The sequence below is a fragment of the Manacus candei genome, unplaced genomic scaffold, assembly GCF_025592945.1.
Source record: "Manacus candei isolate 608988 ecotype Guabito, Panama unplaced genomic scaffold, ASM2559294v1 h1tg000027l, whole genome shotgun sequence".
Taxonomy (NCBI): Eukaryota; Metazoa; Chordata; class Aves; order Passeriformes; family Pipridae; genus Manacus; species Manacus candei.
The window spans coordinates 8,483,818-8,771,869 of NW_026138075.1; the positions used below are offsets into that span (position 1 = coordinate 8,483,818).

The following is a 288,052-nucleotide window of genomic DNA, read 5'->3' on the forward strand; positions in this document are numbered from 1 at the left end:
CTCAGCAGTAGCCAAAATACCGGTGTGTTATCAACACCATTCTAGCTACCAACGCAAAGCACAGCGCTGTGAGGGCTACTGTGGGGAAATGAACTCCAGCTCAGCCAGACCCAATACACCAGGGAACTATAAACCAGTCAGTCTCACCTTTATACCAGGCAGGATCGTAGAGTAGATTCTTCTGGAAACAATGCTAAATCATGGAAAACAAAGAGGTGATTGGTAACAGCCAACATGTCTTTACTAAGGGCAAATCACACATGACAATGTTGGTGACCTTCTATGATGGGACTACAGCATTGATGGGGACAACTATCATCATCTACCTGGACCTATGCAAAACATTTGACACTGTCTCCAAATTTGAGACACATGGATTAGATGGATGGACCACTTGGTGGATAAAAACTGGGTCTGGTTGCACACAAAGAGTTGTGGTCAATAGTTCATTGTCCACGTGGAGACTAGTGACAAGTGGTGTCCCTCAGGGGTTGGTACTGGGCCAGTAGTGTTCAACATCTTAGTCAGTAACATGGACAGTTGGATTGAGTGCATCTTCAGCAAATTCACTGAAGACAACAAGTTGTGTGGCACAATCAACATGCTGGAGGGAAGGGATGCCATTCAGAGGGACCTTGTCACTCTTGGGCTGATGCAAACCTCATGAACTACAACAAAGTGAAGTGCAAGGTCCTACATGTCCTAGTTTAACAATGGTATTGTTCCCACTGAAACACTCTAAACCATGTGCTGCTTGCTCACTCCCCCATCTTGGTTGCCGTCTCCACTACAGCAGGAGGGAGAGGAGAATTAGAGGCACAAAAATTAAACATCACAGGCTGAGATAAGAACAATTTACTGGAAGCAGCAAATGAAATAAGAAAATGAACAGTAACAGCAACAATATTAATAACAGAGTGTACAAGAGTGGTGACCAACTAACATCCAAATGCTCACAACATGAAACCTGGCACTACCCTGATCGCTCACTTCACCCTTGGCCTGACTGGAAGGGACCCAGTCATTCCCCACCACCTCCTGTGCATGATGTGAGGTAGTATAAAATAACCTCAGGGTCCTGGCCATGCCCCTCCTCTATACTCTTAAAAATTAACCCTGTCCTGGATGGAACCAGGACAATACACCTGTGTTGTGGCAATCCCAGGCACACCTAGAGGTTGGGTGGAGAAGTGATGGAGAGCAGCCGTGAGAAGAACTAAGGGCTGAGGCTTGATGAAAAACTCACTTTGAGTCAGCAGTGTATGTTCACAGGTTAAAATGCCAACCTGGTCTACATCAAAAGAAGCATGGCCAGAAGGTTGATATAGGTGATTCTCCCCCTCTACTCTGCTCTTGTGAGACTTCAGTGGGAATACTGTGTACAGCTTTGGTGCCCCAACCACAAGAAGAACATGGAACTGTTGGAGCAAGTCCAGAGGAGCGTCATAAAATTGATAAGAGGACTGGAGTACCTCTCCTGTGATGACAGATTGAGAGAGTCAGGGCTCTTGAGCCTGGAGAAGAAGTTGCATGGACACCTTACATCCACCTTCCAGTATGTGAAAGAAGGCCTAGAGAGAAGCTGGAGAGGAACTCTTCATTAGGAACTGTAGGGATAGCACAAGGAGTAATGGGTACAAAACAAAAGAGGTGAAATTTAGGCTAGATGTTTCTGAGAGACTGAAGTGTTAGTGGTTAATGACTCAAACTATTGCCTGATTACAAAATGGCAGGGTGCTTTGCTGAGGACAGGTTTACACCCCCCAAAAGAACGGGAGGACGAGATAGGTGTGTGAATTGCGAGGGGAGGGGAAGGGAGGAGAGGGGAAGGGAGGGGAGGAGAGGGGAGTCAGTATACAACAGTCCGTCATCTGTACACCATTGCACAGCTTCTGGGAGTTTTAGTAATGGTTATGTTTAGAGTCTGCAAGAAATCTGAATAAATCAGTACTCTGTCAAAATTGTACTTGGTCTGCACAGAAACATCATCGGGAAATCCAGCCGTATAACCTAAGAGAATCATCCTGAATTAAATTATCTTAATAAAAAGGAGGCATCATTGACACTAATTTGGTAGTGTACTATCCAGATCTTTCAACTTGTGTATTAATATACAATCTGTACCTTTTGCCAGATTTGGGCACCTCCCTTTCAAGCTATGACCTCACATACAAAGTCAAAACAAGCTATCTTCGAGTTTTCTGTGGTATATAGTCATGGTTTAAAGACCTCAGGTAATCCATCTAAATGAAAATATAAAGTTTAGAGCCCATATTCTTTCTCACAAAAGAAACAGGTACTTGTGGGGGGTAGAATTCAGTCTTGAAAGTATAATTTTGACCCTGTCTGACTCTTTGGCATTACAAAAGTAACAGCATGGGTTTATGTAATTTCAGTGTAACCAAGGGAGAGCTTAGAAAGGTAATTATTGGATTGTGTGAATCACTTCAGCGCAAATTACTTTATTTGCTACAGTAACAAATGAGAAAGTTAAAGGACTACCATTCTACACATATGTTTCATTTAATTGCAAACATTTCAGAATAAGTGGCCTCCTCTGAGTTAGTCGGCACTTGGAATGAGGGTGTCTTCCCAATCACAGTAATTTTAAAATCTATGGCCAGTATCAGTCTGACTTGACAGACAGTGCTTGGATGTGATGATGATTAAAGCTGGTAGATGAATAGGCAAAGAAGAGTATGAGGCCCAGCAGAAGACAAGATCTACAGAGCATGTTTGCATCTTTTTTCATAAAGGAGGGGGAAAAAAGACTTTGAGAAACCTCACCTAAATTAAGGTTTTTGGGAATTCACACCTTACAAGCCAAATCAACCCACCACAGGAAATAAGTTGGTAAGATGCAATCTACAGGTCTCAGAGAAGTGCTTGCAACTTTTCATTTGTTATGCAAAATTAACAGGAGACAGGGACATATGCTCCTCAAAGAGGAAAGAACCTTCGGGCTTAATAAAATTGTGTGCTCTATTATACAACAGGTGCCTTCAGAGGGGAGGAAAAAAGCAAAACACTACTTGAAAAAATTTTCTACTTTAACAGCTTTATACCAAATCATGCAGAATAATTTCTTTTAAGTGTTTAGCCCCTGAAAGTACATGCTGATAACAGATTCCTTAATTGAGGCATTATGAAATCAACTCTCTAGTATTACATATACACAATGTAATTATTGGAGCATTAACTTAGGTGCTTTATTCAAGGCTGTAGAACAGTTTCAATGGATCCGTGTTTCCTAAAATGGACTAAGAGCTGTGAAAAATCCACCATTTGGACAAAAATGTTTTGTGCTGAGTCACTTGGTGAAGACCATTATTGTTATTTTCTTAAGTTGAAGAAAAGTCCCATTTGTTGCACTTCGATACTATAGTGTTGAAAATTGCCCCAGGTATGAGAAGTACCACAAAAAGAAAGAATTTCTGAAATTCATAATATTAGGAGTATTAGATTACCCAATTTCATCAGCTTTTCATCATCTAAGAAGACTAAATGATATGAGCTGAATCATCACATAAACCCATATCTACTGCTCTTTCTTAGGCACTGTTCTTTATACCTGAGGTACATATGAATAAATGATTGATAGAAGTGCTTTTCTACTCCAGTTGTGTCTTATATAACAAAACTAAAAAATGAAAGTTGACACAAAATCGGAAAACCAAGTTGTTTCTAAATGCCTATGAGTCTTCCCTGAACAGATATGCTATGTAATCCAGAAATAAAATTATTGCTCTGGAATTCAAGAAAGTTGAGATAAAAGTTTTTCTCTGGCTCACAAGCCTCCTTGGGTGATCTTGCATGTGTCCCTTGGATAAGTATTTGTAAGTGCAAAAATACTCCTGGAAGAAAGGTACTTAATTCAAGCTTCTGGTTTAGATTTCTGGACTATAAGGCTTATTTTTTTACGTATTATCCCTCACCTAGTTTTTGGAAGTTTCTAAGTTTTTTGGCATCTGTACTACTCCATTCTCCTCTGTTCTGTTTTCTTAACTACTTCTTTTACATTTACCTCTCAAAAGAGAAGTCGGAGGATATTTCGATTAGTGGAAATATTGAGTTTAGTGGTTTTCATTAATGTCACAGTGTTAGATTACATAATCAGTTCTTACTTTCATTGGTTCTGACTTTAGCACAGCTTCCTTCTCCTCAGCAGTGCTCCCCAGAGAAGCATGCTAACAACCACACAGTGCCATGTTGCTGTAGTGGGAGCAGAATGTACCCCATGCTTAGAGGAACTGGGAATCTCACTGTGCATCACATGTGTTATAGAAGGTGAAAGGGTCATTATTGTATTGATTTTTAGAGCTTGAAATCCATGAATCAGGGTCCCTAGGATTATTTATTTGTACAAGTAAGAGCTATAATTTTAAAATTAATTTTGTTTGGAGACTTTTGCCTCAATCAGAAATTAAAGTTTTTAATAAGAAAGTCAGCAGCCTGGTCTGTGACAAGGAAGACCTCCATATGGTCTGTAACATGACTCTGGATCCTAAAATCAGTGTGGATTAGCATAGGTCTCCTTAATTAAAAAAGGGAGATTAATGGAATACCTTCTCTGGAGGTAGCAGATGTGAAGTGTAGCAAAGGTAGATACATCATAAGAGAGTCACATCATAAGGAAGGCAGGTTTTGGAGATTTTATTTACTAAACTCTGCCAAATATTTAGTTAGTCAGGTGATAACTTTGGTTTCTGAAAGATTCATAACTTCATCAACTAAGATGAATTTTTATGAAGATGGCAAAAGTTAACCCTTGGCAGTAAAAAGTTCATTTTTTAAAAAAAAAAAAAAAGAAACAGTTTGAAAACTCCACAAAATTCTGACTTTTCCAAACTCTGAGGTTTCTTTGTACATGAAAGAAGGAAAAGGTTGCCCTCTTTGTTAAATTTATTCTAGCACAACTGAAGAATACAAAAAAACCCCAAACATTTGTCTAATCAGAGACAAGATAATAAATTTGGGACCCTATTAATTGTTTTTGTCAGAAATATTTGTAAAATTATGAATAATTGAGGAAGGAACATATTACATAAAAAGGAACTTGCAAATAGGAATAATTAAGTAATAAACAGAAGTGCCTGGTACAGCCAGCTGCGGTTTTGTTGGTCTCAGGTGACATAAATTTCTGCACCACACTCAGGGCAAATTATACAGGGGAAAACATGTGTGTACCTATTTGGAATAAAGTTTTTTAAAGAAAAAGAGAGAAACATTTCCTTAAGACAAAATGATGTCAACATATGATTCCACAAACAACCAGAAAAGTCACTTCTTCACTGAATTAATTCCTTTTTTTAAATTATTATTCCTTTAGTGGATTATTGTCCTTTCTAGATCTCCCTGGTTTTCCCTTTTTAAAGAATTAACCAAAGAAATGAAAAGCAAAAAGGAGAAGGTAGAAGAAAAATGCAAAAGCAATGTTAGAAATGCTTGCTTTTCTCCCCAGCCTTCTCCCACAGAGAGGTGGCTCACCTCAAGAAATATCCCTATCTATGCTCAGGCCACCTCTCTCCAGAGCCAGCCCTGTCCCTGAAGATGGCTGTCCCTTTCAGCTTTACCATTTTTCCAGTGCCACTGTTTTTGCAATGCTAGTTGCTACCCAGAGAGGTTACCTGATCCATCTTGCTCTGCAGCATCAACATGACATGCCAGGGAGGGAAAGGGGCAGGATCAGTCTGTCTTATAAGCAATGTAGATTTTTTTTTTCATTAAAGTGCCTCTTTGCCCAGTATCAGTGCAAGCCAAAACTGGAAAAACAGTCCTTTAATGTTTTTCAGATACTTCCTAATTCACAGGATTATCATACTTTCAAGAGTTCTTCAGTCTGTCTCAGCTTTAGGAATGATGCTGTACTGTTTTTCACATGTGATCTAAATTAAACCAGTGTGCTACCATATAGCTTTAAAGGTGCACTTCACAATGAATAACAAGCTTTTAAACATTATTGAAGGTGTTTAACCATTTTTGGTGTTTGGTTTTTTTCACATAAGTTTTTCTTCTCATTGACATCCCATACTACAGCAAATATTCTTTACCTAAATCTGGGACCAAATATGGGCAATAATATAGCCTTTTTGAGAGAATAACGATAGTCTTTTCACCAAACAAATAGTCCCTAAAGACTGCAAAGACAAACACCAAGGCTTAAATCAATTCTGGTAACCTATGCCATCAAAGGCATCTTACTTTTTCAGAAAGCAAAGGACTGTATTTGTTTCTTGGCACCTATAGCTTTAACAACAAGACGAAAATCTTAAAGTTCTCATTTATATAGTATTTCAAGACATTTCACCATCTTTTTATATATAGATTAGCATATCAGAAACTATAAGGAGCTTTCTATGGTGATGTATTACTCTTCTGAAGTCTCATTTAAATAATCTGACCCATCTCTAATGTGTAATTGGCAACATCACTCTGCATAAGTTCATCTCTCTCTGTTTTTCCATAATGTCATAGAAACTAACTGCAAAAATATTTGGTATGATTTGGATCTTAGTCTAGACCTTACTTTCTCTTACTTCTTTGGTTAAACAGCTAAATTCTATAGAAGAAATCAGTTTAGATTCATTGTTTCCCAGTGATTTTCACCATCCCCCATTCCCCTAAAAAACTTTAAAAATCACTAAAAGGAAATAAAAAACTAATAAATTTTGAAATAAACTATTTTATTTCTAGTATATCAGAGAGAAATCAAGCTGGCATAGAATGGTGTTTTGGTAGTTATGCCAACCTAAGCATGAATCTTCATTTGCAGTTCCACCAAATTGCTTGTGTGTCAGCAAAACAAACTGGATCGGGAAGCCAATATGGCTGGAAAATAACCATTTAAATTATTACTCCAGATCATGCTGTTTTCGTGGTAACAGAGATGACTCAGAGTCTTCCAGCTTTCAGAAGGATGTTCAAACCTACAAGGCCATACCATCATGTTCATTTTCTCTGGTAGAAAAAAGCTGCATTTTTGCACCATAAAATTGATCTGGAACAACTAGGAGAGTTCAAAAATATTTGTGAGCACCCACTAGATGTTAAACCTGCATTGACCAAATTATCTAAGCCACCTGGAAAAGCAAGAGAGAGAGCAACTATAGGTGTGAAAATACTTGGAAAATAATATGAAATTTCATCTTATTCTTTCTCCATGTGTGCTTTTATATATACCCAACACAGGACATTTATTACAATGGATTAAGGCTCTGTGAAGTACAGTGGTCTGTGAATAAATAATGTTCGTAGTCTTTTACAACCTCCCCCTAAAAATAAGATAAATCTGTTTCTGTAACCTTGATGTAAGTGGGATAATGCTTTTGACCTTTTTTCCTTTGTAGTATAAGGATTCTTCTTACTTCCTTTTAATTTTCCAGTTTAATGAAGACATTCTTTTCTGAAAAAAAAAAAAATCACATAAATATGCCAAATGCTAATAGCCTGGGTGGTGTTTTACATAAACAACCTACCCCAAATAATTTTTCCCAGATCTTTTAATTCACACATTTGAGATGCTAAAAATATCCTGTGTCAGCCTTGAATGCAATGCTGTCAAGTGAGATATATAAGAACTGCCAATTAAAAAAATGCTCTCAGTTTCTTTGAAATGCAACATTGAGATCCATTGTCAGTCATTTTTGGCTATTTTTTTTTTAAGAACAAGATGTCAGGTGATAAAGGAACAAGACTTTATTTCAAATAAAAAGAAGTGAATGAACATGCATTACATACACTTTAAGTCACAAAAACTGTTGCGTTACACTCACAGTTTCATTTCACAGTTTCATTTCATTTCACAGTTTCATTTCAGGTCCACATGAACCTCAAGCCATTGGAATCACTTTAACTTTTAGTGTTTTTACAGAAAGCAATTTTTTTTTCCATAACAAGACCCATTTCTCATTTCTGTTTTGAGGGATTAACTCCTGTAAGGTGGGAAAGCATTTCTTTGGCAAGTACAAACAACGACGAAATGGAGCTGGGTGTATGGCTTGCAGCTTCTGGCTCCTAAGTCCCACTGCATTTTGGGGGACTTAGTGCAGAGAATTAATAGGCAGCCTCCCCTTGCAGCACAAGTCAGAAGGAATGTGGTGGAGTAACAGAACACGGGTTAGTAGAGATGGTTATTGTATAAAAAATGTCTCCCTTGAGACTGGCGACTGAAGAACAGACACTAGCTAACCATCTTTGCTCTAAAGCCACAGAATAGGTGGAATTAGAGATGAAAAGAAATTAACTATACCTCCCATACAAGGAAAAATGTGAACCAAACATTTAAGCCAAGATGCTTACAATTTAGCCATAATTGGTTGCTGTATTTTATTATATAAATTTAATATTATCAACTAGTTCTGTAAGCCAGCAAAATATTTTATTTCACCAAGTCAAAATTAAAGCTTTTATTTTTTTTTTTTTCTCTTTGAAGCACATCATATACCTTCCATTTTAAAACAGAAGTTGCATACAAAAAATACCTCTTATGGTTTTGGGAACCTTAATTTTTTCTTTAAAATGTTAGTTTGAAAAATATCTTTAGCATTGTACTGCTAAACTGAGGGAATGAAGATGATTTTCACTGAAGAGTATTTTCCACTGGGGACTCCACTGGCATTCAGTTGTCTCATTTAATTATCACTTTCCTGATTCAACCATTATTCATGAGCTTCCTTGTGTTCTTAAAAAGCTCTGAGCTGTGCTTGCCAATGTTATGGCACATTATGAAGCACAGTTATGCAGCAAGAGGGGGGGGGTGATAATGCATTGGTCTATACTACTGGCATATTTTCTGTTTGAGCTCCTTGGCTGCCAGTGGAATGCAGAGCTCTTTATTCAAAATCTGCTGCTGTTTCTTAAGCACTGTGCTGGCATTATGATGCTATGCATTGCTTCAGTAAAATACAGCAATACTGAAGCTGTATGAATCGCTTGCATGGAGTTTACACTAGCTTCATTTGACTGTATTTCTCTTTTGTAACAGTGGTGAAAGAAAAGCACAGAAAGAAAAGTTACTAACAGATGCAGGGAAAATACGCCTGGGTAGGTTTGAGATGAATTTTAATTGGCATCAGTTTTATTCATACATGAAGCCAGAGCATACTTCATTTCATTTCTTGGTGCCCTCTCTGCCTAATTTAAATGTTTAGACTTTTAGCTGAAATATATGCTGCCAATTTACTAGGTTTGGATTTTTACTAAAAATACATATGTCCAAGGTAGTCAGACTAAAGATAAGGACAGAAAGTCTAAATTAAAAACAGCTAAATGTGCCTCAAATCATGCCATAGCTAATTTAAAGGTACACAGAGCAACTGAAATTGTATAATTTCTGTTCTAAGCCACTGAATTTAGTCTATAATATCAATAACCCTGTGGAAAATAGTCATTAATGAAGTTAACATCCAGTTTGCTAGAGTGTTATCTACCCTTGGCTTCACCCTATCATATTAAGTCTAAATCCATAACTTTTCAATAAAGATTAATTTTTAATTTTTTTATTATTGCTTAAATATTGAATTGGCACTTTAAAAGCACATATATAAAATTCAGGATACAGTTAAGGTGGAATATTTATTTACTGAGAGTACAGAAACATTGCTATCACTTTTTATTTTCAGATATGGAAAGCAAAACCAGGAAAAAATCTCAGCATGTTTCTTAGCAGCCTTGCATCAAATATATACAAGAGTAAAATCTGATTCTCCCAAACTTATGCTAGGGTGAAAGGAAACACCTACTAACACTTTCTACGTGGCCTGGCTGAAACATTTATTATTCCAAATTCCTCTTTCAAGCATGCAGAGGTTTAAATGAAACTATGAAGCAGTTTGAAACAAGCTGGAATTCCAATAAATTCAGCAGAGGTACTTTCACTTCAGGGTCAAACAAGTTTGATTTTGCAAAAATTATACATTAAGTGAATATTTACAAAGTTCTGAAGTCTTTGCTTAGTCAAACCTTGCCTTAATTTCAGTAGGGACAGTAATATTACATGAGTGGGAGGTTGCTTGAATAAGCATTAACTTCATATCCAAAGTATGAGCTATGAATGAATAAAACAGGCCAGCGTCTATTCAGAATTACATCAGAGTAACTAAGAACAGAACTTGGCTCCACGTGCTTGGCCGGGGCTATATTTGCTAGTCTATGAACTGAAGGAGCTGCTGCAACTAGTATGTGCCAACTGAGCAAGTGCTGGAGCTGTTGCACTGCCTGTGCTCCACAGACTCGTGGACAAAGCTACTTGCACAAAACCTGTATCTCTCCAAGTGAGGACCATCAGGACTGACTTCCACGCTATAGGTCATTTTCAGGTCTATATCCTGTGGTGTAGAGCAAGATATTCAGCAAGTCACACTAAGAAAGCAAGACAGCAATGAAAGGGATAAGTTTTAAAGACAAAGCCACAGTAATCTCACACAATGTGAGTTTAGTTTGGAGACAGTTGCTTAGACTTCTAACATGATAAGTAAAAACTGTTGCTAGTGCTGCTTTACAAAAGGACACGGTAAATTACTCACTGCTGGCAAATTTCAAATTAGTCTTGCTTGCTTTGTCTAAAAATTATGCCTTAATTCAAACAAGTCCCTGTGGAAACTCTATGGATTTCATTGTAAGTGCTTTCTTTCTTTATACTGCATAAATATGTTTTCCAGTAGATTTTTTTCATTACATCTACTGAATGCCGCTTCCATTATTTTCTTCCCAGTTTTTGAAAAGAAAAATTTTGATTTCTTGCACTTTATTTTTGCTAACTGTCAAGTAGTCAAGTGTGGCTGACCCTGTAAATTTTTTTCCTTAGTGTTCGTGTTTTAAATAATAGCTTTTGTTAATGTTTAAAGCAATACCATGTGGCTTTAGGCTCTATATTATATTCAAAAGTTGATCTTTAGTATGTGATTTTATATTTTTATTTATTTTTTAATTTTATTTTTATTTTAACACTAAAAGTAGTGAATCCAAAATTACTCTGTATGATAAAACAGATTTTGTTTTCAATATTTTATTTTTTTTTTAATGTAGGGTACGCAGTTCAATATAACAAGTACATGACCTTGCTTAAATTCAGGTTTGACATGTAAAAGAAGCCTTACCAAGAACACCAACCCCTCACTTTTTCTGTTCTCTAATTTTCCTTACAAGCCAGTATAATAAATGAGTGGTGCAGAAGAATCATAGAAAAATTACATGAGTAAGAATTTCACAAGCTGCAAGTAGAAAGGTAAATAGAGGTCTTATTTCTAGATTTTACATAGTAATCTTTCTTCTAGGTGTTTTATTTTCTTTCACTTATTAGCTTAGTTACACCTTTTCTTCCTAAGCCACTAAATTTTAATTACTATTTCTCAGTTTCACTGATAAATATTTGTTTGCCTGGGACCTTAATTTAAAGTCCCCTCTGAAGGAAATCTGGGATGACAACTGCATAGACCCTCAAATCTCACTAGGGTAGTTTTCTCTCATAGTGGCAATTCACAGTTTTTTTCTGCCAAGTACCAATACAGGTTTACTATATATTTCACTTAACTGAATGTTTTGCTTTGGTAGTGCCTATATAGGTTGATAATATCACAGATAGTTTCCCTTTCATTCCATCTGATCAAGGAACCACTGCTATATGTAGATATTTCTCAGTGACATCAAGATCTGACTCCGCAAACAGAGTATACTAAACAAAAATTATATTTCTACAGCATGTACAAAGAAAACTGCTCTTCCTTAAATACAACATTTCATGGTACTTACTATGTATTTAGAAAAATGTGTTTTTCAGATCCTGTAGAATGAGGTATCTGGTGAAAATATGAGACCAAACCAAAACATTTTGACTGTACAGAACTGGGGGAGGGGAAGGAGGAGGAGAAGCACAGAAAATGTAAAATTCAGAAAGGGTAGTTTTCACTGGAAACAAATATTTTTATGTACTACAAGTACAAGACCAGACCATAAGAAGTCTTCATCTTCTGCATATTTACCCTTATCATAGGAAGTCCTACTGCGCAGAAGAACACATGCATCATTCTGCAGCTTTAAGCAGTCTTCCAGGTATCTGGGACCACCTAGAAATGTAAGACTTATGGAATTAGATTAAAAATTCCATAGCAAACCAGTGGAAGGTCTCTTACGCTTGGGGTAACTGTGCCACTGTGAAAATATCACAGCTGTCTGAGTTAGTTGGAGTTCCCTAATCAACAGCGGCTTCACTTTCATCTCTGTTTCAGGGCTGTAGTGCAATCACAGGAATTCATTCTTCTGGCAGAACTGGATGACGTTTCCTAGACATTAGTACATTATTGACTTTTTTTTTAACTGATACTTCCTGGTCTGAGTTTAGCATCAGCAAGCACCTAGGAGCAGCCATACACTGCACACATACCAAAGTATATTTTCAGAATGATGTGGCAGGACTGCCCATAAGTAATCATTTTCTTGCTATCTCCAGATAGGATTGAGCTTTGACTGGTTTTGGCCAGCCCATTTCTTCTTAACCATGCTGGAGGTTATAATGAGATGTAGCACAGATAGAGCTAAGCATCACATACTTGCCACCAGAACGAAGGTGCTCTTCTGGTGGTTTACATAAATTACGTAGGGAGCTGAAGGGAAACAAAATTGATCCTTGTGCAGGGTAAGTTTTTACATTAGGCATGAACTGACAGAGATAGAGTTTTGCAGGCAAGACAAAGGTATGATCTATAGCTGTAAAATGCTGCAGAAGGACCTAATAGAATGAGAAGAGATTTAGTAGAGCAAGAGTGTAATGTCCAAGGAAAAAACAAGGTTTATTAATGTTGACTTCACATCTTGCACTGAAACAAAATTGTTTAAGATTGAAACTGAAGCCTTGCCTTTGGCTTCTTTCTGCACAGGTATATTTGGGCATGAAAGGTTTGATTCAAATGTTTGATAGAAGCTATTCCACATGTAAAGTGGCTGGCCAGGGGGATGTGCACAAAGGAGTGGCTTGATTTGTTTGTTTGGTGTTTGATTCTCTATATTTGGAAAAACTAAAAGTGGTTGCTTCTTTAAAGAACGCCTGCTTCAATTGCATAGTTCATAAGACCACGGAAGCAACACACTTTTTTTTATTATTTGTTTGTTATTTTTTTTTGTTTAGTTTTTCGTGATGGTCATGGTGCTGCTGTTGTTGTTGTTGTTGAATGAAAAGAAAAAGGAAATTAAACCTCCTATGACTTCCAGAGCTCACAAGGAACAACTTGACACAATTGTCATTTGAATAATGTTTCCACAATTGTCATTGGAATAATGTTTTCTGTTGGAAGAGATGAAACAGAATGGCAGAGATATGAAGCATGGAGAAAGATCTATAACCCATAAATGGACACTTGCATACCGAACTGGACTCTTTTATACCGGATGTGACGCCCCATGGACTTGACAGTTTTGCCCCAGTTCTCCCCAGTTCATTACTATATTGCTGTATTGTTATGTATACTTCCAGTTGTTGTTTTTAAAATCACCCTCCATATTGTCTCCTTCTTCCCCTCACAGTTTTCCCGCCTTTTCCCTGTTTTCCCACTCCTCTGCCTGCCATTGGTCAGTGTTTGGTGCAGTGCAGAGGTAGCTGTCATTGGCCCATTCCCCTAGTCACGCCCAATCTCCTCCCCTCCTTACCCAACTGCCCAATCACCTTCATCCCTGAGTTGTCAGTCCTATGCTCCTCCCTAGCCCAAACTCCACCCTTAAGTTTACCCTATATAAGTTACTGTTTCCCCAGTAAAGTTTGGCATTGCTCTACGAGACCTGTACTGTGTCGAGACTCTGATTTGCAGTGCCCGATCCCTTTCCTTTCCCCGCGGGTCGTGGCAGTTTTCATCATCCTTTTGACTCCTTAGAATTATTTGTTTGGAGGTTTTTCCTGTAATTTTGAAGAGGTTTGACAGTGCTTGACATTATTTTCCTATATCTCTTGATAGTGGACTCTTTTAGTATCTTCCCAATCAAAAAGAAACACTGAGTATGGCAGTCTAAAAAATATCTGTAATATATAACTACCTAATCAATGTTGATATTATACTACCAAAGTTTTCTAACATAATACTTTTTCTCCTAAAGACAAAGCTTGTTTGACACATACAAAAGCATACAAGCATAATACTTACACATTCTAGCAAGCCTTTAGAAGTATAGAAATTATCATACTTTATCATAAATTATCCAGGACAATATTTATTCTCCAACAATGGTAAGCACTGTACTCTTTTATTTGCAAATAAAAAAAAAAACTCAACAGCTTATAGATTTCTTCAAGAGCTGAAAAAAGAAGTTTTAAAATCTTTTCCAAAACCTATAACTTATCAGCCTTCAAAAAATCCCTATTTCTGTGGATTCCAAGCATTTTCAGTCTGGTGAGACTACTGTTGCTGCACAGGGTAGAAGGAACTGTATAACTTTTGCAAATTCCTCTAAAACCCAAAAGGTCTACAAGAAGCATCATGTTGCCTCCCATCCCCTCAGTATTCCCTCTCTGGTCTCATCACAGTAATGTGTCCAGTGTGCTGGGCAGAGTTACAAAAAACATATTACACAAAACATGATGTAATACAGTAACAAGTAGGGCTCCAAGGTATTATATAGAGCTTGTAAAGATCTCTTGTAAATTTATTTGGTTTTATTTTGTGTTTCTGTGTCTATTAGTACTTATCTCCCTCATTATCTCTATTCTGTTGTTCTTTTAAATAAGTGATTTTAATACAAATCCTGAAATACCATGCATAATAGATTGGAATATGATTCTTTGTCCCATGTAAGGTAAATCTCTTATTTCATGTGACTAAAATGGCAGCATTTACAAATCAGCAAAGATTTTGAAAGATAATAGGATAATAAATATTACATTAATTTCAATTTGTTGTAGTTAACAAGACAGTTACTTTTGTACTTTTCTGTTTCCCTATGTAAAACTAATCTTGGGTTAAAATCCCTAATTTGTGAATATGGGGGTTTTACCCTTTCTTTTATTTCTTATTCTTACTCTTTTGAAAAATGTGTCCCTGCTGTTCTTTTTTGAATATTTTCCAAGTGTTTCAATATTTTATCTGTTAATTGAAATTACTGTTATGTTTTCATATTCCTTAATCATTGGGCCTAATACTTCTTTGTACAGTCGTCTCTTGCCCACCTGCCAAGGAAGTTAATGTGTTCTGACACATCAGCCTTCTCCCTGCAATGCAGTGGCAACCCACCATGGGCCTGGGGGACACACGATCTTGTCGTTGTGACTGGCATTAAAAGTAAAGAAGACACGATGGATTTTTACTCTGCCCTATTAGCAGCAGTAGTCTTGAAGCTGTTAATTTCACCTGAGTCTTGCAATAATTGTAGGTATTTGGAGATTTACCTTTCATTGGCAGACATGTCTCATTATAAATAGTGAGGTAGCCTTCCTTCAGAAATGCTTCATTTCTTTCATGTCATGTAAATGGTTTTTTTCTTGACAAAGAATCTCAAGATCAATCTCAAAGCATCTCAAGAATGGCCACATTTCATGCAGGAAAGTTCTGAGTAAGGGGAAATGATATAATGAATAGGTAAAAGTTGTTACAATAAACTAAGTAGTGTATATAATATAATATAATAAACTTTGTAGTGTATTGTATTATAGCATATAACATACATTATTACATTTTTGAAGTATATTTTATTACATTATATGGTGTAGTGCAGCTCTAGCCCAGTGAAGTGCTTTTTGCCATGTGCCTCTGCTTTGTTGGATACCTTCTGCACAAGAAGTATTACATAAAATATTGTGTAGCAGCTACTTCACAATAGCATGAAGTGCAGGACAGGCTGCTGAACTTGCCCACGTAGCAGAATAAAGTTCTTACAGAGTAAGCTCCGTGCTATCACAACTTGAGTGTTGCCAGTACCAAAAATACTTCATTTAAAGCTAACTCACTTCTTTACGCTACACAATGTCTTAGTGGGTTTTACATTTTCCTGTTCTTAGGATTAAGCTGAAGATACCAGTGGAGAACACTCACAGTTTGCCACGTGCAACTAGTCATCCTGGAGACCTGAGATTTAAAGAACATTAACTCCTTGATCTTGCTTATATGTGTTCAACTTGTGCATTTATCCACTCGTGAGCCAGATATGGCTGGAGGTACTTAAGTGTTGACCACCTTTATGTTGTAGTGACACACTACAATAGCATGGGCTGGCATATGTGCCAAGAACACGGTTTATACTAGCATTTATTAGTTTCAAATATATCTTATAAGAGCTTGTCCTTGCATATCTATTCACAAGTACGAGTAGTTCAGAGCTTTTGTATCTCTGTATCTAGAAGGTATCACCTGGTCTCAGTCACAGTCATATCTTATCACAGTAATTATAGCAAAAATAATCTTGAAAATAAAGCAGGTAATGTTTATGAGCTAGTTTATGTCTCTCATGCAAATATATACATATCCTATGTAGCTTACTCAAAATATATAAAACAAAAGGAACATTCAAAATAATGCTGCTATGTGTATTAGGTCAGCCAACATGGAAAGATTTTCTTAATATCAGAATTGTAGCTAAATAAACGTTCTGACACAGATTTTAATTCAGAAATGCACATAACCACACGTTTAATCTTAAGTATTTGCATTAGTACTTTCTCAGATCAAGACTTGCTAAATCTGCCTGCCTTGTATAAGGGGTACAGCTGAGGACATTTTTTCCCTCTTGGGATTGGCCTATGAACTGGAAGGAAAAATTAACTGCAAGAATTAAAGTGGTGCTAAAACCTTTATACAAGAAAGAGCTTTTTTTAAGGAAAGAGGAGCATGGATAGTCACTTCTGCATTCAGAGACTGTTTTTGTTATCTAGTGTAACCATCTTGTTTACTTTGCATTGGACTGTAAATGTACCATGACAAAAATAGGGGTAAGCAATCTGTAGGCTCTTTTATTCTCTTTAAAGATATGCTTTAACATCAAAAAAAATCTGCTTTTTAGGCTGTGTATTTTAAAAAGACTGATTCTATTTCCATCTCCTTCCAAAAACTAGGCCAACAATAGGCACTTTGAATATCCCTGGCCTTAGTGTTGGGACAGTGTTTAAGCATGGCTTTTCCAACTATCTGAAAATAAGTGTATTTTCGGATATCAATTTTAAAGGCAGCTGCGTTGAAAGTAATTTTATTTTTTCCCTGTAAAAGTAGGAGGTAACTGATGTATATCATTTTCAAACTGTTTGGAGTATATAAATTGCAAATAGGCAGGGGTTCTTTATGGATATCTTTTAATTATTCTTTACAAACATAGAGGGAAAAAAATAAGAAAAGCTTTGTATATATCTCAGGAGTATTGTCATGTAGTAGGTGGGTATTCCATGATGGAAAAGATTCTTTCTTTATGAGGTCATTCTATAAATACCTTCAGTCAGGAAAGAAAGAAAGAAAGAACGAAACAAAGAAACAAAGAACAAATGTAAAAAAAAGTTAGAAGAAACTAAAAAGTTGCTTTGGAATAGAAGCTCTTAAGCATCCTTAACTGTAACTGTTGCTACGAGCTACAGCTAAAGCTGCGGCATGCAGAGGTAGACTCGATGTGCAAGGGAGATTAGTCTAGAACAGAACACTAGATATGAATACCCCAAAAGCCACAAGAAGGGTAAAATATTGAAACCAGAACATTTCTCAGTTGAGTGAAAATTTGAAAGAAATATGTATTATTCAGTTCAAAACCACCGAATACAGTAATTTTAAAAATGCTTAGTCAAAATTAACTTTTAAAACCAGCCCATCCTTATTCTGCAGGTATACTAACTTATTGTAACATAATACATTACTGAATCATCAAGAGAAGGTTACAAATTACTCATTGTCAATATGTTTCATACTTCTTGCAAAGCCCAGAATGTTAGACCCTTTAAATTTTGCTGTTTCATATTCTTGTTATGCTTTATATCCAAGATTCCAGTTTCAGTCATAATGTATGTTGAAATGAATATACACCATTTTTTTTCTTAATTTTACCTTTTTCAGAAAAGAATTATAAGTAAGCATACGCTTATCATTTACATCCTTCTCATAGTGAAAGATTGATCTAAAAAAATCATGTAAACAGCTGTGATATACTAAAGAGTATGATTTTCTAAATAGATATTAGCACAGAAATAATAGTGATCTATTTTGCATACAATGAAAAAAATACAATTTTAGAAGAAAGGTTTGGGACTTCTTTGATCTTAAAATTTAAAACTCTAGTGCACAAATATGTATAGAAAAGCTGAGATTCCACATGAAAATTAATTAATTTCCTGATGAATAAAATAACTGTACTGTGAGTTGCATTTCTCCAGTGAAACAACACTAAAAATTTGAAAAATCAGACTGCTTCCATTAGGCAAAAAGAATGTTTAGCTGGGAGGTCACCATCCATTTAAACGGAAAAATCATTGGTTGTAATACATCCTCGCTTGTAAATTACTTCATGAGAGCAATACACATTCAAAGATACTCAGGTTCTTTTTCCCGAGCTTTAGCCTCTGGTGCCTCAGAGGCTGCTAGAAGGAGGATTTGAAGCACTGATCTGAAGGTAGGTCTTCTGTCTCTTGCTTCTTTTCCAAAGCATTTTATTTTGCCCACATATTCCTTCTCATTTTTCTGTCTCCTTCACTGAAGACCATTCTTGGTGTTGGGTTGCCTCAAAACAAGTTAGTACCTCTTGGACCTGCCAAGGGAAGAGAAGGTGGACACAAATCTCAGAAGGTCATTGCCTCTTGGAAGCTTTTTGCTGCAGGAAGACAGTCTTTCACTGCTGTCTCCTCCCTTCATCAATATTCAAATATGCTGCAGTTTCTCCAGAGCAAACTCCAGGTTATTTGGGCATAGGTACTACTGTCAAATTTAGTTCCTTCTCTGACTGAATTTTATAACCCAAACTATAATTTCAAGTTTGTGGTGTTCTAGGGTTAATCCAGCTCTGACCAGCAATTATATCCTTACAGATCGTTTTTCAGTTGCTGAACATTTTAGGTAAACATCGGGGGTGGGGAGGTGATGCTGTCTTAGCATCTCAGCTAGTATCCTTTTTTGTCCAAAGATATATTGAAGTGGGACATTCTATAAAACGATCCAGTCACTGATACTGTACATAAAGCAGGGGAAGTCACTATACAACTTCTGGCATTAGGGTAGGGGAGAACATACAGAATGAAAAACCAACACATTTGTAAGAATAAAATTTTTATATCAACTATGTAAATTTTATAATAAATTTCAAGTATTATAGAAAACATCAGTTTTTAAATGTCAAGAAGTATTTGCAGGAGTTGAAATTCCTTCTTTGTGGCTAGGGATTGCTTTTCATCTCAGAAGAGAGAGGAAATAGTCAAGTATGGCTTTTCGTTTTAACTTTTTCAAGTTTCTGGTTATCCTGTCATGCATAATGCATTACATGCTTAGCCTCTAAAACTAAATTGGCATAATTAAAGATTTTCAATTGCTAAATGTTGCTTCTGATTGTGTCAGGACTTTATAGGTCTGCTTTTAAAACTATTTTACTGGTTTGGAAGAAAATGCACAGTTCTTGAATTAAATAATATTCTGTGGAAACAGTTTAAAATTACCTGATGGTTAAAAGGCTTTATAGAAGATAAAGATAGTATAGTGTATATGCATATTTTTTGATTTCAAGCATAAAGAAATAGGAAAAAATTTAGAAAGTAAATCTGAAGTGAAGAATCTGTGAGAGAGCTCAGATTCCTCAGTCTGTCAATAACTCCATGCAGAAGTCATAAAATGAAAAATTAGAAAGTCTTCCTCATGGCTCAAATAAAGTTAGGAATGTCTGGCAATGAAGCTGTATTGGCTAGACACAGATCAGATGAAGCAAATTGTGACCAATTTTGTTCCTATTGAACCTAAGAAATAAATTTGGGCTATGGGATGCATCTGGCATCCTTTCATGTCAACACAAATTAGCCATTGATACCAGGGGAATGAAATGGGGCCTGCCTGACACGGTTTGTTTTGACCATTTTCTATTCAGTACTTTTTAATGAAGCAACTAAATTTAGGCATAACTTGCTGCAGCTCTAATGAACATATCGCAAATTATTAAAATGATAAAACTATGTGGCCTTAAATATTGTCTTAGAAGATTTGTCATCCAAAGAGCCTTGGAAAAGGAGCTAATGCAAGTGAATGTTGTGAAAGGCCATTTCTTATTGTTATTCTGCAGTGAGAATATATAATAGCAATAATATGGTTTTTTATCTATAAAATATTTATTTATATTTTAAAGTAAACCAAATTATTTTTAATATTTTAACTCATTTTCTGTGGTGTTTTCTAAACTTTTTCTCTGAAGCACTCATCTGAAATAAGAAAAACCTGAAAAGGTTCTCTTTGAAACCTAGGATAACTAACATCTTACAAGAATAGTGGGCTGAATTGTACTACTCAATTTATTTAGCTCCTGAAAATATGTGTTCGTTTTTTAGATATTCTATAAATTCCTGTATGACCCCAGATCATGTGGCTTTCTTGTGTGTTGTTAACCTGCTTCAGCATATAAAAGTTTAAAGCAGCCCTGTATTTTGAAATAAAGCATTTATAATTTGCCTGGTTCTCACTTAAGCTCACATATGTTTATTACATGTAGCATTTTACTGCCACCATTACTAGTGCTTAGCAGATAATATCCTAAATATTAGAATAAATTTCAAATTTAACAACTTGTTCCAGTTAATGAAGACGTTAGCTCAGACATCATTGTACATAAAATATATTAGAACAAGACAGACAAATTAACTAAAAATCTACCAGGACTTCTGAAAATAGCTAAATAAAAATTGCCAGTCTGTATGGTAGTGAGAAAAATAAATGAAATCCAGGGGGCAAAATATGTCAGTTTTGTAGACAGAAAAAAAAAAAAAAAAGAAAAAGGCTTTTAATCAAAATCAAATCAAGCTAAGAGAAAATAATGTCATTTTTCTCCTCCATTGTCAAAAGCAATATAAATTCCCAATAAAGATGCAGCAGTGCAAGAGAGTAAGGTATTCTGAATGAACTGTATAGCAAATAGACAGCTTGTTATTTACCAGTCAAAGTTTTGACTGATGTTAAGATGCAGCTTTAGAACAATTAAATCTAAAAATCATATTGGCATAAACAAGAACAACAAGACTCAGAATATGAAAAAAATAGCCATTGCCTCCTCTTGAAATTCATCTGCATTTTCTTCCTGCTGCTAGGAGAGTATCCAGTAGGGGGAAAAAAAAAGTGTCCTAGTTGCAATATAGCAAGTAGATGGAATCTCTGCTCTCTCTCTCAAGTTGCTTTTCTAAAGCCACAAGCACTAGTCAGGAGCTCATTAATCTTTCACTTAAATTCCATATTAGATATTAGGTAAATTATACCTATTATGAGAAAGATGAAGATCCCATACTTCCTAACTTGCTTTGCAAAGTGATGTGTGAAAGTTGTTTTATTGCAATTACCTCAGAAACTTTTGAACATGATGAATGGGTTGAAGAGATGGCTGGTGGGAAAATCCACAGAAGAGAGTCCCAGGGGCAAGCCTGACTGCTGCCAACCACATCTGCTAAAATCCCAATTAAAAAGAAAATATGCCACTGTAAATTCCTGGTCTTGTGAAGTGTGAAGATGGAGAACACGTAACTGATATTGGAAGATATGCTGATATAAGTACAGTAAAAACCAAATATTTGGTAAGAGTTTCTGGATGAAATCTTAAGAAAATGCCCTACATGAGTATTAACAACTTTGCATGCAGTACATAAAATGCATAAATGCAATTGTGAAGAATAAAAACCCCATGTAGTATCTTAGGAATTAGGGATGAATTTTTTTATTTTTAACTGACCGTCTTCACTACAGTGGATGCAGTTAAAATTCACCATGGTTCAGGTAAATCTAGACGTTTTCAATACTGGCAGAGCTGATTCTTCGTGTCTGTCAGTTTCAGTTCAAACAGGTGTTTTCAAAGAGGCTAACCACTAGAACTGCTTCCTCTAAACCTGTAACCTTGTTTCCCAGAAATAAAATGTTGCAAGTTTGCACCATGAGTGGACACTTCACTTTACCTCTTTCCTAAAATAAATCTTAACTTTTTCAGAACAAAAGAGATCTTACCTTTGATCTCTTGCATAACAGACCTAATAGAACTTAGTCTGATAATTCATGTAGGAAAGAACAAATCTATTTTGGCAGATCCATATTTAACCTGAGAGTATAAAAAATATAACCCATTTTATGAGGTCGATATTAATAATTTTGTATGGATATACTTCAGTTAAATCAGGGGGTTTCTTTTTCATTTTGGGCTTGGAGTTAGGAACTGTGAACCTTGGTACCAAGGACTTGTTTTTAAGATGATTCACTGAGATGTGCTGTGGTTGTGTTGCATGATTTACCACACAGCTGAAAAAAACTCAAAATCATAAAAACCAACAACACCCTCCGACCCCGACCCCCCCAAATTGAAAAGCTCCCGGAGTTTTGGAGGGGTTGTTTGGTTGGTTGGTTTGGCTTCTTGTTTTTTTGGTTTTTTTTTTGGTTTTTTTTTTTCCGTGGGGGAAAACATCAATTAATAAGAGAGGGAGTTTTAAGTCATGAAAAAGTCCTGCTGCCTGTGGAACAAACCCGTTTGTGCAGAACCTTTTGCTAGTCTTACACAGGGAAAACAAACTGCTTTCGACGTCCAGATTGGCTCTTTAATGAGAAAATGACTCACCACGAAACTTTCCCACTCTCGTCGCAAAATGCGGTTCCCCGATGATGGTCACGGCGGGGAGACCGAGCGCTTTCATCTTTCTCCCCGGAGACACTGCCTCCCCACTAACAACGGCACACGAAGTGATTGATTTTCTGCGCCAGTTACTTTTCTCCACGAACCCCAGATCTCCGCAGACCAGACTCATTTCTGATTACCACCACGCCCAGCTTCGGCTGCCGGACAAGACCCGCCAGCGGCCAAGAACTCCCAGGGGGAGCAAAAGTTTCCGCGAGCGGGCGGTGAGGGGCGGGCCAGCGCGGCGCGGAGTGCCCGGGGCCGCGCACACCCCGCGCGGCCGCGGCCGGGGCCGGGGCCGGGGCCGGGGCCGGGGCCGGGGCCGGGGCCGGGGCCGGGGCCGGGGCCGGGGCCGGGGCCGGGGCCGGAGGTGGCGGCACACGGGGCCCCCCGCGGCGGCGGTGCCGGGCGGGCCGCGGCGATTGGCGGCGGCGCTGACAGCGGGCGGGGCTGTGCCGGCGGCACCGCCCACCCCCCGCTATAAGCCGCTTTGCCGCTTTCTCACTGGGTCTCATTTTCTCTCCGCGCGTCCCTGTGGTTGCGCAGTGGAAATCCGCACCGGGGAGCTGCTGAGGGGCGCCGTTGTCATGTGAAAGCGCACATGCTCTGCCATCCACGCGCACCCCCCTCTCTTCTGCCTCCGCGTGTTTTTCCTGTTTTTTCCTAACGTAACTCCTTTCCTCCTCCTCCTCCCCTGCTCAGCCAGCCGCCGCCGCTCCGCCGCCCGGGCGACCCCCGCAGAGGCTCCGTGAGGGCAGTCGCGGGGCGGCCGCCCCGGAGGATTGCGCCCGGTGGCGGGCAGCCCGCGGAGCCGCGCCCCGCGGAGCCGCCCCGGAGGTATGGTTTTCCCGGCAGAGCAGAGCTGCGGCGGCTGCCGCCTTCGCGGGTGTTGAGACGGGATCTGTGCGGTGCGGCTCCCGGGCTCCCAGCTTCATGACTGCGCGGAGCGGGGAGCCAACACCATGCGAGGTAAGCGGGCCGGGGGGGGCTCTCTTTTGGGAGAGCTGCTGCGGAGGGGGCTGGAGAGAAGGTTTCGTGCTGGAGGAGACGGTCCGGGGGAGAAAGTTGATGGCTCGCACCCGCCTGCCGGCGTGGCTGCTGGCGACGTGATCCCCGCACCCGCGGGGGCCGCGACGCAGCCCAAGGTAGAGGGTGGGTGGACACCCCCTACGTACCTGTGCTAGGTAGCCCGGCGCAGCCCTGGCCCGTGGCGGGCAGGCAGGAGGGTGGTTGACAGTATCCGTGCCGTGAAGTCCCCATTTACAGCCGCCCACGGGGCGCGCTGGCCCTCGGCAGGTGTCCCGTACGGCAGAACTCTGCAGCCTGGTCGCGGGTCACTGTCATCACGGAGAGAGATTTTCCCTTCGCTCTACAAAAGTTTTTACTTGGACTTTTTCGCTGGCATAGCTTTTTTCCCCAGCCGGCATGCCGCCTGGGGATCCCCATTGCCCATGGCTTGCTAATTGGGCGGGAAGGGTTCCGCTGCCCGGGAACCCCCTTTCCGTGCCCTCAGGTCTCTTCGGCCCCCCACCCTGTGCCGCCTGCGCAGCCCTGTCGTGAAGGGCAGCCTTACCCGCTGTGGGTCCCGTAGGAGAACAAACTCACGGCATCCTCACAGACGGGACACCTTCAGGAATGGAGAGCTGCTGGGCTGCTTGTCCTCTGGGGCTGGAGGGGGAGCTGCATGCTGCTGCCGGGCGCCCAGGTGGGTGTGGAGGGTTGCGGAAGGCGTGGGAATGCGTTGTTTCCCTGTCTCCAGAGCCAGACTCTGCTGGGGCCCCATCTCCGGGTCAGGCGACCACCGGCACCGGGGCGAGAACAACCCCTGCCAGCCTCGGGCATCCGCGGGGGTTGCACAACTCCTCCACCCTCCATCTTCCACATTCCCTTTTATCGCCCAGTTCTTCAGGGCGGCTCCTTGCCTCACCCCTCGGCGTGGTATAGGGACAAAAAGTAGTCTCTATCGGGGTCTTGGAACGGAGGAGAAGGCCTTACGAGGAGAGGGACACGCTCCGGGTTGACAGCGACATCGCGTGCAGATTTCCTGGGTCTCCGATTTGCTTTAATGACTGGAGACGCGCTAGAAAGAACTTCTAGTTAAGATTTCAGCTACTGTGAGAGCGTGCGTTAACAGCTCTAACAAATCACGTGCGCCTGTAATTTGCTTTCAAGAAATTGTAACTGTGACATTTGTGCAGATCAACTTAAAAAGCCTTCTTTCCCCCAGCTTTCTTAGGGTGTTCGCTGTGGGCCATCTGGCAGGAATTTGTTTAACAGTGTTTTTCTTAGGAGCAACAGGAAATTGAGAGAAAACGCTCAATTCTGTAAAGCGGCCTCTATTGTAGCTTTGCTGCTTGGGCTGGTGTTTTTCTTCTTGTTTGAGGGGTTTGGTTTTTTTTTTTCTTGTGTTCTTTTTTTTGTGGTTTTGTTTGTTTGTTTGTTTGGGTTTTTTGTGTCTTTTTTTGTTTTGTTACTGTTGTTGTTGTTTGTGGGATTTTGGGTTTTTTTGTGGTTGGTTTGGTTTTTTCTCCTCCCCTCCCCACCGCTGGAGCTCCTCCAATGCAGGTCAGTGGGGGTTATTTTCGAAACGAGCCCACCCAGTGCCCCCTGAGCAGGAGTCATGTCTCCTGTTTTTGTGGGCAGTTTGTCCACCTGAGCCACGGCGCCCAAGCTTTTCCTCCCCCACCTCGGGTCAGCCTGTTCTGTGGAGTGCAGGATACCCTCTTGGCAAGGGTGAAGTGAAATGTCCTCCCTCTTCTCTGACCTTTTCCTTTTAAACAAGGCCTAGGATGGCCGAGCGGTGCTGGGCAGGGAGAGGGAGACAGATCTCATTGCACACCTGGCGGCATCGTCTGTGGGACGTGCCCCAGCACTGCCACCCCTTAACCTGTGCTATCGCCTAATGTTCGTGAAAAGTTGTAGCTCTGGCCCTAGAATGCAAATTTATATTTGCATTATATTTATGCTTGCTCAATAGGGAATTTACAGGTGGGGGAGAGGGGCTGGGGTAGAGGGAGGAGAAAACAACAAACATGCAACTTTCATCTTTGTTCAAAACTCATGTGCAAGAGGTTACTAAACTGATGCTTTGCATCATCTTTAAATTGACATGACAGCAGTGCTTGACCACCCTCTCAAATGAATAAGAACATTGTATGTTCATTGAGCATCTGTCCATTGCATTTGTGGCTTTCCAAATAAAGGAAATTAATGAGTATCACAGTTCACAGATTGTGAGCTTCTGTGATTTTGTGCTTTTAGAGAACTGTAAGCCTTCTTGCAAAGGTGTAGTTGTATTGTTGTTGGGTTTGAAGGAAGAAGCTCTCTGTCTTGTACATGTGAGCTCTTCCTCCAAACTTTCCCAGCTGAGCTGCGATCCTTCCAAGGTGCAGTTAGATGCAGTCAGTGCAACGTGCCTGGGGTGTACGGGCACTGCTGTGTTTCTTACCCACCCCACATTGAAATGGAGGCCAAAGAGCTTCTGAAAATACCCAACTTACTACCTGCTGCATCCCAAAGCACTGGACAGTCACAGGGGCTGTCAATCACCCCATCCCATGGAAGCACAACTAGCTTTGGGGTAACCTCAGCTATTGTGCCTGTACATTACAGTCATTGGTCATGTCCTATTGGTCATGTCCTATTGCAAATAATAATTTTCTGTACTTCAAATCTTGATTTAAATCCTCTCGAGCATTCATAGCCATGCTGCCTTACATCAGAACAATGTATAGGAGACTGAGCATTTGTTGCTCTGGAGCTCTCATTGGATATTTCCCTCTGAACTGGAAATGGGAGGTTTTGGAGTTGATAACTTTTTTACTTCTATTTTATAAAGGCAAACATAGGTATAAAAGAAACTTACAATGAGCATTTGTCACAGTCTTCCATCCATCTGCCCCACTTCTGAAAGCATCCTGTGAGAGAGTTAAGAGCATAGAAGGTGTACTTCACTATATTTTTTAGAAAAAGAGGACAGAAAATGCACTAAAATTATTGTGCTGTTTAACTAAAAAAAGAAATTTATTTTTTTCTTGCAATTTAATTTTTGTTAAACTGATTTGTAAAGTTTAAATCTATTACAAGTTAGTCAATTCTGCATATAATGCATCTGATATGCAAATACGGAAAAACCACTGTGGCAAAAAACCAATGTCATAACACCTACTTTTACTCTGGGAACATAGTACCTGTACATACACAAAAGCCAAGTTTGTGGTCTCAACAATTTGAATCTTGAAAGTGACATTAAACTGGTCATACCCAGGTACTCCATTATTGAAAAAGTAATATTTAAACTTGTAGTTGGAAATCATACTAAAAAGCTTTATATTTTATGTTTTCAAGAAAAGGCACTCCACAAAACCCTGAAGCCAAGGTATTTGAGCAAGTTTTTCTGTGTAGTTTTCTCTTGTTGGTGTCAGGAATGAGAAGCAATACGTTATATGATGTTACATAGTTACTCTATTTTTTAGCATCACTAAAATATTTGTAAGGAATTAGAAAAGTGTGATCAAACAAATCCTATCTGCAGTATTTCTGAGAGAACTTATTAAGTAACATATACAAATAGTCTGAATAACTAAGAGAGTTCTCCTTAATTGAATAAATGAGTACATGAAATCTTTATAAACTCATTAACTCAAAGGAAAATTATTTCACAAGTTATTCCAGGAAAAGTAAATGCAACTCTATTTGGAATATGTAACATTAACATCCTAAAATATGTCAATGAACAGGTGGACTATTTAAAGAAAATATGATAAGGGAGAACTACTGATTTTGACAGACTTAAGACCTTACCCCACCATAGCAAAACCTATTTGTCATCAAAGTGTAGTACATCCAGCTAATACTAAACTGAGTAATGTTATCTGACTTCATTGAGACTCCTTGATATGTGATAGAATGCAAGTTTCCGGTGTCAGGCTTTTGCAGGTAAAATTTTAATAAATATCAGTAAATGCTTAGAAAATCATGAGTCAGTAATAAACTGTTACTGCATCACATAATCAAAAATACAAACATGTACAGTCAATATACACCTCTCTAGAATGAACAAAAATTAAACCAGAAGCCTGAGAACTTATTTGTACCTCAGCAATGCTTTTACTTTACATTTCATCATACTTACATTCCAAATGATACCTTCCATTATCTTAACTGTTGTATTATGCTACAGTGTTGGGGGCAGGAGTGAAGTACATAATGAAATTTCATCAAAAGAAAGCTATCTGATTTAATATCATTAGAATTTTTATCATATAATTTTTTTTAATGACAAAATTGTTTTTCATAGAAAAAAATCTGGTGGCTGTTAACTTAACAACTGTGAAAATATCATGTTCATTGGCTGGAAACAATTTATCTTTTGTGATATGGAAAATGTCAGGCATCCACCACTGGTCCTTTACAAATATGGTGAGAAGCAGTAACTTGGTGTGATTGTCCAATTTAACAGTACAGTCATGATTTCAAGTAGAGGTCATTAAAATTGTGTTTTGTGGTTAAAAACTGTTAGCAGCATTTGGGGAGTAAATCTTTCAGACGAAAATAACCCATACGTTCTGAGTAAGCAAGAATTCTGGAAGTCATAATCTGTGTTAAAAGCATACTTGTGCTAATTCGTGGAAAGTCTTCAGCATGGTGTCAAAGGTATTGCTATATGTGATAGTGACATATGCCTATTCAGAAACATATGGATAAAGTGTACCTTCAGTGGTACTGAGTGTTATTAATCGGTTCAAGGAGCTAGGATTGCTGTAGTGCAGGCATTGGTTACCTGATAAAGGAAAACGAATCAAAGGAGTGAAATATTCCCAAGCAATACAAGAAATCCTTTTCCCATCTCTCAAGCAGTGCAGTGAATTCACAGAAATCAAGGTCTGTGCTATGAAATTGAAGAATGTATGCTTTGTAGCTGAAAATGCACAGAGGAGTAGATATTGATGGAACTAATCATCAGCTGAATAGAAATGAGTTTCATCAGTGCAATAGTATAATGGGTTATGTTAACCAGCCCTCTTGTCCATACGCTGCCCTTTCAACCCATGGCCCTGTCCATTTCGCTTTTAATGAGGGAAATCACAGGTGTTCTAACAGTATTTATGATAAATTGGACTAAATATAGTAGTTATATAAATAAACAGTTGTAGTTATATAGGACAAAATGGAAATTATTGGGGAAAAAAAAAAGAAGAAAGTTTGAGCATTGCTGCACAGTCAAGAGGTAATAGTAGTGTGTTAGTTTTACAGTTCTAAGATGCTGTCCTAGATCACTTGCTGTTGAGCTTAGTAATAAACCTTGTATATCAACTTAAACCAACATGTAAATTTTAAAAACCTGATACATTTGAATTTAAAATCAGTTTCTTTAAAGAGCATTTTTAACAGCTTGTACATTTAGCACAGTTGGGGCTTTTCATAATGACTTTCATAGACAAGCTATAGATGTCAAAATGTTGTTCTTTGTGCTTCGTGTTTGTGAAGTTCAATGTTGTTCCTTCCGATTCTGTATGCAGTCTGGGCAAAGTCTGCAGTGCAGCTTTGAGAGTAAGATATCACACAGTGTCACTGGGGGTGGCAGACAGAAGGTGCCTTTTGGATTGTGCCGTTTTCCTTTTTGTTTCTAATATTGCTTTCATGAGCGTATTGAAAACTCTAATTTATGCACAAGATTGAGAATACAGTACAGCTGTGATGTCCTTGTTTAACTGAACAATGCTTACTCACTTGAGTGGTCCTATTAGTAAGACATTTGGCCCTCTGCATTTTTGCAGTCTTAGAACTATTTTTTATAAATCAGAAATGTTCACACTTAACTTTGCCAGACACATTCTGCTGAAAATTTATGCAAACAGAATAACAGCTGTTTCTGCCTCTGCTACAAATATATACACTAATTTAGTTTGACATAAATGTTGTTATTTTGCTGCTAATTGTGAATTATTTTGATGAATTGCCAATTAAAATGCATCTACACCATTTTTGTGGAGGATCTACACTTTTATTGCTGCACAAAAATGCAATAGATTTTTTAAATCTTATGTTTATCTGGATCATGGCCATTTAAAACCACATACTCATTAAAGACTAAGCATCAAGTAATTATCCTTGTTTGACAGACAAACTCATTTAGGAAGAGTTATCATGGGCCTTCTTTATGTGAGTAGTTCAGTGAGATTTTGATGGAACTACTGTCATAAATAAGGCAAGCTGAATTTGAGGCTGTTCTGGGTCCCTTGGAAACTCAGTGACTTGAGATTGTAAGTAGCATGAATGATTATCAAGGCTTACAGGGAATCAACATCGTAAGAAGCATGCCATGTTAAAAAAAGTCTTCTTGCCCTGAAATTTCAATAACAATAAAATCACCTTCTGCTCCTAACTGCCTATTACGCCTAGGTACTTGAATACAGCTGTTGGCTATATAAATATTTGCTGGAAAGGGATGTTGGTAAACGTGCTGCATGTTTTCTCAGCTAATGCTGACATATAAAAAGTATTCCAAAACATTCTTCTGCTAATTATCAATAAACTATTTTGATTAATTATTATGCTTATGCTCATTGCTGCATTGTTGCTGGTAAATAATGGCCAAATCAATCTTGAAGTAAAGATTAAGAAAATACATATATTTGTAATATATTTAGGTATTAATATGCTACATAGGGTAATAAGCATTTGAGCATGGCTAAAAAAGTGGTATAATTTTAAGATTAATTTTGATGATTGTTATAAAGTCAGTCTTTAAAGCAGTTTATCTACTTACAGTTGTTCTTGAGGTGGTCTCACATTTAGTTGCTTCCTTTTAGTTATCCATGGTCACTGGGTCACTTATGTTCCCTGAACACAGCAAACACCTATCACAAGAAAGTTATTCTTTTTAAGAGTCATGTTTCTACTTCATTAATCCATGTTATTTATAACTGACTTTACCTTTCAAAGTAACATTTCTAAGCAACAGATGCATTCCCATTGCATTTAATTTTTTTCACTCTCTGAAGTAATCCTTTAGACTAAAAATGTCTTTACTCTTATAAGTAATGTATTTATTACAAGTTTCAGTTGTTGGGTTTTTCTTTTCTGAGTGAAGGTGTTCATGGGGGGGAAAGCTAGATCAAAAGAATACAAAGAAAAAGAAATTGTTAAATTGCAGTTCAGTCTACTGTCAAAATAATGAGCTGTCAAGAGGGTAGCATATTGTGTTTTGTTGGTCTCAGGTGAAATTATGGTTCTCATAAAAAAAAAACTTCAAATGTAAAAAGTTTGTTACAAAATGTAACAAGGCTACTTATAAATCAGCAACTCTTAAATTACTATTCCCACTATAACAGGAGGTAAATTGTGGTAGGCTTTATGCACTTTGATAGTTTGCAGAGGTTAGATTATTTAGTGTGCATTGCACATTATGTTAGATTATTTAACGTGCATTGCACGCTTATTTCAAAGATATTTGAAAGCTATAGACTCAGACTTGAAGTTGATGGTATGTATCTCTTTGTTAGCTAGCAGACTAAGAACTGTGGAGTAAATAATTTTCCAAAAGATTTATTGGAAATAAGAATCTTTTGGAGGACAGTTTAGTGAATTTACTATGTGTGAACTGTGTAAAACTGGATTTAACGAAATTAAGGACAATATTTGCATTAAAAGTGCTGTTTAGAGACATTCATACGTGGTGTCTTCTCTTTCGTTCTTGAAAAATTTGTCTGATTTTACTAGATGATGATAAACTGCTGCCAGTTAACTTTTTGATTTAAGAGCCTACCACAGAAATGCTTTTTGGAAATCCTGATGCTTTGCTGCTAGTACATTTTTCCTTGGTCGTTTGTGCATGTCAAAAGTGCAGCACTAGTTTTGTTTCTCTAAATAAGATGGAAAAATGAAAGTAAATGTTATATTTCAGGTCCTGACAAAGTAGTGAAACCAATGATCTGTTGTTTCCTTTTTATATTTGTCTGTCTAGAAGAAGAATGAAGTGGCAACTGGCTGTGAAAAGCATTGTTTACTTCAATGCACATTGTTTGGGGGATTTTGTGCAATATTTGTACAATGAATTTATTTATTATTTAATTGGAATGAACTGAGAGACCTTGTACAAGAACTGAGACCAGATATTCAAATGCAATGGCAGCATAAATATGAACAAATGCAGCACAGTCTAGTGGCACAGAGAAGTAATGGCATTAGAGAAGAATACATTAATAAGGCACAATGCCTTCATCTTTGTGGAGAAAAGAAACTTTTCTTTGGGAGAAAGTTCCACCGATGACCAAGCAGAGATTATTTTAGTTTGTTTAGGAATTTATATTAAACCCATCATTGTTTTCTTTCAGTGCATTATACAAGTGATCCAAGTACTGATCATTAGTAGTATCTGTTAGCAAGCCAGACTTCTTTTAAATGACACAAACCATTCTCTCTATAGAAATCTGTATGGAAATGGAAAGGTGATACAAGAAACACCAGCTTAACTGTTTTGTTTAATGTATGGAAACCTGTAATAAATATCATACTTTAGGTAGTATGTAAGCAGTACTGCACCAGTAATCTTTATTAGATATGCCAAATAGATTAGCACTTAAAAGTAATGTTGCATAATGTTGGAAAAAAAAAAAAAGTAAAAATTAGCATCGGTTTTACAAAATTTTATCATTTCAGAAATCTATACATTTTAATTAGAATACTATTGGCCATAGCCAATTTTGGAAAATTCATTTTATATTAATCTCTCACATGATTAATCAGAATAGTGAAGAAGAATAAAACAATGTCAGTGGAGGCAAAGTATGGTTGATTATTATCCATTGAGAATAATTTAAACTACAGATTGTTCCATGGCATAAAGTATGTCAACATCATGTTCCACTACAACTTGGAAAGCAATTCTATATGCTTATGAAAATAAATCTTTATTCAGAGCTGACAGAGAATAAAGGCATTACCAGTCTCGTGGCAGGCGTTACAATATTAAAGATGAAATCTCAAAAGTATCTAGTAACCTCCATAATTTAGGCATAATTTAATTCATAATTAATGTATTATTTAAAAAAAAGGAAACTAAAGTATTGAAGAAAACATTGCATACAATATCTGCACTGACATTCTGATCAGCAACAAATATCGCACAAAGATTTTTTTGAGAAACTTTTCATATGTGACAGTGTTTCAAGCAAATGTATATTATATCAACTGAGTGAAATCTTATCTGCAGATTTATGTATCTTTAATTTTGAAACAGAATTCTCTACAGACTTGTCCAGGCCATTTTACTGTAAAACTCATGGTACAATATGTCTCACTGGTTGTTTACAGCCCACTGATTTTCAGAAAATGGGAGAGCTAATCACTTTTGAGTTCAGTGGATAAGAAGGGAGAGAACTTGTGCTGTCTTAATTCAGGTGCCTATGCAGAAGTTGCTTTCTTTGTTTATCACTGATTTGAGTTTACCAAAATTCCATTATGTATTTTTGAAAACACCATGTACCAAGATGCATTCTAAATCAGCAATTCCTACAAACTCTAGTGGGAGTGCCACGAAAACAGAACATGAAATAAGACCTTTTGCAGCAAGTTATTTTCAGGCTTCAACAGAATTGAGAAGAAAAAGATTGTACCAGCTGTATCATAGAACTGAAGGAGAGAAATGTATGCTTTAACATTTAAGAGAAAATGAGGAGGAAAAAAGATGGTGAATTTGTATAAAAACCAAACTAAATAGAAAGGGTGCTGTTTTGAAGGAGAGAGAGTGATGTGCAAGAAGTGAGTGGAAATGTAAAGGAAAACAACAGGATATAAAACAGAAGACTAAAGAAATGGAAGGGGTTTTTTATGTGAACAGTCCTGTACTACAAAGTGCTGGACTTTTCAGTTTCCACTCATTGCAGGAGTTAACTACAGTGGGCATGCTGTTAAAAATGAGAGAGAAAAGTGTAAGTAATATAAACAAAGAAGAGAAATAAGGAAAAGTATGAATGTACAATATCAATGTATTCATTGTTCTACTTTCAATTACGTGGTGTTGCAAGTAGATTTGTTGTAATGGGTCTTCAAACTGTTTGGTATTCAGCTAAACACTAACATTAGACATCCTTTCCCATTCATTTCACTATGTATATCGAGAGCTACGCTACTCAGGAGTGCTGCGAGTTGGAACATCACATATACAGTTATGTAAGCTGTCTGTACAAGTTTGGCATTCACTGCACTTCAGCCAAGTTAGTATTTCAGGAAATTAAAATGTCATTTGCAAAATATGTCCAAACCTGATCTTTTCAAACTCTGTATCAAATCAAATTAGGGTGTTTCTTTTCTATTTTCCAATTATTTTCCTGTCCCTCTATCTTTCTCCGTATTTTTTTTCTGTCACTTTTGTTGAAAAGCAGTACACTCAGGAAAGCACTTGACACTGAACTTCATTCACTTGTCAGAAAATGTGTAATTGGTTCTGTAGACCATGCATCATACAGCTCTGTGTGTTACAGAAAGTTACTTTGTTCTTTTCAACCTTTTGTTTCTTTTAGTTTACCTTTGGGATATGCTGTAGAGAAGAAATAAACAGTTTTTTAAACCTTGGCCAGGCTACATTTCCGTCATGTACCTCTATTACATTTGTATGCCTGTAGCCTTGAAAATAGAAGAGGTCCTTGCAGCTGAATCTTGCTTGCCAGAACCTGCTTTTTATCTTGTCTGGTAAAAGAATATACTAGTATTTTTCAATTTTATTTTTTGTTTGTTTGTTTTGTCTTTTAACAATGATCTATTATGTAGATTTTAACTTCTGGAGATGGTGGAAATGTGTAGCAGTAAAGAGATAATGTTCAGTCTGATTACAGCATAACATTTTTTTGTAAGGCAGAAATAACATCTTTAAATCTGTTTTCCATGCTCAGAAGATAAATGGGGAATGCTCATGTGATGCTCTATGTTTCTACAAGAGTAGGGTGATTTTTAAGTATATAACCTTGACTAACTTTTCCTTCTGTAGCAGGCCCACAGAAGTTATTACAGAACCAAACAATTGCAGAACTCTCTATAAGAGAAAAGAAAAATATCTAAATTTTCAGAAAACTACATTGGTAGTGTAGGAGGTACATTTACATGAAATCCCTTGATTTCCCACATCCTTCCTGGAATTTTCTGTAAGTCCTAAGCATAAAACAGGCAGGGAGCCAAGCTGTCATCTGTTAACATCTATTTCATCCTTTCTTAGGATCAGTTGAGCTAGAGGAGGGTGAATGTCTCAGAGGAAAGTCTTTATGCTGTTACAGAAATGTTTAGAAATGTGTTAGATTTTGACCCACCGTTCACCTACGTTATCTTTTGGGCAGAAATGAGGAGCAGGATAAAATCATTTCAGGAAGACAAATGCTATTAAATGTATATTGTGATTTTTCATAGTCTCCAAAATAGCATTTTTGATACATGATTCACTGTGGAACAAGAAAAAGGATGAACTCTTAGTTTACTGTCAGGAATAATATAAAATGTTTAGGAGTTATATTTCATTTAAGGAATAAGGCTCTTTCTATGGAACTACTAATCATTGCCTAGCAGCTGACTGTTAAGGATATTTTAAGGAGCACTAAACAGTATCTTACTTACTGCTCAGAAAGGTAACTGAAATGGTTTTGGATTTTAGATGTATGTATAGAAATGTTTCATCTTTCTTGAGGGAATAGGTGATATTTTGATACAATTATGCATGAAATGGTTTAACAATCCCTTAAAAATTAAATAATGTTGTTTTCCCATTATATGAATTTAAAAAAAACCTTTCCATTTACAATAGGAGATATATGCACATCCATACATACAAACTTGCCTTAAATATCTATGTATTTTTGTAGTTTATAATGAAGATGGAAAAGAGGAAATAAAATGCCATGTTCCAATCCTATTTGTATATTAGATTTTTCTCTTAGACCAAAGCAGTTGTTCTGATGTATGTTTATTAGTTTTGTCTTTTATTGCAGTTCACCTTTTAAATTTTTTTGTGCTGTATTCATTTAAGTTCCCACCTCCACTGCTCTTTGATGACTTATTGCTTCTTGGCTTGCTCTCTAGTGCCTTCACAGATGGTGTATTCTTTACTAGACAAAGGTGCCAGATTGATGATGCTTCTGTACCCTGCAAAGGTTTAACACCTCTTCCTGAAGGAGTTTTTGGTATGCAAGTAGTTGAATTGGTGAGGTGACTGATTGGCAAAAGTCCTTGTAAGGCTGATCTTGTTTAGTGCAGACCTAATGGAGGTCTCAGGAGCTGAACTGCCCATGGCAGTGGAGCTCCCTCTCTCCCATGCATTTTCCCTATTGTGCCTCAACAGTGACCTTGAAAGACCCTTTTCCTGTGGCTGTTAGAACCTTGGCCTAGCCGGTGACAGCACCAACAGGGGTGCCAATTAGTGCTATGTGGTGGGTTTTGTTTTTCCTTTCTAATGAACAAAGTCCATTGAGGCCTGGATTGACACCACCAGCTTACTTCATGCAGGCCACCAAGTGCCATGGCATTTTTATTTTGCTCAGTCACTACTGACCTGGTGTTGAACCTTCGTCTGTAATCTGTATACAGTTTCTGCGTCTATCATTAATTTTAAATTGTTGCACGTGGTAGAAGACATTGGCCTCTGAAGCAAGATATGTGAATAAAGCATTGTAGTACGTAACAAATATGTAAAATATCTCGGGTTACTTCTTGTAGATAGATGCTGAATTTGTCTCTGCTGTTATAAAGTTCACAAGTTTTATGAAAATTCTGAAGACTCAACCAGGCATACACCAAGTTAACAGCAGGAATGACAGGAGCATTAGAATTTTATATAAAATAAAGAGGATCTTGTGTGTTATTACAATAAGCTTTGCAATCTAGTGTAGAAACATGAGAGTCCCTATTCTGTTACGTGCTTCTCATAAATGATCTTTGGACATTTCTCATTACCAGGGACCTTTCTGTCAAAAGTATTATATTCAGGCATATCACAACCTTCTAAGATTTCAGAGATAGAAAATTGAGTTGAAAAATGAAATTATTGTCATAATAGGGCTGCAGGTTGAACTGTGGATATATCCTCTTCAAATAGCTGTCTCAGTGCTGAAAAGAGTATGTATTAAAAAAGAGGAAGTGTTTTTAACATATATATGTAAACACACACACATATATATATCTGTATATATTTCCATGAAGAGATTGTAAAAGGAATCACGTAAATGGTGAAATAGCTTAGCAAGTTATGCCAAAAAGAGAAAAAAGTATTCCAGTTCAGTACATTCATCTGGCTGAATTTCTGAGAAAGAGAGAAGACTACAAGCAGGGGGGCAAGTGTATGAGTGAGTGTGAGTGATTTTGTATAGAATTCTGTGTTAAAGATGGGAGAACGGGGGGAGGGAGTTTAGCCTCTCCTTTCAGTACTCTCCCTCCTGAGTACATTTACTTCCATCACGATGGGCTAGAAGAGATCTTTGTTTAGTCGTGCAGTGCCCCTGAGACCTAATTTAGCTTTTATAGCAAATTCAAAAAGCGATAGAGGGAACAAGATAGAGCAGAACAAAGATGTGAGTTTGCACCACAGATATTGATAGTGTGAGTTGCTTCTGTAAATCCTTTAAAATTAATTCTCCTGACTTGGATTTTCTGCTAAAGGAAGGCAGAACTTTAGAGATGCACATTGTTTGATTATTCAGCTGTGATAATTAGGAGATGGTATTAATGTGTGTTGTAGGGCAGCAGTGGCTTTATCACTCTTAAATAACAAGTAGAAAGGCATTAAAGGCAAGAAGAAATACATCAAAAAATGTTTTTGCTTCTTAAAATACATTTATTAAATCATGGTATTAGAAGCGTATATTGAGTCTAGTTCTTTGAACATTACAAAAACATTCTCAGGAGTCTAAAAACTTATTGTACAACATTTCTTATTCCTTTACTAGAGTGCCTTCTCTGTATTTGAGAGTTCAGAATGGTTTTGCCTTCTTTTAGCATAAAATTTTGCAAAGGGCATCTTTGGCCCTTTGGATTTAGGGCCATCATGATGGTTTTGCATATTTTTTTCCTGTTGTTTACAAGTTGGTATTTTCATCATGAATAAAGTTGTATTGGGTACATGTACCCCAATGAATCTTACCCAGTAGGACCCTTTACAACAGAGCATTGACATCAACTCTCAACCACAATACAGATGTGCCTTGTTATTATTGCTGTTTTAAAAGTACAACATGAAAAATTCAGATACAGGGGAAATTTGCTTTGGAATAATGTACTATTCTGTTCTCAATGCACAAATAATGCTTAGACATCTAGAGTTATGGACAGCCAGGTAATATATTTTTGGTTAAAATGAGATGAGATTAGATGAATCACCCATTAGTTAATTTAGTTGAGGTTTTACTGGTACTTTTATGGCTGATCCAGTTGTCCTGCAGGTTCATATTTTACATTAACATTTCCTTCAAAGAATAGTTGATAAAACATAGGCTTGTCAACAACATATAGAAAGCTGGTTTGAGTCAACTCAAATGCATGCTTTTAAAAATGCATACTTTTAAGGAAGTCATATTTATACTTTATTTATCATCTAATTTCAGTTTGCTTCCTGTTCCTTCTCTAAAGAGCTCTCACTAGTAAATATCCTGCTTCCACAAACTTGTTCCCAGAAAGGCAATCAGTGGTTTGTGTGACTTCACCTTGCTGAAACTTGTTGCTGCAGTTGCTAGGCAGCCCCATTAGAACCAACAGAGAGCACAGAGCAATTCCCCTCAGCAGCAGATTTCAATTAAAGATCTAGATGTACAGCTGGTTTCTTTGACTGGTCAGCTCCAGTAGCCAAATGAAAGGCTTCAAGAGCTGTGCTGTGCAACAGCTTGATTCCTTAAGGTTTTCTGTAGTAAATTCAGGCTATCTTAGAAAAATATTTAAAGAGATAATTGAGCTGTTTGTGTTTTCTCTTGTATCAATTTGGAGAGGAAGCTACTGTTTGCACTGATAAGTTTTTTTTCCTTAATTTTCAAAGTGGATTTTTTCCCCTCTGTGGTGGGTTGAGGAGAAAACCAACTGAACACGAACAAACGGAAAATCCCCTTTTAATCTGTTGTGTGATTAGGAATCCATCAAAAAGATTCTGTGCAAATGTTCTTTTCTGCCAAAGAGGGAAGCATATGACACATTTTTAATAACATTTTGGGATCTTGTTGCCAGTGTTAAATCTTAAACATTATTAATCTTCTGAGATTAATCAAGAAGCTTTGAGATTAGCACATTACCTTGCCATTCTAAAATTAAAAAAAAAAATGGTCTGTTGAGGTGTTAATGCAGAACTCAAAATCTAGGTAAAGGAAATTATTTTAGAACAATGTCTTGGTGTGATGAGTCATGGCTGGAAAAACCTAAGTGACCAGAGCAGATTTTGGGATCATGTCATTTGTTAAAATCTAATTTAATTCTGATAATTTGACTTAAATTAGAGATTGAAGAAGCACTTTTGTAGACATGTGGCTGTCTTGTTTTACCAAAGTGTAAATACTTCACTTTTGCCAGTCGTGTTTGTTGGCAGGTAGGGCAGAATTTAGCCATTTACTTCATGTTGAGAAATATTTTGTATCCTCAATACTCTCTTAATATACATCTTTCTACCAAAGATAATGCAGAACTTCCTTCTCAGATTTGCACTGATCTCAGCTTTGCTGTTGCTGCACTAATGTTTTCATCCAAATTCTGATAATACGTAGAACTAATCTATTACTTAATCTTTATGTTGAGAAACATTACTGAAGAAAGAGAGTGAAATTTATTATTATTTGTATTCTGATCTGTTTACTGGCATGCAAATCTGTAATTTTCCTTAATTTGCCCAAGTGTTACTGTGGAGATTTTCTGCAAAGTATTTTGTTTCATTAGAGGAGTGTCCAAGGGCTTACTTTCTCACCAGTTTCTGCCCAAACACAAAGCATGTTCCTATGCTCTGCAAAGAAAGAGATGCCATTGGTTCTTGGGCCGTGTCTAGGTTGTTCAAGGCCTCCTAAAGATTTCCTGAAGTTTGTTCCTGTCTTCCACTATTTCTCATTGCCAGAAGTGGTCTCTAGGGCACCTTTGGGCTGGATACTTAATTCATGAGCTCTCTAAGCATCTGTATTGAGATCATCGTAACCCTTCATACCCTCCATACAAAACCCCATGATCTACTTCGTACTGTGTCTTTGCTGTCTCATCTAATGCCATTGTCCATCCATTACAAGGTTCCTCTGTCATCTTCTTTTCCACCCTCTGTGGACTTCATGGAGCCTGCTGGAGGTCAACATAGCTGAGTAGCACCAAAGGGGCTTGTCGTGGAGGGATATGGGGAATTAATCAAAAGAAATTAATCAGGACATTAAATCAAGAGAGAGGGATTCCAGGATAATATAATAACTTAATACTCAACAGGGGCAAACAAAGCTTATTATTGACAAGTGTCAAGTACTTTGCCTCTCCTTGTTCAGACTGTAGATAAAGAATGAGTACAACTCCTCCTCTAAAAAGAAAAAGCTAAACAAAAAACATGTCTCTGTTTTGTTTTTGTTGGTTTAGAGTTTTTTTCCCAAAACTGCTCAAAACATTGGATAAGGAGTATGTTCTTGGTACAATGTGTAATGCTGTGAAATTCAGCATTTGTTTGAGAAATGATGCTGAAGCCACAAAGGTGAAAAATGGACAGTAGCAAAATAAGTATCTTCCACTGTGGCTTTCTACAAGACTGCTAAATTAATTGTACCTCTGCCTCCCCAGCAAGTGGTATTAAAAAAAAAAAAACTTGTCACCAATGACAGGTGCATCTCAGTCCAGCTTAAAAGTAAGGATTTCCTTTCCAGACACTAAGCCTGGATGAAAAAAAAACCAAGACAATTCCCTGCCAAAAAAGTATACCATGCAAACTGTTCTAATGGCTTAAGGGTTATTGCAGTGTTTGCAGCTTTCATTTTTACTGTCTAGCCCATCACCAGACTAGTTATACTAGGGAAATATTTTTGAAGGTTATGTTGGGTTTATCTTAGCAAGATCCTTGTCTGGAATAAAACCATGTGAAATACTATGAAAATAAATCATCTTTCCTCTGTCTACAGACAGACAGGAGGAAAGGATAGGCATCTTTTCTAGGATGGTAGCCCAAATGATGATGAGCTTAACATGTGTAAGGGTAGGAGGGGCTGAGATAATGGTCAGTCTCATCAAGTCTTGTGCTTATTCAGAAAAGATGGAGGTAAAGAGGAGAGAGAGCAGGGTGGAGCAGAAGGTCAAGAGTGGGGTCAGATCAGGTGCTGTAGCTATGAATCACTCTTGGAATTTAACCCACTGTTTGTATTCCCTGATGTGCTACCTCTGAGAGAACCTGAGAGGGAACAAGGCTTCAGAATGCTATGTAATATCACTTTCTTTTCTTACCTTCTGAGTGAAGTATTCTGTATATCTCTATCCTGAAATAGTCAGTAACTTTTTTGAGGGTATTCAGCATCTTCCCATCTCATAAAATCTAGAGGCTACCCTAGAAAGTTGTAGCTGCTGTATGCCTTGTAGGAATGGTCTGATATCTTATGTGGCATGTTTCATAGTAATTGTGCTGTGAAGACCTCCAAATGGATACTGCTGACTTGATTTTTGGCCTGTGGTAATGATCTTGGAGGGAGGAAATCATGTGAAGTCAGTGTTGTGCTTGCCCTTACGCAGCTTTCAGCCTTCTCTTGGTGACACATTTCAGGCCATAGCTGAAGTCTATCTGAACGATCCTTCTTAGGAAGCAGTGTTTAATTTTGCAAGGAGTCAGCTATACATAGGCCAGGAAAAACTGACTGTGGTAGAGACACAGCTGTTTCTGGGCACCATTCTGGGATGTAATGATGGAGTTGCCATCAGTGGCCAGTATTTTGAAGACTACTCCTTCACAGGCTTAGGGATGCTGAGCAAATGATGGTTTCAGGCATGACCAAAGGAAGTTTAACAACTATGTTCTCACAGGACAGTGTAGATGCAGTTTAGAAATATTATTTGTTATTTGGGCTTTTCATGACACTGCTTAGATTCTCTAAGTTTGCAAACTGAATGGGACTTGGTAGGAGAGTCATGGGATGCTCGAAGACTATACTATGATTGACGGACATGTTCTGACTAACTAAAGCCAAATAGGGAATTGTGGAAGCACTGTATGTCAGAACCATACTAGCAGATGTAGATATTATTCTAATGCTGACCTCTATGTGGCTGCATGGCATACATTCTGCTCCTTTTTTCATGTAAGCAGATCAATCAAGCGTTTCTCAAGTAAAGTAGCAAAATTAGGGTTCATGCAGAAGGCAATTGCACTGACCAACATTATATTCACCTACTAACTAAACCACAAAGAACAAACAAAGAGATAGGTAATTCTATAAGTCTGCTATCTGTAAAAAATATTACCTGACTGTTTTTCAGAATTTCAAATTCAACACAGGGTCGCTCTGGTAACAATGAGTAACATCAGTAGCCTTATCGATGATGATTTTGTGGTACCACCTCTCACCAGAAACAGTTAAGAGGAACAGATATTTTAAAAGTTTCTGAAGTGCACATTTGGAAGGCATAGCCTGCAGTTGGGCAGGAGGTGCTTGTGCCCCGTTCACACTCTCTTTTAAGATTCTTCTGAGGATAATAGTGTTCCTCCTGAGGTTAAGGAGGTCATTACCTTGTATGCTGGAGGACTCCTTCCCAGCCCTAACTTTGTAGGAGAAAGATGAAAAGAATAAATGAGGGCCAAAATGTTTTCTTACCCACCTCTCATAAAGCATTCCAGCCACCTGTTCCAGTTTTCTTCTACTCTTGCCTGTAATTCTCTTTTACTAATCTCTTTCTTTCATCTGAGTTTCCTGTGTTCTTCTCTGTTTTCAGTTATTTTTTTACTCTTCAATCTCCAGCTTTTGTCCCTCAGCATGGATTATTCCTCCTCTGTAGTTCTAGCCCTTAAAAGTCATGACTTTTTGCTAGTCATAGCTTTTAATGGTCAAGTTGTATTCCTTAACCCTCTGAATCTCCAAAGGTAATGCAGGATTTCTAATAAGATTAAGTTAGTTTCTTAATGTTTTCATCGAGGGTGTGTCTGCAAAATTACTCAGTGTTTTATGCTGGACATACGTAGCTCTTTGGTTGGTTTACACAGCTTGTATTCAAACCTGTGACCCTGGCATTATTAGCACCGTTCTCTAACTAACTGAGCTAATTCTTAGTGTCTGTACTCCATGAATGTTAAATATTTTAAAAGAAATTGCTGATTTCACTGTAATGTCTTACTGATTTTAAAGATAAGTTTACTCTGGCAAAGATACACCAATATTTTTCTGGTGCCATAAAAACTTAGATTATTATCCACCAACTCATTATAAACTCAATTTGGCCCTATGAAAGGGGTCAGCTACAGAACTGTGACCCTAAAAGCCTTTTCTTGCTGCAGAATCCTTAAACTCTATGAGCCCATTTGCTTTTGACATTTACATTCTTCAGAAATTCAAAGTTTCTGTTTTCTCCTGCATTTGTTTACATCTCCCAGTGTTTAAACACTCTTTACAGTGTGGAGAGTGTTCCTCCATCTGTGTTCTTTTGAGGATCAAATCCATGAATACACAAGGATATGCCTAACAGAGCAGGCTGTATACTGACCACAAATGGAGATAGAAGTGATTGAGGATTTTTATATGTTAGGGCAGAGTTAAGAATAATTCCTCAGGACCCTAGTAACTGTGATCATGTTCCCCCTCAGAAGAGTACTGTAATGAGATTGCTGTGGGCAATTTATAGCAAGAAGGGAGTGGAAATGTTAGGTTGTCATCTTACTTGTTGATGCTTCTCATAATACTTCTAAATATTCATTGGGTCAGAAATAGGGCAAGCATGACCCTTTAGCCCCATAAAGTATGACTGAACATCCAAATTTCATACTCAAACCTTGGTTCTCTTTTCCACATTTGAAACTAACTGCATAAAATATGTAATGAGTCTGGAACTGAAGCAAGATCTTCCTCCCCAAGAGACTTGGTGACAGTGCTAAAGAACCATGCTTGCTCTCATTCTCTTTTGATCTTCATCTTACTTCCCCCTTTTACTAAGGAATGGATAGTACAAAATTGAACAATGACATGGGTAAAAACTAAGAATATTAATCACCCCTCATAATGTTTCTGAAACCTCACTGAGTTCGTAAAGGTGAGTGTTATGGCCTTAGTTGCCATACCACAGCAGTAAAAACAACTGTCTGGATTTTCAACTTGTATTAATCATCACTATTCTGCTGTAAATGTTGAAGTTGTGATAATTTATCCAGCTAATAATTTGCATGAATGGGTGAGTTGTGTTAATGTTTTCAAAGATTATAATTAGAAATACATAAAGAGATCTCTGTCAAAATAAAAAGTCATCATTCACTTTTAATGGAATGATGATGGTGTCTTCTAAATTTACAACTCCAAATGCCAAAGAGTACACAAAGATGTTGAAGGATAATCAAAGTCCTAAGAAATAAAACTAGATAAGGATGACTTATTTTGTTTGACGTGTATTGTTGCCATAATTTTTTTTCCATGTTCCATAACAAGACAAAGTGTCTTAGTTCCCAGTTATGTAGTGTATGTATCCACACTGAACACAAGTTCACAAAGTCATGCTTGGTACAAGTGTTATGATAAGTGGCATGGATTAGCAATAGCTTCTGCAGCATGGAACAATGCTGTCCTCGAGGGTAGTTCTGCCACCAGCAGCAGTCCGACTGTGGACGGTGGTTCAACAGAAGAGCAGCAGGATTGGGATTTCAATCACTTCTTGTCCTACCACATCATCAAGGTACTGTTGAACATAATTGCCCAATCAAGTTAATGCACCTTAATTTATGGACAACCCTGTGTAGCAGATTGTCCTTCAAATGGTCCCCTTTGATTTCACTGGAGGCAGTAGAGTAAGAATGTAATCCTTACTGAATGTAAGGATTATTTTCATTTCGGAATATATTGTGTTTCTATCCCTCAACTCATCCCTTGTACACAATAAAGATATTTCACAGAAATTCAAGGGGGGTTATTGTGATTTCTCCTAAACTATTTGATAGCCAATTGAATAATTTATTCTTTTATGTAAGCTAAACTTGATCCTCCTGCCTGGCTTCTGAGTAAAATCACTCAATCTTTTTCCATTTGCTATTTGTAAGACAAAGGCAGAGGGTATCCAAAGATACACTGATCATGTGAGCTCTGTATCTGACTTCAACACAGACAATGCAAGGGGTTTTTTTTTTATGTTAAAAAGCTGTTTCTATAAGAAATAAGGCCTTGCTCCTAGCAATTAATTTTTTTTCTCTCCACCCCCCCCATTTCTTTTAGTACTAAGGACAATGTCTCCATACAGGAGAGAGAGACACAGTATAGAATTACTGCTTGCATATTCCTTACATTTTCTCCTACTTAGCTCTGAATAACTCTTCAAAAACTTTTCCTTGTGCCTCATTACGAAGTTGTCTCATTGCATCTCAATATTTCAGGTCCTTTCCTTTCAGCAATTTTCTTGTCTTTTCTGCTGTTACTTGGGTGTTTCCAGGTGTTTCTGCTGTGGTACTTCCTTGAGGTTTGAAGCAAACTTGAACCAAAGAAGTTTTCCTCTGCCAGTGAAACCTCCTTCGTATTAAGCATTTACAGCCTGTGCAGCACAGCTTGTGTTTAGAAATCTGTTATTAATAATAGATAGTAGTTAATTATAATTAATTAATATCAGGTCATTAATAGGTAATTAATAATTATAATATTAATTATATTATATGTTACTTGATTATATTACATATTATATTATAATTTAATCTTAATAATAACAAATAATGGGTAATTAATAATAGGTAATAGTTGAAGAAAATACTGCTTTCCATTGCTTAAAGACTGTTGTTCAGATTATGCTTAGCTATCTGAGGTAATATATGCAAACCTGGCCCTGTATTTTGTGTTGCCCTATCCCTTCAGTGTGGCATCCTTCTTCCCGTGCCAAGCTTTCTTCAGCAATGCAAGCCTACAACTCTATTCTCTAACTTCTCTTTCCTCAACACACTTCACTTACTGCTTCAGACAACGTGTCTGTTATTAACCACATAGTAAGTACCTTGCTTTGTGTAAACCTTTTAATGACACCTATCTTGCTAGCCTGCACTCTATTTCTTTTGATCTTTTCCCTAGGTTAGCATCTCTGTTTTGTATTCCCTTATCCCAAAGGTGCTTTTGTGATGGACCTGTTGGAAAACTGTATTCTAATTGTCTCTCTCCAGCTATGGTGATATACTATCTAACAGACTATTTCTTTCTGTATGTTAGCAACATTTACTAAGGGAATCACAAGAAATTTCATTAACTGCATGCCTACCTAGCTATACTCTTTGTTACTTTTCAAAAGATACTCTGTAATGTTGGTTTCCTCTTGGGGAAATCTGGCTGAACAATCAAAACACAGTCAAACATAAAAAGGTAAAACCACAGACTTTCTGACCGAATCACAGATGTGTTAAATGTCCGAAATTCTGTTATTACTATGAAATCATGATGTCTCTAGTAATCTGAAGTATTTGGATAATGATAAGGTTCTGTTCAGTTGCCTTTGTAAGAACCTCCAGTCTGGAAAATATAAATTTTCTATATGATTTTGATGCTTTATTAATCGTTCTACTAACTCTTTATCCCTGCTTTTATTTCTAAACTTTTTGTTGCTGTTTCCTTTCAATGAATACTTTTTCACTAGTAAAACTTCCAGTATTAACTTGTATGCCTAAACTGCACTTTGGTAAGCTATCACAAGGTTATCTTTTCTGATAATTCTCCAAGAAAACAATTTTCTAATACCTTTTAATGTACATCAGGCTCTGTGATATTTTTTGTAATGTGTTATTTAAGATTGCTGGATCATATGATCACTTTGCCAGTCAATTCCTGTCACATGTCAGTGAGTGACTAATAACCCTGAGTCGTTGGTAAATGGGTTAGAGCAATAAGATGGGAGCCTTTTCCTGTATTTTGACTCACATGTGTATTTGAATTACCATCTCTTCTCCAAAATTTTCTTATGAAGTTGGAGGTGATGGGCAAAATGTTCAAAAGATGCACTGGAGTCAAATTTCTAATGCTCTTTTCCTTTCTACTTTTCAGCTTTATTCCTTTGTAAGGCAGGGGCAACAATTGCTATACTCCTGGGACATTTGGATGTTAACTTGCTAAGATCTGCATATACCAGGGTATTTTTAAAGTTTCTTTTACTAGATAGGAGATTTTCCCATGGGGCATTCAAACATCAGTGGCTGAAATTGGAAGCCACCACTTTAGCCCCACACATATTACACACTGATGAAAACAAAGAGTGATTACAAACAGAAGAGGGAAAATTGCGGGAAGGAGAAGAAGGAGAAAAAGCTCCTGCTGAAGTAGTCAGGGTGGCATTAACTTGCCAAATTAAAAAGTTATTGTCATAGTTCTGAAACAAACCACACGGTGAAGTTATCTGGTATCTGATTGCCTTTTCTTGATGTTAGTGTATTGGCCTAAATAAACTTGATGTTAGTGTATTGGCCTAAATAAACTATCAGGACTTTTCCTAGAACCATTGTCTAAAACATTCGGCTCATTAGGCAAAGAAAGGCTTTGTATTGGAGTCTTCCCCTGTATTTTTGGCACATTTACTCTTTTTGCCTTCAGTACAGCACAGAGTAAGACCTTTTTGTAGGCCATTAGTATTTTGGAAACATGTGGAGAAGGTATCAAAATGTTTGCACATCAGAGTACATTGGGGCTTTTTAAAAATTCGTTGTTTTTATTTTAATCAAAATTGTGTATAACTGTAATTATTAGAATTTTTTTACTAAAATCTTAAGTATTTAATTGCACAGATGTTCAGTCTCCCTTAGCTTTCCTTACTTCCCCACAATGTCTTGGAGGAATTCTCAAAAATTCCATTGAAATCTGTGTCTTTTTTGTTGATTTTAGTAGCTTTAGATTATTTACTCTGGCACAGAAAACTCTGCATTGTGATAAGTGTTAGTGTCATCAAGAGAGCTAAGCAGCTACCTGTTATGTTTCTTACTATAATGCATAGTATTTGACATAAGAAACTGTTTTATGGAGGAATAAGTTCAGGCTGGTAATTCATATATGCATTTTCCCCCACTATATTCTCTGCCTGTATATAAGGGTTTGCAGTGATTTTGTTGTGCCACAATAAAGCTTTAGACTTACACTGTGGAGTAAAGAGATCACCAGGAAGCTGGACCCTTTTCTATTGCAGCTGCAAGACTAGAGATAACTTATAAACTTACTTGTTTCAAGTTAGAAAGTTGATTAGAAAGTTGAAAACACAAGTTTCAAAGTTTCATGAATGCACTTAGTATGTAGAATACATAATACAGTTGTGACATTAGAGTTTGTCAAGATGGAAGTTTAGAATCTGTCAAGGCTCACTTATGTTGTCTCTAAATAGCTGCAGCTGGTAATGCTATTTTAAATACCTAATAACTAGGTATTATTAAACAAGCAATGGATTTTTTTGCTTAATTTGTTAATTTTTATTTTAAATTTTGTGTCTAACTTAAATGAGAATAATCAGTTCAATATATCATAATTACAGAAACACTATCGCATAGTTGGAAAAATTACTGAAGAAAAAAACAAAATAAATTTCTGCATTACTGTGTATTGTTAAAAACTTAGTGAAATGGAAGACAGACATTATAAAAATTGAATGGCATATTGATTTTTCATTATTGCATAAAGGTTTGCTTACAGCTGAAAAATTGTGGCAGCAAGTAGGGGCTTTGAAGTCCTTTTGTGAAAAACAACAGAAGCAGGAACACCCATCTGCCTTAGTTCTCCAATTTGTCTGGTGTGTACAGATAGTGATGCAAAAATTTTCGTTTCTGATGTTAAGGACATGGGTGGGAAATGTTTGGTTATTTTGGCTTGTTTGGTGTATGTGTGTAACTAAATCTACAAAATGAAGGCAAATTATCCTTTTCTAAGCAATTTCTTCTGTATTCTTGAGTATGCAAAATGGAACTGCAGTTCCCTTCAGCTATTCACATTTAGTTGTTGAATTTCCTCCATAAATAATCTAAAGTCTATAAATTGCCCCTTTTTTTAATATTTGATATTTAAAATTCTAGGTGGGCTCTTACTGACTTATTGTCTTCAAAAATCTGACATATGGTACAGTTTCTATTTTTTAAGTAATGAAGGGTATTTTAACAAGTGACTCTCTAGTCTAAATATTCCCAAAATCAGAATTCCTTAATGTTCTTTTATATTTATTTAAAATCAGGTTTTTTATGGAAGTTAGTAAATTTTTTTTTGCTAAAATATTTGTGGAAATTGAGTTTGAAAAGTGCACAAAAAACCTGACATTAAATACAACTTTTTTCTCAGAAATATTTTCTGAAGATATTTTTAGATATTTATCCATACTGCATCTATATAAAATTCTCTCACAGAGGTGCACACAGACAAATAATACATGAAAGAAAGAAGAAAAAAAAAGGAATTGCAATTAATAACCACAGTAAATATCCTGATCTTGTACCATTGTGATATATAGTGCCATTGTGATACTCCTCACCATGGCTAGTGGAGAGTTGTTTCTATGACCTGGTACTGTGGTACATGAGCTTGCTCAGTGCCTCTAAGGGAGTTTGTGAGCACCTTTTAATATCAGACCATATAAATTTGATTTTGGAGTAATAACATTTTGTTTAATTGAACAGTCATTTACTTAATTTTTTAGTTATGATTGAAGGGACAGTATCACACTACTTCTGGCACCAGTAATGGTTACTGAGTTGCTGGTTTTATAACAAATAAATAAAAAATAAACCGTTCTTTTCTGATCTTGATGCACAGACTTTGTGCTGTTCTCATTGTAAGCACATTTGAAATAGCTGTTCTGGGGAACTTGGAGGAAGTACTAGAAAAGTAAGCTGGTTTAAATCTTGTTTGTTTCCCTGATAGAGATTACTTAGTGCACAAATACCTGTTCCAATCATTTACAGTTTAGTGTGAATTTTGCAGAACCATCTAGATTGTTTTATAGTCTTTCTCTAAGTGATTGGGAGGATAGGCTCCTAATTTCCATAGAGGTTTAGCCACAGAATTCTCAAACGACTTAAGCACCCACTCTGCTCCTTTATGCATTCTTGTACTTATAAAATTTCCTGGTCCATATAGATGCCTAATTTTTCAGAAAAAAAATGACAGTTGCCAATTTTCCATGAGAATTTTTGTGAATTTGACTATGCCACTTTCAGCCTCGCGGGTTACATAGCCACTAGCGAGGACAGTAATCAAGCTGTCAAACCTTTTAAAACATTATGAAATACATCATGAACTTCTCAGAATTCTTACTGCCAATGTTCTGTTTTCAGAACGTTATGGCTATGTGTTGTTTTTGCCAGTTTGTAACTCATTTCTGACAGTTTGCATATTCCCAACAGCATTTTTATGGTAGCTTTATTATCTAAATAAGATTGTCATTAAAAATTGAACAAGCATTGTTTGACTTCTCTTTGGAAGAAGAGCTCTTTTGAGACGTTTATTAAACTTTACTCCATTACGACCCTTGTAATTCATATAACAGGAGATCTGGCAATTATGGGAAACAAACAAGCAAAAAACCAAACAAAAGCCCACAAATACTTTTGATTGATTTAGAGGGTGCAGGGGCAAATGAAGAAGCAAGAGGGCCTTCTGCCAGTAGGTTAGATGCAGACTAAACATGGCATTTAGACCTCCCACCTAGAACAAGGCTGTTCAGTTCCATTCCTAAACTTATTGTCCCAGCATGAATGAGAGGCAGGCATTAAACTTTGTGCAGAAAGGTTTCCCTTGGGTAGCTTATTTATATACAGAAGACCTTTTTAACCTATATGGCACCCAGCTGTGTCAGCTGGGTGCCTGAAACTGTATGGGGTGTGGTGCGTCATTTAGCACCTCTGGCTACTGGTCCTCTTGGGGGGAATACAGGGCCTGACTTGCTCCTTTTGGGGTTCAAGCCCATAGCATGACAATCTTATGGATCCCGAGAAATATGGTAGAAGAGGAATGAGAGCACAACAAGCATATTTTGTGACTGAAATTGCAGTAAAAATGTGGCTCTTGGCGCTTAATTCAATAGTCAAAATTTACATAGTTTGGTGTTCTCATACAAGTAGACCTTGAGTGCAAAGGACCCAGGATAGTACTGCAGGAGGAAGAGGGGAAGTCTGAAAGATGTATTTTGACAACTTGTCAGTATTTTGACAGCAAGACCTTCCAGGAAGAGTAAAACTCAAAATAGCAAAAGAATTAATAGGAAACTGTATATGTTAAAAATAGTTCAAAAGATGGAAGTTGCTGAAAGAAGGAGAAAAGAAAACAACAACAACAAAGTAAATGCTAGAGCGAGAGAAGAAAGATTAAGAAATCTGAAAACCTGCTCTCAAAATTATTCATTATAGTAAGGCTATATGAGAGGCTTAAATGGCTGATAGCATTTCATTGATATAAGAAAATGGTTTTGTAGAAAATGAATATTTATTAATGCCATACTAATTCATGTAACTAAGGAAAACTGGGGAGATCCAGGAAAAGTCTATTTTGACATGGTAACCTAGGAGTTGTCTAGGAGGTCTGTGTTTGCATTTACAGACAAAGTTCCTGCAACTTTTCAGGCTGCATTTCAAGTGAATTCTTTGCAAAAATGTCTACCCAGTGCTTTTGTATCAGGATAGTGCTCCTAGTACTAACTAAGAGCCTAGCTGCAGATGATCACTGAATAACTTGGTGAAAAAGCAAGATGGCTGATTAACACCAATAATCATCAATAGCACCTAGATTAGCTGGCACTGAGAAGCAAGAAAAGGAGGGAAATGGATTTGCCTAATATTCAAAGCTGGGAGAAGTTTTTCAAAAGGAAAATCATAAACCTCCCTACTGATTGTGTTGAAGGTAAACCAAACATAGACCATTTCTCAGATTGTGTGAACACTCCTTCCTAAATATGAATATCTTCTTATTTCTAGACTGCTAATACCAAGATATTTCCAAGCAGTTCAGTGGACTCTAGGTTTCAAATGCATAGCCGACAGAATAAGGCGTATGTAGTTATATAGATCTGTCACTTTTACATAGATGAGGATGAGCCATTGAACTTCAGTGTCTGGGTGTATAAATCCAGATCCTAGCCCTCTCTTCAGTCTTGCTCATGCACAGAGATGCATGTATGTATCCTGCAGGTGAAAGTACAATGTTTGCTTCTAAATCAGACTTCCACATGGTAGAGTAATGAAGTGCATCACAGAAGCTTATAGTAGTCATGATTCTTAACTCGAGTTTTAACACAAATGTTTCGCTGTTGCATTGTTTTTCTTCTGCTGGGATGGAGGCTGTCCATCAGCCAGAGACTGAGACACTCCTTGGGAAAAGTCTAAGGGAAAGGTGTTAGGCATATTCCTTCTCCACAACTCTTACAATATTATACAAAGTAAGGGAATTTCCCAGTTCCTAATTGGTAGAGGAGTGTATCAGAAAAGAAGTTTTAGGTGAGACATGACTCACATAATTGGATTGTCTCAACTAGTACATCAGCTATTGTGAATGTGGTACGGCTGTTACTAGCTAACACTAAAATATGTGTTATTTTGGGGGCTTTGTTTGCTTGCTTTTTTTTTATTATAGCCAGTGGGGATAGCGTGGAATAACTAAAAAGGGAAAATTTTTCCAATTGGGTCCTTTGTTTCAGCGGCATCATTATTTCCTTTTTCCGCATTGTTGTTTCTTATAGAATTTTTAATCTTTCTTTTCAGAAAATAAGATGGGAGAGATTGCAGGAATATACTGTGACTCCTGTTTTATAGGAAGCTTGGTTGTAAACAAGACTATTAGATATCAAGTAATACACATTTTTTAAAAAAATATACAAAATTAAGTTTATCGTTAATAAATAAATCTATATTAAAAGGACAGTGTTGCAGCAAATTGTTTCTTTTCTGTGGCGTAAAGAACTTTGTGGTGGTGAAGTCAGTAAATCTCAAGCCCTTCATAATAGTCCATGAAGCCTCTAAGATCCTATCTTTTAAAGAGCCAAACCTTAACATGAATTAGATTGGATATGATGCTGAACTCTCTGCAGGGTGCTGTTACACACAGTGGCTATATTGTGAGAAGTCTGACTGGTAAAGATTGTCTTACATAAAGCATATTATATAAAGTAGCTCTTCACCTGCTGGCATACATTCAGGACTCCAAAAAGTTCTGCCGATCGTCCAAAGTTTGGATGTGTCACCATGTTTAAGTCTGTCTGTGCATGTAGCATGTGAGATCTTATAAGCACATATGCACTGATCAAACCTCCTAGTGCATCTGAAAAAGCAATCTGTGAGGAAAGAGGAGCCTGACTGTTGAAAAATTTGGCAAATACTGGCTTTGGCCAAAAATACTAGTGCAGTTTTAGTATCTGCACAGAACAAATAAGAATTTAACATGTGCATGAATGATTTTGGGTAGTCAACTGTCTGAAATGGAACAGGAGTCTTCCTCCATATGCTGGTATAAAAGAATTCATCATTCTGTATATGATGATTAATAGTTATTATTTTTTTATTTTACTTTTTTTTAATTGCCAGTATGCTGAAATGTGCAAGAGGAATTATATCTTAGCCTACAAGCACATCTCGTTCAGCTCAGCTTAGCTTTACAGCTCACAGGCTCTCAGCCCATTAATCAGGAGATGGCACTCCTAAGTGGTAAACCTGATGATACATATTAATATTTATGGTTTTGCTATACTGTACTCTTGCTTTTGCTATACTGGGAAAGAGCAGTGCTGTCAGTATGAGCTAACACCTCTTTAAAGCTGTAAACTGACAAGCAGCCCACTGGCATTTTTACTAATTATTTTACCAAGCTGATGACAACTAATCAAACTGAGCTGCCAGGCGGCCTGCCTATGCAGTGGTGGCACTAGTTGCTTTCAGTACCTGCTTTGTGGTTTTAGGAATTTTTTTTCTCACTAGTATCTGCTGAATATAGCATACTTCTTGAATGCAGATTGATTTACTAATCTTAAAGGAAAAACAAACTGTAAGATCAGCCCAAAATCTTCCAGCCTTCAGATATTCTTTTATTTAATGCAGAGAAAACATTTTCAGTGGAAGATACCGGGGCATTTGGAAATCAGGCCAAGTGCCCAGGTATATGAGTATATATATGTGTGTGTGTATATATGTAATGCTTTCAATGAAATAGTACTTTTCTATACAATATTTCAGTGTAGTAGTACTTTGCCTATAGTTGAGTACTAATCCAGCTGGTATTTTTAAAATAAATCTCAAGTGTGCATGACATGAATTTTTTTTAAAATATAGGAGTTTTCTTCTGTATGTGGTTTTGGGAATTTTTTAAACAAAGTTTACATTTTAGGAAATGGTGTGGTTATCTGTGGCTACTGGAAAAAGGAACTGTTAGAAATTACAGACTTTTCACATCAAAAGTTAGGACACCATTTGACTTTGAAAAGCAGAAACATTTTTTCAGTAGTCTGAGGATCTCCCACTGCCCTCATACACGCAGTCCTTGAGATTCAGTCTGTGAGTCACAAACATGGATAGAGCCAGTTGTGTGAAATTTCGTTTGAAATATTCTACCTTGAAAATATTGGCTCAGCTGGTGTTTGGGTCCATGAGTGCAGAGATTTTTGGTAGCTCTTAAACTTCTGTAAAGCTAGCACTGCATGATGAAATCCTTGTGATCTTTTTTAGCCAAGCTGACAGGATGTCTCTCTAGCTGAAAATAAACTGATCCAGTGTGCTGAAACCAGATTCCAGGCTGTGCATTCTCTTAAGACTATTATTCCTTAAGCAACTCTCCCAGTCCTTACTAAAGTCTTTAAAAAATATATGTAGTGCAGTAGATAATAATGCATCTAGTGATGTTAATTTATGGAAATGATAAATAGCGGATTGGGAATATTCTCAATTGCCAACATCTGATCACTGGTACATGATAGGTTCTGAGAAAATCTGCCACTAGATACTATAAAGACATACTTGAACACATCTGCAGCTTATTTGTGTGTATGTGTATCTATAAATACATATACAGTTATATGCATTATTATATATAATATAGATAATTTATCTATGTATACACACAGACAGAGGCACACCTGTTTATAGAGCCACATCTTTTCTGGTCATGTTTTGGCCATCTTCCCTCACCTTTCTCTCTGTTTCAACCATTAATTATCGATTCATTCTATAATATCAAAACCAAAATAATAAAAGGTTTTTATTAATCAAAAATACTATAGATTTGATATACTAAATATTCTTTCTTAAGTTGTGTAATCATACATGTACATTGTGGAAAACTCCATCATGTTCCCTTAGGGTGCATGTATATAGTTACACACAACTCCTTTTGCTAAACCGATTATTGTACATTGACTCAACAAGCTCTGATTAAATGTGAGACTGCATTTCAGTTGAAAAATTCAGGAAAAATAGATTTCCATGACAGCTGTTTTACATGTCAAGTACAGTGTTTAGTTCTATGTGAAAGAAAGTATGAAAAGTACTGCAACAGCACCAACAGGGTACCATAGTCTCCTTGATGTACTCATTTCCTGCCACCTTGGTTCCTCATCATACTGCAGTACACAGAAAGATTATGCCTGTACTGTGTATGGGGTTTGCCCTTGATGAATCCAATCATTTCAGCTTTCACAAAGAGCAAGACTCTCTAAAACCACAGTGACTTTGTAAGGTGTTTACTAAGCTTTAAAACCCAGCATAACGGGCATGATTAAATATACACCTATGACAAACAAATAGTTCTGTAAGGAACAGCACAGCATATAACCGTTCCACAAGTTTATTGCTGCTTACTGCTGCTTTCAGGGAAACTCAAAATGTGCAAAATTTTTTCTTTCAGAATTTCTTAGAGTACCAGAAGAGCTCCATTTAATATTTATTTGGAATTTTTTGCCAATTTATTGTAAGATAGTGTTCTTCCAGTGGAACCTCAAATAAAAAGACTCGCGAACAATAACACTATTGTGCTTCAGGTGTGAAGGCACTGCTGAACAAGCAGCTGGTTATTTCACTCTGTGGCAGCAGACAGTTGTTTTGCTTTTTGGATATACCAAAATGACGAGTGACTGGTCCATTTTATGGTCTCCCATTTAAGGGACAAACCACTGATGACCAACTTTGTGTGCTATGATTGCAGCAGGGTCTCTCTTCTGAGGACTAGCAGAGACATTCGGCCAAGTGAAAGAATCCCAGCTGCGCTGAGAGAGCACCTGCAGTCCTAACACAGTTCTCCGTGTGAATGATGTGATAAATGCCTTGCCCAAGATCATGCTGCAAGTCAGAGTCAAGACTAGAAATATCACTGAGGAACACTGATTCTTTATCTGGTCATTACAAACTGCTGCATACCAGCAGTTACCTTACTCTATACAAATGAAAACTAATACAGCTACTATTACACAGTGGGGAAAAAAGGTAAAATACATTCTACTGCTATACCTTTGATAAGTGGTAAGGAACGCAATATTCTGAATGGAACCTTCTGTCCATCAGCAATAAAGCTGCCTTTAAGCAGTATAATTAAATGCACTTGATACAGCTGATACTATCTTCCTAAAGACTCCTTTAGCTTAAAAAATAATAACTGGGAATAAAAAGCACCACCACGAATGGGAGACCAGCAGCCACATTGCACAGGAAGGCCTAGACAACATTGTCTAAAAGCCCTGAAGAAGGTCAGACATTGACCTACATTTAGGCCAGCACTCTCAGTTGTGTCTTGTAGAAAAGCAAAGAGAAGGACTGGGAAAGGCTTTTGTAAATCCCATGTGCCTGACACCTCACTTTGTCAGTTTTATGCCACTACAGCTCTTCTCAAATCTCTCTGGCCGTAAGATAATTGTGATTTTGATGTGCTTTTTTTGTTAAAGTATTTAAGTTTACTTCTCAACTTTTTACATCTAATCTGCCTATGGTCAAGACTTCTGACAAAACACATATCGGAGAGATTGAAATGGAGAAAGTTACAGGATCAACTGCAAAAAAGAGAACAGACAGAATAAAGAGGCAGGAATAGAGCATTAAATCTGTAGGCAACCAGCACATCCCTCTTCATACTGTTCATCCCTTCTTCCACTCCTATGTATTTTTATTTTTTACTTGGAGTGGATGCCCCATGTGGCTTTCTGTCAGCTGTCACCCATGTCTCTAGTAGAGAGATCACAGCATCTCCTCAGAGGAGGAGAGATTTGCAGACACAAGAAGGGCTCTTCTTCTTGCAGGTCACATGAGGTCTGCTTGAGGAGCCAGATATTTGAGCAGAGACTGTGATTTTCTTGCATTCCCACCTCTACCTGAACTCTCTACTGGGATAAGCATAAACCATCTCAGTCCACTGAGGTATATTGGTACATGGCAATGCTTGCACTTAAAATGTCAGCGTCATCCAAAAATGTTATTGCTGGTTGAACACCACACTAACAGGTCTTCTAGACAGGCTCGGTTTTGTCTGAGAATTGGCCTGCTCAGGGCCTACCTGATTGTAGCAATAGCTTTGCAATTTTAAAGCAAGCCTTAAAAAAACAAGTAGACCATTGTTCACTACTTCGGCAGCAGTTACGAGTATTTGAGGCCATGTTGCTGAGAACACAGCTGTGCTGGGCAGGACACATCTCCAGGATGAAGGACCACCACCTCCCTAAGATCTTGCTTTATGGCGAACTTGCCACCAGCTGCCGCAAGAGAGGAGCCCCGAAGAGGAGATACAAGGACTCCCTGAAACAACATCTCAGCCTTGGCCATATTGATCAACATAACTGGTCTACTCTGGCCTCCAATCAGGAGGTCTGGAGACGCACCATCTATAACGCTGCTGCTTCCTTTGAGAACGCACGCAGGATCACCATTGAGGAGAAAAGACAACGCAGAAAGAATCGTGTCCTGCCGATACCACCTAAGGAGTCTTTCTGCTGTGCCTTTTGCAACTGATCTTGTCTATCTTGTATTGGCCTCTTTAGCCATGAGCGCGCTTGTAGCAAATGTGGTTAGAGCCCTTCCCAAATCTTCATTTGCAAAGTCTAGCCATGATGTTTTGTGGGTTTTGGAAGTGACACATTTAGCTGTACAAAATATCTTCATTACTGACAAAGCCACAGGAGAGGTAGGCGCCTGCTACCGCACTGTGCTGTGCTGGACTGTGTTGTGAGTGCACTGCAGGGACAGGAGGAGATTATGAAATAACTCCAGGACCACTGTGGCTGCCCTGGAAGACAGAACACAGCACCACAGAGGTTCTAAGGGTGTTTTTTTCTCCAAAAATGGCTATGTTAGGACATACCTACATGTTTTTCCTGGGTTTTTAACCACAAAACTAGGCTCAGAATTTGATTTGGCAGCCACCCTAACATAGCACTATATGAGCCTAGGCAAAGAACAGATCTATCACTATATCTGACTGATCTCTCTGCTTATGCACACTGACAAATTCTCACCTCTCCACATTGATTAGCAGGCTCTGTACCCAGTCAGTCATGCATAAGTTGTGACAGCACATCACAAGCTTGGCATTTTGAAACTCCAGAGTACAACGTAAAACACGCTGGTTTTTTACCTGAAAACAACAACCTTTTCCATTCCCATACTTTTTACCACACTGACCCCTGCAAACATCCTTTCACCAGAATATCTCTCTATCTTCCAAGATATAGGAAAAGATGCAAAGCAATAAAGTAATGGAAACAAACCTTTGAATTTTCTGCAGTGTTTATTTCTTTTTCTTTCACATATTTTTGTTCTGTCACTTCAGGACTGATTGAGAAAGAAATTCCTCTTTGCTATATTAAAATGTGACGTTGAAAACCTCAGTGTTGAGATAAAAAATCAGGTATGTGAATTTATAGAGAAAGAGAGATGAGAAGAATAGTATATATATGATAAATACCAGTAGTTGTCTTTGGCTTCAGTGAAAATTGGAAATACATGGCTTGGTTTTACAAACTAGTGATATGGATAAGAGATATTTTTAAAGTAGCTTTATATGTTACATTACTTTTCTGTAGACTTTGAATTACTAAAATGCTTGGACATATCAGAAAACCCATCCCAGTTAAAGGCACTAGCTCTCATTTAGAGACACTTGGCCAGACATTCTAGAAACAAGGTATTTCAAGGAGCTGCTGAAGAGCGTGTGAATTTTGTGTTGTTTTCATGTTGAATTAAGCCATTAGTAACCACAGAAATAAGAATATGAAGTTGAAATATATAGAACTTCAGTTAAAATAACAAAATAAATAAGTAAAATAATTAAGTGGACTTTCAAGCTTTTTTATTCTTAACAAAAGCTATGAGGCACAAAGTGTACTTATTCTCCCTAACATAAGAATATTGAAAACGCTTAAAAATAGTTGTGTTAGTTTTCTTATCTCCTCTGAAAGTGTTAGTTAAAATAAATAAGTTTCCAAGTCAGAAAGCTGAAAGGAGATTTATAGAAAGACAAATTAATAAGTAAGCTTATAAAACTTATAAGTTTAACTTTTGGGTTAAACTTGTTCTATTTTCTGTTGCATTATATGAATCTAATGGAGATCTGCCCATGACATTGCAGCATTGGATTATGAAGTAAAGGCTATTAATGACATTGCATTCAATATGATGGTTGTCAGACTTTTTCTGATCACTGTACCTAATATGTTTTCAAATTTTTTTATGAATCACTGTTCAGCCCTAGCCATAAACTTTTAATTTAAAACTTTCTTTAATATCATGTGAATGAAAATAAAGTGCTAGCTTCCTTGGAGCAGCTGCAGGCTGCTGAGAATGAACTCACAGACCACTCAGTAATCTGTAGACCATAGTCTGGAAACTACTCTTTAATGGACTTATCTGATTTATTTTTTTAATACAGTTTGCATGTAATTAGCGAGGCTCAGCTGGTTTCCTAGACTGTCATCCACTATCTGAAAACCCTGTTTCATTGTTGGTAGAGATCACAAACTCCAAGTTGGACATGAAACAACTCTATATCTGCTTAAGAGAGAGTCACTGCTTTCTGAAGCGCCAGCATGAAGGATTTCAGAAAATACTGCTCTACTGTAGCACTCTATGCAGTGAGAGTGACTAATTAAAAAAAACATGTCACAAAGTATGGTCTTGGTCACTGAGACTGGCATGGAAGCTAGGCAGTCCTTTGATATTAGAAAATTTGTGTGTCAGTATAATAGAAGCTTTGAAACCATCCAGTATATTTATTATGCAGGGTGTATTGTTCTGGATCCCTGGTTTGCTAGGCCTGAAATAGCGTTGCTTGTACTGATGATCTGGGCTACCCATGTAGCAAGGAGAACATATGCTTGCAATGACTTACTTTCTTCATGAGAGGTGAAGCCTCAAAGCTTTTCATTTTTGTAATGAACATAACAGATAGAAATTCCTAGTTCATCAGTATACTTTGGTGTATACCTAATTCTGGAGCCTTGGTAGAAATAACATTTTTAATTGATATGAAATAAGACATCAGCTCTGAAATTATTATTGCTGATTTTTCTATTGTAAGAAATAGTGTGCTTTTGCAATGTTGTAAATTCTGAAATTATATGGCCATGTTCAAGATGTCCACATGCCAGTGGTTCTAAGAGGCTATTTATTAAATGAGGCAGCTCATAATGGGTAACTCTGAAGGCAGTTAAAGCTGTTTGGGATTTGTCTTCCCTCTGTAAGTTTTAATACATAACTTTGAAAATTATTTTTTTTACTTTATTTGGCAAGATGTTGGAATTATTTTGTACAGGACTTGGAGAACCTCAGGGAAATGCTGTTCAGTCAATGGTGGAATTAGCAGTTAAAAGTAAATAAACAAATTCCACCCTCCAGAGGTGTTACCTGGTATGTTAATATTTATAGAATGATCCATCTTATTCTCCTCAATTCATGAGGATGACCTGCTTTGAGTAGGTGGAGGAAAAAAATTGAGTTCCAGGTGAAGAAAAAAGTGTGAGACTCTAAATGCTTCTACATAAGGCAGAGAAACCATCTTTTAAGGAGAGACCTAGGAAAGGATCTTGCATGCCAGTGCTTTCAGAAAACATGAGGCAGCATGTGAAAGAATGGAGGGACTTTAATGAGCACATACCTTCTTCCTATCAAAGGTGCTGTGATATCTCTTGTGTAATTCACAAGCATCATTTCTTGAGAACTCACCATAGTAAAACCTAAACTAACAAAAAAAAAATCAAAACAAGATATTACTTCTAGCACCACAATGCTAATGATATTTACTATGGAATACTGAAATATCAGTCTGATTCAAGTTCTCAACCTGATTTCAGTTCTCCAAAGAATTATAGAGGAGGAGTAACCTAATGCTTCTGAGGCTCTCTTTCCCAGTGGTAGGACAAGTCCCTTTGGCAAACACTTCTCATTCTTTTTGACCAGAAGTATGAAATGCCTTTGGGTGTTCCTTAAACAAGCTGGCAAAGTACTCTCCAGCTGATACTTAAAAGTAGGTGAATTTCTTTTTTTGTTTTGTTGAAAGGGGAAGAATAATTATCTGCCTAACAGAACAGTGTACTAAATTTTCAAGAAAACCGGAAAAATAACGTTAAGTAAATTCTGCATTTACTGCCAACTCATGGTGTAATCTGAAGAAGTCTAGAACTGGTACTTTTAAGACAAAGTAACATCACATAACCTTTAAATTACAGAAGGGAGAAGGACCTTCATTTTAATCTTCACTACCCGTTACTCAGCAAACTTCCCTGTCCAAGATCAGTTTCACTTGCCCTTCCTACAAGCAAGCTGCAATGCAAGACTTGGAAAAGCTGTTGTGGATTAATATTGTGTAGCTTAGTATGGAAAATACCCACATGCCCTGCTCTTTTCACATTTTCTAGGGCAAAATAGTCACAATGCAACAAAACCAACATTAAAAATCTGAAATCTGAGTCGAAAGTACATCCTGTTCTTTTATATCACAGTAGTATGGGCAACACATTATACTTTCTTAGTCCCCAGATGTTTCCTTCCAAAAGATGGAGGTAATCAATGAGATAATTTTTCCTCAAATTACTTTCCATTTTTCAAAGGCAAATATGTATTCAAAGTGTTCTTATTTTTAGGTGTTCAGGTGGGTGAAACACCTTTCTTTGTTTAGCTGCTTCACCTTTAATTGCTGAAGGATGTTCTAAGGTATTTTAACTTCCTACATTTCACGCCATGTGCTTTTTGATTCACTGGGAGGTTTGCTGCATCTTGTGATTACATTCGCAACTTCCGCATTTATTCTTTCCTTTAGGAAGGAGGAAAATACTATCACAGTGCTCTCAGTTGCACTGAAGGCAGTACAGAGGCTGAGAAACAGAGAGTTGCTCCAGCACTTCTGAGATCTCTGTGACGGATGGATTATTTAGCCTGTGCTGTGCTTGTGACTCATGGACACCCAACCACTGTGCAAGGAAGAGCACTGGTTCTGCCTAGCATCCGAGGTCAGCTGTGCCAAAGAAAGAGTCCTCAGTAGGGTTCTGGTCAGGATATAAAACTGGAATTAGTCCTCCAGAATTATCGCAGGGAGGTGCCTGGACAAGATCTGAGTCTCAAAGAGTGTGAAGTTTGGGGGAAAGAGGCAGTGTTCCTGTTGCCTGTGATCTTTAAGTCATTGTGCAAATCTGTGAGAACATTCTACAAAGAAGATAATCACTACCCTCAATAATTGTAGATACACAATCAAACAGTCATTGGATATGTGCTAGGCAGAACGTAAACTGTTTGTTTATAAAAGATTTCTTTTTCCATGCAATGTGAAACACCTGTTGTCCTTGCTCCCTTGATAAAGTATCTATTTCTTGGTAAGCTTTTTCAGGGAACAGAAAACTTCACTTAGGAGAATAGCTTTAATTCTCTTTCATTTGACTAAGTCAATGAATAGTTGGTAATATAAATCCCTAAGTAAAAAAAAAAGAAATCAAGTCACAATCAAGTGTGCTTAGAAATGGCTTATGGTTTGTATTAGAAGAGGGGGGCTGAAATCAAGAGGCTACATTTTACTTTTAGTTTCATACTAATTCCACTGAAACCAGAGATGGAACTGGTTTTGGAAATGGATGCAACTGAAAGTCTGATTTATATACGTGCTCCTAAAAACATAAAATAGAAAATTATCCTAAATATCTTTTCCTATATTAACGAAATGAATTTATACTGGCATAAGCTAAGAGGGAATTAGGTCTCCTGTCTTTAATCTCCTGCAATCATACGCTTGCTAAATTAAATTTTGATAACCTTTACTGAGATAAGACCTCTGTTTAACTCCTTTCTGTTTTGCACATAAGTAACTATAATTTGGGGAAAAAGTAGGAGGACCAAAACTTTTGGGAATCATGTAGAGCTGAAATGCTTTCCAAGATTAAATAATAAAATTCTCATAGTCATACCCAACCAATGAACTGATTTATAGAAACCTTAAAGTACATTATGTAGTGCCAGGAGCTGAGTTATGCTGATAAACTGTTCAGCATTCATAGATTAAAAACCTGTATTAAGATAGTACTACCTGATAGTGGACCATTTTGTGTCCAGAAATATTAATAGCTTGTATATGTGAATTACAAAAGGTCATAAGAAAAGTTCTGTGTTCTGATATCAGCTAGATGATGCTGGGAGTAAGGAAGTCATTGTTCAGTTCTCTGTTCAAGCAGAAGGTTGGACAAGATGACTCCAGAGCTCCCTTTTGACATGAATGATTCTATCATTCTTCCAGCTCTGAAACTAAGCCTGGGCAGAGTCTTGTGAAATTCTAGGTGCTGTACATCGGTCTAAAGAATTAGGACTGTCCTATATGGAAGGAGGATATATAGCTTGTTGGACTCTCCTCTCTGGTCCTTTGTGACAGATCCTACTTTTCTAAGTGTAATGCAGTTTAATTGGTGCCTGCATAACTTCGTTTTTTTAAATGTAATTCAACCGATGAAATGTGACTTCAAAAGATGAAGCCCTTTTTTGTCATCGACCATAATGTAGGCATAGGGAAGGAGACTTGGATGGAATCAGAGGAAATGGTGTATATGAAAAGATGTGGGTACTTTGTCATTTGCAGGTGAATGGCTATCTCTTTAAAGATTTTCCCTCTGCACCAGTAAATATACCTGTAATGAGGACAGTCCATGCTATAGCATCCAGATGTACATCAAGAGGTTATGTATTGTTCTAGCCAGATGAGGAAGAGAATAAAGGTTTTGCATAATCTCTCAGTCAAAGTCTGTGTTTAGCTTCCCAACTTGCCAAAATTTAGGGCATTTTGAAACTTTAATATAAATACTTTTAAACAAATATTATCATTTTGGTTTTGGTGATTTTATTTTCCTAAACAATCTAGCTAAATTTTGTGCTAGATTATGTAAAATGTGATCATGCATGGATGAAGCATGAACAGAAACTCAAACTACTAAAAAGTTGCCATTAACTTCTTAAATGTCTCCATCTCAGGTAAATTAAGTCCTCCAAGTGCCATTTTTACCATGGTACTTTGACTATGGTACTTTGGCAGTAGAGTACTATATCAGCTTCACTCTAGAAGTCATTCATAGGGGCTAGATTCATGCAAAACATGTAAAACTTTTGAAAATTGTGTGTATTCTTAAGAATAATCTATAAATTCTCTCCATCACCCTCACTGATTATGCCATAAGAAAGATTATATGGGTCAGATGATAATCTATATGCTTTTTTTGTTCTGTCTTGTCCGATATGCATATATATATACCTTAATTTTTCTTCTGCTGTTAGTCTTCTTTTTTGTGAATGTTCAGGGTTCTCCTAGGTAGCTGTACACAGCTGTACACAGCTTCTCCTAGGTGGTATAATTTTGAATCCTTTCTTCTCTGCACTCCGTAGTAAATGTGAGGACAAAACACACGGCTACTGAGATTTAATTTCTTTGAAAATAGTGTTTAAATATCTTTAAGAAATAAATGGAGGGCCATTATTCCTTTCACAGAATCCTTATCTGATTGAAACTTGTAGATAAGTTCCTTTTTTGTCAAAGAATGGATTAATGCAGATAGTTCAGAAGAAACAGAAAGTATTTGAAAAACTAACCTGGCTGTTATGATGATCCAAAAGTACTTAGGCAAGAGAGATTGGGTGACATTTTCTTCCTTCTTCCCCAGAGAGTTTGGGTTAAATGGTGTTACACAAAATCTTGCTTTTAGTTTCTCATTACTGCTCAGGTTTTAAGTGAAAAAGCGTCATATAATTGTTCTGAGGAACATATAAATGGGAAAAAGCTGAAGCTTAGAATACTTTGTAGGACAACAACAAAACCAGATTGAACCTTGCTTTCTTTCCCAGTTCCCCTTTTCCCTATTCCTTTGACTGCTTGATTTTGTGATGTGCTGAAGATAGAACATAGTCTGCCTCTTAGGCAAGTCTGAAATCAGAGCTGGCATGTGGTTTCTTTCAGCCTGTCAGAGATGCAGTATTCTGTATTCTATTCAACAATGCTGCTCAATACAGCATATGACTGTAAATCTTTTTACATACACTGCAGTAGAGACCCTTGTCCCTTATGATTTACCAGGTTTTATTCAGCTGTAAAAGAACTCGTGTTCAAGAACTATTTTGGGAGGAACTTAACTAGTTGTGAGAGGGAGCATAAAGAAGGTAAAACTCTATTATTAAACAAAAAAAACAAAGAACAGCAATGACAAAAATCCAAACCAAAAAAAAAAAAAAAACAAAACAAAACAAAACAAAACAAAACAAAAACCACAAAGAAATAGGAACAGATCAAAATTTTAATTTTATGATTACTGCAAAAATTCTGCACACATGTTACTTACAAAATTATAGGTCCAGAGCTAATAACTGGAACATAACTCTGAAAGCATTTATGGTCAGGAAGGCAGTATTTTGTTTAGTAACTATGCTTTTTAATTGCTGAAAGTTTTTACTGTCTATACTAACACATAATCAAGCTAGGGCTTGGACTCATTTTTTTTTAAAGTAACTGCCAACAAGAGCTAATAATGCTGTGTTTAGCTGCTTCTGAATGTAGATATGACAGGGCATCTTGTGTATGTCAGAAAGAAAGAAGGAATTAGTATCTGTAAGCTTACCAGAAGTTTCCATAGAAGACGTACATCAGGCTAACACTGCTGAATACACAGTTTAAGCATTAAAAAAATATATATTTAAGTCTGAAAGTCCGGTTATTGTCTTTTTATTGCCAAGGTTTAACTAGACTCCACTAAAATCATGTATTGTATTGCTACTAAGTGTCATCTTTCTTCTGGTTATATGTCATTTCAACCTAGATTTCTGAATAAAGCATTTTGGAAGAATTAAACCATGGAATTAACCAACGCTACACTGAATTTCTGAGCCATTAAGAAGATTCTTATAGATTAGTTTGAAAAGATTGTGCCAAGGTCTTTATCATTCTTAATGCCAACATCTCCCTGGAAGCACAGGGCAGATTTCCTGATCTCTGCAGAGTGATAAGGCTTAGCTGGCCAATGGAACGTTTGTACCTCCTTATAATAGGTAAGTTGAAAATATAAATGTTTAAGAAACTGCTGATATTGCTATTGACCAATAACATCCAACATGCACAGGTCAATCTACTGTTTTACAGACAGCTAGGATAAACATGAAGTCCAGAAAAGCTCACATCTAAACTCAGATGATCCGAACGTGGATTTAAAGAGGAATATTAATTTTAAAAAAAATGGTTTCTTCATTTGCACAGTTTAAAAAAAAATAGAAAGCCTTGGGATGATTCAAAAGCGTGTAGTATCAAAGGAGACATAGGGACTAAGACAAACTCATTAATACTCTAAACATGATGCTCCAGTAAGCAGCAAATGCAAATGAATGTGATGAAGTAATAGTGAATGAAGAGTTTTCTCTTGGTTGTTTATTAATTGTTCTATTAAGATGTGAAAATGCAGGGGAGTGTATTTTGATTATGCTTAAATGTTTATGTGCAAGGCAAAGGTTTGGAGGTTTTTTGTATCGCAAATAAATATAAGGGAAAAATGGTAGGAAAACTGTAGTTAGTGGGTGAAAAATTGCAGGAATATTGAAATCAATGTTGTTTGATCAATAGTTAAGTTGAAATATGAGCTGTTTTGTAAGTCGATGAATAACATTTGCACAGGCATAAAAGAAGTTATACACTAGAATGCAGCATTTGGGAAATGTTCAAATTCCTACTACATTTTAGGGATCATTTCTTTATATAATCATCTGAAACAGAGTTAATTTTAGGTAATCCCTCTACAGTGCTTGAATTTGTAAAAACATTTGGCTCTCCCCTGCCTACTCATCTTGTTATTTATGTGGGCTTCATGCAAAGATAGGAATTACACTCATACTGGGATGATTGTATAAATTTTTCACAGGAAAAATTTATTACAATGCATACTGTGTTGTGTGCTGGATATTCTTGTTACTAATGTTAACTCATGTTGACACTAAAAGTTTGGGGGTTTTTTAAGTGTAACATTAAAAGTGCATCTCCAAGTAAGAGTTTAAGTGTTTAATTATAATTTACAAGCTTTAGGGTGAGTTGTTTTCACTCAGGGAACGTAATTTTCTCATTTTCCCAGCCAGACAATGTCTCCATAAAACAGTAGAAATGATTCAGCTGACAGAACATACCATGAAGGTGTGAGAAATTTTAGTTTCTGTAGGAAAAGCTGAAACATGGAAGTTTTTTAAACTGAAATGCTTCTTTTTTTCTCTTGCCTTTTTTATTTTTTTCAAAGTGGGACTTGGCCTTGAGTTTACCTTAAGCCCATCTTGCTTCTAATCCTGTAAAATCTTTGATGGAATATGTGATAATTTTAAATTATTAAATGTTCCTGTAAGTTTATAATTTCAGCTACTTTTGTGGTAACTATATAGTCAAATAGCTGTCATATAATTAGGGTGAAAATGCATAATCCTAGAAATGTTTAGAGCCATGTAAAATTTACTGAATTTAATTGAAATGGTTAGAAGGTTAGGAATGATATTTTAAAGGAAAGTTGTGATAGAGAATTGGAGCTACACTTGTACGTTTTTATAATTAGCTAAACTGTTAAGCAATTTCAGATTTTTTGATCATCAAGGAAAATAAAACTGTGGCAACACGAAAAAGAAGGGCAGGTAAAAATACAATATCATTTCAAAACTGCATCTTGAATCTTCTGTGGATTTTCTAGGAGTACAAAGTGCAAAACTATTTTTTTTTTCTAGAATTGTGTCTGGAAGCAAGCCGTAGCTAATACCTGGTATTTAGAGTCACTAGTTTTAACTAAATCAAGCTATTTGAATACCTTAAACTTGAAAGTTACTGCTAAAATCATGCACAGTGGAACATAATGCCCAGATTACTTACAGGAATGCAGAAATTGATATTACTTCCAGGTGAGAATAAATGGTGTTCAGAGGAAATTTTTCATTTGGTAACTAGCTCTGAATTCTTAGCAGATCCATCCACAAGTTATTTTATTTTACGATTCAGAAACGATTTTTGTAATTTATAGAATGCAACAACCCTCAAAACTCTAGTGGTATGCTTTTTGCTTTCATAAATGTCTGTTATCATAGTTAAGGTTGCCAGATTATAATCAGCTAACAGTTCTCCCTCCCACTTCAATCTGATATGTTCAATTAGCTGGATTTCTGTTCATTTGGAATTTTTTTTTCACTCCTCCATTTAGACCAGGTCATCTAACATTTTGACTAACTCTTAAAATACCCCGAAGGCTGGCACCTGCAGGTTGTTGGTATTTCTTGCAGAAATCTTCTGTGTCTTGCACACGTCTTTTGTGTGCAAGGACTGAAAGTGCCAGAAAGCAGGGGGTTTTTTGGCTGATCTGTTTTAGGTGTCTGATAATAAAACACTTTTGCAAGATTTTAACTAATGATTTTTATTTTGGTTGATTAAAATTTCCATATGTGGTAAATTGGAAAAGAATTTACAGAGTTTCAGTAGCAAAACCTGCTAATCCTTTTTCATGTATATCACTAGGCTCCTTTGTCCTCCTGTCTCTACACCTAGAAACACATATCAAAATTCAGCCTGCAGTTATGATGTTGAATATGGTAGAATGCAAAATTAAATATAATTCAGCATAGACAGCATTTTTTGGAAAATAAGTGAGTCAGATAAAAACTGCTTCATTTCTGTGTTTGGCTGCAACATTTATTTACATTAATTTTCTAGAAATTAAAGTCAACGTGATGGTGATGACGATATTTCTTATTTTATTCAGTGATACAGGAAAGTGACACAGTGAATGTGGCTATAAACAGAACTATCACTTTTTCTCCCCAGAAGATCCAATTAGAATGTAACAGATTTCTTTTCATAATAAGTAACCTATAGCTTTCAATCTTCTGTTCATAATTTAAAACAAAACATTAAAAAAAAGGCAAATTAGAAGTGTTCCGCTGTTTAACATTCTGGGACTTCTCAAATACAAAATACTACTCTGACCCATCAAGAAAAATAAATATATTGTAACCATTTCTAAACTTCTGACGTTCTGGAATTCATGCTGTGAATCCAAACAATGAAATTCATTAGTCTCAACACTGTATATTCATAAATGAAAAATTCAGAAAAAAACCCAAGTGCTACATTATTATGTCCTGTCTATACATGCAAGCTGTCACCATCATATACTGATCTTCAGATGCTTTACAGTGAATGTTTGAAGGGGAGACTAGGTGGTCATCAGAGACATTTAGAAAAATTGTCCTTGTACTGCTGGTTTGCTGTGAAAGGGGTACTGTATTCATAAATAATCTAGCCTGTGAATATTATGATAATAAATGTACCGGATGATTATGTATTTGGATACATGTGCTGGTTGAATGGCTTAACTATACAGTTATAAACTCACTACTCATATCTTGGAAAAACAAAGGCTTTGTGTTTGTTTGGTTTTGTTTGCTTGTTTTGGTGTTTTGTGGTTTTGTTTTTTTGGGGTTTTTTTCGGGGGGGGGAGTTGAAGATGGAGGTTATTTGGGTTTTTTTTTTTACCTGAATATATAGTGCAACTCACAAGTAACTAGTTTAACAAATTATGCAACATTTTGGTAATGTTAAAAGTAGTTAAAAAAAAAGTTTATAAATTACATTTTAAATCTTGTCATTCTCAAATGTGAAATCATAAAAGTAAACTTGGCCAGGGCCTCAGCTGAGGCAAGTTAGTATCTCCATTAAAGTCAGTGTAATATTAGTGTACTGCAGCTATGAATTTGAAGTTGAGTTTTACTTTACATTGCAGTTCAGGTGTCTGTGGTCAGATACACACATTTGGGTGGTGACAGGCCTCACTGTCACAGGCAAGAATTGGAAGGTACTCTAGATGTAGGGAATGTTTACAACAGGTACAGTGTACACTTCAGAGGGCCAAGACCACCATCTTACTCCTCTCACCCACTGCAGTGATTCATGTCTCTTACAATTATAGAGAGAGGAATGCACATATAAGAGTATATACAGATGCATTCAAATAGATTTGCATTATCTAATTAATATAATAAGTCTTCTTAAATTACTATAGTCTTTTATACTAAAAATGCAAGCATAACAAGTATTAATCAAAAGACCTTTAGGAAAAATGTTCCTGTTGTTTCCAGCCAATGGTATACGTGTCATTTGAAAAGTATTACTTAGTCTCAAAAAATTGTCACTGGGGTGGGGTAAGGTAGGGAACCCAATTCTGCAAAAACTGATTTTTGTGGAACTACAGAGTTGATCTACAGAGATCCTACGTAATTTTTTGCTTCCTCATACACTGTCATGGATTTGGCCAATATTCAAATACATAGCCAGTTCTTAATGATCTACTCAGTTATGGTCAGATATGTAAATTAGCATAAAGATTGTTTATGTTTTCTATGCACTTAAATTACAAGCAGATCCAAGTGACTTCCACTAGATGGAACCAGATTGGCTCCTGCGTGCTTCTTTATCAATATAAAGTATTTAAGCTACTGCAGGAAACCATGTCAAATGAACCCCACTGGACATTTATTCGCTCACCTCATCATGGCCAGGCTTCGCAAACAAAGATTTAGGAAGGCTCTAACCAAGCACGCTGGTGGCTAATGAGGCCAATACGAGATAGACATATCCAATCGCAAAAGGCACAGCAGAAGGACTCCTTAGGTGGTATATTCTGCAAGACACGATTCTTTCTGCATTGTCTTTTCTCCTCAAGAGTGATCCTGCGTGCGTTCTCAAAGGAAACAGCAGCGTTATAGATGGTGTGTCTCCAGACCTCCCAATTGGAGGCCAGACTAGACAAGTTATGTTGATCAGTATGGCCAAGGCTGAGATGTCGTTTCAGGGAGTCCTTGTATCTTTTCTTCGGGGCTCCTCTCTTGCAGCAGCCGGTGGCAAGTTCACCATAAAGCAAGATCTTAGGGAGGCGGTGGTCCTTCATCCTGGAGACGTGTCCTGCCCAATACAGCTGTGTTCTCAGCAACATGGCCTCAATACTTGTGACTGCTGCTTGTTCTAGAACAGATGTATTGGTCACATAATCTGACCAGTGGATGTTTAGGATTGTACAGAGGCAGCATTGATGGAAAGATGCAGGTGGTGGCAGTAGATGACCCATGATTCAGAACCATATAAGAGATCAGACAGCACTATGGCTTTGTAAACACTGATCTCGGTACTTTTCTTCAAGTGTTTATTACGCCATACTCTTTTATGAAGCTTTCTAAAGGCACTATATGCCTTTGCTAACCTGTTGTCTATCTGTCCATCAATCTTACCGTCCAAGGAGATGAGGCTACCTAGGTAATTAAACTGCTGGACTGATTTGAGCTCTGATTGACCAGTGGTGATACGGGGATGATGGAAGACTTCCTGAGGTGCCGGTTGATAGAGAACCTCTGTCTTCTTTAAGCTGACTTTCAGCCCAAAGAGCTCAGCAGCATCTGCAAAGCAGGATGTTAAACACTGCAGAGCTGTTTCTGTGTGGGCAACAAGGGCGGCGTCATCAGCATAAAGCAGCTCCCGGACAAGATGGTTTAAGGTCTTGGTGTGGGCCTTCAGTCACCTTAGGTTGAAAAGGCTTCCATCGGTACGGTATCAAATGTAGATACTGTCCTGATCATCGAGGTCTGCCACGGCCCTTTGGAGCATCATGCTGAAAAAGACTGTGAATAGGGTAGGAGCGAGAACGCAGCCTTGTTTCATGCTGTTAGTTATTAGAAAGGGCTCAGAAAGTGCATTGCCATATCTGACTTGGCCGTGCTGATCCTCATGGAGTGAGATGATCATTTCAAGGAACTTGGGGGGACATCCTAAATGTTCCAAAATCTGCCATAGACCTTTTCTGCTCACAGTATCGAAAGCCTTGATGAGGTCAACAAATGTTACATAAAGACCTTTGTTCTGTTCCCTACACTTCTCTTGCAGTTTTCTGAGAACAAACACCATGTCTGTGGTACTCCTGTTGGCTCTGAAACTGCACTGACTTTCAGGTAGAATTCCTTCTGCTATAGTGGGTATTAGTCTGTTCAAGAGTATTCTTGCCAGGATTTTGCCAGCAATGGAGAGGAGAGTAATACCATGGTAATTTGAGCAATCTGATTTATCTCCTTTCTTCTTATACAAGGTGATGATGACTGCATCACGAAGGTCTGATGGTAGTTTGCCTAGTTCCCAACAGCGTACCACAAACTTGTGAAATTTAGCATGGAGTGCTTGGCCCCCATGTTTCCAGACTTCGGGTAGAATTCCATCAACCCCAGCTGCCTTGCCAGTTTTCACCTGCTGTATGGCCTTGAGGGTTTCTCCCAAAGTGGGGGCAGTATCCAATTTGTATTTCACCAATTGTTGTGTGATGGACTGAATTGCTGAATCTTGGACTACACGGTTGGTACTGAAAAGAGTCTGAAAGTGTTCAGACCATCAATTCAGAATGGAGGTTTTATCTGTCAGAAGCGTTTGACCATCTGCACTGAGTAGAGGGCTTTGGACCTGGTATGGAGGCCCGTGTGCTGTTTTCAGGGCCTCATAGAATCCTCTGTGATCACCCGTATCTGCGCATAATTGAGTTTTTTCAGCTAGATTGATCCACCACTTGTTCTGGATGTCCCAGAGTTTCTGTTGGAGCTTGCTGCAGGCACGACAAAAGGCTGTTTTTCTTGTGTGACAGGATGGCAGTGCAAGGTGTGCTTGGTGAGCAGTTCTCTTCTTCCTCAACAAGTCCTGGATCTCTTGATTGTTTTCGTCAAACCAGTCCTTGTTCTTCTTGAAGGAGAACTCTAAGGATTCTTCAGAGGATTGCAGAATGCTGTTTTTAATATGGTGCCAAATTTTTTCAGGAGAGGAATCTTAGAATCTATGGAATGGTTTTTGAGCCTAGTTTGAAGGTTTGCCTGGAATTTGTCTCTCACTGCCCCCCATCCGGTGTGGCAGGCGTGGGCCGGGGGCCTGCCCCCGGACATTTATTAAGCTACTCATTAGTAATAGATGGCCTTTCCTTCCATGATTTTAGCCTTCTGCAAGAGTAATTAAGGAAAATAACTTTTTATTATAGTTAGTTTTAAGTTGGAACTGGACACAATAAATGGAATATAAAATATGGTAGAATCAGAAAATCAATTGTCACATTGAACTGTAGTCATATAGCAAATAAGGTTTTGTTTTGTCACAGCTGCTAGTGTCAGTATTATGATGGAAACAAACTGTCTCCCCATTCTACAGATCCAATGCTAGTATATGCTTCGTATGACAACTGCTGCCAGCATCTTAATGCTTTTTAGGTGCAAAAGTCTAAAGAGAAAAAGAATCCCACAACTTCATATCAGAAATACTCCAAACAAATAAACAAACAAAAAGCTGTTTTCTATCATGAAAAGTCAAAAAGGATCAACAAATACAATTCATTTGTATGTGGAAAGACAGAAACTTTAGACCAAGCTCAGCCTTGTTATAAGTGACCTGTTTCCAATGAATAAAGTAATTATATCCAGGTTAGTTTTTTACATACTATTTCTTAAAACTTCACATTTAGGATTTTGTAAATACCCATGATATCATACAACTGATAGCAATTGGTACAACCTCATCCAGCTGATGTAATAAATCAATCAGTACCATAAAATGGGCACCTTCTATTCTATTTGATACCCAATCTGTGAAAAAAATAATTCTGACTGAGCATTGCCATTGTAAATTTCTAATCAGAATCTGAATTCTCTCTCTTTTAAATAAAATTAAATTTTAAAAAATTTAAAAAAAAAAAGTTTGTCCCACCATTTTGCTTGCTCGTGAGGTCAGTAGAGAGAAATGGAGTGACTTGTTTTGTCATTATATTAAAATAAAAGAGGTTTTCCAGAACGTGTGAATGACCCACACTTTTCTTAAGGCTCATAATGCATATTAGTTTATTAGACAATTAACAGAAATGCTATGGTCTGAAGAATTCAAAGGCATTTTCTGAAATAACTGTGATGCGTATTAAGTAACAGGATTTGCCTGGGCTTGACTCTAAACGCTGAGAGTGCCCAACAAAAGAGGGAGTTGTCAGTGTTAGAATTAAGTTGGGACCCACCACAACAAAGATCTGGTCACTCGGAGAGCTTCATACTTTTAAAGCAGAAAGTTAGAGCAAATGGAAAACTGAAAACTGTGTTTTCTATAGTATAATCATCTAGTAACTTGTGGGGCTCAGACAGAACCACCAGACAGTGATTAGAAATTGTATTGATAAATGCTGAATTGAGAACCAAAACTGTTTGTCTCAGTGGACAGATTTAGTTGTAGCTCTATTAAGTGTCGTTATTATTGAAGTGCTATTAAACACAAGTAAAAAAAACCTTTAAAGTCTGAGGGGATAAAAGAACGATTGCCTTCTGTTCCTCTAAGTCAATGTAATGCATCTGTAGGTCCTCAATTTTGTCATATTGTAGAATCAAATCTGTGGCATTACTCCATGAAATAAGGTAGCATTTCAAGGAGATAGAATGTACTGAAATTACTTTCCCTGCACTAATGATGATATTGATGAAATAAGTTTGACAACTCTAACATTTTGGAAAGCAATTGATTCTGGTTTGATTGAGATTTCTAAATTGAGCTGATGAAACATGTCCAGTGATTTTTTTTTTTTTAATCTGAAAATGTTTAATATTCAGAATCAAAATTGCCTCTGGGAACAGATATTCCGCATGTACAAGGATAGAGTATTTCGACCAGAACCAAAAGCCCTGATGAGGAAAAGTGAGAACTAGGAAAACCTTCTCCTGTGGCAAACTCAGTCTTTGCTGCAGGCTAAACTAGCCAGATGGACTTTGGTGTAATGTAGTTCAAGTCTCTACTGCAAGAAGTATTGCAGTATTAGGTTGAGGTAGCACAAGCCTAAGTGGGACAGAATAGCCAACGGATGAGTAATGAGAAGATCATCTTCATTATGAGACAGCACAGATTTTATCTTCAATTAGAAGAAGCAGGACAGAGAATTAAATTTTGCTGCATTCATATAAATTATTTACCCAAGTCCTGCGCTGTTCTAAAGCTGATAGATATCTCTGGCATATTTTTCACAGAATACTTCTAAAGAGTGCTTGAATTTGCTATTACAGAATGAGAAAACCTGTGAAATACCCAAAATATTCACAGGGCAGCAAAATACCTTCCACTGTATCCAAAACAACTTCAGCAGTCCTTCACAATCGGTGGGTTGCAGTAGATGAAGTCAGGTACCTGGCCAGGAATGATTCAGATCAGATTCTTCAGTGACTTGAATTGTCAGTTCAGTTGATGGGTTTGAGATTTTGTACATGGGTTTGGGTTTCTGTTCCCCTATTTAGAACAAGTACATTTATATGATGCTTTACCAGATCTTAAGAGATATGAAACCATATGTTTTTATTTACGTTTTTGAGACTTTTTCAATCTAAGCAGGTATTCTGTAAATCAATCTGTCATTCTAGGCTCCTATCTTCAAACATCACAAACTGTAAACCACAGCTTTCAGCTGTGTGAAGAGTTTGTCATACTGAACCTAAGTGGTAGCTGCATATGAACCATGCTGTGAACAGTTCACAATATAAACAGTTTCAGGAATATTTTCAGTTTGAAGTTCCAGGAATATTTTTAATATAAATATCCCTATGCCAATGCCAAATATGTTGACTTTCAAAGTTTGAAGAAAGACCACATCACTTAAAAATATGTAACTTGAGATGCAACCATGCAAAACTTCATATTGCAGTTCTCTTGAAATTTCTGCACTGTCAGGTCAGTAACTCTAGGCATAAGTGCTATCCAAATCCTCAGATTTGGATGCGAAAATACGTCTTCAGTGTTTTGTATGATATATTGACTGTACAGTACGGTTCATTAACACTTTCTTGAACATTAATACCATGACCACAAGATCACAGGTCTGAAATTATTTACTCTTTGTTAAGAATTGCTGTTTTATTTACTGAAATGGCATATGGCTTTATAGCAATTATCTTAGAAATATCCCTTGCAGTGTTAAGAGGCATGATCTCCTTGTGACTTTGCACTTGTGAATTTGTCAAACATTAAAGTACCAAGGTTTTATTGAGATAATAATTAAAATGCCTGTGTAAACACCTGATCTTCTTTACTTATGAATAAAGTTTTGGTGCAGTCAACATGTAATGCAAAATATTTTCAGACCAGGAGAGGTATATTAAATAGTTCCATTGTGATCTTTTCATCATCTTCATTCTTTTGAAAATAGGGAAAACTTAGTCTGCTATTTATCTCCTTTCTGGTCTTTTAGAGAATATCAAAGGTGGATGGTTAGAAGGAACAGATGAAAAGGAAGATTATTTATATCCATTTCTAATGAAAAAATCCAGGTTGTGTACAATTTTCATCTGTAAATGTAATAGAAAGTACTTTCTACTTATAAACTATAGTGCAATACAAACAACTGTAATCCTCCAGTGTAAAAATCTTGGAAACATGAGAAAACATCAAACTAAATTAAGGATAAACAGCAGCCTTATTTCTTCATATTACTTTGTCTGCCTTAATTTTCTGTATCACTGCATTGCCAGTCAGGCAATTGGCAATTAGGTCCTCTGACCAGATAATTGGGGGACTGACACAGAACTTAAAACAGCAAAACTGTACTGGGGAAGTTTGGTTTCCTCTTGGTAATTAGTCATGTCTTATGTAAGCGGTTGGATTTCAGCAGCTTAAAAATGGACATCTTTTTATACTTCATTTGGTTGTTGCTAACTGGAATGACACAAAGTTGCAGAGTTTAAAAATACATACTAGACAACTGAGATGTCTGGTCTGTTTCTTTTACATAAGGACTAGATTTTTTCACGGAATAGTCTAGACGGTGGCAGAATGAAGTGAGGCAGCAGCCCACACACAGTTTGGGGAGCAAATGCTTAAACAGGTTTCTGAGTTCTTCTCCCACCCAGAGATTTTGATATGGAAAAGACTAAAAAATTCTGAAGCATCTCGAGTCCCTCTAAGCACAAGGTAGGATAGGGACAAAAGATAGCAAGTGATTAATCCCATTATTTTGACCTTTGATAGTAAGGGCACACTTTTGTGACCCAAGGTGGATTATGGGAAAAAAGGAACAAGGAGAGCGCTGGTTGTTATTTTCTACAAGCCAGTTCTGGAAAAGTGGCAGCAATTTGTCATGAAAATCCTGATAGGGAAGGATATTCTTATAGACACAGAGTAAGGACCCATAGCCTTCATGAAATGAGGAAGTAAATGGCCAGCCTGGGTGAAAACAATCTGTAAGCAGCATAGTATTGTCTCTTATCAAAGCTAAATAATTTCCAGCCCAGAAGGGAAAAAGGAAATTCAGAATCTGATGGACCAGACAATGAAGTGTCCAACAGACAAGTCATAGTACTCATTGTTCAACTCAAAGCCTGTCTGGAAAAGACAGACCTCAAGATTATCAAAGCATGTGTCTTAGGCCGAAGAAGACCAGCGAGTTCCTAGGATGTAGGGTTTTTTCTGCATTAAATAATACCCATGGTAGCGTTTTAGCATAAACAAATTAAAAAAGAAATGAGATTACCCCAACGATTCTGAGTTGCAAGACAGAGGAGCGTGTGGATCTCTCAGGTGTTGTTTTGCTTTATTTTTATGCAAGATGGAGTATGTATATATTCTGTGTTGGGCCAGCAGTAAGTATATTTAGACACACTTATGCAATGCACCTTTTAAATAGACTGCCCTCTGAATATCAATATATTCCTCAATAGTTTACAGCCCTGTTCTTATGACCAAAGCTTTTGAAAGAGTGAGGCTGTAACTTGCCAGAGGAAATTATACATTATTGAAAATTATTCAGCGTGTGACACCAATGAACAGTGGTTTCAGAAGGGAAACTTCCAAAAATTTTGTGCCTGCAGCGTACATGATCAGTCAGATGCCCTTTCTTAGTGTCAAGACACTTAGGTATGTCCATGCTGCACAGAACAGTGCTGCTTTAGAGCTTGACAAAAGCTCAGGTTAAGGCCAAGGTACTCATACATGCATGGCAAAGTATAATTGTCCTGCCTGATTTGTCTCCACATCTTCATGGAAAGCTGTCTATAACCCCTGAAAGTTTACTCTTGTGATACAAACATTTCCCTGAAATCATTTGGGAATTGTTGACTTAAAGTGTTTGATAAGTATCATTCAAAACACAAAAAGAGAATAAACAGGCAGTTATGAGTGGAAAAGCTGGATTAATATGGAATATGAAGTTTTGGTTATTTCATCTCAGGGTTTTAGAGGAAGAGAAAGTAAATGATATGTTGCTGGCAGGGATATACAGTAATGGACTGAATAGAATAATTTTTCTAGGGAAGCCCCTCAGGCATCAATTTCTGTGCTGACCTTATTTAATATTACCATTAATGACTGTGACAGTCATACATAGGGATGTACTGACATCACAAAATTGGGAGGCTTTATTAATCTGGAGAATGTTTGGGATCAACTATAAGGAAAAACTATACACATGCTCATAATAGGAGTAGAAAGGGGGTGAAATTATGTAATACAAATGTCATAGTCTATACTTGAGGATATAATGACTGAAGTCCTGTAATGTGGGAACTTAGCTGTGGAAAATAACAAGGAGAGGGATCAACATAAAATGGTCGATCATCAGATCTCAGTATTTTCACTGTGGGTTTTGATTTGGTTTGGTTTAGTTTGAGTGGTTGTTTATTTTGTTCATTTGGAGGTTGTTTTTAGTTTTCAGGTGAGATTCCAGAGAAGATTTAAAATATATATGCAGTATTGACTGATGTCAATAAGGCTCCCCCCACTACAGAGCTTCTCAGTTTTCCAGTATTGCAGTATTTATGTCAGTTTCCTGCATCTTTGAGATCAAGATGCAAAGACACTGCTGTGGAGGTAGAGTAACCCCCCCACTTTGGTTTGTTCCTGTGTGTAAAACACTAAAATAAAAAGATGTGATGGAGCATCATGAACACCAGAGCTTCATGAACTTCTTCCTCAGGAGAGAGAAGAAACTCTACCTTATGTGATTAAATACTCACTAGTCTTAAAAAAGACAATGTGACTGCTTAGGTAGATGATGGGAAATCAGCTTGGACAATCAGTCCTATCAATGATTCTTTACAAGTCTGAATAAAACCTTCAGAATTTGAGTATTTTCCTTCTGCTTTCATTAATGCTCAAAATCTGAACAATATTTTTTCTTAGGGTTTTGTTTTCTTTTGTTTCATTTTATTACTAGTAGTGGTATTATTATTTCCCAAAAGCCCACAGATAGACTATTAGAAACAATTTTTTACTGCTTATTTTCTATTTGATTTGGTCAAAAAGCCAAAAAAATCTAGCCTAACTACTAGCAAACTCAGTATATAAAAATCCACAATTATCAATTACATACTTTGAATACATCTTTTCCTTCCATATTTTTAATCTGTTTATTCAAAAGGAGATTTATATGGGAAAAAAAAAATCTAGTCATTTTCCTAACACACTCCTTCTTTCAAACCTCTATTGCTATGGGGTTTTGTGTTTTGAAGAGGGTAGATGAGACCAGAAACCAAAAAAAACAGCCAACAGCAGCATTTGTGCATGTCATTTTAACTAACGAATTTCTCTATTAATCTTATATTTTAGATGGCAGCTTTCACACTTTTATTTATTTCATATAGCAGCTGAAATGCAGAGCCCCTGCAAGTCTGATCTGACAACCTTCACCACAAAGGCAGAGCTCTATTGTTAGACAACTGGACTTAATGATCACAGCAAGCAGGATTGAAATTTTATTGGTGTGCTTCTATGTGATTGTGACAGTGTTGACACTAAATCAAATTCAATTAGCAAGGGCTTGCTAATGAGTTATAATGCTTTGCAAAGTAGAAAGGACAAAGCATTTTGCAATCTCCAGCCTGCAGACTAGTTACTCCCAGTGTTAACGGAGCAATAGCTTAAGGAACTGCTACAGGATTTTCTCCCTAGATTAATGTTTAAGAGTGCTTTGCTAATGAATCCCTGAACAAATGTGTTGTGTGTTACTGGAGAGGGGGGTGGCAGGAGAGAAAATACGAGCAGCTTTTTTGTCCTCAAGTGCTCTCGAAGTGATTTATAAAACCACCGTGCAGCACAGCAAGCAGTGGAAACCACATCAGCCAATGACAACGTGGCTGAACACAGTATCACATAAGGAAATGTGCCCTGTGAGCCACCAGGCCTAATGCCACTGCCCCTCGCACTGTGCTAGTGGGTGTTGCACATCCCAGGAGTCTGCAGTTGGCAGCATCCTGCATCACTGGCCACACCAGCAGAGCTCTTGGGTAAGCCTAAAGGCTGAGGCCATGGGCCTTGAAGCCTTGGAGCCTAGGAGCCTTGGCCAAGGCTGCAGCTCTCAGCATCCACTGAGGCTGGGCTCTGTCAAGTGAACAGTAGACAAACACAGCAGCTTTGCTTATGTAGCACCCACCAGGGTGGAAGGTGTGTGCTGTTTGCCTCAGGGGCTGTTGGACCCCTAGCTGCCTTCATTTGTGTTCCGTTTATTGCTCACTTTGTAAACCTGTCTGTGTAAATGAGGTCTTTTGGAGAAAGAACATATAACAATCTATTTCATAATGCAAGAATGAGATGGTCCCCATTTAAATTACAGAAGAGCAATAACAGTAATAATTTCCCCTTTAAGGTCTGCTGACAAGTCCAACATTTAATTCTTAAGCAAATTATGTATTTGTCATTCAAACTGAATTATCTCTTTTGTAGTCCTCTATCAATATATCAGTATTAACTTACAGTGATATTTTAATTTAATATTTTGAAATATTTGTATTCCCAGTAGATGTGACATCCCTCTTTGGTTTGCACACACACTTTAAATTGATGAGTGTGAATAATATCTGTGTTATATCCTGATATCATATGACTCCAATTTCAACGGATTATACCTTTGTAAAATTTCAATTATTTGGACTGATGTTCCTTATAAATAAATGTTCCTGGAAAATTTTACTGAAGTATTTCATTTACTCCCAGAATGAAGTTGTGAGGACAGTACTTCATGTGGTCCAACCTGAAGCCAAGACCAAAACTAAACTGTGTGTCACTGTGTAATCAAGCTCTTCAAATTGGCTCTGTTTTGCCTCTGAGCATACATATGTCTGTTGTGTTAGCAAGCATATATAACACATTATTTATGGCAGCTAATAAGGGATTCCAAAGTAAATCTGAACCAAATCCAGTAATTTACTATTTCAGTCCTCTCCACTGACATTTTCTTCTAAGTCAGAGCTGGTCAAGGCACTCATGCACCCATGCTACAATTCACCATGTCCTGACTGTCCTTTGTGAAAACTGTGCTGTACACGAAGTCATCGCAATCATCAGAGATATTAACATAATAATAGAGGCAAGGGTGGGGAAATGCCCTTTAACCCTTAGCATCATCCTTTGGTGCAAACTACACTGCACTGGTGCAGCCCTATTTTAAGTCCTGTGTGCAGTTTTGGTTGTCTCATTATAAGAAGGACATCAAATTCCTAAAGCTTGTCCAGAGGAGAGTGACTAAGACAATGAAACGCCTCAAAGGCTAGATTTAGGAGGAGTGGTTGAGGTCACTTGGTTTGTTCAGCTTGGAGAGGAGAAGGCTGAGGGGTTACCCCATCGCAGTCTTTATCTTCCTTGGGGGGCAGGGAACAGGCAAGCACTGCTCTCCTCTCTCTGGGGACCAGCAACAGGACACAAGGAAAAGGAATGAAGCTGTGTCAGGGAAAGTTCAGATTGGACATTATAAAAAGGTTCTTCACTGAGAGCATGGTCAGGAGCAGGGAAGTGGTCAGGTCACCAAACCTGCCAGAGTTCATGGAGCCTCTCTTAGCTGTGTGGTTTAGTTTTAAGTAGTCCTGCCAAAAGCAGAGAGTTGGACTCAATGATCCTTATAGGTCCCTTCCATCTTGAGATATTCTGTAAAACACTGATGGTTTGATAAGAGTTGCCTGATTCTCAGACATGCATATCCTTTCATTATCTTGGAGATGCACCTCCAGGGAAATACATTTTGCAGTTGTGCTGTACAGGCACTACATTGCTTTTGTGGTACATTCTTTGTAACTTCTCTTGATTCTGGACCTACGGCAGGCTTGGAGTAAGCAGAATTTTCTCCTGGAGCTTATCTGGGAGTCATAATGCTTGATGGCTAATTGCCTGGAATTTTTGATCCCCAGTTGGTGTTGCTGTCCTGCCTACCTGAGATCTGTGAGAGGCTTGAAACATTGACTCCTTTTGTGTAGCTGAATGTCATTCTTATTGACAGATAGTTTTTCTATAGCTTTTGGTAGTTAGGAAACAGCAAACATCTTAAAATTAGAAGTCCTTCCTTTCAGTTTCCTCAAAACTGTTTTCATAAACAGCTGACAAATCAGCATCTTAGAAGATAAACCATCTAATTAAGGAAACTTCTGAACAAGTTTATTTTTTTTATTTTGATATATTTTAATATATTTTCTTATATTTGCTCCCTATTCCTCAGCTACTGCTTTTGAAATTTGGCATATGCCTATCTGGTTAATATACTGTAGAAATAAGTATGTTTATAATTTTAAATATTTGAATGCCAATGAATATTTAAAAAATAGAAGGCTAATGAGAAAATTAAGCATTCTCTTTTTAGATCAATATTGTGTCATGTGTACAGTAAATAAGACCTCAGGCCAAACATTGAACAACTAGCAGAAAACAACCTATTGACTCATTGCTTTTCAATGAACACCATCCACCCTATGTATAATGTGAGGTGGAGTTCTGTGGAGAACATGTAATTCAATGTTGTAGTTCACAGCTGTATCATAATGCATGCACACCAGAGACAGTAAATTTCTGGTATTTACTGTCTTCAGAGAGTTTGAACTGTCTTCTTGTGTGTGTGTTATGCACATTTTGTAGTGTGAATGATAACACTATAAGACCAGGAGATGGTTTGATGTGGTTGAAGTATTCAATCAGGAAGACTTGAAAAATACAGTATTTTGCTTAAACAGTGAATCAGATGATATTCTGCATTTTCCACTGATGAAGAATAATGCAAGAGGAGACTAGAGCTGCAAAGCTTTTAATTTCTACTCTAGTGTTTTAAATTCATGATTGCCTTGGGGCAAATCACTTTATCAGCCTCTGATCCTGGTTATGCTGGTGAGCCTGAAGTAATTCAATCCAAAACAGAGGAATTGAACTCAATTTATATGACCCAAACAGATGAAAATCTATCTCTAAAAGTGCAATGTAACAGCTAAAGGGGGTATAATTATTATTTGCTTTATTTAAGCCATCAAATTTTTACTGTCCTCACATAGAATTTCTGTAATTATTATTAAGTTTTAACCTTTGCTTGTTCAGAATGTTTCCTATCCCCTCTACAAGATGGCAAAACAAATAGTTTTGGAGGAGAAGAGAGTACTTTCTTTCCTGTTCCAACAGTATTTCAAAGATAAGATGCTGTTTGAAATATCTTCCATAGAGAGAATTGTTTGGGGTAAGCATGTGGAATTGTTGTATTGAAAACAATTAAATCATAGCATCCTGCCATCCTTGAGTATATTGCATTGGAACCTAAGTGCTTCATTTTGTTTTCACATAGTAATTACTTTAGGTTTTTCCTTTTGACTTTGTGGAAAGTTTCATTGTAGCCTAGGAGTTATGTTTTGCATACAGTAAAGCCTTCCATCTATGCCTGCAAACAAGTAAAGCCTCACAAGCAAAGCCTGTCCTGAAGGAAGAAAAAATATCTGTGATAATTAACTCTTAAAATGACATAACCATTCAAGTGGCAGAGCTCCATGTTTTGGCTCTCACTTTCCAGATCTAGCTATATCACTGCCTCGATGGAGATAAAAGGTCCAGAAAATAGCTTTAATTAAATTATGAATTATGAGTCTGTTTTAGCCCTCTGCTTAGAACAGCGACAGGTATGTACAATGTAGATAGTCCTGCAGAAAGTTTTAATTGCAGTAAACAGACTTTGATTGGGTCTAAAGCTGTAACAATGTGAGAGAAGGCAAAAAAAAGGTGGAACCTTTAATGTGGTTGCAAGCATAGCGATGGTTAGGAGGTGGAAACGCCTTTATGGGTAAACACATTGGAGACATTTATAGAGGTAAGAGAATTACGAAGGATTTTTCTCAGGGTTAAATCCTCTTGTATTGAAGGATTAAGTTGCTGTAGTTAACCTGATCATAGGTAGGCAGCAGTGTGAGTAGCAATAATAAAGTAATTTTTCTTTTCTTATCCAGAACCAAAGAGGAACTGGGCTATATTTGGATGACTACATATAAACCATATAGTCCTTCTTCCTTCTCTGCTTTGCTTCTCTCTACCTAAAATGTTAGTAACAAGTAGATAGCTATTATAAAACAGGTAAAGTAACAGGTTTGTTCAGAATGTGGTAAATTTGATAAACTATCTGAAAGAGTGTGATTTCTTGTTTAACTGAAAATTACTTTTGAAATGTTTCTTTATTATGATCAGTCCATGAGAAAAATCACTCATTCAGACTTGGTCCATATTCCAAAATGGAATTTTAAATTGTTGACTTCACTGTTAAATATTTTAGGATCTTAGTCTGTTGCTGTTAGCTAACTGATCTATTCTTCTATGGAAGAAAGGCTGCATCTCCCTATAAACTAAGTGAGCATTGTGAATGAGGAGCTCTGGCAGCATTTTAAATGTATTGGTCAATAGATTTATTTTATTAGTACTGCTGATAAGAGAGGCTTGAATTTTGCTTTTTCATGATTGCATCCACGCAAGACTGCAAATAAGGAAAGAGATGCTTCCCATTCCCACTGAGACTGCAAGCCTCAATACCAGTATAACATGGGGTCTGGAGGGAAGCTAGGGCAGGAGACTCTCTCCAGGCAGTTAAAGCTGAAGCTGAGACATAGTAAAAACAGGTAGGCAAATTAGGATTTGAATGTTGTTAGAGGGAATGTTCAACAGCAGATCTCTTGGGCTCCGTATTGCATGCTGATTGTACCATGCCTTTGGGGTGGTCCAGATTAGGCCTTGTATAAGGCCCCAGACTCTCCTCACAAGCTCATAGAAGGGATTTTACATCAAAAAGATATAAGCCCCCAAAACCTACCTGACAGATTTATTTAAGCGGCCCTCAATTGTTTTATACTTTGAGGCCACACGTGGGAAAAATGCTACAACTTTTTCCAGGTCAAAATAATGCACTTTTATTGGCAAACTTCAGAAAATAAGGGAACTTGGCAAAGGTTTAAAGCAAACATTCAAATCAACATAAAGCATTTCACAAAGCAGTGACTTAGCAAATTGCATGCCATACAGTTGTAAGTTACCCAAATATCAAGGAAAGGGATTTAGGAGAAGAAAGAGAGACAGACAGACAGACAGAAAAAATTATAGTTACCCCTTAGTTCGCACATAGAACCATCTAAGCCCAATCCAAGAAAGACAGGACCACAACCACGTAGAGGTTTTGTGCCATGATTTTTACCTGCTCTGGCCTCCTGTGGCCACCCCTCTCCCCCCCCATGTGGGGCTTCCAGTCTGCCAGCCTTTCTGGGGCTGAGTTCCAGGGGCTCCAGGTGGTGTGGTGTGGGATTTCAGGTCTGCCAATGGCTAATAGCCTTTCTGGGGCTGGGCTGCGGGCTCAGGGGAGGGTGTGGTGCAGTGTGGTGTGGGGCAGTGCTTCTGGTGTGCCAGTGACTGACAGCTGCACTAGAGGCTGTCAAGGAGGCGCGGTATGGGCAACATTCCATCTTGGCAGAACCTGACCTGGCCCTTCCCACACACACCGAACTTGTTTTGAGCCAGTAGTTTTTTTGATTCTCTCACATCTCGCTTCTCAGTTATTAAGCTCTGCCATGTGCTTTAGAAACTGCAAGTATTATTCAATACTGGTGCTGCCTGTGCTACAACTTTGTATATCCACTTGTTTAGTTGACATAAAAGGCTGCAGTGACTCCTCTGGATCTTTACAACATGATCCACCAGATTCCTTGACACTTAGCAAAAAAATTGCTGAAAGAGTTTGCCAGTGCTCCTAGAGCTAGGGATAAAACCAGTCTCATGTCCTTCCTGTACATCTCCCTGTTTGGAAAGAGATGTTTAGGCAAACATACCTCTCTAATTCAGATTTACTAGCCCTTTCAAATTCAGACGGTTCTTCCTCAGATAGAAAAAAAGCAAGTTAAACAGCATCTTGAGGTGCATTAAAATTGAATCTAGGAGTTGAGGAAGTCAGATGTGATTAAATGTGGAATGGCAGTTTGACCCCATTTGCCTACTACTGTAGTTATGACTGAGCCCACCCTTTGGTAAGTGTTCAGTGCCGTCATTTCACTGGGAGTTATTAAAATTCATCACCTATGAAATATTAAGTGTGCAAATACTATGAACCCTCAAAGTCCACTCTGTCTTAGACAGTGGGTCTGGGTGTACTTTTTTCTCCAGAATGGCAGGAAACCTTGGGTATTTTGAACTGTTCTTAAAATTATCTGTGTTGGTCACTGAGTTGTTCTTAAATCTTTTTCTTGAGATACTGAAAATGTGGTAAGAGCTGTTCAAAAGTGAGTTGTTGGGACCTCTGTTCTTTCTGAAATGCAGGGGTTTAATGTTTTTACTATATGATATGATTGAGAAGTACTAATAAGCAATATTGGATGGATTCTGTTGCAGATTTTTTTCGTTTCTCGACTTTTCCCCATATTGTAATATACTAAATCATTATCATCTCTTTCTCATACTTCATAAATATTTTTCTTGTTTGGATGACTTTTGTTTTTGTATCTATTTCTATGTAGATCAGCTCTCAAAGCAATTAATTTATTAAACTGTTAACTTGAGTTCGGTTACCATGTCAGTTCAAAATAAAGGAGGTTTGTTTTTTGGATATATAGCAACTTAGAGAATTTCTGAAATAAACAGGTGATGATCTGTTTTGTATGTGAAACTGTTCAGAATGAACGTGTACCTAAGGGACTGAGGGTCAGGATATTGTTAGGCAGATGAAGATCCTTTTACATCCCACTACCCTTTCATTTGATCTCATAGAAACAAGCATCCTTTTCATGAGATTTGAATGAGAACTCAGAACTTGGCCAATATACATATAATTAATCTGTAGGACTCTCCCTAATATGTAGGCAAGAATCAAAACTCCCACCTAATTTCATTATACAGACTCGGTGTACATGCATGGTAGCATAAATAACAACTGTGCTAAGAAATAATCATTGGATGGTTAGTAGAATTGACTTTGTGGTTGCAGTGAAATACACACCAATCACTGTGTATTTACACTTTCATATGTACAGATACACTCTTTGTAAGGGAGGGAGCATGGATACAAGTGGAAATAAAACACACTTGCTGACTTTTGCGTCACTGGAGTTGATACTCTATGAAAATACAAGTGCTGACGTGTATGACAGCTACTCATACACCCCAATAAGTGTACAATTAGTTGTCATGGCTTGTAGCTTTTGTAATATATGTCAGTCTTTACAGTTTTACAATACATCTGTCTGGTTACAGGCAATAAAAATGCATGTGCCTTTGTACAGCTGGCACACTACTATTCAGTTGAATGACTTCTGCCTTTAACATTTAATTAGCTGTTTTTCTGTGGTAGGCATAAGATAATTTTTTTTCTTAGATTTGTGATTTGGCCTAGTTTCAGAAGCAAGTAAATAAAAAATGGGCTACCTTTAAAATGTTGAGTCCATGAACATCTTGTGTTTTTTAAATTCTCCATAGGATATAACAGCGGATGAAAAAGAAATTATCTCTTAGTGTTTTCAGTACTCATTGTGATGTATTTTTTACAAAACAAGATCATGTCTACCAAACTGGAGTGTTGTACTATGCACTGTAAGCTTTAATGAGGTCTATTCTCATTGTAGACCTAGATGCAAACTGGAAAAAAGCAACCATCTAGTGAGGGCTGAGGACATGTAGAAGAGACTATTCTAGTTGTCACTGCTGTTGCTGAATTTCAGAACTCGACAGTTTATTTTTGTCACCGCTCAAATGCAAGGCATTTTGTTAACATTCTGTGCTGTTATGGCTATGATTTTTAACTAAAGAAAAAAAATTCGTATAGCTTCCCAGACTTGAGCAGAATTGCTTACATAGTTCTAGCCACATTTCACCTGCCTGAGCAAAAAGTGTGTCATGTAGTGCGACTGATACGAGTAATTTTTATGTTAAAAACTTCACTGCAGGTCAAGTCTGTGGTTGCTCTCAAGAAAACTGAGACTTAGATATTATGTGGCTGATTCCAGTAAGTGAAGGACAGTTATTTGATCTCTGTATGTCAACTACATAATTACTGAGAATTTCATGCCAAGGAAGGGAATGGGACACATGACAGAGGAATGTAACAGAGTGTGTGTATCCTCTGTGAACCTACAGAGGATGTCCTGGGGGCTTTAAAACTCCTATTTTAAAGGCACTATCCAGGTATTAGTATATAACACTAATAATATAAAAAAGGACCCACTGGGACTCCCATGAGTATTTGTGTGTACAAAGCTACTGGTGACAAATGAACTCTCTTTTAAAGTGAGTGCATTTAGAATGGTAGTTATTGAGAGAAAAAAATGCATGTGTAGCTTTACAATGCTATTTTTTGTGAGTTTTTTTTTAGTAGCCAATGCTACTAAGGTTTGTTGTGTACAGAAGATTAAGGATGGCAGGAGCTACCCAGTAGCAAGGGAAAACATACTAAATAGAGTATCTATAGATTGGTTTTTATTATTGCACAGATTTATGGATGGGAGGGAGGATAAGGCAACCCACCATTAACCTTTTGCAGAACAACAAATTCACCACATTCTAATGTGTCTGTCTCAAAATTGCTAGACCAGAGACAATAAATATTGTTGCATTTTGCTTTCCAAGTGATTCATGTATCCACTGTTGTGCAATCTAAGCCAATCAGTTGAATTTCTTTAATCTATTTTAATTATTCCAGGAAAATTCAGATCTCTTAGTTAGGCCCCACTTAAAAACAGTAACTTACAATATGAGTGACTTCTTAGAAATTTCATAGAATATTCTGAGTTGGAAGGGTCCCACAAGGATTATTGAGTCTGACTCTTAAGTGAATGGCCCATAAAGGGATCAAAACCACAACCTTGAGGTTAGTAGCACTGTGCTTTAATCAACTGAGCTAATTTCAGGACTTGTAGACATTTATGTTGAAACCAATGCTCCTTTCCTACCCAGCCTAAAGGCAATAATCAGTTATTGCACTGGGGAAACAAGATCTGTGTGGTTGCTTAGCAGAATTTCACTGACACAAGGATTGAAACAAGCTTCAGATTCACTCTATAGTTATAAAGAAAATATTTACATCCTGTGAAGAAGCAGTGATTATTTTCACTGGAAGAAAATATAAAGGAGAGAATGTTACTTAAAATATATGGGAATGACATTTATCTGTGAATGAATATCATAGCTGAGAACCAACTTCATAACAGAGAAACACTGTAGGAAGATATGCCATGCAGAGCAGAGAAAAAAGTTACTTGTCAGGAGAAAAAATAAAATAAAAAAATAATTCATATTGACAAATGTAAAAAAGGAAAGCACATTTTTTACATGAAAAAATTACCTTTCAAGCAAAAAAGTACCTTTTCAAGCAAAGGAAGCATTTCAGTCCACATCTGGAAAAAATATTTTTCTTTTGGAATTTCCTAAGTAATTCCAAAAGTACATAAGCTGAAACAATGTGTTTTGATATTTAAAAAACTCTTTGTGCTTTTAAAGAGAGAAAAAAAAAAAAAGAAAAAATATGACTTAGGTTGAAACTGGGTTTGGTAATTCTCTTGTTCAGCTGTCAAGCCAAAAATCAAGTCTTTTATTCTTTTCTGCAAAAAGAGAGACTAGAGAAGTGTCTTGCTCCCTACCGCCAGGAACATGAGCAGCAGAGAATTATTTTGGTTTATCAAACCTGATTTCCTTTTAGGTCAAGGCAACTTACCTAGTTGACCAAGGGGAGCCAGTTGGTGTAATCTTTTTGGATTTCGGTAGAGCTTTTATACCATCTCTCACAGGATCCTTCTGGACAAACTGTCCAGCACACAGCTGGATAAACACATCATGTGGTGGGTGAGCAATTGGCTCACAGGTCAAGCACAGAGGGTAACAGTGACTGGGGTAACATCAGACTGGTGACTTGTCATTAGTGGGGTTCTACAGGGCTCCATCCTTGGCCCAGTGCTCTTCAACATCTTCATAAATGACTTGGATGCAGGACTGAAAGGGATACTAAGCAAGATTGCAGATGACACAAAACTGCAGGAGCTGTTCACTCCCTCAAAGGCAGGGAGGCCCTGCAGAGAGACCTCGACAAATTAGAGGACTGGACAATCACCAACCATAGGAAGTTCAACAAGCGTACTTTGGTGTGGAAGGGACATTAAAGATTATCTAGTTCCAAGACCCCCCACTGTGGACAGGGTTACCTTCCTCTAGACCAGGTGTCTCAAAGCCCCATCCAGCCTGGCCTTGAACACTTTCAGGGATGAGCCACCCACAACTTCCCTGGGAGTTTTTTATCAGGCATGGGTAATACATAATTCTCATATAATACATACTTATTCTAATATAATGTTTCAGTATCTATGTTGAAATACATACTTTTGTCTGCTTAGTACTGAAACATATCTGCTTTATCTCTTGAAAAAGTAGTTTTGAGCAGAATTTTATTGTTCATACAGAACTTAATGTAAGTAGCTGTGTTTGTTCCTAAATAGCATTTTAATAGTAATTTTTGTAAAGGTTCCATTTTTATAAGAACTCCTTTGGAATAAACAGTATAAATATATTTGTAGATTATATCAAACTAAATTAAATTGTTTACTAAATTGTTGGAGCCTTTTCTCAAATCTTTTCTTTCCTTGTTTCACTTGAAGAAAATCTCTAGTAGTTATAACTTGTTTCGTTAGGACTGAAATCCACAGACCACAGGTATTTTATTTTTTTTTAATGATTTGGTATTTTTAAGTTATTTTTGTGCAAATTGCAGGTCGTTTTTTCTTTTAAGATTGTTCTTTATCCTATTCATCCCCTAATGTGGATTTTGTAGCATTTCTCCCTCATCTACTGGATTTTTCTTCAAAGCCTGCATAACGCTTAAGCTTCTTTTCACAGTAATATTTCTGTATGGAATATCTGTTTTACTCAAGATTTGATACAAAAATCACACAAAACTAAATTATTATTTGATTATTTAGATAACATTTCAAGCAATTTACAATAGACTGCTTATGCTGGGAGAAGCATCCACTGTAAAAGAACCATTTTAAGACGTTCTTTGAAAAATAGTACAAAAAGAGAAAGCATTTGACATATTTCTTCCAGTGTTCAGAACTTCCTGATTCTTTCAAAGTTTCCAAATAGAGTGTCCAAATACCACCAGGGATGCTTTTCTTGCCATTCTTCTAGGGTAAATGAAAATTTAATATATTTCACTTGGGCCTTTTTCTAACACCATATCAATAAACTGTGGCCCATGTTCAGGTCATGATTAGCATGAACTTGTCAGTCTGTCTCTGACAATTAAGCTGATTTTATGCAGTGATGATTTAAATTACCATTTTTCCCTTTTACTCTTTCAGATCATTCTGCTTCCCTTTGGACCAGGTTCTGCTTATGAATATTTTGAAATCTGTGCTGTCACTATTAGTACTCTGTATAAATATACTCTCGGATTTTTTGTTTGGTTTTGTTTGGTTTTTATCATGAAAAATACAATTTTTGAAACAAAAAAAGTGAAGCAAAATAAAGAAGGTTATTTCTGAATACTGGAGGGGGAAAGACAAAGTGATTGTACCCACTCTACTGGTCAGGTGCTGTTGTGGTATCTTATTCAAGTTGAATGACCTATTACTTTGTATATATTTCCTGCAAATCAAGTTTTGGCACTAGTCACTAGTTCTTTGAGAAAATAATTTATTTTCGAAGTCTGTCTTTAAGAGTGGAGATTGAAATAAGCCATGCAGGACCAGTTAAGTAGCTGACACTACAGAAGGCATTCATGCTAGCTATATTTTATTGTAGCTATACAGGCATATTCCTAAAACCTTCTCTTCCCAGCTTAACTTTCCATGTTGGTCCAATGCCATATAACTCATTGTAAACATTAAGCACATGCTCCTTGTGAAAATGCCATTCATTTCAGTTCATCCAAGCATCCTGGTGTTCAGCAGACCACTCCAGCATGGTTTTGTTTTTGCAATTGCCATTAGTATTTCCTTTTGCTCTGTTTTTCTATCTAAGAACAACTCAAATGGCTGAAACATTTACATAGTTCTCTTCCTCCTATTTTTGTCTTGCTCACTGCTTCCCAACAAACTTAATCACAATATTTGCTTAAAGAAAAAAGTGAGACATAGTTATTTCTTTTCATGGGATGCCTATGTTTATCATGCAGTACCATGTTGTGAGATAAATTTGTCTCATCTCCTAACAATATTGATGTCAAGTTGTTCTGGCTCTAGCCAGGACAAGGTAATTTTTGCTGTCCCCAGGAGGGGGCATGGCTAGGACCTAGAGGTTATTCATGTCACCTCATGTCATTACCAGGGACTGGGGAAAGGAAATCTCTTCTGAGGAGAAGGGTCTCCTAGTTGAGACAGTATGGCAGGGGGAGCTGTCGGGTATTGTCTATTGTTGGGGTGGGGCAAGTGTGGGGCAGATGGTTCTTGTGAATCACTTCTGTTCTTGTACCCTCTGTTGTTAGTATGGTTGGTGTTACTGTTCATTTTCTTATCTCATTGCTGTTTCCAGTAAATTGTTCTTATCTCAACCTATTTATCTTTGGCTTTTGTGCCTCCAATTCCCCTCTCCAGTGCACTGCAGGAGAGAGGAGAGGGGGAGTGGCATGTGATTTTAACAAGAGTACTAAATTGGAGAATACCACTACTAAACCATGACACAAGTGGTTGTCCAAATGCACTAAATGTTTATTTTAAAATACTTGGGAAAAAGCCAATAACTTTGTTCTGGTACATATAGATATAAGATTATGACTATGAACATAATTGTCCTTTGTCTATTCTCAGACAATAGAAATAGAATATTTTAGTGTGACACTACAAGCTTCAAACTACATGATATGTGCTTCACGTCCATTGTGTGCATCCCTTTCATGAGTTCCGTGCTCAGAAATTACAGTGCGTTAAGCTTGATGTTTATCTCATTGAGAATTTTACACTTAGGATGTCCAGAGAGACATAAGGTGTACCTGTCAATGCACAGTAAAGATACCTCAGAAGCTGAAATTTCCTGTGTGCCAAGCTAACAATGCATAATGTGTCTAATTTACATAAGTTACCTACATTGCACACTAGTTGTGCGCATTACATCTTTAAAGTTACCCATACTATATCTGCCAGGGATTATAAACTGCTTACAGATGTGACTATATGGCATTTGTTCACTTATGGGTTCCAAAGTACTCTAGGCACTCACAAACCAGCATTGTATCTTGGAGCTGTGAATTTTGTATTTTGTATTTGGATCTCCACAATGGGTGAAAAATTCATACAATCTGATGATACAAAACTGGACTGATACACCTGAAGACAGTGCTGCCATTCAGTAGGTCCTTGATAGGCTGGAAAATTGGCTGGGGAGAAACCTAATGAGGTTCAACAAAGGCAAGTGTAGAGTCCTGTACCTGGGGTGGAATAACCCCAAGTACCAGTACTGGCTGGGGGCTGACCTATTAGAGAGTAGCTCTTCAGAGAAGGACCCGGAAGTTTTGGTGAATTACAAGTTTACCATGAGCTGGCAGTATGGCCTTGGGGCCAGGAGGGCCAATGGTATCCTGGGGTACACTGGGAAGAGTGCGGCCAGCGGATGATCGTCCCCCTCTACTCAGCCTTAATGAGGCCACATCTGGAGTACTATGTCCAGTTCTGAGCTGCTCAGTAGCTTATGAGACAAGGAGACAAGACAAAGAGCTATTGGAGAGGGTCCAGAAGAGAGCCATGAAGATAATTAGGGATCTGGAGTATGTGTCTTATGAGGAGAGACTGGGAACTGGGCCTGTTTTGCCTAGAGACTCATAGAATCATGTTAAGAACGTTACAGTGTTAGAATGGACCTTAAAGTTCCAACCCCCCCTGCCATGGACAGGGACATTTCCCACTAAACCAGTTTACTCAAGGCCTTATCCAACCTGGCCTTGAAAACTGCCTGCATTGGGGCATCCACAGCCTCCTTGGGCAACCTCTTCTAGTGTCTCACCACTCTCACAGTAAAGAATTTCCTCCTAATATCTAGCTTAAATTTCCCCTCTTTCAATCAGTACCCATTACTTCTTGTCCTATCACTACAGTTTCTGATGAAGAGTCCCTCTTCAACTTCTTTGAAGGCCCCCTTCAGATATGGGAAGGTTGCTGGTCTCCATGCAGCTTTTTCTTCTCCAGGCTGAATAGCCCCAACTCTCTCAGCCTCCATAGGGGAGGTGCTCCAGTTCTCTTATCAACTTTGTGGCCATTCTCAGGACTTGCTCCAACAGTTCCCTGTTCTTCCTGTGGTCAAGGCATCAGAACTGTATGCAGTTCTCCAGGTGGGATTTTATGAGAGCAGAGTTGAGGGGGAGAATCACCTTCTTCAACCTTTTGGCCCCACTCCGTTTGATGCAGCCCAGGAGTGCACACTGCTGGCTCATGTTGAGTTTTTCATCAACCATCAGAAGAAAGGACTGAGAGGGGACCTCATTAATGCATATAAATACTTCAAAAGCAGGTGTCCAGAGGATGGTACCAGATTCTTTTCAGTGGTGCCCAGAGACAGGAGGAGCAATGGCCACAATCTAAAACACAGAAAGTTCCATCTCAGCATTAGGAAGAACTTCTTTTGCATTGAGGGTGGCAGAGCACTGGAACAGACTTCTCAGGGAGGTCGTGGAATGTCCCTCTCTGGAAACATTCAAAACCCACCTAGATGCATTGTGTAGACTTCACTAGGTGACCCTGCCTTGGCAGGGAGGTTGGATTAGATGATCTCCAGAGATCCCTTCCAACCCCAACGATTCTGTGATTCTTTAATTTTATTAACTGCATCTATGCCGACACCTTCTTATTATCAGTTCATTTAAAGAAATGGCTACTTCAGATATATATGATATATAATATATGCACACAAGCATAGAAATATGGTTTTGAGACATTTTTAGGCAAAAAGAAGAGGTATTGTTAACAATTTGAATTTACAAACATGCTGACACCTTACTTGTGTGCCAATATTATCATAAGCTTAAGGCAGACCCACTGGTATGTCCTCATATATAATAGCATTCTAAAATAGCTTTTAGTCTGAAACTCTAGAAACAGAGGAGGAAACAGTCTTGAAAACCTTACCTGTCACAACAACTGCCCTGTTATTGCTCAATGAACCTTGGGCTTGATATGTGATTCAGGAACTTAAATAGATCTTGAATCCTCCTCAAGGGAAAGGGACAACACAATTATACTGAAGAAAAACCCAGTAGTGGAATCAGCCACTTGTGATCAAAATAACCATCAATGCTTTTCAGCACTCTCAATCAGTACTAAAGGCATATTATTTTAGGAAAACAAAGAATTAACCTGCAATTTGCAACTTCAAAACTGTACATTTTAGAAAGATCAGATCAGCTGGCTCCTGAAACAGAAAAGACACCTTTAAAATTGTGGTTAAATAAATTATTTCTTAGCTGTGTCAAGATTAACACAGAGGATTGATTTACTCAGCAGGCTAATTCTGGAGAAAATTTTCCTTTGGTTCATTGTAGATAAAGAGGGAATAGCACAGTTTCAAGTTAATCTAGATAATTAGAAGCTACAAAAACTTTTTACAGTCTTATACACTTTTTTGTATTCTGAATTTTCATTTCTCTTTTTTTAAAAAAATCCTTCATTCTTAGTTTTTTGTTTGTTTATAATAGTATTACATTGGAACCTCTGTAATGAAAACTTCTGACTGAAATTCATGTATTCAAATTTTATAGTACCTTTAGTCCAAAAGAAAGATTTAGTTTTATTTTTTTAATCCTTTATACTTTTGCTGGACTTTTAAGTTTCAAAGCAATTGAGAGTGTGTTAACTGTGTTCTGTTTGGTTTTATGCTTCAGCAAGTTGATCGTTAAATTTCAAATAGCTATGACCACTCAGGTAAGGCATTCGCACATTCAACTTCTACTGGAGAGAAAGCAGGGGAGCTATGTTTTTATATGTGGCTGTATAAAATTCATGAGAACTGTCAGGAAAGAAGGTAGCAAGAAGGAATTGAGCATAAGACGGGTAGTTGGGAAGCTAGCAGGGAGACATCATGTGCCAGCTTTTGCAAAAAGAGACTGAGCAAGATAGTGCATAGTGCTGATTTCATTTGTTCTGAAATCAGTAAGAAAGAGGAAAAAGAAAAGACAAAAGAAACCCTAGTTACTGTTTTCTAGATGCCTGTAGACATCCTGACAGAACAAAAGATTCAAATTCATCATGGACCTAAATTGGAGAAATGCGCGATCCATCCCATCTTTTGCGCTACCCGGTACTACACTGTAATTTAATTGCAAGCACCCTGCTAGGAGTAAGAGTGGAGGCCTATAGTAAAAGGTAATCTCAATTGTAACAGCTGTTCTCAGTACATTTTTTATCATTTCAGTGTCTGTGATCCTGTTGAGAATGTATTTAGGTGCATTACTTACGTAAAGGATTCTGATGTCATGTCTGCCACATAATCAAAATTTGCTGAAGTGAATGTATCATTGTGGACCAGTATTATCTGTCTTTCATACATAGAATGGAGATGAGTGTTTGCTGTTGGATAATTCTTGTACATGGGATGATCTAAGGTAAATGTTTGCAAATGCAAATTACTCAAAGTTAAATGAATAGGTAATATTTCCTAGAAACCTTACGGTACCACATGACCATCTTGCTTAGAAAAATTAGCTGTCATCTGGAATTGAGATATAGAATCACAGAATCACAGAATCATTTAGATTGTAAAAGACTTCTGAGATTATCGAGTCCAACATCTGACTGATCACTACCTTGTCAACTAGACCGTGGTACTAAGTACCACATTCAGTCATTTTCCTAAACACCTCCAGGAATGGTGACTCTGCCACCTCCCTGGGCAGTCTGTTCCAAGGTTTAAAAACCCTTTCCATGAAGAAATTCCTCCTGATATCCAACATGAATCTCCCATAATGCAGCTTGAGGCTATGTTCTCTCATCTAGTCACTGCTTGCCTGGGAGAAGAGGCTGACTCCCACCTGACTACAACCTCATCTCAGGTAGTTCTAGAGAGCAAAGTTAAGGCTTTCTGTCTTGCTCCGTTTCATAGAGGCCTCCGCTGATGTTGAGTCTGTTAGATAAAATACTACTGAAGCAGTGTACGTGGCATAAGGACAAGTGAGGATACAAAACCATCAGATATGGGAAATTCAGAAATGCAGTATCAGTGAAGAACTGTGACACGAGTCATCTAAAATTCCCTTTTTGCTTGTTTGTTTTCAGTGATTTAGCTGCATTTTCAGCAAATTATTAAATGTATCAATAAAAATAGGAGGTTGCATAGTATTAATTCTTGAGGTTGCAATCAGTCTTTCAGCTTTATGTCTCCTTCTGGGGAGGATTTTCTTGGAGATAAGAGAAATTCTTTCTGCAGAAAATAATTTTGGAAGTTGCCCAGTGAAGATTTGTTCTCTCATACCTAGTGACTGACATTTGGATTTGACAAGAAGGAAAGGAGATTTTACATTGCCGCAAACTAACTGTTAGTAGCATCCACGTTTGAGAAATCCTTAAGCAAACAGCCTGCTGTTACATGTAAAAGATTTAACTACATTCTGGGAAAAGAGCACAAGTCACTTGAAGAAAGAAGATTCATATTTTCTCCCAGACATGTTGTTTCTTTGCATGCTCTTTAAAGACTGAACTGTATAAAATAGGATTGACATTATGTAATTATTTGCCTCTTAGACTGTGCTAACTTAATTTGCTTTTCATTCCCAGGTATTTAAAAGACCATTATTTTCCCATCAGATTTTACTGTCTGCCAATTAAGGCTTTAGATCTATGATGTGGAGAGAGAAATTTGTTACAAAATATTTCAGGTAGACATATTGAAAACATCTGTTTGAATTGCATTTCTTTCCTTTTTTGAATGTTTATGATTTTTACCAGATAAAAAAAAATTTTTGTGACATTTTTAATAATGGTTTTCAGCTTTTTTCTGCAAAGCAAAACATTTATGTCTGAATTCCAGATTTGTTTAGTAATATTTGCTAAGAAAGTAGGAGGAAAACCTCCAAATAATGCAGAATTTTATGTTTCTTTTGCCTTCTTGGCTTTAACAACTAAAGCTACAATGAATAAGAGGACATCAGCATCAACCACCCGAATTGAAAGTACTAATGCTATTCACAGTTATTCAGTGTCATCTTAAGTAATAAGAGCTATATTAGTAAGGTCTGTCTCTTGTACAGTAATTTGAATTCAGCTCATTTTCTTTCTGTGTAGTTTTGGGAAATGGTTGCACTTTTGAGGTGCAGAAAATCATAGTAATTGCATTATGCATGAGACCTGTGCAAAGGGGCAGATGATACACACTTTTCCTTCCCCAGAAATAGCATTTGCAGAGAAAAGAAAAATGGGTAAAAGGTCTTTATAAGCAGACATGAGTATACTGTACCATTAAAACATTTTTAATAGCAATTCCCTTTTTGGCAGCTGTAATATGACTGTACTTCCATGTTTAAGAATGCAACATGCAGTATTTTAGTACCTAACCTTGATAAATACACTTGTTCTCCTGTATGCTTCATTTAACTTTTTAAAACAAATTAAGTTCTCAGTCTCAGCACTTACAGTGGGAAACCTTTCATGTAGACATGTCTTGTCTAGATAAGTATGAGAATTAAAAATTCTAATAAAAGTATTTTTATTGTACCTTTTTTTACTGGATTCTTAGATTTCATCTGCTATTCTGCCTCATTAGGAAGTACCAAATTTGCATCTAATCATTTCAGTGTCTTCATCTTATATTTTTTTCAAGAACAATCAATATATACTAGTAAAGAAGGGTTATATTTCACAGCCTAGGAAATCAGAATCCTTTTGCCATATATTCCTGTGTTTTATGAAGATGACTAACAATGCTAGTGAGTTATTTTTTGTCCCTAGCTTTGTTTATTGGCTGCTCTCAGAAGAGGAAGCCAGAAAAGTACACTCAACATAATGACAGCAATGCACCAGTGATAAAAATTTACAGTAACACCACTGTTCTACTGGTGGCCTCTTCTCTTTTTACAGCTTGTTCTCATTTCTTTTAAAATGATGTATGAAAGGCTTCTGACAAGGATGTATTATTTCACTAGCATGGCAGGAAACTGTACTTGTGATTCACTTGATATTGCTCTTTACTTTTGTTCCATAGCTGGTGATAGGCTTTATCAGGGATGAAAAGGGTGAGTGGCTCTTGTTGAGGGCTCTCACCATGTCTTATGAACGTGTTCTGATACATTGTTCCTAGTACACCAGTACACAGTACACTAATTACTTAAATGTCCCTGAAGTTCTGTGTGGCTTAAACATTTCACATTTCTTGGTCTGCACAGCTGTTTGAGGTTTACAAGCCATTGTGCTTTGTCTCAGATGTGACCACATCCCAGACACTGTCAGGCATAGGCTTACAAACCGTCTCTACTTTACCTTGTAGCTTTAACAAAACAAATAAACAAACAACAATAAAACCCCGCCAACCAGTATGTTATATAGAGCTAGAATGGCAAAGCTGCATTCCCTTTAGCCTTAATGAAGTTACAGCTGTGTTCATGAAAATTTTGTCACAAAAAATGTCAGGTACTTTGGACAAAGAGGCAAAAACACCTCTGTAAGCAGACGCTTGCGTTTGGTGTATCTAATAAGAACATAATATATGTATAAGAATAGCTCATTCACTACTTCTTCTATATTTTGATATCACTAGTACAATTTTATTGATTAGTTGCTGTTGAGAAGGAACTTAGGTAAGTTTTCAGAATGAAAACATTCCTAGATATGTTGCCCAAGCACCTAAGATACTTGCTTTTCTTCTCCAGCTTTTGTGTGTTACCAGTTCAAAACCAGACAGACCCAGTGGCAAATCACTGGACTGCCTGTACCTTGTAGAAACATTTAATCACTTTATACAGCTTTACTAATCCCATTTTGAGTGAAACTGCTCTCAAGTGACAGTCTAAGACCAAAGTCTTAGGAATCTGAGTTCTTTGGTGTGTTTTTGTTTCTGGCCCTAATGTATCTCAGTGTGGATGAATATCTCTTTCATGTCACCAGTCTGAATAAAACTGTTACACTGACTGGAGTTTCTCTCCATTTCATGCCTTCCTGGAGGACTTTCAAGGACAGTGCCACAAGCCGTGTCATATATTTGAACATCCTGTTGAACACAATAACTAAAATAGCAGCACACTACATTGAGTGGCTCACGCTCACCTGGTTACCTGTCTTCTGCCTGCAAACAGACATGATCTTTGATTAATAATTAATTTTTTTCACTATTTTTAATTTTGTTGGAATCTGCATCTATCACATACTGTGCTTGGAAACAGAGGCCTGTGGTAATATTTAGAAAAGTTATTTGAAAGCACTCACTTTTTCTGTCAAAAGTACAATATGTGTCCTCAGGAGGGCAAAGGAGAAGTGCTGGAAGAGACATTAAAGCAAAGTTCTGGGCTTCTTGTTTTAGACAGGTTTGACATTCTATTGTGTATTATTAATGAGCATGAGATTCATGATTGGAAACCCAGCAATGATGCTTTCTTTGTGACTGACGTTATAATGTGGCAGGAAGTGTTCTTGTTTGTGAAAATTATTTGAGTTTAATGTAAGAGACAAGATCCCCAGTCTCCCCTAAGCTATATGGAGCATTAATTCAGATGCCTACTGAAATATTTCTGCTGTGTTTGTCGTTGCACATCTCTATTTGAAATATTTGAGCTTGACAGACTGAAGGGACATCATACAAGCTTATCATACAGTTCAGAGGCAGCATTGTTGTCAATCAAATACTATTTGCTAATACATGTAGTGAAGAGGTCCTGAAGAGAATTTATTGTTTCCTTACAGTAAAGTGGAATACAGAGATATCAGACTGTATTGAGAATAGCAACTGTGGCCATTGAGACATAAATTGTCCCACTTTAATAAGTTTACAACTAGACATTATGGTTATAGAGCATATAGAGTTTGAATTGGAATACATTATAGAAAACAGAGCGTGATCACAGCAGCTTATGAGAATAAAACCAAGAGGTTTTGTTTCATACTTTGCTTTATTGAAGTATTTCATACTCTTCTTTATTGAAGAGTGTCATGGTTTGAGAACCCCAAAATCCAATTCCCTAGTCCAAGCCCCCTCCCACATCTCAACCCAATGTGAGATGGGTTTTCCAGACACCACACGAAACTCAAAATGGGGGAAAGGGAATATATTACAATGACTGTACAAATAAATACTACAATACATTATATAGAATCTCACCTATCTCTACCATGACAGAATAGTATTTACAATGGAACAAATCTCTTCTCCCCTCCAAATAAAAGTCCAGGAGGGAAGAAGGAAAAGACCCTTTCCGCTCTCAAAGCAGCAGTGTCTCTAAGGCAGCAGGCATCTCTGTCTCTCTCTTCCATGCAGCAGCTGTATCTGGATCTCTGCCAGTATAAATGAGGGGGTATCCAAGCCCCTCAGCCTGTCATCTTCAAGCGAGGGTCTTCTCTTCCGTGGGCTGTGTTCACCCAGACAACGGTCGTTTCACCACGGTCATACCACAAAGCTCAGGGGTCTTCGTGACGGTCCCTATCTTCAGGGGATTCAAGCCCCCCTCTGTGCTCTGTCTAAGGCAGCGGGGGGGGGGGGGGGGCCAAGGTCACCCCCTCCGCATTCCTTCTGAGCTTTACAGCTCCTTTCTGCAGTGCTGTAGCACTCCACGACTCTTTCAAGCAAGAGTCCATCATCCTCCTCTCTCTCGGAGGTCTCAGAGGGGTGTGGGGTTTTATTTCAGCTCTTACCCCAACTTCCTCTCTCTCTCTGTAGAGCCTAATTCTCTCTCTGCTGCTGGCTCTCTCTCGGCTCTCCTTCCAGGAGTTCTCTCTGTGTTGCTGCATGCCTGTCACTGTTGCTTGGTCTTATCCCTTCTGGCTCTCTGCCACCGTTCCTTCGGTCAGTGCAGTTCTGCCACTGCTGCCGCTGCTGCTGACGGTGGAGAAACATCCCCCAGTTTTCTAACTACAGGTGCTCAGCCCAGTCTTACACTGTTCCAAGTCCCTGTAGCCCCCAGCCAGGGGCTGGGGGAGGCCCAGCCCCCAGTGGGGCTGCTACTGCTTCTCCTCGTGGTTTCACAACATGGCTACTTCTACAACAGCTACAACTACCTTCTCTTCTGTTCTGCTCGTGATATGTTTATATTTTGCAGAAACGATCATTGAGTAAAAACCTCAAGGGTCACCACCCCCTGGGGTTTTACCATTTTATAACTTCAGGGGGAAAACTGTAAAGCTTACATTTAGATACTAGAAGACTCTTGAAAAGGTTTCCTTTTAATATGATTTATTTAATTACTAAACTTGCGTAAATCCTTCTGTCTTGTTTTGTAATTTCAATGTGGAATCACTACTCTTAGCAGATCACTTCAGTAATTACAGAAAAATATTTGGGTTGCTGGTATTCTTTCTTTATAAAGAACCATAGAGAGCATTTTACTCTTCCTTAAAGAAAAAAAGAAAAACTCACTTAAATTTATCTCTGCATTTCTTATGAGACATGAGTCTGTAAAGCACAGCTTTCCTTAACAGATCAGACCAAGTTCTCAGGAGATAATGGTTGTGTTGCTGCAGAAAGCTCAAATTTATTGTGGACACACAAAGAAAAGAGAAGAGCACTATCAAAATAATTTCTCTAAAGGGTCAAAATTTGGGATATTTATCCTATGCAGGCAAATAAATCTACTTTTAAATATCCAAACTGTGTAGTTCATATTCAGACTATTAAACAAAATGCAAATAATACAGATCCATGCTTTCAATTTGAAAGCAGTCATCAAAGTATTCCTGCTTCTCAGAAGGTGACTTGCAATTAAGAGATTTGCTGACTATTTAAATCACAGTAAAAATATCAGTTGGGCAACCAATGAAGATTGGAGCAAAGTGTGTTGGCTGAGACTGTCCATTGCCTTGTAAATGTGTGTGAATGTGGAGTGAGTCTGCTCCTTGTACAGAAGTGCTGCAATTTCTTATATATTGGATGTGGGGTGGGAGTGCTCCATTTATCTCTAACCTAATATGAATATTGATGGTAGTTTTGATGATCTCCAGGCACAAAAAAATACGCCTAATATGTCTACCATTAGAGGTGTCCAGACTGCTTCCAAAAGAGACTTGTTTAGTACACCTTACTGATGGTACTGATAGTTGCAGTCACACTAGAAGAACTAAATTGACCTATGGAAATAATCAATAGTTCCACAGGCAATAGCCAATTACTAAAAATTTGTTCCAATGCTGAAATCCAATAGCAAGAGATTGACACGTGAGACATGGGGCACACAAGGTTAAAAATAATGAAAACAGTGACAATTTTTCTGGAAAATCAGTAGTTTCCTAAACCAAAAGCTTGGTAGTCTGATTAAGTGACGTGTGAACATCTGTACTGTAAGAGTATAAAATACCTGACTCACTCCTGAATGTATTTACCTGTGAATTTCTCTTTACATGTGTCTGGGACACGCATCATCCATTTTAGGGAAGACATTTTTATCAAGACATTTTTATCAAGAATGGGTCTGTCACTCCTTGGAGTATAAAACAAATAAGTGGTGAGACAAAAAAGTCACTCAAAACAAATCAAACAGTTCTTGCAAGTTTCCATGGGGAAGTGTTATCAAAGACCAGCTGAAAATCTGAGGCCAGCACTTCCAGTTTGGTTCAAAGGTATTATTTCTTACATATCTGTGATTTGGTTTTTTTTCAGTTTCTCTATAGGTAACACTCTGGTCCTTAGTTCTTAACACTCATTCAATGTTTGTCAAAGACCTAAAGAGGTCATATCAACAGAGGAAGTCTGTCACCTTTACGTTATAAGGTTGTCTAAAGATCCTTCTTTTCTGTGCGTAAGGGTATAGCCTCTCTTATCATTTCTGAACTCTTTGAACTTAAGATTCACTGCATGGTGGACTAATAGACTTTTAGAGCATGCTCTATCTCATTCATGGCTCTCCTTTACACAGTCTGCTGTGATCACTTTTCACCAGAAAAATAAAGTAAAAAAACTGACAGAAAACCCTGCTACCAATTTTTTGTGCTAATCCTTCTACTATGACTGGGGGAATCATATATGTATGATACCATCTATATGCTATAATATAGAGCAGGTCTTATTAAAGCATCAGGATTCTTGGTACATTTCTATTGATTTTTCTTTAAACCAGAAGGTAGCATCACCATTTTTGTATCTTTAGCTTGCAAGTGGAATAGAACTTGATTCACCTTGCTGAAATGTCCTTAGGGCTGCAGAGACTTAGATTTACAGATCACAAGATTTCAGGATACATTAAGACTTTTCTTTCTGTTATGTACCCACAGAGAAGGAAGGCCAACGTCCGAAAGGGCATTTGCAAAGTAGATCAGAGCTGGTATGGCTGAAGAATATAAAAAGCAAAAGAGAGAGCAAGGTTCATCTCATAGCATTCCCCAAGGACAGTACCTACTTCCTAAAATGAATGAACAAAAGTATCTTCTTTGAAATTGTGCAGGGCCACACTTAGACGCTGCTGCTCAATTTTTTACAATTACGGCAGTTAAGACCAGGGGGATGTAACATATGCAGCCTTCAGGAGGAGAACGATCCAGTGACTTACAGCCTCTGTAATAGCACTCTTTATTTTTCAACTGTTGTGTTACATAGGAATAAATGAGAAGAGAACTTGACCCACGTGAATACAATTTAGCACACCTTCACTAACTTCAGCAACCCTGCACCGGTTCATACCAAATGAGGTTCTGAGCCAGTACAATCTTACCTGTGCCCAGACACACACACATTTTTTTTAATTTTGCTTACTCCACAGACAGCTGGATATGTTCTGATAAAATTATCAAGAATAGCAAGAGCAATAAAATTTTATCTGCAGGTTTGTTTTGGTATAGGAATGGTACTCTCAAATAGGTGCTCCCACTGAAACTCTCCATTTGCCGCTCGCTCACTCCCTCCTACGCCTTCTGTGCCCCCTCCCCTGATTGCAGGTTGGAGAGGGGAATTGGAGGCATAAAAGGTGAAAATCACGTGTTGAGATAAGAATGGTTTACTGAAAACAGCAATAAAATGAGAAAACAAACAGTAACAGCTACCATACTAATGACAGAGGGTACAAGGTAGGTAAACGATTCATGCAATTACTTGAAACTGACCACTGTTACCTGACAACTCCCTCCAGCTTGGAACTGGCATTACCCAACTGTTCCCTCTGCCATGCTTACTTGACCATAAGGAAGCCTTTCTCCTCCCTTGCCCCCCTCCTCCAACCACGAGGTGGTATAAAATGACATGAGGTGGTATAAAATAACCTCCAGATCCTAGCCATGCCTCCTCCTGGCTGCTGCAAAAATTAACCCTGTCCTGGCTGGAAACAAGATGTTATCCACCCTATATTCTATACCATCTACATCATTCCTAGATCCTATACCTTCCAACTATATACATTTATATACATATGTACACAAGCACAGTTATCATTTCCATGATCAATTGCTGTCCCTCCAAGATGTTTGTTGAGTTCATTTAGACCATGACTGTGGGTTCTAACCATCCTAGATGTCTTCCAGAACTTCCAGGAGGGCTGGTGTGCTGCCAGCTGGTTGCAAGCTGCATCAGAAGTTCATGACTGGTTATCTGGAGCAGTCCATACACACAGTAGTTATGGCATCCAGTGGCAGCGTCATTCAGCAACCAGTATTATTAAATTCAACATTACAGACTGTTGTCACCCATAAATCAAATCGCCTTGAGATACGCATCATATTTCCCCATCCCTCTGCATTACCCACCAAGTGCACTCAGGTCCTTGGGCAAAAATAATGCCATGGATGGACTTGCCTTTGCTTGAGGTAGGACTGATCCAGGTATCTTCCCTGACACCTTCCTCATATGCACCACAGGAACTTTATCCCCTTTTATGGTACATGCGTATTTTGAATTGGCAGGGCCAGCTTGATTTTTGGGAGCCTCTAATATTAACTAACTAGGTGGCCTTTGCTAAATGTAGATCTCAATGTTTGAAGGTCTCACCACCCATTGCTTTCACTGTAGCAGTCCATTGTACCATTCAATTTTCCCAGAGGCTGGGGCATGATAGGGAATATGGTATACCCACTCAACACCATGCTGTCTGGTCCAGATGTCTATGAGGCTGTTGTTGTCCAACTCAGTTCTTTCTGAGGTGCCATGCCACCACAGGACTTGCTTTGCAAGGCCCAGGATGGTGTTTCAGACATGGTGTGTGGTACTTTTGCAGCCATGGTGTGAGGCATGTGGTACTTTTGCAGCCATCCAGTGGATGCTTCCAACATTGTAAGCATGTAGGCTTGCCTTGGCAGGTTTGCAGAAGTGTGATGTAATCAATGTGCCAGGTCTCCCCATATTTATATTTCAACCATTGGCCACCATACCACAGAGGCTTAACCTGCTTGGCCTGCTTGAGTGCAACAAGTGTTTCAGAGTTATGGATAACCTAGGAAATAGTGTCCACGGTTAAGTCCACCTCTCAGTCATGAGCCCACCTATATGTTACATCTCTTCCCTGATGACCTGAGGTGTCCTGGGCCCACTGAGCCAGAAATAATTCACCCTTATGTTGCCAGTCCAGATCTCCTGAGACACTTTAATCTTTGCAGCCCGATCCACCTGTCTATTGTTGCAATGTTCTTCAGTAGCCCAACTCTTGGGTACGTGTGCATCTACACAACTTCTCTACCCTGGCAGTGATGTCTTGCCACAATTCAGCATCCCAGATGAATTTTCCTCTGTGCTGCCAGTTGGCCTTTTTTCATCAGTCTAGCCAACCTCACAGAGCATTTGCTACCATCCACAAGTCAGTCCAGAGGTACTTCGCTGACCATTTCCCTCATTCAGTGATATCTAAAGTTAGCTGGGTGGCTTTCAGCTCTGCAACCTGACTTGATTCATCTTGTCCCTCAATAGCTTCTGTGACTCACTATGTAGAACACCATACAGCAGTTTTGCATTTTTGATGTATCTCTACAATATGCAGGAATCATCAGTAAAGAGAGCATATTGCTTTTCATTTTCTGGTAGCTGATTATATGGTGGGGGCCCCTCAGCACATCTCACCTTTTTTTCCTCCTCTTCTGATGACAATCCAAAATTTTCACCTTTGGGCCAGTTCGTGAAGACTTCCAAGAGCCCTGGTCAATTAGCATTTCCTGTTCGAGCTCACTGCGTAATCAGAGAGATCCACTTACTCCACATAGCATCAGTGGCATGATGTGTGGAGGAGACTTTCCCTTTGAACATCCAGCCCAGCACTGGCAGCTGGGGTGTGAGGAGGAGCTGTGCTTTGTGCCAATCACTTCTGAAGCAGCTCAAACCCCACCTAACCTGCCAATGTCTCTTTTTCAATTAGGATGTAACAGCCCTCAGATCCTTTTTATTCCCAATTCCATAACCCCTGGTATCACCCTTGAGTCTCCCCAAGTACTTTTTCGCCAGAGACTCCAGGAAGGATAGTTCTTCCCAGCTGCAGTGTACAGCACATTTTTCACATCTTCTTGTGTCCTGACTGGCCAAAGTTTTACTGCTTGAACAATCTCCTGTTTAATTTGTTCGAAAGCTTGTTGTTATTAGGACCTTACTTAAAATTGTTCTTCTTTTCAGGTTACTTGATAGAGAGGGCTTACAGTCTGACTCTAATCTGGAATATGCATGCTCCAAAAGCCCACAGCACCTAGGAAAGCCTGTGCTTCCTTCTTGCTTGTTGGTGGGGACATAGATGCAGGTTTGTTGACCACATCCATTGGAATCTGATGATGTTCATCTTGCCACTTTACTCCTAAAAACTGAATTTCCTAGGCAGGTCCCTTGACTTCACTTTGCTGTACAGTAAAACTGGTCTTCGGTGGGATTTGGATTATCTTTGCTCTTTCTCAAAAACTTTCTCTGCTGTGTTGCCCCCCACAATGATGTCATCAATGTATTGCAAGTGTTCTGCCCTTTTCCGGTGCAGTCTGGATCAGTCAATAGCAGATGATGGAGCTATGTTTCCATCCCTGGGGCAGTCAGTTCCAGGTGTACTGGACACCCCTGGAGGTGAAGGTAAACTGTGGCCTGCACTCTGCTGCTAAAGGAATGGAGAAAAACTCATTAGCAATGTTGATGGTGGCACCACTTTGCTGCCTTGGACTCCAGTTCCTGCTGAAGTTCCAGGCTGTCCTGTACAGCAGCACTGAGTGGTGGTGTGACTTCATTCAGCCACGATAGTCTACTGTCAGTCTCCACTCTCCATTGCATTTACGCTCTGGCCATATGGGACTATTAAAGAGTGAGTGAGTCTTGCTGACCATTCCCTGGCTCTCCAGTTCACAAATCATCTCATGGATGGAGGTCACAGAGTCCTGGTTGATGCGGTATTGTTGATGGTGTGCTGTTGTGGTAGCGATCAATACCCATTTTTCTTCAATCCTCAGCAATGCCACAGCAGAAGGATCCTCTGAGGGACTAGGCAAGGTATTCAGTTGTCTAATTTCCTCTGTCTCCACAGCAGCTATCCCAGAAGAGCAACCACGCCCTTTTGGGTCCTTGAAATACCATCTCCTGAGATAATCTATGCCAAGACTGCATGGGGCCTCTGGGCCAGTCATAATGGGGAGTTATTGCAGTTCATTCTCAGTCAGGCTCACCTCAGATTCCAGTACAGTCAGCTGTTGGGATCCCCCTGTCACCCCAGAAATCGAAATGAATTCTGCCCTTACATATCTTCATGGCATCAAGATACATTGCACACCAGTGTCAACTAAAACCTTATATTCTTGTGGGTGTGATGTGCCAGGCCATTGGATCTACACAGGCAAATAGATCCAATTGTCCCTTTCCCCCACCTGACTGGAGGAAGGGCCCTTCTAGTTCTGATCATAGTACTTGTTGCTTACCCCTTGTAAATATGAAATGGAGGTCCCTTCAAAAGGATTGGAAGTAACATCAGCCCTTCTATTCTGTGTGAGGACTTGCCCACTGGAAACTACAGTTACATTTATCCTTGAAGAATTTCCTTTCAACTCACGTACCCATGCTGCTAGGGCAAAGGTGGATTTTCCATCCCATTTAATAGAATCATAGAAGGATAGAATATGCTGAGTTGGTTCCTGACCCATCAGGAACATCGAGTCCAGCTCCTGGCCCTGCACAGGACATGCCAAGAATCACACCATATGCCTGAGAGCCTTGTCCAAACACTTCTGGAACACAGACAGTTTTGTTGCTGAGACCACTTCCCTGGGGAGCCTGTTCCAGTGCCCAAACAACCTCTGGGTAGACAAGCTCTTTCTAATTTCTAGCCTAAACCTCCCCTGACACAACTTCAGGCCATTTCCTTGAGTCCCATCACTGGTCACAAGATGAAGATGTCTGTACCTGCCCCTCCACTTCCCTACAATGTGTGAGGATATTTTAGACTGCAGTGAGGTCTTCCCTTAGTCTCCTGCAGGCTGAACACGCCAAGTGACCTCAGCTGCTCCTTATACAGCCTTCTGACCCTTCCCCATCCTCGTTCCTCTCCTTTGGACACTATCTAATAGCTTGATATCTTTCTTATATTGTGGTGCCCAAAACTGCAAACTAATTCAAGGTGAGGCCGCCCCAGTGCAGAGCAGAGCAGGACAATCCCCTCCCTCGCCTGGCTGGCAATGCTTTGCCTGATGCCCCCCAGGACATGGTTGGCCCTCCTGGCTGCCAGGGCACTGCTGACTCGTATTCAACTGACCATCAACCAGAACTCCCAGGTTCCTTCCCACAGTTCTGATCTTCAGCTTCTCGTTCCCTAATCTATCCAAACAACCAGGATTGCCCTGTCCCAGGTGCAGAATCTGGCACTTCTCCTTGTTAAACTTCATACAGTTAGTGATTGCCCATCTCTCTAATTTGCCAAGGTCTCTCTGTAGAACTACTCTGGCAGTCCACAGTTCCTCCCAGTTTAGAGTCATTGGCAAACTTACTTAGTATTCCTTCAAGTCCTTACATCCAGGTTGTTAATGAAGATGTTGAAGAGAACTGGGATGAGAATGGAACCCTGGGGAACCCCACTAGTGCCCAGTCACCACCTTGATGTCACCCCATTCACTACAACTGTTTGTGCCCAACCTGCAAGCCAGCTGCTCACCCATCACATAACACGGTTATCCAGCTGTGTGCTGAACATTTTGTCAAGAAGGATCCTGTGAGAGGCAGTATCAAAAGCTTTGATGAACTCCAAAAAGATTACATCTACTGGCTTCCCTTGATCAGCTAGGTGGGTTACCCTGTCATAGAAGGAAATCAGGTTGGGGAAGCAGGACTTCCCCCTCATGAAGCCATTCTGTCTGTGATGGATGACTGCATTGTCCTTCAGGTGTTTTTTAATACTTCCCAGAATAACCTTTTCCATGATTTTACCAGGCACTGAAGCGAGACTGACAGGCCTGTGGTTCCATGCTCCTCCTCCTAGCAAATTCTGACGATGTTCGCCCACTTCCAGTCAACGGGGACCTCTCCACATTCCCATGACTGCCCAAAAATCATCAAGAGAGGTTTTATGATGACATCAACCAGCTCTTTGAGGATTCTGGGATGAATCCCATAACGCCCCATAGATTTGTAGGGATCCAGCTGGACCATCAGATCTCACACAAGTTCTGGATCAACTTGAAATTGATCAATCTCACAGTCACGGTCCTCCAGCTCAGGGCTCTGAGACTACCTTGTTCTGTCATCTCTGTTGAAGACAGAGGCAAAGAAAGCGTCAAATACCTCTGCCTTGTCTCTGTCCCTGGTTGGAAGGTGACCATCCTCATCCTGTAACGGGCCAGTGTTATTTCTACACTGCTTTTTGCCACTAACATATTTGAAAAACCCTTTTCTTATTGTCCTCCACATTTCTGCCCACCTTCAACTCTAATTTAGCTTTAGTCACAGGAATTTTCTCCCTGCAGTGGCAAGTAGCATCTCTGAATTGTTCCCATGTCACTTGACCTTTCTTCCACTGGACATACACCCCCCTTTTTTGCCTTATTTCCAAGAGAAGATCCCTGCTTAGCCATGCCGGCCTTCTGCCTTGCATGCTTGACTTCTGACATTTGGGAATTGCTTGCTCCTGTGCCCGTAGGAGGTGATGTTTAAAAAGTGACCAGCACTGAGGGACCCCAACACCTGTAAAAACATCTTCCCGTGGTACTTTACTTACTAGTTCCCAGAGCAGCCTAAAGTCTGCTCTCTTCTTGTCCAGACTTGAGATTTTGCTGGTACTTTTCCTCCTGTCAACTGAGATTTTAAACTCAATTGCTTTGTAGTCACTGTGGCCAAGACAGCCACCAGTCTCCGCTTCTCTCACAAGATCTGCTCAATTGACAATCAGCAGATCAAGGAAGGCATCTTTGAGTGGGCTCCTTTAGGACCTCTTCCATAACGTCATCTACGTTTTTTAAGAATCTTTCCTCATGTCCTCCCTGTGCTCACACAGAAAAAACCACACGGTGTGTACCCTCTCTCAAGCAGGAGGGTTCTTGCTCCCAGTAGCAGACACTGTAGTCTGTACTGGTGGTGCATGGGATATTTTTCTAACTTGATCAAGTCTTTCGAATCTGTCCACAATCTTGGACAGTCTTTCTACAGCCAAGGCACAGGTCGGTAGAGTGGAAAAAAGATATTCTTCAGAGTACCAGAGTCAGCACTGTTTGTTCTCTTTCTTCCATTGACATCAATGCCAATGAGTTGGCATATGATTATGGCACACTTCATACAAACTTCCACCACGTGGATTGTGTACACTGGACCTCCTCTGGATCTTTAGGAGACTGATCATTATTTGAATCCCTACTGATTACCTCCAGCACAGCTAATTCTCTCAGATACAGATAAATTTCTCCAAGGCATCCTACCTGGCTAGGCACACTACTAGATTATCCTTTTCCTCAACACTTGGCAGGAGTTGCCTTCAAAGGCAGAGACTTTCTGTCCTATTCCCAATCCCCTTGTCAATATCCACATCCTGGGAGAGGGATCCCAGTTTCTTGACTTCACTACCATCTAGTTCCATATCACAGGCTATGGTATCCCATCATCGGAGCAGCCAGGTCACCAAGGACTCACCCAACCTGTAGCTGAAATCTTCTTGCTTATCTTCCGGTTCACCCAGGGATAGGGATCTCTGGCCTTACTTCTTCCTCCTGTTATGAGGGCCCTACTTCCTCTTCATCCTTCGCTAAGTGAACTGATTTGGTCTTGGATTTCTTCTGCTTTTTGACGTGAGAAGTTGTTTCTCTAGTTCAGCTGCAGTTTGAGAGGCCGTGGTGCCTGTTGGTCTGCTTTCCTCCTCCTCCCCCTGAGGGTGCCATGCAGTGACGAGCAGTGTCTGATAAATAGTAGCCAGGGCCCAGCACATCAGTGTGCCTCTGTGTAACTGCCGCAGCGTTTTTCTTTCAAATGTTCTGCCACTTTATTAGGGTCCTGTCGTTGTTCAAGGATGAGCTTCCAAACCATTGGAGCAGAATAATCCTTCAAAACCTGGCCCGTTTTCTCCCACATTACATGCCACTCATGACTATCCACCCTTGGGGCAGATCTCTCAATAACCGTCCTTGACTCTAAGTGTGGTGTGACTGCACTGAGGAAATCTGGCTGATTTAGCAACAAGAGCATTCTTTCCTTAACTATGCTCAGATCTGTTGTTATCTGAACTGTTGGAGCCCCATATTGGGTTACAAATTAGGCTGTAATGGGAACGGTACTCCCCAGTTTAGTGCTCCCACTGAGGTTCTCTAAACCACCTGGTGCTCGCTCTCTCACCTGCCCCACTCCTTCTCACAATCCCCCCATCGCAGGCTGGGAAGTAGACTTGGAGGCACAAAAGGCAAAGACTGTGAGTTGAGATAAAAACAATTTACTGGAAACAGCAGTGAGATAAGACAACAGTGACAGCAACAATACTAATAACATACTGCACAAGATTCATATGTGATTGCTCAGAACCGGCGTTACCCAACCTCACCCTCCGGCTCAGAACTGCCACTACCTGGCTGCTCCCTCCACCAGGTTTACTTGACAGAAAGGAAGCCCTTCTCCCTGGAAGAGACTCTGTTCCCTCCTCCTTCAGCAATGACATGAGGTGGTATAGAATAACCTCTGGGTCCTGGCGATGCCCCCTTCTAGCTACCGCAAAAATTCGCTCAGTCCTGGCTGGAACCAGGACAGGGTGCATCTTGTGTCTGCTCTTAACAAGAGTAAGGCAGGTAGACGGAAGTGAATCCCACTGTGCCTCCCTCATAATCTCTACATTTGTTATCTCTAAAGTGTTGGCCAAGTTGTCTTTGGTTTAGCCATATAATTTTTACCAGGCCTATGACCCAAAAAAAATTTTATCTGCAACAAGCTGAAGGACTCGCTGAACTATCGAAGTGCACAGGGTGGCTTCAGCAGACCATTTTCTCGAGTATTTGTAGTTTCTCCAAAAAGAAGTAATGGCTTTGACTACCTTTGTCTTTCAGGAGGATGTTCTTAATTTTGTGGGGTTTTTTAAAATCAGTTTGTGTACAACAACTTTTATAGCTTATTTTCTTTCTAAATTACTGAGATAAATGTTTACATTCCTCATTTCCATAGTTAATCCTGTGATTGCTTGTGTTATAAGATGCTATTAACTGCTGAGCAAATTAGAATGATGAGAGAATTAACTCATTTAGGTTTCCATAGTGCTCATTGGTGTCAAGCTCCTGCCTTTATTATCTCAAAAAATTATATCATATTACAAAAATCTATTTTCTGTTGAACATCATCAGGCAGAAGTGAACACAGGCAACAGTTAAAAAGAAAGCAAAGCATGATGATCCCTTTTATTCATACTGCCTGTTGGTTCAGGCTATTAAGCCAGCTCATAAGAAAGCTTCCTGGTCAAAAGGTAGCTAGCAATGCAGGGATGTTAGAGCTTGCTTTAATCTGTGCTGCAGATGAGTGTAGTTTTCATTTTATATTTGTTCAGCTCCTCTAATTATTCTTCAATGTAGGGTTTTTTCAGCTGAGAGTCAGTGGGGCACATTTCCAGAAATACAAACTTACAGCTGAAAACTGTGTTGTATCATTATATTTCTGTAAGAGTTAAAATAATGCCATTTTCTTCTGAAACTCAGGTCTCACTACAAAATATGAACATTGCCTAAGACTTCTGCATCCAAGTTCTGCCTGCCCTGATGCCTGTAGAGGCACAGCACACCCAACAGGACGTTTCTTATTAGGCTGCTAGTCAAATGATAGTTCTTGACTTGAAGGTCAGTGTGTCTGGAATCATTGCTCAGTACCAGTTATATATATAGTACCAGTATATATCCTGCATAAGAAGGGTCTGTAATATTTGGCAACAATCTATTGATTTCTTTCTGACTCATGCAGAAATAATTTTCATTTACACAAATTAGAGAGGCAGAAGAGGGAAAAAAACCTCTTAAATGTTGTTAATTTCTTTTGGCCATTTCTTCAATCCATGATTTTTATCTGAGAGGAAAGTAGTGTGTCTAATGGAGAACTGTAATATTTTATGGAACAGTGAGACTTAAAGACCTTGTGAAGCAATCAGTACTTCAGCAGAGTGAAATGCTGTTGCAACAGAAGGAAAATTATATACCAGTTATTTACCCAGTTAAGAAAAATTATGCCCCTAAACATCAAAGGCTTCCATTAATGAAATAATAGAGAGAGGCAATTCTTATTTTTTTACCAAGCCAGGGAATTCATCAAAATGCAGTAGGTCAAGAATTTGGGACTTTAGGATTATAATCCCACAACAACATGTGTAGCCTATGTGACTGGTTTAGGAACAGACATTTAAAAGTAGCTGTGTAATGTTTATGCAGATTTAAGTGAGTTATCATAAGTAATTAACTCATCCTGTTTCTTATTATCCTTCAAATAATGTTTTCCTAATTATTGGAAAAATATTTTTTCAGCCTGACTATTCCCATGTATTTGTTTGTTTTCTGTACTTTTCCTAATCTTCAATAATTCTGCTTATCTTCCTAAACTTCAGAACTCTCCCCTAGTATTTCCTCTTGCATTGCTTTCTTTTGTTTGAAAATTCCTCAACTGTTCTATCTAACTAGAGCAAGCATTCAAAGCAAAGTGGCTGAGATGGCAATTTTGAACTTTTTTTTTAAATAGTGTGCAGGATTAACAGTCTTCTGTATGTAACAGGCTTATTGAATCTTGAAAGTTAAGTCCTCTGTGTTTTATCTTTGGTGTGAATTCCAAGGGAATGAATATGCATATAGCAGGACAGAACTGTTACAATCTGAATCCCTTATTCCAACAAGTCGTTTATGCAAAGGTTATGACACAAGAAAATGGATTAGTGAGGAAAGGTTACCTGAAAATGAAGTAACTTCACAGAGCTCTTCCAGCAAAAGAACCTGGGAATGTGTAATGGGGAGGTGAGGGGAATTCTGTCAAAACACAGAAAATCCACAAAGACTCAAAAGGGAAAAGTGAATTAGTGAGAGGCAATGCATTTAATGTATTAGCTGTCTTGTAGAAATGCTCTCTGCCTATGCCCTGTTTTATTTTGTTTTGTTTTTTGTCAGAAAGCTTTTGTAAATCCTGCAGTGCTTTGTGTTCAGCTGTGCTGCATTTGGTGCATAACAGCCACTACGTACCTTTGCAGGTGTAACCTATGAATCAGGATGCAATTCTAGCCATTCTAGCAGCCTATGGGGGAAAAAAATTAGTAGTTACAGGCTCTGAGCAGCTCTGTTAGAGATTGATACTAATAGCTTACCCCTAAGTTCCCCCTTACTGCACAAACTTAGGGCAACTGGGAATCAATTGATACTCCTTTAATGTAATGGATGTTCAGTGGGGGCAATTCAGACAGGTCTGTCACATGACATCTAAAAACACTGGAACAAAATTTACTTTTTAGCTCTAGCTGCAGGTAGGGGTGTCATTTTGCAAGATGGGTGGATGGATGGTTTATCTCTAGTAATTTGACATCTTATGTCTACTATTCTAATATTCCATACCTTATATTATGTCTGCAATGAAAACCGATGGCAAAGAAAAGCTGAGATTTATTTTCAGAATTTACAGAAAAATACTATTTTTTAAACTATTGTACTGGAATAAGAAATCCATTCCACATTAGCAGAGTATCAAAAGAAAATATTGTTTCATTACTTGGTTCCTCCAGCACTCTTCTTCCCTTCCTTAATGAAATGGAACAGTCTGTGCCTTTATTACTTCTTCCGTTTAATCTTGTTAATGCAGTCTGTTAAGACTCCACTTTTGCAACAGCACAGGTGTAACTATGAATAAGTAGGCTAGTAGGAAGACTACTCTTCTGCTCCTGGAAGTCTTATTTATTTACAACAAAATGTGTGACATTCAACCTAAAATAAAACCTGATGCAACTGGTGAGTTGAAACATTTTTATTCTTCACTTCATTGGCAATATGGGGCATTACAGTGAAAAATAAAAAGGGAAATATTAAATCTGCCATACCAGGTGTACCTTTGAGACAAGTGCACTTGAAGTTTTACTAAGATCAGTTCTTCCTACTGTGTTTAAAAAGATGGCAGATTAAATTGGTAAGTAGACAGTTGGTAAGTATGACATTTTTTTCAGACGGCAGCAGATGCAAATCCAAGAATATCTCCAGCTGATTTAAATGCTTTTCAAAAGATGGGGCAAAGATTTTAAATAGGAATGTGCAAAAGTAAAAATCCACAGTAATGATCAGAAATATGAAGAAATTCAAAAAGCTGTAAGAAGGCAACATCAGGAAGATTTCAGAGTCATTTCAGGCTGAAATCACTATTATTGTTTGATTGTTGTTGCCCATATCTCCTATAGTTTTGCATTTTAGAAGTTATATTGTGTCTAATGTGTGGGGGAAGGTATTGCAAGGAAAGTGATCCAGGGAAATGTATTGAAAATGGGTTTTTTTAACTGTGATGGCAGTCACACAAAGTCCCAGACAATGCAAGTTAGATCCTCATTTTGCAGCATTGCTATAATCCTACCTGAGTATGTTGAATTACTCATCATTTGCCTACTGCAAATCAGAACCAAAATCTGTACCAGCAGAAATACAGTTCCCTATCCCTTCTTTTTCTTTGGCAGCCAGCTTGATGATTTTGTGTCTTAAAATTTAAAAAAAAAAATTAAAAACAACTCCCATTTTTAAGAAAACCTTTGCTACTGAATCATGTTCATTCACAAAAATAAATATATAAACTATGCTTATGTATTCTTCCCTCTCAACTTTTCCTTGAGCATTGCAATTAGCTATCTTGGCAAGAAGCTTTAAGCTGTAAAACATTTAACATTAAAAGCTGCATTAATTAGTGGTTTATCAGTACTGCAAATATACAATGTATATTTATATATTTTACATATTCATATATAAAATGCTTTGTGTTTTTAAGTTGCATCATACCCTGTGGTTCACCCAAGTATTGTTAATCAAAGTATATGACTGCAATAGTCAAACCACCTAAAATTTTTCTGAAGATATCTTGCATAAGGTAGTCAGAAAACAATATAATGAAGCATTTTTAATTGTAATGGAGAAATAAATTTGTATAGAAATTCCAGAAATTAGAATCATTCCACAAAAAAGGAGTGTTGAGGGTCAGGATGAGAAAAAAGCAGGAATTGACAAGAATTTTCCTTCTCGATGTGCAAAATAACCCTTTGTACTCCCCTGTTATGCCATTTCCACATCTTTTTCATAGTCCACATTCTGTGGTGCTTGATATTCCATGTGTAGGTCTTCCTGAAAGTCCTTTATCTTTTCTGTAATTAAATGTACATGTTCAGGTGACTCGGTGTATACACTTCCTCACTGGTTGGTGCTAGGCTACCTTTTGTGATTAATTTTCAGTATTGGAGCAATGAAATCTCCCAAGACTGGATTTCCTGAAATGTAATAATTGTGATATTTACTTGCTACAGTAAGTGATGAAAAGTCATGCTGTGGATGTAATATTTGGGAAAAGCTGAGGATATATTAACACCCATCCCACATGATGCTGCTGTTTCTTAGCTCTCCATCTCAGGTGTTGGTGCAGCCTTTATCATCCCTTTGTAGCAAGTGCTTGAGAAGCTGCTTGGAAAATAAACATTTGTAGAAGAGGAATTAAAGAGGATTATACTTCAAGCCTCTGGTTCCAGAGGCTGGCTTCAGGCTCAGTTCAGTGACAATTGTGTCATGAATATTCAAATTCATCCATGTCAGTTGTCTCTGTGCGGAGTCCTGAACAGTGCAACAGTCCTCATTCCCCTTGAAAATTTTGCATGGCGTAGAATTCTGAGTTGGAGTGTTACTGGGAGTACAGGAAACTGTGGACATTCAAACAAAACCGTGCAGGTAGGGTGGAAGGAAAACACTGAAAGATTGTCAGTGTGCTGCAGCTCCGATTCCATAGCAAAGAGTTGGAGAAGAGGATGCTGCCACAGATGGAGCTAAGAATAACCACTACATCGTCCTTCCACTGCAAGATGAAGTAAGTTTTAAGTTCATTTCCATCCCACTCCAGCAAGCAGTAACTCTTGGCTGGGTGAGGGGAAAGATAAGGTCATATTGATCCCACAGCCTTGAAAACAGGAGGTATTCACAGCACGTTCCTGCCACACCTTTCTCTGTGCTGCTTGGCTTTGTAACTGTACAGCAGAAACCTGTGCATATCTAATGTAAAGAGTTACCACTAAGTGTACTGTAAGAGTATCACTAAGAGTACTCTATAACCATTTCAGCCAGCTTCAACAGGCAAAATGGACTGGAAATATTTATCATGATATCCAAGCTTTTCCTTTGCCAAGTTCATTAGTTCATTTATCCATTAGGGAAAAAAAATTAGCTCTCTGAGTAAGTACAATTTGTCCTGCTAAATGCCTGATATATAGTAAAACATTTGAAATGAAACATCCACAAATTATGACAAACGCTTTGGCAGGGTAAATACTAAGTATAATTTTCATAGGAAAGACCTTTGCATATGCCAGAAAACATGGTCATCAGTACTCAGCCATCCTGACCAGCTTACGTAAACACTAGCTAAAGCTGCTGGAGATTATTTGCAGAACATTGGATCTGATGAGCTCAAATATAAGATAACTTCAGTAGTATATTTGGGATTACCATAATAATCTCTTTAGGGAAAGTGTGTAGTATCAGCAGCTTGAGTCTTTGAGGGAAGTAGGAACTGTACAGCATTTATTATATACTTTCCCTGTATATTCCCTTTTTATTATAATTTTTATTATAATCTTTCCCTGTGAATAAGGCAAGTTTCCGAGCATTTTGTGGGGCCCAAGACAAGGCCTTGATACTTTTATTAGATAACTCTAATTTAACTTATCTATTCAGCCCAAATCATCAGACTAACATGGTTTTGATGTGTCATAACTTGTTTTACTATAGCACCATCCTTTGCGGTTACACACATAACTTCCATTAATTTGAATTACTAGGGAAAAGTATTCATAGATTAATATAGAGAATTCCATTACGAGAGACAATGAAAATAATTCTGTACAGATTTACGTAGTGCTAGGTGAGCTGTCAAAGTTTACTGATCCTTTGACACTTCCTGACCTCTTTGAGCACAGCCTGTCAGGCTCAAGATTTGAGCCATAGCTTCTGACAAGGGAACCTGAGTTCTGTCTTTTTGGGTCTGGGCAGTGGGCTGTACTTTGTGTTAGTCATCACTGCCCAGCAGAGGATACAGGCAGTTCTGTTTCACTTCTGCTGTCTTCCTTGCCTGTGAACCATCCTGAAAAAGTCCAGGACAGCCTTAAACACTTGTGCTTCTTATGCACTTCAGCCACTCTGCCTTATCCAAATTAAAGAAACAAACAAGCTGTTAGGTAGCAATTTCTGCACCTTTGGCAGGTTCCTAACCTTTCAGTGTTTCGTTTAGTGCTGCACTGACATTCTTGGCAAAAAAGCTGCACAGTATTTACCTGGAGTCCAGGAAACTGCAAAACCACCACTGTCTTGTAATAATCCCATGAAAATCCAGATTTTCTGTTAATTCACAAGTGGTTTTAATAAATTGAAATTATCAGTTCCACAGGAAATAAAAAAATACTTGTGATCCAAAATATATCCTTATCTCACTGCTTTTCAGACTCTTGTGGTTCTTTTGCTTACGGCTACCTTTTCTTCATGGAGAATCATCCAGCCTTGCAAATCATGCAGCTTTTCTAGTTGATTAGCATAGTGAAATTCACCTTGGAGCAATTATCTTTAACTTGTTTTAAGCTTGAAGTCCTTTGCTCCTATCTAAGGTGTGATAGAAAAGCTAGGGGTCCAAAAGCATTTCTTTTAAAACTAACATATCCCTTGGTCTATTAAAAGATATTACATCTATCTGAAAATGTCATCTATATTCTTGGACCATCACAAGCATAACAACTTTTTACTTTTCATAAATTGTTAAATAGCACTAGTCCATTAATTCATTGTAGTTACACTTTGGAAAGGAAAGAAACAGTATTTGAACAAAACATTTTTTCTTATTTTGGTTCGTATCATGATGGGAAAAGGTTGTTATACTGTGCTCATTTTTTTCTTTATGATTTCACCTTCTCTGTAAGGGGAGGTAACTATGCATACCATTCTTTCCAGACTTGTTCCGAAACTACTGTGTAACAATAAGATACAAAAAGGTCAGATAATATGAGCGATTTGGAGATTACCTTTGGCTCATGCAAGATATCTTCAAAGTATGTATCTACAGTGCAGACATAAGCATATTTCTTGATATGCAAAAAGGCTAATATATAGCATGTAATTTTAAAACTTCTGGTCAGTCTACAGACATTATCATGCATATTTCTAAGTTTTTATCTTTCAGTAAATTTTAAATGCACACAATAAGGATGCACAGAGTAACTACATAAAGTCTTTTCATGAAAAAAACTTCAGGTTTTAAAATATTTTTTTCCAATAGTCTTTAGAATAGCTGTGCAATAAAAGGCAGAGTTGATCTGTAAGAAGAGTAAATATACAATTCAGGTTTTTGGCGGTTTTGTGGTCTGGGGTTTATTTTGTTTTGTGGGGTGAGTGTTTGGTTTGGTTTTGGTTTTGGTTTGGTTTGTTTATTTTTCCCCTCACTGGAAAGTCATAAAAGAGGAAAGAGAAAAGAAAACATATCACCAGATAACCTTCCAAGTGACACTGATTGTAAACTAAAAAAACTTCCACTAAGATTGTCAGACCATGAAAGAAATCACACATGACAATTGCATGTATTTATGCAAGAAACATTCTTTTTTAGCAGTAATCTGTCCCACTTCTGTTTTGAGCCATGGTCTGTCAGATTTCTCAATATCAAACTTCACTTACCTTGAAATTTATGACAAGTTTTTACATATCACATACAGATCACATCTAATATGCTTGACCCATGAGACATAAAGATATACAAGAACTTCTCCTTGGAAATTTGTACATCTTTACTAATGAGGTGTAGGACTGGCATATTTGGGAATCATCAACTTTGCTGTACATGCAGAGAGTCTTTGTTGCTCTAACGAAGTTTAGGTCCAGACTCACTGTCAGAGTTTAATGTATCACTGTCCAAAAGTGCTAAGATTTTATGAAAACATTACTTTCCTGGGCAAATTGCACCATATTTGCTTACTCTAATGGCTCATTTGGGGTATGTAGACAGCAAATGTGTCTACAGACACACTAATTAATTATGTGGTATTAATTAACTTGCCGAGCTATTACTAACAGTATAGGTCTCACTGCATGACATTTGACAGAGTCTGTAAACATAACTAGTATCCTCAGCTGTATATTTTCAGGTTACTAAATACAAAGCACCTGAAGTCTTGCTGCGAAACCACAGAACATCTAATCCAGCAGCAAAGGGGATGGCAAGATCTAGCTGGCAGTCTAACTCAAAGTGGAAACTTCTATTGACAGTAATGTGCGAGGAAAAAAGCATGTCTTACCAAGGTCAGGATAAAAAAGGTAGAGTTGGCAAGTAAATAAAAATGCCGAATATACTTACTTTGAAATCACTAAGGTGTAGAAACCTGAAAGTGAACTGGGCCAATCTAGCATTTTTTGGAGAACTCCAACTTAATGATGATAGGAGGGAAGCAAATGTCTTTTTTCTCTGTCAGTTCTCTGATTAGCCTCAGTTTCCAAGTGCAATCTCCCCTGGATCAACAAATTATACAGAGGACTTCCTCTTCAAAGTTCACGTCCATCATGCTTTAGTATCCTCTTTTGATCAAGAACTAAATATTGAAGGCTCAAGTCTTTTTTCCCCCTTAAACAAAAGCTACAGGTCTGGGAGATTATAATCATATCTCTCCCAACTGAAGTTCCTCAGCTATAAAACAGAAATTATATAAAATTTGAGGTTTGTTTTTTCCTGTTAGACAATATATACATGTGAGTGACAATCTCCACAAATACACATCAGACACATTAGCTGCCTTGTTGACTCTTACCTTTCTTTCAAGAGGAATTCAGAAAATTAACAGTGACAGTATCAGTTACAGATTCATTCCTAATTTCACCAATATAACAACTTTTGTAACCTGATTATTTTCCTCCTTTTAGGATAATAAATTTTTTAACCATGAGTAAGCTTTTTGCTGGTTAAAAAAAAAAAAAAAAAAAAAAAAAGAGAGAAAAAGCATCTCAGTGTACTTGGTTTGAAGATGTTATTAATTACATATTTGTTCTTATCCGAGTGTTCATTTCAAATGTGTGAGAAGACCTTGTGTTTGCTTCCTTGATAGAATTCCACCCTACTTCTTGTTATCCTGAGAGAATGAATTAGGTTCCAGGTGGTACTCCTGTCATTTGTGGATTATTATTACTGGTCATATAGAATTAATCAATCTCCATTGTGGCATTATAATTTGTATAGTGTCATGTAAAACTGGAGGTAGTTCACAGCCTTAAAGAACTTTCAACTTAAGCGTAAAATAAGAGATGAATACTGTAGGGAGATGACCCTGTGCTGCTGAGAAAAGAAGCTACAACTGGTGATGGGGAGCAATCACAATGCAGCATGTATCCAAACATAAATGTTTTGTTAGACATCAGGGCAATGGTGGTTTTGCAGGTTCTTATCTGACATCTTAATGTGCTTGTTGAAAGATTGAACTAATAGACTCAAGTGGAGTTTGACTTGAAAAGAGGCAGGAGCCATTATTACTCATTTTATTAGAGTTGATAGGGAAGAAGGCAAGTGGAAAGACCTTCGAAGTGGAGCTAAGTAGTTTTGCACTTATTCCTTCCTCGTGTTTAATACATTCAGAGAAAATAAGTTCTATTCCTGTGCTGCTGAAAGTTATCATTGTGGCGACTCCACTATTGTTCGTTCATTCCTATTTTGCCTTAATATTCAGAAGTGGTACTTAGTCAATGCATTTTATATATGTAAGAAATTCAGAAGAAAGCTGCTTACTTTATAATAGCTATAAAGAGAGTTGGAAATATTGGTCGCTAAACTGTTTGTTGGTGTAATACATGAAAGAAAGAAGAAAAAGAACATAAAATTGCATAAACAAAGATGGAATGTTCAAAAGGTGTAGTAGCCTCTGACAATTATTAAATCTGCAAAAGAAATGGTACACTCAGTGTTAATTACAGTATCTCAAGAGGCTTCTGAGAATACAACTGCTTCATTTTTTATCTGGCCTTTAAAATCAATGACTCAACATTCTGAGATTGTTCTGCTGCTTTGTGAACAAAAAGAAATGGTTACAAGACAGTAGCAAAGTATACTTTTCCAAACTTACTCAAGTGCTTTCTGTGTTCTAAAGATGCTGTCTTTGCTGTAAGCAATAGTAGCAATTTCCCAGATATCCTTTAGTTACTAATTTATAGAATGGTTATTTATGAATAAGTGTTTGAATCAACTGATGACTTACATCAGACTAAAGCATTTTTTACATATTATTTGAAAGCCAGAGCCTTAGTATTTTGAGACATGGTCCACAAATACTTACCATGAAGGTAGAGATTATAATTGCAAGTCATGTATGAAATTATTGATTGCTTACAGAGCTAAATGCAAGAGTGTCACAGGATTGATTCTTCTCTCTCTGTTCCCATCAGAGTTACAAGTGGTATATGCAAGTCACATTAAAAGTACCTTCATTTTTTTGTTGTGTTTTGTCTTGTCTTGTCTTTTCCTCAAGATCTCCTCACATTCTCACTGCAGTTCTGCCTCTGATATTGACATGTCTTTTAAACTTGTCAACATAAAGCAGCGCGTGGTCCCAGAGCTAAGCCTTTCTCCCTCCCCGTGACTCTCAAGCAGAGATCTGAGAGCAGTTACCCAACTAGCCTTTCAAAACATCAGTGCCTGGAGGCACATGTTTAAATATTTTTATTATCTCAGTGGGGATAAGGCATAGGAATTTTTGAGCAGAATCAACCTGGCAACATTTCCAAAGAACTACAGATGCTTCACTGTAAGGAGTTCCCTCTATATGGGATTAGAAACAGTTTGAAAAGTGGTTTGCTTGCCTAAGCTTTGCCTTGTACTTGATAAGAAACAGCATCTCAGGAAACTGAGCTCATGGTGGTGAACTAAAGTCTCTTTAGCCATCCATGAAAGTCTTTCTCCCTGGGTTCTTTTGGGATATGCTGTTCCAAGGGAACAGTTGCTTGACTTTCCAAAATAGAGGGCCTGCTAGCATTCACCTTGTGCAGTTTACCTTTCTACCATCTCTGACAGTGGTATTAGTATCTTTATGTCTTGAAGCCATAATCTGAAGGATGTGAAAATTTCATTACCTCTTACTTTTTTGAAAAATGCATCAAAATATACCATGTAATTCTACCTGATCAAAATGGAAATGTGTAAGAAAAGACAATCTAGATTATTATTCAGGATGTCTAATGACTGTCATTAGCAAAAATTATTATGAAATTAACTAGTAAAAGAATTTTTTTAAAAAAGCGAAAATGAGGAAAAACTTACTAATTGTGAGACATCTTAAACTTTTGAAGTTTTGTGGGATATGGCAGAAACTACGTAACATGAAGCATTTAAAATTTGCCACACCAAAACATTCAGAAATACACATAAAATACAAAGCAGTTTTATATTGTTAGGGGTTGACCTAGTAATCTGCTCTCTAGCTCTAATTTTCAAGATTTTCATTTGAGAGAAAAAGAAATGGAGTTATGTACTCAAAATATTTGTCTTGTTTTCTTTTTCAGCACAAATTGAAGTGATACCATGCAAAATCTGTGGTGATAAATCCTCTGGAATACACTATGGAGTCATCACATGTGAAGGCTGCAAGGTATGAGATTTTAAAACAGCATACTCATCAGCATCTGCATTAGCCTCAGGCGTCTCTGTACAGTAATACACTCTTACATGCTTTCAAGCAAGTGGTGCCAAAGACTGTAAAGCCTACTGCTGATAGAGATGCATTTCATGCCTAGTTTCGTTAGATGCTTTCTTTTTTGTCAGATAGACTTAAGAGCTGCCTCCTTGTTTGAAACTTGAATTAACTGCATCTGATGCGGTGTAAGTGCTGATACCAAGGCTGGCAACTGCAAGTCACACCTGTTCTAACTGAAATCAGCTTGAGAGATGGATGTCTTATCTTGTTTCCTATACAACCTATGTAGCATTAAAGTTGGCACATTATTTCCCGTCAACATCTTAAGAGCTTACAGGTGTTTATTTGGTCCTGGTTTATCCCCTTTGCATTCTTTACAGACCAAATTGCAATCCCCAAAGGTTAAAATGCCTTACAGTATGAGCAGGATCCTTTGTCTTCTCCTGCATAGGCTTCAGTGCAGGGCAATTGCTGGGAGTTGGAGATTTAGAAAAAAAAGGGTGGGGATGCATAAAACTGTTCCATGCTGCTTAGTCATATTAACATATTATCTCAGGCACTAGATCAAACACCACAAATCAGACCACAAGCCAAGAGAAAAAAGGCTTCAATTTTTGACTTTAAAAATACTCTGTGATTTTGTTATCTGAGGGATTAAATTATTATTCATGGAAAACCAGAATTCCATACTACATGTTAGTATTTCAGTTTTGATTGTAAATATGAAATTGCAAAGATAGAGAGGCAGCATCTCTGATTGCTTCTATCTGGAAGCACACAAACTGGGCCACTTGAAAATGAGAACCTACTTGTAGAGTGAAATCTCAAGTCTGTACTTACTTAATGCTTAACAAAATTTTAGAACATCTGAAAAATCTGAAAATTTGGGTGCACCCATTTGCAAAAGACATATTTTAATGCCAACACATTGAGAAGCAATAAACTAGTAAAGTTCAGATTTCTTTCAGGAACATTAACACTTGTAAGGAGAACAATTTGCAGTGTGTCACTGTCTTATTGTGACACTAGACTAGAAATAAGCATCTTCTTATTATGATAACATGAAACAGGATTAAACTAATTGATCTGATACTACAAAGCTGGCACAAAAGCTACAGAAGAAAATTGTTTCAAGCAGAAAAGGAATATCTCTCAGCACTCAGTGCCCACAGAACAGTTAGGGGTATAGTCTTCTGTAGAAGTAATTAGGGTTAATGTTGGCCCTTGTGTGTGCCTCAAGAGGAGATGATACAAGTCAGCTCTGTGAGTAGAATGCTTACTGAGATAAAGAGCTTCTCTTCCACTTATGACAGTTTTAACCCTATTGGTTTTGTGCCAGTTTTGCAGTATCAGATCAATTAGTCTAATCTTGTTTTGTGAGCCTGTGTGAAAAAAAGATGTCAGTTTTCAGATTGGTTCCACTGGGAGCCATCTCAGACTGTCAGAACTCCCTGTTAAGGTAAGCACTGTTTCAGGAAGTGCAGCTCTGCTCTTCATTTAAATGCTCAGCATTTAAAAAACCATTCAGCCCACGTACTAGTAACTGGTCATTTCTGGCTCCTTTTGTCTGAACATGTTAGAAATCTGAAATAATTAAGAATGGAGGTCTTATGTGGAAGAAATAGGCTAGAATCACTCCAGAAGCATGCACACACATTGAGCCAGGCACCCCGTAGATGCAGCATTTCAGGACACGGCATCCAAGAACTACACTGCCAGTGGCGGTGCTACAAATTTCAAGGAACAGGAAATCCTTAAACTCCGTGTCCCTACATTAGCTATGGTGCTGCAGATCCATATTATAAGTGCTTAAGGATCATCGTAAATATTACTGTTGTTCTGTGTACATGCCTGCATATGCTGAATAACCTGCTGGACCCGGTGAGGAAAATTGCATCTGTGCCAATATCCTACTGAAATGGTAAAACCTGAAGATAAGTTTCCGTCCCATCTGTTTCTGTGGCTTCTTCTTTGCTGAGAAGCCTTTTACCCTCTCTTCTGCCTATCCCCCAGAGCAAAGTACTTGCTACCCTTCTTTTGTCATGATTTAGAAAGCAGTTCACATGGCCATTTCCTTTCTCAGACTGACTGTGGGTGGTGGATGAAGTGATTTGTTCACGATGCAGAAAGACTTGTTGTCAGTGTTGGGAACATTGGGAAATCTGTCTTTAACTCTTTAGCTCCTCAGTAATGAGCTGCCTCTTTTTTCATGCAAAATGAAATTATTGTAAGTAAATATAGCCAATGCTATATAAAGATTCCATGAAAATGAAATGAAAGGATTATCTCTACTTTATAAGAGAACATTTAGATCTTATACTGGAGAAAAAGAGCACAAAATTCTCCTCAGAAAAATGAATTATCTGCTGTAAATTAGTTTTATTATGTAACCCTTGATACATAATGTGGTCCTTTTTTCCTGAGAGGGGCAAAGAAGAAACAAACAGATTCTTCTGAGATGAGATCAACATAAATGGGAACAAAAAGCACTGCAGAATAAGGCACAGTCAATGCTAAATTGTTGTGAGGGGTTTTATAACATCATTTATTTAATTTGTTCTCTCAAATCCATATTGACATAGATGCTGCTAAAGTCTAAATGGTTGAAGCAGAATACCCTTCCCAAGTCAAAACCAAAATTGTCTGTAAAGTTCAACAAAGAGAGTAAAAATATCTGCTATTAGCATCCATTTAGCCTTAAATTAAATGCACCTCCACAATTTCAGGAAAGTTTTGGTCAGCCAAGACCAGAGAAGTTGCCACCAGAATTTTTCTGAGTTCCTCTAGAGGACATCCATGTTCTCAAAAGTGCAAATAATAAAATTTAATTACATTTTACATGTACTATAATCACTGATAAAACAAGCTCGGGCCAGTTCAAGTGAACCTCCGTATGCTTGACTTCAAGAACTAGTGCTGCCAGTGTCCTTGGTGGAACACAATTGTTGTTGTTGTTACTGACACCCTACAACACACTCATTTGGTTCGCCAGGACTTGAATGAGAATTCTGATATAACCGTTAGCAAGTGAATTAAGCCCTGACCTCTCTGCTCTCAGTCCATTGCTCGGTATTACCATCCATCAGTCTGTACAGAGATACAGAGTCTGTTTTTTTCTGGTAAACGAAGTCAGCAGTTGCTTTCTGGCTCCATTCAGTGGTGTTTGCAAACCAGCCCAGAAAGATACAACCACTTTGGTATCACTTCCGATGTCTGGTGTAACTCTGGTAATGATATTACTGCTCTTTTACTCCTCATAGTCTCCTGCAGTGGCTAAGCTGTCCTTCAGCTTTCCCACCACACATCCTGCAACTGTTTGCATCTAAAGGTGTCAAGCTTATCAAGGAACTTCTCTTTGTTTTTTTCTCTCCGGACGTAACAGCTCCTCCTGACCTTTATTTTTTTATTATTTCTTTATTTTTAAATAGATTTATTTATTTTTGTTTATCCTCACTCCCTGGTTTCATTCCTCTTGTCACCACTGCTATTTCATGTCCATTCTACCATAACAGTGCCTTTCAGCACAGCTTGTGGCACACCTCCTAGCAGCTAGGAGCTCGTAAGGACTTCGGTATATATGCTTTCCCTCTAGCCCTCAGGTCTCTAGCCAAATAACTCACAACTAGCCAGAAAAAACCTTCTAGGAGATAGAATACACATTTTTTCAAAGATAAAATGGATAATGCTGTATTCTATTGAAATGGAAAATGTCGTTACTTTCTCATGATAGTATCTAAAGGTGTTACTTTCTCCTTTGTGTGTTGTCTTTACTTGATACAGTCATTATATCCTAGTGCTTTTGTGAAGCTTGAATTTGAATTACTTTTCATTCTTGAAGGGTATAGCCCCTCCAGATTAGATCAACACTTACCAGGTTAAACTGAAGAGCAGACTTCAGCTTCTAATGCTGTTTGTACCCAGTGACAGTTATTACCAGTTTCTTCATTAAAGGAAGAAAATAGTCAAAACAAGTACATTTAATTCATCTCTTTACAAATGCTGACAAGCTTTTCCTCTATTAGGAGCAAGTGTTAGATAATACATGATCAATATTGCACAATAAAAATGCATTCTGTAACATTATTGTTTGAGTTTTAACGAAGTAGAATTACGTTCTTTACAGAATGAGCAAAATTCTCCTTACAAGTAAATGTTATTTAATTTCACTGTGCAAGGCCACCATACCTGCAAAGCCACAGCATGAGTAGCATTGCACTAAATAAATTTATTGTAGCCATTTGCATGGTTCTGTGTGTGTGTGTGTATGTGTGTGTCTGTGGGTGTATGTGTGCGCACACTCACATATATGCTCATGATCTCTCCTTGCACCCAAGGGATTCTTTAGGAGGAGTCAGCAGAACAATGCATCCTACTCCTGCCCAAGACAGAGAAACTGTTTAATTGACAGAACCAACAGAAATCGTTGCCAACACTGCCGACTGCAGAAATGCCTTGCCCTGGGAATGTCTCGAGATGGTAAGGAGTAAAATTTGTGCTTCATACCTAAGCCCTTTGAAACTCTTCTTCACTTCTGACTTATTTAAATTCCCTGTAGATTTCTGCAAAAAGAGAGAGGAGAAGCTTCTTGCTTTGTAGTGCATGCACTGTGAGATGATCTTTTCCATTTTGTTAACAAAAGAGGCTAATTTCATGGAAAGGGTGGGGAAATCACAAAATGGAGAGCAGTATTAGTTTGAAACAGAAGGAATCAGAAGCAAAATATGTGATTTTGGTCAAAAGCACAAAGCACAGAGAGGTCAACTCTGGAGAGGTGGGTTTATATTAAGCATTATATTAAACATTAACATTTATTTTGACATTAAATATTGTTGTGTGAAAGCATACCTTTCCTTGAGATTTCTAAGGATCTGTGCCAGTAACTAGGCAGTTAAACAGAAATTTACACCTTGATATCATTAGAGCTTTCTGTTTGTTTTATTCAGAGCACTTAACCAAATATTTTGGAGTGGAAAAAAAAACAACCTTTCTTTTACCTGCACACTGCCTCCTATCCCTGTCTGGGTCTATAAAGGAAACATTTCCTAATTAGACGCTGAAAATGGACCCTTTGCCAGAGGACAGCTCAACAGTGTATCCCATCTCAGGATCCTATGGTCCTTGAAGAGCTCTGGTCCACCTTCCAAACTGTGGTGTGATGAGCCAAGATTGCATCTGAGAATGTGCATCACAACAAAGCTGCAGGTAGTGGGAGGCTTTGGCAAGACTGCCCACAATTTACTTCCCCCAGCCACCACTTCTCATGCAGGGGGTTTCCAGTTTACAGGCATATTTTAAATAGTCAGAAAATATAAGAAGAAAATGTTCTCTTTTTTTGAAGGCAAGTTATAATACTTTCATTTGCCTAGAAGCAGTTTTCTATCTTAAAAAGTTTACACAAAATATGTATTTTGAAATTACCAGTCATTGATGGAGAAATTATCTAAAGAGCTATTTCTTTAGATGGTACACAGATTATAAACTTGTTTTAAATTTGGACCATAGTAGGTCTTCTTTTACCACAATGTATTTCAAGTCTCACTGAAATGACTTGCTCTCCAGTCTCACAAATCTGGGAGGAGCCATGCAGTCTGGCCTTTAATCCATTAATTCTTTTTGGTCCTAGCATCCAATTTACTTGACACCTTAACTCCTAATTCTTCACAGTAATTAAAGTAGTAACATTTCAGTAATTTACCAGCACATGACTTCCTCCTAGAAGTATTATCTTCCAGTGATTTAAGGTATCACAAGGGCATTTTAGTGTGACAGACAGCACTGTCTTCCCAAGAGTAATCTGGGGATCACTGCATACAGACAAAGCGAGGGATTCGTCCAAAAGCTTCGCTTTATTCTCTCGTAGTTTATGTAAGAATGTTTAAAATTAACAGTATTAATAGTTCTTGCAAATTTAAAATAGGGTGTATGAATTTTTTAACAGAAAAACTGAATGTGATTTTAACCTCTCAGACATGTAATAGATTCATTTTTATCGTGCAAAGGCAGGATGCTAATTGACAGCAGCTGGAGAATCCAATTAATGAATATATAATCAGGATAAACAGTGGGTATTTGTTTTTATTACCGAGGCCCTAAATTTGAAGAAAATACAGAATTGCATTATTCAAAATACAGTCACTGTACATGTCCATAAGGATATGCAATGCACCACGGACCGATTGCAGGAGCAGGCTGAGTTCATGTGAGGAAGCTTGCAGCCTCAGTGAAGGACTGCAGGTAAACTGAAGATGGCAATAAGAAGCAATTTTACACCCTCTTGGTGTAACAAAAAAGTGAAAAGAAAGGGAAAAGGCTGCCATCTTCTTGTTCTGTCACTTTATTTTCATATTATGCTTTTCTTTTTCCTGATTGAAGAATTTCACATTTATCCATGTGTCGGCTCAAACTCCTCTTGAGAGCTAAAAGAGAGTCCTGTGCTATTAGCCATCCTGTGCTAGTAAATGTGGGGATTCTGAATTGATCCCATTTTGAGATGGACTGGAAATACATAGTGTGAAAATACACCTCATAATAAGTAGAAATGTGTGGGTTTGGAGCAATGTCCTTTTACCTGTGTTCTGACTAATTCTGCTGAATGTGTCCCTTATTTGTTTTAGAGCACAATGAACAACTACCTCTGCTCTAAGATCCCAAGATCTAGCCCAGTAGAATATCAGAATTTATAGAGACATGGTGTGGTGGAGAGTGAGTGGAAAGATAGTCAGCTATGATCTACTGTATATGCAGGCTGTGTCTTTACTCCTTCTGTTCCGTAGCAGTCAGCCTGTCATTTTTGAAAATTTCAATCTCAGTGTAATGAACCCTGTTTCTGGGGAAAGTGGTTTGTCCTCTGATGTTTTCCTCCCTTTCTCATCAGAAGGAGTACATGATTTGTGCACTGACATTATGTAAATTGATTGTGTAAATCCCTAAGATTTCCTCTGTGGAAAAGATAACATTCTGTTATTTTGTTATTTTCCTCTAAGTTCTAACTCTAACCTGTAAGATTATTCTTTTTAAAGTGTGAAGATAACACCCCATTCCAAGGATGTGATAATAAGTCTTTAAGGCTCGTTTTCATACGGAGTACTAATCTTAGTAGTGTACTGTTTAAAGGTTTGTGAAAAGTTAGTAAATCACATAGGATATGAATCTACATACTGTAAATTCATACAGCTCTAGGTTGTTGTTCGGTGAACACAAAAATATAAAAGGATGCATAGCCTTTTTAACATTCTCAGTGGGATGTAAGTTGCTCGACTGAGGGCCTCCTGTCAAATAAGAGTCGTCAGTTTGTAAGTTCAAGCACTTAATACTGTTTCCTTTATGAGACGCATATGGTGTAAAGCTTTGCATCCTTTCTCATTTCCACAGAAAAAGATGTTTCCACGGCAAAATTAACCCTGAAAGTAAATATAAAAGTGAGGGGGTTGAGGGCAATCAAGAAAAACTTGTGCTTTGCTTTTCAGCTGTGAAATCGTGCTTTGCTTTTCAGCTGTGAAATTTGGAAGAATGTCCAAAAAGCAGAGGGATAGCTTGTACGCTGAAGTGCAGAAGCACCAGCAGCGACTACAGGAACAGCGGCAGCAGCAAAGTGGTGAGGCAGAAGCCCTCGCCAGGGTTTACAGCAACGGCATCAGCAACGGCTTGAACAACCTGAATAACGAAACTGGCAGCACCTACTCAAATGGGCATGTCATCGATCTGCCGAAGTCTGAGGGTTATTATAATGTGGATTCTGCCCAGCCCTCCCCAGACCAGTCTGGATTAGACATGACTGGAATCAAACAGATAAAGCAGGAACCTCTCTATGACCTCACCTCTGTACCAAACTTGTTTACCTACAGCTCTTTCAACAACGGGCAATTAGCACCAGGGATATCCATGAGTGAAATAGGTAAGAAAAATTCCTGTTCCTGTAGTGCAATATGTACATATAAGCTAAGCTCCAGTGCTGTCTTTATTGAAATGTTATATAACCATTCCATACACGGGTACACAATAATTACATGTTCACATGTGCATGTATGTGCAAACACATACAGAGAGTAAAGCAAAGAAAATCAGTCTGGCACTAATTGACATAATATTAAGACAGCTCTGTCTTTACCAAAATCTGCAGTTTCTTAAACCCAGTACTTCATGTTCTGTTTATGAAATAGAAGCATCAAAGCAGGTGACGAATCAATCATAACCAAGTGATAATTAGGAGTGGGGAGCTTGTTTCAAATGAGCTCATTACTAGCAGGGTTAAGTGATCTCTTCAGCCAACCATCTGTATTCTTGTCAACACCCAGAATCCCCATGGCAGCTAATTCTGGGATATTTACTGTGAAAAATACCAGCTTACTACTTCTAGTGCATGGATGTCAATGCAGACCACGTTCACTGAATTTGTGAAGTGCACAGACTCTGAATGTAGTTGCTTGGATATTCCTGCTCTGCCTGAACGCCTTGGAGAACCTGTCTCTTGATTTCATCTTTGAAAAGTGGCAAAGAGACCTCTCTGTGAGATGAGACTGTTTGAAAGAAAACAGCTAACCGTGATTCTTCTCTAAGGAGGATTTCTGTTCATCTAATGCTTCTAGCTGTACTTCTCCAAAGCCATTGGAGAAATTGCTTCTATTATAAAGAAATAACATGAAAGAAGATTGGCATCCTAATTAGGTACCACAACAAGTGAAATATGCTGCATCAGTTGTGGTTGAGAATATAATCAAAGGGTAACAATTTGTTAATGGAATTTAATTAAAAAGAAAGAAGAAGAAGAAGAAAAAAATCGTATTCAAGAGCACTCTTAACAACCTAATTATTTTCACATCATAAAATCCCTCTGTAGTTTTGGCCTGACCTTGCTGCCTCATGGATGTACACCTACGTCTGTAAATTTATGTGTGTACTCAGACCTACTGAGAACCCTGGAGATGTGGCCTCCACTCAATATAGATTGCAGTAATGATGTATACAGTAGTTACTGTCTGATAAAAAAATGAAGTTGCAGTTAGAATCTGTAGTATGTTTTCTGCCCATGCATGCTCATGTGCAGAAGGATATATAACACATTGTGTGCTTTAGTTGCAAATTGTGCACAAGAAAGTTATGTTTTTCTGCCACTCTGTTTATTAGGACATGTTTTATTATCACATTTGGCCTAGGACTGTCCAGTGAAGTCCTACACCGATAGCATAGAATTATCGAGGAATGTCTGCACCAACTTCCCTCTCAGCTTTTGTGGTTGTATGAATATTACTTACATGTGGCTTGTGCACACCTCAGTCCTGCAACAGAGGATCACAGTACTGCAAACCAGCTGAGAGGCAATTTAAACCATCTTTAAGAGCTGTTTCTCTTCATCCCCCATACCAAAGGGAAATGTTTCCAGAGACTCAGAGGAGGTCTAGAAATGTGACAGTTCTGGTAGTCCATGGATTATGGTTTGTACTCAGTTGCAGAAATGAGCCCAAATGGAGAATATATCCTTAGTGGCTAAGGGATCCCACTGAAGGCAATGAGTTCTTTTCACTTATGAAGCTTTAGAGAATCATTTAAATTTTATCTCTTGCTAGTTCTCTTAGAAATAACTTACCACTCTTAAATTTTCACCAGTTTTTTTGCTCTTCGAGCCCTAAAACAACTCCACATTTTCCAGTCTTTCATCTTGTGTGTTACCTAACCAGTGCTCACCTTCTCAAGCACATAAAGCAGGAGATAGGAAAGAGCCTGTCTCTGAGCTGACAGCAAAATTCAGATGCTCTGGGATTTATCTCTTTTCCTTTTGAAATTGAAACTGGGGCTCCTAAATTGCTAGGATTTTACCCATGTACTGCTGCCTGTCATTTGTGGCACCTACAGCAGACGGATAAGTGTGACAGTGAGAGGTACTGTAGTATAACAAATCAACTGACACAACTGAAAAAACAGAAGAGGTATACCATAAAATACTGGGATTAGTGCACAGGCAAGTGATATTTTCAGTGCTTAAAAACAAACAAAAAGTGCCTCAATGCTACAGCGGATTGTTGGACCATCTGTAAAACTGAGTCTTGCAGTCAAAGCAGGAAAACTTTAAGCACTGGGATGCATTGATTTGATATTATAGTGTTCTTAAATTTCACTGCAGAGTTGTATCTTACTCCAGTAAGATTTGGAATAAACTCAACTCATTCTAAATAGAAGTTACACCTTAACTGTTAGAAGAAATCATAGAGAATATATAGGAGGCATAAAAGCTATACTACATTGATTCTTGTGCCTGATAGAAGTTTCTTTGTACCATCATGCCTTGTGATACACTAAAACACTGAATACCCCAGATCTTGTTGGTTTTTTTTCTGCACTGATTATTTTCTGATTAATTTCCAGTCTTAGTTTTCTTCTGGTCTTTAAGTTCTTCAAATACATATATATATATATATATATTTAAGCACAACCTCACTTGTCACTTGCCTGATCTTGAGTGCAACCATCCTAATTTTTCCCTCATAAATGAATGTGTGGGATTCCTTTCATCCTTGAGCTTCTAAAAGTTGCTGCAAGCTCTCCAAGGGACAGACTTCTTCACAGGCAGCCCAGAGCAAAAGTAGTCTTTGCAGCTTCTGCATCTCATGTCAAGCAATATCCTGTTCAATTACTCCTTTGGTGTTAATGCTTAGCTTGTTTCAAACTCACTTCTCTCCAGTTTTTATTAAGATATAATAGACTGCACATTTCCAAGTTTGAATCTCATTTTCTCTTTCTTATTTTTCTAACCTTTTCAATCCTATTACATTATGTCTCAGTCTTCACTGATGCTTTGTGACTTCTTTCCATTTAGAATTATCTCTTCATTTAATTAGCATGCTATGAACCTTCTCTTTCAGATTATTATGAAAATGTTAAATGCTTGTAAAACAAGTCCTAACAATGGTCCCTGCTGACTAAAAACTTGCTGTAATTGCATATATTACTTTAGTATTTATATTTTGCTTGCTATCCAACAGTAAGTTCTCTGAAAAATCCAAGTAACAAGTCTTCCTTTCCCTGTCAGTTTGATTCAGTTATAAAAATAATATTTTCTAAGATACTCTATAATGTAATTTGCACATCACTTGCATTCTTTTCTTCACATGTTAATTTTCTAGTTCCACCAAAAAGTAATCTAAATGGTTAGAGCTACTTTGATCTTTAACAGTTCTATGCTTTAATTTGAATGTGAAAGTGTTCTTTTTCCCAAATGTACATTCATCTACAGAAGACTTTGTAGTGGAAATGGAAATTGTTCAACTTAACAGTTTTGAAATTCAAAATTTTTTGCACAGCAACTGTTTCAACACATAGTATTAGAATGGAACAGCAAGAAAAATATAGCATATCTTGCACTGCATGCTTACTAGTATCTCTATATACTGTGCTAGCAAGTGGGATTTCTGTAGGAGTAAGACGTGCTGACAAGTTGAAGTTATATAGAGCTCTGTCACACATATTTAGTACTCTTATATCCCTTCAAATGATTTAAATAGTCCTGGGTACAACTGCACATTGTCTGATCAGTGTAAGAAGCAGGATAGGAAATGTCTCCTATGAAAAGAATGTTAAGTGTAACAAAAAATTATTTTCAGACAGAGACACAAATTTCTCATGTCAGAGCTTATGATGGAGAAATGTTGTATAAAATCAGGTAGTTTTCCATTTCCTATTAGAAAAAGAAACTCAAAGCATAAAGAAATCAGTCCAAAGCTCATAAATAAACATACAGGATCAGAGCCTCAGCTTGGCATCACCTGCATTTCCAGGTCAGCTCCTTTTTCTTAAAAGAGAAGTATTTTTGTCCTTAACTCAAGGCATTTTTTTGGAGACTTTGGAGTTGGGTGTACAGAACACAAAGTAGGTCAGATGCAGTGACCAGATGAGTTGAGCAGGTTCTTTCTCTGCTTGTCCTGCTGTCCATGGGTGGCATGATCCAGGTGTGTTCCATCAGGCAGTGACACTGCCAGCAAGGGAGACACCCATGTCCTAAGGGTGCGTGCTGCCAGGAACCTCACAGCACAGTCCTGTTTCTCCCTGACCACTGTGGCATCTGCACATCTGGGAAGGCAGAAATTTCTCATATTGTAGGGACTTCAGTCCGGGAGATGAAATCTTCTTGTTGTATCAAAAGCAAGAATTTGATCAGTTGCAGAATGGCTTTCTCCTCACACAATTCACAGAGGTCAGCTGGTACCAGGAAATTCTAAAGTGAGAAGGGAGCTCCAGTTCCTGATAGCAATGCTTGCTCCCAAGCGTGATTTTAAATTAGCAGGTATAAAAGACTTATTTTTAGACTTGATGAAATAAAGACCATCTTGTTTAAATATATGTGCATAATATTATCTATCAGTGAGCTGAACATTGCATTTTCCTCACTAAAGATGTGGCTCCAATCTTGATCTGTAAAAGGTATTGGAAGGGCTTCCCTGCCCTAACTGCAGTTGAGATTACAAGCCTATGATTTCTTAGAGACAAGATAAAACTATTAGCAAACACTGTTGTGGAGAAAATAAATTGGGTAAGGCTTTACTCCAAGTCAAATTGAAGAATGCCTTATTGCTGTGTATATTTAGGTAGTCAGTAAGGAACCACTAGAACATAAAGGAGGTCACATAGCCCAGCCTCTATAATCACAGAAAAATGGGTTTACATAGATTTACATGATGTTTCTTCGACATCAGGGCTATTTGAAGGTACCCAAGAGAGCTTACATTTCTACCAAAATTAAATTAAGGTTTGTAGGCTTGGGTTTGATCTTCCCTTTTCTCAGCCCCTCTGACCCTGCTCGGCTCTGTACGTCTTAGGGTGAGCAGTAACTCACTAGGACAGACACCTAATATGAATTGGAGGAGGCACCACCTGCCCTACACCATAACACACAGCTCTTTTGTCACTGACATTTGACTGGAAAATGACAATAAAGGAAAACCTTAAAAATTTATTAAAGACTGGCTCAGGATAGTTATGTAGAAGACAAGCTGTCTTGAAAACTGCAAATGACACTGTGCATATGTAATTTATCTTAATTTAGCTGGGTGAATACATTCATCTCAGGACCACAGTGAACAACTTTATATTGTGTAAAGTTATTTAATTTCCATTGCTGCAATATCATACAAGCAGGAGCTTAGGATTTAGTTATTTCACTGTCTCAACTTGAAGGGAGATCTTCACCTGTAAACATTCTCAACTCCTCTGCTGAGGATTGGTTTGAAAGTCAGTTCAAAGATTTCAGCAGAAATCTTCCCATTAACTTTAAAAGAATTTAGTTTGTTCCTCCATGCCTATACTGCTCATGAATTTCCACAACACTGTATGTTGCATATGCAGTATATATATGTCAGCATCAGACTGATGTCTTAAAAAGTCTGCTGTGCTTTGTTTTTGAAAGTTGCAAAAGCACTTCTCCCATGATGAGCATTTCCTACTATTATTCTTTAACTCCCTTCTCTTTATCTCCAGGGTTTGTTCCCTGTGCCAGATCAAGTGTTAACAGATATCTTACTGAACGCTTATTAATCAGTTAGATGCTCTTTAAAGGGACACTCCAAATCACACTCAAAATGCAATGAGCTTTGTAACTAAAGTCCATACCTAAGGTGACATTAGTAGCTATGTCTTATGGTCCCTTTACAAAGCCACCACTCACTACGCAGTGAAACATGATGTTTTTGTGACTGTAGTCCTGTGTAATGTTCTTTCACCTCTTTTTCTAGGCCATAATTTAATATCTCTCCTACCAACCTGACAGTAAAAACTTGCAGGGCTGTTGTCGACACCCTGACAGCTGTACTTCAGAGGAGCAATGTTGCCACCTAGTGAGCATTTAAGATGTGGTGTGTGCATTTCCGCGCTCATGCCATCAGGGCACTGTATCTTACCATCTTTACCTATTTAAAAGTGACAATCAGAATAAATTAATATTTCCCTTCTGTACTCAGTTCATGTGACAAAACTTGGAACTTCTGCTTGTTTTACAAATTAATTAAAAATATGCATAAAATAGTATTAAAAACAACCTTATCTATAGCCTGCATTTTAAAGCATCATAATATAGTTCTTTAAAGTGAGCACATTTCTAATCCATTAAAGTAATTATATAAAATAACTCCTTTTCTGCTAAGAAAAGAATGTTTTCTTGCATGACCAAGCTTGACAAAATATGTTCATTCTCTTGAAAATAAAAAAAATCAATTAGAAATCAACCATTTGTAGCAGTCAAAATATGTAAAATTACACATCATATATTCCGTATATTACCCTATATCATGACAGTATTCTCAGAAATAACACTGTGCTGTGAATATTGTCAGATTAGAAATCACACTGAAAGATCAATGTAAATCTAACGGTATAAAGCATACTGAGACATGCTTTAGCTGCCAGTTGTAAGAATAGCCTTTTGGCTGATTCTCTGTTGTATGTTTTGGAGCAGAAATTTCAATAGCAGAAGAAATGGTAACAGGTTTTCTGCAAGAAACCCTCAAAAAAAGAAGGCTGGAGCAGGTGCCAGAGCATGGAGGGCTTGGGACATATGAAGGAAGTGTGTTGTCTTCCAGGACTGTCTCACAACCTGCAAGGAGGCAAACTGCAGATGAAAATCAAGAGGTCAAGGCAATGATGCTTTAGGAATCACTGTAGTATATGGAAATGGCATACCGTCTGCCGAAATTTCTGTGGTTTGAATTAGTGATTATATGTTGCTTTCTTCCTCATGTGAGTAAGCCCTTTACTGGTTTAGTGTCAATGCTCCCTGTCCTTAATCTTAGTGTATGGTGTTTCAGGGCAGTCAGCACTGACAATGTGCATACTTGTACTTTCTGAGAACTTAATCTGGTGTCCATAGTGTATTTCTTTGTCATTCTAAACAACATTAGTCGATCATTCCTCAAGCACAAGGAAGCCAACAGAAGTTTGGTTTTACACATTTTTTTTCTTCTCCCAGTACCCATGCAACATCCTAAGTTTGACTTCCCAAGGCTACAATTCACTTTTTCACACTGTTTGCCTTCTGTCTGGTAAATTTCATCACTCACTTCATGCTTTTCACTGCTTTCCACTTTATTCCTGAGAATAGTGTAATTCCGCTTGTTTTGCATTTTGTGATGCTGTTCCCAGCTCCATAAGTAATGATGTCTTTCTTCAGTCCATTCAATTTCATATTTTATTTCACAGAACAGCAACAATTCTTTTATACAAGAGTGAAAAAATATGAGAAAAAGTTGAAGTGAAATGCATGGGAGAGGAACATAGATGTGTGTAGTGGAAAAATTCAATACTACTCAGAAAAATGCTGAAACTGATTATCAGAACACAGATTTTACAGTGCAGTTATCTTGCACAGATGAAAGTCACATGTAAATGGGAATAGTTAAAGCAAGATATTAAGGCATGGAGTCCTGTCTTGTGTTCCTTTTTGATTTTGTGAATATTTTTTCTTTTGATCTAGTATTGCTTATGGTAACCAAATTGTTTCACTTTCTGACACTATGCGCTAACACAATTTCAATAAAACTTATTTGCCCAACTACAGGAAGATAGAATCATTGTTGAATATTTTATTATTACTTTTTAAAACGTTACTATAGATTGCTTAAAATCTTTACAAAAAGTGAATTGTAAGCCTGTAACAGTGAAACAAGCACTAAAAGATATGTTAAATTCTCCCAGTCTTTTGCAGATTAAGACAGGGCAAACCCTTCAAGCCCTGGTTTAAAACCATTAATATTCTAATTATTCCATGCATATTTCTAGGTTTAATAGACAACAATTTCCAGTCTAAGTAATGTTTGCTTAGTCATAAAAAATGAAACCACTTTCTTGTTTCAGAACAATCTCAATTTTAATATAAAGATCTCTTTGCATAAGCTGTGCTAGAAGAAGCTAGGAAACAGCTCATCTCAATAAATTTTTTATAATTATATGATGCCTTTAGAGTCCATGTTCCATAAGCTCAAGTTATTGCCTTGGTTAGTGCTGCCAGTTAAGTGATCTCTAATTAGTATTAAATATACATTTTTTACTAAATTGGCTGAAACCCGGGAGAAGCATTATTAAGCAGAGACCTTTTAGCATTTATGAAAATCCTCTAGGATTTAAAAGAATTCTAGGTCCATTCTCTGGGTTCCTTAAGATAAAGACTTCTTTCAGTTGTACTGGTATTTCTAGTAATTTATTAGAGCTTTTTAGAAAGGCAAATGAAACACTGATTTACTTTGAAGGAGAAAGAGGAAACAGACAATTCACACACATAACATTTACTCAGTGGTCAGTCTCTTCATGACAGTAACCACTGAATAACTTGAACACAGGGAAGGGTTATTCATTAACTAATTCTAGCACTCCTAGTCTCATATGAGTGTTTTTGTGTTTCATACCATCTTCTTAGGCTGCATATTTTATAATGCTACAAATTTATTAAACAAATAGGGCTTATGAAACTTGCTAGTCTGTTTATAATAATTTTTGAAAGGGAAATACTCTGTGCATGATAAAGTTGAGAATGCCGAGGAGAGATGAAAAATGTAATGAGTTTTTACAACCACTTTTAAGACAAAATGTTCCTATTCTTCTGTGGAAAAGAAAAAAGTTCAGACTTTTTAGCCAGTTAATTTGAAAAATTGGGACCTATTATTCGTTTTTGAAAGCAAACTCAAGACATACTTTTACTTTATTCCCTGTGTCGCTGCCTCTACGACTGTCAAAGAATTTCTTAATATAATCTGTGCAATGAAACCAGGTTTTAAAATTTTTAATTTTGCAGTCTTAATACCCTTGAGTCAGGGTGCAGAATAGTGTAGATCCAATGCTATTTTGGCAGTTTTTTGGGTCATAGAACGGAGATTTTATTTAGAATACTTGGCTGGAGTTTTGATAGTTGTACAAATTGATATGCATGCTTACAGCAGCCAGCCAAAACTGTGATGTTATTGCAGCATTAATTCAAAGTAGATCCCTACGAGAGCTCAATTTAGGGTATAAGCTGAGATGAGCTCTTAGCTACCCAACTGGATCCTAAGGGTAAGTGGCAAATTAAAGATTCATTATTCATTTTAATTGAAGAAGATTATCAGTGTTTTAGGAAGCACACTTCAAAGTTCTTCAGTTCCCTGTGCAAAAGAAGGGATTGCTGAGAAAAAACTGGAGTCTCTCCTGAGAAAAGAGACAAATGAAAGAACTAAGGAGCCTCTAGGAAGCAAACACTGCCAAGTACTGTTGATAATTTCTACTTAACAGGCACATTTTACAGTTGATGAATGTTGTGTGGAGTCCATGGATCGCATCCATCCCCACCAGCCTTGTACTTGACCTCAAGTTGGAGTTTTTTCTCAGTATTGTAGTTGGAGATTTCTAAATATTGCAAGGAAATGCATGGAAAAGGCAGGACTGACTTATCAGCTGACAATAGACCCCTGTGGGTCTGTGCTATGCTGATTTTGGTTGTTACTATTAGGTTGCAGTGTTGAGTTTTCTCTATGTATTTTGGATTTCAGCAGTTCCTACACTGCTGATGCAATAAATGTTTGAGCAAATGTAATCTTTGGAGACTGCCTTTTGTGAGGTGACTGCTGAAATCTAAAATAAAAAATATAATGGGGGGTGAGGGGGAAGAGGAATCAAAACCAAAACATAACAAAACCAAGAACGAACAAATAAAGAGCCCAGGAGAGTAGCCAAATCTGGAAACAGAAAGGGTCATTTATTGTTCTGGAAGTGGTGAGATGTAGTCCTAAGTTCATGCAAGAGGTATATAGGGCTTTTGCAGTCTTTCTGTCTGCCCAATCCTTCTGTCAGGGCTGTCCAATGCTTCCTTAGCTACTGGCCCACTCCTATGAAAGGAAGCAGCAGTCTCAGACACTTGGGTTCCTACAGCTTTTGAAGAGGAAACTACTTAAGAGGCAAAGGAGACAGACAACCTCAGGGAAAGGCAGAAACAGCAACCAGTCCCATGTTCACCCCAAAAGGTGGTGGCTGCTGACCAATCAAACTGACCAGACCACACATTCATGGTACCTATTACCCACCCAGACACTGGAGATGAAAGGCCATTTCTTTTGCTGAAATGGCACTGTTCTCTTTATGATCCTACTCAGCTTCCTGATATACCATTTTCAATTTTCAGCTTCTCCCGGACATCTACTGCTATGCATTAGACTTTTTTTTTTTTTTTTTTTTTTTTTTTTTTTTTTTTTTACTGCTACATCACAAAATCCCAATTAAATTATCTCCCCATTCATCCGACACCTTTCAGGTCCTCACTAGCAGTACCCCAGCTGCTGCGACAAGAAAGGCAGAACTGCCCCAGCCGTGGGGAGCAGGGGCCAGCCTGACCACTTAGGTCATGGCTCTCCAGCCATGCCAACCAACACCATCTAGGTTTCCTTGTCACCCCTAAGAACAGAGTCTCTACAACTAGAATAGTGGGCAATTGTAGAAAGCCAGACAAGTATATACAGGACAGGAATGAGGTTCAACAAGACCAAGTGCTGAGTCTTGCACTTTGACCACAACCCCCTGCAGCGCTACAGGCTATGGACAGAAGGCTGAACATGAGCCAACGTGTGCCCAGGTGGCCAAGGCAGCCAATGGCATCCTGGCCTGGATCAGGAACAGTGTGGCCAGCAGGACTAGGGAAGTGATTCTTCCTCTGTACTCGGCTCTTGTGAGGCCACACCTCAAGTATCATGTCCAGTTCTGGGCCCCTCAGTTCAGGAATGATATTGAGGTGCTGGAGCAGGTCCAGAGAAGCGCAGTGAAGCTGGTGAAGGGTCTGGAGCACAAGTCCTATGAGGAGAGGCTGAGGGAGCTGGGGTTGTTTAGCCTGGAGAGGAGAAGGCTCAGAGGAGACCTTATCACTCTCTACAACTACCTGAGAGTGTAGCCAGGTGGGTATCAGTCTCTTCTCCCAAGCAACCAACAATAGAACAAGACAGTACAGTCTAAAGCTACACCAGGGGAAGTTTAGTTACACATTAGGAAGAAGTTCTTTATAGAAATATATGGGCTGCCCAGGGAGGTGGTGAAGTCATCGTCCCTGGAGGTATTTAAGAAGAGACTGGATGTGGCACTTACTACCATGGTGTAGTTGACAAGGTGGTGTTAGGTCAAAGGTTGGACTTAGTGATCTCAGAAGTCTATTACAACCTAGGTGATTCTGTGATTCTGTCGTTATTCCATGATGCGTTTTGTTTGAGCGTTTCTGATTTTTCAAGACCTCATATTGGTTACAACTACTGGCTGTTTTCTTGATTGAGTAAGTTGTTTCTGGTTTATCTCTCTGGAAGCAAATACTTTTCTTCTAGATTTTATTTTTAATGAAGCATAGCATTTGTACAAAAAGTGCCTGCTTTCTAAGAAAAATTTCAAGGTACCAATACTAAGAAATCTTCAAATTTAGAGCCAATCTACCTAATGCAAATGCTTTCATGTCCTAGTGTATGCCAGAGTTTGGACACCAGGAGCATTCTTTTCTGTGGGCCATGTTTCCCAGAAAGAGTTAATCTGCCAGGATGTGGTGTGACTTTCAGATTCCCTGTTATCATTTAATATCAAGTGATCATGATGAATGGTAGGAGATATAGCCCTAGTGTAATAAATGTAGGCAAAAGGGGAGGAGTAAAGCAGCTAATCAACATTGTTTTCATATTGTGTCAGATAAGCTTTAGAAATTCTGCAATTTACAGGCTACAGTTATTATAATGCTAGTGGTGTACTGTCATGCAGGCTCAGGAATTCTTTCCTTTGGAATTACTAATTTTCACTCAATAGTTGCAGCAGTTGGTGCCTAGAAAATAAAATGTTGCTGACTTTGATTCTCACACTTCTGTGGTCAGAATCATCTCTTTTGTTTTCCTTTTCATACAGCAAACCTTGCAAGCCTACTTTAGCTTATGTAAGATGGAAGCTGACAGCATTTCAAGGAGAAATGCTGTTCATATTGAGGTCACAAAAATGGAATTGCCTTTTGTAGTCCTTGCAGCCCATCCAAACAGGATTGCTAGTTGTGTACATGCAGTTTCCCAGTGAAAGGGAACCTTTGAAATCTCTGGTCTAAGATTTTTAAAAGCAAAATAAACTAAAAGTCAAGAGTGATATGTGAAGTAACTGTAGTAGACTCTTCCAGCCTGGAAAAGAGGTCACACATAGATGTTGATTATCAACCCAGCATGGTACCTTCACAGGCTTGAGGCCACAGCCTCTGCATCCAGGCAGTATCTCTCCTCCCACTGTGTGTAGATGTTTGCTTGCTTTCTTCAATGTCCATTTCTTTCTAGTTCCACTAAAAGAATTAATCTGTTGAAGTCAGTGGTCAGCAACTTCCAGAGCTGCTAGGTCTCACAGAAACTTATCATATTTTGGGTACAGCACAGTACCTGTGACAGGACACGTTTACATTACATGTCAGTACATTATTCCCAGTGGTTTAGGAATGTCGTTCTGCATGGGATTTTCCAAGATGTGTACTTCATTGGCAAAACAATGCTAAAATCTGGAAATGTGAGAAAAAAAGACAGCTATGGTCTGTGAAACCCTTTGAGAGTGATGTTCTTGGCTCTACCTGCTTTGGATCTTCTGTTGCTGGACCATCTGAGAAGTCAAGACAAGCTTATACTTCTTTTACTTTTTGAATCATGCCAGCTCTGCCACCAAGTGTATGCTGTATTTGCATAAAGCTCCTTCCAGAGACTTCAGCATGGAGTGTAAGCAAGCAGGCTCCTCTGCTGCTTATGCTGAATGAGCTGTTCCCTCCTCCTCTCAGACCCAGTTTACCCTTTCCATCACACACTCAACATTGTGCCTGTGGCACAAGAGTTTCAAGTCTGTCTTGCACCTGATTCCTCTTTGTATGTCAACATTCAGAACTGCTACTTGCTGCGATTGCCCCAGGCCTTTGCACATCTAATTGGGTTTTAATGTCAGATCAACATAAGCACAAGTACATAAGGAAAAGATGTATAGGAGTAAACACAGAATGCCATTCTACAAAACCCTGAAGAGTTTCTGAACAATTCGTTCCTAAGGTAAATATATAAATGGTGGGAAAAGGAATGGAGTTGAGGAGCTTTGCAGTAATGGAGACCTTCTAATAAAGTATATTTTGAAGTCACTGAAATCAAAAGGTCTTGTTTTCAAATTGTTGGCATAGGTCACCTTATCTGATTCAAAATCTGTCTATGCAATAATATGAAATTATGTGAGACATTTATTGTAAGCATTTTCTCTATGCCAAGAGTGTGAATAGCTTGACAAATTGTAGCTTGTGTAACAAATTGTGAAACTAGGAGAGTTGGGCTTAGAAGCACAAGAGAGAAGAAGACCAGACAGTGGCTGCAGAGAGCAAAAATCTTTCACCCTTGAGACTGCAGAATTGTAATGCGAGTTGAAATCATGCTCCTGCGCTGTTTTTTTAGATACAAGGCCTAAATGTTCCTCTGACCATATCTCAGTTCTCTCCAGTTAAATCCTTCCAGGAACATAATTGACAAAAAAATATAGCTTGAGTTGAACTTCTGCAATGGGGTTTACAATAACTAAGGATGTTTCCAAAAAGATGATGTAGTTAAAACTGTAAATAGAACAATCTGGGGGCAAAGTTCTGAACTTTGATCTTCTAAAAAAAGGTAGGTTTTGCTTGCTTTTCTTGGTTAAAGATCCTGTAAAAAATTTGTTTAAAATCATCATCCCTTTATTCCAAGATACCCATTTATCTCTAAGATTTTTATTATGAAATGCAACAGTTCATTATCGTGGGTTAAGAGTTGCATTCAACTTTCCATAAAAGAACAGTGGGTAGGTCACTGTACTTACTAATATACGCTCTTGGTTGTCTTTGTGCCTGAGCCAATTCTTCCATCAGGAAACCTAAATATAGTGTTGACCTTTAAAGGGATACCTGTACAGATTCAATTGAGCAGGTTTTATTTTTCTATACAAATCTGCAACTCATTTATGTTTTCTTCACTGCCTTTCCACTGAGTCTCAGCATATTAACCGTGACAGTACTACAGACATGTGTCCTTTAAATAACACTCCTATAGCAGTGTTTACAGAGAGCATATACATGTTTACATTCTTTCTTCAGCTTTCCTTCTTGCTGGTATTTTTAAATTCGATCAATATTTGTCCAAAGAGACAGTCTTATTTTGGAACTGCAAGCTCCAGGTCCATAAATTCTGTGCAAACTGTTGAGGATGTGAACAAGTAAATGATGACATACTTAGTTCTTTCTACATCCCATGCTCAGGTCTGGCTAATGCATTGCCAATGTCCTTTCCCTTTTTGACAAATGTTTTCTGTGCAATGCTGATTCTGCCACAAGCGCTTCAGTTCACTTCTGTGCCTTTGCCTTTGTTCCTTTGTTTGAAAGTTGTTTGGCTTAAGTGATGTCTTCAGGCTGAAGCACTGAGGTTTCAAAGTCACAAAAAAGGAAATCATCAGTTTTCTATAACATGTTTTATCAAGACATTTCAACTTCCAGTGTTAATGAATTCATGCTGGAAGTTTTTGTGAAAATCTTTTTAAGCCACTCAAGTAGCTTAAAGGGCAAAGGTCTGCTTTAAAATACTTCTCTAAGAAGTTTACTCCTAGTTTCGGTGGGTTTCCAGGGCAGCACTGAATGCTTCCCTTTCTGCTTGCACCTTGCATTTCGTGTTGTGAAGTAGTTTCTAAGGCTGCTATTTCAGGATAACTTTAAGGTAACTTAGTGTTGTATGTGAGATCTATGTTCCCTATCTCTCCTTCTAAACCCCAAGATACTAGTTTTAGCTTTCACCCATTGCTAAAACCAGTCTCCATATTCTTGCTCATCAGACTAAATTAGAAAATTAACTTGAGAAAAAGATACCTGTTTCCTGTTTCTTTATGAGTCCACCCAAGGTAATGCAAATGTCTATGTCAGGTTTGAGCAGTCAGTCAATTTCTGTGAGACCTAGCAGCTCTGAAAGTTGCTGACTACTGACTTCAACCTATTAATTCTTTTAGAAGAACTAGAAAGAAACTGACAGTGAAGAAAGCAAGCAAACATCTACACACAGTGGGAGGAGAGATATTGCCTTGAGGCTGTGGCCTCAAGCCTGTGAAGGTACCCTGCTGAGGTGATAATCAACAGCTATGTTCTTCTTCTCCAGCCTAGAAGAGTCTACCAGTTATTGCACAGGCATGAGGCAGACAAAAGTGATTGGGTAACCAAATGGCAAAAAAATGTCCAATTGACATTTATTTAAACACCTTAAAAATCGCCTTCAGAATGAAGATTCTGTATAGTTTAACAGGTATCATTTACTATGATGATCCACTATGTACAGATCCACTGTTTATCAAGATCATTTGGCTTGGCATACTGAAACATTTTGCAATATTCATCTTCATAAATAAAAAAAATAAGAGAAAGGTAGCATTGGAAAGAAAAGATTAATTCTGTTAATGTGCATTTTCCAACAATTTCAATGTTTTCAACATTTTGCTGTTGCAAATCACTGTTCACTGTGTTTTATTCTCCTCTTCACAGATCGAATTGCACAGAATATCATTAAATCTCATTTGGAGACATGTCAATATACAATGGAAGAATTACATCAGCTAGCATGGCAAACCCACACATATGAAGAAATTAAGGTTTACCAGAGCAAGGTACAGTCCTGTAATATGCTTTTTCTGCTGCTTGAAATTGTTAACTGTGTAATTTATTTGGCAAGAATACACTGATGAGTTTCATGTAAGTGAAAATAGGCTACTAAATATCTCTGAGGAACTGGTTACTGAAAGCAGAGTGACACTTCACAGAAAGAAGCAGCAGCTTTCCAGCATATGGACATATTTGCTAATGTTGAAGCTTATGTACAGTCATGGAATTCAGTTTTTCATTTTTGTTATAACAGATCTAAACCTTATGCAGAAATTCAGTTGACTTTATTGTGATCACGACTGGATCCGTTGTTTTAAGGATTTTAAGAAAATAAGACAATATAACTTTGTTTCCTTATAATTTTAAAAACATGTCTGTTTTTTATGTAAATAACAAATATCTGTCACTTATATACAATAGATAATGACAAACTGAAAGTACTCCTTAAATTGAAGCTATTCAAGATTGGGTGGAAAAATCATCTCATTGCACTATATTTTTGTTCTCATTGCACTATATTTTTGTTCTGCCTCTGCGATTCTCGGGTCAAGTTCAGTCTGTTTTTCACTGATACCTCTTCAGGTGTAGTCCAGTCAACAGAAATCTCTGTGGCACTTGCACTAGTTTCATTAGCAATGGGTCTTTGGTCAGAGTTCAGTTGGCACATTAGCTGGTCAGGTAAGAGGCAGGAGAGACTCCAACTTGTTCTTTGAAATCTGAGGGTCTGGGGAGAATTAGCAGGAACAAAAGAACATCCATATATATTTACATGTGTATGTGCACAAGGAAAATTATTATCAAGGAATCAAATTTTTATATAATCCATTTCCAGATGGCAATGATATTTTAATTACTTTAAGTTTCAACTAGCAAAAATATTCTGTTGAATAACTTAATAGCATTTTGCCACTTCTTACCTAAGTGTACTCTGGGATGGATGATTGCATTTTTTATGCTGCTATCCTGCACAAAAGCCAGCATTAGAACCACATTTTAACATGGGGCAATGCATTCTGCTCCTTTGAAGAGGAAATGCGAGAGTTCAGATGACTGGTGCAATCAGCTTGTGAAAACAGCCTTCTAATGAAAAGTGCTGGGTACATTGAGAAGCAGAGACGCTGCTAGCTCTGCCTGGGAATGGGAATGGAGTCTGGGGAGTTCATCTGCAAGGCTAGCTGAAGAATTTAATGCATTGATGTACTTGCTTGCTCACCACTTTGCTTTTTCATATGTGGTTTCCCGGAAGACCAGAGAAGCTCTGTGGCAGCAGTGTGCCATTCAGATCACCCATGCTATCCAGTATGTGGTGGAGTTTGCAAAGCGCATAACAGGCTTCATGGAGCTCTGCCAGAATGACCAAATTCTCCTCCTTAAGTCAGGTGGGTAAACACCAGAGGCTTGGGACTGGTTTGGCACCCAGCACCCTAGAAATGTGCTCAGCTGTCTTGTTCTGCAAATCATTTTAATTTTGAAGGAGCCCTAATATAAGTTTGAAGGGGCCCTAACAGACCCCTAACTCTCTTTCATTAACCCTTCTGTATTTTTCCACACTAGTCATGTTACTGCCTTCTAATCTCCTTCCCTCTACAGTCAGTTGTAGTTATTAAGTACATACATACACATAACCATTGCAAAAACTGCAGTCTCCAACTTGACATGTGGTGGAAGGACCCTGCAAATTGAGCTGGTCCAATCAGTCATCTGCCACCCCATGAAATCACTCAGGCCTGCCTCTATGGTCATCTCTAATCTTTTTAATGAGACTACAGAAATACCCTACAGCCTTTGCACAGGAGGGAAAATCCCTGCTGGTGCCAGTTGGTTTCAGAATAAATGAGAACAGATTACAGCAGTGTGCTCCAGCCATGCTCTCTGTGCATGCCAGGTTTGCATGTGTGTGTGCATAAGGGCAAGGGGGAAAAGGCTTTCCTTACTTGTCAAGGAACTTGGTAATTTCTGTCCTCTGGAAAAATCATGACAAGATTTATCATGACTATGCAGTAACACTCAGGAGGACAAAATGACATGACCAAGTGAACCACAAGAACCACAACTGGTAATTAATTACATTTACCCTGTCATATCAGTTTCTTACTCCCTTCAAATGTAAAAGGCAGGATACTGTGTGAGGCGGCTCATTAAAGCTTAAGTCTTCCTATTTCAAGAGAGATCTCTTCCTTAAGGCTGAAAGCCCGTGTGATTCAGTATTCTGTACACAAAAGACTGCAGCTCGGTGTGGGACTGGACTCTTGATGGTGGGCACAGGTGCAAAGGGAAGTGATACAGAGACCCTGGGAACATACAGACAGCCTTATGGAAAAAAGGGAGTTGTAGCACAAAAACTATTCTTTTAAATCTTGTACTAATTTTGAAAATTCTCTAGATACCAGTGCACCCCTAGGAAACTTCCTTCTTTTGACTGGCAAAGCTAACAACACAACTGCACCTTCGGGAAAAGACATATTTGACTGTACTGTCAGAAAACACTGTTAAGCTTTAGCATATAAAGATATGCCAGGTTTTATTTTCTGTTTCGCTGTTAACACTGAGCAGGAAAGTCACGACTTCTCTCTCAAAAGCATGTTTTCAAAAGAATCCTCAGATTCAGAGTTCATTTTACATGACATTTGGATTTAGTTAAGGCATGTTTAAAATGTTTCCTTTCATTTTCCCAACTGCATATTTTGCAGTTAAGAAATAATATGCAAAGATAAAGAATAAAAAAGAAGTCTTCCTTTGGCTAATCAACAACCAGAACAACAACAACAAAAACAACAAAAGAAATAAAAAAAAATCCAACCAAACCAAAACAAGGAAAATAAAAGTAAAACCTGTTTTAGGGATGATCTTGACAGAGCTTTAACCTTTATTTTCTCTCTAAAAATGCTTTGTGATGATCTCCCTCTCCAGTCAAATTAAGGTGGGATTTTTATACACACTGAATGAAGATGCTTTTTGGTATTAAAAAAAAAAGGTTTAATGATTAAAAAGAAGATTCAATAAATGCCTAATTTTAAGGATAAAATATTTCAAACTGAAATTATTTGCCCAGGTCTAAACTCAGCCTGGGGACTTAGTCCAGGCTGGGGAATTTTTTTTGCTGCAAAGGGGGAAAAAGTCAACTGAAAGAAGAGGTGGTTAGACTGGACCAGAAATGACCCCTTTCTACATGCAAAAGACAAATATTTTTCTGCCGTTCAGAGGCATATAATCAAGATGTCTTCAAAGAGTGTCTATCCCTGCTGATGACTCATATCTTCCTAAATATCTTCTTGACATTTCCTACACTCTGATATTAGGCAGTAATATATGGTTCCTTTGCTCTTTTTTCTGTCTGATAGGCTGCTTGGAAGTGGTTTTGGTGAGAATGTGCCGTGCCTTCAACCCACTCAACAATACTGTTCTGTTTGAAGGAAAGTATGGAGGAATGCAAATGTTTAAAGCTTTGGGTATGTTGCTCTTCTTCTTTTCAACCAGTTACATTGACCCACATAGCGAGAGATTTGTCTTTATGAAAATAGTGACCCACAGTGAAAATCTCCAGTAAATGTTGAATCCCCAAGCCTCCAAATGTCTAGGCTGGAACAGAAAACGAAAAAAGGTGAGTCCACTAGCTCTTAGCAGTGATAGGTATTTTTCTCTAATAAAAAAGAGCAGCATCAGGGTTTTTTCAAATGGATTTCTTTGCCATCTGAAGTTTTGATAAAACATGAGTTTATGGCAGGAGCCAAGCTGTTTACCTTCACTGTTCAGTTGTGCTTGATATATCAAATCACTGCCACTAATTGTGTCCTGCAGAAGGCAGCTTTAGCCCCAGCAATGAGGTGACTAAAATGATGAACTGCTATGAAATATAGACAAGGACTTTCCTAAAGTATTGTTTTGCCTGAAACTTTTAAGTTCATTTATATTCATTTATTGAAAAAAATTACTTAATTTCTTAACATGATATTGAGTGCTACCTGAAATGTTAATAGCTAAATGGATGTGTTTTGCCCATCCAACTGATATTATCAGAAATTTATTCAGGACCAAAGTCAAAGATTTGAGATATTTCCTTCAAATGTATATATCACATTAGTATATATTTTTCTTATTGGGTATCATACACAAAACATTCTTTACAAGTTTAATGCATTCATGAATGCGTATTGGTTGATTTATTTTGGTCTTTATGATATTTTCACAAACTTTCATAAATATTTTTACTGATAATTAGTAAAATTATATATGGGAAAATTATTTAGTGCTGGTCTTTCATACCTCTTAGATTTAATATCTATCTAGAAATAGCAATTCTTTCTACATTGGGAAAATAGTGCTATCTTCTAAGATGTCTGCAATTTTTGTACTTGCCCCTAATTCTTGATAATTTTTTTTACTTCAATGTATGTTTTAGTGACATTTTCAGGTTTGGTGGAATTTTAATAGTTAATGAAAGGCAGACATTCACTCACACCTTTTTGTCACAAAAACAATCCTTTCTCATGGCAGGTTAAAGAGCTAATTTCTAGCATTGATTTTGTCCTCTTTGGTCTGCAGGCTCTGATGATCTGGTAAATGAAGCATTTGACTTTGCAAAGAATTTATGTTCCTTACAGCTGACTGAGGAGGAGATTGCCTTGTTTTCATCTGCTGTTCTGATATCACCAGGTAATTTTTCATTCCAAACACCACACTGTTTTTTTTCCTCTTTACCCACCTTTATTTCTACCTACTTAAATAGGTGTTTAAGCTGTATTAAGCAATGTTGAGCAATGTATTAAGCAGTGGAAGAATACCTGAATTACCCCAAATACACCTCACTGTCTCATTGTAGGCCATCAGGATTTACACATATTGGAAGTAGATCCAAAGTGTGGGGTAACAGACATGGAGCAGGATTGTGTGAAAAAGCAGTGCAGGCTGATGTTCTTCCAGACCACATACAGAGAAACATGGTACTCGAGGAGATACATGTTCCTCCCGACTTTCTCAGGGAACACAAACCTCACAGCTCCAAGCAGGTTATAAGGTCCATAACTATGATGGGCTTTTTATGTGGGAATAAGAACATGTGCAGTTAAAATCTATACGAGGTCCCGTCTGAATTAAATTCCAGGTGAGATGATGTGATTAGAGGTGCAACATGCTCTTTTTATGTCTTCATATTATAATTCTACACAGGCAAGCATGCATTTAAGTGAGTGATGGCTGGCTGACCACAGAAAAGACTTTTGTGATTAAGTTGACTCAGAAGGTGGATCTAGCAGAGAAGCTCACGGTTTAGTGTGGGATTTTTAAGTATACCTCAGGGAATGTAGACACCCAGTTTCCTCCAAGGGTAACCTCTTGAAAGGCCTTACAAAAAACCTCACCATGTGTCTCAGTTTGAAGAGACTGGAATGTTTACTAAAGAGGATGAGTTATGAGATAGACCAAACTCCTCTCTCTCAGCCATTGTAAATTCAAAATAAAGGGGCTTTAATTGAGGAAGTGTGGAAAAAAAACAGAAGAAATAACAACCCTTTATTAAAAGATATATGTATGTTGGCAAGAACAGTAACAGAACATAAAACAACTAGACAATAGTCCCGTACCCAGAAGTTCCCTTCAAACAAAAGAAAAAGTCTGAACACTTCTCTGTCCTTAGCGCAGTTCCAATCCCGGCCTGCAGGGGGCGCTGTTGGGTCACGGGAGGAGCAGAGCCTGCAGTGCTCGGTGTTGGCCTGCAGGGGGCGCTGTCGGACCCTGGCGGTCACCATGAGGGGAGGGGTCTGGGGGGGGTCTCGGGTTGTGGGAGGAACCAAAAAGAGAATGGGGACCCTTCCCCAATGGGAGAAGGGGGAAAGGAAAGCAGTTCACCCCCACAGCACTCACAGTTATCTCAGATGACGGTGTCTCAAGGCTCCTCCCTTTTCTCCCGTGGGCGCGCAACTCTCCGATGAAAGCCCAGTAGGTCCTGGCTGGAGTCACGAGGCAGCGTGCGAGCTGATCGGGGCCGGTGGTCATGCCTCACCAGGACAAAAAGCCAGAAAGACCGACTTCCAGGCCTTTTCTCCAAAAGTGCCTGGCCACAGAGCCTGTCTCTGTCCCTGAGAGAGAACTCCACAGTCTACTTCCTCCCCTCCATGCAGAACCAGCCACTCCCTCCCAAAACTCCTCCCCTCTCCCCCCAGCCTCTGATGGGCCATCAGTTAGGAATGTGGCCTGGCCAGCTAGGTTCTTTTGTAAGGCTAATTGATCCTTTTTTTCCATTCGACCTCTGTCTTTCTTACAGTGAGGGGCAGGGAGAAGAAAAATTCCCCTCTCGGATTTATCACCTATAACACCATGAATTATTTTTCCAGCTTTTTCTGCTAAAGACTTCCTCTAGGTCACTTTGCCCTTTTGCGCATCTGTGGTATAGATTATGTTAGTCAGAATTAGACTAGCACAGATGGTGTCAACACGTTCATTCTCATCATTAATGACACCTACTGAAAGGACTCTTCTCCTTTTTAGTTTGACTTTGAGGAGTTCTTACCATCATCTGCTCAGAGGTGAAATAGTGGAGCTGGTGGCTCTTCATGGTGTCGGGCCAGCATATTGCAGAGATAAAACAATGACCATTTCCACCTCAAAAGTGTCCCAACTATGTGCAGGCATGAGAGTTGCCTGTCACTATCCCCCAGAGGTCCTGACTTCCTCTGGGAAAGTGGACTTGCAGTGTCCTTGTGGGTCCCTGCTTATCAGCCCTCCCTCAGTCTGAAAAGACCAAAGCTGTGAGGGTGACAGAGGGATGTGCTTGCTTCTGGAAAACATCAAGTGGACATAAAAATTCTGATTAATTTCTGCAGTTCTATATATGGCCCTCTAGTTTGCAAGCAAGAGGATACATGCGGTATGTCCTATTCCTTTTTAAAAAAGAGAATAAAAGAAGCAAAAGTCCTTGATTCATTCAGACTGCTTATTTCTGTAGTCTGTGAGCATTTGTAACTTTAGTCATAAAACACACAGTAAGAAAGAAGTGGTGGGCTACAGCAGCATGTACATGAGTGAAAGCAATCTCTCATCCATAAAAAGACAGCAAATTTGGACTGAAAGTGGGAAGAAAGGGAAAATAGTCCAGATTGAACTGACATTGAAATTTGCCATTTCTTTTCTTACAAAAATGATAAAAGTAAGCAACAGAGAAATAAATATTTCCTTCCACACTAGATGCTCTGGTTTCTTCACAATAAAGACTTTCATCATGGAAATATCACAGAAGTACTTGCACCAGACCTTCCATCAAGTATTCATATTCAAGTTTCTTTTCTACAGAAGTCACCACTCTGAAAGGTGATTCTTGTGCCCTTGATCTCAGTGTTTGGGCAGTTTACAGAGAACAGAGTGGTTCTATAGTGAGTAAGGGACCTAAGAGCATCCACTAATAGATTTGCTAAGGTTGCAAAGCCCAGTGTCAGACCCATTTTCCATCTAATTCAGAGCACAAATCCAGATTTTCCACTTTGGGATATGTAACCACGCTGCTTGAAGGTGATTCTTTACCTTGATTTCTGATTTCAGAAATTAAAACAATATAAGAGTCCATAAAAGTTGCAGAGGCATCTGTACTTGCAAACTTACCAGAGCAAGGTGGTAAGATGCTAACCTGGCTGCCCCCATATGCCAATCCCTCTCCTGAAATTCTGACTTGCCATGTTCCTTCATTCCATTTTAGTTTTTGAAAAAGTAAGTGTTACAAGCTTTCTACATTTTCTTTCCTACACTATTATCTAATGTAGTGGGCTGTGCACTCCTTAAAGATACACAAGTTCAACACTTAAAAGGAAAAGTATGTAGCTGAAGTGCTACTTCCTTTATGAGTAGTCACTCATCTATTGACTTTTTCCTGAACTATTGTGAATATAGCTAGAGTTACTTGGGAAATTCCAGCCAAATTTGCGGACGGTAGAAATCACATTTCAGGTGGTAGAAACCACATTTTGGGAGACAAACTTAACATCCATTATAAAAGTTTTACCTAGCTCTTGTCATGAATTTAAGAACTCTTGTGCAATATACAACATGCTTCATGACAGGCGAGGGATTAAACCTATCCTCTAACTGTCTCAGTCTATTTTTAAGCTTATTTTTGTGACGGAAAGGTAAATACTTTAAGGATAGGCCTCTATGATAAATCTTTTTAGCTCTGGATTGCCACAATAGGCATTAATTTAACGCTGTTGAAAGACATGTTTTTTCAATAGCATAAATTTTGGCACCTAACCTGTGAATATTACTGTGTGCTTATTGTGTAGACGGTGCACGTGCTCTCAGCTAATTCTGTTTCTATGGCCACTGATAGCACAGGATCCATTGGCTGCAGCATGATTCTCTAAGCTATGCATAAAGATTATTTTCTTTTCCTGATCATCTGTTAAGTAACTGAGGTTGAGTTTTGTCTCTTTTCACAGTACTTGACAGTGAACACTTTTCATACACCCCTCTCCACAGAGAGTTAGACAAATGACAGAATTGTTTTCCTTCTGTGATGAAATGCTGCTTGGCTCCAGCCTGTGTGGCATCTGTGCTCATTGAAGCAGTTGACTTATATAATTTCTGTGGGTTATTTTAGTGATGGGGATTGTGTGTAAAAGAGCTATAAAAGTGAAAGGACTTTTTCCTGTACTTTTCAATTTGCACATGAAGATTCATGCCTTGTGATAAAATAAATTTTCGTATTTCCTATTTGAAAGCTAAAATCTATACCAAATAATTGGTCTGGATTAAGGGAGGAAGAAACAAATTTGCAGCATGGGAAAACAGAAAGTTCAGTGGTGCTGCAAACACACTGTATTAATAATTTTGGACTGCCTTGTGGTCTGCTACTTCTCCTTCTTTGTGTTTTTTCCAGAAGTTATGACTTGTGAAAATATAGATATTAAGGACAACCTCCTGCACTTGGGCTTTGAGTTCAATAGAAGTCATATGGGTTTTAAACATCTGTATCTGTAACTGTTATTCTCCCAAATAATCTTCTATTTTGTGTTGTTTAAAAGGAGAATATCTTTAAACAATGAGAAATTTGCACTTCAAGGCATTTCAACAACTCATAATTTTTTTGAATTATTAAAGAAATTCTTTTGAAGGAAGCCATTTTTTTATGTAGAATATATTTGGTCTCAAAATTTTAGCATAGTAAATAATGATATATATTTTATTTAAATAATTGTATTCTCTTATTTTCAAAGAACTGTTTTGATCGATGTTTATTATTTGTGTATTAAGACACTGAGGCAACATACATGTTTATCACCTTGCCACTGTAAAGTTAGAAGAACATTGATTGTACCAACAGAGAATAATAAAGTGGTTGGGCCATGTTTCATTTCTATTCGCATCTTTATACCTAACATCCTGTTTTAAATAAAGAGATGCAGAGCCAACATTATGTTCCTGTATGCTTTGTATATGTTAGTTAAACACTCAAGTGATCCTTTAATGTGTCAAGACACTTTGCCTCTCAAACCATGTCTTCATTACCATGCAGTCCTTCCTCGTGGGAATTACGATTGCTGTGAATGCTTGCCAGCATGGCACACTGTGTGCACCATGAGCATGCCCCACATCTGTGCATTCTTTACCTCTTGTTTTCCTTTTTCTCAGATCGAGCCTGGTTAATAGAGCCAAGGAAGGTCCAGAAGCTTCAGGAAAAGATTTACTTTGCACTTCAACATGTGATCCAGAAGAACCATCTTGATGAGGAGACACTGACAAAGGTAAGTTGTTAAAACAAAAAGCCGAACACTTCTTGATCATGACTCTTTTCTTTTTGTAGCCGTTTCCGCATGTACTACCACATTAATGTAAGATAAAAGTAGTACACTGTGTGCTTGCAATGCTTAGGAGGAGATAGGCTAGTTTGATGTTTGTCCCTATTTCTTCTTACTCCATTTTTTGTTCAAAATACTAATCTTTTTAATTGATACCCTATTAAGAATGAGCCTGCCTTAACAAAATAACCCTCCTTCTAAATGCATTTTTGGCACTTGGCTAAAACTTCTGGGACAATTGTTTTTAGGCTTTTATGGTAAGAAAAATGTCTTGTCTTTTGGATGGGTACTTTTGATGAGGCTTAGAATATTGCATTCAGTTATTCAGCAAGATGCTAACAGTTCATTTTGGAAACTGTAATTTACACAAAATTTGATTCTTCCCTCTCTCCTTTTTTTTTTTAATGTCTCACAGTTAATAGCCAAGATACCAACAATTACTGCACTTTGCAACTTGCACGGAGAGAAACTACAAGTATTTAAGCAATCTCATCCAGACATAGTGAACACACTGTTTCCTCCATTATACAAGGAGCTTTTCAATCCAGACTCAACCACTGGCTGCAAGTGAAGGGGATAATAGAATTTTCACGTAGTCATGGAATGCATCACTATTAAGACAAAAAGAAATGTTTTCATGAAGAACTTATTAAAAATGTCACTACTGCAACACTAGGAATGTCCTGCACTTAATAGAATTATTTTTCACCGCTACAGTTTGAAGAATGTAAATATGCAACTCTGAGTGGGGATGTCATTTTTCTCTTTTCTTTTTTTTTTTTTTTTTTTAACTGACAATGATTATACAGATTTAGGACACTGTGTGTTACCTTTTTTTAATTTACATTTATTGGGGGATGTTTTGGGAGACAGCTGTTCCTAGAATTTTATTGTAGATATACATGAGAATAGAGCAGTACTTTGCAGTATTACTCTTGCTGTTTATTGTTCAAATATTATTTAAGAAAATTCCACTTATTAGATTGCCTAGTTCTATGTTTTTAGATAGTTTAATGCATGTGGAAATTTGTAACTGTCTTGGAAATTATGGTGCATATATGGAATACACACATATATATATGTGCTATATACTTATATATATATATATGAATATATAGATAGATATATATATGTAGGTATTATATGCACACATGCTATAGCTTAAAAATCACATGCTTACATTTAAAGGATGCTCAGCCCAGCTGTAATGTATTTCTTAATCTCCAAGTAATGTATTAGATTTATTTTGGGCAATCAAGATTTGCTTTGCCAGTCAAGAGTTGAATTATCAGCTGCCAATGTGTAATGACAGGATCACTTCTGAGATATGTATAATGTAGTGCATGTGTACTGTGTGTAAATCAAACATCAGGAATGTAACAATGGTTCAAAAGCCTTGTCTGGATGATTTTAGTGGAGAAAGGAGTAGTTGGGTTTTTTCTATTTTCTCACTGTTGCAGGGATAGAGCATATATAAAAGTGAACATAGGACCTGATGTTAGTAAAGTGTCTGGAGTAAAAATGTAGACTATCTCATATGTACATTTTTCTGATTCCACACATTTTATTTTATATATATTGCTTTGAAAAGTAGTTTCAAGTCTTGGTTTGTTTTTTGCTGAACTCATTAGAAAGGTAGGTCATAAGCTCAGTGAAAACCACAGCAAGCCTAAAATATGGCTCTGAAGAGTAGTGGCAGAGGGAGAAAGGGAGGAAAGGAGGAGGAAAGTCAAAGTGGGCAAAGTCCATGGTCGTTACAAAGGACGATATAACTATCACTGTTTCTGAGAGTCATCATCTAGATGGAACGGAGTTTTCATTACACACATGCATCTATGTATGTTTTAAACACATGCATATATGTATGTATATATCTGTATGTATATAACTGTATCTATATATATGCATATAAGGATTTATTTTAGGCTCATTTCAGGAGAGGAGCAAAGCATTGGGGCTTTCTTTTTGCCTCTGAATGGACTGTATGTGCATTTGCTTGTAAAACCAAAGGCAAACACAGAGGGGAGTGGAAGGCTGCCATGGACTTAATCTTGTGGATTAATTAAGTTAATTAGCAGTCATGATTCATGTGTCTGAATTCTGCCAGTGATACAAAACACAGACTTTTTAGCTATAGAAGAGGGATTCAGTTTCTGCTACAGCTCTCTTTACCACCCCTTTTACCCATTGTGAACTTTTCCAGAGAAGTCTCCTCCTGGGATGCCAGCGGAGGGCGTAGAGCACAAATAAGAAGCAGCAGCCAGTAGAGAAGAAAGGAAGTGAGGCCAGGATCACAAGCAGATACCTTTCTTTATTTCAAACCATAGAACAATGCAATCTGAGGCAAGGCAAGGGGAAGCATGTTGGCAGTGAGGCCAAAGAACCCACTCATCTGCCCGGGTTTACAGCAGAACAGTGTCACAGGCAGCCCCCAGGGACAGAGGTGGGCCCTAGAGTGGGTGCAGAAACTTGGTTTGTTGTAGCAATAACTTAATGACTGGCAGAGCTCTGGTCTCAATCTTGTCTTTTCTGCATGACCAAATAATTCACTGGCTATTCCAAGTATTTCGTGGAGTTTTCCCTTGAGTTTCATCAGTCAGTTTGCAAGTTTGCATACAGGTTTCGTGGTAGAATCGAGTCTAGACAACATCACAATTTGTTTGTTCTGTTTTAGCAATGTCAGAACAGGTCCAAGAGTGGTTACAAACTCTCAGCTAATAAATATTTCTCTGTAGGTCCATTACAATGTAGAAAAAATCTGCACAGCAGATTTAGTTGTGCTGAGAATTTTGTTGCAAATATGACATTCTCTTCAAAATTATTTAATCCTATAGAATAGCAATTACTAAAATATTTTTTTTTGCTCCAAATTCTGAGCACATTTCTCTAGTGATTGCATTAAAATGTCTTCAATTAACATAATAAAGCATTGCTCTAGATGCTTTTTTATACCACTCTGACTGACATTCCTTTATAAGGTGATTTATCTGTTTGCAGCCCCTTTTGCATGGCAAATCCATGAAAAGGACCACAATTCCACTTGTTTTTAATATCAAAAAACTTAATTAACTGTGTCTATCTACTGTTTGTGTGGATTTATTTGGGAAAAAAATGAGCCAAACTGAATTCTAGAAGTACTCAGTTTTAACTGCAGGTAAATCGTGTTTTCCTTGTCTTTTCCAACACAAGAACACATACATATATATTTGTTTGAAATACATTATAAATCTATTTTCAGTATATCAAAATTAACATATTTAACCAAACCACAGAAATAGAGAATAAGTGAATAAATACTACTGTTTATAGTGCTAACTAATAAAGAGGTTTGTCATGTTTATAAATAGTCCTCCACAATTGCATTTTACATCTTGAAAACGTTTTGTTCTTTTCAAATAAGCTAATTGCTCCTTGAGATTTTTGAGTTATTTCTTAGTCAAGATAACCAAATGGAGATCACCAGTGTAAAAGACATTATTTAATCATTATCTGCAGGGCTTTTAATCCTTAAGGCACTATTATTAAATCACTCCAACTTCATGACCTTTTCAATCAGTAATGATTGTAGCCACATTTTAAAGATGTGGAAATTAAAGAAAAAAACATTAAATGACTTGTAAGAGACCACAGAGATAGCAATATCCACTTCAGGAATATAAATGGATTCTTGCCTTTTGTCCTAAAAATATTAAGACACTAGCATACAAAATCTTCATTGCCATTCATAGGCATTAGCCTCTACAAACAATTACAAATATTGCCAAACAAGTTTTTACCCTCCAATAAGGTTAATTATCAGCATCTTACTCTGTTTTTATTACTACTTTTACAGAATTTAAGCAAATAGCATTATTGTTTATTTGGAAAATGAAAATTCATTTTCAAACATTATTTATTTATAGTAACTGTAGTGTGGTAACTGTAAATATATTTTATTTAATTTTCTCTGATTTGGGATTGGCCATGTAGCTATAATACTTCTTTTGCCCTTCATTGACTGATTGTAGAACAACAAATAATGATCACATTCTACAGGCTGGATTTTTGTGATTGGTCTTGATACATAGTCATTTACACTCAAAATTTCAAATTCTTGATATTGGATTTCACATATGCAAGTTATCCTGAGACTTTAAATAATAAAATAGCATGAATTTTAGTAAATAACTTCATAATTCCCTCAAAAAATCATTTCAGAAAATATTAGTTCTTGATTTTAGTTTGTCTTGGCTTTCATTAGTCCACAGTAGTGCCTGAAGCTCTTCAATTAAATATCCAAAATTAGAATTTGTCACATCTTTCTGTAGTTATGTTTGTTAATTTTTTTAGTGACAAGCTTTTCAAATGAGACTCTTTTTTTAATGATTGATTAACCTGGGACCTATAAAAAAAGGATATTTAAAGCGTATATTAAGCTACTATTTCTAGCATTGCTGTCCGATAATTGAACCATATTAATCAAAATTAGTCTTGGCATTGAGGAAGCAGATGTCGGCTGTCCATTATACTACCACAAAGACTTTATCTTGCTCTTTGTTTAAAGGATTATAAGATTCATATTTCCTTCTAACGGAGAGATTGCTTTAGCAATTACTAGAAAAGAAGCATGGTAGTAGAAGCCACTTCAGTTGAGCAGACTTATTTCTGAAAGGAATATATGGTTTTTGATTGACTTGTGATAGGCAGCATTTAGGAATTTCTTCTGCAAGTTGTCAGATTCCCTTGGCTCTAACTAGAGTCACTTGAAAATTGAGGCATGTAAACACCACACAGAAAGTGCTCAATCCATCACAAGGTCAGACGTCCTTAGCCTTAAGAGGTCTCCTATGAGTTTTGTGGAGCAGAAGGCAGATGTTGTTCTCATGCTTGTAGTGGAATGTTTTGACTTCATGCTTCCTGTTATTCTTTTCAGCTCAGTTTATTTCTTCTGTTACCCCTTGGGCTCCAATGCTGTTTCAATACCTATACCAGGTTACGGTGCTGCAGGTGGAGCAGCTACCAGACCTACCTGAGAAGATGAACTTTATTATGTGATTTTCTTTGTTCAATGTCATGGTGGCAGCTTGTACGGATGTATGTTTCCCTTTGGGATAGTTTGCAGGGATTTCTGATATAATAACTTCTACTCAAAGAGGGTGCAAAGCTGCTCCTCTGTGCTAGCCTCTTGATCTCCCACCACCGAGCTGTGGGAACTTCTCCAAGGCTTCAGCAGTCTTATAAATTGGTCAGGCAGCTTGGTTAGAGATGTGCAGCTGATGGCTCCTATTCCTGTTGACTTTTCCACCTCTCTGAAGCTGTGCTTCAAAGGTAATTTGAAAGATGTTCAGGTGCCTGACTCCTCCCTCCTGACTCTTCACTGAGTGTGCTGTTTCAGAAGAGCCAAGGTCCAGCCTGGAAGGTGGTTCTTAGTTTCAGAGTCATTGTCTGTTGGACATCTCAGGAATATAGGACTTGGCAATAAGATCAAACTGAAACACGGAAGTTGATTTTTTGTCCAAATTCATTATGTCTAAGCACATATGAAATGGAAACCTGAGACAGAACAGTTTGCTTTTCCCTAGCCATAACAAAGTAGTGTATTTACACCTACCAGCCTGTTCCAGCACTTTCTGCCTCCACTCTAGAAACTAACTCCTGTCTTTGACATCCATTAGGAACAGTGTGTTGAAGATCCCCTCCTCTTCTTTTTAAGTTTCACGCTTTGTAAATGACAATCACTGCTTGATGCAAATGTTGCACTCTATGCCACTCAGGGATATTTCTTTACTAAAAATAGCTATATAAATATAACAGAATAAGGAAGAGAATGTTAAAGGCTTTGAAGAGCATGGGTTGAGCTGCCCAAGTAAACATGACCCAGACAAGGCTTTCAAGCCAGTGATTTAAAGTAACATTGGTATAAACTGAATTCACTGTCAGCATTTCCTCAGCTTGATCTCACTTCACCCATTGTTTCACAGTCAGCAGAGTCCTACTGACCCATCAACTCATGATGTTAAGGTCCTTTTGGAAACAAAATATAAGTGAGCTTTGTACAAGTTACTGAATTTAGACAACTGACAAAAGAAAGTGCAGTTTAAGAGTGCTGAGTTTATGTACATTAATGTGAGCTTATACTCAAAATTGCTGCAGACATGTAAGAAGAAAGATTAAGATGTGGAATAAGTGATAGTTTGTCAGCAGTGATAGGAACACCACCTAGGATACAGAAAAATTACTATAAAGAACAAGTAGGTATGAGCAAGTGACTAACGGCTACCATTTTCTCTCAGGGATGCAGAATCATAGCTAGCCCAGGACTCTGTAGCAATGCTTCTTCATAGTACGATCAGTCCCCTTCTCACCTCAAGAAAACATTATCTGATTTTATACTGTGCTAGTGAACTTCCTAAAATTTTGGAATGTGCTTATCCCTAGCTTTAAACCACATGTTTTCTATATATCTGTCATTACAAGAACACACACAGAAAGATAAATTGCAGTCAATTAGATTGCCAGTCATTAAGTTAATTTCTTGTTTTCAACCAAGAGGTTGTCATCAGCTCTGAGCATTGCTCCTATTATCACAGTGAGTATGTATGATTTTCTGCTCCCTCCATCCTCTGAACTTCCTACACCTAGAAGACAGATGGACAACTTCAAGAGGTGGAGTGGCCAGTATCCCTGTGCATCAAGGTTTTCACAATCATAATCTTTATCAACTGTTCCATTTCAATTTATGTTTTAATCTTTCAGATTGTTGGGAGCCATGGCCAAGTGACTGAAATTCTTGTTAGCATGATACCTTCCCATTAAAAAAGACAGTCTTCTGGCCAGAGGATCTTGTCTCTCTTTCCTTTTCCTTTTACTCCTAGCTCCTAGTGAATGAGGCCTTGAGTGATAAATACTCATCTTTGCGCTCAAAGTTGATCTGTACCTGCAGCTTGCAAGGGAGGCTCCACACAAGTGGTAGGAAGCAGACTCCTTCCTCCCTTTCCTTCATGTCCTCACTTAGCTGTGTTGTCCCTGCATGCATTGTCCCTGAAAAACTGTATGACAATGAGCCCAACATCCCAGTAATTTATCATCCCAGAAGTGGTTTGGAGCTATAAAAGCCACTCGTGTATGCAGTTTGCAGACAAAAGTCATTGTGAAAAGAAGGGACCTAAAATTTTTACAGTGGTAGCTCACAGATCAGTAACTCTCCTAAAAAGGTAGCCTGAATGTGACACAATGGCTGTGTCAGTGTCCTCCAAGTGGTCTTTGCATTTCGTGTTGAGAGAATAAAGCAATGAATAAAATGCTCTGGGAGAAGAGAGATATTTCCTGGGTGTTACTGCAGGCGGCGAGGATAATGCTGCTCATAGTGAGTTCAGTAACATGGTGTACTACATTTACATATTTTCATCATTCTCACAATTCAATCACACCACATTGGGAGAGTGAAAGAAAACATCATTGGATATAGCAGCAATAAGTAAATTATAAGTGTTTCTTTGTAACTGTACTTGCAGAAATTATTTGCTTTGCACGTGGTCTTCTGTACCATAACATAAAGAAAAAAATTCATCTAATGTAGATATCACAGTGGTTTTGCATATTTGTTGAATTTGTTGGCTATAGCTGCTAATTTATGAACAAAGATACTGCTGTTGAAAAAATTGGGCTTCAAGAAAATGCTGAGGCCTGTGTTTATGACTATACATTGGCAGCAGTAAAGTATGTTAAATTAAGACTCTGTCTGGAGAGAATTAAAAAAATGGCTCCTAGTTTTCTATATTATGAACATGTTGGCCCCTTATTTGGGCAACAAGAATGAAACTGCATTGAAAACCAAGCAAGGGTGGATGGTTAACCACCAAGAACAGGAAAGAACAGGCTTTACCTTAAAGACTGTTCCAGATAAAACCAGCTTGCTAAAAAAAAAAAAAGCACTTAAACTTGTCTTGATTAGACACACAGCTTAATAAGTCAAAGTAACTACATTAGGCTGTTGACTTTGGGGATTCAGATTCAGATGCACTACATTTGTGGGTTTTTTAATGTGTCACTTCAATGTCAGAATCAGGCAAAAAAGGTGTTTTGTTGTTAGTAAGATTCGCTAATAATCAGTTAACCCTACAGAGTGTGGACCACACATTCTCGTGCAGTATATGGGGATTTATTCGTGCACTTATTTTTAAAAAGCCACTGAGTAGCATAGCTAGTGAACCAGCCATGATAGTCCTTGCCTCTTGCGTGACTGCAATGTGACCTCTAGTACGCTACGGGGAGCGGCTCTGTGATTGTACTTGTGGCAACAAATAAAGCACAACTGGACTCTAAGCCGATGTTAACACTCAGCTAAATCAAATGCATTGGGTATTTTGAGATTTATGCTAATCGCTGTGAGATAATTCCCATGTTAAACTAATTACTCGAGTTGTAATGAATGGGTGATATAAATAATATAGGAACCAGAATAGCAACAAAATCCCTTATTTTACAGCTGCACTCTCTGCCTCATCTGATTAACACTAAAGAAGTTACTTAAAAACTAAACAAACAAAACAAGAAGAAAGAAACCTGATTATGTATTGTAGAAATGTAGAAGACAAATAAAATATTTTTTCAAATGTAATTACTTTTAATATATGCTTGTGGAAGGTCTGATATTATGTATGCTGTCTCTGTAATTTTTGCTGTAAATAACTTGGGACAGTGAATACACTGATTTTTCTATGTCTCTGTTTAAGCATAAGACTTTGTAATGTGTTTTTTTTTAAAGAGGAAAAACATCAAAGAGCAAATTATGTACTTGCTTCCTTTAAGTGTAATGTACTCTTCAGTTTTTATGGAAACTGATTGTAATAGATAAAGCCTTTTGACCAGCTGTTGATATTTAGTGTATGCTTCTGTTTGTAACTGGAGGGAAAAAATATATGGGACCGTCAATGAAACATGATCTCAGTGAGTCTGTACAGTAAGTATTGTAATAATTCCTGCAGACTGCATTTGACTAATATGGTTTGAAGACAAGTTCCATAAGCAAGTAATGCTTCCTTACAGCATATAGATTTATGAATCCTTCTGGCATGAATTATATTAATAGAAACATTTCTTTCTTTCCAATAAGCAAAATATTTTTGTATACTTTTAATCTCTTATTCAAATTTGAGGTCAGGTCACTTATTAGCTGTAATCTGAAGCCATAACTGATCTTCACCAAATGCACATTTTAAAGATCATAATGGAAAAAAAATTATGTCCAGTTTATCAACAGTTATAATGCAGGCAGGAGCATAAATAACAAGCAAAGTATTTGGATGCTTTTCTGGCATCCAAATATGACTTTAATGGCTAGTATTTTGTGATTACCAATTTATAAAAAAAAATACATAATTAAGATAGATATTTAGATTTAAATGAAGCTTTCTAATATTTTTTAAATATTCCTAAAAATGCTTCCTTGCTTTTAGGATTAAGAGAAGAAATGATTTTTCATATACTTCCCACTTTCAAATATCTAATGTTTTTATCCTATTTCCAGTTCATTTTGTTAGAGTGAAGTGAGATGTTAAGACCCAGGATCCAAGCCCTGAGCTATGTGGTGCTTGGTTGTAGCTATATTGTTGTAAATCAATTTAATTTGAATTTTAGGGGTGTGTTGTTTTCTACTTGGTAAGCATGTTTACCACTATTGGTAATATAGATATCACAGGAGTTGCATTGCCTGTCAAGAAGTATGATAATAAACAATCTAATAAAATATTAATAACATCAAAATTAACCACTCTCAAAAGACGAATAAAAATTCCTTTCTAAAATCAAATGCCTCCTAGAGTCAACACTGATTTATTTTTTTTAATGCTCAACTCTGTAATAACTATAATGTATCTTAACTGGCTTGTAGGTGCAAAAAGCAAAACTGCAAATGAATCGTGACATACTGGGTAAAAATCTGGCTCCATTGAAACCAGCAGCAAACTGTTCACTGATTTCAACAGAGCCAGGAGTTCATCTGGCATTTTTACATCTGCAATTTTCTTCTGATCTTTCTCCCTTGTTTAATATAACTGACCTAATTTATGTGTATGTGAGTAAAAAGACAACCTGATTAATTTAGTAAGTGACCATTAAGGGTTTTATTTTTTATCATGAATTTTTAGGACCAGCATCCCTGTCAAATGAAAAGGTTCTATATTACTTTAGAATGTAATAGATTTTTGTTTTATGTCCTGTAAATTATTAGTTCAACACTGTTAGCATTCCATTATAATGCACACATGATTTTTGAATGTTTTCTGTAAATGACAATCAATGTTGATGAAATTCCTTTCTTTAATGCAAAATTAAAAAAAGAAAAAAGCAACTATAAGAAAATAAATTCTGTTGTGGGCTTTTAAAGTTGTTTTTTTTCTGTCAATTTAAACAAAATATCTGTCAGGAAAAGGTACAATGTGTGCATTTCCAAAAGAGAAAAAACCTTAACATCATGTGTCCCTGCCTACAGCAGGGAGGTTGGAACCAGATGATCTTCAAGATTCCCTTCCAACCCTAACCATTCTGTGATTCTATGATCAGGAGCCCATACTTATTTTCAGTTTTTCTCTTAATGAAAGAATTAAATATATAGCATGTTGCTACATCAACTGACAACAAAATTGGCTCTGTTTTGCAATTTAAATTAGAGCTGTGCCTTTTTCAATATGGAAATCTCTATACTTATTCACTTATTCCTCTGTTGATTTTGGGGAAAGCCTCAGCTCATAGAAAAGCAAAACAACACAAGAAACAACTGCGTGTAGGCGAACTGCACAGTAATGTAACAGAATGTTACCTTATTTAAAAGAACACACTGTATTTAAAATCACAAATATCTCTTTTTTTTTTAAGTTTGTGTGTGTCTAGCTGTCAAAGCTGTGGATAGTACCTTTCAAAGATACTGTCTTTTCATTTAGAGGACCCTAAATTCAAAGTAAAAGTAAATTGAAAAAGACAGTACCTAAAGGCCTCATTTTGCAAACTCTTAGGCACATGTTTATAGTGTACTGACTTCAGCAGTCTTGATACATACACTTAAAGCCAGCTGTATGTTTAAATGTTTTGTTGCATCTGTGGTAAAATGACTGAGGGTAAAAAGATAATGGTATGGAAATTACGGGGAAAATATGGTTGTATTCCCTGAATGAAATGTGGTCATCCGAAAAAAATTCAGACAAGTGTAATAGAGAATTAATATATAAACATTCATATTTCAGACATCATGAAGCTGAACAGTTTACTAGCCATATGAAGTAAATGGACTGTTGTATTTACATTATTTTGAAACGCAATTATATAAAAGCCTGACAGGGCACAACTCACTACACTGTTGTGTCTGTTAAATGTCAGTGTAAATGTCAGTCTTCACAGGACCACAACAGATTTACTCTAATGAGTATGAACTATTGTATACATTTTGCACATTGCAGGTTCTTGAAGATAAATGAATAAATATAGGCTTTCAAGAAAGACAATGGTGAAATGCATTTTACAAAACAACATGAAATAACAACAGCTGTCAGTTCCAGAAAAATTATATACTTACAGGTGTTCACTTGATTACAAACCCATGTATCATGAGGTATCATAGATGTATTCAACCATGACTTATGCACTTTGTGCAACATCTTTGTTACTGTCTCATAAAATGTGACCAACATCCTAAAAATAGTCCAGCATTTGTACTGGATAAATCAAAATCTGGCTAAGCAATTTTTCTGCATCTCTTCCTTCTTACTCCTTCACTGTTCATCTCACTTTCCACCCCCATACACATCAGAAATCTTGCAAAAAACCCTTTGAAAACTGGATTGCACATAGCTTTAGGAGGACAAAGACTGACTTATTCTGCTGCAGGTGGAGCTGTAATTTTGGTATTATAAGCCTTGCATCTGTTCCTGGAAAATGTTTGCCTACTTTCCTAATTATACAAGAGTTTTATCGTAGTTTTAATGGTATGCATATATGAGAGAAGTGAGATTTACAGGAGACTTAAGAGGTTCAATTAGTCCTAATGAAGGGACTCTGATCTCAGAAGGGTTTAATTCCAATTATATTGAACAGTCTAGTAAAAATATTATCTCCCCCTACAGACATGCATTGAAAGTGTGTATGTAGCTATGATTCTTGAAAAATCTGAGCCAGTCTTTCATCTAGGCATTCTACCTGTAAGGATTCAATGTATTTGGCCAGAGAGTTGCACTGGTCCTGTTTGCGTTGCTCTTGGGTATTTTGTGTGACCTCCTCCTGCTGCTCCTCATATCTTTCTCCAGAATATGGACATTTTGAATAACTTAGGGCAATTGTGATGGTCTTCAGATGTCCATAGAAGGTCTAAGCATGCAACATCCATACTTCATATGAAAGCCTGGAATTTTGCATGTATGAAAGTAAATTGATTGGACACTATCAGTGATTTAGAAATAATTGCTGTGATTTCCCTTCAAAATCCTCACAACAGTAACTGCATTACAGAGCTTAAGAGAGTACTTCAATGATCAGTAGATTCAGCCCAGTCCTAGTAAAGCTGTTGTGTAAGACACTTCCATTTCAACTAATTAACCAGTAGCAATTTGGGGCAAATGCTGATTCTGTCTGCAATTTCTTCAGATTAAGAAAAGGGGCCTTATCAGAGGGCTTTAAAAATTGCATCCTCCATCCCACTATTTTTGTTGCATTTTGGCATTCAAAAATGCATTCAGTTATAAAGACAGCATCACTAACATTGCAGTTGTGGTTGATAAGCTCTGCAACACTCTTCTAGACAGGCAAGGTTTAGTATGCTTCTTTGTGACAGCTGATGACTAAACTCTATGAAGTTTATGTTGGTATTACTCCCTTACTAATGAAATTTACTGTTGGCTTAGAGGTTAGGTCTGTCATTTATTGGGCTTGTAATTTCCACTGCTTCCCCAATTTTTTCTCAGGCAGTGTAGTCACTGTTATACCAAATGGAAGATAAAAGAGCTGATGGTGAGGTCATGATGTTAGGAGACAGCTCATCCTACCTTCACCTGCTGTAAGAGGCCATGCTGTCCTAATCACTATGTCCATCTTCTCAGTACAAAAGAAGGAGGAAATTTAATTTATTTTTTCCGGGTTGCAAACTATGTTTGTGCACAGTGCTTCATATTAAATATTTCTGGAGACACTCCCATACATGTGAGGTGGAATAGAAGATTTCTCCCTTTTGTTCCTCAGCTCATGTGTTTGCCTGCTATGAATGTTGAACTGCCACTATTTCTGTCTCTTCTAGAGGTCCTTTACTGCCATATTATTAATGATCTTCTCTACCCTTGCTGTTTCATAACATAGGGGAGGTTGAAAGGCATACTTTTGAAGAGTCCCTGGCGAGTTAGTGGCATTAGCTTGGATGCGCTTTTTAAACTCAATCCCTATACAAAGAAATCAAGGCCTCCTCCATGAAAATAAAGCTAAACATATGCTTAAATAACTGCCTGAATGTAGCTACCCATGTACCTTCAAGAAGTGCAGAACATTTTAGCAGCCAAAAGTTGTGCAGACAAATGCAGCTTTAAGAAATTAACATTTTTCAGTCTCCAAAACCGAAATCAAGATACTATTATATAGATAACCGAGAAACCTACTGGAAAATGAGAACACCAACAAGTTAAACACTATATTTTGGGAATACTGAGTCTGACTCATTTTAGGCAACAGATGATTTGACATCTGTATATATATTTAGCTATTCCTTGTCACTTTTGAGGTATAAGCACTGTCTTCGTCTTTGCTCTAAGGTTTTCGGATGTTATCAAATAAACACATGCTATCTTGTCAATCACTACCTCATTATCTTGCTGTCATTTCGGTTGTTAATGAAATACACTCCTGTCTCTGCAGTGAGTTATTTTTCCAGTCTCTCAGAGTGACTTGTTCTGTGCAGGTTAGTCTGAACTGTAACAGCTTTTACATCCTTAAGGGGAAAACCTGCAGTTCTGTGATTTCACTGAAACAGCATGCTGAGAACCTGTGGCTGTTCACAAATCAGGATTTAAAGTTGTCACTCCTAACCTTCAATGCTGCATGCTAAAGGATACTCAGCTGTACTAAAATATGCATCATTAACACCTCCTTCAAACACTAGCAAAGCAGAGATATCATGCCTTCTACACACTAGTGAACCAAGCTAATAGATTTCAAAATCTTTCTATGAAAAAGGAAATCTAAACTTGTCAATTTTCTTTTAATTTGATAACATGCAGTGAGTGCAATGAAAGTATGCTTTGCACTTTCAGACGTTTTGAACCTTAAGCCCCCTACACAAGATGTTATATGCCAAAAACAATTTGAGGGTATTTGTGACTGAAGCTAAAAAAAGTGTATACGGCCAAAAGGATAAAAAAAATGCGATTAGAATCAAATCTAGCATTTAAAACTCTCCCATGGGCACAGTTTTCCTCCAAGGAATAGTGCATTGAAAAGTAACAGAAAATTATATAAATATGATGCAATATTTCATTAAATTTAAAAGAAAATTATATGTCTTTTTATGGTATTCCATAGAAAGACTAAGAATCAGAACACATACCACAGAAGACCAGTGACAGAAGTTCTGTTTAAACTTCTTCAGTCATTTGTTGGTTGTATACAACTCAATATTTATTACAAAAGGTGAACCAAAATGTGCCCTTCGAGTGCCTGCATCAAAAGCACAGGCAATAACTCCAATTCTTCTATTTTAAACTTACGTACTCGAAACACCTAAGCTAAGGGCTGATCTCTGTTAGCTGAGTTCGGGGCAATAAAAGCATTTGCCAATATCTTTTTAGGCTGTTTTACAAGAGATGTAATGCTGTAATGTTCCTTCCAGTATGGAGCATTGTTGCAACATAAAAAGTCACTGACACTCTAGTCTCAACTCACAGTAAAAATGTTTATTTCATCCTGTCTCCAGCAAAGTGATGAAGGTAGGAATGCTTCACATAGGACCGATCCATTTTCTTCCATTAGAAACTGTGTTTTCCGAGTATTAAATAGAAAAAGAACCCATGCAATCATATGCCTCAAATATCATCATTGTGGGTTTTTTAAATAGGTATTTCAATTTATTTTTTTCCTGATTCCGTTAGAAAACATTTGTAAGTAAACTGCAGAGTAATATAATTGCAGGAAACACGAAAGTGTTGACATTTTTGAGTCAAGAGCAATCCTTTTATGGGAATATTAACCCATATTTACTCTGAAATCAGCAGGTTTACTTGACAGTGATGAAACTGGGTGCAGAAAATTATCATATGAGTATAAAGATTTCCCTAAACAAATGCATACAGTAACTATTTAAGTGTAAAATAAAATAATGGTAGGTTATAAATGTTTATAGCTGCTACCAAGCGTTCAAGATTTTCTGCAAAAATTCAGTCTGTTTAAGCTAAAAAGGCCTCCCACTGAAATCTAGACATCAGCTTCACAAACCCACAGAGTGAACAAAAAAACGCCTCTGTCTTACCAAGGTTGTTTGCTGAACTTTATTGCTCGTCTGCCTTTGGCCAAACAGCTTGAAGATTAGTATGATGCCAAACAATCATTCAGAGCAGATGGAAAACTTTTTATCTTATCATCTTTCATCATCCCATGTGATGGTTCTTTATCACTGATCGTAGCTATTGAAAACTCTGGATTAAGCAGGTATTTCCAGCCCACGGATCAAACACAAGTCTTTCAGAGTGTTGGTCTGTGTAATTGCCCCTGTGGCAGTGCTTTTTAGCCTTGGAAGGGGGCTGTAAACAGAAGGTCCTGAAACAACATTCACTGAACATGGGTTAAATTCTACTTATTAAATTTAGGTTACTTCATCAAGTAGTTTTCATAGTGACATGCTTCTCAACTGCAGCCCCAATAGCCCATACAGATAGGGGTGTATAGCATCATTCACCTGAAACTAAAAGAAACATTAGAAGAAACATTCACTTCATCACATCTGGCTGAATACCTCCATGCATATGCTGCAGCCCCAGTAGCTAGACAGTATGGTTTGATTGTCATGGAAACATCTGGGTAAGTTGTTTAATGCTTTGGTCTCAGAGACTGTGTGCCATGTAACTCAGCTACAGGTTTGGCTCATCAATGCCACTGGGAGACTGTGTAACATTCCTGAATAAGTCACAACACTGTTCCTCCTTCCCTATGTTTTTCAGTTTGTTGAGAAGCAGCTGAGGGAGCTGGTGGTGGTTAGCCTGGAGAAAAGGAGGCTCAGTGGGGACCTTATCGTCCTCTACAACTACCTGAAAGGAGGTTGCAGCCAGGTGGGGGTCAGTCTCTTCTCCCAAGTAAAAAGTGAGAGGTTGAGGAAATGTCCATAAGCTGTGCCAGAGGAGGTGTAGATTGGATATTAGGAGAAAGTTCTTCACTGAAAGGATGATCAGTCATTGGAACAGGTTGCCCAGGGAAGTGGTGGAATCCCATTCCCTTCAAGTACTTAAAAAGCATGTGGATGTGGCATCTGGGGACACAGTTTAGTGCTGAACACAGTGGTGGTGGGTTAATGGTTGGATTCAATGATCTTAAAGCTCTTTTTCAGCCTTAATAATTCCACCATTTTATGTTGCCTGCTCTCTCAGTGGGCAAAGATGAATTGCAGTTTTTGGACCAACATGTCCCAAAGGGTCTTTCATTCTTCTCATTAACTCTGATATAAGAATTTTTTCTCTGGTCCTAATCTTTTGATGAAGGAAGCTGGAGGCATTTAAATCTCTCAGGTCACCAGCATCCATGAGCCCTTTTCTGGGTGTTATTGATTGTGGGAATGGCAGCAGTGAACGTGTGCTGGTCCCTACACCATGTGGTTCACAGGCTGATAAATTAAACACAGCCCTCGTCATCTCTCACACTGAGATTTGCTAGGAAGTACCAGTCAGAGCTTTTAGGTTGCACTATATCAAGAGAGGCTCCTCCTAGAGCATATAATGTCCTTGCAGATGCCAAAATGAGCCAATGAGCACAGCAGTTCTGCTCAATAACTGGGGCAATGCTGAGCAGGAATCTCTGGTTCATGTGGATCCGAATGGAAGCATACAATGGTCTCTTCTGACCAGAGCATCTGTGGAGGAAGTTGATGCCTATGTCGAAAGCCTTCAGTCTGAGAATGGCCAAGTTATCATAAAGACTCCTAAGGTGCTTAAACTTCAGTTTTGTCTTCATCTCATCTCCTAGATTCTTTCCAAGTCAGAGTCAGAAACATTTAGCAGCATGAGAGGGCACAGGAAAACAGCTAGGAAATAAAGTAGACAGCACAGTATCTGGAAGGCTGAGGGCTCTAATATGTCCCCGCAAATGTGGAACAGATAGTTTCACTGGCCAGCTCTTATTTCTTCACCTTCCACTGCTAGGAAAACAAAACTCTCCTCTCACTGCACCTTCATCAGAGAAGAACAATTGCCCTAAATTTAATGCAGTCCATACTCAAACCAAGTTTGCCTGGAAACAAGAGACAACAAGGTTTTTAGGCTGATGTTATTAGTAGTCTACAATAGACATTAAAAAAATAAGGAGAAAAAAACCCCCAAACTAAATCTAGTCTTTTTAGTCATAAGCTTACAATTAATAAAGAAATAAATACATCTGGGTGACTATCACCTTCAAAAGCCTTGAAAGAAAATAGGTTGCATTCACAGTGGTATTAATCATGCTCAATCTATTTCCCCCTCACTGCGAATCAGAGCAGTTTTCAGCTAACAAGAAAGGGTGCTCCATTTGAGCCGACAAACCCTATTCCCCCTGACAGGAGAGGCACTTAGCATGGCGTTACCATCATTACATCCCAAGGTTAAAGGCAATGAAACTCCAGGAGTGACAAAGTCAAATCAGTTCAATTGTCTGATTGTTCATACTCATGAAGTGGTGAGGCTGGCAGGGGATCCAGCATAAAACTTAGGACTTTCCAGAGGAGCTCCTTTAAGGTAATTCATTGCCCTCTGCAGTAGCTTAAATCAGAGTGGTCACAGTAAATGTGGCTCCCGACATTTATTAAGAGCAATATTAGCAGTAGCCAGCTGCTAAGCCAGATGTCAAAGGTGCATTAAGAGCACTTTGTTTTGATCTAAATCATTCTGAAGAAGTAGAATGGATTTGGCTTTGAGCAATGCAATAAAAAAAGATTGTGATTAATGAAGCAGTACAAGTTAATAACATAGGTTGACTCCCGCTTCCTTCTCTCCAGTATTTTCACTGTCCAAAAGCAGTTGTTTTACTTGCCAGCCTTACCAGGGACATGTAAAATGTTAATCATCAATCTGTGGGCCATTAAAGAAGTAGTTTTTGTTTTCTCAGCTTGAAAACCAAGGGGGAAGGATAATAGGTTTGGTAAACCGAGCTGTTCAGATAATGGAGAAATTCAAAGAAAAGCTATCATAGAGTCAGCATGGGAGCTTGGTGCCATAATCCTTTTACTAACCTGACTTCAGAATGTAGGTAGGGACTGGAATTCAGGATTGAGACAGAGGAAAAAAGCCTTTCTCTTTCCCAAGATGTTCTAATTCAGCATGGTCTGGAACAGCAAGAGAAGATAAAAGTATTTTATTCCTTGTGTCTTATCGTTTGAACAGAGGGCACACAGTCAGAAATAACTAATTAATGTCTGCATTTTTGGACTTTACACTAAGTAATGAAGTAAAATTCATGCAACTGCAAATTCAAGATAGAAAAATAAATAGAATACAGGATCTAGTAAATTGTGCATATTTATAACAAGAAGTGATGAGTAGAGCGCTCTCTCTGTTCATTAGATGGATGCAGAGACCATCATGCACAGAAAACATTTTTGCATAAGCTTCAGTTTGGAAAATGGAAGTGACTGACAGTATTTTGAACAAGCTTCATACAGTTCTATAAGACATTTTGTAGCCTGTGTTTGAACATCAGTTGTGCTTTTCCAGGGAGAGGAAGAGGATGTAAAGACATCAAGAATTACTGAGAGGGGAAAGTTCCAGGGGAAAAAAAAAAAAGAGAAAATGTTTTTCACACCTACCAGCTGCTCTTTAAAAGTCATTTATTTATTTATTTATTTATTTATTTATTTATTTATTTTGTGTATTATACATCGTATTTGAGAGCTCATTAGCAAAAAGCTTCAGCTGCTCCAAAAAAACCACTGTAGCCCCACTTTGAAAGTTGCTGGAGTAAATTCATCTGAAAATACAACCATTACAGAAATTCTATTATCACATCAGAAGTGCTTACTTTAGCATGTCCCTGAATGAAGGGACACGCTTACAGGGTGTAGTGGTTTGAATTTTGTTTTCCCCAGAGGCTAAGGAAAGTGGTAGACCCCAAGGGGTGGAAACCCCTGGAAGTTTTGAAGTTCTGCCCAATGGGTGCTCCTGCAAAAATGTCAACATCCCACAATCTCACTGGAAGAGATGAGTTGTAGTTTGGTTGTTGCAGGAGAGGTGGCCATGTTGTAGAGCCACGAGGAAGGGGCTCTGAGCCCCTTGGGCCCTCTGGGGCCCTCCCAGCCCCTGGCTGGGGGGGGCTGCAGGGACCTGGAACAGCATAAAGCTGGGCTAGGTGTCTGTAGTTATGCCGGGAGATGTTTTCTCCATGGGCACAGAGCAGCAGCCAGCACTGACCAGAGAAACAGTGGCAGAGAGCCAGAGATAAGAACCTGAACTGGAGGAGCAGCAAGCAACATGCAGCACCGGAGAAAGGACTCCTGGAAGGAGAGCCGGGAGAAAGAGAGCCAGCAGCCTGAGAGACAGAGTTCTGGGGGTAAGACTGTACCAGATCCCCTAAAACTCCCTTGAGACCCCTCTTGGAGAAGAGGGACATGGACTCCTATTTTGGAGAGCAGTTTTGGACATGCAGCACCGGAGAGAGAGAGGAGCTGAGAAGCTCAAAAGATGTCCTGGAGCTGGACCGGGACGGCCAGATGGAATGCAGGGGGAGTTGACCTTGGCTCCCCCCCCCCTTTGCACTGCTGCCACGGTGGCAGCCTGAGAGACAGGGCACAGAGGCCCTGCAAGAGATACCAGACCGTCACGAAGACCCCCCTGTGTCTTCGTGATATGACGTGGTGATACGACCTTGTCTGGGGTTACGAAGCCCACGGAAGACCCCTCAGTTGTGAGGCGATGGGGCCGAGAGAGAGGCCTGGATACCTCCCTCGTGAGTGCTGGTAGGAAGCCAGCTATCAGCTACTGTGTGCATGAGATGAGGAGAAACCTGCTGCATTAGAAGATCCTGCTGTTCAGAGACTGGAAGGGATCTGTCCTTCTTTCCCTCCTGGACTTTTATTTGGAGGGGAGAAGAGATCTGATCCACTGTAAATACATATGTCATGGTAGAGATAGTTTGTGATCATGTGTATAATGTGATATGGTATTTATTTGTACAGTCATTGTAATATATTCCCTTTCCCCCCACTTTGAGTCTGGTGTGTTTTGTCTGGAAAAACCCATCTCACATTAGGTTGAGATGTGGGAGGGGGAATGGAGCTAGGGAATTGGATTTTGGGGCTATCTCAAACCATGACACAGGGCAAGAAGGGTTTAGGTTCAGGTGGAGTTAGCTAACTGTGAGGCTGTGCTTCCTAATGTTGCAAGGCTGGAAGTAAAAGATCTTCACCTTTTCCCTTCTCACAAACTTTACTTTCTTAGTATTTACATATATTTTTGGTCTTTTCCTCAATTAGATAATAAACATCCATCAGGACTTTTGGGTTTGCAGTGTTTTTGAGGTTTGGTTGCAGGTGGTATTGTTAGGAGTTTTTTGTTTGGTTTTCCTTTTTTTGGTAAGACACATGCTTGCTAAAGGAAAGGTAATTTTACAGTACCTTAATTGGAAAGCTGGCACCAGCACTGTCTATAATTTATTCCATGTTGTGGAGCCTACATGGTTCAATTAGATGTCATTGTTGTACCCTTGTGTCCTAGTTAGGACAGCTGAGATCAGTTCATCATGGTGGGTGTAACCCAAAACTGTATTCTATAGCCTTCCATGTCATTTCCCAGAAACTAGACTATTGTTGTCAATAGACTATTCGCACCCTCTGCCCATAGAGCATGGTGGGTGTAACCCAAAACTGTATTCTATAGCATTCCATGTCATTTCCCAGAAACTAGACTATTGTTGTCAATAGACTATTCGCACCCTCTACCCATAGAGCCTGACTCCTCAGGCTATAAACTAGGTGTTAAGAGGCCTGTGAGATAGAAGGATGTTTCTGTCCTCACACCCTTTGTGAACTCCCCGCCCTGAGGAGAGTACCAAGCATTCCTGCCTGAACTGGAGGATATATAATCTTGGAGTTTTGGAACATTTTTCAACCCACTCGTGGGATCCAGAGGACGGCTGCATCTCATCGCTCTCAACCAGACTTAGACCACCACTGGATTGCGATCACCAGTTCTGCCCAGACTGCAGCAGCTCTCCCACCAGCAGGTTCTTCCCCTCTCCCTTTACTTTGGACTCAAACAGGGCCCAAGGAACACCACTTTGTTCAGGCCCCAGGGTACTGGGTTATACATTTGGGTTTTTGTGGGTTGAGACCAATTGTTTGTTTGTATTATTGTACTTACTGTATTATTTTAATAAATTGTTATTCTGACTTATAATCTCTCCTTTGAGTTGGGTTCATTCCCCCTGCTGGTTAACTTTTAAACCAGCACATTTTGGCGCCCAAACGTCGGGCAGAGAGAGAGAAGTCAGAATCACAATTTCATTTGAAGCATTTGTCTATTTGAATATAGAAATTCCCTGATCACCATGTTGTTTGATGTACTCACATGGATGTTGTATTTGAGCCTGTTCATATTTCCACAGATGGCGTATTATTTGCCTGTTTTGATGCTCTCTTTAAGACCAGGGAGAGGGATCCAAATTGTTTTATTAATATATTATGTTTATGTCATTCTAACATCAGAAGCAATGAGTTTCATTGTAAATGTGTATTCAGTCCTGTTTGCCTGTCCTGGTTTGGGTTGCTACCTCTGGGGCCTCATTAAAAATCGTACCCAGCTTTTTGGGGGAACAGGGGTGGATGGTTTCCAGCCTCCCACCTCCTTCTTCCCCTTCAGACCTGCTAAAACAGTTTTTGAAAATATTGAGTTCCCTTTTGATGTTAAGGACAGCATAATGTTATTGTTAGTGTTGCTCTGTCTGCTCTGTACTGTGTACACCATGTTTAGGGTCAGAAAAGTGCCTTTTAGGGAGGTTGGTTGGACACCTGCCCTGGGAGCAGATAATGCTGAATGGCACGGGAAGTGGGAGGCCATCAGCCAGTATTTGGAAAAGTTTTCTCCTCCAATGACCTGGAAATTCACCCCTGAACAACTGCAGGATCCTGTTAGCATGATAAGACTGGTGAAGGAAAAATGCTCTGGCAGCTCCAGAGATGGCCAGCTCACAGCAACCTGCTGGGCCCTGGCCACTGCCTACCGGGCACTGCTTGACATGATACAGCACTGTCAGGGCGAGGAGAGAAGGACCAAATCCGCAGACACCACGTCCACCCAAACCACAGCTGAGTCAGAGGGAGAAAGAAATGAACCAACCAGCACCGTGTCCACACAAACCATCGAGGAGCCAGAAGAACAAGCAAAACCAATAGCAGTCGCCCCTGTCCAGAAAAGGAAATCAAAGACTAAATCAGTTCGCATAGCAAATGATGATGAAGAGGCGGGACCTTCACATCCACCGGAGGAGACAGAGCCAGAAATAATCACTCGGTCCCTATCCCTGGGTGAGCTACGTGAGCTCCGGAGAGAGTTCACACGACAGGCGAACGAGTCCATTCTGACCTGGCTGCTCCGAATCTGGGATGCCGCAGCTAACGATACGATCCTAGATGGGAGTGAAGCCAGACAGCTGGGATCCCTGTCTCGAGATGTAGTCATTGATCAGGGGATTGGAAGGAGGCAGGAAACTCTCAGCCTCTGGCGGCGACTGTTGTCCAGTGTGAGGGAGAGATACCTTTGCAAGGAGGACCTCCACGTACAGCAAGGACAGTGGAACACGATGGAACAAGGTATCCGGTGCTTAAGGGAGTTAGCTGTACTGGAGATAATCTTTTCAGAGGATGAAAGATTCCCTAAGAGTCCAGATGGCGTACAGTGCACCTCCCAAATGTGGTTAAAGTTTGCACGACTCGGGCCAGAAATGTATTCCCGCTACTTAGCAACGCTGCAATGGAGGGAGGGAGAGGACAAGGTGGGAGCATTGGTTAGCAAACTCAGGATTTATGAAGACACTGTCACCGCCCCATTACGAGCCCACGTCTCATCTGTGGAAACCAAACTGGCTGAACACGTCCGAAGCCTAGAAGAGAAAATTGAAGAGGGACACCAGAAGCTAAGAGAAGAAATTAAGGAAGGGATTTTCCATATCTCGCCAGGACGAACAAGAGTCTCTGCTATCAGGAGCCAGCGTCCCCCAGCTAAGGAGAGAAGGTACACTCCACGTAGCGATCTATGGTTTTACCTCCGTGAGCATGGAGAAGATATGAGGAAGTGGGATGGGAAACCCACCTCTTCCTTAGCAGCCCGGGTACGTGAACTGAAAAGAGGAACAAATACCATAAAGAACTCTTCAAGGGTAAACGTTGCTCCAGTCTCTCGTGGGCAAGACTCCAGACGGTACAGGAATGATGATACGTCTGATCCTCTCGAAGGGACCTCCAGGTCATACCCACAAGAAGAGCACAATGAGTACCATGACCAGGACTAGGGGTGCCCTGCCTCTAGCCAGGTAGAGGAGAGGGACAATCGAGTCTATTGGACTGTGTGGATTCGGTGGCCTGGCACATCAGAGCCACAAAGATATAAGGCTTTAGTGGACACTGGCGCACAATGTACATTAATGCCATCAAGATACGTAGGGGCAGAATCCATCTCTATTTCTGGGGTGACAGGGGGATCCCAACAGCTGACTGTACTGGAAGCTGAAGTGAGCCTGACTGGGAAGGAATGGCACAGACACCCCATCGTGACTGGTCCAGAGGCCCCGTGTATCCTTGGCATAGATTACCTGAGGAGTGGGTATTTCAAAGACCCAAAAGGACTTCGTTGGGCTTTTGGCATAGCTGCTGTGGAGACGGAGGAAATCAGACAGTTGAACACCTTGCCTGGTCTCTCAGAGGACCCCTCTGCTGTGGGACTACTGAAGGTTGAAGAACAATTGGTACCGATAGCCACAGCAACAGTGCACCGTCGGCAATACCGCACCGACCGAGACTCTGTGACCCCTATACAAAAGATGATCCGTGAACTGGAGACCCAGGGGGTGGTCAGCAAGACTCGCTCACCCTTTAATAGCCCTATATGGCCAGTGCGTAAGTCCAGTGGAGAGTGGAGGCTGACGGTGGATTACCGTGGACTCAATGAAGTCACACCACCCCTGAGTGCTGCTGTGCCGGACATGCTGGAGCTCCAGTACGAGCTGGAGTCCAAGGAAGCCAAGTGGTATGCCACCATTGACATAGCCAATGCCTTTTTCTCCATTCCTTTGGCAGCGGAGTGCAGGCCACAATTTGCTTTCACTTGGAGAGGTGTGCAGTACACCTGGAATCGACTGCCTCAGGGGTGGAAACACAGTCCCAGCATTTGCCATGGGCTGATCCAGACTGCACTGGAAAAGGGTGAGGCTCCAGAGCACCTACAGTACATTGATGACATCATTGTATGGGGGAACACAGCGGGCGAAGTCTTCGAGAAAGGAGAGAAGATAATCCAGATTCTCCTAAGAGCCGGTTTTGCCATTAAACGGAGTAAGGTCAAGGGACCTGCTCAGGAAATTCAGTTCCTAGGAGTGAAGTGGCAAGATGGACGCCGCCTAATTCCAATGGAGGTGATTAACAAAATAGCAGCCATGTCCCCACCAACCAGCAAGAAGGAAACACAGGCTTTCCTAGGCGCTGTGGGCTTTTGGAGGATGCATATCCCCGAGTATAGTCAGATTGTAAGCCCTCTCTACCTTGTGACACGGAAGAAAAATGATTTCCAGTGGGGCCCCAAACAACAACAAGCCTTTGAACAAATTAAACAGGAGATTGCCCATGCGGTAGCCCTTGGGCCAGTAAGGACAGGACAGGACATGAAGAACGTGCTCTACACCGCAGCCGGGGAGAATGGCCCTTCTTGGAGCCTCTGGCAGAAAGTGCCTGGGGAGACCCGAGGACGACCGCTGGGATTCTGGAGTCGGGGATACAAAGGATCTGAAGCCAGCTATACACCAACTGAGAAAGAGATCCTGGCTGCCTATGAAGGAGTTCGAGCTGCCTCAGAAGTAATCGGCACCGAAGCGCAGCTCCTCCTGGCACCCCGACTACCAGTGCTGGGCTGGATGTTCAAGGGAAGAGTTCCTTCCACACATCATGCCACCGATGCCACGTGGAGTAAGTGGATCGCTCTGATCACGCAGCGAACCCGGATAGGGAATCCTAATCGCCCTGGGATTCTGGAAATTATCACCAATTGGCCCGAAGGTGAGAGTTTCGGACTATCCTCTGAAGAAGAGGAGGAGAAGGTGACACGGGCTGAGGAGGCCCCACCATATGACAAGCTACCAGCAGATGAAAGGCGATATGTGCTCTTCACGGATGGCTCCTGCCGCATTGTAGGGACAAACCGAAAATGGAAGGCAGCTGTATGGAGTCCCACACGGCGAGTTGCAGAAGCGACCGAAGGACAAGGTGGGTCAAGTCAGTTTGCAGAGCTTAAAGCCGTTCAGTTGGCTTTGGATATAGCTGAACGAGAGAAGTGGCCAAGACTCTATCTCTACACTGACTCATGGATGGTGGCCAATGCTCTGTGGGGATGGCTGGAGCGATGGAAAAAGGCCAACTGGCAGCGCCAAGGGAAACCCATCTGGGCGGCGGAGATGTGGCGGGACATCGCTGGCCGGGTAGAGAAGCTGAGTGTGAAGGTCCGTCACGTAGACGCTCATGTAGGCAAGAAACGGGCTAATGAGGAGCATCATAACAACGAGCAGGCGGACCGAGCTGCCAGGATTAAAGTCTCTCAGGTAGATCTGGATTGGCAGCACAAAGGAGAATTATTTCTGGCTCGATGGGCCCATGACGCCTCCGGTCACCAGGGGAGAGATGCAACATACAGATGGGCTCGTGACCGAGGGGTGGACTTAACCAAGGACATTGTCTCACAGGTCATCCATGACTGTGAGACATGTGCTGCCATCAAGCAGGCCAAGCGGGTGAAGCCTCTATGGTATGGTGGACGGTGGTCAAAGTACAGGTATGGGGAAGCCTGGCAAGTTGACTACATCACACTCCCCAAAACCCGCCAAGGCAAGCACTACGTACTGACCATGGTAGAAGGAAGCACTGGATGGTTGGAGACATACCCCGTGCCTCATGCCACTGCCCGGAATACCATCCTGGGCCTTGAAAAACAAGTCCTGTGGCGACACGGCACCCCGGAGAGAATTGAGTCTGATAATGGGACCCATTTCAAGAATGGCCTTGTAGACACCTGGGCCAAAGAGCACGGCATTGAGTGGGTGTATCATATCCCCTACCATGCACCAGCTGCTGGAAAAGTTGAGCGGTGCAACGGACTGCTGAAAACCACTCTGAAGGCACTGTGTGGGGAGACTCTCAAACACTGGGAGCTGCATTTAGCAAAGGCCACCTGGTTGGTCAACACCCGAGGTTCCATCAATCGAGCTGACCCTGCCCAATCAGAACTTTTGCATACTGTAGATGGAGATAAAGTCCCCGTGGTACATATGAGAGGAATGTTAGGGAAGACTGTTTGGATTAGTCCCACCTCAAGCAAAGGCAAACCCATCCGAGGGATTGTTTTTGCTCAGGGACCTGGTTCCACGTGGTGGGTAATGCAAAAAGATGGGGAGACACGTTGTGTACCACAAGGGGACCTAATTTTGAGTGAGAATGGTCTGTAATGTTTCATTGTATATATATAGATAGATAGATAGATAGATAGATGTATATAGTTTTAAAGGGATATAGTTTTTAAAGAGGGTTAATTTGGGCATGACATGGATGGCATAGAATAAGGGGTGGATAATGTCCTAGTTAGGACAGCTGAGATCAGTTCATCATGGTGGGTGTAACCCAAAACTGTATTCTATAGCCTTCCATGTCATTTCCCAGAAACTAGACTATTGTTGTCAATAGACTATTCGCACCCTCTGCCCATAGAGCATGGTGGGTGTAACCCAAAACTGTATTCTATAGCATTCCATGTCATTTCCCAGAAACTAGACTATTGTTGTCAATAGACTATTCGCACCCTCTACCCATAGAGCCTGACTCCTCAGGCTATAAACTAGGTGTTAAGAGGCCTGTGAGATAGAAGGATGTTTCTGTCCTCACACCCTTTGTGAACTCCCCGCCCTGAGGAGAGTACCAAGCATTCCTGCCTGAACTGGAGGATATATAATCTTGGAGTTTTGGAACATTTTTCAACCCACTCGTGGGATCCAGAGGACGGCTGCATCTCATCGCTCTCAACCAGACTTAGACCACCACTGGATTGCGATCACCAGTTCTGCCCAGACTGCAGCAGCTCTCCCACCAGCAGGTTCTTCCCCTCTCCCTTTACTTTGGACTCAAACAGGGCCCAAGGAACACCACTTTGTTCAGGCCCCAGGGTACTGGGTTATACATTTGGGTTTTTGTGGGTTGAGACCAATTGTTTGTTTGTATTATTGTACTTACTGTATTATTTTAATAAATTGTTATTCTGACTTATAATCTCTCCTTTGAGTTGGGTTCATTCCCCCTGCTGGTTAACTTTTAAACCAGCACACCTTGATTTCCATTTTCTGAGGAGAAGAAGGTTGAGATCTCTTTTTAAGCTCGTATTTCCCCGTCCAGAGTTTCCCAAGCCCTTGGGCCATAAACTCTCTTATAGGTGGATTAATCTGTGAAAAAGGGATTTGTACCCAAATGTAGCAAAATTTGCAGTTTATAATCTAATTTCCTAACAACAGGCATAAGAGTCTCCAAAACCCCTTGTGACAGGAATTTTATTGTTGTTGTTGTTTTTTCTTTTTTTTTTTGTACCGTTGAGTCTCCTTACTTATAAGAAAACAAAAACAAAAATCTAAACTCTAAGCTATTGGAGTAGTTGTTTATGTATACAGTCCTAGGTGGATGTAGTGCCAAGAAGCTATGGGATATGAGATTTGCCAAAACGTAATCCAGTTTTCTCATAGTTCAAGTCCAACCTCACATAAGCAGCAGTATTTGGAAATCAGGCGCAACCACTGGGCAAGTTGTCTGCCTGATCCTAAAAATGGAACAAAAGGTTTTAGCACTCCAGTAAACAGAGATCAAATCAAAAGGTTAAGCTTTGTCAGATAACAGTACATGTTTCTGTTTGAAAAAGTGCTTTTTTACCCTCTGTGTTACTTCAAAAAAGAGGTGGCTGTTTAGTTTGTCTACCCTTATGGAACAGCGATACCAGCAAAAGATGGTTTAGTCACTTGGTCCTACCATAAATATCTGAGTGTAGAAATTTCCTCCCTGGGCATTTAAATGCAATCTGTAATGAGGAGTACATCACATTTTTAATATTTTTCAGCAGAAAATGAAGAGCAGTATGTGTTACTTCTGCTTTACATGCATGAAGAGACCTATTTGATCCTAAAGTCTTATTTACAACAGTTTTAGAGTAAGAAAAATGGCAAATAAAGAAGAAATGAGATCTGGCAAAAAAAGCATGTGGAAGCTTCATGAAATGATTGATGTATGGGTACTTCACTGTTTATTACCGGGGTGTTGGTTTAACTAAAGCAGATTTCCTGGAGACTGAAGGTTTCTCTTGTGCTCTGGAAGGAACTGTGTGTGCTGCTCCTTTCAGGTTTAAGGGGCTTGACAAAAAGAAGATCATGTAGGTAAACCTACCTGTAGTAAGGATTCTGTTCAAGGTACACCATTCCATAAAGGACAGAGAGAGAATGCTTGATATCTGCCAAAGTAAAGCATTCATGTGCTGATTAACATTCTGGTCACACTTGGAACATTGAATAGAAGGATTTTCATTCCTATGGTAAATGATCCTGTTCCACAGGAGCAAGTGGGACATTCTGATGCTGACCCTGAGAGAGTTTACATTCAGCTTGATCAAGAAAACAGTACCGATATTGTTGTAACAAGAGTTAGAGCACTTACGGCAGGTATTGACTGGAAGATAGCAATCCCAACGAAACAGCTGAGAAAGAAATTTCAAGAGAGGGTTCAGGAGAGACAAAGGAAATGATGCTGCCTGCTAAGGATTACATTCCTTTTTTTTCAGACCCGTACAACATATTAGTCCATTTCTAGCTGGCAAGGAATGGTACGAAGGACCATATAAAACAAAGATTGTGGGTAAGAGTAATAGTCTGAGACTGAAGTGAAGGAGATTAGTAAGGGAGGTTATGGAAGAGCCTTGAAATACCTCCCATTAATTATAAAGTTATGCAAGAGTAAGCCTTCTATCATAACAGTGCCACCCGCTAAGGAAACTAAGGCCTGATGCCCACCTAATGGCTGTCAATCATAGTAAATAAAAATATTTAGTGGCTGTGCAGTAATTACAGTTGTGCAGCCCTGAAATGCTGGTCTCCAGTTCTTCCTCCTAGTAATCAAACACAGTTGATGGAGAAAAGCACAAAACTTAACTATTCTTGTGCTAATATATTTGAAGCTTCCATGGATCTGGAGCAACATTTAAAAGCCACAAAAAGCACAATTTCATCCTTATTCACATAAATAATTGTGTTATATTAATTAAATGGGAGCAAGAATGTATGCTAGTGAAAGTAATTATCTGAAATTTGCTGGCACACAGAGGGTAAATAGCCAGCTGTCTGACTTCTCCCTTGGCATCTCAAAGGTTTCCAATTAGTATACACATTTGTTCAGAGGAAAAAGACAGCAAATCCATTCTGGGTTGAAACAGCCTATGCAATTTGTTTCATAGTGATCTAGTATGTATTTAAAGGCTAGTAATATAGATGTGTCTACACAAATTTGATCTGTACATCAGAGCCCTCCACACACTGCCGTACACACTAGGGCACAGTAGTAGGCTTTTCTTCACAGGCATATTTGCAGTGAGAGTCCTATAATTGTAATATACTTGTCAGAGTAAAGTAACTACAAGAGTTGATGATGTGTGTGAGGAGTGATAATCATCTAACTTGAGGAGAGGCATATTTTTCCAATTTTGATCTTGTCTTTTGCAGTGGCTACACATTTGCTTTTTATCAGACTACACTTGAATCATCTAGAACACGAGTGGTGTTCCATAAGTAAAAGTTTATTAAAGCAAAGGAAACATTAAAATCCAAGGAAGTGTTAGTCAAGTACGTAACACATAGGAGAGTTGAAGCTTCTAACAGGACTTGAAGTAGAAGTTTTTCTTTCTGTCTGGGTGAAAATCTACCATACAATGCAAGACATCTGACAAAATATTTGGAATGTTGTTGAATTCAGGAAAGAAAAGGATTTACATATCTGATACAAATCAAGGTAATAAATACAAGTTGGCTTGAAACTTGGTGGCGTTCTTTGAAATAGAGAATATTTTATATTTTTTATATTGTGACTGTGCTGTTAATGTCCTTTCTAGATGGTACCACCTGTTGCACTTCTAGCTGGAATACATACATGTTCCTTAGGCTTATGATGAAGGACTATATCTTTGCTTGAAGATACCTGTGATTTTCTGTGGCTCGGTTTTATTATGGTAAGGCTATTTTTACTTATGCAGAATACACAGGGGTCATAAAAGTTTTGCTAGGTTGGCTAGTCTTGAAATCAAAACAATTGAGAGAATCATGTAGGTCTACATGAGCCAGTAGGGCCAGTTTCAGCTGACAAAAGATGGTCAGTCACTAGCACTCATGCAGAGTGGATCACAGAGACTGCACCTACAGACCAAGCAGCAGAGAACCTCAGTGATTCTGCCAGAAATACTCATGTTGTATTTAAATACCTCTGAAGAATCTACCTGATGGAAAGTAATTCTGTTCTTTAAGCAAGAGGTGCAGCACTTCACAGCAAATTCTTCCATCATTCCAATATTAAGTTAATCTCATGTTTGGCTTTGTAGAAAGTTAATACAATATTAATAGATTAAGATTTAGTCTGGATTCTGAAGGTTGTATTAGACAAACCACTAAAAGTATTTTAAGCACCTAAGTAATTCTGATACTCTTACATTTTAGAATGGAACAGTTAGATATTCTGGTTTAGATATTATTGTGTCTTCACTAGGTATTTTTTCTTCAGAGTGAATGATGGAAATTTTTGGAAATTCTGATAGAACACAAAAAACATGAATGCAAGTGGGTCTTAGAGGAGAGGTAAACAGCAGGAAAGGTTCAGAGAGAGGGTTAGACAGCTAAAGGGGCAGATATTTCACTTGAAGACTGAAGTCTAGGTTTAAATCCTGGCTCCACTGAAGTCAATGGCAAAGTTGTGGACTTCGTTTAGGCCTGCTTTTTAATGTAAATAGTGTAAAAATGATGTCCTTAATGAGCAATGACATCTTGAGAGTCCTCAGTTCAGAAGATTGAAATGCTGAGTTTTCAGCTGCAATGAGACACTAGAGTAGGACAGAGACTCCACATGCCAGTCATCAGACAGCCTGCCTCAGAGCAGGTGACCTCAGGAATTGCAGTTACCTGGCCTGGCTTCGTATTAATGTTCATAAGAAATCAGTTGCAGACTACCTGTCCTAGGCAATATAATGAGATTAAGCTCCAACATGTTTTGGTGCTCAGACATTACTGAGACAGCTGCCAGACTCTACTGTTCAAATGTCATAAAGTTTCAACACACTGGCGTATTTTAAATCTCAAAATCCAGATGTGAGAACAGGGGCACTAATTGAGATTATATCCTGTCACCACCTCTAGTATTGTTATGGATGCAGTCTACAGTTGGGTCACTGCACTGTTCTGCTGCTTAGAATGCAACAGGGTCATTTACTTCAATACAAAGGACTCATATGAGGTCAATTACTCCTTCAGTTAATAATTCAGGGACAATATGAAAATAAATATTAATCTGTGTCCCACATTTGGGCTCAGGAGTCATGAGCCCATAGTGCAATGTCTGTCCCAGTTTGCCACTCATAAAACACTGGTAAAAATTAAATATTCAATTTAGCTGAAATATCCTATCACTAACAATCCTTAGAGTGATTACATAAAGTCCTAAAGACTTTTCTCACTGGACCTGACTAGATCATCTGTGGCCAGCACTGAGTATCTGGAGGTCAATGCTTGTTTATGGTTCAACGTTCAACCAATATCAATCATTGACCCAATTCAGAGAAAAAGAACATCCAAAAGTTAGTGAAATATGTGTAAAGCCCAGACAGAGACAATTTCTGACCTACTTTTATATGTAGACATGTTGTTAAATCTCCTTGCACAAAAACTTCCCGTTTTGTCAGGATAATTTAATTATTATTCCAGATTGCTGGTCAGATGCAACAGATATCAATCTATCTATTACCTATGCTGCTTGAGGATTATCTGAGGTCAGTTATTGAGCCACAGTTTGGTAGTGAAAGTAAATAAAGTTAAGTAAATGAAAATTTTCACACTTAAAGACATATTCAGGTGAAATACTACCTCAGTCTTCTGCTGAGGAGAATAAAGGAGATCAAACATTGACAAATTCTGTGATCTAAGGTTCTTTAAAGTAACGTTGATACAGATCTCCCCACAGCTATTGTAAGAAAACTCCCCTCTTTGACCATTCAGGAGCCACCCTGGCAGTCACACTTGCTCTACCTGAGCTAGCACTGAGGCCCCTTCATGGCTAAACTCACCACATTCACACTGTCAGACCAGGTTGCCTTACTGGCTCGACCCTAGGTTTCCCACCCATAGCAGAGTTTCCGATTTCCCCATCCTAAAAATAATTTAATCTTCGTGCAAGAACTAACAAAATAACAGCTTGAGCTGGGAGAATCCAAGGAAGGACCCCAAACAAAGGAAACCCTGGGCTTTTGTACCCTTACAGTCTATGCATGGTAAAGTCTGGGGGGTGTGAGCTCCTGCTGTCTCCGAGTATCCAGTCACCTGGCCGGCACCACAGTTCCTTTTTTGTGCAAACGGTCAGCACAAGAGTTCATAGCCTCTTGCTTCGGGCTTGGGCTCAGCCTCAGCCTTCTGCTCCCCAGAGCTCAACCTGCAGCTCACACACTGAGCTACCAGCCCTAAATTATTCCCCAACAGTTGCCAGTAAAGGGCAGCTATTGTGAGATTTAGTTTGCTCTTTGGGATTAACAGAGATCAGTTCCCATCATATCTGTATACAGAGCAGTTAGCTGCAGTCAAGTACAACTGCACTGCCTTGAACAAAGACCATGAAAATGGAAAGACTTACCTGTTTTTGTATTAAGTGATTACCTGAGATTGAGCACAGGAATTCAGCCACAGCCTGGAATTCATGCTGCCTCTTATCCTGGGAGCTGAGGCCCTTGAGCTTGCTTTTTTGTCAGCATCTGCTCCATGGCTAGACCCTGAGCTGTAGCCTCTGCTTCATGGCTTGACATCAGACCTTCAACACTGCCTGGCAATTGGAGCTGCTAGCAACAAGAAATACGTTACCAGCATGAGTGAAGCCAGCACAAATTGTAGCCAGGGTCTTCTAGGAGCCCCACAGCAAGAGGTGCAGTAGACACAGGTTGAAACAAAGGAAATTACAATTAGATACATTAATAAAAAAACAAGAGTGATCAATTACTGAAACTGGCTGCTGAGAAAAAATGTGAAATCTCCTTTGTTGGAAAAAAGCAAAATTTACCTGGGAAAGGGTGTGAACACCTAATTGTAAATGCTTTGTGCAGAGAGTTGAACTAGATGAACTTCAAATGACACATACAGACTGAGCTCATTTACTTTTATATGATCCAAGGATGGTCCTGGGTGTCATTTGCTCTCCAGAGATTGTCTGAGGTCAATGGGAATTGTAATTAGATGCACAAAGGTCATTGAAACTCAGATGATTCCCATTGCCTGACCAGGGGTCATCTCAGGTCAACCTGAGAGACAATAATCTATTCAAGGAGACATGTAAGGTCAATCACAATCCTTATTTCCTGCCTAGCATCTAAAGTCTAGTTTCAATACTGTGAATTTCACTGGGGTAATCTGAGGTCTAACTAAGTATGAATTCAACATGAAAATATCCCACATATTTTGTCTAGGGTCATCTGAGATTAACTTGATATGCAAACAGCTGACAGGGTACCATTTGACATCAGCTAAGTCCTTGTGTGGTGAATAGAAGTCAATTGACATGAACCTGAGATCCAGTTAGATCTCTAGAGGTAGTTTCAGGCTTTTGCAACCTGAGGTCATTTAACATCAACATGAGAGCCACTCGTCTATTCAGAGGTGTTATGATCTGATTAGTGACAGATGCCTCTGCCCAAATTAGGGTTCAAATGAGAGCAAATGCCAGTTCAACAATACTGACTTTATTTTGTAACATGAAGTGTGTAGAGGGAAGAGAAAGGGAGAAGAAGAAAGAGAGAAAAAGAGAAAGAGAGAAAAAGAGAGAAAAAGAGAGAAAGAGAGAAAAAGAGAGAAAGGGAGAAAAAGAGAGAAAGGGAAAAGGAGAGAGATAGCAGAAGCAAAAGATAGTCACTACTCGTGGATCCAGCGGCATCCCATTGGTCCTTGTTCACCCCGAGCTTCTCAGTGGTGGGGCAGCAGAACCCAGTTCATTCCTCTGTTGGTACATCTGGCACAGAGAGAGACGCTGGGTCCACAAAGTCCGCTGCTGACTATCAAATCTTCTTGCCATTTATACCTTTTAGCAAACAAAGGAATTAATACTTATTGGCTACCAGTTACATAGTTCGCTTATTAATTGGTATTCTATCATCAATTGGTTTAATGATTCCCTCACTTCTCATGCTAATTAGTCTGCATGCTCAGTCTTTCTCTTCACTTAAGTCAGTAGATTTCTTGGATCAGTGGGCCATGAGTCAGTGGTTGCCATCTCCCCCTGCCAGAATTACCTTTTACCCAGACAGAGCTGATTTCAGCACAGTTGTGAGTTGGCTTTATTAGTTTCTTCCTTATCTTGGGAGCTCTGCTAAATATGCTCGTGGACGGTAAGTTCTGCATTCCTTGTATCCACTATCAGTGATACATCCTTCTTCCCAAGCTTTGTTACCCATTCCATAGGTCCTAAAACCCGGACAACAATATGACCTTTATGCAGTCCAAATTCTGGGTGTCCAGAGAGGTGTATTTGGGGAGCTTTGTGGCCATTGGTGGTTGCAGATGCTGTCCCATAACTTGAGATGGTCTTTGTTTGACCAGTGATATGCATATGAGCAATTGCTTCTTGTCACACAATCACAGTGGGGAAATTTTGTTCGGATACATTAACTAGGATGTGCTAACCAGATCTTGCCTTTGTCAGGCCTGGAATTAGCACCTATGTGTCACAAATTCCTCCCTTCTGTGGGCTTAACAGTGTTTGAGACAGGCAGCTGTGTTCTGTAACTCCAAACAGAGGCCACTGAGGCCGATTATCAGTCCCCATTTCCATGTAAGGAGCCATTGGAAATCAACTTATAATACAGATAGAGGCTGTAAATATCATCTGAGATGAATATGAGATCCAAGGAACTGCTTAGGGTCATTAAAGGCTAAATGAGAATCAATTAACTGGCTTGTGATCACTGAAGGTCACCATCGCGAATCGGGAAGGTCATTTGAGATCAACTTGAGGGCTAAATAACTGCTCTACAGTCATCTGAGGTCAACCTGATGGGTCAGTTAACCTGTCTGGAGTAGGGTTTATCTGGCATGATCATGAGACCCCTCTATATGCAAGGGGTTGTTTGAGGTCAACTAGGCCATTGTTTGGAGACCAAGATCATCTGAGGTCAACTTGACATACAATTACCTCCACAGAGGTCCTTTAAGGTCACCACTTTTCTCATTTGGAGGAGGGGTAAGTATTTAAAGTCTGCTTGAGATGCAATTAAACAGTCAGGTTTCATTTGAGGTCAACCAGAGAGTCTGTCAGGGTTCATGTGAGGTCAGTGAAGCCTTTGTTCAGTGTCGAGTGGTCATTTAAGGTAAACCTGAGGTCCAACTAATCGCTTGATTTGTCATTTGAGTTCAACCTGCCCTTCATTTGGTGTCAAGGGGTCATTAGAGTTCAATCACAGACCTTGATTCCTGCCTAAGATCATCTGAGTTCAGTCTGAGATGCAACTCTCACTGCATGGTCATCTAAAGTCAACCCTCATGGTTGTGGCACACATCAATTCAAGTAAACATGAGTTCAAATTACTTATGGGAGTCACACCAGGTTAAATTGGCCCCATGTTTGAGCCCCAAGGTTCATCTGAGGTCAACATGTTAGCAAATTAGACAAAAGGGGTCACCTGGGGACAACATGGCAGCCAATGATCTGCTTGGGGTCATCTGAGGTCAACGCTGCACTCATTTGATGCCTGGAGTCACCTTTACAGACAGTAAATTGCCCAGGGTCACACTGGTCCTTATTTTCATTCAACAGGTTATTTAAATCCAATTTAGAACCAATTAACCTGCACGTGTCATCTGAGATCAACCTTAATTCCAATTAGCTATCCCAAATGATCACTTGCGGTTACCCTGGCCTCCTTTGATGTCCAGAGGGCACCTGAAGTTAATTCAGACCACATTTCCTTAAGGTCACTTGAGGCCAACCTTAAATCCATTTAGGAGAACAGGGGTAATTTGTGGCCATTCTAGCTGACCACTCTAAACTTCCCTTGGTCTCCTCGATCAGTTGCTGACCGGACCATTTGCTGCTCAGACATTTTCAGAAGTCACATAACACTTCAAATTTCATAGGTCATCTGAGGAGAAGTATCTCTTCTTTCATCATCAGGTGAGACATTTACCTATTGAAACAAGGCCTCCTGGGTACATTCTATGTTGTAGTAGAGCCTGGCTCATGCTACACACCACAGAAACAGATGACACTGGCAGTATCTCTGGGATGAGAGTTCAGTCAGGCAAAACAGCAGGAGAAAAGCTCAGAAGTCAGAGGGTGCTCTCTGTTCCCCAGCCTCCCCTCTTCTTCCTCCTCTCTCTCTCCTACTCTTTCAGTTCCTCCTCCATTCTGCCAGCTATGGGTGGGTTGGGCTGCCTGCACAGTGTCAAACCTAAATCTGCCTAAATCCTTGATACAAAGAACAGAGCTAGACTTCCTTTACTGTGATAATTTCAGTCTAGGCCTTCCTGGAGACCAGCTTGTAAGCAGGAAGGAACTAGGGAAGTGACCAAGGAAGTATTCCATGCTATTCCTTTACGTAAACTGAGGTATAAATAAGCCGGTCAGAGAGACCTCTTTCTCTTCTCTTCTGACGAGGTTTGGGAACAGTAGATTCCTGCACTGGTCTTGCTTACCTGGACTGAGGCCTGCAGTGACTCCTGTTGTCTGCTACACGTGAGGTGGAGAGTGCTGGGCCGGGTCTGGCTGTCCTGCTTTTTCTCAAGGGAAGTGATGAGATTTCATTTTGCTAGATCTTTATTCTGCTAGTTTCTGAGTTTTTGATTGTACATATCTGTTTTGGTTTTGTCCTTTTTTGTCCCTTTTTTCCCCGTTCCCTTTTAGGATTGTATATAGTATTTCAACTGTATATAACTGTACTATATGTAAATACATATATATTTTAATATAGTTCAGCTAGTCTGGATTTTTTTTAATAGTTTGTTTCTCTTTTACTCTTTGCTGGAGGTTTTGTCCTGGGTCTTGGGGACTTGGCAGGGAGCCAAATCAAAACTTAAACATTTAGGCAGTAAAGTCACTTCTTTCCTGCAAGACTTTTCTCTGATTTTTCTTCTTGAACTTAAGTGCTTTATCACAACTGAATATCAGCATCTAAATGGACCCAGGTTATTTTAAAACACTGGTTTATTTGTTCTGTCCCTACAAACAGAACCAATGCCAGGCAGGTAAATGAACAGAGCATTACAGCTGTTTACACACTCCAATAACAAAGAGAAAAATAACTTTTGCTTGGTTTTAGTTTGAAATTTTTCTTCCCTAGCAATAGGTATCATAAATTAGGATATCAAACTCTCTTCCAGAATATTTGAGGTATGACAAATACACTAAAGAAAAGCTGAAAAGCAATAACAGATCTTGCAAATGGTCTAGCAAAAAGGTAAGGGTTGACAACTCTGCTGTGACCACAGTTGACGGGAAGGCCCAGGACACTCCAGACAGGCTTTTATTTATCTCTGGGAACAATTTTTCAACAAAAAGGGACTGGCATCAGCATCCTAACAATGTAAAACAGATGTAAAATGTAGATGATGTAAAATAACAGATTTGACAATGAAGTTCATGGAATGCTGTTCTTTTATATCAGCTCCTTGAGATTAAAAATAAAAATAATTGACTTATTTTCTGTATGTTACTTTCACCTGTTTCCCCTAGTGCTCAGAAACATATTATTTCATTCTATACCTATCAAGAAACAGAAACATTTTGAAAATGTTCTTTTATTCTTTTGAAACAGTATGAAATAGATTGACAAAACCACAACAAATACAAATCCACTTCTAGAAAATACAGATGTAATATCCCTTTTGACTTTATTGCACTAACAATAAATGAATAACCTCAAATACACCACAATTTTTAAAAAAGCCTTCCTGAGTATGAGGTTCTCAATTTCTGAAAATTTTTCGTGTGTTTAAGCTACATCTCCAGTGCAGCAGATGCCAGAAACACATTTTGCTTTGAATAATCCCAAGTGAATTCCCAAGTAAGCTCTTTTTAAGCTTATATTAAAATGTGAGCATATAAATACTCCAGTGGTTTTGACTTATTTTGTTTTGTTTTTTCAAAACTTTACTGCCTAATTTATCTGAACTAAGTAAAGAGGTCTTTTTTTTTTTTCTGAACCCACCAGAAGTATAAAATAAATTTCTGTATGTGCTTTTCAGCATCAACAAACATTGAAACTAATAATCGGAAAATCCTATGGTTTGACACACAAGTTTTCCTCTTCCTCACTGGTTGTCAAGCAGCTGCAAAAAAAACCCCTGACCTCCATAACTTTCCTTCCACATATACCACAGTTTTAGTGTGGGTGGGGCTTGTTGCTTTTCCCATTAAAGGCTGTTGGGAGTTTTTCATGTGTTCAGTGGGCATGGGCTCCAATCCAAGGTCACTATTTGGACACCAAAAAACAATTTAAAGAATGTACAGGATTTGTAGAAAGAAAGACACCAAGGACTCAAAAGAAATAAAAATATTTTTTTCAAATTATTTTCATTATAATTTATTACTGAACTATCAGCTGGGAGGGGAAGGTGGTCTTTAACCAAATACTCAAATCTACACTTTAGCGAAACGTGAATCAGCCCTCCCAAAAAATGCAAAAAGAAAGGTGAAGCGTAATTTATTAACTAGCAGAATCACTGGACTTTTTCAACTTAGTGTCTCCATGCATGGAAAAACTAGGATACAAATACACAGTGGAAGACTTTGCAATGCCTCCTTTTCTTGTTTCATCCCCTTAATTCTTCACAATGAACAAAAATAAAGCAATCATATTTACACCTGTACTATACTGTACAGGTATAAATACTGTATACCTAAACTATACTGTAACACAGATTATTACCTTGAAAGGATCCCCTATTTCAGTGGAAGGTAATATGTACCTTGACAGATTCTTACAAGAAGGAATAAGTAATCTACACTGAGCTACATGTCATAAGAATTCTCACAAATATTGCTATGAATGCAGAAGCCACTCACTGTTAAAGGCAACAGGAGAGCTGCCAAGAAAAGACCATCTGAAGTGTGGTTTGTGTATACCTTCAAAACTTAAAAAGAAAAGAAAGGTGCTCATGCCCAGTCTGGTGGAGAGTTTATTTTTTGTGTCTAGTGTATATGTGTTCAGAATTTAAGGTCATGTTTGAGGAAAGTAACAGTATCAGGGCAGGAGTTAAATCATCCTTGACTTTAAAAACGTATTTACGTGTCATTTAACTTAACTGAATTTAAAGGCATATTAACAGTTAGAGACTCTTTAGTGAAAGTTCTGTCTTTAAAGTATATATGTATGCATGTAAGAACATATCTCCCTGAAGTTAGATTTTAAGGTGATAACCATGGGAAGCAGAGCTACTACCTTATGAGCAAAGGGACCAAAATTCACCATAAGTCTAACAGAGATGCAATTAAACTATCTCTTTCACAGACAAGCTAAGTCTTCTGATAGATTGACTTGCTTCCAAAAAAAGGCTAAAGAAAAATATCTATTTTGCAAAATGAAAAGTATAATCTAATAGGGAAAAATGTGGAGGGTTCCACTAAAATTATCTTATAAAAAGCTATTTTCACAGAGAAGAAAAAAAGCAATAGGAATCTCTTCTGAACATTTTCAGAAACTGCAGGCATCTCAGCTAAACATAGTGTTCAATGCCATCATTAATATTATAATCAATATAAAAACTGGAAATATGTAATTTCCAAATCCCATGTATATGTAGACACTTACTAAATACATCAAAGTAATCATAGATCATAACAAAAAGCCCCCTTACATATTAAAATTTGCTGTCAGCTGTGGTAGAAATATTTTGTTTCTTATTCAAGCATAAAGTTTTCTAGTGACTGACATTTGAACATTAGGTGTTTATACTCAATAAAAAAGTGCAAAGTTGCTTTAATGATACATATGATCTGTAATAAAACACCAGTTGTATTAGAAAAATTTCTGCTAAGCACTTCTTTTCAGTCTTTTTTCTACAAATTTTCTACATATTGCACATAATTGATTTTTCTGCTTTCTGAACTTCAATTAAAATCAGAGGACATCAATAGAAACAGATGTAGATGCTGCCAAATATAATTGCACCACTGTTAGATAACAGTCCTATGTAAAACCTGACATTGACAAATTAAATACCAAATGGAACACACCATTTTTTGTGACTTCTAAAATCTTTGTTCCAATTGTAACTTTAAAACATTCAGAAGCTAAAATAATATAAAGAAAGGCAAGTCCTAAAAGTCAAATCACATTCAAGATTATTCTTTACGTTTGTATAAAGATCATAGATTTATCTACTTCATCAGCTCAGAATGAGAAATGTCAGTGATGCTTGAGGGTCCAGTAATCTACCCCTTCATTGTTCATTTTTTTTGGTATGTGAAAAGAATTCAAGGTGAAGTTTCTATAAATTTTTTCAGTCTACCTGTTTTATCAGTGACTATTGTTTAAACAACTAATTCATTTACTCATATATTCCTGGTTTGTGTCAGCATCAAAATCAACAATTAAGAGGAATATTTCTGGAATTTCCTGGAATTTCCTTCTATGCCCAAGGAACACTGAGCATAGGGCTGAGTGGGCTCTGACTCTAAAATTAAATTATTTGCACATGTGTATGCATTTGTTTATTTACTAAAGAGTAGAGAGAGTAACAACAAATTACTCCCCCTTGGAAATAAACTTGTCAAAGTCATTTTCCTAAGAAAGCAGAGTTTGGAACCATAATCCACATTTAAAAACTAAAGGCACTGATGGGACAGTTCATCTACCTAGGGGGTGACCTGCTCCTTGCAATTCATTGACCTGCACAAGAAGGACCAGCAATAAAGCATGTAAGGGGAGTAAATAAAGTTAATTTTTCTATTCCTTGCCTATAGTGTCCAGCAAGGGCAGATAGATGCTCCACTCAGACATCTGCATTTTGTGCTTTTGGACTGCCCCTTGGCAGTGATAATGGGCAGGTTTTCAAGCATGCAAACACATGGGCTCTCCTCAGAGCCACTGCTTCATAGTCGTGTGTCATACTCCAAAGTTTCATCTGCATTGTCAGCTCCTCCGGTGCTTGTTTCCATTTCTGTTTCAAAGGATGGACCATCCATTTCCAATGTGTAGGCACTTCTTCTCAAATCTATGGCAGGAAAATAAATTCCACAAGGCAGCCAAGAAAACATTTGAAAACTACATACTCCCTGAGCAGTGTCCAACCCAATAACTGATCTGTTTGCTGTTTCCAGGAGGAAGAAAATCTGCAGCAGGGCAAATCAGAACCAGGGACATGAGAGCCCTTGGAGGACTTAAAGGTGTGAGCCGATATGAAGAACCTTCCCTGACTGTATTCATTCAGCTGATTTTCCACTCTATTATTTCTAGCTGCCACAGATACAAATAATCAAAACCAATAACACTGCAGTTTCTGTTTCAGAATCAAACAGCAATTATTACTCCATATAGGCACTGAAAGGAAAGAGTTTTCCCTATAGAAAAAAATTAGTGCCTGGAAAGTCACCCAGAAAGCAATCTATTTTGGCTTTGAGTCTTTAAAATCTGCCCCACATCAAACAGAAATACATTTTACCAAACATAACATGAACAACTAAGCAGAGGCTGTAGTGTATAATACCCTTTGCAGGACCAGGAAACACCCAGTGAGTTTTCTCCAGCTAATGCATTGCCAATTTTTCTATTGTTACTCTTTCTTATTCCAAAAATTACTGATGTTATCTGTAATGACGACACTGGAAAAATGGGCTAAATTTCGCAAAGTAAGAGAAACAATTCAATGAGAAGAAGTTTTCATGCTGAATGCCAGTATCGGGTTAGGGAGCTCAAGCCCTTACATGCTAGGCAAAAGAGCCTTTGCATGTAAAGACTGTGCCTATCATAAGCTTTCAGCTCAACAGAATTTCAGTTCTTGCTTTTATAGCACACCTAGGCCTTTACTTTTACTGGACTTAAAAAGTTGTACATAGATTAAAAATTAATTTTTACTTTGCATACCAGGAAGTTTCAGCCTCCTGCAGCAAGAGTTACAATGATGCTTTGCAATGAAGTTTCTTATTGCACCTTCTCCTAGGTTTGCTGGTCCAAATACCATTTTTCCAGATCTAAAAGAAATATTAAAAATCAATGAATGCAAAATAAAGTAGATATTATAGGGGAGGGAGATTATAATGGTTTTTATTTTTTTAAATGAGAGATAAGTTAGCCCTTTGTAACAAGGCAATCAAAGATTAATATACATCATAAGTTTCTTAGCTCTGAGACAAAAAATCTGCCAGTTCCTGTAAAATATTAGCCTATACATACCCCACACTACTCTTTTTCTCAAATGGAGACAGGACAGACCCAGCAGTTTCTACTAAAATGCTCAAAGGAAATCTGGGCACAGTAACATTTTGATGATGTATGCCATAATCTGAGTGACTCTGTTGCATCAAGTAAATAGTTTGGTTTCAGTTTTGATGGTATGCACCTGGGAACACACCAGAACTAGCAAGGACTTATTTTAACCTTATTTAAAAACAGAAAGGCAAAAGCAAGCACAGCCCTAGTCACATCAATATGCAGCACAGAAAAATAAAATAAAAAAACAAACCCACAGTACGCTGCTTATAGGCGAAGTTTTAAAATTTATTGTCTTCCTCCTGAGCTCATTTCCATGTATCTGTGCTCTGACTGTAAGTGTAGAACAACCTTCAGAAGAAGGAGGGAAAAAATAGTGTTTGCTCAGGGAAACTTTGCTGCCTGGGAGATTTTTTTTCCATGAATAGCTTTATGTGTGTCACTCCCTCTGCCTGCCAGGGAGGCTGAATCCTTGTTACAAGAAAAGATAGTCTTCTCACAGACATGTCTGGAGGCCCCCACAGGGGTGCCAGGCAGGCCATAAAGCACAGGGGACAACACAGCCTGGGGTTCTATTGCGCATATGAAAGGTTTTGTAGTAAAAGGCACTAAGAGAACAGGCACTCTGCATCTGCCTGATGTAAATTAGCACCGTATTTGTTAGTGGGTTTGACTTCTGGAAATAAACTTTTCCTAGATCCTTAGCTGCGGCCTGGTATCTGGGGGACCTGCGTGCATACAATTGGTCACACTGACCAATTCAACAATGCTGCCAGGGAATCCATTTGTGAAAGCATACTGCATATTCTGAATGAAGCCGTCACAATTACAAATGGAAGTGAGCTATAAGCACACATGTATTAGAAGTACCACAAAATTATAACCGATTCCTAATGTAGTCTGAAATATCAGTGTTATTAATTATAGTATCGCTCCACCATTATTCTCAAGAATTTAACTGACATTCTAGACATTATGGAACACAGCACTCAAGAAACACTTCCAAGGAAACTTTACAAATGCTAGTGTTTCATTTTAATGATATGCAGAGTGGAAACAGCACATTTTAAAATCTGAAATTAATTACAGTTCTGAGAAGCTATAGAAAAAGATTTTAACTCTCTCAAATCTATCTGTAATTCACACCAGCAAAAATATATTCTGTCTAAAGAAAGCAGTTTTCAAATATGAAACTCTTCCCTTTCACACAGGAGAAAAGCAATGATTGGCCAAAACTACTATACAAAACTTAGTATCTCTTTAATTTCTGGCAGACATTAGAGACTATATGTCTCCTGGATCCTCTGAAGGACTTGGCTAATCATGTTTTAATGCAAATTAACACATCAAACAAGGCAAAAGGTAAATTAATAATCAAGTGCCATATATACACTTTAAATGACATGATCCTATATAATCATTTATATCCTTTGCTGTAATCTGGTGAAATGCCAGTAGAAATAGAATGTACTGAAGTATTTGCTTGAGCAAGTATAGGAAATTGAGAAGATTTTGCTAATTCCAAGGCCACACAACCACTATGATGCTTCCTCTGATCTAAAATTACTCCATGTGAGATGCAGCAAATAGCTCGAGACAGATTGATATTTTCTCACAGGTATATTTTTTTGTAACATGTATGGGGTAATCCTTCCTCTCTACCCAGTACTGGCAATGGTTCAAGAGGAATACTGCATTTAAGTTTGGAAATCTATTTCAAGAAATATGGGGATAAACTGGAAATGATCAGCAGCCTAGAAACCATGACATGTAAAGATTAGGGGGTAGTCTAATATGAAAAAAATAAAACAAAACAAAAAAAAACCACAAACAAACAAATAAAAAAAACTTCGGAGAAGAGGACTTGTTGAATTTTTTTCTTCTCTGTGTTGACAGTAAACAGGACCAGAAAGAAACATTTCCGTAAGAAAAACAGAAAACTTCTTTTAGACAGTCATGATATAAAACTATTGAAAACAGATGCTCTGGGAGGTTTTTAAGGTCATCCTTGGAAGACTTTAAGATTTGTCTATACAAGACCTGTAAAGCCAGGAATGACCCAGATAAACTGTTTGGGTCACTCAACTGGTTATTCGAGGTTTGCCTGTTTTTTCAATGAGAGAGAAATACTGAGCCCAGCTTTTCTATTTCCCAAGCAGGTGCATTAATGTGAGCTAATGGGCTGAAAAAAACAAAATATGTTCCTTCTTTTCTGCTAAACCTTACCTAAGAGTTATGCTCCATAAATGCCTACCAGATTGTATGACATTGGTCCAAGCAGGTTACACAGACTGCGCTGAAGCAGAGAGCGCTCCTCAATAGTCCAGAGCCAAAAATGTTTAAAGCAGATAATAAGATATTTACAGGGCTTTATCAATGGAAGGTAAAGGACTGTGGGGGCTTGGTGACAAGTAGCATCTTTCCATGGAGGTGTTCAAGTAATTTATTCAGTATATTTTTGTAGTTTTAGCCTCCAATCCACCTGTTTCAGTTGTGTAGATTTCTAGAGTAGAAGTTCATTTCATATAGATGTTTTGTCTGGTGGCAGCAAACCAGCTGGAAAATCTTTGGCTGAAAGTGCACAGTTTGGTGAAATTCAATAGATTTTTTTCTTCAAAACACATGCTAATGAGTAGCTTCAGAGATCATAGTCTCCACTCAACAGTAAAAACTTCAGTCCATCACTATCTGCTCGAGAGCTTTCAAAAAGGAGTTAAGAGACCTAGCACCTCTGACTCCTCTTCACATGGTTGTAATGAGATTTTTGATTACTTTTTCTCTCATCTCTCTTTGTAGGTCTATTGCATCAGTTCTTTCCAATTTGAAACTCAGAACACCATTTTCCTCATCTCTGAATCTGCACTTAATGTTACTGAAAACTTCACTCTCATGCACTTTGTTGTGCATTTGGCAAATAGTATATGCTAAAGAAAGCACTCAGAGTACTGCCTATGTGGCAAGTCTCCTCAATGTTTGGGGGATACAGGAATCTGCAAGGACTGCACTGTGTTAAAAGCTTGTTGCTGTGCCTCAATTACATCTGCTCTTAAAGGAAATCTTTTTCGAACATTATACCTTTATCATTTTATCGCATGTCCACTAGGTGAGATCTTACATTGATTTACATCAGGTCAGGATATGTCTGCATTGTCAAAATATCAGGCATACTTTCCAAACAGATGTATTATATTTATCTTGATATTGTATATAAAACCAAGACACAATGCACTGTCACAGAGATACGGGTCACACTTCGCCATTGGAAATGCCTTTGCCATTTCAAGACAGAATGCAGAATGCATAACTAAAAAGACTTACATGACACGACAATGACATGAGCCATTAAATCAATGGAGTTGAAGAACCAAAAGATAGATAATTTAACTCTAAGTTATGCTAAAATTTGAATCAGCCCCATCAGTGAAATGCCACCAGTTTTCTCCCAGTCTTCTAGAAGAACATGAGCTCAAAGCAACTTTTGAGGCAGTGTACAGGTTAGGCTTAGTTATTAAGTATCTTATTTACAAATGAAAACTTAAAACACACCTTACCTCTGTCAGAAATGTTTCTCCTGTGAGAAAATGAAGGTTAAAGCAAAGACAGAGCTTTCACATTACTATTGATACTACTGTTTTAGAAAGTGTTTCTTCATTACTTGCTATTCTGAAGATTTCCCTGAATATAAGAAAATCAAGCTAGTTTTGCTTAATTAATCAACGTTTTGCTCTCTAACTAGGACTAACTATTTTGCAGATGATTAAAAAAAATCTGAAAATAAGATCTGTATGATCAAGTTTTAGTAATCATGACAAAATTGTTTAATAACAAAAACAATCCAGAAGGACACTAATAAGCATAAGCTTCAAAATAATGTAGATAAATATTATCCCTGTTCTAAAGAGGATAGGATGAGTTGCCACGTGAAGTACTGTGCTCAATGCCTAGCCACTGTTTTCAGTAATAACTATTACAGTTTATGCTACCACTGATATTAAAAAAATCTACTTGAACTCCCTCCCTCCTTCCTCTCTCCTTCCTTCCTTCCCTTCAATCAGATGACATGAGCTGAGTAAGAGGGAGCCAAGATTAGCACCAGAGAGCGGAGGAGCAGAGATGTCAGGGAACATCTGGAGAGACGTGGGTTTAGGAAGGGTAGCCTGTAGCAGAGCAGCCATCAACACCAGTGCTTCTGCTCTCACTACAGGAAATACCATTGCAGAGCAAGGTCACAGAATGGGAGAATGGTCATAGTTCTGATCCTGAAATTTGATTCACGAAGGCATTCTGTGTATGTAGTCTCTCTAATTTTTGTAAGTTTCCACATCTCCATATCACAGCTCTGAAAGTGTAACACACTGCATGCTTAAATGCAACACTAAGGCCTTAAGTGTTGCAAGAGGCCTTCTCCTTATCCTCTTAAGACCTTGTGGTCCCATATACTCCATGAAACAGTGCCTCACTGGGCAGGGGGAACTAGACTGCCACATTCAAGTTACTTATTACCTCCTTTGGTACAAATTTGTGAAGAGATGTACATCTCCTGTTTAGGTCTTCCATCTCCCATTCCTGCTTTCCCTGCATAGCCCCTGAAAAATCTTACGCTCCCAGCACAGCAACACAGACTCTCCTCACCTTCATATGCCTGTCACCACATGCTGAGAAATGGAACACTTACAGTCCGCCAAAGCACAGGAGAAGATATAGTCTTTCCATTGGCATCATACTTTCATTTAATTCAAACACCACGGAAAAATAATTAAATCCCACACACAAAACGTAAAAAAACATACTAAATATACAGAATATTGGCATTATGTCTAAACTGAATGATAATTTCATCAGAAAGAAACCTACTTTTTGTCTTCGGGTTTAATCACAGATGGATCTGTAAGGTTTTCCCCAACACCTACAACAAATCAATAGTGTTTGTGTGTTACAAAGGAAGATAGTAATGATTTCATAATCTGGCACTTAACAAAAATGTAATTAACCATTTTCAGTAGATCATAAGTTGTCAAAGTGGTCATGAGCGTAAAAGAAAATGCTATGAATATAAAAATCCATTAAGTATTGGCAAGCATGTATAGTTCCTATTACAGTCTTGACTTCAGCTGCTTTGATGTTTATTTATGTGTAGATGGAAGGTGTATGCAAATACAGTAAATGTTATATTGAAGCTCAACGAACTAAGTAAAATGTGACCAACAAAACACTGTTATTTTAGTTGGCATAAAGGATCATCAGATATGGATCTTGCAGATATCAACAGATCTACTCTCAGAGACACGTTCTCTTCAAGGTAACAAACACAAAAAGCCACAACTTCATGATGCGCAGATGTTTGGGTCTGTTATCCCTCTTTTCATCTGGGTGGCCATATTAAAAAAAAAAATGCCATTATGATACCTGAATGTGATATCTACGTTGCAGTTTTCCCCAAACTATTGACATACTACCATTTACGAAAAACATTTTTTTTTATATCTGAAGAAATCATTATGTTTTTACACTAAGGAAAAATCTATGATCATATGACCACACAATATGCAATTATTTTTATTTAAATATAATAAATTTATATTCTGAAAAAAAAAAAGGTAAAGTTTTCAGTAATAGCATAATGTGACTGAAATGCCCCCAAATTGCAATGAAGGCCATTTCAATTAATGTAAATTAGGAAAATGCAGTCTATATATATGCATGTGGAGATGGTTCTGATATTATATAATAAATTGTGATATAAATTCATCCTTCTAGAACTTCAAGGGAGTAGCCTTTGTACTTTTCCTTAGCTCCGGATTAGAGAATTAAACATAAGGCCCAAACTAGATTTGATTTCAGTTAGTTTGAGATGAAAACTGAGATTTACACGGATGTTTAAATTCTTCAGTTTTGAGCCAACGCAATTTGTCTGGAACTGTCAAGAGTTGTATAAGAAGCCGAAGCAAACTTCAGGCAAATTCTTGTAAACTACAGTGAAGACACACTTACTCTCTCTGTACCTTTTTTCATGTGCAGCTAAAACGACTAAAGGCAAGGATGGAATTATAGGTTTGCTGAATTGCTTAATAAGTATGTCTTTTTGTAATTCACAGCTACTGGATGCTGTAAAATGTAAATATGCTAAGTCTTTGACTACCCATAAACATTTCCCTTGACAGAAATGACAAATAGTGTTTATATGGTTTGATGGGTGATGTTTGTCTTCTGAACATTGTCAACTGTTTATCTCCTCAAGATATGCCATCTTCCCACTTACATATGTACAGTAAAGTGATCCCATGCTCTTTGAAGGAGTCATCAGACTTTGTGAATAGCATTCAGGCTTACAGTTTATGTAAACTGCTTACAGATTTATTAATATGAACAATAAAAGGAAAAGAACTGCAGATAGCAGTTCACACTCTTTTGACAGATATACCTATATATTAAGTGTGCATATACACATGGGTACACTTGAATCCCTGTAATTTTTATGTCTTATGAAAAATGAAAATACTTTAAACGCATTTTTATGCATTGTAATATGTGAAACAGTTTTTCTGGAGCTGGCTGAAGTGTTTCTGTACAGTTTATCTAACTGCTCTTTTGCTCATTCAGCCTAGAGGCATCTGAAGCAAAATTATTTTCCTATTACATCTACACTAATATAGACTGTTTCCACAGATTCTCATTTACCAGCATCAAACAGATATTCAGGGTTTTCTTGAGCTTTGTGTTTTCTCATGTAATTGAGAATTTGGCCCATTCCTCAGTACTAAATTCTCTTTTGAGATAATTGCTTTTCATTTGGTTTCAAATAGCGATCACATGCTAGCAGTCACCTTGCAAATCCAGGACAAGGAGCTCCCCACAGGTGTACACATAGGTCCAGTGAGAGAAGGCCAGCATCAACTCTTCCAGCAAGCTGCTGGGAGTAATCTCATCTCCATTGTTGTTGTTGTATTTCCGAAATTCACCAGTCATGTACTTCTCGATGGTCAGCCACTGGTTCACTGAATGGCGGTAGATGAGGAAAACTTCTAGGAACCTGTAGACATAAATACCATCTATCAAGAGCTGGCAAGGTAATGAGCATCCTCACAGCCAGCAAAAGTCATGCTGCAGTGCAAATATACCAAAATGTCTTCCCTAGCAGGAGTATTTTGAACAGCAGAAGGTACAAAATGGTAGAGAGAACAAAGGCTCTCTTGGTCTGATAACTCTCAAAACAAAGCACCCAATCAGAAAAGTATAGTTTATGAACAAACAATATAATCTGATTTACTTCAGCCCACTGTAAACGAGCTATGCCAAATTGTTTTATATTAATTGTACAAAAGGCAATTCTTGCTTAAGGAACAGTATGCTTATTTTGCTACCATATGCAGCTACAAATACAAACTTCCAAGTTGCCTAACTTTCCTCTTAAAAGTTTATTAGCTATCATTAGACATTATCATTATTATTGCAATTATCATTGCATTATCATTGCAACCCTCTATGGAAAAGGAGGCTGAATCAGACCTGGGACACAGCTGAAAAGAGAAACCTTTGGCACCTAATACTTAAAGACACTGAATTTACCTTGGAGTATAGGGAATACTATGAGGCTTCACTTGGTTGAAGGTATAGATTAACTTCTGGGCAGCCCTTTGCTGTTGGATCTCCTGAAAAAAAAAAAATGTTATAAATACCAATTTCATTTTCATGAAGAAAGGTGTCATGAATCTGTCAAAACAAACAGAGAAACATACACACACACTGATTAGATATTGCTTACACTTGGAGATATATCTTCCTTAAAACTTTTTTTTCTTTACGAAAAATAACATCAAACCACATGTCAGCCATGCTGAAGACAATTAACATGTAAGCAATATAACATCAGGCTAGACCAGTCAGTGTCTTCGGTTCTGAACTCACCCTCAGGCAGAGATGTAACACTGTGCCATCATGAAAGATCTTTTGCCAAGTTTGAACCACCTCTGGCAGAAAAGACTTCACAATAAATACTTGTCCCAACTTTAATACATCATTCTCAGACCAAGTACAAATGACCTTCATGGCCCTCCGCAGACCCCCATCCATCTCCTCCCGTGACAAGACTTGGATCATTGCAGCCATACCACGCTGGGACCAGGAAGACATGCTTTTATCAAGGTTCATAGGTGAACTTTCTTCTAGCTGATAGACTGTCACTTCCTCTCCAGCTTAAATAAAAAGAAGTTTTGTCAGCAGAAGACATATTGCAGAAACAGGAGAGAACTGCATTTTGATTTGAAGTCCTTAAGTAGGTATACATACCACTTAACACACCTTTGTAAGCCACACTTTTTTAGAAGAAAGCCTTTTTAGCATAACCATTCATCTGTCTGAAAACTTCTCCAGCCTAAACTTACACGATTTAGTACATACATTCTTCTACTAAAATAATAATTGGTCCAAAGAGCTTGTATCCACCTCTAAACAGAGATGGATTTAAGACCTCCTAAATACTTCCACAGAAACAAAGCTCACATATTCTAGTCTATAGTAGTAATTTAAAAGCAAATATTTTTAAATGGTTATCATTTTTATCTCCAGTGTATGAAATCTAAATATACTGAGTGGAGCTCCTTCTCTTTATGCACTTTTGTGGAAGGAGAATTTTTAGTAAGACTTGTTTTAAGTTAATCATGATCCATGGAACACACACGGTATTTTTTTTTACTGTGTTTCACAAAGTAAACCTCAAAAATCAACAAACACCCAAACAAATCATCAGGAGAAGAAAATTTGAAACATTGCAAATAACATTGGAATTTGTTAGAAAAAAAATTAAAATCTTAGTTTAAAAATAATAGTTAAAATAATATTTTAAAATAATAGCTAAAAATAAATCTATGAAAAAATCATGATATCAAGCAAAAAGCATGTAATAGTTATTGATTATACCATTCAAGGCCTTTAATTTTGTAGTTGATACAAAATAGACTGTAGTCAATAGTGCCACCTTTTGGTGCAGACAGACAGCTGAGTTGTTTCAAAAGTGATGACTTGGCCACAATGAGATGAGCCAGCCAAATTAGATTCAAAAGGACATTCCCACTAGAACAAGCTCAAGCAAATTAACAGGAAGCTTACAGGTTCAGTATCTTAAACTAAGATTAGATTTTTTTTTCTAGAAATTCCAATGTCATTTGCAATGCACAAATGTTTCAAACGTTCTGCTCCTGCTAGTTTTTTCTGAAAGCGGAAACTAGTGAGCTTAAACTCATTTAGATTCTGTTTCCCTCTGTAGTTATAGTATCATTCCTCTCTGCAGCCGAATCAAGACACCTTTCTATTGCCACCATTTAACTGAAAACTGAAAAGTAGAGTGATTTTTTAAATCTGTTTTTCCTTCTTGCAACTCACTTTATTTGCACTGTTAATTCATAAGAAACAGGTTTTCATTGGCAAGTGTGACAAGGTAACTACATCTGCAAAATGGCAAAGAATTGCATAAGCAACGATAAACTGGATTCAGATTAGTAGATTTCCTTCCCACTCTCAAATTTACCTGCACCAATAAGCATAAATGTAGATGCTGCTGAATGCTGCAATTTACACACATTTTAATTTAAAATAAAGCAACTGGAACAGTGTCTTACGTAAAAGATGGACATGTGTATAAAGATACTGTAACTAGAAACATTTTTTTAATCGTACATTAAATCTTCATTTTATTACCTTTTGATAGTTTAATACCTAGAAAAGTATCTCCTGGGAGCTTCAAAGATTAGAATGTTCAATATGCTCATAGCTATATTAATTATCTGCAGCAATCTGGTCTCAAGAAATCCTATGATGCTGCAAGTATCAGCAATTTGTTGCTGTGAGACAAAATATTCTACCTATTGAGAAGCTGGCACCTAGATCTCAGACAGAGCTTCTGCTGCTATAAGTCAATATTACATGCTAACTTCAGATCTCTTCCCAATAGTTTATGGAATAGTGCCCTTTAAAGCAATATCTGGTTTTCTTCTTGTTGGTGTATCCTATACATCTATTTACATCTGTGTCTGTATGTGAAAGACAAACAGAGAGAATGAAGTTATCAAGGATAAGGGGAAACTTTTTGTTGTCTTCAGCTATCCTAGTAGATATATAGAAGATGGAGTTAGAGTAATCTCTGAGGTTGACAGCAACCACATGAATGCCAACAGACACAAGCTATAGCAAGGGAAACCTCAACAAATTCCAGAAAAACTACTAGATTCACAGCTATGTCAGTCAAAATCTGGAAGAGGTTGCCCAACAAAACTGAGGAATTTGCATTTATAGACATATTCAAAATGTAATTGTATAGGGTGTCAGCAACCTGATCTGAATGGACCACAGAGGGAGATGGACAAGACAACCTTCAAAGTCTCCAGATTAGTGCATGACTAAAATTTTATCTGTTTCATGTCTTTCAAAAAGAATAATTGCTGAAATTAGTCCAAGACAATTTCTCAAACAGAGTCTTTAAAAAGATAATGCACTAACTATTTATAAAGCAAAAAAACATAACCAGGAAATTAGTACTCACCAAAGAGCTGGACTGGTGTAAATGGTATAGTCTGAGCAAGTCTCATTAAGTTGTTTCTTTCAACAGCTGCAAACAACATAGATTTCACTGCTATATTGAATAAACAGGCTGGCTGAACTTCAAAAACACCTGGTGGCACTTTACTATAGTGTACAAAGCTAAGGAGTACACTAGAGTGTACAAAACCAGTGTGATCCTGTGTCAGATCTGATCACCATTCACTCTACCGAGCCAACAACTCCCCTTTGCACACTGTCATGGTTTAGGAACTGTATTCCCCAATTTAGTGTTCCCACTGAAACACTCCAAACCATGTGCTGCTCCCTCACTGCCCCCTCCCTATTCCTCTCACTTCTGCAGTGGGATGGAGAGAAGAATCGAAGGTACAAAAAGTAGAGATCATGGTTTGAGATAAGAACAATTTACTGGAAACAGCAATGAGATAAGAAAATGAGCAGATAAGAAAATGGGCAACACTATTAATAACAGAGGGTACAAGACAGGCAAATGATTCACACGCGAATGCTTACCACATGGAAACCGGCAATACACGAACCTCAGCCATGTTACCCTGACCCAGAAGGGACCCATTCCCCTGTCCCTGGAAAATGACATGAGGTAGTATAGAATAACCTCTGGGTCCTAGCCATGCCCTCTTAGATACTGCCAAAATTAGCCCTGTCCTGGCCAGAAACAGGACACACACCCATGGTATCTCACAAGCATCAGCTGCTGCTCTTTTCACCATTCATGAATTCCTTCCTTCCAAAGAAACAGGCTCTCTGGGAGAGCCCCTTGCACCCTGCTACAAGGACTGCTTCTGCTACCTCCTTATCCTCCTCCTTTCACCAAGGGCTGCTGCTGCTTTCTGCTCCTGCCAATTTCCATCCAGTAATATTGACACTGTGCCAGTGAGATGCACTCGCCTCAACAGCCTATCTCGTCAGGCTCAAAAACACCTGGAGATTTAGAAAGGCCTGACAGGAAAATCCAAGCTTCCCTTGCACAGAGCACTGTTTCTTCATCTGGGCTTCTTGTCAAGCAACATCAGTAACATTATTATATCTCCCTATCTGCAGCTTATTACTTAGGCTTCAAAATATTACCTTCAAAATTTCAGAGTCAACTAAATCAGTCCTCACAATAACTGAGTTATCAGGAAAGGGGAGAGAGGTGTAAAGTCAGCCACAAAAAGGGTTAAGAGGGTAGAACTAGGAGGCAACTCGGATGCTACAGTTCTATCTAATTTGCCTATTCGATGGTTGAAAGCAAAACTAGCATCCAAAGCAGAGAGCGATTTCAGGGTTTAGAGATGTAACAAGAACTAATAGTATTTGCAACAGAATGTACCATGGGAACTACATATAGCTAAGCCAAGTGATTTAAACGAACTAACCAAGCAAAATGAAGAAACAATGAAGAAGGGAATAGAGGCAGCCAGCCAAGCAACACCAAGTTACTCTACAACCAGGTGAATTGTCCTGAAGAAGTTCATAAGGTGGTCACTTAGAACTTCAGGGGTTCCAGACAGAGAAGACCACCGGAGACCCTCAATAAGTGCTGGGAAATTTCATGAATATGTAACAAGAACACAGGCAGCCAAAAACAAATAATCATGTAATGCTGTAGTGAAGATACCTCCCTGTGCACTTTGGCAAAGTGATTACCAGTGCACCCGGCATGCTTAAATCATCCAGTATATTGTAATAAAAGAATGCCTGCCTGCTAAAACTCACAAGTTGAGTATTAGAGGCTTCTTTTAAGAGCCAATTTTAGGCAATAAGAATGAACCACAGTAGAGCTGTGTTTCTCTGCAGAGTAACCGAAAAAGCCATGGTGGCACTCTTACACAGCTTGTACATTGTCTATCCTTCTTTTAAGATTACTTCTCCATGCAGAACTTAATTAGAGATTACTGAGTCCAGTTGGGTAGAGCAAAGGGGACCCATGACTCATCAACCCATGAATTAGGGTCTCATCAGAGAAAATCTACACTTCGGACTAGTCTGGGAGCATGGACTGAAAATCATGATCTTCCTTTGATGATGACCAGGAGCATGCTCTGATCATGAAATTAGTGCATAGCAGGGACAAGGTTGTGAACAGAGCAGAGGCCAAACCTGTGCCATCTGTCAGACCCTGCCAGCAGTCACTCTACAACCTTGAGATGCCATACAACATGGACTTGCACCAGCTGCTGAATCTGGGATAAAAATCTAATTCTTTTGGATGTGCAGAGAGGCAGGATTTTATTTGCTTGCTCAGAATGATAGAAAAATAATGCATAAGCAATATATGGTATAGGATTTTAGTGTCCAATTTTTGGGCTTAGTTGGCTAAATTCCATCCAGGTCTTCCTGAGAAAAGAAAACTACACTGCAACCTCTTAAGATATTTGACAACTCATAGTGGAAACCACTTTCATCTGTGCTAAAAAAATCCTACCTCATCTCAAATAGTAAACCCAATGAGGGACAAATTAATCACTACAACAACGCAAACATGTCAGACAAATTATTACTGTATAATTCATTAAAATCCAGGAGGTGTTATTCCCAGTGAAAACAATGTAGATTTTGAATTTAAGGAGGTTGCTATTACATCTGGTTTACCCCAGCCCTTCCTGTAAAAGAGGTCAAGTCCTGTGGGCAATCTACTGGCAATCTCTCCTCTGAGAAAAACTGAAATCCACGCCTCATGTGATAATCTGTGTACACTCAGCTCAGGAAAAGACAGGACTGCAGGAAATCAGCATTCAAATTATCTATTCCCTGCCAGATTTTCAGGAGTTCATAGGTAAAAAACACAGATTAAGTAGTACAGCACCAATTTACTGAAGAAAAGAATTCTAGAAAGTACAAAGGAGAGTGTGGGAGGTGTGAGGGGAAGTGACAGCTATCAACAAATTAGCACCTCTTCTGCCCCCTCAGGAACTGGATGTGCATTCATTGTTTCAAATGATATTCTGAAAGTGATTATCTACAGTCTGCTCTGGATTTGCCATAAATACCCAGAACAGAGAAATTATTAGCAAGAAAATAATTACTAATGCTCTCACTTAAGTGTTAGGCATGAATTAACAGAGAACCTTCTTAGCAGTGGTCAATTGTACAACTCTTCAAAATGAAAATCACAGAAGATGACAAGGGGAGGACTAATGTTCTTTTTAATTGCTTAAATTTCTCAGCTATTATTCTGGTGCCTCTGCTGTGGTAGATTGTATTACAGGAAAAATGCTGAGGAGCATTCTGGGAAATGTAGTTCCTTATACTCTGTTGCACACGCTCCATGGAATGCATGTATGTAGTTGGTTTAACATCGTTTGTTACTTTTCAAACCCCATACATATATCAGATGTGTTTTTTTTCAATAAAGCTGATTCAGGCATCTGCCACCCCAGGCGTCAGGGTCTGTGCCCACAGTGCTGTCACTCCTCCTTACCTGAGTAGTGATGATGCAAATCTTGAGATGTTTTCAAGCAGGCGAAGACATCTGAAATAATTTTTAAAGGATCATTACATTAATTATTATAAAAGACATAAATGTATGATTTTTTAATTCCTTCCATCTTAGAGTTTGTCATGAAACAGATTAATCAGAATTACTGTCTCAGGATTCCAAAGAGGAGAATTACTAATTGGCTTTAAGTACATTGTAATGTTCTGTATATTGGCAGATTTCAGTTATCAGTGTAATATAGACAGATGACTTATTTCTTCAGGAAAATGGTGGGAAAATTGTGTTATTAGTCTCAAGGACATGTTAAGCCAATTACATCTCTGGGATAACAAAAGAACTTTGCTGTCCACCATGCTTCTTGGTCTCCCAAAGGCATGATTTTTCTAAGCCATTAAGCATTCCATTAACTATATTAATGAACCAAAGTTATAATAATACTGTCCCATTAACCTGCAGCATCTAACATGGTGTTAAAATATAAGCAGGCAAACAATTTATGTGGTGACATATTTAACAGGCTCAACCAGACCAAATTTTGGTCCAAAAATCTTGGTTTTACAGAAAGATGTTTTTAATACAGCCAACATTAATGAGCATGTTCCCATTAGGTGGATGAAATAATTTTGTTTGGTTAGAAAAGAGTTCTTCAAAATGCCAGATTTTAAAATTATATATACTGTACTACTGTTAATTCTGAAAAAATAAGATAATCAAAACAATGTTCATCAGATGTTAATACTCTACTTTTGACGAACAAACTATTTCCTCACTAAAACCTTGAATTTCTTCATTGGACATTTCAAAATAAATTCAATCCTCCACTGTTGTCATAATTTCAGGTAAACAACACAAATGGAGGAATTACACAAAATTGCAACTTGAAAAATCAAACATACATTAAAATTTTATATCATAATCTGTCTTCAGACTAACACCCTGTTTAACTCAGGAGGTCTCTTTTACTGTAAGGGATGAAAGCAGAACCATCATCTTAAAGATCTTTTTCCTGCTGAAATTACTGGGCAGACTAGAATAAAAATAGATTTTTCCATTTAAGATTAGGCAGTTATTATGAGAAAAACATGTCCTCATAAAAAAAAACCCCTTAAAGTACAAATTAAAGTTTTTAACTGTTTGTATTGTTTCATGAAATAATGAAACAATATCTGCACATTTTCCTATAACCCTCGACTACAGTAAATTAACTTCCTTTTTGGATTTTGTAGTTCATAATTGTCAGAGTGAGATTTGCAAATAGGAATTAAAATGAGTGACAAGCAATGAAAAACTTACTGTCAGTTTCCTCTGAAGCTCTCAACCTGTTTAAAAACAAATACTTGATATTTTAATCTGAAATTTCCGTCATTAAGCTAATACTGGTACACATAGATCGCATATAAAGAGATGTGATCTATGTGAAGGCTAAACTCACAAAGGTTTGATCAGCAATCACAAACCAAAACAACCCTCAGTGCAACTTTGTTCAACGCAGCAATCAGCAAACCACCTTCAGGTACTGAAGATGTGACACATTTTTCTGCGTGTTTCTTTCTCTGCTTTATGTAGAGCTGCTCTGGATTCTGCACTGGTGTTCGTATCTTTTACACTGCAATAACAGTATCAGTTACAGACCCTTCAATCACATACACAATAGTTCATTTTTCAATCAATGTGAGATATATTAACGTGTCATTACCACCACTTCTGTATGTATAAAAACATACTTTTTAAATTGATGGGCTTTTGGATTAACAAGTCTGCTTATACAAAAAGACTATTGCATCAGTAACACCATTAAAGCAGTCTTTCACAGAACACAGAAGATACGATTCACCTCACAGACCAAAGAATCCTAACTGAGGACAACTGACTAAGTGACAGAATCAGGCCACTCAAGAGCCTGTATGTCCTGCTGGTACATATGTGGTTTGCTTACCACCTACAAATGAGTCGGAGTAAAGAAAAAAAAAAGAAAAAAGAAGAAAGAAAAGGAAAACCACCCAAACCCACAAAAAAACTTCACCTAGCCCTCTCACACACACACCAGTATGCATAAAAACCGAAAAAAACCCCACAGTAATCTTTTTCCCCCTCTCCCCATGGTGAAATCACACAGGATGTGACAGCTTTCTAGTATCTTTTATTTATTACATCCACAGTGCTAAAAAATAAGAGCAATCTAAAAGAAATTGACGAAAATAAGAAAGAAAAGGAAAGGAGCATACAGACAGCACTGCATGTGGTAAAAATACTCCTAATATTAAGATAACGATTAATCAAGTGGGGGGGGGGATGAAAACCATTTGTGAAACCAGTATACTTTCACCAAATATAATCAAAGCTTAACAACTTTTGAAAATGCATGAAGAAAACTAAGGTAAGTATTTCATATTTTATGCAACTCAGCACAAAAGACATTAATCAGAGAGGGAGAGAAGCTTTCAGGAGCTGCTAGTATTTTAATTATTAAAAAAAGAAACATATAATTTGCACAGCAAGGAAATGCAACTTTTCATGCTCACTAGATTGGAAAAATGGTCAGTTAAAGATGGTCGTAAAACCACAGAATCATAGAATTGTTAAGGGTGGAAAAGGCCTTTAAGATCATGAAGTCTGACTGTCATCTTAGTGACTGACATAGAAAATTGGATTATTATTAGAATTGGAATGGGTGTGTATTCCACCCAATATCATACACTTTGTTTAAACGGATCTCCTTTATCCCCAGTAACAAGGCTTCCCCTAAGCATCTTAAAAAACTGAATTGTCTTAACTCTTCATTTCACATAAGTTTCTCATATGAAGTATCAGAAAAAAAACTGAAGTAGAAATCTGCAGACAGTATTAGATATCTCTTTCTGAAAACATGCGAAGGGTATCTTAATATGCTAATAATACATACGAGGAGTTCCTGTTCAGATTACTTTTCTTCATATTTCCAAATACTCTATTACTCAAACCCTAAAAAAGAGAGATACTTTTACTGGTAAAATATGCACATCACTATAATATGCACACTGCACAGCTCAGAAAGATACAGTCTTAAAAACAGTTATTGATATGCTTATTGTTAACATAAATAATGACACCGATAGGCAGGTGAATCACAGTATTGCCAAACCTACACTAAAATGAAACTAATTAGCTCACATTGCAGTGTTCCGTGTTGCCTCCACACATTTGAACGAAATGCTCAGGTACCCACCCATATCTCAATACACTCACAAAAGCTTGTTAAAGATGTTCTAAAATGGACAGTATAAGAGAACTAACTTTATGTTGGAAAATTCCAGTTTGGGGATTGGCTCTACAATTGTTGAAAATAAAATTCACTCTAAACCTCTATAACAGAAGAAGGTGACACACTGAGCAGCTTTCCAGTGATATTTAGATCACATATTTTACAGGTCTTTTGTTTAAAGAAATACTGAAGTAGTCTTTTAAACTTCCAGCAATATTAGATAAAAATGGGTCAGCTAGGTCCTCCTAATGTGCTAGTCAGAAATAGAATTTTTCTTCTGAGTAGCAGTCAGGCAGATTTCAATTCTCAAACAAAAAAGGGCCCTCCAAAAAATGTTCAGAGACGGCTAAGTTTAAAGATAAATCAACTAAAATTCAGCTTCTAATTTAATCTGAAACTTAACTTTTTTTTTATTTCTCTCATATTTTGACCTTATAGCTTGATCTGCAGATGCAAAAATCTTTTAAAAACCTTCCTACACACATCCTTGCTTTGCTCCCTGCTACCTACCAATTGGGATTCCTAAACTACTAGTATGCAGTAGATAAATCTGAGAAGTGCCACTTCAGGAAGAGAGATTTCTTTAAGATATATCATACTACAAGTGGAACAGTTGGATGCAGCAATTTTATTACATCTCAGTGATAAATATAAACTTTCATAGTCCAGAGGGGACTTAGAGAGAGGGATAATAATTCAGTGGGTATTGAAGACTGTATCTTGGAAGAATAAATAATCTGAAGTCAATGTTCTGAAAGTGACTGGTTTCAGCATAACTCCAATACTGCTATTCATCACTGGATTTTTTTTGAGAATTTTAAAAATCCTACTCTTGAGTTTTACCCAAGAATATCTTCATATGAGTTTTGAAGCACCAGATGACTTGGTTCTTTCACACAGTTTTCCTGACTTTACTTTTATTTTGCTTGTCTGATCTTGTGTTCAACATTTCAAAGATTTATTGATTTATACTCCAAGCTTGGGTCTTACAGAATACAAAATCAGTAAATTTATTTCTATTTCTCTCTTTCTCTTCATTTTTTCATAGAAAACCCCACCATTTTTAAAACTGACATTCAAGCTCTCTTTCCCGGTATTTGGGATTCAAATTCTACAACACTGGTATATCTGAAATTATCAGGTTTATCTTTATTCTTAAAAAAAAAAAAAAAAAAAAAAAAAAACAAAAACCAGACAAAAAAAGGCAAATAATAACATTTACAGTGAAAAATAAGCTAAGCTTTAAAAGATCACCATTTTAATAATCATGCCAGAAGTAAAACAGACAAGGAAGGGTACTTTCATACTGTTGAAAATAAAAAGGAAAGGATACTTTCACATTTCCTTTTCTTAACTTATTCTTTATTTCCTTTTATACTTGTGAAATACAAATTGGTCTAGCTCCATCGCATTGGTTTCCACAGGCTGAGGACCTTTAGATTAAGGAGTTGAAAATTAATTCTGTTAAATCACAAAATATGTTTTAATAAGCCAGTGGTTAAGAAATCTACACTTTGCAATTCTTATCAATATTTAACTACTGTTTTGCAAGAAATAACTATCTCTGTGTGATAGAGTGAACACTATGTAGCTAACTTTCCAAAATTTGCTTCTGAGCCATTCTGCCCACAGGTTCAAGACTAAGCTGTGTGCTCAGGCGTTGCCTAATGGAACATCAACGCACATGCCATTTCTGACTAACTGCATATTCAGAACAACTCTGTGACTCAATAATTTAATATCTTACTTTGATAATCTTAGTAGAGTGTTAATAGATGTTAAATTATTCATTGACTCGCACACATAGACTGAGCCAGCAGACAACAAAGTACCTCATCTCTCAAAGAGGTATGTCATGACAAAGAACCTGTAGTGGCAAATCTAGTGAAAACAGTAGAGCTACCCTAGGCTCATCCCAGCCAAAATTATGGACTAGGATGTGTAATTGTAGGTCTTACCTCTCGAGAATGCCCCAGGTAATCACAGAATGGTATGGTATGCCTACCGATGTCGTGCTTTTTCATTTTCTGGTGCGTGAAACTGAGGCGTTCCAGACCTAGCCAAAAGAGCACGTCAGCTGTTTCTAGAGTGTAATGAACAGCTCTATCATTATAAACTAAATACCTATGCAGTGCTATAAAATGAATATGTATATACCATATTGTCCAAGTAAACCCATATTTTATAAAAACAATAACAGAATTTCAAAGGGATAAAACAGACTATTTCCATTCTTTGCCAGCAGATTTGGGAGGAGTGCAGCCCTCCTCAGATCATGAGGTACTGAGTCACACCATTCCCCAATACTTCTCCCAGCAGCTCTCAGGATGAAAGCAGTGAGCCACATCACAGCAAAGCTGAACGATAAGATGAACTATACAAAGGACTTCTGAGAATGAAAGAGAGGGAGAATTACTAAAAGAAGAGTAAGGAAGTCATTCCTTTTCATTTCAAAAAAGACAACACAAAATTCATATCTTCCATTTGGAGGATGTCTTTCTGAGCAATGAGAAATGAATAATGCAAGTAGGGGATCTGCCAGAAAATACAGTATCACAGCACTGCCATTGAGTGTAAATGTCCTGGAAAATCATGAGTTTATTTTTGCAACTATCCAGGATGCCACTTTAAAAGATACTTCAGGAGAGGAGACAAAGACACCACCCTCCTTCTTCCCACTTATTCCCGAGATCAGCACTCTATTGTCTTCCATGCAAGAGAGGCAGTGCTCCCAGAAAGATTCAACTGACCTTCCATCCAAACTATATCTCTCTTCAATGATGCAGCAAACAACCAAGCCATGTGTGCTTGCAACCAAAGTCTAGTTTTGTGGAAATTATGCCATGAGGTGAAAATGGTGGATGACACTTGAATTCGTGATTTATATTTACTGCCTCTTTTTAAAAACTGTTCTGAAATTCACTGTTTGCAAAATGTCACATACTTAGCTGACTGAAATTAGACACGGTGAGCCAATTCTTGCTGTGTTTCTCTTGCTCATCCCAGACATTGATCTCTGCAGGCTCTGAGATCACTTGAGTGTTCTGGGGACAATCATCCACTCTAATCACCTGGCAATACAGCGACAAAACAATACTCAATTTACAGGATAACTAGCATCTCTGCAGTTCCTCTGATAGCCTATGGTGTGGCCTTTCAGAGCATCACTGAAATGCCAATGATGAACATACTACCAACCAAGAAACAGGTTTTCCAGTTTTTTGTTACAAGTTGCAGAAGACATGTTGTATTTGTCTAGTAAATACAACTCATGAAAGATCTCACACTATTTAAACATATTTGAACTTCAAGACCTAATACATTCAGAGGTATTTGATCTCAAAGTTTGAGTATTTGCTGACCTGAGCATCTTCTGTAAACAAAACAGTCTTCAGCATTCATCTCATTAAACAGTGATAACTCTTTTTAGTTGACAAAGACACTAGGAATTTCTTTATAAATCTATAAATAGATTTTTATATATGAACACACAGATACAGTTACAAAAAGTTGCCCCATACATATGACACAATCAATACGGTTTCTGCAACATGCAAAGTATTTGCCATCAAAAAAGACTGTGGGACTCTTGTAGGCAGGAGATAACCTTATGAGGCCTAGCTTCCTTGTTTACAGTTGTATACCACCTGGATATGGCCCCTTCTTCAGTCTATCCTAGATCCTATGGAGCCTCCTCAAGTTCTCCTGACAACTGAAGTGCAAGGACTGATTTATTCTTGTGTAAAATCCATATCACTCCAGTACACTATCTAGCAAAGTCCCTGATCATCAACAAGTTCAAAAGGGAAATCCCACACATTTCAAATAAAAGGAAAACTGAAGCAAAGCTAGACACACACATGAGATACCCCAGTTCGTGTGCAGCATTTTAAATGTATACATTTTCAATTAAATCACACTGCAAAACTGCTCTTAATGAATGAAAAAGAGTTTTGAGATATGTGATTCTCTTGCATCTGCCCATACCGGCACCTGAAGGAGTTTTTGATTCCTCTTTCCTCTCCCAGGCTTTCTGTCTCTGTTTTGCTGTTTTGCTTTTGTTGCCTCACTGTGATGTAGCTCACTGGATCGTAAAGACTCTGCAGAAAAGAGTCAAAAAACCACCTTTAAGTTAGAGAGCTTCATTTACTAAGGTAAGACTGAGAATTGGCAGATCTCTAAGGCAAGCTGAGAAAGACTTGTGACATCCAAAGTTAATACTCATGCAGTTCAGTGCACAGTTGTGCACCATCACAAGATATAAAACAAGAAGTGTTATCCATCATCTCACATTAATCATAATTAGAACAAGAATTTGCTGTACTTTAGTTCTTGGTAAGCAAACTTCGTGGTGGGCAGGGAGGGATTTAAACTCACTACAAAAGTGTATACCTCTTCATTCTCCATGCGCCCATCTGACCTACGATAATGCTAATGTATCTCTATGGGATCGTGGAATTTATTTTGGGTCCTGCAACTCTTGCATTGGATCCCCATGACAAAGAGACTTCCCCAGAGTGAGCACAATCCTTCTGTTACTCCATTTGTGTAACCACAGACAAAGAGAGCTCATGAGAAGGGGAGAATCAGGGTGGATGACACATAGGTGTATCACAGCTTGGGTACAAGGCACACTTCAGAAATTCCCAACAACTGCCAGACCCACAACAAAGAAAGTGAAAGAGTAACTCTGGAACCTCTGCTACTACCATCAACTGCAGCTAATATCTTATCAGTGCAAATGAAAGATTTTTATAAGGTCTAGGACTCTCCAGTAAAAGATACTGTACAGGTGTAATGTTTTATAATTACCGCCTATAGCCTTGCAGGTTTTCCCTGATCTCTCTTTCTTAGGGGACTGTAAGCTCTTGCTTCTGCAGAAACTCCAGTCCCTCTGGAATGGGCTGATCCAGAAGGAGGTGCTTTGTTTCAGCATGTTCTGAGAGATGCTGCTGCTGCTGTGATGTGACCAGTCAGAGTTGTAGGAGAAGGACTTTGATTCTATTAACTGGACATGCCTGAGAGGACTGCTCTTGCAATTATTGTCCCTGTCACTGGAGGAATGTATGTACATGGCTTTCTTCTTTGAATCTGAGATGAAAACGCCTTTTTCATCACCTTCAGAGAACCCCCAGTTCACATAACCACCTTCAGTTTCTTCCCCATCATCACAGGGGGATGCTGCACTCTTTTCAATATCCAGCGGTGGCTGGAGACCCAGAGGATGATCAGACTCTACAGCATTAGTCTTTTCTGATGGCAAATGAATAGCAAAGTCTTTCTGGCTCCAATGATAATCTTCTGTCTCTTTTCCAATGAGGCTGACACTGGGCAAATTTTGCTGCACCACAGTGCTACTTTGCAGGTCATCTCTGACCACTTCATCCTTGTACTTGGCAGGAGTGCTCAAAAAGGAGAAATTTAAGGTGACATCCTCAGACAAAGACCCTCCCTGATGGTCAGGGGGCACCAGCAAAAACTGTCCATACCTAAGGGTTGACTTAGTCTCAGAGGATACTCCTGAAGTGGGTGTGTCACCTTCTATCTCTACTTTTCGAGAGCTGTCTTCTATTACCTTGTTACTCTGAGACCTCCGTACATGGTCTTTGCACTCTGATGGACCAGGACTCCTTACCACGCTCCGTAAGAGGGAGGGTGGCATGCTGTAGTAGTGGTATTTCTTGTCGTACAAACACTTCAGGCTGCTCAAGGTCTCAGAACAGAGTGCATTGCTCCAGCTATGTGGCAGCTTCCTACACGTTTGATGTTTTGTGTCAGCCAGCAAGGCTTCTTCCACCTGCAAGGTGTCTACAGCAGAAAGGACTTTCAGGATGTCCACTGTCAAGGCAGATAAGTCTTGCAAGTGTCCTAGTTGGCTGTCCAGGGAGAGTAAAGACTCCTTGATAAAAAATACCTTCTTATGCACCTCTTTAAGCTGTAGAAACATCTCCTCCACTCTAAGTAGAAAAACAAAATATAATTAAAATACCAAAACACAGATCTTTACATCCTTTTGCAAGATGATGAAGGAAGCCATTAACACATTTCAAAAAGTCAGTGTTTCAAGCAGGCGCTTTTTTTTTTTTTTTAATAGTGACTTTCATTTTTGTCAAATATCTATACTTGACAAAACTCAGCCAACAGACAGTGTTTCCTAAGGAAACAGACTTTTTGCTCAAAAAGTATCTATTTTAAAAACTCTTGTTTTCCTACTAACAGCCATTCATTGCCATTGAACTACTAAACCATGGACAGCAGGCAGCTATTGCTGCCAGTGTAAAATGCTATAAAGGATATTTCTTGTCAGCTAGTCATCCTGCATTTCTACATTTCTTGTGCAAGCATGAGGACAAGACTTACACAGACCTACATGTATTTTTCAGTCTTGCATTTCTCAAATGCTAGAGACTTCTGGGAAAGAGGTCTTCCCAAGAACCTGTCTGGCCTCTGGAAGCGGATTCTCTGCATCTTATGGCATCAGTTACCTTTAGGTAAAATGCAACTTCCTAAAAAGCAAAGCCTATTTTTTTATCATCTTCAAAACTCCAGTAAAAAGTGCAAGAACTTCTTGGCCTGGAATTATATCATTTTAACCAAATAATTATTCTCTGGTGCTTTACCACTAAGCCAATGATAAACTAGCTGCAGGCAATATGCAGTAGTCATTTCTTCCACTTATCACAGAGTAACTAAAAGATATAGTATTAACTAATTGCTGAATAAAATCAAAGATCAGTATTCCAGAACATTTTTTTCATCTAAATTAATTTCTTGCATGAATGTTATGTAATCCTATGAAGTGTATTCACTTCTGCACTCAGAAAAAATCCCTTTCCAATTCTATATTTATCCAGTAAATGAAATCTTCTTGTTGTAATCAATTCTGTAGCTTTTGAACAAAGCTGTTTATTTAATTTCTTTTACAGGTGATGCTTATACTGCTTCTGTTTTGTTTTAACCTGCAGAAAGTAAGATTATAAACAGGCAAAGATTAAGAGTCTATCTTTCTCTAGGCAAAACAAATTTGTTAGGTGAGATGAGTGTTGGCATTCACAAAGACTTTTTAAAATTTTCCTTTTTTTTAACTCTTCCCCTTAAATTTAGTGGCAGATTTGCCATTGATTTCAATAGAATGCTAAATTAGGCCAATACTGAGAATTTTGAAGCCCTACTGACAGCTGTGTATTAGCATTTTGCAAACCAAGACACAATATTGAAAATAATGCTAAAATGGTTTTATGGTTATTTCTGTAAACAGCAATTATACTCAATCACAAGCAATGTTCTCACAGCATTATTACACTGCTAACCTTTTAAACAAACACATATATTATATGATGTTCTCTGGCATGTTTTTGTACTGCTAACTGGTCTGCAAAAGTGAAACTTAGCAACACCTAACTGTACCCCTTTAACCACCTACACACATCTGGGGATGCAGTTCTGCCAGCAAGGCTTCCCAGACAGACCTGACATGCACCTCAAACAGATATATTTCCATCAAATTAGCAAGGTCTATGCATGTTCACAGTGCCCATAATCTGTTTCAAAAGCATTAGCTTATCAAAGCCTTTTTATATGACAAATTTATACAAAGAACACAAATCTTCAGCAAAACACACCTTTCTGTGGTCAGATGGATCCTTTCACTGTCACTGGAATTCTGGCTTTCGTTCTTTTCATGAAAATATTTTTCCACACACTGTTGCTCAAAGTCATGAAGTTTCTTTAACTCCTCATCACTCAGGTAGAGCTCTGAACAAAGGAGGTAGGAATCAGTATGAAACATGCTGATAATTACAATTCTTTATGAACATCCATGAGGAAAAAAAATAAAAAGCCTGTCAGAACTTGTTTACACTCCTTTCCTTGAAAAGAAAGAATCAGGCCTAACTCTGTGAATTTGGGCTTATGCATAAAGACCCTACATGCCAAATAGAGGAAATTATGTTTTTTATCTTTCCTTAGACAGGGAACATAACCATACTGACAGAAATTCCAGTGCACTTCCCTTTAAAGCCTCAAAAGCACACACTCGAATGGCTGCACACAAAGATGTATTTTCTCACAAACTTTTTCCTTTATTTTGTTATGCATGTGTCACTTACAAGACGTAGATATACATATAAAGGCTTACAAAAATGTCACTCTAATGTGGTCAAGGCATTCACTTCAGGCTAGTCACCTATAATTGCAGTCCTTCCAGGTATTCAAAGCTGCAAAACTTTTTTCCCAACTAAATGCTTAACATGTGTATATGTATAAAACATTAAGGCATTCTTAATTAACATTCATATGTATAAAACATTAAGATCTTCTCTCCACCCCATTCCTCCCCAAGATTCCTAGAGGAGGAAGAAAACACTCAGAAGTTTACAATTTGGGCTGTTCAGGATGCTATTCTTCTAGCACACCAAGATTTCTGAGAGAACAGATTGATTACAAAACAGTACAAAGAAATGCATATGGTGGAAAGTTGTTTCTCTGATTCAAACTCCACATTTTCCAAGCTCCTCTTTTCTTTCTTTATTTTAGGTACCAGAGTCCTCTCTGTACCTGATAAGGAGATATCTCCATCAGGTAACAAGGCAGTGTTTGTCACAAGCATGTAAAAAAAAGCTGCAACACACAGCTCAGCAGCCAAAACCCCAGCAGTGTTCTGGGGTTCCCCCTTTCACTCCCAATGGGACTTGATCACCTTTGAGGCTCTTTTCCCCCATAACCTACCTGTGTTCTTTCCTCCAATATTTTACTCTGTATATTGGTATTTTCACTGATTTTCCACAGGGTGGCACTGGATCCTCATTGCGAAAACCAGTTAATTATAACCACACCAAAATTAAAGTAGAAGAAACTTACTAAGCAATGCACAGGTATATACAAAAGGGGCACAGAGGCATACAAACGGGAAAAAATTCTCCTTCTGAGAGAAGTGCAAGCAAGTCATGAGCCCTCTTCTATCAAAGGACTTTTAGATGTGCTAAGCAGGGTTTTAGTTTTCCTTTAGCCTGATGCACCTTACAAGACACTCTCTATGCTACATCAGTGATTTATGCTATTCATGCATATAAAATAATCAGTGGCACTTCAAAGTGCCTACTTCGTTTCTAGTGTATCCAGTCATAATGGAGAAGGTGAGCCTGAGAGCAGCAGTAAAACAGCTTAGCGTTGATTATTTAAGCCTGGTTTTGTACCCTGTAACTACCTGCAAGCATGCCAGATCTCTTCAGGGATTCATTGTTTAGCAGAGTAAATCCTAAGTAAAGCATAACTCAGGCAGGATCCTCCCCACATCTCTTATTAGGTCCAAAGGGTGTATGTTGCATCAAAAAGGATGAGGTTGTATAATATTATACACCAGTGTTCCCCAATGTTTTTGTAGAAAAGGTTATAGCCACCAGCCTCTCCTCCTCCCCATTTCTCTGCCTCACCCCAACCACCAAGCCCCACTACTGAGTATTCATTCCCATCCCAACATCTTGTGGTCCCGTCCCCTCAACAGCTAGAGCTACTCCTGGCAGAGCTGGCAACAGTGAGACAGGGAACTGACATCACCTTGAAGAGGCATTAGGAAGGACGCTGGGATGAAGACATCCAGGCTGGGGATGTGCAGTGATAAGCCAGTGCACAAAGGAAAGGGAAACAGTGAGAAGGTGGGAATCCTCTATGCTCTCTCTCTGCATCTGCCACCACTTGATCTCCTTTGTCCTTGAGTTCTGTACCTTCTTTCTCCAGGTAATGAAAAAGGAATTGTTGGTCTTTTCATGACAAACATATAGAAATTTATACCCTCACTACTGTTTAATTTCTTTAAAAATAAGGCTATTAATTCCTACAGAATAAATTGCTGTCACTTTATTTCAGCTGTGTGTCACTTTATTTCAGAGCTGTGAGGTATCTTGACTGATGCACAGTATGTAGCACAGCAAAGCATTCCCCTAGTCACTTAGTCATTTTTTCCTTCAAGAATTCTCAGGGAGTCAAGTTAAATTCAGTTTTCAAAATTAAAACAGCCCTCTACCCAGAGAACATATTTTTTCTTTTTTTTCTTTTTTTTTTTTTTCTTTTAAAGGAACTCAACTTCAAGGTGATGGGAGGCTGACAAACAATTGTCACCAGCTTTTTCTTTTGGTTCCCAGCTTACTTAGTCCAACATCGCCTTCCTCTTGATCCAGCTCATCTGGGGGCTGATGGCGGAAGATGCGATTTATAAGAAGTCCGATGTGGCTCAGCAAGATGAATGGTGGAGGCAGCCATGGTTTCTCATGGTAGGTCATAATGTAGCGGTACCGGTTGTACTTCCAGAGCTTGTTCGATATGGATTTCAAATCAAAATAAACATTACTGAGAAGAGAGTGACAGAGGGAGGGGGAAGGAGGGAAAACACTGTGAGGAGTACTGCCAATATAGCACAAGACGCTTGTGAACAGATCTAATCTGACACTGAAGAAAAGCGCCATTCCTCCAGTGAGGTAAATCTGCTTAGCAACTTTCATTTAACAAAACAGCAACATGTGTCAGCAGCTAGTGCACTGAGAATGAGTGCATCAAAGCTGCCTAACAGATTTGGAGATTCGATTCCCATTCACATTAATGGAACTTGGACAGAAGATATCCCTGAAGTGGCTTTGAAATCTCAGCCATACTATTTAAACTTTAATGCACAGCCTAACTGAAAATTCAACACTGTCTACCTCTTTGGACTGGATTAAAAGTAGGTACCAGGCTAAGGGAAGACTGTTAACAAAACGGTTCTGTGCACTCCCCCTAAACAAAATACTGCGACTACATGAGCTATTCTTCTGCAGGATACTCACTGGAGCTCTGATATTATTAAACACAACTGCGGTTGCACAGAATAATTTTCCGTATCTACTATCATAGACCCAAGCACAGGAAAGCAACGTTGTGGTTTCTGGCACTGTAATTTCATTTGAACTGTCATACTACACACACAGCGTATAGTCACAAAAACATCAGCTTTGCTTCTGAGAGCATAATTAAATATATTGCTCATACCCATTTTTCGTCCCATTTCTGGAACAATCAAATCACTACGCAAAAGATTTATCATATCATCATTGCTGAAGGTTTAATTCCAGAAATAATTCAAACTGCAATTTCACAGCTGTGTAATATAAAATAATAGACTGATTCCTTGCCAAAATTTCAGGAAAGGGATTTTTAATTGGAAGTGGGAATAGAATGATTTTTGATAGTTCATTTTTCTTGAATATTAATCACTACATTTATTCATTTAAATTTTGTTTTAACCTACAGCTGACTTTTTCTTCCTCAGAAATGTTAGAACTCTAGGAAAAAATTATTAACTACTTGGGTTAGGCTGCTCTTTTCTTATACATTACAGAGCTTGATCCACTACTAGAGGCTCCCTGTTAAAACTTTAAAGGTTAAAATGACTATAAAGACAGTGATTAATTACCATAGAATTACTATGAATTACTATAGAATTAGTATGAAGACCCTTCCTACTCAGGGATTAGTAATGACAGCAGACATTAAAAGGCAGTTTGTTAAAAAAACTACAGTTAGATTTCAGTCTAGAACATAAGAGATTGCATTAAACCACAGGAAATTTCAAATTATTTGCTAAAGAAAGAGTATACTCCTACAGTCATTATTCTCTTCCCTTGAACACCTCCACTGATCTGCCAGCTTAAAACTTGGGCTACCCTATGATGAATGTTATATGGGTTCTCAGCACAACACATACAACTTTCAGGAACAAAATAAAATTACTTCAGAGCTGAATTAATGTTACCTTTTTTGCCAGCTGGAGTTGTCTGCTTTCACAGAGTCAGACGCTTGTTAAATGGCAAAACAGTTTAGGTGTCTTCTCACTATCCCTTTCCTTGCACTGTCTTGTTACCACCATTCTTTTTTTATTCACCTTACCCCCTTGGAAGACATGGTGGTACAACACCCATTTATGGTAACAACGACCATTAACATGCCCTTGCTGCGGCATTTTTGGTGAAAGGCTTTTGAGAAGCGTTGGCAGAAGCATTAGTTGCTTTTGCAGCAATATACCAAGGTACCTACTTAAAGAAAGCAATAAGCAAGTTGACCATGATGATGTATTGCACAAAGAGGTAGACAGCTTGGAGGAACGGTGTGAGGAAGGAGCCAGGAGGACAGTCTTCATTGTTTTCACAAACTGGAAATTAAGGACATACAGAGCATAGTTAGCATGGAAATCAGAGCAGAGCACAGCAATGGCCTGTGCTTCTCATTTGTCCCAGCAAGAAACAGAATAGTCCTCATTAATTTCACAGATATAGATCACTAAACTTCCAACTAAAAGGTCAACCTTCACCTAAAGGAAAACTGCAACCTCTTTATGCTACTACAATCCCACAGTTATTTACCCTCGCAGTTCAGAAGCTGCAGACACCACTTCATACATATCAGTTCTTATTCCAGTCACTCCAATTTTTTGTTAAGGGGAAAAACCGATGCAGCCGAAATGCATTTGAGAGATGGCACACACTCAAGCAAACTGAAATCCAAATCTTTGATCCTTAAAGCAAGTAGCAAAGCTTTCACAGACTCCACTGTGGAAAAGATAGAGCTCAAAGGCTGCTTTATCAGTACTGGAGTGATATTCATTTAGAGCTTCACACACAAAATCACATTGACTCATATGCAAAAAGATACATAAGGCTATGTATATTTGCGGGATGAAGCAACAAATGACAGAAATTAAGGGATCTCTTTTAATGTTTTTAAAATATCAAAACAAATATTTTTCAGTCCTTTTAATGTCTAATCAAATTTCAGACCTTTGAGGAAATTTTAACACACATTTATAAAGCAGCAGCTCTAAATTCAGGACACATTCTGAGCAAAAAAGTCACTAAGGAAATCATAGCTTTATTTGGGAAGTGTCAAATTTCTAAAGGTTTAGCATTACTAAGTGATTAAGTGGATTAAACTGTGAAACTGAACAGTGTGCTTTCATTAAAAGAATTTTGACTTATATAACCAAAATATATAGTCATCATGTGACTGTTCAAGCAGTAATAATGGATGCAATATTCTAAATTATTTTAATGAATTGGGTCTGTGCTGAACTATGTAACTTAAATATATGTATCTATTTCCATACCTACTTGTCGATTTTAGGGATTGTTTTACTTGTACCCATCACACAGTAGCATGAGAGTGCCTTCCATCGGTAATGCTGAAACACCTCCTGGAGTGCCTGGTTCTTCTGTCTTGCTAAGACAAGTTCAAAGCCATAACCAAGATACATTGTTTTTCCTATTTACATTGATTGGTTCTATTTTTCCTATGTTCACCTGGTTTACCTGCTTAAGAATGATGCCAGGTAACTTATTTCTCCCTTTTTTTCCCCCAGTTTAATTTTTTTCTTTTTTAAGGCAATTTTGTAGTCTTTTCTTCAAGAGATCAGCAGCTTTGTATTCACCTGATTAGAAAATCATTTCAGTGCCAGATCCCCCGAGCATGAAGTAGCTAAATATTACTTCCTATGTGCTTTGCTCTGAGATTTGCAATATACTTAATTTTAAGCACTGAATTTGAAGGGTTTAGAGCTTAACCTTTATTTTTAAGAAAGAAACTAATATTCTCAACATTATTCATGCAGTATTACTCATTAAGGACATATATATGCTGGAATCAGAATTGTTTGAGAAAGAACAGACTCAACAGGTAGTCAAAACTCTAGTAGCCCAAAGTAGGTGTGTTTCTGCATGTATTATATTTAAGCTGTTGAACTGTATTATGAAAATTACCTACCATCTATTTCTCCAGCATAGACCTCACCAAACATCATCCAGTAGGGCTGAAATACAATATCTCGTGCCAGAGTCCAAGAAGGAGGCTCCTCTGGTGAAAGAATTGCCTTTCGTGACACCCCAAAACTCAACAGAACTATGGCCATCATAATCACAATATAGAACATGTTTGCTGTCTGGAAGACATGTTTGTGTGAAAGAATTAGTTGTGTTAATTATATGTGAAAGAGACATACATTATAGGGAAATCTGCTTCTACAAATCAGAGTATAAAACAGGGGTAATAATCTAATATGTTGGAGAAAATAAAATATTTTATTTCTATGACCTGGACTACATGAACATTTTGTAGAGGTTAAAATCCTCCTGGACCAAAAAAGCCACAAGTCCTACTTGCTTCCTATGTCCCTCTTAGATCTTAAGCAAGATTTGAAAAATGCAGAGATCTTATGATGATGATTTTTCTCAGTGGTATTTCTTTCAAACTGAGAGGAAAGAACACCAGTGAAAACTATTTTGCCTTCTAAAACTGAATTGGAATTACCATGCAAGAAAAAATGTAAAAGTATTAAGAAGGTAGATCTCAATAATGAAGAGAAATTACAGTGGGAATTTGCACATGTCCCTCAAGACTAGGCAGCAGTTCAGCAGCAGTTCTTATACTAAAAGAGAAAAAAAATTAACTTCGATCTCTGATAAAATGGGATACAATTATTTTAATCAAGAAGTAAAATAATAATGAAACAGTTTCCAAGAACTAGGGGAACAATCTATACTACTGAGCCCATCTGCAAGAGGCAGTGGTTTTTCTTCCATAATCAAGCTGGATAAGAAAATTAATTCAAATGCAACCCTTTTCTAAGGAATGATGTAAAAATGGCTTTTTTGAATAAATTAGCATAATTAATAAATTAAAGAAAAATTAAATCTGATTATGGTCAACTCACAAACAGAAGAAGTCACTGTATTTTCAGGTAATACATTCACTATGAATTATTAGGTGACCTCTCCTTTGACCATCACTCTTTTCTGTCACTTCTCAGCTTTACATATTACTGAATAGATGCCTTAACCACAAAAATACTGCTCCAAAGCACAGTACTTACCATTTTCCCAATCATTGTCAGGTATGGGCCAGCATGCTGGTTCACAGCAAAAAGATCAAGGAGCCGAGTATACCAAAATATAATATCCAAGCAGTAAAGTAGCCTCCCTGCAGTTTGAACAGGGGGGTTGGACCAGCGCAAACCAAAACCAATCATAAACAGGATGATAGCTATAGAATCAGTAAAATTCCAGTATTCATAAATCCACACCTTCACTTTTTGGCAGAATTTTCCAGGTTCTGAGATAAATACCTGAGTAGAATGTGGAAAAAGTCCACAATAAAATGCCATTAAAATCACAGATACATTATTTAAACTCTTCTGTCTGAACTATTTTACAATATTTGGGAATGCATCATTTCCCCCCCTGCCCCTATCCCTTTTCTTTATTTCTGCTTTAGACCCATTAACTGCATATTGCCATTCACCATCAACGGAGGTTTGTACTTAATCTATAGCATCATATTGCTCAAGTATGCCAAATAACTCTTCCTAAGGAAAAATGGATTCCAAACCTGAATCCATTCACTAAAGGGCACATACCTCAGCAGTATAGAATTGTTACTCATAGGTATCATTACAAATTAACAGACATTTTCTAAAAGGATAGTTATGACCTGCAGTGGCCTTTTCATAAACCCCTAAGTCATGGAAACTACCAGCCTAACCTTGCTGATGGGAAAATAACTAATACCTTTTACTTCAGACCAAAAAACATAAAGAAAGATCCTTGTATTCCACCAAGGACACCTTAAAAAAAAGGAGTGCTGGCAACTAGCGAGGTAAAGAGTGAAATGTTCACTCCTTGAACTGTGAGATGCCCCAAAGGGATTTTAAGCTTCATTGAGCAAATGTGTGAAGTGGAATCTCTGGGAGGTCATAAATAAAACCTTTGCACATTGCCGCAAGTGAGGCCTATTATGCAGTGTGTAAGGTCACACTGATAAGTACCAAGTAAAGGAGAGATTTTGAAATGTTATGCCCCAATCTTGCAAGAACTTATGCATACAAACACATTAATGTAAACAAGTGATCTGGACTAACTCACATGACTAAGTAGTTGCAGGATCAGGGCCTAAGGCTTTAACAATTAGTTGATACAATCTAGAGAAACAGAGGTTTGCAGTTATATATAACAAGGCCCTCAGCAGTTAAAAGCTGCATGTGTAAGACAAAGTGTCCTACAAAGTCTTTGCCAACAGAACAGAACTAGAACATGGATAAAGAAAATCAAGTAGAAGACATCAATTTCAAAGTGTGCAGTGAATGATAATGCTAGAAAGAAGAGCTGATGTTTCCACTGTCCCACCATCAAGATGATGCAAGAGTCCAACAGAGATTTTCAAATTTCAACATTTTTCTCATTTAGGGAATCCTGGTGATTTTTTCAATCTTATCTCATGCAGAGACAGAACTTGCAAGTTTATCCAAGCTTCTATATACTTCCAGCATTTGTGCCACCCCTTGAAATCTTTCACCTCAATACTGCTGTCACAGTCTTCTGAGTGATTTGCATTAACATCAACTTCACTCAGAACTGTGGTTGATTTTTTGCTATTTATTCCTCTGGAAGTACTGCATTTCAAATGTCATATAAAAGATAATTCACATTACTATTGTTTACTATGTGCTAATTTTACAGTGAAGGTAAGTTGGCTCAGATACAATAAATTGGGAAATACATAGGTCCATTTGTCCCCAAACTCAGGTTTGAAGAGCAAGTTGTGTCCAGAAGTTTGGGTCTAATCAACGGCAATTAATTGCAATCGATTTTGATTGGAATATCTGTGCTCAATGTATCCAGCATTAAAAGTGGATGGTGGTTTTTTTCCAAGTTCATTTATAGAAGGTTAGTTAGTCTTGAGGGAGAGCCCTAGATTTTGCTATGAATAATACTCACTAATTCATAACAATGTCCACACTCAGGTTTAATATCTAATATAAATATCTAAATATCTTCATTATTAGAAATCTAATGGTCCACTCAAAAAAATTAAGAAACATGTGACTACATCAAGGCTCCAAATCTCAATTCAGCAGAGTCACTCTCAAGTGACCTGCACATTACCACCAGCTCTACACAGAAAAGAAGGACAAAATTTAAGATGCATTTTCAAGGCCAAAGCACTGGTCTTCAAATAAAAGTCTTCTAATAAATTCATTCCCTGTGTAATTTTTTCCTCTGCTAAATTCTATACAAAAATAATGCAGGATTTGGCATTCTTCAGATTATGGTATTCTCTGGGTTATGATATATCCTCTACAGATGAGAAGAGTGAATGGAAAAGCTTACCTCTCTGACTTTTTCAATAGCAGTGGTGAAAATATAAATGATAACAAGCCATTCTTGCACACTTGGTCTTGGTCCCATCTTCACCAACACAGTATAAGTAAAGAGCATGAGGAATGCCATGTATGACATCTACAAAAGACAAGGTATATAATCCATATGCACAAAAATCTCCAACAAATTTCTGCAAACACAGTGATAGGTGATTAGCCTGAATATATGTATTCAAACTACTAGGGCACTGTCAAATGTTTGAACGCAAAATCTTTATTCTAGTTCTCCAAAGTTTTGTTTTATTTTGTTTTGTTTCTATGGGAATGTCCTTAAACACCATTTGGAAATTGCTACTATAGCGCTGAAAAAATAGGTAGGAGCAGAAAATAAACTATTGCAGCACATGTTCACCTCATACATGAGACAGACTATTTCAACTTGGATGTTGGACAGAATGGTCTCCAGAGGTCCCTCCCAACCCTAACTATTCTGTGATTCTGTTCTGTGGTCTGCACACTATTTCTTGAGCATAAAGGCAGTCCTATGCTTTTATCCCAACCTTCTACAGGAGGTAACAATTCTTAAAGTTATATAAATCACTGTTGGTTAATCAGTGCCTTCCAAAACCCAGGAAGAACAATATGAGGTGGAAAACATGCTGTAAATGTATCTGACATAAGGGATTAACAATCTATAAAGCAGTTAAGCACAGCCCGTTAAAGGAGTAAACGTTTATGCACATGGTGGTCTGACCCAATGGGCAGCCTGATCTTAAACATCCTGAGCTCTACTGACACACGGTTACTTAAACTGATTTAATAAATGCATATTTTTCTGTAGCAAATGATCTCCTATAGATTAATATTCACTCTTTCAGAAACAGTTCCCAAAGAAAGGGACATAAATATCTGTGAGATACTAAAGGTATTTAAGGCCAGCTTCAAATCTGTCTCTACATGTACAATTGACCACTGTAAAAACCTGTGCTTGAGCTTTTCTTTAGTTCCTTATAATTGTTTTTCTGTTGTCTTTCTTTTTGTTTGTTTTAATGCAGTTAGATGACTTTAGCAGAAAATTTTTCCACTTAATTGCCAGAGAAATATTCAAATATCATCCCATCTACACCTACCAGTGACTGCAAAGTAAAAGCAGAATTAAGTGGCATTTGAAGGATCAAAGGAAGGATTTGTCAATCCAAGTTCTAGCACGATCACTAACCGTGTGAAACCAGAACTTGACAATTGGTGCGTTGTAGAACTCATAGATTTTTCTAGTGCCAGGTAGGTCTCCTTGTCCACCATCTACATGGCTTTCACCAGACTTCTGAGCAAGCTTTTCCACATCGTAATCCTTCTTTAAAAGAAAACAGCACTTTAAAAGTAAGAAACAACAGTCTATGATTGCAAAGGCAGTGTTGTTTCAGAGGGAAAACAGATACAAATGTCTAAACTTTGCTCTGGTCTAAACCATTACTGTAGTTTGCTTTATTCTGGTTACAACCATCTCATTTGCAATAATTACCATGCACACTTTCCCACTAGAAATACTAATTTAGAGTTTACTCTTATGACTACAGACAGTGGACCTTGTGTCAGCAGACCTGAGTCCACTCCTATTTCTGCCACACATTTCCTTAAGTCTCTAAGCATCACGTAATCACTCTGTGTCTCACTTTCCACATCTGTAAAATGTATATAAATAACAACTTCCATTCAACATAACTGTGTTAGCTAGAACTCCACTAACACTTGTGATTACATTCTGAAAAAAGAACATCACATTTCTGCTGATATATACAGTTGCACAGAAAATGTCAAGACAGTGAAATTCTAAATACGGAATCTAATTGTTATTTTTGCTGTACTTTACATCTGATTAGAAGATAAGGTTGTAATAAGTACTGTCTAACGAAGATCTGCCTATGCAATATAAAGATAATTCCTTTATTTTCTTCAGTAAAATAAAAACAAACTGACACTCAAGAAAGTAAACATACTTCATTTTGTATCCACAATTTGCCTGAGTACACCTCTGAAAGTTCAAATATCTGATTGCTGCTGAAGCCTAAAACAAGCTGCAGACATAGCAGGGGGCAACTGACAAAACCAGAAGGTGCTTAAAGGAGTTTTCAGTGATGAAGGAGGGAGGCCCGAGGGATGCACACACACATTGCTCAATTTGTTAGAGAACAGTGCTAACAACGACAAGTTTACTCGTTCGAACTATGGGCAAGGTTGAGGGAACCAAACTAACTTGTTCAGTTTTGTTTCAATGCTGGCCAATTGTCTTGGCTAATATCAGTTCTAAAATTTATTGCTACTAGATATCTACAGTATAGAACTTCTTATGTAATGTATTTATCCCTATTACACAAAGTTTCCTTGAGTCATCAGGGCAAGGGGGGACGGATTTTTTTCATCACATTAAACTTGAAAAAGGGCTAAACCACAGAATTTGATATACAGAATCATCTCAATATGTTAATATCAGATCTTCCTAGGTGAAGGAAGAATACATCTCATGAAAGAGTGTGATTTCCAGCTGCAGCTGGTCATTGGAATTGTGAAAGATGCTCTACAGTACACTGTTGAAATTGTATATTTTTCTATATTATTTCCTATAAGATTATTTAAGAAAAATCATTAGCTCAGACTTGTGCTTTAAACAATTCTCTAATAGATAAAATCAAAAGTAAGCTTATTGCTAGTGTAGGAAGGGAGCAGCCCTATCTGAGGCAGATCAAAAAAAGTACTTATACACATTTCTCTGCAGCCTTCTGCCAGACTGCAGGGGTAATCCTACTGTAAATAATTACAACTGGCCTGTCCCCTGTATCATAGCTGTTACCTAACCCTATAAAAATAATTTTGAATCATGTTAGACAAAAACCACAGGAGACAATGGCTTTGAGCATTTTTCTGCATCACAGAAAAAAAATGTGGCAAAAATAAGTCTACCCAAAGTCCTCAAAGACAATCTGTCTTCTTTTATTGTACACAAATTGAAAGTAAATTGAGAAGGTCCCAAGCAATCTACAATATTTATCTGATGTAAGGTAAGCAGAGAACAAAAACATGCTCTCACTTAGCAATCATGTTTTCATGGGTTAGCACCTCATCAACATTTACCCTTTGGCATAGAAATTCTCCATGTCTGTCCATGTCTAGCTCAGACTGAAAATTTTTGGAAATTCTCAGCTCAAGGAATGTGTGGTGGAGAATGAGAAAGGGTATTAACAGAAATCTTGGAGAATTCTTGAAGATCTCAAAAGGCAAAGACATCACCTCACTTATGCTGGAGACTCCTCACCAACAAGCCTAAGAAGGACTTTTGTACAACCACCTGTCTCTGCAGTGTGTTTTGGCACTTGGTTCAGATGACAAAACCCAAAGCACAGCGCTTCCCTTTAAATAGCTTTAAGATGCTTTAAACAGCACCTTTGCTAGGCTCAAGGAATGCAGAAGACACCCTGTTTTTCATCAAGTAAGACAGGTGTTAGACCTCTGGAAGGGCTACGATGTAATTCAGGAAACAAAACTACAAGGAGAGAGTAAGAGGGAAGGATGGTCAGGGAGAAGGGGAGAGGCTGAGGCTGAGATGCAGAGCATTGGACACTGGTCAGGTAGAATGGGAAGGAGGAGTGAGTTGGAAAGGATGGGACCTGGACTGTCACAGTTCTGCTGTTTCCCTGCCCACCTGGGCAACCTGAATTGAGTTTTATAGCTGTGATTTTGCGTATGACATGAAATCTTTCTTAGACTATTTGGTATACAAGATTACATTGGTACACAAGATTACATAGGTATTTATCTGCAGCTTGGATAGACTTTGTGCCCTAAAAGACCTGCAACTGACAGATAAGTATAATCTCAATATACTTGTGTGAGGTTGGGAAGGATTTTCTCATTATGACCAGTATAGAAGTGGCATCCAGGACAGATGAAGCAACTCGCCCAAGTTCACATCAGTCCGTATCCAAACCAGGGATCTAATGACTACATTATGAGAACTGGGTTCCAGCACTTCCAGCTGATGACCATCTTTTCCCTCCTTAGAATTATACTGTGGTAAACAAACAAACTCTGACATTCAAATTACAATCATCACAGACTAACCAGAGACAAAGTATCTTTAGAGCTGATTGGGCTCTGATCCCCATGATACCACGTGAACTGGTGGAAGTCTTGAGATTGAGGAACATGAGACATTTCTGCCTTGCTTTTAAACTCTAGCATCAAGATGGCAGGAGGGAGGAGAATACTCATAATGACCTAAAAGAGAAACACAAGATTCAGGAAATTATTTCAGCAGAAATTAATTGCTCAATAGACCTGAAGCCACAGTCAGCCAGCACAAACCCAGCACAATTCCACTGGCCTGGGAGGAAGCCACTGGTGCTGGGAATCTCTGTATCACACTCTGACAGCCTCTGAAGAAGTTTATTGTTCTTTTCTGTTTTGTGGCTTTCAAGAGTGCCATGGTATCTGGGGATGCTTACAATACCTCTTCCTATGTTGAGAGCATTACTCCCATCAGCAGCTCTGCCAGGGAACGAGTAATGTGCAGAAGCAAAAGCAGGTAAGGGGGGACTGAAGGGTGCTGAGAAAATGGGAACATAATAGGAATAGGAAAATAAATCCCCTCTCCTAATGTCATCCCACAGGTGCTTTTGCAAAGAAATAAACCAGAAGCAAGTACCGTTTCCCCTCCCTGCCTTTCTTTTGTTTTCCATATGTGCACATTCCAACACGTGCTTAAGCACAACTGTCTGAAGCTGCATTAGCCATGTTCATAACCAACAAAACAAGCATAAAGCATCTAAAGAGCTTCTAAATACTCAGAAAAAGCTAGAGTTGCGTTACCTTAAACCAGGAGTTCTTCCGCATCTTCAAGCGTCCCATCCACATATCAGTCAGCAGCATCTGTGTGCAGGTATGGGATATGAAAGGCCGCAGGCCTACAGAAACCGCTAGTTTTAAACAAGTTGAGTTGCTCCAGTTTTTCAGTTCATAGGTCAGCAATTTCATGGCCATCTGCTCATTTTGTTTGAATGCTTTGTCCAGCACATCTAAGGCAAGCTGCCCAAATTCCCTAAAGCAGAAAACAATTAACAGTCGATATAACAGGGATCTATCCAAACTCAGAATCATTGCTGCAGAGAGGTTGTTGTGAATACTCTCGTAACTAAAGTTCAACTAGAAATCTGAGTAAGCACGCCTTCTCCCATTTTTCTCATTGCTTTAACAATATAACTAGTGAAAAGCATTTTAGGGAGTAAACTTAACCATTTATTCCTAATCACAAGGTTTAGAGTCATCCTGTTTTCTATTTTTTTATTTGTTTTGTTCTTAAGCTCTCTCAGTGATCAAAATGAACCCTACGAAATTCTGTGTATATCCTTCAACAGACTCATCACCACTGTGGGCAAGCACTGCAGGCAGTTGCAAAAGTCTCTTCTATTAGACAGGCTTTAAAACATCTCTGTAGGCAACACTCTCCAAGGAAACTACAATTCCTTCAAATTAAGCTTTGGAGCTGCATACAAAAGAAGGCAATACATTTTTATTGTACTCAAATTTTAGGCATGAAGTCTACAAAGCACAAGATATATTACTAACTAAAATATATTACTACTAAGAAAAACTATCAGAAAACACCAACTGAAAATTGCAAACCTGAAGAAAATTCTTTTTCTACTTTCCTTTTATTCACTCAATTATTTCAGGATACATTTTTGATTTAGTCTTACACAGAGCAGGATTTTAGCACTGATTTTAGTTCGTTCATTACTACTTGTTACAGATTTGAAAAGTCCAACACCTGTGTGCCATATGGTTTCTTAACAAATTGAACTGTAAGGGAAATTTCAGCCTTTCACTTGACCATTTAGCAGACAGAGAGCCATGCATTACTCACTTATAATTTAATTTTCAAAAAAGCATCTAGGGAATATACAAATAGCTTTTCTTTAACTCTCAACCAGACTGCACACCAATACATAGATACATTATATAATATTGATAATTTGTTTTATACTCCATAGTCCATGGGATCACTAACCCTATAAATTCTTAGTGGATTAGGAAAATATCTAACCATTCCAAGCACTGCAGAACTTTATTAACTGAAGGGACAACTCATACTTTGAATACTTCTTCAGTTCTTCTGAAGTATCATCCACCATGTTGCTCTGTTTAGCTTCATGTGCCATTGCCCTGTAGAGTTTACAAGCTACAACAGCCTTGACCATGGCTTCCTCTCCGTGCTTCCAGAAGAACATTGCCATCTTCTGTCTTTTCATTAATACTGCCCAAACCAGGAGGTCATTATAGGGGTAGATAAAGCCAGTTGACTCATAATTCTCTGCATAGTTTATATCCTCTTTTAATTTCTTCTTATACTTATGGAAAGCACTGGATCTTTCCTGTAAATTTGTTAAAAAAAAAAAAAAAAAGAAAGAAAATCCCAACAAATGATTGAGATTCAGATTCATAAGAATAAACTGCACACAAATCTGAATTGCAAGTATTTGATATTGCAAACAATTGCAATTGTTTGATAGCTATATATATTTAAGTCATAAACCACAAGCTAGGATCATGTTCAGATTACCAATGCTAAGAAGCTGGTAATACTACTGAAGGAAAAATACTCCTTGCTCAGTATCCACGCCTTTAATAGCTTCCTTTTCCAGAGTGTTGGGCATTCTCCAAACCCTGTGACTCCAAGATCCCCAAGTCTAAAGTAAGCAATTATATTACCTTGTATTTGTAAGGCTGTGCTGTTCTGAAGAACTGAGAATGCAAAGTACTTTCAGTAGATCCCATTCCACTATTCATCCTATTACTCTGATGAAAGGAATGAGACAGGCTCTGAGAAAAGCTGGAGAGTACTCTCTAGATCCAAAGGCATACCACAAAACACAAGAACAGAAAGGCAAATTAGATATGATTTTGTGCCTGTAGATATATGCTTGTACTTTCTGACTGCAATACTGCATGTGGAAAACTGATGTTATTCAAAAACTAGTGAGTCAGTAATCACCATAACTACCAGTGGAGCTTATACAATAAAGGAAAAAATAGCCTGTTTCACATCTTAGTTAAAAAAATATATATTTTTCTGAAACTCTGAATTCAAAATATTGATTTTCCAAATAGCATCCATCAGTTAAAACAACAACAGGGTTTGTACCAGACTAGAATAATCCAACTGGAAGCTCTTCTGAGTGCCAACCTTTTTTATAAAGTGCCATAAGTCCTTTGGAAAACAGAAGTCTCTGAATTTTTTGCTGCTTGTTTCCTTTGAACATCTAGCATCCCTATAAATTTTGTTCAGTGTTGACACAGAGGGAAGAATGTTACGAGCTGAATCACTAACATTCTTTCCTGTAGTACTTAGTTATATGATTATAAAGTTTCATCCATTCCTGTTAAGGTTATATTTCATCAGCAAACAGTGAAAAGTGTTACAACTGGTCATATATCTTTTTTTAAGCATTGTATTAAACTAGTGACATACAGGAAACTTTTTCTCTGTTTCTGTTCACTACAGGTAACAGTTTTCATTATTTCTTCTCATTTTCCCTGATCCTCCTGAGATTCTTCTCTTAGTCATGAAAGCAGTTAATGGGGATGATAGGGTTTTGTTGTTTTTTTTTTAACATGTGGAACTACTTCAATCCAAGTCCAGTTCTACTATAAAAACTGGGTAGAATTTTTATGCAGTGATGTTGGCAATGATATTCAGCTAATTTATTGAGAAGTTTAGGCTCCTTTTAAGTTACTGGTTTTGGAAAGTCAACAGGGAAAATGATGACACACCCTAAGTCTAGTTCAAGGCATGTGGAATTCACTATTTCTGTGATGTGGTTCAAGTTGCAAGAACAGAAACATGCAACTGCTTCAGAAAAGGGAAAACAATGGTTGGTACAGTCTTCTTGATCTTTATTAATGGATGACAGACAAAGAACACAACCCAACTACTGGACACAAAGGTAAATTTACTAAATTAATAGTTAATTTAACAATTGGTACTCTTGGGGACTTGTCTGTTTTATTTACAAGCTCCCCACAGCTGGCAAAGAGATTCATAAAACAGACAAGTCTGGCATACCTTTAACTGATGCTCTTCAGGCAAACCACAATGACAACCTGAGCTATTTTCAGGTGGCTATTTTGGCTTTTCTTGAAGACCTGTGGTAGTAATTTTGAAGAAATTACCTTATGTTTTCTGTAGAGATCATTGTAGTGAATTCGGAAATGCTTCCTTGTGTAGCTGCTCCGATAAGCTTCACCAAGGAGGTACTCTATTACCAGTCCAATATCAATCAGTGATATCTTGTAATCCAAAGGAAGGGTATTCTGAAACACCAAATGTCACAAACTTTTCATGATGCTATTACATACCACAGTCAGCCATGTCAGAGCCCTACTAAGAGGTAGTCTGGAAAAATGTGCAACTGAGAGCTCCTGCTCTCGGGAAACTGTATACATTCATTAGGAATATGGAACTCCCTTGGAAAGAGAACACAGGCACATCCCATTTTCAGGCTGAAAAATGTGATGTTTACAGTTGACTGCACACACGTTGCATAGGGACATATAATGTATGATCCCAAGACCGGCTTCATTCAACTGTGAGGGTAGTCGTTCTTCAGGGCAATCACAAACATTGGAGAGACAGACAAAAATCTTCTCCTCATAACAAGAGAAAACTAGCATGGGGTGATTTGGTCATTAAGCTCATTCATTAATTAAAAATCAAGAAGTAGCTGAAGCATGTATTTAATGATGCAGCCAGTTCCCGGAGACTGGAAATGCCTTGTAGAGGCTCAAGACTGTCTCTTGTCAACTAGGACAGAAACTGTATATGCATTACCTCTACCTTCTGAATCTCGCACTACTTCTGCTTAAAGTACCTTCACTGTTCTTCCCACACCCTTTAGTTTGTGACAAATTCTCTGAAGAACAGATTATTTTCCACACAGATGTGAAAATTATTGGTAAAACCTTAAAGTGCAAGTCTTTAAAGTGAAAAATGAGCCTGTACATAAATAGGATCTGAGACATTATGTATTTCTAGCAGTACATGCCTTTCAGACTGTGAAAAGTCTTTCTTCTGGACTGAGGTTTTTTTCAATAGACTTCAATAGTCAGCTAAGGCCACCCAGCCTTGAGTAGCAGAAGGCTTCAACATGTTGAACACTCTGGGGCAAAAGCACATCTCACAGAATGGAGTTTGTCAGCTCTGTTGTTGAGAGTTAGTTAGGCAAATATTTCTGACTACCTATACTTGTAGATACTTCTCTGTACTAAGCCTCACATTTTATGATATCCGAGCAGACTGCAATGTATCTCCATCCAAATGAAGCAGAATCAAAGGTGGTGACCCTAATGAAGAAAATATTCTGAAATCCATGATCACATCACTCTGGTGACTGTCCCACCTACTGTGTCACCATAGTAGACTGCAACTGCATGACCCATTAACAGAACACTTACACATATTAACAGAAGCTCCAGTGAAAAAGGGTTTACAGCATTTAGCCCTGAGTGCAGATCCCAAGTAAGTTTAGCTTACACAACGGCATAGGAAGTTTTGATATTGTGCAGATAATTTTTACATAAATTCCATTAACATATATTAAGTGCCAAAAGTTTTTCTTCAGATCACACACTGAGTTTTCCCAAAGTGTCCTGAGATACATACAGGGCATGGATTTTAGGAGAGGGGTCATATCAATTACTTCAGTATCAGTGAGGGAGACAGATTTTTCAGCTTGGATAAGTTAGATGTTTTTTCAACACTGAGCTCTTCCAGATCTTTCACATAAATCAGACCTTGAATATGTTCATCAATAAGGGAAAATACACAGAACAGTTTGTTATGGAGATCAGAATACCATACATCTATCTAAAGAACCATAAATGAGATTGACATGAATAATAAAATCACACCACAAATACAACAGAACTCTGCAAAGATTAGGATTTTATCTTAGCATTCATACCCTGGAAAGAACTAGCCAATTAATCTATTTTTGGATCTAGAAATCCCCTGCAGTGAAGTCTAGATGCCTAAGTAACAGCTCATCCCTTCCTGGCTAAGCAGTACTGTGAGGTACAATAGATAACAGAACCATGAAATAAATTAATGATGTACCCAAATAACAAGGCTGACACTAAATTACTGATGGAGCCAGTGCTACATGCAGTAGTCATCCACTGCCACCCTCTGTTCTCCTAGGCAAAGTAACACTCTAAAGTAACATTATATTTTGTCACAATATCTTTTTGTTATTGCTCAACAAGGAAAGAATATTTTAGCTTGGGGGAAAAAAGGAAAATGCTAAAACAATGACAGTAATTATTGCACTAATTCACTAAGTCTTTTGTACAATCACTTCATAATGTCACATTAGTAATTTGAGAAAGAGAGTCTGATCTACATGAACTGCTTGGCTTTGAAACTAAAGTACAGGATCCTTGGGAGCCTCAATAGAAGTGTGCTAGTTAATTTCTTAGGGGATCAGTGGGATTAAGATAAAACCATTTAGCAGATATAGGACCATAATAATGAACCCATCACTTCTATTCCTAAAATTTCCCTGTGTTATCTAATAGCAGTGTGCCAGTGGACACTGAAGTTCTAAGCTACCATTTTTGCTCCCCAGCCTTTCCTATGTCTATTACCTGTTTCACATCTCGAACTAGGTGATATAACAGTAGATTTGATGGTCCTTGTTTCTGTGGTGTGAAAAGAAAAGACAGTAAACAAACATGCCACTCTACATTAGAAAATCAATACAGTAAAAGAAATCAGCTAAAAAAATCTTCAGAATAAGCTACTGCAATTGAAGCTCTCTCCATTTAACATCTACACACAAGTCTCTTCAAAAATATTTCAACACTAATCTGCAACACATCTACTATCTTAAATCATGACATATTCGAGAAAGAAGCTGATAGAGTTTTGGTCTAAACAACATAGCATTTCAGCAAGACAAGCATGTCTTTACCGGATTTAAATCTGAACATATTTCTCATAAGCTTCCTGTGAATACTCAGTCTGGTTTAAGATAGTAAATCAAAAGTAACTAGCTGGTACACCAACCCAAAAATCCCACATTACAATCAAAATTAGCAAAACCCATTAATTTCCAGTTGTACACTGGAATTCCAAATACTCACCGTATTGTAGAGTTCTTCTAAACGAGATATGGTAAGAAAATGGTGCATGTTCACTCCATGCTCTATTAACAGCTTCACAAAATCCACGCGGTCCATCACTAAAGCATCCAGCATTGCCTGTTCCAAGGCACCAACCTCCAAATGGACAGAGTTGGAGGAAAAGCTTAGAAAATTACATTTGGAAATAAATAAAACATTCCTGAACAGCTAATAATCCATTTACCAAAATGCCTATGTTTCTTTAAAGTGCACAGTACAAAAGAAAAATATGCTTGAGGAAGCATCTGTGTAAAAAAATCCAACAAAGAGGAGAAGCAAAACTGAGTTACCATAAACCCAACATCTGCAGAGACTTCTACGAGTGTAACTTTACAACTAGACTCTGATAATACATTCTCTACTCTCTAACTCACTTCAAAAGCCAATGTAGGATAATGCACGGGGTGGAGGGAAGCCTTTCTTTTGACATATGACAAAAGATATTTCAAGATACTCTATTTCAAAATCTCTCTATAGAACTGAAATTTCTTTAAAGCAGACTTTTTTCAAATAAGAGGCAACATGTATTAGAATAAACTCTCTTAAAGAAACCATGAAGCAGAAATCTACCTACAATAGTGTCCAAACAGTGAAAGCACTGTACTCATGGCACTTGCGCAGAGCTCAGCAAGGTTTCTACATGCAAAATAGCAAAGGAGTTATACATATGAGGTTCATATAAATTCATATAAAGTTTTTCTACAGAACATGTATGCACAGGAAATGCAGTGGGGCGAGCAGAATGAGGAGGTTGGCACTGGGGCAGGTGTTACTCCTAGCCTGAAGTTAGTCCATTCTGTGTACATATTGACATTTGACAGAAATTATGTCAAAAGATGACCAATAAATATGACAGAATTTTCACATGTAAAAAGAATACTTATGCACTGATCCTTAATTATTGGTGTTTCTTCCAGAAATATCTCAGAGTGACTGACCATTCTTGTATTAAATTTCTTGTAGCAGTCATTCCTTGAGCTGGCAGTGTGTCTGAAGAGGTTTAGACAGCTATTTGGTAACTACTAGAATGACATTCTTTGGTGTGAAGCCCATTTGAGATTGAGTTGACATTTGAGCAGAAACATAATTACAGTTCATTACAGTCTTTACCTTCTGAACTTCTAGGACCAGAGTTCTAAAAGAAATGGCCACAATCTGTGCCTAACTGTGCATGTTTCCTTGAAACACTTACATAGATAGACAGAAATATACTAAGACTCTACAATCACCTAAAAATTGCTGCTTAAAAACATAATTCAAAATTTGAACACACAATCACAATAACCTTGCAGAAGTTGTAGCCTCTGATGATTGCAGGTATGGTAGTTCCCGACAGAGGGTTACACCTCTTTAATTAGAAAGCAACTAATTTAAAGGCAAACCTAAATACTGTGCTTATACTTTTTTTTTTCAGTGCAAGAAGAAAGTAGTTGTTATTTAAGATTATTTTTTTCTGCTCAGTAAAACAAAAACTTTCAGGAGTATATGTCATTTTAATTTTTGCTTGGAGAAGCAAAAGATCGAGGCTTATTTATTATGAGATCTTTATGTCTTACTGAAAGTGGGGAATATAGTCATTATTTGACAATGGTTTTTCATATCAAATGCTGCTGAACAATTGTACTGAAATAGATATGAATAGGTACACAGATTTTTTTCAAACATATCAGAAGCAGAGAAGGGGGAGTAGGGGTCCTGCCAGTGGATCTATAAGGTCAGAGGATAATCAGCGTATAAAAGAAACACTCAAGGAGATAAGGTTATTGCAGACACAGTAAACTAATTCATTGCCTCACTGCTCACTACAGAACAGTTTGGGAAAGTCGTATACTTGAAGTTGTTCTTTATGGTAGATAAATCTGAGGAACTGTGTCAAATTGAGGCGTCGGTAGAAAAGACTATAGAAGTCATCCATAAATTGGTAGCAAAATGTATTCACCTAAGAGTTCCCAGGGAACTGAAGTACAGTTGAATTCAACCCCTGTAACAGGATCATGGAAGACAGTAGAAAATGGGTAAATACAGTAGAGTAAGTAGAAGCAAGGTTAAAATTCTAGTGGACCTACCTTCTCAAGGCATGAATACAAGTTAGAAACCAGTAAAAAAAGCATACAACCTATAAGGATTTATCGTTAGATAATTATTCTTAGATAGTTATCTTAGATTTATTCTTAGATAATTATCCTTAGATGAATAGAGAACAATCTGTAAAATATTAGTATTTCACTAAATATCTAAATTAGAAAATTGAGTACAGTGCTGGTCTGCCTGTCTCAATAGATGACTTTTACATCTGAAAAAAGCACACAGAAGAGCAGAAAATATGCTCAGGAAAACGGAAATACTGAACAGATAATCACCTTGGAAGAGCCAGGAATAAAGAGGTTGAACTATTCAATAGTTCTCTAAACTCTTGTGTGTTAAAGAGGTTGGGACTAGGAAGATGTTACTCCTTACTTCTCATACACACAGAATCATTGAATCACTTAGTTTGATGATCTTTAGATCATCAAGTCAATCTGCAAACCTAACACTGACGAGTCCATCTCTAAACCATGTCATGAAGTGCCACATCTCTACATGTCTTTTAGATAGTTCCAGGAATGGTGACTCAACCACACTCTGTGTAGGCTGTTCCAATGGTTGATAACTGTTTGGGGGAACAAATTTTTCCTAATATCCAATATTGAATTCATGGATGTTTAATTGTAGACATCTCAGGCATAGTCCTCCTTCAGCTTTACACACCACAGGAAAGTATGGGCTGGTGACAAAAAATTCAGGTCTCTTGTTGTGGAAAACAACCAGCTATGGCCACTCATATATATATACAACTGTATCTTTTTCAAAATTTACATTTTAAAGAAGAAGACACACTTGGGACTGGAAAAATCAACCTTGTAATTCTTGGCAGAGAAAACTTAGGAAGTACTTCTGGGACCATCAGATATTATTTCTTGAGCAAAATACTAACTTTTATAAAAATGGGAAAAACATGTTAAGGCACACAGAGTTTTATATTTGTCATATATAAAAATCATGTTATGTACATAAAAAACTTGCTAAGGGAAGTTCTACTTAAATACTGGATTACATCTGAAAACTTGGAAACCACAATTTATGGGACTGATTTAATTCCTACTTTATGTTCTTTCACATAGATATAGTTAATGTAGGTCTAAATCATGGTTTGCCTTCATTGTGGGTATTCCTAAGAAACAATATCTAAGATAATGTTACCACAGTTAATTTTACCTTTTTTTTAACCTGGTGATTTACACTGTGATTTCTGTATTTCTGTCTAGAGCAAGGAAAATAGATGCAATGTTCCTTCAGAGCTTACATCTTTGGAGAAAAGAATGTTTTGGGCTAAAACGAAATATCCCTGATAACTGATAATTGTCAACTCCTCTCTGGAGAAACAGATGAGATCTGATGCGTTCTGCAGTTGAATACTCCACAGTTTTAAGGATAATGTCCCTCCAAAATCACAGCAGATTACAGGACACTGATTCCAATCATCAAACTATTTCTTAATTAGAGCTTGACAAATGTAAGTCACGGAAAATCAGTCATCATAATAAAGTGTAAAGACACTGTGAAAAATAAAAGGTAATTGTACCTTCCAGTGTTGTCCATAAATGAGTACATGTTTCTTGGCAATATCTAGCTGGTTCCAGGCCAATGCCAAATCTAGCTGATCTGAAGTAGACATATTTGTACCTAGGAAACAAGTAAAGGATCTAGCAGTTTTCACACATTAATGTCACTCCTTTGCTTTGAACAGGCAAGTCAATGAGACTCTATATCAGATGAAAATAGGTCATATTTTTCAATACCTTTCAAGAGTGCAGTCAGAATTGCCAAATCAATGTCCTGCTCATCTTCAGACTCCGCATCAAATATGGTTATCTGTTAGAATTGCAGAAGTATACTATTTGAGGTGAGGCAGAGAAGTCTGTAGTTATTTCTTCTTGGTATGGGCTGTGGTAGATTAAATTATACATATTTCAACACAAACAATGGCAAAGGCCCAGACATAATTTTCCTTTGTTTCAGACATAAAATGCACCATTTTGTTTTTTAATGCAATGGCATCTCAGGCAAACTGGAGTCAACCTACTGCATGAGTCTCCATGAGTCTATTTCCTTTTGATTAGCCTTTAAAGCTGAGAAATATAGAAATGTAACATGTTTGATATCCACTCAGTTTTCAACTAGAAAACAGACATTCCAATAAAGTAAAAAAAAAAATACTGAAAATGTATTGGGTAGTTTTCATTTTAGTGATCCTTGCTACAATTGTCATTACTCCTACAATAAATACTTGGTACTCCATCATATTTGAAAAGTTGTGGCAGACTGGTGAATTTCCCAGTAACTGGAAAAGTGGAAATATAACTACCATTTTTAAAAAGGCTAGAAAGAAAGACTTGGGAAACCATGGACAGGTCAGTCTCAGCTCTTGCCTCTTGCCTGGCAAGATCATGGGGCAGATCCTCCTGGAAACCGTGCTAAGGCACACGGAAAATAAGGAGGTGATTGGTGACAGTCCACATGGCTTCATTAAGGGCAAATCATGCCTGACAAATCTGATGGCCTTCTATTGCAGAATTACAGCACTGATGGATAAGGGAAGAGCAATTGATGTCACCTACTTGGACTTGTGCAAAGCATTTGATAATGTCCTGCACAACATCCTTGTCTCTAAACTAGGCCAATGTGGATTTGACTGGTGGACCACCCCACGGACAAGGAACTGGCTGGATGGTGGCACCCAGAAGAGTTGCAGTCAATGGCTCAGTGTCCAAGTGGAGACCAGTGACAAGAAGTGTCCCTCAAAGGTCAGCATTGGAATCAGTATTATTTAAGATGTTTGTTGGGGACATGGACACTGGGATCGAATGCACACTCAGCAAGTTTGTGGATGACACCAAGCTGAGTGGTGTTGATACTCTAAAGGGAAGAGATGCCATCCACAGTGACCTTGACAGGCTTGAGAGGTATGCAGACCCCATGAAGTTCAACAAGGTCAAGTGCAAGACCTGTACCTGGGTCAGGGTGATCCCAAGAACAAATATAGCTTGGGAAGAGAATGAATTGAAAACAGCCCTGGAAAGAAAGACTTAGGTAAAGGATCAACAAGAACTGTAATGTGCACTGGCAGCCTAGAAAGCCAACTACATCCTAGGCTGCCTCAAAAGCAGCATGGCCAGCAGTATTTGGCCCAGTTCTGTCCAATATCTTTATTGATGATCTGGATGAGAGGATCAAGTGTAAGTAAATTTAGTAAGGTTAGTAATTTTAGTAAATTTAGTAAAATTTTAGTAAATTTGAGGACAACATCAAGTTGGGTGGGAGTGTCAATATGCTAGAGGATACAAAGGCTCTGAAGATGGATCTGGACAGGCTGAATAAATAGGCCGAGATCAGTGGTCTGAGGTTCAATAAGACCAAGTGCTGGGTCCTACACTTTGGCCACAATAACTCCATGCAGTGCTACAAGTTGGGTGTAGAGTAGTTGGAAAGTGGCCCAACCGAAAAGGACCTGGGGGTGCTGGCTGACACCAGGCTGAACAAGAGCCACCATGTGCCCAGGTGGCCAAAAAGGCCACTTGGCATCCTGAAATGTATCAGAAATAGTGTGGCCAGCAGGACTAGGAAAGTGATTGTCCCCCTGTAATCAGCACTGGTGAGGTTGCACCTCAAGTCCTGTGTCCAGTTCTGGGTCACTCACTTCAAGAAAGACATTGAGATGCTGAAGTGAGTCCAGAGATGGAAAATGAAGCTGGTGAAGCATCTAAAGAGTAAGTCCTGTGATAAGCAGCTGAGGGAGCTGGGGTTGTTTAGCCTAGAGAAGAGAAGGCTCATGTGTGACCTTATCACTCTACACAACTACCTGAAAGGAGGTTGTAGTCAACCGGCACCTTCTGCCACGCAACTAGTGACAGGACAAAGGATCACAGTCTCAAACTGTGCCAGGGGAGTTCAGGTTAGACATCAGGAGGAAATTCTTCATAGAAAGGGTGATTAAACGTTGGAATCCACTGCCAAGGGAGGTGGTGGAGTCACCATCCCTGGAGGTGCTTAAAAAAAGACAAAGATTGGACGTGACACTTGTTCTAGTTGATATGGTGGGGTTCAGTCAAAAGTTGGACTCGATGATCTCAGAGGTCTTTTCCAACCTCACTGATTCTGTGATTCTTCCCCTCTACTCTGCTCTGGTGAGATCCCACCTGGAGTTCTGTGTCCAGCTCTGGGGTCCCCAACATAAGAAGGATGTGGACCTGCTCAAGCATGTCCAGAGGAGGGTCACAAAGATGATGACTAGAGCACCTCTCCTTTGGGATTGTTTAGCCTAGAGAAGAGAAATCTCAAGGGAGACCTTGTAGCTAGTTTCCACTATCTAAATGAGGTCTACAAGAAAGATGGGGAGGGATTCTTTATCAGGGAGTGTAGGGATAGGACAAGGGGTAACAGTTTTAAACTTAAAGAGGGTAGATTTAAATTAGATGTTTGGAAGAAATTATTTACTGTAAGAGGGGTGAAGCACTGGAACAGCTTGCCCAGAGAAGCTGTGGATGTCCCATCCCTGGAAGTGCTCAAGGCCAGGTTGGATGGGGCTTTGAACAACCTCATCTTGTGTCCATGCCCGTGGCAGGGGTGCTGAAACTACATGGTCTTTAAGGTCACTTCCAACCCAAACCATTCTGTGGTTCTATGATTCTCCTTGCAAATGAGCACTTGAGCTCCAAAACATACCAGCAAATCACAAGAGTACATTGCATTACAAGTTCTAGGAAAATTCTGTTTTAAGTAGAAGAATGGAAGGAAACCTTTCTAAATTATAAATAAGACTCTACTAGAGAAGCAAAAAAACCCCTAGGAATTACTTGATCTTTCCAGTGAAAACAAAGATATATGGCCTTTTACTAAAATCAGAAAGGCTGTCATTTCATAAACAAACGCTGAAACTTTAGAAGTCAACTAAGTGGGCTCTCTAGAGCTACTCAATATAGAAATTGGCACAGACACCTCCATGTTATCTTTATATTACACCTGTGCGCCAACCCACTACAGAAGAAGCAAAAAGGTTAACACCAAATTAAGACGTCCTAAATTCAGGGCATGAGCCCCACTCACGGAGTCTCTGTATTCCATGCATTCCATCAAAATGTGAAATAGATGACTGGACTGTTTCTGTTCCAAACTAAATGTGTTTTGAATCATCACTAAAACCTCTTTCTTCACTTGAGGGCACAGGTCCCTGGAAAACAGACATACAAGCAAGAACAGTTATATTTTAGCTACTTCTTACTTGCTCAAATGTCACTTCAGAAAAGATGAAACTTGTACTAAGCAGAGACATATGGGAAGTCTCTTCTTTTTCTACTTCTCTGTTGACTTAATCCTGCCTTCTTTCAGCGCAACAAAGCAAAGTCATCACATAACATACATTATTATTCTCATGGGTATTTGTTCTGACATACATATTTACTACTGGAAATATAACACATGAATAAGTTAACAACTTTGAAAGGATTGTCTGTGAACACAGAGCTAAAAATCAGTGGAAGTTTAGCAAACTTTTTCTTTCTTTCAATAATCATATAGAGATAAAATGAAATTGCTCACTATTTTTTCATTAGACTTCATATCTCTCCTATCTTTTTTCCCCTTTATTTATCTTTCCATTAACATTTCCATCCACACTTCCTTTTGAAATGGAAGGATTTTTTTTTAAATATCACAAATATGGAAAAAAGCATGTGAAGAAAAAAGTTCTCAATAGAACATACTGGGGCAAATACTACCTCTCCAAAATAATATTTAGAAAGGACAATAAGTAAACAATTAGGTCACAAAATTTATTAAATTATTTGCTCAAATCAGAAGGAATCCAGACCATCTCTTTAAAATTTGATTTTTTTAATCTAAAAAGGTTTCTGACTTTGAAAACTTTCACAAATAATATTAATTGGCTTTACAAATACATATATTTTTTTCCAGTTTGGATGAAAAATTTTCATCAAGGTAGGTTCAATAGCACCTGCAGCTGAAACTGCACTGGCAGTGGCACAGAGTTACAGTTGGACCAGAGTGACAAATCTGGGTTACCACTGAGTAAACCAAAGCAAAAGACAAGGAAACTTAGTCCTCTTCGTGCTGCAGTCTGAGGTTCCTACAGCAGCTAACCCCAGCTCTAGTCTCAAAAGCTTTATGCAACCAAATTCAAGCCCATATACAGAGCATTAATAGCAGGAGAAACAATAGAGTCAAAACACAAGCAAACACTCTGGAGTCATCCAACAGTGTCTCTCACAAAGGTGAGAAACTTTATAGTAACTCAAAATAGCTACACGCAGGTTTTGGTCTTCAAAAAAGCCCCAGTAAATTTGGCAGAATAGTTGTTTCAGCACTAGTTTGAGACAGAGAAGGAATAAACTCCACTCTCAACAGAAGTTAAAGTTGGCAAAAGGTCATAGTGGGGTCACCCCTAGAAGCATTAGAAATTATCTCATAATATATACGAGGTTTTGAGATAGGTGTTTTCAGGTCCCTGCCAATATCACAGACCAAGGAGGAGGACCATTATGCCACTACTCACCCTGTATCGCCTGTGTGTTTGTGGGTAAATGCCAGGATATCTGCAGCTCTGCCAGTGCCCTCATAGACCACGACAGGGACAGCTGGGGTGGCCCTCACGTACTCCCACACCATTAGGATCACACTGGGGCCTCCTTCCATCACCAACCCAACTATGGGCACACCTTGGCTCATTCCTGTTTCAAAACACACCTAATCAGTCACAAACACGTCTCAGTCACACATAAAAAATTCAAAACATCTGGGAAATAAATACTTATGAAGAAGTCTCATACATGATTCAATGAAGATGAAATCATCTCTAAGCTGACAAACACTTTTCAAGACTTTCACAGAACTTCTGCAACCAGATCAAAAAGACCCTGGAAAACTCCTGAATAAATTGTAAGTGGCCCTAGCACTGGAAATTAAAAATATCCTTCCAAATATCCCTCTGGCCTTTATGATAGATGTCACATGCAAGGATGTTTGAAATGTGTTCAATATCCATTTGGTTACCTGCATACCCATAAAGGTAATCATGCATTTCTTCAGAGACTCTCTCAAGTTTTGCAGCAGCAGGGTGGGTTTTTTAAAAAACAGAAATAAATTTCAAATACAGTGCAATAGAAATGAAAATACTACAGAAAGCCTGACTTGTAAATACTCACAGTAAGAAAAAACATAAGAGTCTGAGTAAGAAGCTTATATGAACATATTAAAAATTGAGTTAGTTTCTAAGTTTGTAAATTCAATAATGTGAGCACATAAGGGAAGCAAGGCAGCACATAAGGGAACATCATAACTGCTAATGCCTTTTTAACATACCTCGAGATTCAAATGACTAGGTAAAAGTGATATAATAATTTGTACAATCTAGTGCCTAAAAGGAAATACTTGTCTATGTAATAAATAATTAATGATTTCTGTACCATAACTTAGTTACTCTATAAGCAAACAGTGGAAGTTATGCAATCTGTCAAACATTGTCTAAAGGTATTGCTTTTGCAACCAGTCTTTACTGCTGTACCTGAGGACGTCACAGGCTTCAATAGATAAGAGTGACGAGGACAAAAGTAGTGAGCAGAGGAAAAAGGATTTGAATTCCATTGAATGTAACAACTTTTCCACCTAGTAAAATGCTGAGAAAGTATCTAGTGCTGATACAGAGTCCACACAAAACTGCAAAGTGAGCAAATGCTCAATACTCGCTAAATAATCTGAGTCATTTAGATGTCTCTGCAACTAAGAAACCAATATGTGAGTTCATCCAAATGCATAATGCTTTATGAATATAAAAATGCTGTCCTTTTCATTTTTCTGATATTCAGAGTTCAAGACACATGCAATTAATAACATTTGACCTCAGTGAAATCTATGGCAAATCGAAATGTATAACATGTAACAGGAAATTTCAAGTACCTCCACAACTTTTAGGATAGGTTTTTCAGTCATAAAGATGACCACAGTAGTACTCACTCATATGTATTTTTTGAAGTGATATGTACTTCTCCAAATTCCTCCTGAGCATCATCTCACTACCATACTTGCCTACTGTGCCATCATCTGCCATTAGAAAATAAGAATGCATGCTGTTGAGCGTACTCAGCTTGCTGAGCGGGTTACCAAGAGTCTGGTACAGGCAAACTACCTGGGAAAACCAAAATAAAAAGACCCTTAAGAAAACAAACAAAATACCACCATGTATGTTGCCTCACATGTATGTATTCATCATTCTGTGATTGTCTGAAATCCTCCATCAAGTTTTTTGCGTTTCATCCTTAGCATTTCATTCTTAAAAGCAACAAAACCACAATTAATAGCACAGAAAACATTTCTGATTAGGTTTGCAATACTTATATTACAATCTAAGGATTGCAATCTAATCCTTGCAATAACTGAAAAACAATGGCATAGTTTCCCTCGGTTGTATTCCCTTTAAATACACATGAGCTAACATTTATCAGGAATGATTTCACCTTACCTCTCAAGTGCTCTTACACAGTCAAGTAGATTGTGCCCTTGCAGTGGCCCTCATATAAAGTTATAGTTTGTACACAAAAATCACACATATTAATAGCGTATTTGTGTACACCATTAACCTGATTGCTTATTCTGAATCTTAATATAGAAATACATAATTTGCAACCACAAGAGAGTTGCCTAATTAATTACAAAATTTGAAAAAGGAATGGAAATTTCCTGTAAGAAGATAAATATTTTAAAACTATTTACATATGAAAAGCAAAATACAGTGCCTCAACATGCCACAGAATGAATAGCTGAGTAAAATCAGCGGCTGATTTTACACTGCTGAGTAAAATCTAAGCCTCTGTTACTGAGAAAATGTATCAATACAGTGAAATGGATCAAGAAGAAAATCAAGCATGTGAGAAAGCTATAAGATCCCATGAATATGAAGGCTTTTATTATTAAAATCCGCCCAACTCACATCTTTTCCAATGAGATCCCTCTGGTTCTCAATGACACCCCATGGAGGAATCCCAATAGTGCAGATCTTTCTCAGGTGTGGTGAGGCACGGCCTTTCAGTGCATCCCCAACATGCCTGGACACTCCTAAACAGATAATGAAATCATAATTTTTCTTCTATATTCTGAGACCTACTCTAGGACACCAAGAAAGGTTTTCCCATCACTTAATTTATTCTATGGTTATATTTTAACAAGAACATCCCACTCAACATGTGTTAGTGATGTATACTTCAGGAATCATAAGGCTCACATATAATGCACCAATTCTTCAAACTCAGCACATATTCCTAATTAGTAATACTCTTGTATGTTGCTAATGGTGCTTTCAACACCTATAAAACTTCATTGTTTACATAAATGCACAGGACAGTTCTCCTCTAAGCTCACCAGCTAAAGAAGTAAAACTCTTTCAGTTCCATGGATTACTGACCCCTGAGTTTTTGAAAGTACTCTAAAGGGAGTTTCAGATACTAACAGCTAATTAATGGATTATCCTAATTCAAATTTTCTTAATTATAAAACACAAGCTAAATTTAGATTTGAAAACTGTTTTGTCTTGAAAAGACCAGTTATAGTCCTTAGAACCTAAATACTTTAATGAAGCAGATAAATTGACTGCAAATAACTTCTGGTTAAATACAGTGTTCCTTATTACATGAAGAATACTCTGAGTTTTAATAAAAAATAATATTAAAAATATTCAAATGCCTGTCAACAGTAAAGGAACATGATGTCACTTTTTGAATTATGCATTTTTCCTTAAAGAAAAGTCTTCTTTTGTATTACCATATCACCAATTTTCAAACAATTTCACTGTATTTGACCTAAATGTATATGCTTTTATGCAGGGAAAAAACACAAAAGGCAGACTGAAACAAAGACAAAGAATTACACTACCACTGTTGATGCCTTCTGTAATTATCCATGCTCCTGTAACCTCAGCAGCCTTCACCAAACCTCTGCTGAAAACCTTCTTGACCTTTGAGGGAAGCTTGAAATTTTGAATGCCTCCATGAACAGAGATCACGAGCTTTGGCAAGTCCATCTGCCATTCTTTAACCATCAGGTGCAACAGCTGATCTGAATTGCTATCATAAGAGAGTCTAATATACTGGAAAGAATAATAAGAGGTTAAATAAACATATTTTAAATACTCTAAGAAACTGCAACACATTACAAAGTTCTCAGCATTAATGTCCTGCAGATTCTATGAAGGATTAGAAGTGTCATAATACCACTAAAACTGATAGCACAAAAATACATCTGTGAGTAATACAGACAAGACAGCCTATCCTTAACCACATTAACATGAAATCAAATGTAAAAATATCATACACAGACTTTAACCTGACTTACTTTCAGAGTCCCCTGCCCTCTTAAGACAATCACTGATATTCACCCAAAACCACTTTTTGTCTTTCTTATGCTGAAATTATAAAAATAAGTTGGACATATAAATACAGTGTCTATTACCTTGGCATGGTAAGTGTGGTCTCCATCTTGAAAATTGATTGTACCAAATGCATCTGTTGGGCTCATCTTTGTGTGTTTTTGCACAGACCATTCTCCATCATCCCTTTGTGAACCAGCTCGATAAACAGGCCAGCTGTACTGTACTCCTGGGTGTTCTCCAATCAGCCGTCCACAGCAACATCTCACATTAAAAATACAAAAATTATTTTATATCAAACTCACTTGCATACCACTCTAGAGTCTTCACCTGAATAGTCCAAACAGCTTTTCTACAAAGAGGGATATCGCAGTTTTTGCACATGGAATATAATAAAAATTAACTGTGTTGAACTCAACATTGGCAAAATGACATTGAATGAAATCAAAAATACATTTTTTTGGATATAGAATTTGTTCTCTACCTGAGGAACACTGATAACAATTTTGGGGGGTTGGACTAGATAGTCTTCAAAGGTCCCTTCTGATCCAAACCATGCTGTGATCCTGTGTGATTCAGTAACAGCTAGTATTTCCCAAATAGCTCATGCTTTGCTCCAGTCAGGCATGCTTGATCTCTCTAGCCACCTAGCAGATGTTAAGGATTCCTGAGTGTCTCAGATACACAAGACAAAATGTTTGCCAAGGAGGATGGGAACCTTCCTGAGGTAGGAAGAGGAAAAGAAACAAACTCCTCCCTCCAAGTTATTATATCTTTGAAAATTAAGAAGCTTTAGGAGAAAAAAAAAAAGTGTGGAAAAGGAAATAACAGTCCCTTACTATGGAACATATATAACAAAAACAGAACAAGCAATAACACCTTAACTGAAACTTTACAATTAAGTATATTTGCCTTTCGGCGCTGTTCTAACCACAATCAGCAGGGACCACTGTTGGGCTCCGGGAGGCAACAGTGAGAATGGTGACCGCGAGCTGTCAGTGCCCCGCTGGGTAGCGGGGCAGGGAAACAGACAGGAGGCGGCAGCCGCCGCAGGAGGATGCTCTGGCGTGCAGCACTGGCGCAGGGCGTGGGCTGGGGCGGGTACCTCGCTCCAAACGGTCCATGGCGAGGGCTCACCTCACGCAGGAAAAATTTCCCTCAGCCAGCAACTGTGCAGAGGTTCACAGGTGGAACACAGCCCCACTCAAAGGGAACCCCCCGGCCGGCAGCGGTGGGGACTCTCCCGGGCTCCTCTCAGCAGCGGGAGTGGCGACTGGCAAGGGACAGGGCCTGCTCCTATAGGGGTGCGCAGTCAGGAGACTCCTCCTCAGGAGCCGAGCACACACGAAAGCGGGCTGACAAGTAGTGCCAGCAGCCTTAACTGTCGCCTCCCTTCGCGCGATATCCCCCATAGACTCTTCCCTTTGAGCTGGTACCCCAGCCGAGGTTATACAGCGAAACTCGATCTTGCCCCACTGCCTAGGGGGCAGAAGAAACAAGAGTCCCACCTCTGCAGAGAAAGCTATTAGCTTTTCAACAGGAGGGCCATTAGAATCCGAGCTTGAAAACAATGAAGCTTTGATGCCTATTTCCTCCTAGTGGAGTCTTGCTCTCCCCATGCCCAACCACGCTTCAGTGTAGAAAATTCACGTAGAAAAGTTTGAAACTGTAACACTGAGCTACCTGGAAGATCTATAGCCAAGACTAAGAAGCTCTCAGGAAGGTTGAGGAAGCCATAGCAAAACATTACATACAGCTGTTTGTGGGTTTTTGGCGATGTTTGCTGCTGCATGCAGAGTGACAGGGTGCAAGGAGGAGTGGCACTACAGCCTGAGATGATAGTTGAGTCAGAGGAGAGGAGGAGAGGGGCACTTGACTCCCACACATGTCCCTGGGACCTGTCAAGCTGCAACCCAAGGTGCTGAGGTAGGTGGCTGGTGTTCCTGAACAGCCAGTTTCTATCAGATCTCCAAGGCTGTGGATATCAGGGAGGTACCCTGCCTTCAAAAGGCAAAAGCCATCCTGGGGAACCACAGGCCAGTCAGCTGGCCATCAGTTCCAAGTAAAATCAAGAAACAAGACCTCCTGGAGCACACATCTGGGCACATGAGGAAGCAGACAGTGACAGGAAGCAGTAAACAAGGATTTACCCAGGATGACTGACCCACCCACTGCCTTCTGCAACATAATTGTGGGGATGAGAACAGAGCAGCAGATACCACCTTACCTCCACTCTAGCCAGGCTTTAGTAGTTGGTCTGTGACATTACAGTCCAGGAGGGATGACATGCTGAGAGGTGAGGACCTGGTTGGGTTGTGGGGCCACTATCAAGCAGGGTCCCGTAGGGTCTGTCCTGTTCAGCCTCTCCACCAGCAATGTGGAGGAGGGGAAGGAAGGAACATGCAGCCCTGGAGAGGGTGCAATTCTGGGGCATAGTAGTAGGTGCTGGTGGCCAGTGAGCTGAGCCAGGGCCATCCATGTACCTGGGCAGCAATGGGGGACAGTGGTGCCTGGGGTAGTGTGAGCAGGACATGGCCTGAGAGCTGAGAGCACAAGGACTGTCCCTTGTGCTCAGTCTTTGTCAGCCCCTTTCTGGGTACCACCCCCAGTTTGGGCCCCCAACACAGAAGAGACACCAGCAAACTGGTGAGATTTCAGGGGCAGAGTGACTATCCTGGTCATCGTGGGGCTGGAGCCCTTGTTCTCTGAGAAGAGGCTGTGGGACTGGAGAGAGCTCAGGTGGGAGGAGAGAGAGATTCAGGGGCTCCAGCAATACACCCGGCACTGATTGGAGAGGATACAGAAGATGTGGATAGGCTCTTCAGTGGTGCATGGCAGGAGGGTGAGAGGCAGCAGCACAGATGAAACATAGGAGGCTGAGGCTGGAAATAAGAAGAAGCCTTTTTTCCAGAACAACCCAGTGGTGGAATCATGGCTTGGGGAGGGTGGGCTCTGTCCCTCCTTGGGACAGCATCCTCATCTGTCCCCCCTGGCTGAGCATGCTCTGGGAAGGGGCTGGGACTGAAGAACATGTTCCTGGAGAGGGTGAGGCATTGTCAGGAACACAAAAGCAGGCTACTAGAAAAATCATACTTTGAGCAACTAGAAAAATCATACTTTGAGAAACCCAGAGGGTCAACACTGAGGTAAAAGTAACTGCAGTAGTCAGACTACAATATCCAGTGCCCTAGCAGGCAGCAATTTAGAAGCTATATCCAAAAATTAAGCCTTAAAGGTCAGATATAGAGAAAAATTGTGAGAACATCTCAGATGTATAAGGATGCAGAAATTTGGTACAACATTTCTGAATATTCATATCGTGAGATCAGTCTAACTGCTGTCTGGGATGCTTCTGTGAGTGCTGCGCAGAAGAGTAGATCGAGGCCATTTCAACACACTAGGGGAGCATGGACAAAACTGCCAATAAATTACTCAAATTTGATTAGCAACTGCTAAATGGAGTCATTCTACTTAGAATTAGCAAATAGTTGCATAACCCATTCATAAACTGTTTGCAAATCTTGGAAGTTCTCTGCAAGTAAGAAATCATTAACAGATTTCATTTGCCTACAATATCAGATCAAATTATAGTAGGCATCAAGTACATTCACATGATTTTTAGACTGTTGTGGAAAACTACAGATCTCAGGAGGTCCAAAACCTGTTTCATTGCTGATCTAATAAATATAGTATAACCAGTCGAAACAATCATGTGAAAATTATTTCACCTTGTTCAAACAGAAAAATTCTCCTAGAACCAAGCTCTGTGTACACATTGAGATACACAAGAAGACAAGAACACTTAACATTTGGGAAAATGTACTTGCAAGACAATGGCTGACTGAAGTGAACGCCAGACAGCCACAGACATTCTGCAAACATAGACTGACAAATCAGATTTAAACAGCACAAAATGCTCAGGAAAAAGTGGAAGAAACAACCACAAGATAAAAAACACACAAAGGTATGGGATGTCTTGACAGAGAAACAGGAAAGAAAAAAATAAACCCATCCACTGGGGTGCACATTTCCTGTTTCTCTTCCTCCCTCTCCCAGTGTAGTATTCACATTCATAAACTGTGTTTGATTAGGAGGCTGAATTGGTGAAAGGTAATCTTAGTTTGGTTTTCCACCTCTTCAGGGTGATTTCTCTATTATTGAGCTTCCCAGACCAATATGTTCACTCTGCAGGGGTAGAGGGTGAGGATTACAGAACTGCTGTAGTCTTGATTTAGATAGAATTGAACTACTATATTCTGAAGGACACATTAACATCAGTTTAGATAACCAACTGAGTATCTCCAGGTTAGCAGGAAGTATTAGAATCCCCCTGCATTTCTACTTTCAGAAAACTTGCAAAAATCTTTGAATCTCTGTTCTTCTGCCCTAAAGCAAAGTGTACATGAGACCATTATCTTAGAAGGAGCTGAAACTTTCTAAACAGACTCCATGCAGATCATTTGCCTTTCAGGCCAGCACAATTCTGCATATTAGCCCTTTACAGTGATCTCATTTTAAGGAGTAATTTATTTAATTTTTGTAAAACATGACTCTTCCCTTCACATAAATCTTAGAAGCAAAATAAAATATGAAGCATAATAAAAAGTCCTGCTCATGCAGGTGACAGGATTACTTGGCATCAGCTTGCTAGTCATCAAGTATTGGAAACTCATTGTTTTCTGTTGCTTCAGCCTTCAGAAGCCTTTAACACAAAACAAATGTCAAGGAAAATTGAAATTTGTGTTCCAACAGCCGATAATTTCTTATAAATATACAGTACCAAAACCTCTTTGGTAACACCAGCTAAAAGACAAATGTTGGATTGAAAGCAATGACTTAATACAAGCCACAAAATACAAGTTGTTTGAAAAAAATCACAAACTACTTGAAAGCACCAAAGTGATGCTATTTTTGTTGCATGCTTTCCCAAAAGCAGGAACTCAGAATGCTTACTGCACAGAAGTTGAAAAATCTTCAGAAAACCTTTTATCAGGGATGTTTCTATTATGTCCTTTCTTCTCTCTTCATTTTCTTCTTCTCCTTTCCATAATTCTTATTTTTCTCTATTGCTTTTGTCTCATGCTCTTTCATATAACCCAGGATATAGCTGGAATTGTCTCACTGAAAGAAGCATTTCTGCCTTTCATTCCTCAGGAGATTAGGACAAACTCACCCACACAAAGTATTTGGATAAAATTTTCTATTTCAAATAATGTAAGGGCTATCATGCAATTTATTCTACTTACATTTATGCTAAGCATTCTCCAGCACACCCCTAGAAATGCTGCTCTGACCATATAAGAAGAAGAAGATTTCTCTTGTTATTATTTCCTTGACTAGGAATGCCTATTACTAGGTCATTATAAAAATCATAGATATATATTTATGTACTCTTACCTGATTAAATTCTGGCACACCTGGCATCCTGCAGGACACCTGTGATAAAAGGTTGATAATTAATACACACTTGCATAAAAAAAGATACCTGTAATGCTATTCTTAAAGGATCAATTCAAGTGTGAAAAAACTCTTATCAACAGCATTACAGGCTGTCATCTTATGCACCAAACCCTGGAAGACGTACTGGATAACCTTAGATAACTTTAGATAACTTTAGATAACTTTTGTTTGGCATTTCACATGTCAAATCCTCATTTCATAGACGAGTTATCTATCTTATCTATGCTACATTAACCATGTACTCAAAACCATATGATCAAAATCACAATTTCACATCCTCAAAAAATGTTCTCATCAAGTTTATTTAGGTAACAGCATCGACTAGATACACCATCTGAAATGCCAAGTTATGTTTGCTTTCCCACGTCCTAAAACACAGGTTGAGATATGTTACCTTCTTTACTCTTTTCATACTCTACACGAGTCTGAGCAGAAATTTCTCAGAAGACTGATCAGCTAAGGGATTATTCTGAGGAAGGGAGAAAGTAATACAGCAGTTCGTCCGTGCAATTCAGTCACTCAGTTGGATACCGTATTAGTTTTGGTTCCTGGACTGAGAGCAACAAATCTAAGAAGCCTATGAAGGTTAACTGTTCCCAATTTCTAATTCAAATGAACAGCCTGATTTAATAATATGTACTGGTGACAGGATCCATGAAAACCCATAGACCAGCAATCACCAAAAAGGACACTGAAAACGGTCATCCAAATCACACAAAATGCCCATAAAAAAATTATTCTGATTCTTTCTAAATATAACAGAAAGAAAGTGAAATTCATAGTTTTACCTGTGTGGATCTTTTGAGCTGGGAATGATGTGTATGCATTCTCTTTTACTGAAGACCTCTTCGATCCAAGTTTTGGGGGACTAAAAGGACAATTCAAAATTAATTGTATTCCCGAACATCAGGACATGATGTCAAAAATTGCACTGTAATGACAACATGGCTATATACAGATAACATAATTCAGAACAATTCCCATCACGTTGGGTGAAACATGATAAGCCAAAACAGCTCTGAACGGGCCTAGCCCTTCACCTCCAAGCTTTACAGAATTCCCCAGAAATCAATATAAAAATTTATTGCTACCATGAAAATTATTTAGAGGTTCTATCAAACACATGTACAATAGAGAAAGTAGCAAGGACAAATCAGAATTGCTTTAAGGCTTGCACTCTCCTTCTGCCAGAAGACTAGCAAATGGCAATCTTACTAAAGCTGAGTTAAAAAAGGCAAGATTTTCATTTTACCTGGGAGAGATGGTTGAGTCCTTCTTTTATCATTCTTGATAAGATAAAGAATAGATTCATCCTGGTCATATGTTTGCTGAACAAATGAACAGTGAAATGCAAAAGCAGGGACCTAGACCTAGCACTGAGAGTGTATGGTAGGTGACCTTCTTCCACTGGCCTCCTGGTACACTGTGAAAACTGTGTCAGTTACAGCTGAGCAAACTGAGTAGTCACTCGTAGTACACAGATTTTTTTTTTTCAAAGAATCTCACTGTGAATCTTTGAACCTTTCTCTTCAGGTCTATCAGGATCAACTTCCCTGAAAGGAACAATAATTTTCAGATGCTGAACTGTGAAATCTCTGGATCTGAATTTAGTAAACACTAGAAGCAAAGGAATTTTTTTTTGTCTTCAAAGGGAATAACCCCCACAATGAACTGTGCAATGGACAGATATTTTATCATAAAGAGTAAATACAATTATATTGGTCATTATTGCCTTATTGTTTCTCATTTTCATCTCAATCTACATTGTTGTCTAGCTTACAAATAGACAGGAAGCTCTCTAGGACAGAGCACAGCAGTGTCCTGGTTTATGGTTAGGCATACAAGGCATATAGTAATCAAATAATAAGCATTAATTCCTTATTCACTCCTCATGTTTGAAAACAATTGTTCCTTTGCAAAATGTCATCCCTGTGAATATATTTATGGTAGGTGTTTATCTCCATATCTGTTCTTAAATTGTGTCTTTCATACCATGACTTAGAAAACAATTCTATTCATGAGAATGCCAGTAATTCAACTTATTAAGAGTACTGTTGGGAGCATTTTATGGATGGAATTCAACAATATCTCATAACAATACCTATCTTTTATCTCTCAAGTGGAATTATGGTCCTTAATAAAGCAGGCCCAACTAGTCATGCAGTTATAAAGGGCGATGAGTTATTTGAACATGCCTTCCACCAAAATTAATAGATGCCCTACCATTGGTTTTATTGTATGCTGAAACAGACCCCCACTGACAAAGATGAATGAGATAATTAAAAAGCAGTTTGCTGGTATTGGTGTGCATGTGTATTCTTTTGGGAGCAATTAATTGAATTGTGTCTGTTTGAGCTTTGAAAGAAGGAGAAATAGTGAGGAAGATCCTTTGGACTAGCAGAGCATTGTCATGAAAGAAAATTAATTAACTTTGAAAGACACATAGTAAAGATGAAGTGCAAAAAATTAAATCCACAGGAAAACACTGGAAGCAGTGAAGCAAATTTCATTACTTGAGGGCAGGGCTTTTGGTAGTATATTCCTTAGTAATCAGTACTGTTTCATGCTTCCTAAACCACTTTATTCTAGTTGTTTGAACTATCAAGCAACCGCAAAATGCTTCTAATACTACAATACTGGGAGTCTCTGATTCTTCTGAAACCCTTTACTATTTCTGGTAATTTGTTTTTCACTAGAACTAAGGACCAAAAAACCTTTTTATGTTATGGGATGCCTCAGATAAGAATGACTCTTACTAAACTTTTCATTAACAGGAACGAGTGTGACAGAATGGCCAAGAGGTTGACAAGCCTTACAGCATTTGTTGAGGCAACATGCTCAGCCTTTTGAGAGAAGAATAACATTCAACTGCTGTCACTTTAATTTAGTAAGAGAAGTAAGAGTTCAAAGGAACTTTGAGCAAGTTGTTGGCATTGCACAGACTCAGTTAGCTCCCATTGTGCTACTTCACCTCCAGCATGATACACTGGAAATCAATGCCAAGGTCTCCTGGTATACATCAGCTGTTTGGTGTGGTTATTTCAATCCAAAATATAACTTGCAGTCCTCAGCGATGGCAATACACTGTGTGAGTTGACGTTATAATATCTAATATGGGAGATGAAAAGACATCTTCTCTACTATTTTTGATATCAGCTAAACTGCCCCCTAAAAGACATCCTGTGCTTTAAAAAGTTTCCATTTTCTAGATTTCGGAGGGTGATTATGACTTAAGACAAAAATAACAATGCTTAAAATTTGTGTATCCTTTTTCAATTTGATTCAAAAGCACCTTTTTCTTTTCTGCAACTGAGGCAGTAAGGGCAGTGACCGACACACACCACAGCTGATGAGGCCACTCTAGTGACAATGGTTTGGGCTCAAGGTCCAACAAAGCCAATGGAAAAAAGAACTCTATAGCTTTGGATCAAATGCCATGAACTTTTCCTTGCTACTGCACAGGTCATTGAAAAAAATGCCCAATTATTCCAAATGAATAAGGTCACTATGAAGTTTATTTGACCTTTGAATCTCTAAGTACAAAGGATGCTCTTCACCCAGTGGCACAAATACTCCCCTAGCACATCACAACAGCTAATTCCACTTCATGATTCTCAGTAAATAGGACTGAAAACAAAATTTCAAAGTGCAATTAATACAACACTGGGAGTTTTCACCCTGCCTGCCAAAGAAACATAATAAGTTCCCATACAGATATTTCACTAATAATCTTTGCTCATTTACATAGAGTTTGCCAGAGTACTGTCTATGCTACACTCCTTCCCTGATTCCTGTAGTTTTTACATTTTAAAAAGCAGTACTTGGATAGCATATCAACTGTACAGGATCCTGATGAAGCCTACAATTTTAACATTTATTTTCATCTCAAATGATAAACATGTGAATATAACAAAAACCATCATTTGCAAAGTCGACCGTTTTTTTCTTCAGTGAAGTTCTTGAGCAGATCATACCGCTGAAAAATATATATATATTGAAATTCCAACCAACCATAGGAAAACAATAGGGAAAAAAAAAAGCAAGACTGTATCACTGTATTCCATCTTGTGAAGCACAAATCTTAGGATTTTCAAAAAAAACTCTGAGACATACACATTTACCATTATTCTTAATTTAATATAGGTAAAATCTTCACTTAGTATGTAAAATTTACACCATAACAACAACATTAATTTCTTAATCTAAGGCTTTACTTAGGTTTTTAAGCTAATTGTGTGATCAGGAAAAGCGTTGTAAAACTTCATGTTTTTTACAGTCATATATGACGTCAGGGCAGGGCAAGTAAAAATAAAAAAGGAGACTTCTGAACTGCAGTCTGTTTGCTCTTGGTTCCTAGCTTTGTAAAAGACCTCTGTAACGTGTATCTCCTTCCACAAAATCCTAACATTTCAAAAGTGCCATAATTTAATTAAATTTCAAGAACAAAGTAAAATTTCTCCGGTCACTATACTGAGGTACATATACCTCAGCCAGCATGAACGTGTATCCTTTTTGCCACCAAACCCTAAAGGGAAACAAAAATAAACCTACATGTTCCTTCTGACTGGCAAATTTCTGTTCTGATATACCAAAGACCTGAAGCCAAGTTTATATTGCAACCTTCCTTCCAATTTTCCTCTGAGGAAGTCCTGAGACCTTTGTGAGTTTTGGCTTCTTGTTTTTTGCCAGTCTGAGGATTAGGATTGCTGCTTATACTTCCCTGCCACAGAAGAGGCTTTGGAGATTTCTAGACTGATTTAGTCAATGGAGTGGCATGAGTTTGGCTCTGAAATTTAAGGCACATGAGTAGTTTTTAGAAAATTGCTTTTAATCACTTCTCCAATATCTTTAATGTCTGAGATCCTTGCATAATATGGTATTAAAGGGACACTGTCAGGTCAAACCTGGTTAAACATAACTAATGTTCAAAAATTAGGGTTTCCAGAAGTAAAGAAAGAGATCAGGGTATAAAATTCAGGAAAACACCTGCACCACTCATTTCTTTCAAATCCTTGCTGGTGGGCAGTGAGAGCAGACAAAACCTAAAAACCCTGCCTAGCACAGAGGTAATCTGTCCTTCAAAATGCAGGGGTGCTATCACCTGCAAGGCAGGTGACCATGGTGGGGGTCAGGTATGCAGTGCTTGGCTCACCAGTCTCAGAGGACAGGGCAACGCAGCCCTGCGATCCCCTGCTGTACTGCTCCCCATGCTGATTTCACCACTCACCCATCCAGCAAAAACAGGTGAATGCTTTGATTTTTCTTTCTGCTTTCTTCTCCCCCAGCCCATACAACTCTCCACCACCGCTCCTGTAAAAGACTGGCCAAAGTCTGTAGATGCACTGCACCAATTAAACACTGATAAGAAGAGGGTTAATGTGCATTCATTAACTGCTGCAAGAAACATTCAGCTCCTTCAAGACCAGACAATAAGCACTGTTCATTGGTTGAGTACCAAATTCAGGAAAACTAGGTCACAGTGGTAATATTAAACAACAAATTTTTAGTATCATTAGTACATATGTCCGCTTTAGAGTGAAAGGCACAGATACACACACTTTTCTAATGAAACAGCATGTGTTTTAGACAATTTTTCCCCTGTAAAAGGAAATTAAAAGGCACATCTCTCTCTGTCAGAATAATTTCATCCATTTTTTAAATATAATCAATTATTGGACAAAACAGTAGCAACTGCCTTTAATGACATATCATAGCTCCAGACAGGTGCAGGTAATAAGAAATCACATAATGACTAGCGAGTTTAAGTAAGAGGTTAGTCAACCTAAGCAAAGTACAGTTGTGCTGGAAACTAGCCAGAACAATCAAGTTGTAAGTAGCTTATTGAAACTGCGACAGAGAAACAGTGTCTTAGCCAAAACACTGTTTCAAGAGCTAAAAAGTGCTGTCAAGCACCATAACTCAGCTCTGCATACACTGTGCATGTAGTGAAACCAGTACACAATGTCGCTTTCAAAGAACCTGTGTTTTCTAAAAGACTATAACTAGCAGAGCCAGTATTTCTGCATTGTTGACCAGGTTTGTCAAAATTTTAATTAAAAAAAAAAAAAAGTTACACATCTATACATCTTTTTCCAGTTAGGAAATTGTTACCATTAAAGAGTATTAGATGAAAGCAAATACTCTTTAAAAAGCAACAGATAGTCCTGAGGCTAATAGAACTGCATCGGTACTCAAGTATACAGCACCTGTAAAGATCCAAACCGATTTTCAGTACCAGGGAATGAGGGAGGTAATATTTTCAGGAGAAAGCATGCCTGTGAGAAGTCAGCATACTGCAGTCTGTGACCAACCTTTACTCATATACACCAGAGGGAAAGAAGAACTTTCCCTTATTACAGCTACTGCAAGAATCCACTGCAAGAAGAGTGTCCTTAAATATTAAACCCTTTTAAAATTACCTACACATAGAGCAAGTCAATTGCAGTAACACTGGATACCTGAAATGCAGCCAGAGTTCTTGTAAGCTAACACTCAAGACTATTTCACAAGAGCTCAGGGTATAAGCATATTGGTATCTCTTGAACCCTTACCCCTGGAAACTCTTCATGGCAACTGGTAAATTACTGCCAGCATTAAAGAGATTTCCAACTTAACAGGCTGTCTTGCATAAGCTTTTCAGGGCAGGAACTTTCTGGTTCAGCATCCATTACACGCATGCTTATGGTATGAAGTAATACAACAACTGATCGTTAAACAAAGAACACCACTTCAGTTCCACTTAGGATAGAAGTACATTGTCATACTCCAGGGTCACATGCAGTAAAATATGAACCCATGTAATGTTTTCAACACACTCTTCTAGAATTTCCTTGTGTTCAGGCTACCCTGCCATAGGGTGACTTCCTGGCTTTGTAACATAGATATTCTGGGGTTCCTCTTATCTTCATCACTACAATAGGTCAGCACATCTGTTAGTAATTGGCAGCTTTTGCTTTTCTGCTCTTTCTTATCTACTTCTTTGCCCCAGTGTTCAAGACTGGGGCATCAAGACTGCGCATCTGTGGAAATACAAAATTATAAGTAATTGAATTTGCCAGAAAATTTTATTCACTACATTTCAAAAAGACTTACAAGAATATCATGCAAATAATTTCATTCGAATGCTTCCACTGTTCACCAGTTCACCATGCCCAATTATAAAACAGCCATCAGCTAATCTCAAACTGCCTTTGCAAGCAGACTGCAGATTCAGCAGACTGTCAGATTCCCCTTTTAAAGACAGAAATAATTTCAGGTTACAGCAGAATTTCTGTGATTATTTCCTAGTAACTAATTCAAACTCATCCACTGCAAAATATTCTCAGATGTTCACAAATAAACTGCCTATATTAACAGAAGTCATCTGTCCTAGCAGGTTAAATACAGACACAAGTCAGAGTAGGATAACAGAACTTCTTAAACTCTTCAGATATGCTGAAGAGAGATTTTAGATTTTTTTCCTCAGAAAAAAATGTAGCATGTCAGCTTCTCAGAAACATATAAATTCAGTCTTCAATCCACAGAATGCTATGACATTTTCTTTCACAATTAATCTACTGTACTTAAAAGCTAAGTATGGATGCCTAAGTGCTTTTCTGGATTGGGGTCTTACATCAAAGACTCATAAAACTGTTTCCAATATTTTGATCTCAAGCTTAGCCAATAAAAGAAAAACTCTTTGAGTTTAATGGGCTTTCCAACATGGTGTTTCTGATCCCAGAGTAGACTGCACAACACAATTGGAAGAATATTTCTGAGTGCAAGTGTTAGTGAGGCTATGACAACAAAACACAGGAAATACTAAAACCAAAACTGTCCCTGTCACAGAAGGTCCACCTTAACTCTTGGAGCACAGAGCTAGTGAATTGATGGAAAGTTTAGCCCAATCTGAAATACTAGACCTTTAATTAAATTGTTACTTTTTACTTTTTAAATTTATTAAGTAATCAATTAAGGCTTTCTGCTATCCCTGAACATGTAATGTTTTAGAAAAACACATCAAACAGCAGTTCTACAAGAGCACGCCCAGCTTAGGACATGCAGCTGGAGGGAGTGAGCAGACTATCCTGTCCCACTGCAGACCCCAGGGCAGTGGACAAGGTGGGAAGGGCCGCGTAGGCACTCACCTTAACACCTCTGACAGCAGCCCAGCTTTTGCAAAGGAGTTAAACACAAGAAATCTTAAAACGCAATTTAATTCCTCAGCCCTATCCTTGAAACAGGTTCCAGAAACATTGCTAGAAATCCTATATTGGCACAGTAACAAAATCTTCATGGGCCTGACAGCTGCATACAGCAGCACTTGCACACACTACAAGACAGGCAGGCTGTCACAGGACTGAAATTCCATTTTCCAAAGAAAGACGAAGCTCAGGTGATTTCTAAAGAGGCTGAAGGTATGGTTAGTCCCACCTCTGCATTTCCCACCTGGACACATCTCACCACTCCCATCAGTTCTCCCCTCCATACCACCTTGCAAACAAAAAGGTTTCCTTTTCAGTGCTAGCTCACTGTTAAATGTAAGTCATGTCATTAACTCATCAAATATCACAGACCCAGGAGCAGTCACCTCAAACCAGCTGGAGGAAGAGCCAGCCATGACCTGGGAGCAGCCAATGGGAATTGCAAGGAAACATCCTCCTGCCTCTTTGTCCCACATGTCACCTGAACACACCCTTGGGCTCTCCACCAGATCTTACAGCAGTTTCAGCCTCATGTCCAAGACACATTCTGTGATGCCAAGCTTATCCCATTGTTTATTGCACTGGAGGTTACAGCAGCAACCAAAGGGACCCCCAAAGGCTTAGTTTCACTGGGGCCAGGCAGTGAGAAGCAGCTGCAGTTGCATTTTATGCTGGGCTGCACAGGATGACTTGGCAGCCATCGCCACTGCCCTCTCAGCATGAAGCTGAGCTGCGGTTCCTGGCTCCCAGCAGACCAGGCTGTGTTTCTAGGCATACTCCCCTGTCTGCTCCACCCTGATGACAACTCTTCTCCCTCCAGTCACAGCTCCAAACAGCACTCAGCCTTCCAGCATCACTCTCTGCTCACCAAGATGGCTATCTGCATCAGATGGTGTTCAGATGGTGTCATGAGCTGTTCTGGCAAGAGGGTGAGGGAAGGGCCAGAGCATGGGCAAGGAGGGTACTGCAAGGAGAATGGACAGGACAAACACACTGACAGGGCTGAGGTTGCACAGCACTGCCATCCAAACTTTCTGAAACACTGGCTGGCTGGCAGGCACAGAAATGGATGTACTTCATAAGCATTTGGGATATACTAGTAGAAGCTCTGATATGCCTCTTCGGGGGTTAAACTGCACCAATATAATGTAATTATTTGCACTGGCTTATAGCAGTAGGACTGATCAAACCTGGGATCATTCCACCCCAGCCAGGCTGGTAAAAAATTTATATCCACAACCTGACCTCAGCAATGCAGCCTAGGCCGATTGACATTACAATCACAACAGGTCACCAGCCCTTCAGAGATATGACTGAGTCCCTCATTGTCAATGTACCCCAATGGAAATCATTTTTATAATGAAAACACATTATTTTTTCACATCACAGAACTGACATGAAGGTGCAGCCATGGTGTTTACCAAGTTCTAGACCATTGCATCTGAAAACACTGAAGGCTGGGAGGCAAGTCTGCCCAGACACAATTTCTGTGCAGAGTTTTTCATTACTGGCAACACTGAGACTTAATAACCAGGAAAAAACAGAAACACCAATTTCATTAGGAAATCAAGGAATTCTGATTTGGAAACAGTGACAAGAAGATGTCACAAAACCCTTTTTCTGACTTGCATTTTTCAATGTACAGTGCAGCAGAACTCAGCTTCTGTCCTAGTGAAAAGAACAGCTAGAAACTCCAGAAACTGTTTTTCGATGCCTCCTTCTGTTCCTATAGGATAGACAGCAGGAACTGTACAACTCAGAACAGCATGTACCAGCAACGGCACTATGGCAGAGATGCAAAGCAACAACAGTCCCAAGGAAAGGATGAAGACAAGTACTTAATACATCCTGCCTTTCTTGAGGCTTAAGCACTATGGTCCCTCAAAGGGGCCTCTCTTCTTTCAGGACTGCGAGGGGAAGGTATGACCAGCTCAAAAACTAAGGCAAAATGCTAGAGATGAGAACATAAAGCAAAAGAACTAGTAATTCAAAGTATACAGAGTGGATCACAAGGGTTTTACCTAGAATGCATGAACACAGAAACAGGTTTATGTATTACACAGTGGTTGATAGAGCCAGTCTGAACACAACACAGAAGGAAGATCAAAACTTGCGAAATTGTGGCCACCTCAGCTTCCTATTGTGCTGTGAACTGCCCAAGGGGTCTCAAACTCATTACTCATTCCCAAAAAATAGGATTACCCTGCTTGGACCTACCACCTCCCTGGACAGCCCACAAAAACCTATGGATTGGCTTATTGGGGGACATGTGGGGGGGGACCCATGTCTTCAGTTAACATAGTGCTACTAAGTGCAAAATAAATTTAAGATTATCTAAACCACAAAAAGGAGGGATGAAAGGAGTAATTTATTTAGAAAAAGAAGTAGGAAGAGTATTGCACATTGTTCCCATAGATTTTCCTCCTAGGAAGGTTTCATTCAGCTTCAGCAGACCAGATTAGAGCCACACAGATGGATGGACATCGTAGGTCGGACATAACAGTCCAGCATGGTCTGCGCCATCCTATTTGTAACACTAGTCATGTTCAGTGTAGTGCTGACCCCAACGTGAAGGGACTGACCTTCCCTTCTTACTGCTGCAGCTTTCCCCTGACATGCTATCCTGCACTGCAATCCCACTTTAAAGGCAATACTATAAATCAAGGACAATTCTGGCCTCATGACCATTAAAACCTGTTTTCTATTATTTGGGGCTTCTCTCACTGTGGTTATACAGGGGCGAACAAGAACTCCTTGGCATGATAGAGGAGTGACATGCTGCAGCTGTTGGGCACATGAGGTTCTCCGCAAACAACGCCAGTCACAAGGTATGCAATGTTTCATTGGCCCCAGAGGGACCTACACTCTTAGGCGCCAACAACATTTTTGAAAACTGAAACTCAGGCACATAAATAATTGAGATGTTTTTGAAAATGTTACCTGCAGTCTAGAGTGGAGTACTGTGTGCACTGCATAATCGTGTGTATGCATAGACAGACATATTTATCTACATTTTCCTTTATGAGCTATAGAAATTTTAAACTCACCTACCTTCTTGTCTTTGAAAACTACTACATGGCCTTTTACTTTTCACTTAGGTGGTCACAAAGGGGAGGAGGGGGAAGCAGTAACAAGTAGAAATTTTCTGTTCCCTGTTCCTACAACACTAAAACAAAAAACAAGTGAAGGTGGAGCTCTAAGAGACATACCTTTTTCTGGTACAGTTCTGTACGATTATTATGTTTTCTTCCTGATTCTGGTTACCTCCAGGGACAACATACTTCAGCACATTCACTACTGGGTAATCTCTGCACTCCTGACCTCCTAACAGCCAAGAAAGCTTCAGCATTTTTTCTTTATCAAGCCATAAAACAGTAAAGGAAAGAGGTACAAACATAACAATCGATTTTGTGCTTATTGTGGTTTTTACACTACTATGTAAGCCTGTTACTACTTTAAATAAGGTTGTTATGCTATAATACAAACTTAGCAAAGTCTGTAAACTGATTTCACCACTTCAGAGCATGCTTTTAATTAGGAAAAACAAACAAACAAAAAACCCCAAACAAACAAACAAACAAACAAACCACCAAAAAACCCCAAACACTAAAAACACACTATGATGATATTTTCTTAAATTCATTTCAGGGTTATACCAGTATGAGCTTATGCTTACAGGTAACATTGCAATTCCCCTGGGAGGTCCAAAATACATGAACCTCTAAAAACTGACCACTCTGTTTTTGTAACAGGAGTTTGTAGTTTAATTTCAGGTGTTCACAACTTAAAACACTAGCTGTTTTTTGGGGTTTTTTTTGTGTACAAGTAGATGCTATGTATTTTGAAAATTATATTCATAAACAGACATACAAAGAATATTACACTATAAACATATTTTTGTCAGCAAGTATATCAGAAATGGATATAGTATATATGTTGCTACAGCATGATCTGTGTGAAATACCATTCAATATTATGTGTAGTATCAGAGCTCTCTTCTTAAACTCCCAACATCCGAATCACAAACGTTCCATCTTTAAATTACAAAAGGGAGCAAAACCAACCAACCAACCAAAAAAAACCCAAACAAACACAACCCGAAACAAAACAAAAAACCAACTCAAACCAAAAGAATACCCAAAAAATCTCTCAGTCAGCATCATGGTAAAAAGAAGTGAAAGTTTACTAGAGCCAAAGGCACTTGTCTTGCATGTTACACCTAACCTCATGGCATTCAGGCAGCACTGCCACGAAACCGCCGTACGATGTCCTGCTCGTAGCGTGGGCAATATTTTTTGCTATAAGCCTTTCATGGCTACCAGAATACAAGCAGATGTGTGTGTGTGTATAAAATCACTCAAGTCCCCGTTTGCAGCAGCACAGGGGACCAATCAGTATCGGCACCAGAACATCAAATCCCTGGCGAAACAGCTCCGTGTAGCCCAGGGGGTTCTATTTGCCGAGACCTGACCGATCTGCTCTCTCCCCTAGTCACCTGGACTCTCAGACGGACCCTGTTGCCATTTGCGGATTAGCTCAGACGCCGCTCACGACACGGCGAGTGCCGTGCACGCCAACGGAAACAAAAGAGCTTCAGCTCCGAGCCAGCCGCCCACCACCCACTCTGCGCGGAGACGGCCTCTCTAGAGCCGAAGGGGCCTGGCCCAGGAGAGGACGAGGAGTATGGGTCCCCGCAGCCGCCGGTCACCCGGGAGAGCAGCGGCGCCCCCGGTGCCGCCCTCACCTGCGGGTCCGCGCGCTCGCGGGGCGGGCGCCGCCAGCCGCCGCCGCGCCAGTCCCGGCCGCCGCGGCACACGGAGCCCAGCGGCGAGAGGAGCAGGTCCCGCCACGCCGCCATGCCCGCCGGGCCGGCGATCCTTGTCCCAAGGCGGCGGTGGGCGGGCGGCGCCCTCGCGGGCGCGGCGGCTCCCGGGCCTCTGTCCTTTACCCCCGGCCTCTCAGTGAGCCATGTGCTTCGTTGTTTCTGTCCCCAGTATGCGAAGGTCTGCGCTGCCACAAGGCAGCGACGACGCTTTCCTATGCGAGGCGGCCGAGTACCGGCTCTGCCTTCGCTGCCGCCCGCCGAGGAAGCACCGACGGCCGCGCCGAGCACCCTCTCCGCAGCCCCCCGCGGACACGCTTCGCCCCGGGCCCACCAGCGCTTTGCTTCCACCTTGCCAAGTTCTTCCTCACGTGGGGAAACCGGACCATAGGTATCCCGAATTCAGTATATGATTTTTGCCTATGGTTTGCCTGCCTCCCACCTCCTCCTCCTAATGCTTGAGTTTTGATTCTGGTCATTTTTTAGGGTCCTGTAAAAGTACATTTGTGGTACGAGTTACAGCACGCCTGACAAATCTAAGAGGAAGGTCCAAGAGTAAATCAACAATTTTCTTGAATTGTGAACACTGGAATCATATGTAATCAAGACATTATTAAAGGCAAAAGGTGAAAAAAGAAACAGTAGCAGTATTACAGCTCATGGCAATGAACTCAAGCAGTGAACAAGAAAATAGGATATGACCAGTGTATTAACTAAAGTCTTCATAGAGTGGTGAAATTTGGATATAAACCCAAATTTTTGAATACTTAGCTTCTTGATCTTCCTAGTCGTCTTCATATACCTTCTGTATAATTTCTTCCACACTGACAAAGAAAACTCAAAGACCACAGCCATCAAACCAAATCAAGTACCTGCAGCAATTATAGCTGGTCGTACCAAATGTGGACTAATAAAACAGGCATACACCATTCTCCCTTTATTCTGAGTTTTGTTCTGTTTCCATTCTTTTGTATTTTCTCCACCTTATCTCAAACCTCACTGTTCATTCAATCTCCAGTTTCTCTTATCCTGAACTAACCTTCTTCCTATGCCAGGCTCCAGTTCTTTGGTTTCTCAGCTCTGCCCGCTCATCCGCTTTCTAGCCCACTGCTGCTTTTATTTTGTTGCCTTCAGTTGTACCACTGTATTGACTGTGAGCTCCAGTGTCCATCTGCCTCTGGATTTTATCTGTATTTCCAATCCACTTGCTCTTTCTAAATGTTTCTCCCATTTTCTGGTCTCTCTGTTTTTAATTTTCCTGCCCAGCCAAGTCTCATCTTTCTCTGTGGTGTTCAGCCATCTCTCTCTGTCCCCTACAGGAGAGGCTTGCATTTGGATCACGGTGTTCCAGTGCATGAGCCTGGGAGCAGAGCCTCTGTGAGCACCAGGGAGAAAATACTTCACTTTTAGTTCAAGAACCCCAAAAACTCAGCAGCACCCCAAAAACCAGAGCAGGAGCACGACTCAGGGCCTTTTGAAATAGTGGCTGTCAAACTTAGCACTGGTTTCACATAAACTATTACTTCAAAGGCAAAGACAATAATAAAATTGCTTCCGGCCCCCTGCCAAACACAATTTTCTGCTTCTTACACTGCTTCTATTTTTTCTTTAGACTTCTTATATTGCACTTCCTACACAGTAAGTCTTAAAAAAGCATTACCGGTTCTAATAACAGAATGGACTTCTAAAAACTTTAGCAGGTGTTGAACATCACGCTCATTCTTTACCTAGGTACATCTTTTAAGATACTATTTTCAATTAAATTTTCTCAAGTCATCCTGAGTCAGCATAGAAGTTTTCAGCTTGATTTGCTAGTACCACTGATGTTTATAAATGAAATAAATAAATGCCCATGCCTACTCTTTATTTAAAGCTGAACTCTGTAAGAAACCTGAAACACATGTATCCCAGCACAGGTGCACCGGGACACAGCTATGAGTACATATGGCTCTGACTGCAAGTATTTTCTTAATTCTAAGTTTCTGCCATTTCTTTCTAAATTGTGAAGATTTTTTTCAGACATACAAAATTGTCAATTTTCCCAGGAATCAAGTCCTGCCATTTGTAATCTAGTAAAAAACCTAAATATCTTCTCTGAAAAGCCATGTAAACCAATTCTCATGCTGCAAATTCCCACACCCAATTCCTCAGCACTTCACTGATACGAAAATACATGTGGTATATTTTATAGCACATGTTATAGTAGTAGTTCAAAGTCCATATAACTCTTCTGTTATCTCTAGAAATCAGAACTGCTGAGATGTTTTCTCCTTATCAGTCTTATTTCTACAGACTTCCCTTGGGATCAGTGCTATCTTGCCTGTCCATCCTTTAGGCTTCTTTTTTGTTAGTCCTATATTTCCAGTGCCTAAGCTGTCACCTCAACAGCAGTGCAGCCAGCTCATTTCTCAGATGCTTATCAGGAACAGTGCATCAGACATCCTGCTTTTCATGGCCTAAGTAAGTGAAATGCATACATGTCAAAGTCTGACTACATTAATTTATGTATAACCTTGCACTATTTTCAAAGTACAAAAATGTCATACCAAAAAGCATTCTTAAAGGAAGATAATATGCTTAACAGAAACCCTTATCAAAATAGCAATGGCTTTGTTTCTGTTCTTTCCATGGGGGGCCTGTAAAGGCATAAAGATCCACATATTCACTCTCTTCTTTTGTTCTGTTAGATCATACCTCATATCCAGTAAGTACACTGAAGTGGGTTTTTTTTTCCATCCGTTGCATTTAATCAGGCAGAATCTACCAGAAAAAGCCAAAACTATCTCATGCACTAATCTGTTTTAGAGGGATTTCCCAGTTTCATTGTTTCATCATCTCCAAGTACACTGAAGACATTAAGTTTTGTAAGACTATGTACAAACCTTTACCTTTGCCTCAGTGTCCTAGCAGACCTTCAAGAACTGATAATGCAGCAAAGAGAGGAGCAAGGAATGAAACTGGTAAAGACTACTTCTAGATTCCTCCCCAGTCCATATCATCATCAACAAATCAGCCTGCCTTTAGGCTAATTTACCTCTATCTTCCAACATAATTAAAGAAGCCTCATAAGTCAATCAAACACCAAAGGCTGGCAGCAGATACACTGAACACACTCATCAGATGATGACCATTTCAGCCTCTGCTTTGCATGCTGTGGAAAGGCACTGTGGCACTTCTAGCACAAAACATAAATCTTGTTTTACCATGCAAATTCTGGACTACAACAGAACAGAATTTTCTGCCTTGGTCTTCCCCTTCTACATACACTGTGTAAAGGCAAACTCATGGAATGAGCTTAAGTCATGCTTTATGGTTTATTTCACAGTATGCAAATATGCGATGATTTTTCCAGATTGTTCCTTCCTGCTGCCCACTGCACACTGATGTTAGAAACTGATCTGCCAACAAAGGACAACATTACTTCCCTCATCAAAAATACAATTATTTTTTGATTCAAGGATGAGTTTAGTTCAGTTGGTTAGAATATGGTGCTAACACTGAGGTCATGGGTTTGATCCCTGTATGGGCCATTCACTGAAGAGTTGGACTCGATGATCCTTGTGGGTCACTTCCAACTCAGTGGAGTCATATAAATGTCCATCATCTACTGGTTCACATGACAGATGTGCTACAACATGGGGCAAGAAGGAGGACAGTTTGAATTACACACATTCAAAATGCTTTGTGGTCTTTTGATGGTTTTTAAGCAGATCATCCAAAAGTTGCAAGAAGTAGTTAATCATATCTGAGTATGGCTCAAAATCATTCAAAATAGTTATGACGTTGTATTTACATGAGAATTATTTGAAGTCAGCAGGACAGTCTGCAGAACTTATTCTATGAGAAAAATTGACTTTTTACAAGTTTTTATTAGAGTTTGTAAGTTTACAGGAATGTAGTGGGGTAGGTTTCCTCAACTTGATGGTTACAGTCACAAATATCGAACCATAATTATCCTGAAATGTATTCTGAAATACCTTTGAAGTCAGTGCAGACCCAAGGAACAAAATGCAATGGTACAGTTTAATCTTGTTATAATCATGAATAGCTTCTGTCCTTCTAGCCAAGGAAACCAACTTCCTAAAGTAGGACATCACAGTCCAGAATAGGGAAATAACGTTTCAGATGCTGTCTGTAGTCTCTGTTACTCAATTTTCGTAACAGAAGCAGGAAAATTAGTGAAGGCACGCCAAGAGGACTCAGTGTAGGTGTGTTTGGCAGCTTTAAGATGTAGTAACCTCCTTCTCTTAAGAATAAATCCTTTATAGTGATAGAGAAGCCCAATGTATTTTTGCAGGGCAACAATCATAGATTCAAAGAATCATTTCAATTGGAAAAGACCTCTAAAATCAACCAGCCATTAACCCAGCACTGCCAAGTCCACCACTAAGCAATGTACTTAAGTGCCACATCTACACATCTTTTGAAAATCTCTAGGGATGGTAACTTAACCACTTCACTGAGCAGCCTTGTTCCAATGCTTGGCAACCCTTTCTGTGAAGAAACTTTCCCTAATATCCAATCTATTGGCACAACTTAAGGACATTTCCTCTTGTCCTATCTTGCTGCTCGGGACAAGAAATGAACACCCACTTCACTATAACCTTCTTTCAGGTAGTGGGGAGAAGGGCAAGAAAGATGCAGAATCAAAGGATAACTACTTCAGTGGCCCTTACCTCAATATTCAGTGACTCCTTAGATGGTACATGTATCTAAACAGTAACACCTTAAAAATTTTTCAAGTTTCTAGGGAGTCTTCCTTTACCAATAGCACAATTCCTACTTCTAAGAATAAGTAGTCTTGAAGGTTTTGTACAACAGTCACAGGCAACACTGCCTGTCGTCAGTTTGTTCTGTCATTCCTTGTATCCCTCAGAGTGATTAACACATTTTTCAAACGCATCATTTTTCAGAGTACCCCTAAAAAATTTGAACTCTGTCTGCCTTTTAAGCTCCCTGGACTGAGTTAAATGACAAGCATATGGATTCTTCAGTGACACTTTCTCCAGATGTGACCCTGCAGCTCTCAAAAACTCATTTTAAAACAGTTTTCAAAATCTCTATTTTCCTTTCCCACTTTTTTTTTTTTTCCATACTAGACACAGCGTATGTGGGGTTGGTACTGGGGCTGATACTGTTCAAAATCTTTGTCGGTGACGTGTGGAATTGACTGCACCCTCAGTAAGTTTGCTGATGGCAACAAGCTGTGTGGTGCAGTTGACATGCTGGAGGGCAAGGAGGCCATCCAGAGGGACCCAGACAGGCTTGAAAGGTGGGCTGAGGCAAACCTCATTAAGTTCAATGAAACAAAGTACAAAGTGCTATACATGGGTTGTGGCAACCCTAGGCACATCTGGTTGAGGGGGGAAGTGATTGAGAACAGTCCTGCGAAGAAAGATATGGGGGGTGGTCAACAAAAAGCTCAGCATGAGCCAGCAACATGTGCTCACGGCCCAGAAAGCCAACCAAATTCTGGGCTGCATCAAAAGCAGTACAGCCAGCAGGCTGAAGGAGGTGATTCTTCCTCTCTACTCTGCTCTCATGAAAACCCACATGGAATGCTGTGTCCAGTTCTGGTGTCCCCAACAGAAGAAGGACATGGAACTGTTGAATCAAGTCTAGAGGAGGGCCATGAGGCTATTAAGAGGACTGGAACACCACCCCTATATGAGCGAGTTGGGACTGTTTCAGCCTGGAGAGGAGAAGATTACCTGGAGACCGCACAGCAACCTTTCAATATCTAAAGGGGATCTACAGGGAAGTTGGAGAGGGACTCTTTGTCAGAACTGTGGAGATAAGACAAGGAATAATGGGTACTAACTGAAAGGGGAGATTTAGGTTAGGTATTAGGAAGAAATTTTTTACTATGAGGGTGTTGAGAACAAGTTGCACGCACACGTGATTGCAACTGGAAGAAGTTGCACGGACATGTTGTGATTGCCACAACCCTGGAAGTGTTCAAAGCCTGTTTGGATGAGGCCTTGAGCAACTTGGTCTCGTAGGAGGTGTTGGGACTAGATGATCTTTAAGGTCAATTCCAAACCCTTAACATTCTGATTCTATGATCTCTTTCTCACAGGCACTATAGAGAAGATAGAATTGGAAAGAGGTTTGTGTTAGTATTCATTCTCAAAGACCTGTCAAAGCAAATGCTTTGAGCTTTAGAAGAAAGGAGACAAACAAAAATCTTTCTGCTTTAGACTGAAAAAAAGGAAGTTATCCACATGACTTCTTCAGTTTGAACTAACCAAAAATTATTTACCTAAAAATCAAGGGCTAAACAGTGATGAACGTACAGAGATTACTGTGCTTCTTTAAGAAAGAAGGAAGTCTGCCTTTAGTGACCATGGCTGGAGGCAAGAGGAAAACCTGAACTTACTAGGGCGTCTGTAAAACACACTAAGCACACATATTTTCAGAGTAGAATACAAGACTTAAGGCAACACCAAATGATCCAGCGTAAGATGGGCTGATTCATGATGAATAATACTGTCTATTATCCATGCCAGTCTTCCAAAGGCTTGAGGCAGCTGAAAGCACATCCACATTCATGTGATACTGTGTCTTTAATAATTGCTGATTGCTCTGCAGGCAAGTCACACACACTTGACTTTTGGTTTTCACAGCCTAATCAAGCAATTGTGGGATCTGGACCTGAGGGTTCCCCTCAGGCACAGCTTGATGGCAAAGCCATGGCACAAGAGGCAAATGACCATATATGGATTCACCCTATGAGCTGTACCTGGCCAGTAGGGCATGCATGGCATTGACCACACCCTGCTGAAAGCAGCAGGCAGACGATCACAGGCACAAGTAAAATTGAGGTGTTGGTGTCAGCTAGGCAGAGCACTGTCATGATTATTATTGCTTTCAGGCTGTGTTTTGAGGAGCTAGCCCATAATAAAGGACAGAAGTATACCAAAACATAAATCTTCAAACATTAACTTGGCTGTGTGTTGCTGGCTGCTCTAATTTCACCTTTAGGTGCCTAGATTTCTAAAAGTAAATTTAAGCTTACTTCTATTCAGGAAATTAAGGAGTTTGTTACCTTATATGAAACCATTTTAAGTATTTTTCCTTTCTGAGGAAAAACTGAGCAGCCTAGGAGAGGAAACAAGTTTGGTTGCATCCTTGGTTCAAATTGGTATGACTGATTATTTTTTAAAAATCTATTATATGATCAAATAGACCTTCAATTTAAGAAAACACACTAAAATACTGATATTTGTTTCCTTGACTACTTGAGACTTAAGACAAAAAAGGACCTGTTCTTGTAAAGATTAGTAGAGTTACTGCTCACTGTCCTGAAAGCACAAATCCTCTATAGAATGAGTATGCTGTAATTAGAAAACTACAAATCAGAATACATCTTAAAAAATCAAATTCCTCTATTAAAACCTCTAGCAAAACAGTACAACTAGATTAGAGAACTTCAAACATTGTATCTTTAAAAGGCAAAGTGTTTCTAATTTTGGTTACTGAAAATCTAATAATACACTTCTATTATTCCTGTCACAGAGGCTGGTAATCAGCATAGAATGTGGTCCAAGGAATTTGAGTTAGAGTTTTGATTGCTGAATTTGTTATTGAAATAACTGGTCTTTACAAATTAGCAATTCTGACCTCACTTTAATTTGAGACCACCTGAAAAAAGGTAAACCGGAAGTCCCAAAATGATTTGTGATTGGACTAGTTAGCACTGACAAATCCAAGACATTCACAAATAAGCTGCACAACATAGAAAGGGGAGAAAGGAACGCATTGAAATGTGTGTACCAGAACCTGTCTCAGGGCTCAAAATAATGAGAAAGAAAAATACCTTTCACACTGTTTGTTAGCATAAAAGATAGTAAGAAAGTAGGCAGACTCAGTACCTATTTCTTTGACTCAAAGGGACTCCAGTAACTAAGCTGGAGTACTTAAAGCACTTTGGGCATCTCTGCACTGCATGTATGGACCTAAGGAAAAAACACTACCATATTGGACACCAAATCCAGCACAATTTCTTCCTGAAGCTTTGTGCTTTCATAGAAATTTAAGGCACTTTGATATTCACACTCTGGGTTTGATGTGTCCAAAGTATAAACAGCTTTTGCCTGTTATCCATACCTTTCCTTCTCATATCATACCATATTTCACAATAATAGTTTTGAATTATTTTTACAAGTTAAATTTAAACAATTAAAAGCTGTCTTTGTTGTCCCTGTATTTTTACATTACATATTTGGAAATACAGAGGTTTGTCTGAAGTAGACTTTTCTCTTTTCAACCACAAGTTTCTCCAATTTCTTAAAAGTAGAAAAAATATTACAGGATACACAGATGCAACCCTTTGTGATTATCTGATTTAAAAAGCACTGCAGTTACCAGCTAGCAATCATGAAAGCAAATGATTTTGATAGTTTACTTTAAGCAAAGTAGTTCTTACTTAATAATTATGCAATTGGAAATAAAATTAGGTTTTTTTTAAATCCCTGGAATTAAAAGAAACTGAAAGCAATTTTCATATTCTACAAGTGGAAGCATCAAAAGGAAACATCCAGCATAAAGCATCAGGCCTCAGAAAGGGGCATTTGACACTTCACAAAAATTTACTTTGTCTCCCTCCTGATTTCACATTTTTTCTCCTGGTAATGGTGACATATCACTTTAAAGAAAACTATTTTTTCCCTTCAGTAGTGAAAAAAGTTATTTACTACCTGTAGAGCTTTAAGAGAAGAAAGAGCAATGATTTTTAAGTCCTTAGAAGTGACTAAAAAGTCATGAACACTATTTTTTTCACCAGGAGTATTTAAAACATACTTATTAACAACTAATCAGTTCACTTACAAATGCAATAGCAATTAAAATAGACTGTTAGAGTACACTATACATCAACATCAAATTCTCTAATACAAAAAGCATGAACTAGGAAGTTTAATAAGACCACCAGAAAAACCCTATTTGAAATTTCCTCATACACATCAAATATATTGTTACCTATATACAAACATTTAAATACTTCTTT

The 288,052-nt window shown here is 38.5% G+C and overlaps 3 protein-coding genes and 2 long non-coding RNA genes across 5 annotated transcripts; 1 reads left to right on the forward strand and 4 right to left on the reverse strand.

The window, feature by feature from the left end:
- Positions 1-16,452: 16,452 nt before the first annotated feature.
- LOC127471966 (uncharacterized) lies at positions 16,453-23,028 on the reverse strand. The gene is made up of 3 exons (XR_007904811.1): positions 22,720-23,028; positions 21,464-21,567; positions 16,453-18,690 (listed from the first exon to the last, which is right to left on the reverse strand). It is a non-coding gene; the product is annotated as an uncharacterized LOC127471966 (long non-coding RNA).
- A 254-nt stretch (positions 23,029-23,282) lies between these two features.
- RORB (RAR related orphan receptor B) lies at positions 23,283-168,229 on the forward strand. The gene is made up of 10 exons (XM_051789417.1): positions 23,283-23,745; positions 125,837-125,922; positions 130,302-130,443; positions 133,460-133,861; positions 149,477-149,598; positions 150,840-150,972; positions 152,935-153,042; positions 154,136-154,246; positions 159,206-159,318; positions 159,788-168,229. Exons 1-10 carry the CDS (start codon positions 23,739-23,741, stop codon positions 159,941-159,943), a joined length of 1,380 nt encoding a protein of 459 aa, XP_051645377.1. The 5' UTR covers positions 23,283-23,738; the 3' UTR covers positions 159,944-168,229.
- A 19,240-nt stretch (positions 168,230-187,469) lies between these two features.
- Positions 187,470-193,337, reverse strand: LOC127471968 (uncharacterized). The gene is made up of 3 exons (XR_007904813.1): positions 193,124-193,337; positions 192,704-192,967; positions 187,470-188,282 (listed from the first exon to the last, which is right to left on the reverse strand). It is a non-coding gene; the product is annotated as an uncharacterized LOC127471968 (long non-coding RNA).
- A 3,896-nt stretch (positions 193,338-197,233) lies between these two features.
- On the reverse strand, positions 197,234-255,245 carry TRPM6 (transient receptor potential cation channel subfamily M member 6). The gene is made up of 30 exons (XM_051789308.1): positions 251,951-255,245; positions 251,734-251,834; positions 248,073-248,207; positions 247,575-247,628; positions 245,103-245,243; positions 243,642-243,776; positions 243,024-243,304; positions 241,743-241,971; positions 240,996-241,151; positions 238,099-238,233; positions 236,890-237,018; positions 234,597-234,848; positions 233,492-233,666; positions 231,773-231,887; positions 229,854-230,053; positions 227,332-227,464; positions 224,522-225,666; positions 223,697-223,809; positions 222,654-222,780; positions 221,668-221,765; positions 219,371-219,429; positions 217,762-217,787; positions 216,451-216,501; positions 213,010-213,075; positions 210,381-210,667; positions 210,042-210,124; positions 209,300-209,505; positions 207,330-207,381; positions 202,131-202,237; positions 197,234-201,261 (listed from the first exon to the last, which is right to left on the reverse strand). The coding sequence occupies exons 2-30, from the start codon at positions 251,824-251,826 to the stop codon at positions 201,140-201,142; spliced, it is 4,905 nt and encodes a 1,634-aa protein (XP_051645268.1). The 5' UTR covers positions 251,827-251,834; positions 251,951-255,245; the 3' UTR covers positions 197,234-201,139.
- Positions 255,246-256,715: 1,470 nt separating this feature from the next.
- On the reverse strand, positions 256,716-279,214 carry LOC127471927 (transient receptor potential cation channel subfamily M member 6-like). Its single transcript, XM_051789452.1, has 8 exons — positions 278,968-279,214; positions 266,829-266,908; positions 265,978-266,016; positions 260,664-260,844; positions 260,088-260,301; positions 259,150-259,274; positions 258,177-258,348; positions 256,716-256,894 (listed from the first exon to the last, which is right to left on the reverse strand). Exons 1-8 carry the CDS (start codon positions 279,079-279,081, stop codon positions 256,716-256,718), a joined length of 1,104 nt encoding a protein of 367 aa, XP_051645412.1. The 5' UTR covers positions 279,082-279,214.
- Between the last annotated feature and the right edge of the window lie 8,838 nt (positions 279,215-288,052).

What these genes read in the sequence shown, in the direction of transcription:
- RORB (XM_051789417.1), top strand. An exon ending in TCACATGTGAAGGCTGCAAG is followed by an intron (nt 125,923 to 130,301) that starts GTATGAGATTTT and finishes CTTGCACCCAAG; the next exon opens with GGATTCTTTAGGAGGAGTCA. An exon ending in CCTGGGAATGTCTCGAGATG is followed by an intron (nt 130,444 to 133,459) that starts GTAAGGAGTAAA and finishes TTTGCTTTTCAG; the next exon opens with CTGTGAAATTTGGAAGAATG.
- TRPM6 (XM_051789308.1), bottom strand. Translation starts at nt 251,826, where the DNA reads ATGTCTACTTCAGATCAGCTAGATTTGGCATTGGCCTGGAACCAGCTA. An exon ending in ATCCATCTGACCACAGAAAG is followed by an intron (nt 225,667 to 227,331) that starts GTGTGTTTTGCT and finishes TTTTCTACTTAG; the next exon opens with AGTGGAGGAGATGTTTCTAC. An exon ending in AGCTTCAGAGGAAACTGACA is followed by an intron (nt 216,502 to 217,761) that starts GTAAGTTTTTCA and finishes AAATTATTTCAG; the next exon opens with ATGTCTTCGCCTGCTTGAAA.
- LOC127471927 (XM_051789452.1), bottom strand. Translation starts at nt 279,081, where the DNA reads ATGGCGGCGTGGCGGGACCTGCTCCTCTCGCCGCTGGGCTCCGTGTGC. An exon ending in TACAGAAGGCATCAACAGTG is followed by an intron (nt 259,275 to 260,087) that starts GTAGTGTAATTC and finishes TTATCTGTTTAG; the next exon opens with GAGTGTCCAGGCATGTTGGG. An exon ending in GGGATCTCATTGGAAAAGAT is followed by an intron (nt 258,349 to 259,149) that starts GTGAGTTGGGCG and finishes TGGTTTTCCCAG; the next exon opens with GTAGTTTGCCTGTACCAGAC.